Raw genomic sequence first — 228,999 nt, forward strand, 5'->3', positions numbered from 1 at the left:
GTATGTTTGAAATATTTTATAAATTGCTATTTTACTGTTATGGGTGAGTGTTGTTAAATCTGTAACTGGATTATTTAGTAAGTTAATCTGTAACTGTTCATTGTTTCAGTTAGCTCAAAAGTTAATGAATTAAATGAACATTCATCCTTCAAAGTGAGCAGCTGGTCAACTCATTTTTCACTCTTGGTATTAAAACTTTTCTTGATCCAATTTTTAAGTGGATTTTTAAGTGAATCCATCATTGACCATTGGACTTTCAGTGAACCAAATGAGGCAAAATGTAACTTTTATTTTCATATTAGACTTTATGATTGAACTGGAGTTTGTCCAGTCACTCTTTGTTTGTTTTATGTGTTTTGAAAAAGCACAACAGCTTCGTTCAGAGAATCCTGTGGGCACTAAATGCCCCACAGCTGCTGTTATGGTCATTCTAGCCTCTGAATAACCTGAGCAAGAGAGAGTTTAGCATCGCTGACACACTCCCAATGGGTGCTTACTGTTCTTCAATGCTGCCTTTCATCACTTATTCTGGTAATATATAATATAATATATATACATTTGGGAACATTTCTGAGTACTGCCAAGTTGCAGAGAGTCTGCAATTCAGAGACGACAGGGTCTCTCCTTTATACATAAAGCCTGGTCTTATTGGTTTCATTATCTGACCTGCTTTCAGTATAACTGTTTTGAATCCTAAAAATATTACAAATGTATTTGTTCATTTAAAGTATGTGATTTTAGAAATAAATACATGGTATCCTGGTTTGTTCCTCCCCTGTAGTTATTTTATCCCATTAGTTTAGCATAACATATTTAAAGGTATTTTCTTCAGCTTTTTTATATTACTTGAATTTCTCATTTATCTAATTCTGTATCTAATTATCCACGTGTAAATATGTTGGAAAAACACAGGCTTCGTTTGTGTGCATCAACATATAGTAGATAATGTAGGTAAAAAGACCACATTGCAATCTATAAATATAGATAGATCAATTGATAAAATAGGATCAAAATATGAAGATAAGGTATAGATTTAAAAATCATCAAACTTTCAGTAGTTATTAGATGTTTACGAGTACCATTTCAGAAGAAAGGCCCTCAATGGAGGAGGGGTTTTAGCTTAGACTTTAAAGGAAGGAAATAAAACGCCTCTGTACCTCATAAAACTCTAGAAACAGTAAGATGTGTCGGATTAAACAAGTGCATATTAATATGCTTTACATGCACTCTGAGTCATACAGAAGATGGACACACGCTACCTAAACATAGATGAATTATGAATCGGTTATGGTGAACGACGAAGTGAGAAGAATGCCTTTATCGTTTGCAGATGTGCTCTAATGACAGCCAACACAGCACAGCCAAACATTAATATTGTAAAATGTTTTTCCACGCTCTCATTTGAGGATTCCCTGTGAGAATATTTACTGACTCCTATTCTCCCGACCTGTGAACCAAACCTCGGTCTGTTGCTGCGGGGTCACCTGCAGAGCAACGCCCCTCCCCGACCGTTTGAAGCTCCAAACTTGGGTCAGAGGTTGCAGCGCACTCACTGCTGGAGGCTGCTAACAAGCTACTGTCCACCCACCCGTCTAATCATGATGAACCCAGAACAAATACGGCCTGGAAATGTGGTGACTGCATTTTGCCACACAAAACAGGAGAAGATTTAAATGTGGACATTAAAGCAAGCTGTCCACTTATCATAGCCTTGTGGCAAGATGCAAATTATGCAGCGACAATCATGAGGGTCAACTTTTTCTCAGCATGAAAGCAGCCACACAAGGTGTGCTTCTGTTTACTGATTTCTTTCAGTCTTTTGTGGATTTTGAATTTTTTTTTGCATTGAGGTCGGACATTTTCTATATGTTGTCATAGATTTCTGCACTCCAGCTCTGAGGTTGTAAGATAAAACAGGTGCATCTAAATAAATTTTATAGTCAAATGTTTATTTTGGTAATTTATTCAGAAAGTCAAATTTAATACACATATCTATTTTAATAGATTTCAAATATTTATTCCCAATAATTGAGATGGTTACAGTTTAAATTTGATGAAAATTCAATCAAGTGCTTCCAGAAATTACAAATAGATTACATGAGACCAAGAAAAAGACTTTTAATATAGAAATCAGCCTACTGAGAAGTCTGTTTATTTTATATGGGCTGAATACTTGGTTGGACACAGTGGACAAATATTGCCAAGTCAATATGCAAGATGCCGCCAGACTCCTTCGAAAGAAGGCTGACTGTTGAATTTCAATCAGAAGGTGGTTTAAAGAAAGAATACAGTCAGATTATTTCTTATTTTTTATTTATTCTTTCCCTCAAACAGATTAGCTGTTTTCAGATGAATTTTAGAGGATAAATTTGTTGAAAATGTTTTAAAATCATTCATCCTCCTCTAATTTTTACATCATGAAAACCTACAATTTAAGCAGGGGTGTATCCCTTTTGGGAGAACCTCAACATATAAATCTGGCTGAATTTGGCTGAACAGTAGTGCTACCATCTTCATCCCTATTCCACACATTCAGAAAGTTTTTGAAACTAGTCTTGTCAAAGGTTCATCCTAAATCCTCAAGCTTTATTTCTTTACCAAGCAAGCAATGGATGAAAGTTCTTCATACACTTCCGGGAAATGCTTTTATAATTTATGTCCGCCTCACAGGTCTTCGAGGTTGAAGCTCTCTGAGCCATCAGCTGGGCTGCTCTTGCACCAGAGTCCACTAATGCCAGCACTGAGAGCATCACCTGCCTGCTCTTCCTCTCAGTAACCTACAATGTGCTGGCCAACACAACAGCAGCATGCTAATTCACTGTGAAACCAGCATAGTGTGTCCCATCACTGCTCCTCCTATAATCCCTGCAGGTGAGAAAGACGGATTCCTGAGTATCTGACTGAGCAGCACACAGGATGAATAATTGATACGCGGGTTCTCCGTCCCAGTAAAATATACTGGAGCCCAAACACTAACCATCTCAGAGCCATCTGTGTTTCATACTAAACTAACCCACCGGACAATATAATGCGTGACTCAATAAGTAGCAGCACACAATGCCAGCTATACCCTGTGTTTATGAAACGCTGATATGTGTGTGCGTGGCTCCATGTTTGTGCATGTGTGTGGGCATTCTAAATACAGAGCTGAATTAAGTCCATTTGTCAAAGTAAAACCAGTTATTAATGTTAGGTGCCACCCCACATCTCGTTCACAGCCTGAGGCCTGCAGACTCACATACTGAGAAGAAATAACAGACACACAGTAACAATAAAAGTGCAAACTAACAGGCTGTTTAGTAAATTTAATACCAGAGGAAATTTTCTCATTTTGTGTTCATAGCAAAGAGAATTCATCATCAGAAGCTGCAGAAACAAACAACGATGCAAACGTGACAGCAGGCTAATGTTCTCTCCGAACAATCCCTCTTTGCTTTTCTATTATTCATCGTCTTGTTTTCATGCGCTAACCATTGTCGACCACGAGCTCTTCCAGCAATGTGACGCTGTCAGTGTGCTTCAGGTCTGTTTGTAAGGGTCAGAAGCTGACCCCTTCCCCCCAACCCGCAGTCTCAACAAACAAACAAACCAAAGGCAACTGGTGTATACAGCTCTGACCTTAAGATTTTAATTGCTCTGTCTTTGAAAAGCCCTGTTGACTGCAGGTGAAACAAGCATTAACATTTCATCAACATTGAACACAGTCATAAAGTAAGCTTTAAAAGAGAAGCAGTTTGGAGAAAAGCAGAGTAAAATAGTCAAAACATATCTGTTCAGCCACAAATTTCAATGTATTTTATGGAGTTTTACTGTGATAAATCAACACAAATTACAGGAAAACTGTAAAATTGATCAAAATTGAAAGATGGGTTTAAAAAATGTTATAAAGATTTGATACACCTTTATAAAATCCAAGATAAACAATCGGCTTAAAAAGTCACAGAACATTTTTTATTAATGTTATTTTTGCATGACTTTGGCTGTGTTAATGCAAACAGCATCACAATTGGCCAGGATTTTTTTTCCTCTTTAAATCTTTTTTTTTTAAATCACATTTAAAAGTAAATAGTGTAGATGTGTTCCACTCTTTTAAATTCTTTTTATAACTACAGTTCCATATTTATATATAAAATTACATATGAAATTGAAAGAGCAAAGCACAACCGAAAACCTACTAACCATGGCTTGCACTTGAACTGACAGGCCAGGTAAAGACCTCTTTTAATCCTAGTTCCCATGGTAACTTTGGGGGAGATGTCAAGAACAATTAACAGTAAGGTAATAGTAGTCATGCACTCCATAAAAAGACACATATGGAAGACTGACAAGACAGGCATTGTTAAAAGAAAGCCAGAAGAAGTTGACGTGTCGGTTTGCGACAAGACATAAAATGTGAACAAACATTTTAGTTTACATGCAAGAAATGTGAGGGGAAAAATTTCTGGACACATCATTTCCATAATAAAACACAGGAATGACAGCAACAAGGAGAGAGCCTTTAAAACTGATGCTCACAGATGTTCCTCATCTCATATGGCGAAGTGTCAGTCCTCTGCATAGAGGAGTGTGTAAAAGTGTAACTTTCTATCTACAAAGCTGACATTCCACAAAATAACTTGCTTCAGCAAATGATAGTTCTACTAAGTAATGACACAGGTGGACTAAATACAAACAAATATAAAACCACAACTTTGAGACTTTTATTTGTAGAAAATAATGAAAACCATTTGTGCTTTTTCCCATTTCTCTTCACAATTATTAAATGGGTGTGACCTTTCCACACTCATTTATTAAACTTGACATTAAAAAAAACACAATCAGACTTTCAACATAGAAATAGGATCAAGATGCAAATAATTGCATCTTATCCTATGCAGGGAAAGCTCGTTAAAAAGATGGAATAGCATTCGGAGATCCAAAAAACATATTTGTCACTTCATTAAATGAATGTTTTGGTTCAGTAGAGAAGAGATGCAAGAGGCAGAACAAGCATGTTTTTTATTGAGACATTTCTCTTTGAGTATCATTATTACCCCGAATACAGTAACAAAAACTGAACAACGCATGGATGTGAATAATTAGTGTATGTCTCAGTGTGTTTTTGGCAGAGTAATTACTGATGTCTCTCCTCACTGTAGGCCTTTCAAAATCAGGATGGTGAAGGAAAAAACCCTGAGAGGTTTATAAAAAAACAAAGAAAACATCAGGCACTTAGGAGGACTTGAACCATTTAACAATTTAACCTCCCAATATCGTGCTCATACTCCCTCCTCTGTTGTGATCACTGAGCTTCTCAAAATCAAATTCTAATTTAGCTGGTCATTATGGAGCATTGTCCAAGAATGTTTTCAGTGATGGTTCAGATTGGAATGACAAAAGCTACTTTAAAATAGACTTAAAACTTTTATAGAATTGGCCTAAAGCTAATTCTGCACAGAGAAAAGCTTTGATTTGCATTTAAGAAACTAAAATCTTCAAATATTAAAACAACTCTCTGTTGACTTATGAGTTCAGCTGATGCATCAAATAAAAAAGGAATACACATCCATGAATATATTGTACATTATTTTTTTTTTTTAGAGTTATAAATTAATATAACAAAATCTGATTTAGGCTAATTCATTCATTACATGAATTAATTAAAAATATAAAAGCATGATTTAAAAGATATATGATGTAAGTCATATTGGAAATTAAAACAAGTTAAAAAAATTTAAAAACATAAAAAATGAGACTCATTTCAACTGGATGCTAAATCCTGCATTATTTGCTGATGATTTGCTGATGGGGTAAAATTATAATATTTTAATCTGTGAAAAGATATTTTCTATGACACTCGATGGTTGGTATCTTATTAAAAACAGGAAGAAATGTGTCACTTCCTGGTTGGATGTCTGTGGTCTAATGAGCCATTTGGGGCCCTCGTAATAATTCTGTGGGTTTTCATTTCAATGAGGAAGCTCGTCCACAATTAATGTACAATTTTTAAATATCTACTGTGATGCTACTTCAAGATGCAAACATCTCAATACCTTCCACAAATTTAAAACAAAAATAAGCTATTATGTATTATTATTGTAAATTATTGAAACAATTATCTACTTTAACTCAATAGCAGACCTTTGCACACTCATTTACTCATTTAATAAATGTGTCTGGATTTTTTAAGAAAACCTTTTTTGGGTCACTAAAGGACAATGTTGATATAAATCATGTGATAATCTTTTAATGTTTTGGATCAGCAATAATTTACAAATCTCTTGTCAACAAAGTATCTAACAGCGTTGTTCATTTTATTCAAATATTTCTTGTTTAATTTTTGTTGTGCAAGTACAAAATTGTTTTGGGGCTTTGAATAAAAGAAATGCAACTTTGGTAACCTTTGAGTCACTAAAGGACGATGTTGACCCATGCAAAAGGTTGGGAAAACACTGGTTTATATGCTTAGAGACTGCAAGTTAATGTCTCTTGTTTTAAGTCAGAAGAAATGGCAGTTCTTGCATGAATGGGACCCTGAATGAGATCTTCCTTCTGCTGCACCCATGCCAATTAAAGGAAAATCAAATGAGATCCCCTGGCAGCCAGTGGGTATTTCTCACTTTCACCCCAATTGGTCTATAAACCACTGCACTCTTGATGCTCAGTCCTGTCATTTGCTGTGAATTTGTTTTTCACTTCATGGGGAAATTGATTTGTAGCGTGCAAGTGTGTGGAGAAAGTGTGAACTGTGTCGCTCAGTGAGACTTGAGAGGTTGGAGTGAAGATTTTTAATACATTATGCAGCACAGATATAAAATCCCAGACGTTCAGTTAATTTAAGTGTTAATGTGCGGCCCGGTGTTTTTTTTTATCTCTCTGTCATGTAATTGTCTTCATAGAAATGATAATAATGATAATAAAGGTAATAGAAAGAGGAGTTTAGGAAAACATGAAGCAGAAGATTTTGTGCGTAAGCAGAAATTGGTTGGAAACCTTTATTGTTCCTACAGGCTAAAGCCTGCTGTAAAATTCCCTTTTCTTCCATTCACTTATTGAAAATTGAAAATTGCATCTTTTGTCTTTATCCCACCCAGGAGATTTTTTTTTTTTTTTTATGTATTCTACATCTCATTCTTTAATCTGTGAGACACGATATCTAGAGATGTAAAAAATATTTTCTAATTCGGTGAACCTTTGTAATAAAGAAAGAAGGAAAACTACATAACATTTGTGATGAACTGGACAATAAAAGTTTTCCAGTTTGATAAAAACAAGCAAACAAATAAATAAGAATGACTAAAATCCTGCTTTTATAGTAAATAACTCCATCAAAATCACCACAATGAAATAAATAAACTAGACATTAAATAATTATATGACTGGATGTTTCATGGTTAAACTAGAAAATAATATATTTAAAAAAGTAATTGAAGTTATTTAAATGCATAATACGACATATTACTCCTAATAATTCTGTAAATAACACGTAATTCATTTAATAAGACATTATATAATAAGGGTTGTCTTTACATTATTCATGCAAATCTCATACCATGCACACTCAATGTCCCACAGCTTGTGTATTTTTATAATTTCCATATCTCTTAATATTACAATAACCTGAGTAAATACAAAAAAACGAAGATTTTGAAATTGCCAAATAGAATTATGATTCCATTTGTTTAAGGTAAAAGGTTATCTAATCCACCCTGACCGATTGTGAAAAGGTAACTGTCCTGTAAAGCTAACAAGTGATGCCAGCTCTGTTCTGGAGGAGTTTTAGCCCACGCATTTTTCTATTGGAGGGTTTTTTTTAAGCATGAATGTTTAAAGTCAATCCACAGCATATCAATCAGATTTAAGTCCAGACTTTGACTAAGCCATTCCCAAATTTAGCCAACTTGTCAGAGGTGAACTTTTTATATGCTTCAGATCAGTGTGCTTGAGATGTTTCACTGCACTGTAATTTACACCTAATAATAGTTGTATTTGTGTGGATTCGGTTTTGAAGTTTCATACACCTGAAAGTATCAGGATTGATATAAAAAGCAATTTGTGGAATTAGCCTGAACTTTAACACATTCCCTACAAACTGTCTTAAAAAGACTAGTTCACAAGATGTCTGATTTATATTGATGCTGTGTAAACCCTGGTTGGGTTTACCTCGCCTGCTGGTATTTCAACCAGCAGGCAAGGCCAGCTGGTTGAAATACTCTTATTTACTCGTCTGCTTTCACTCATAGCTTCTCCTCTCCGTCTTCCCTAAACCTTCTGCTCTTCAAAATCCTTCCTTCTGGACTTGTACATTACCAATTTTTCATTTCCCTCAATTCTCTCTCTGTCTCACTCCTTTTTGCTCCCTCCCTTGGATATTTAGTTTGATTTATTGCCTCTTGTTGGAAAGGTTGGCGTTTTAATAACTCAGCTCCTCCTCACCCCAACAAAGAGGGGGAGAACATGGAGGAAGAAGAACTTTAGTAAGCACAAAATAAACGTGGGGACAGACAGCAAGTTTTTTTCCCCCCTCTTTCCTTTTCCTTTGCATCTTCTTGGCTCTCACATACCTTTTTCCAGTTCTCCAGGTTCTCGCTCGGTTGGCTTCCATTCAGGATATAAAAGCTAAATAAGCAGCTGGATTGGGTGCAAATCTGGGATCTGTGGAAGGAAATAAGGCTTACTGTACAGAAAAGAGGATGAGAAAAACAGACAACTGAATAAAAATTGATCAATTGAATGGACAAAACAAAAGAATATGGGAAGAATGAACTTTGAAGAATGGGAAAATAGTCCAACGGAGAATTAAAGATGGCGAGAGACAAAGTCGAAGATTTCTAGCAGCAAACAGGACCTTTATTTAGATGGTAATTATTCACACTGGTCATTAGAGAACCGTATCACTTTCTCTCATTTACTGAAAGACAGCAAGGGAGTGGAGGTGAGGGGAGCATAAGAGGCTAATCATTAGACGATATCATTTTCACCCTTGTTCTGATGAGAGGGGATAAGCAGCACAGCAGACCGCCACAGTCCCCAGAATCCACATCTTAGAGCAATAAGACAATAACTAGCGATTAATAATTCAAATCACAAGCCACCAGCCAGTATAATAGGAGATAGAGATTAAAAAAACAGAGCTTTTCTTTTCCGTTTTTTTTTTTCTATTTAGTTTAGTCTGTTTCATTGATTCCTGATCAGAGAAATTATGCAGCTTTTCTTGTTATAAACAGCTAAAAAAGCACAGGCATAACAACAACATGCAAATCCACTCATGTAAAGTTTATTTTTAATTGCAATATTTCCCCATGGCAACATTTTCTGATCCAGAAGGTGTTTACTTAAACATTTAGTTTGGTCGTGGTGTTTTATGGGCTAATCTAAATGAGCCTATGTAATCTACAGCTGCAAATATTTAACCATATTGATATTTACTAGTCTGATGTTTCCACGATGAGCATCAAAATGATTATTTCATGTCTATAGTCTGACTTACCCAGCTTCCACTGTCACAAAGAAAACTACAGCAAGTCATTTTTTTCATTTGCCAACTTGTTGTGCAACAGCTCTGCTCTGCCTGCTGCACTTTATCCAACTAATACCTGTAAGCAATGATGCTTGGTACAAATTGTATATGTGATTTCCATAACAGCATATAAACTGTCTCTTACATAAATATATGGATTAAAACATGTAGAGATATAGTCTTGTACACTTTGAACAGGATAATATCATCATGGCTGCACCTTCTGCTTTCAAAGATTGAGAGGATAATTAAAAAATGGCCTCCAATCATGTACACCAGCATATTCAGCTGCTCCATCAACTCTTCCCATGAACATAGAACTAAAGTAGTCTTATTCTATATTGATCTGATGGTTTTTGTGCTTTTAGATTGTTATGTGCTTGACTATTTTTAAGAGGCTATTTTTTTGTTGTTGGTGGAGAATAGATAGGATGGAAAGATTGGGTTGTCATTGACTGATAATGTATTACCAATCCAGGTACTAATGTATTACCAATCATAAACCTGAATGTGAACCACAGAAAGAAGCACAAAAGATCACCTGCAGCAGCAGAAGATTGTGCTATACTGGAGAGGAGGATGGATGGATGATCTCAGTCCATGATTCAGATCTATAATGCACAAAAAAACAAAACTTTAATCAGTAATAAATCACTGATATTGCATTAAAAAGCATTTTTAATCTTTAGTCTCTAAGGTTAAGTGGTTCTCCCTGTTTTAATGTTTCCCCAGGGAACAATTATCTTGCTTTTAGTTCCTACCACAAAAGCACATCTGCCAAATCCCCCATCAGGTCAGTGCCCACAAGAACACACTCATTAGAACACAGACTGGAAAACATCTCTTTCGTTGCCTTAATAAAGGAGGAACAACAAACCACAAAGAAGTAGTATGAAATAAGTGGGCATCTGTGGGGTAACATAGATTAAAAAAGTAGATTTTAATTTTAAAAAATGGCATTAAAGCCAATTGCAGTTATTTTAGTTCACAATTTTAAAACTAATAAAATCATGATACATTATGCAGTGAATTTTATTGCACCTAAATTATGTTCAAAATTAGCATTAAAACAGTCAGTAAAACTATTTGTTTCACTGGAAATAAATGAACCATCTTTTTGGCAAAGAGGAAGTGTATTTGTTTTCAGATACCAGAGCAGAAACTGTGTGTTGGCAGCAAACAGAACAAGACATAACCTTCACAGTTTTTTTTTTTCTTCTTATTTGGCAAAGTATCAAACTGAGTGCGCACAAACTGCCACCGCGTCGTTCATCTCAAAGTTAATTTCTCTGCAGAGGGTGGAGAGCAGGAGCTTGGAGAGATGCTGCATCGTTTGGGACAAGGAAGGACGGCACAGGATGGACCATGGAGGGGTAAGGTGAAAATGATGCTTGCATGGAGATGAATAGGAGAGGTGCATTTAGTGAGCGGGCTAATAGCATAAACAGAAGAACAGATGGCTGTGCAGAACAGGCTTTGTGTCTTGCTTCCAGTTGACTCCATTAACAGTTCATGAATCCAGGACAAAAAGGAGGGTAAGACATGAGGGTAAGGAGGCAGGTGACAGATGTGAAGTGAAGACACTGAGAATAAGAACAGGATGAAAAGGGAAATGGTTGGTAATAAAGTGTAAAAATGCTCTGCAAGTACGACCTTTTGACAGTAGGGACTTTGACATTTTCAGCAGTAAAAATACGCGCAAAGATATCATACAAAACTCAAATTTGCAGGCAAAATTTTCAGTGATGACTTACAGAAATGCTGTCAGCTATGAAAACATACATGAAGTATTAGATCTGGGTACATATTATTAAAAATGTACCTGCACTTTCATAAAAAACACAAAAAAAGCAAAGTAGACAAATACATTATTTTTGAAAACATGTAAATGATTTAAAACATTTGTTCGATTAATGTGTCTCATCATGGTTTTCTTTTTAAATGGCATGTGCCCAAATTCCTTTTAACTATGTCAAATGTTATGTTGTGGCATATTGTACAAACAGCACACAACGTTTGCCACAGTACCAGGGAGATTTAACAGCGGTAATGCATTGCTTCACTTGTTTGTTTTTTTTCTTTGTTACCTATATTCCCACCCAAAATTACAAGAGTTCTAAAGTTAAGAGGGTCTGAAGTTAAAAATACATTTTATAAGACAATGTCAGACCATTGTCAGATCAGATTTAACATTTGTTAAATTACATTTAACATATTTTATGTATGATAATGAAAAAATACCGGTATGCTGTCTATCACAATCACATCTATCACATTCACTGGTTGGGGGAGGACAATAATCAATTTAAAACAGGAAGCAAGCAGCACACAGTTTATAAAAGAGAATAAAATGAACCTTGACTGGCCTCAAGTATCACAACATAATAAAGCTCTACACGAATGGCTCAAAGTAACAAAAACACTAAGGTTTTGAAGTGGTCTAGTCAGACTTAAATTCGTGGCATAACCTTCCACCTTGGCTGCTCAACCTCTCCTGCAGAAAAGAGCGGGTCAAAATTCCTCCAAATGTTTTTAACATGCATTGGAAACTTGTAAATCACGTGTTTGTACCATTGTAATACGAGCTTCAGATGGAGAAAAAGAGTTTTTTCCTTGACTGTCTCTCTGCCCTGCTTGAAGATAATGCCTTTTTGAAATACTTTCAGACTTTTGTCTCATCTGCATGGAAATGTGTTTAAAGAGTCAGAAGGCTAAAGTCGCCAGGAAGACAAGGAGGTGTCTGTCGATGTCTGATTGTTGCTGAAAACTTAAGGGTTGGGGAACTGTCTGTTAACTCTAAAGTTAGACAGAATGTACAGATTTAAAAAATCCACATTTTTCTACATGGAGCGTTCCTACACACATTGCATGTTAGAGCCACATTTATTCCTGACTCAAATTTACGGAGTCCTTAGTACTTTTTGTCCATTTTAAATCGATGGATCTTGTGGACAGAAAGTTACGGACAAAACCCTGGAAGCACAGGAACCCTGAACTCACTTTGGTCCACATGAAATGCCCATAAAAGTAAGATTCTTAGTTTTGAAATGGATTTGTTGTCTGTGTAAAACAGGGTTGGAGTACGGATCTGTCGGTGCACAATCAGAGTTGGAATAAATAGAAACACAAAGACACAGATTGGACAGTACTGATGAGAAGACAAGAGAGCAACAATTGCTCACATCTCAGAGTGCTGTATTCAGTGGGGGCCACTTATAAAGTCAATAGTAATGGATAGCACATCCCGAATCAGTACAATACGAGACCTTGCCTCTTTATCTGCTTACATGTTGTACCGGCAGTAACAATGGGCGCAACGGCTGCATTGAAAATCTATCCAGCGCACTCACTTCTCATCTTTTCTTTACAAATAGCAACTATTAGTCACCAAAGAAGACGCCAAAGATGCTCTCCAGACAACAAAAAGAAGAAATGGCCATCAATACATGAGAGTGCAAGAAAAAAGTAAACACGGAGAAAAGCAGGTTGGAATGAACACAAAGAAGAGAGGCTGGGGGGAGTGGGCGATGGGGCCTAGAGGAACTAAGAAAGTGTGGTAAAAACCATTTAATAAACACGTCTCTATAGTAACCTAGATGTAATTTGCTTGGTGGGAAAAAGAGAACGACAGAGATTGAGTGTGAGTGATGGAGAGAGGGGAATAGAAAAGCATTTACCATCACGGCTTGAGTCCAGAGCTGTAATTATGGAACTGAGAAGCAGCAGCAAAAAGGGGAGGAAAAGAGCAGAGGTACACACAGCAAAAATATAAGAGCAACACACAATGTGCCATTAACAAAAGGAAAAAAAAGGTGAGAAGGGAAAAAACACACACAGGCAAAGTGGCGACCCCATAAAATTGGCCCCAGTGCAAGTAAGTGGCGTGGGTGTGCAGAATAAAGGCAAGGGAAAAAAAATACAGTTCAGGAGAGAACAAAATAGAAAAGATAAAGACAAAGAGGACTTCTTTTATAAGTGTATGTCTGACTAAATCTGTGATCATTTGTTCAGAGAAAGAAAAGTTAAAAGTATAGACTCATTGCTAAACCAAAAAGAAAAAAATAAAGGACGGGACAATGATCTATTGTAAAGTATTTAAGAGGTAGATGTGAAGCTAAAAGTTCATAAAGACAAATGCTGACTGTAATCTTCAAGTTTAACTAAAGACCTGAGAATAGCAGCTGTTGTACAATTGAGACCAAAAAGAAAAACAAGTTTAGATTGCTTTACAATGTTTAAAGAAAATCTAAATTTTCAGAGTAGGAAAATGTGTTGTAGTTGAATGCAGCCAAAAGTTTCACCAAAAAGTAGGATGATGCTACTGTATTCCTGATTGGTCCACGGGCAAGACTGATCAAAACTGTAGACAAGGCTGACACAAGACCAAAACGTGGATGAAATATGCAGACATATGTTTATTCTAGATTTAATCTAATGATGCAGAAATGGAGAACGAAGCCAACTCCTATGCATCCCTTAATGTCTATCAAGGTTTCAATAATAAGAATAGGGCACTACTGAGCTTCTGTTTAGAGATGCAGCAACGGGAGGAAGAGTGACAGTAAATAGAACAAGTCTGACTGAACAGAAAATGAGTGTAATATGCTGGCAACAGATGTCTTTTCTGCAACCCTAAAAAAATGTCAGGGTAATGCCTTTCAGATGGATCTTCACTTTGTGAGTCCAGCATATTTTAGAAAGAACTCATTCAAATATGAAATGTTCTTTAAAACAGCAGTTTGATGTTGAGAAATAGATTTCTCTTTACACAAGAGTGCAAACAAAAGCTATAGTATAATGCAGATTATTCAATTCAGGACACAACAAAGATTCCTAACAAGGACAAAGCTTCAGATAGTACAAAATCAAAAATAGCATTTATCCTGGAGTCTTTTACAGTGTTGTTATATTAGCTGTGCTCACACCTAACCATGCATTTCACGGGTTAAGTGGTAAACTGCTGAACTGAACACTTGACATTAGAAAGTGTCAGATATACATCGCAAGTTGCCTCTAGTGATTAAAAAAAAAAGTTCTCTGCTCTAAATACACATACATATGTGTATAATCTCTGTTGTTGTTAACCAGTGGGGGTAGGCACATGTTCATGCTTGATACGTTGGAAATAGAAAGTGTGAGAAATCAAGAGAAGATGTACTTGGTTGCAGCCTAGGGGTTTTTTGGGAGTCTCAATGTGCACCTTGTTACGAGCTGCACCAAGGATTCGGCATTGTATTTAAAATCCAAAGTTGAATCTTTATAGTTTCCTTCTGTAAAAATCCACAGGAATCCCGCCTCTAATTTGAAAGTCTGGCTTGAAAAATCAAAAGTTTCTGTGACAGAGTGGTACAGTTTGTGTTTACCACTTACTGACATGCTGCCAATTTGGTGTAAGACCAGTAATGTTTGAAATGGTTGAGATGGATGTCAGAGTGTAAAAAATCCAAAACAACAAAATTCACCAGAAGAACCTGGAACTGGTGGCTGACGCTGTTTTTTTGTTCATCTGTTTTGACCCTTTGACTACAATACTTCACAGTTTCTTACCAACGCTGATTTTAAAAAGCAACATGGCTGAAAAGTGCCTCATGACTTAAAACTGTTGTTTTTCATCTAACAGTTTATAAATATAACATTTATGTACTTTGTACTATATAACTTCATGCTTGAACCCAATTGTAATGCATACAGTATATTTTATATGGGAAACATGTGCTCCCTGATTTTTTTTTAAAGTCAAAAGAACATTTTTACTTTTCTGAAGCTCCTCCTTAACTTTTAACTCCAAGCTGATTGTCATTGAGTTTGTCTCTCCTATTTGACAGGAAAAATATCTGACAGGATATTTGAGCACTTTTGATGATGTAATTGGCATCATTCATACAAATCAGTTGGTCTCTTGGGACAGACCTGGACTTTAGGCGTAGTCACCACCACATGTTGTCATGAAGTGCGGTTGGATGAGGTGGTGAGGCAGACGCTGAGGACCCAGGTTGAAATGAAGAAATGAAGATTTTAATGATGAATTCCAGAAATATAAAGTCCAATAATCCAGGCAGCATAGAGAGAGAGCAGAAGGCTAAAGCTTCTCAACTGGAAAACACAATGGACAAAACAAACAAGACCGTCCAACTAGACGTAAGACCAGACGGTTTTGACAAGGACCCAGAAACACAGGTGACATTAAATACACAGAGGGTAATCAGGGAACGAGACACACCTGGGAACAATCAAGGAGAAGACAGGACAACACGGAGACTCTTTTGACTCTCCGTGAACCTAAAGTAAACACACAGAAAAACTCAAACATCTGTGACATTATATGATGGATTGAACGTAACTGTATAGCATTGTAATTTAAATTGAATTGGACTATATTTGATTTGAATGTTTAAACATTTACAAACAAATGGAGCTGTGATAAACAAGGGTGGATGCAAACCCATATTACCACTATTAATATGGGTTTGCACTATTAATCTTACCACTATTCAAAGAAGAATAGTGGTAAGATATTAATAATAATCTTCCAATTCTCCATAACCATTTATTCTGGTGCTGTTTGCAGTTTTGCAAGAGCTGAACTCAGCTCTGTACCTCCAGTAAAACGAACTGTTAATGCGTATACCAAGATTTTTTGGAGAATGTCCCTTTAAATTCCAATAAAACTGCACATGAGAGACAAGTTAGAGTCTGATCAGTTTTCCCACCTCAACCACACAGAAATATAGCAAAGACCAGGCCTTCTTGTCCAGCATCAGTGTCTGGCCTCACTAAAGTGTTGTGGAAAAAAAGGGGGGGAAAATCTTGCTAACATAATGGTAGGCCTTGTACTTGGTGATCTATAGATAATTCACAATGAATTCAGACTTGCAAACCAAATTCTTGTTTTCAAAACTCGTTGAAGTTGTACATTTTATAATAACTTCACTGTTGAAAAATGTTGAAACACATCATAGCCTGATCAAAATTAATACCAGATTCATGCGTATGATGATCTGACCAGAACTGTGGAATATTAGTGAGCGTTGCTGAAATAAATTCTTTCAAGGGACCACAGGGTGGAAAAAACACATCTGACCAGCAGTGAGAAGATCAATGAAAGTAAAGATTGGGACGGATGATGGATCAAGACTGAGAAAAGATGTTTTGGACAGACTGCTGATAATGATGAATAGACATACAGAAGATGGAGCACATATTAAAGAGAAAAGAGAGGCAACAACGATTTCAGAGAGAGAAATTAATGATTTAAAATTACTGCTAAGACATTCTCCTTTCTTTGTTCAGCTAAAACAACATTTCAATGTGCAAAATTTATCAGCTTTGCTCCCACTTTTGTGCATCATGACTACATATCAATTGCCATTCCCTTGAGGTAAATGAAAGCCTTTTTCTCTGCAATTTAATCTGAGTCGAGAGGAAAATCGGGTCAATTTATAAGGAGTTAGCTGCAGGGTTACTGAATAGTTTAACTGCTATTCTCTCAAGACAGTCCCAAATTGAGGTTTAAAAGGGGTTTTTTTCTGAGAGGGAGAATAAAAATGAGTTAAACAAAAAAGATTTTTTCTTTGTCATACAACTTTGTAAGGAAAGGTCTAGTCTTATAGATCTATCAAAATGATTGAAAAAGAGAACCCCGCAGAGGGAAAAAGTCCACCACAGTCCATTCCACGTTTGCAGAGGGAGCATCAACTCACCAGGGGCAAATTAGCCACACGGGAGCACTGAGGCATCATGGGAAATTAATGATCAGGACCTCCAGGAAGTAAGCTAATGAGTCCTTGTCCCGTGCGCACAAACACGGCGAGCCACACACTCACGTAATGAAAGACAGAGAAACCGAGATAAGGAGGAGGTCCTGTGGTGAGGAAGACGCCTAATACGCAGCCGCAGCTGCTAATAACTCAAAGTCTTTGATGGGTGATAGTGGCAGAGAAATGGCGGGGTTAGTGATCTCACAGATGCACATATGTTATGAAATCAGATAATTACAGAAGACCACCAGTGGCTTTCACCCATGGAGGTATAGTGATTACAGTGGCTACATCCTCCCTTGGGGTGGCTAACAGAATTATTAAAAAAACAGAACACACACAAGCCGAATCATCTGCTTCAATGTCACTCCTGCTCTTTCTACTGTATCACTCAATACCCCACGTATACCTTCTTTAACTCAAAGGAGCTGCTCATGGACAGTCTACAGGTTCTGAGGTTCAAACTGTATTTTTCAACAAACCTTTCAGGTCTGTTATATTTGGTACTTCTGGAAGTGGGTATACCATAAATGTCATTAGTTGAAGTGTATACATTTCACTTTGTAGCGTAGACAAAAGATATTTAAATAGACAACTTAAGAAGACTAACACATTTTTGTCATTGTCTGAAATATATTCAGACAAAGTTGTATGTAAACTTTTAATGGATCAGCAGATTTATCTTTTAAACTGCATGATGTTGATTAACCATTTTGGGTATCTTTCTAAAAGCTCCTCACAATAGTTTGCTTGAATTTGCTCCCATTCCCACAGAACAAGTGTAACTGAGCCACAATTGTGGGCACACCTTTCAGCTGTGCCCACAAAGACATGTTTTATTGTGGATAATGGCACGGTCTAAAAGCTTCAGCCAGCATTTTCACAAGCTCTTCTGTTCGGAGGTCAATTCGAAATACATCACCTGGAACACACAACCATCTTCTTCTTGAATGTCATGATGGCTGGGCATTCTCATACTGTTTATACATATAATGGTATAGATGAACTGGGTATCTTCTGGTATCTGGAAATTGCACCCAATGATGAACCAGACATGTTCCGTTCTCTTCTTGATATCTTTGCTGATTTTTTTTGGTTTTTTTACTTCACATCGTGAAGGAAGAAGTGTCCTCCACTTAGCCTAAATGTCGTGAATTAACCTGAGTACTTTTTTAAACCAGTACTTTCTCAAACTCCGCAAAGGCATTGTAGTCCTACATTGGCTACAGCCATTGTATGTAAATTTCTGACAGAGAAGAATGGAAGCAATTACGACGCTCGCTCTGATTTTTTTCAGATTTCAAGGTTAGTAAAATAGAGGTAAAATTCTGCTTTCATTTGTACAGCTCTTCCGTAGAAATCACGCAGCTTCTGCACAAACCTCTCCCACATTAAATGTGTAAAAAGAAATGAAAAAGAAAAAAAAATCTAAATCATACAAGGAAAAATGCCAAAATTAAACATATACAAACATAATATAATATTGCAAGAAGTATGCATCACAAATGTTAGACAAGCGGACCACAATGCGGATATTTAACGTACCTATACAGCGCACATTAAAGAAACTAATGTTGAGTAAAATTGTGTACATTTAAGTCAAACAAAAATACTGGGAAAAAAATTAAGTACAAGTAAAATATATTGCATTCTATGTATGAAATATCAAAAATAAGTGCCATAAAATGCAGTAAAATACAGTCTACCTGAAAGACAGACAGACTAAGGAATGTTAAGCCCCTGAGGTTTCTTAGGGGACAATTTCTCCTGCTTCTGCCCAGGACCCGGTTTCCCACGCTCCGTCTCTGGTGACTTCAGGTTAAAAAAAAAAAAGTAAAACCAGATAGTCTTTCTGGGTTTTCCTGCATAGCGAAACTGTCGCAGGCGGTACCCCCACACCAGTGGGCGCACCTCTCAAGGATTTAACTGTTGCACTCTGGTGTCACATATAACCACACCCTTATGGACCGATTGGCTCGAAGTTTGCCCGGCACCGCCCTGAGCTCGGTGCATCCGCCCTCTCTACTCTGTGCAGCTTGTTGCTGCCAAACCAGTTGGCAGGCTATCTGATTTAATTGATTAGAAAGCCTTTTTGAACTCAGGTGACAATCATCGTTTAGAGAGACTTCTGCTTTAAACTAGAATTCTGGATTTGAGTAAATTCTCAGGATCACTGTTTTGGGGGCGGCGCACCTTCTTCAACCTCTGGTGTGATTTTTGTTTTGATACATATATATATACATATATATATATATTTTTTTTTTTTCCCTGCGCGATTTGAATGAGTTCTTCCTGGTACATCATGCATTTCGGAGCAGGAGCCGGTCTAGCGAAAGTGCGGCGCCGTGTGCATGAGTTGGTGAAACTTTAATGTGCAACAAGAACAGCTGATCACCGCGCCTCTTCTGTCAGGTCTCCCAGCCTGACTTCCACCCTCTCAACCGGCTGCAGAACAACCTCTCCAGGATGGTCTGCCTGCGCGCACCGGGAGCTGCGGGCGCCCTTAAAGCAACAGTTTTCCTCCTCAACATTATCTCCGCTGTGGTGGCGAAGAGACACGTGGTTTACTGGAACTCTACGAACACAAGGTGAGAAACCTCACTGGACAGTCAGGGATGCTTCCCCTCAGGACAGACACGGAGCAGTAGCAGATAGGGTTAGAGCTGAGACTTGTCAGGCTGATTCAGTCTCCGGGCCTGTGTGTAAAACAAACAGAGCCGGCCTGAGCTCGTCCTGCCACGCTGTTGCACAACAATCTGAGCTCCTTGAGCATGACTCAGAGCTTAGTTTGTTTTCAAGAATGTCAGCTATGCAGCAGATCCCGTGTTTGTGTGCTTAATTAAAGAGAGGGCGTAGAGCAGGTATCATTGCTCGAAGTCTTCAGGCTATAAGGCTGCTGGAGTAAAAGTAATAAGAAAAACAACTAAAGTTGATACAGTGGAAAACTGGGTTCACCTAAGACCCAGTTATCTGCTCACACCTTCTCCAGCCAGCCTCTTATCTTCCTCATAATAACCATTCTGCAGTTACTTATTATTCTGTTTAAACAAAGTCTGAAATATAGGTTTCTGTTGAAATGTTTGTTGTCATTAATGACACTTATGACGTTCTCATGGCTTAGGTGTTCATTATAGTCTTATGTGCTTTTGTGCATTGGTTTGGTGATGAGAAGATATGCATGTAATGAGTTGATTGGGGCCATTAGGTTTGTCAGAGGTGTTCCAGGGTGGTCTAATTGGGAGTTTGAGGTGTGAAACTTGCAGAGACTCAAAAACACGTCAAATATTGTCTTACAGGCTTGTTCAGAGACTCGCTCTACAAGGAGGCTCTTTACAATGAAAATGAAAGTAATGTTTTACACAGATAAATTGTACACAAAGTAATATATCCCATGCATTTATTTCATTTGGATGAACACAGCTTGTGCAGAAGGCCGGGTACACTTTCTACAAGAGAGAAAATGTCCAGCAAAAAAAGATGTCTGTTCAGAGGGCCATATACAAGTACATGGAGCACAAAAGGTGCCCAAGCAATAGGTTTGGCTTCTTATGTGTGTCTAAGATTTGAGCTACGGGAAACATGGATTATGGCTACAATTAAAACAAAAAACAGTCAACACGTAAATAAACTTTTAAGGCTAACATAATTGTGAGAGAGACTGGTTTTACAGTTGTCAAACAGGCAGTTGTTGATTTTCCACAAGAAGACTAAGCTAAATATGGCCAATGTTAAAGAATATTGCTTTTCAGAGAGATGCATAGAAGCATACTATCCAAAAGTTTAGTGAAAGGAAAAACGGTGGTGTGAAAAGGCGCGTCAAGCAGCCTTGAGAGTATTATGGAGCAAAGCTCATATAAGAGTTTGGGGGAGATTCACAAGGTGTGAGCTGTAGCTGGAGTCAGCCCAGACTGCAGAGATCAGTCTAGTCTCCATATTTCCAAACTGATGAATATAAATTCCTTGTAGAATAAAGGGAATGTCTTCTATCCTTTCTTTAGTCAGCTGACTGGCAATGTGGAGCACCATGTAAGAGTTGGGGCTACGCTATGTTGTTCTTAGCAGTAGCTCAATAAAAAATGTGCTACTCCTAAATTTTTTCTGACCTCTGATGAAAAGGACTTTAATGATGAAGGAGGTATGACAGTCTCTTTTTAGATCAGTGAAACTGGTTAGTTTCAGGGAGTAAAGATTGCAGAACAATTTGCCCCTGTAATTTGAGAGATACTTGCAGAGAGCAGCAGAGCTATGTATGCATATTTCCTTTTCATATTTGTAGTCAAATGTTCATTAAATGCACAAGAAAGGAATATAAATGACAATGTTTTCTGTGGCTGCAATAAATCAAAATTTCTCAAATGTTTTACTGTACAAGACTATGACTATAATATTAATGTTAAGGCTGCACTGCACGGCATTTTTCTGGCTAACAGATTTCTGTCTTTCTTTTTAAATTAGGACTGCCAATTTTTATTTATAGATATAAGTACTCTTTCCTCCAAAAATTGCTTTTTGATATTAATTTATCCTGGGGAAAAGAGGTTAAATACAAATTCATGTTGCATAAAATATTCATTACATGTTCTTCAAAATCTTGATAGTTCTTGCTGTGCAGTATTTTAGCGCAACTTGTTATAAAGTCCTATATGAATAAAGTAGGCATTATAAGGGAAGTACTTTTAGTAAAACAGAAAATTCAGGCATTAAAAAAATTATCCCTTTTTGTGGCTCAAAGCATATATTTGTAACTCACCTGATTTTTATTTACCTAAATTTCAGTCAATGTGCATTTTGTTGGTTGATTTATTTATAGACTAAAAATACTGCCATATTTTTTTATTTGTACAAATTCTGCCAAACACTAAGATTTTTATTACATGTCTAATTTCCATGTACATCTTCTTTTTTTTTTTGCCCATGTACATACAGAGGATCTAAACATGATTCTCGAGGCCAATAATGTCTTTCCTGAGGCTTGTTGTCGTTGCTGCAGTTCTTATCTTGTGTATTAGAGCCAGCCAGCGTTTCTATCCAGGCAAGTAAAACCCAGAACCGCAAATTGGGATCCAACAGAAACGTGTTTTAGGAGGAACTCTGCAAGGATTAGGAAACCCCTTCATGTCCCCCAGAGATTTGGGGATGAATGGTCACAGTCGGCGACGGTGCCACGCACACTCTGCTGCACAGCACACAATCACAATGCCATCAGGTGGAGGGTGACCCACTGTGGCAGAGAATCACTCTCATCAGCAACACCACCCAATCACAAAGCTATCAGTGGAGCAGTGATGTCCAGAACCCCCTAGACTCACTCTCCTCTCCTCTTCTCCCTCCCCTTCTTCTTCATTAGTTCCCTTGTTACATCCTGCTCTCCATTTAATTTTTTTTGTCTGTGCTCCCCCTCCTTTATGTCTCGCGACTCCCTCCTGTCCTGTGATGGTTATTGGCAGTGTGATTAGTTGAGCTTCAGTCATTTTCCCATCCCATATTTTCTATTAGCTGCCTGCCAGCCAGCCAGGTTGTCTTGAGGCCTGTAAATGCAGTGAGGCAGAGGGGAGAGGAGCACAGGAACACGGGTGCCATGCCTTTTGTGCCTCTGTAGGATTCAAAGCTCCGACATATTCACTTTTTGGACTTTAGCTAAAATAGTAGAATGTTGTTTAAATGATTTGTATTGTGATATTTGTAGTAATAATAATATTATCTATTTTTGTGTGCCATTCATTACACTTTTTATTTAGCATTGTTCAACTAATATGTTTAAACAGATTGATCCCTTATTATTCAGTTCAGCTAATTAATTATCTGATCACCACAAGGCTCCACGGTGTCTATGGCAGAGCATGTAGTTGCTTTGCAGTCTTACTTCCCTCAGGAGACGGTGGAGGAAACAGCAAGCCAAATATTGATTCAGGACAGAATAGTTTTGGATTTGCATTCATCTTTCTGTCAAACATTTCTTGAAATAAATGCATAAATTCTATCCCACCTGCTTGGTGTCCAAGTGGAAAGTAGTACTCATCAAAATATTGAATCACAATTATTGCAGTATCAGTGCATGCAATATCGCAGCAATCAAAGTGCAGACTTTAGTGTAGCAAGAAAGACTAAAAAACATTATAGCATTTTAATTTTTTTCTCCCAAGATCTCATCCCACCCGTGAAAATCGCTGCTTATTTTAGTACTGACAATAAGTTATGAAGCGCATGCTAACTGTAGCATTGTGTGTAGTGAACAGTTAGCCAGTTGAGGTGTTCTCACTGTTCTGTCAGGCTTTTTTACACCTTCAGTATAGCTCATGCCAATGTTTCTGATGAGTACCTAAAATGTAACCTCAAAAAAATAGTAAAGCAGGAAGTGCTTCGTTAAAACACGTGAACGTGTTTCTCAGCCTGCCCTTCATGGAGTAATTAGCACTTGACTAATTACTCCTTGACTCATCGACATAAAAGGGCATCTAAAAAAACTCATAGTTGCATCAAAAATATTTTTTTAAACACCAGTGCAGAGTGTTAACCTTGTAGCCATTATCCTCGTATGCACATGTCAGAAATCTGAGCTTGAAATGCTACAAAGACTTCTGTTTAATGTAAAAATTTGTCATCTTCATCTCTTGAGAGCTATTATCACCACAAAGCACAGTCCTATATTTTAGTGCCAAAATTAAGTCACAATTCAAATGCTAACATTAGCAGCATTAGCAGTTAGCCACTCAAAGTATTCTTAGAGTGCAAAAGATTTCTTTGTAAGAACTTTAGCTAGACTGTCACATTTACCTATTTATTGCTTCTTTAACTGTTAGATGAATCTGGCAATGGAACAGGGCAACTCAAGCATAACTGAGTCTTAAAAAATAGAAACAGTGTATCTGGACTTAAGCCTTTCCTCTCTCACATTATTGGCTCATAATTATAGTTTGATTTGATTTAGCAATATTATTGATTTCGAAACTAGATATAACTTTGTGACACAGTACAATTTCAACATTGATGGCAGATGTTTTTTTTTAAAATGAGAGATTATTATAAAAAAATCAGTAAAATAGTTTACTAGCTTTGCAATGAGAACAAGCAGAAGCCAACTGGGGCATTATTAGCGGCTAATAACGGTAAGACATTAAATTTCTATGTTCCTAAAAACATAGAAATCTTCACGTTTATTACCTGATCACACAAAAACTAGATGAAGTTTTTTTTGTTGTTAGAAATAGTGTGGCATTTTAATATTGCAAGATGTTGTGCCACATCTGTTTACATCTTGAGGGACAGACCCTTCTGTTTTTTGTCAACAACAAGCTAACTGCAGCAGCTAACAGCCATTCATTGTTTTCCCACAGTGCTTACAAATTTTTTGTATCTTATCAGTCTCCTGGCAATGTTTTTTTTTTTTTTTCTTTCAAATGATTACCCAAAATGCTGCCAGATCAATAGTTTAACAATGATGGGGGTGAGCTTTTTCAACGGTGACATAATCAGTCTTTATTACCTGATAATTCTTTAATACAAAGCTACAATATGTCAAGGGTGAAGCACTTATCTGTGGTACATAATGGCAGCTTAGATTGGTATAGCTATTAGACAGTGATTTACAGAACAGACTTTAGTTTGAGAAATGCGTAACTTGTTCACACCGACTAATCTTTAAAACATCTTTGCACAAAAAAACCCAACACTGACCGAACACACAAAGGCTACCAAATAAGATCATGTTAGGTTACCGTAGATTGTTGGAGGACATGCTCTCTTTAGTGTGGTTGACAGGAGACGGTCTCTCGCTGCCACCATTCCTTCGACATCTAGATTTATGGTTTTAATGAAGCGGGGGCAGTGGAGTGGAGACAGAGGAGCCTCGACGCTCTGCCCTTTGCTTGCTAATATGCCTGTAACAAAGGCTCAGTAAAACACTTTTAACGGGCGCACATTTAGCACCCTCCTGATTGAAAACTGGAGCTCTGAAATGGAAGTGATGGGGGTCAGCGGCCAATGCTGTGGGATCAGATACCATGGCCTCTATCTTTGTGGGGCTCAAGTATTCCCCCTCTTTTATGATTTCTTTTTTCTTTTTATGAAGAGAGTTTACGATCGCGCTTGGTTTTACAGCTGTGCCTCCTTTAGAGCAATAGTCTCTTATTAGATGGGAAATTATTATATACTTCCTGGAGCAGTTAAAGGTCAGTAAAATTATATAACCACACTTCTCAGAGTATTTGTGAGTGCGAGCAATATTTGTTACCTCTCTCCTGAGCAAGAAGCTCTAACACTTTTATAATAGTATTCATACTTTTCTTCTAGCGCCTCGGTGTCCTTTAAAACCTGTTGAGTCAAACACTTTGACCAGCCATTTTGCTGATGCAGCCGTGTCTTTTTTTATTTTATCTTTGGACCTACATTCATCCTAATAAAATCCACTCAGGAATCTGTCGGGATGTTTTCTCAAAGGACCAAAACTTCACCTATTGAATTACACTAGCGAGATATGATTTTGGAGATGTTGTATATGAGCGTCTCATACATCTGTAATGAGAACAAATGTTACCCTCATCTCAACCAAAAATAAGCTACTTCAATTCCTCATTCTTTGGCTTATCCTTTTTCCTCTTCTTTTCATTCTTAGATTCCTCAAAAGAGGTGAGCTTGTTCCAGTAGCCGCTTAAACAATTTTGTTTCACTTCATTTTTTGATTTATTCTTTGCATTTCTTCTTTGAATGTTTGCTGCTTTTCTTGAAATGTGACTTTATTACTATCCCCAAGATCCTCATAACTGAAGTCACAAAGAGTCATGGTTTTAATATTAAACTTCCAAAACATCAGTATATTTTCTTTTACTGGCTGACTCAACATCAGAGTGCACAATTAATAGGCAAGTGAGTATTTTGTCCATATGATCTTTTTACTAACTCCCAGCGGATAAACTTGAATGCTAAATGGATTTAATCATAGCAGGAGATGTACATCTGTTTAGGATTTGGCCTAAGGAGGTCAATGCCTTATGTCAAGGTCTACATAATTATTAGGTAGCTTCTATTCTTTAAGTAAAATGCACCAAAAAAAGAGAGTCGTTTGGGGATGCAGCTCTGTTTAAATTGCAAAGATGTAGGGGCGTGATCACAGAACCATTGCACATTTTGTTACAAATAGTTAACAGGGTCGCAAAAAATGTATTACGAACTGAAGATGCCGATTTGAAGAGAATCAATCATGAATCTACCAGGAATTATCTTCCAGTTCTGTCATATTTCATCAGTGTGAACTACCTGCAGCACCTAGAAGTACAAGATGTTCAGATCTCAGAGACGTGCCCAAAGGTGAGGAAGGCTGAAACCCAACCACCACTCAACAAGACAAATCAAACTGAAGTATCTAGACTGAGCAAAGAAATATCTGAAGACCTATTTTTCAAAAGTTGTATGATAAAATGAGAGTGACTCTTGACGAACCAGATAGATGGGTCCTTGACTAAATGAGTGACGGGCACAGAGCTCCACTTCAAGTTTGACGTCAGGAAGATGGAGGTGGGATACTGGTATAGGTTGGTATTACTTAAGATAAGCTGGTTAGACATTTTCAGGTGAAAGATTATCTTAAAATCAACTCTTGAAGCTTCTTTCAGTTTTTAGATCTTTCAAAATGGCAAAGATTTTTTTGTAGGACAATGCTCTATCAGATGCATCCAACTACTCCTTCCAGGGGCTAGCCAGTAAGGGATGAAAAACTTCTGACATGGCCCTCTTCCCCACCTAACCTGAACCCAATTGAGAACTTGTGGACAGTCTCTAAATGGGAGGTTTCCAGTGAAGGAAAACTTGCATTTATAGTGATGCTCAGCAGTAATGGTTCTTTTTGATTTAAAAATTACTCACATTTAGGAGAGACTTCATTTAAAGTATTCACCAGAAAAATCTCAGCTTGAACATTGTCGGCTCTCCCATTACATTACTAAACGTGTTGGGAAACCGGCATTCCCTGGGCTTAATCCGCCAAACACTGGATGAAGAAACAAGTACTTGGGGAAATGGGATGAAACAGATTATTTAGCATGTACTGGCATAGCAAGAAAAATTTAACATGCTTTTACCAGCAGTTTCCCCACTTGAACCCACTTTTCAAGTTTGGACATAGTCCTTAAAGTGTAAAAACAAACAAAAAAAATAATAACATAAAACAGATGCTCTCCGTGAGCCCCCTCTTTCTTTCTGCCTCTATCCTTCATCCCTTAGACAAACTCCGAGCTGGAGCTGTGAGCCAGTGGAGCATATTTAAACAGTGCGTGAAGGTGAATAGTTGTATTGGTTTTTCTGTATCTGTATTGAAAGAGGCCCTCGTAAGTCTCCCGTGTAATCTTGGCCATGTTTAGGCGTTGTTTCTTTCTGTGTGCGCTCATGAATGATCTGCTTTAAATACCAAAGTAAATCACGTCTTGCATGCCACACCTTCATCACACACACATGCACACCCACATCCCGATCTGGTCAGTGTCACGAGCAGCAGACAAACATGCCACACGCTGAAGTGAAAGCAGACAGTGTTTGTAATCATGTCTCGGCAGGAGGAGATTCTTTTATTTTTATATTTTTGCTTAATCATGTAGCAGTCATTGAGCATCCATCGCTTCTCCGTTGCATGGGTGGGCTTAAGTGAAAGTATTTTTCATACTGTCTGCTATCTCCCTTCTCTGTGTCTGTCTCTACTAATCTCTGTCTTCCCCTGGTAAATGATTAACATGGAGAACCTGGCAGAACTATAATCAACAAACCCACAGTGAGGTAATTACACTTTATTCCCTGTCCTGCTAACAAAGCAATTTCTCTTCCCTCCTCCGCTCCACCCCTCCTCTCCTCATCTGTCATGTAGCTGTATCAGTGTCTCTCTCTTCCCTTTTACCTTGTTTCTCTCCATTGTCTCAGTAACTGCTGGGCTACGACCTGTGTAGATTCAGAGATGCATTTGCGTACCTTGTCTGTCTTTTGTAAGCATGCCTTGTCTGTTTGTTTGTGGATTTGAGTGTATTATCTCTTTGTGTGCACTCTTGAGCTGCTTCATCTCTGTCAGGAAACAATGCCGGGCAGTGATTTTTAGCGGCTTGTAAAAGCTTGAGAATTGACATTTGGTAGCATTGTTGTCGGCTGAAGTTTGTTTCAAGAGGAACAATGGCTCCGTCAGAGGTGTGTTTGTAAGAGAGAGGGTGTGTGTGTGTGTGCTTATGGACCACTTGCTCGTTTGGGTAAAAGGGAAAGTCTTTGTTTTCTTGATAAATAGTTGGAGCTGTGATTAATTTTACAGTCTCGAAATGTACCTGCCAAGCATCAAAAACATTCAAATTCTGCTGCAATCTTTTTCATCATCCTTCTTTCTCAAGTTTTCAAACTTCTCTCATCCTCAGAACAAGCTGTGAAAGTGGCTTTTACTGAGAAAAATCCTCTTCTAGCCAGCAGTGTACGGCTGTGAGAACATTTACCAACCACTGCGCTGGCCTCTCAACTAAATGAGTTATTGTTTTGTTTCCACTCGTTAGTTGATTTTAGGTGCTACTTAAGTGTTCAAGGAAAAGGTGAATTGTTGCCTTTGGATGCCTCTACTTGTATATGTGGGGCATATAGTAAGGGCATTGTGCATTCAATGTTGTTGCTTAATACTGGTAAGGTATGTACTGGTATAAGATACTCGCAGTATGAGACCCTTGAGTGAAAATATTCCTGTTTATTTTGTTTACACAAAATCTTAAAATAAAAATGTATAACTTGTTGCTATATTTTAAGCAAGAATATCAAAACGGCTGCTAGTATCAAGTTTCTTGCTTTTAACACAGCACTGTTTTTAAACGTTTTGATTTGGATAAATAGACATGCATATTTCTCCTGCAGCTTATCTCAATAAGTTAGAATATTATCTAAAAAATGACTTATTTCACTAAATGAATTCAAAAAGTGATAATTGTATAGATCCGTTAAACACAGAGTGACTATAAGCAGTGTTCCATTTGTGAATGTTCCCCAAACTAAATGGTCTTTGCTTCACAAACCTCTAGGCTGTACTTTACTCTGTTGCTGTCCCATATTTTTTCCTTCTCCTTAACTTTCCAATGAGCTTGCATACAGCTTTTTGTGAACTGAACTTGTGCCTCATCCTCCTTAGCAGGGAGTATCAACGACTTTTTGCTGGACAACTGAAATATGGCCACAAGTCATATTAAATAAATAAATACTTGGAATATGTCTGTGTGAAATGAAAATGTGATTGAACAGGTTGCACCTTTACAAACACCCTCTAAAACTTTACAGTAGTTTTCAACTAGATGTGTAGCTGTCGGTTTAGGTGGCCAGCTTTCAGTCAGCTGCTTAACAGTCAACTGCTTGTAGCTTGTCAACAGGTTTAAAATAATATTACCCTCATAAGACTTATGGGTGGAGCTCATACGACTTTTTTCCTCAAATGAAAGATTTGAAGATGCATTTCTTTCTTGTAAGTCAGTGATTATGTAGGTGACTTCTTTTAGCCAGCTGACCTGTGGTGCACAGCAACAAGTGGGGGAGTGGCAGCATTTGATTGCTTGTTTCATATAGCTGGAAAGAACTCAGGGCTCTATTTCACATTTTCTGGCATCTTTTTAGAGCTTACACCTTAGGAATATTTTGTTTGAAGATTTTTGCAGTTTAGAAACCTCATAAAACTTTGATATAACTTGATATCAGCCTATGATTATGTTTGTTTCTCTCTGTGGCGCGCATCAGTATGTAACCTGTATTCCTCCATTCTGCTGGTAAGTGATATATTACACCCCAGAATGCATGCAACACGAATATAATGGTTGCACAATAAAAATTATCTTTCCGGCTGAAGGTAACACTGAGATGCCTGTGCACAGGAAGAGTCGGGGCATACTGTATTGAAAATGAGGTTTGAGGCAGAGGCCTGGCGGCAGTGAGGACGTCTGTATTAAAATGGATCAGATAGTCACAGTGCAGCTCCGAGCAGACATGGTGTAGAGGCATAAAAGGACGGCCGCCTCTCTCCTCCTGGTCAGGATATTTAGTCAATCGATACCAATTTACCAGGAAGATATTATCATCGCCTTCTCGCATTATCGCCAGACTGCATATGGACCCATCGCATTCCCAATTTCTCTCTCCACGTCCGCCTGTTTCTCTGTGTACACACATGCATCAATATTAGGGCGCATTAACGTGTAATAAGTTGCATCGTGCGAATGTCTCCAAGTGAGCCGGAACAGCTGCGAAATGAAATGAGGTACACTGTTGGCACGGTGCAGCCTGTTTGGCACAAAATGGCTGCTGACGGCATGCTGTGCCGCGTGCGTGTGAAGAGGGAGGTTATGGTGGCTTTAAGAGCTGCTGGTGAACGCAGAGTGTGAGCGTATTCATTCATGGCTTACAATGAGCTGTCACTGTTACTGGTGTCAAACGAGCTGTGTACTCATTTGATACAAAGATATTTGGTACAAAACAGCAATTAAACTGGGGGGAGGTAAAGAATGCTTAGACAAGAAATGTGGGAAACACTGTCAATCTAATCCAGGATAAAACACAACAATGTGACGCTTGTTTAGCCAACACGAAGGTTGTAGAATTTCTCTCACACGTGTGCACGCAGAAATGCACTCAAGTGCACATAGCCTCGCACAATCCTCTTGCACTCAGCTCAGAAATCCTACCAAAAAGGCAGCCTGGGAATTCTGAGAGACAGAAATTGAATTAGTATTGAGCCAGGCAGAGCAAAAGGCTGTAGCAGGAGCTTGGATTATTGTACAAGACAAGGTTCTGACTGCCAGAAGGACACAGAGACATCATACCTCCACTGATGTTAGGTGCTAAGGGGCAGAAACTTGTGTTTCATTTTTGTGATAAATCCTTTTTTTTCTCAGATTAGGCATTTTGTTTATCTAAGTCTGTTGTGAACATGATCATGGTATTGCCTCCTGCTTGAAGAATAGAAGCAACATTTTAAAGATAGATTATAGGCCTTTACTGCTCTTGATCTTATGAGCCAGAAAGTTTCTTGAAATGATAAAAAGGAGGTTTCAAGTGCCCTTCATTAACTTAAACTTTCAACTTAACATTCAAAGTGGCACATGTAGGAATGAAGTATTAGATTTTTACGGTATGGTACTGTTAAATAAAAATATTAGTCTCACTATATCATGGGATTCACAAAAATATAATAATTATGTTGCAACATTATCTGGTTTTTATAACTTAAGCTAAAACCTGGCTTTCTCACAAACATGAAGCTTTTATACCGCAAACTGAAGATTTAAAACTGTATTACTTTGGTAAGAGAAATGGGTGCCACTCCTTCGATTTTTATATTATGGCTAGCTATGCTTTTAACAGCTGAAAATGTTTCCATACAGTCAAATTTGTGTTTTCTTGTGAGTGAAGATAAAGTCTTAAGAGCCCATTTTTTTGCAGTCAGCTGACCATCAGTTGCAGAACAGGTGTGGTAGGAAGCACTCTTATACTTTATGTGTACTTCATAAAACCAGGAGAACTCAATCACTTTCTCTGGCATCACATTTAAAGTCCTGGGAAATGTAGAGGCATGACAGAATAATGTTAAGTTGTTGCAGGTTTGAAACAAAGTTTTTAAAAATGGTAATTGGTCCCTGCTGTATCAGAGAGCAATGACAAAATATGATAATGTATTCTGCCCTGGGATATTACAGTAAAAGATAAACATAGGTAATTTAAAATAAAATTATCTTTAGGTTGCACTCCTTAAGGAAGAAAAAGCAAAAAATGCTTCAAAAATAAAAAAAAAAGCAAATCTGCATGAAGTGTTTTTCTTTGACCTGCAGAGCTCATCACTTTCTACTTCACTTATTGATTTAGATCTCATTACATCCTCCGTTGGCCATAAATCTGGTTGTGTCTGACCACATGTCATGCTTTGTACACTTTGCACTACAGTGTCTTTAGTGAGTTTGCGGGAAATGCATTAGTGGCAGTAAACTTTGCAGAAAAAAATCTTTGCACACTACTAAACCTACAAGAAAGTGGTTTATATGTGAACTGGAATAGTATGAATGTCAGCTGTTATCCAGGTCTTGACAAATACTCAAGAATTTGGAAAACAGTGAGTTAAACACTAAATGTTATTCTTTCTATATATATTATTTTCTCCATCTGTCTGTTTCTATTACCCACCCATTAACCTTGTCAAATCTCTCAACCATGCATCCAGCTTTTTGTCCATAGGTCATTCGTCCATCTATCCAAGTTGTCCATTTTTCCTTCTAGTCGTACTTTTATTAGTCATCTGTAAAAAAAAATTTCCATCTGTCGAGGAACTTTTGCAGTTTCTGTTTTTAAATCTTGCACCAACATAGAAATATCTCCCATAAATTCACAGTGTAAAATATCTGAGAACCCTGAATATGGTCAACACAATTGTAAATTTATGTATTGTCTACTGTATTTTTGCAAGAGCATAAAGTAAACTTCTGGAAATGTTAGAATTTTTTTTTTTCTTGTGGTAGAACAAAAACTAATATTTTGGCTTTGCCTCCCAGAAGTATAATGCAACACAGCCTACTTTCAGCCCACAGTGATGCGCAGCACACAAATTTTTGCCTCATTTTGGTTTTGCACCGAGACACCTGTACCACACACAGCACACAAATGAACATGCATGCTGCCTCACTGCCTCATATTTTTAAGCCCCCAGAGAAAGTAAAAACATTAGACCCACAGTGGAGGAAGTGAGAGATGAAGAATGTGTTAAGGAGAGGATGGTGGAGAAAGAGTCAACAAATTTCAACTCCCCAAACGGCAAAGGAAGGCCCCCAGGGATGAAAGGATGGGAGAGGAGAGAAGAGGGGGTGTTGGAAAGCATTACAGTAACCGTCAGAGTAAAGGAGTGAGGGCGAACCCTTCCTCCACCTCCTAGTTTATGACGCAGGCTTGCGTACAGGTGTCGTACGGAGAGGCGCACGTGACACCAATAGTACCATCGACCTGCCTGCGAACACACGTGGCTGCTCAGACTCTGGGGAGAACCCAAGGAGGAACCACACTTCATTTAGAGCTGACAGAGCTTTCCTGGCTTGCAAAGTGGTGGAGTCACATGACTAAAAAAAGAACAAGAGACTGACTGTATCAGAAGCCCATTTAAGCTGGCAAGAAATCAGATTCAAGTTGGTGGCTTGGTAGATCAAGATATGAAATATTTCTTTTCACTAAAAAAAAAATGCACAATTTGATCCAAGCCTCTTGATGATCTTTTTTTATTCCTGTTTTATCTTTTTCTATTTAAATATTTTTAGGCTATTATGCAGCAAATTGAGTTGTTTTACTCAATTTCTGAGCCGACATTGTTTGCTCTTTCTGTGTTGTTTTCACCCACTACTTTCTCTGATGTCGTACCAACAACCATAGACAACAGTTTTACAAGGGAATAATTTTAATAATTATTTACCACCATTTTAATTTTCTTATTGGTGCCATGATTTTTGATATTGTTAAATTAAGTGTGTAACAAGATATTTTGACATAACATGATGATTGGATGATTATTTTTTTTTACAAAATTATTATTATTAGATCTAAACTGTGCTTAGATATTCCATAGGCATCTAGACTTAAATTAATATAAATTTAGTCTAAAAGTGAAAGCTTTTTTTTTTTTTTACATTTATTAGAAGTTTTAATGTAGGTTTGTTTTTAATTGAAATTCACAAGCTCAAAAGTAAAATTGCGGTTGAAACCTTTAAGAAGGGAACACACACTGGGAGCGCTGCTGTGCATCTCATCAATTAACAAGCATCAGGCGACTCCTTTGACAACATGAAACTATTTTAGACTAATCAGAACAAATCAGATAACTGTCACTTATAGTCTGACAGGATCCAGAGCAGAAGTTGATTTGTATAATTTTTTTTTATTCTTGCTGAATGGAAATGGAGAAAAATATCCTGTTGCCAATCTGCACAGATATGACCTTATAGCAGGAGAACTCATGAATCTCATTGCTCCTGCGTTCAGTTGCAAATGGAGTCATTGTTTGCAGCGGTCTTCTCCAAACACCAGAGCGGTCGCTTGATGTTTATGAGTATGGAGAGTTCATCTAAAACACTCAGTGACAAAAGCCTCGTCATGAAATCTCCACTCATTAATGTTTTAAAACATATTTCCAGATAGACTTGTTAGGAAAACAGAAAGTTATAGACAGATTTTTTTAAAAAGTTCTTGCCTCAGATTTAAAACAGACTTTTTAATTGGAGCAAAAAACAGTCTTACATACCTTACCTCCTATGTGGTAATCTTTTAATTTTTTGGGTCATTGTGGTTCATTACCTAAAACGCCGAGCAGTCATCTCTAATCCCAAATTAATCAGTTAATCCTGTCTGCACCTCTCCTCATGACCCTCACCACTTCCTTCCTTTCTACTCCTAAATCCATCCAGCAGTCGCCCCCTCCTCCTTCCCGTCTTATTGTGTCTGAACCTTTCATCCGTGTTGTGGAACTTTGGCCTCAACTGGCCTTTCCAAGAAAACCAGCAGCTGCCAGGCCAACCAGAAGGAACAGAAATGTATTTTAAAGCACAACCTCAAACTAAAGTTATAGTTGTTTGGGGTTTTGTTTTGTTTTTTGTTGTATAAAATCATTAACTTTCCTAGAACCAAACAATAGAAAATGATTAAGTGAACAACTCTTGGTTTTTGTCTTTCCCCTTTTGATTTATGTTCATATTCACGAGGTGTGGGTTGGTACAGCTCTGCGTGACTAGAACAGGCGAAAGTTGGATGCCTTGAGGGGGAATTAAGTGGACCTTCCATACACCCGACACACAGAGCGATATGACTCTCAACCGATGTGATGGAAAAAGATGGAGACCATGGATCCGCTGCGAAGAGGGTGGGAGAGGGGAAGCAGGCAGTTTAGACTCCTGGGACTCTAAGGCAGTGACCGTGAAAGTGCTTAGATAAACAGAGAGACTGAGGGGAGGGAGGTGGAAAGAGAGGATGGTATGGTGCAGGCACACAAACTGGAGAAGGAAATGAGACTTGAGGTAGATGGGGAGTAAAACGAAGAATATAAGTTTTTAAGTAAGTTGACCAAGACTAAAGCACTGAAAGTGGCAAGCTTACCCTATTTACTCCTCAACTCTTCTACAGTGGCCTCCGCTTCTCTTCTCTTTTCCTCTCCCTCCCACACTTTAAATTATTCAGGCCAGTTGGATGTATTTGAGCATGTCTCCTAGACATGTTTTGTACGTGTGTGTTTGACTGACAAACGGCAGGACAGCCCTAGCCCACCAACCACCCAGTCCTGGGTGAACAACCACCGCAAAATCAGAGTCGGGAAAAGCGAGGGGGAATGCTCACCTGAGATTACAAAGACAAGTGTACGCTGCCTATCCAGCATCGACCCTAACATTGGGGGTAACAAGACAAAAAAATGGTATACACAAATTGGATAGAGGTTTCACCGTCAGGAGGCTGACCTAGTTTGAAAATGATGGATTTTCAAAGCCAGGTCTGATTTATTGGCTGAGTGTATATGCTTTGCAAGTGCCCTTTTCAAAGTAGTGACTATCTGGGTACGTGTGTGTGTGTTTTAAAGGTTTTATGTTTCTGTGTTCCTCTTAGCCTACTTAAACAGGTGGGCTGACAGACTTGGGCCACTGATCAGTCCAGGTTAATGCAGTTAAAAGTGTAGAATATATGTCTTAAAGTGAGCTCCAGAGGGAGGAGATGAAAAATTAATGGTGCCAAAAAGTACAAATTGTACGATGTTAAAAGGATTATTCATAAGAGATAAACAGAGAAATTCTCACAGAAATAATTTGCCTCTTTAAAAAAAAGTGTAACTTAATCAGCCCAAACTGATGAGGAAAGTTTAAAAAAATAAAAAATATTTCTTTCATTTTTTTTTTTATTTTATTTTGATCAATGAACAGATCTTGCCTAGCTGCTAGGCAAAACAACTGGGAAAAACAACCCTCTTGGTGTCGACACTTACTAAGCAAAAAATGCTTAAAATGTACATATTCTGTTTTGGTAAGATGTCAGAAGAAACACAGGTCTATAATAATATATTTAAAATTTACCTGTTCTCTCTACAACATGTTGAGACTTAAATGTGTTTCGTTCAGGCTGTGAGAGAGAGAGAGAGAGAGAGCAACAGATTTTCAATAGATAACAGGAAGGCCAAATGGAATGCAGCCAGACTGCTCTTTTTTTAATTAAAGGCAATGTTTTACTCATCTCTAGGAAAAAACAAAGAAACTGCTGTGTTGCTATCTGCATAAATTGTACCAAACACAGGTAAAAAAAGTTGTCTTTCATATCTTCCTTGCAAAGTACAAGTTTAAATAGTTGGTTTCCACTTTTATGAGAAAATGTGCAAGAGTGGTGAAACTTTTTTTTAGGAAAACATAATTCCAGTAACTAAGTATGGAGGTGGATGTGTGATGGTTTGGGGCAGTTTGCTGCTTTAGGAACTGGTTGACTTTCTGTGTTTGATGGATCCATGAATTCTGTGCTTTTGCAAAAACTCCTGGAGGATGATCTTTAGGCATCAGTTCTGACCTTAAGATTAAGAACGCTTTGGTTATGCAGTCAGACAATGACTCATAAAAAAATGTCTCCAATGTTTTTGAGTGGACTATTATCAGATTGCTTGAAATGCTCCAACGTTGCTGTAATTCTGTAAAGAACAGTGGGCCAAAGTTCTCCCGATTCATTGCCAGTTGTCAGAAATACTTCAAGTTAAGATTTAGGAAGCAATTACTTTCTACCATGGAGCCTGGTTGATAGAGATAGCTTTATTCCTTTTAATAAATAAAATGTGTTTACAAGAACAGAAACGAACTATCCAAATGTTTATTTCATGTTTCTGCTCCCCTGGAACAGTTTAAGTATTTCTGAAAATTCAGTTTTGTTGAATTTTAAATAAAGTCAGTTCTCTGTAATGTGTGATTAAAATTTCCACTCTATTTTTTTTTTTTTTTTCATTTGTGCCATTTATTGCGGTGGAAACCTAAATGAAGAGCCTTCTCAAAATCCGTGCTCTCCTCCTTAAAGTTAACAGTAATTTGTCTGCAGGCTCTGCGATCTACATACATCACCATAAACTATGGTAGTACATATGCCTAAGACAAATGATGTTGACGCAGTGGATCAGGTTGCCTGTCACTTTGCAGAAAAAGCTGTTTGATGGATTTTATAAATAGTTTGAATCCCTGCTTTGAAGCCACCTATCATAGCTGTCACAGTAAGATCCCCTTCCCGTCTTATAGGTTGGCCCTATCAAAGTCTGAGCGGTGAGCTACCGCTGCTGTGTTCAAGTTTATGTATACGAGCCAGGCACCTACACAAATCAGCAGTGTATTTACACAGCAGCTCCATTTAGATCGCTGAAAACATGGAGAGCACTCATTACTCTGAGGTTTAGGCTGTCCAACAGACGTGATGCAGGGGAAAAAGACGGAAGGAGCAAACGATGGATGGATGGGTGGGGCATTGGCTTGGCACCAGTCCCAGCTACGGATTGGCCGTTGTCCTGGCAACGGCACATCTGACCTTATTTAGCCCCTTGTACACTCCTTGCCGAACGAGCACTTTGCTTTCGCCCTTGTACAATTCTTGTGCCGCTCACGACTTCCCCATCACTCTTCTCTCCCTTTTTAAAGTGGGGCCATCTCCACTCGAACGTAAGCTCCATGCTGCCGCAGTGCTGACGGGCATGGTGAGGCAACATTTTGCCATGCACCGCTTTTCGTCAGAGAAGTGCAAAATCCTCTTGCACTGTGGTCCATTCACTGTATGTTGGGGGCAGTAATTTCATACCTCCTTGAAAAGTTACAGGAAGGCTTTTATTTTTTTTATCTTTTTTTTTTTTTTTTTTAGGATTAGACTAGGCCAGACGGGGAGAGCGGTGCCTATGCATGAGGGAGCTCTGCCACAGGATGAGATGATAGCTTCTGCCGACCTAAAGCTGCAACAAAATGACTCAGATGAATTGGTTTCCATACACGTCGGTCCTCTGGGCCTAAATCGACCAATTCTCCTCAGCTCTGTCGGCTGTAACTACCCGTCCTGTGGTGCTGCTGAGTCCCACAGAATCCGCACACATTCCGGCTGAGCGGACCTTCGCCGTAACAGGCAGAAAATAGGGTCTGTCTTTACTTGAGGCTGGGATTCCTTTAGGCCTCAAACAGCAGGTGCATCTATATATCTGCATGCTTTCATCCCCATCTGTTTCTGTAAATTGGTGGGGAATGTGGGTCGAGACAGCCTGCTGATCCACACAGTTTGAATAAGGAGTGGTGTGACTGGCTGGTGTCTTCTGGTCATTTAATTGAGCCTGTAGGGATAGGAAAGTGCAACCAGTCATTTTATTGAGTTGATATATGTATGCTGTCCTCTGCATTTATTGGCACACCTGGTAACTATGAATGAAAAGACTTGAAGTAAATATGTTTCTTTTTTTTTTGCAGCAATGTAAAAGCAGTTGAAAATGTTCAGCATTTTTCTACCAGAGATTTTTTTCTTTACCTTTTTCACTATGTTTTCACTCTGCTTGTTGGAGAGATGAACTGAAACAGTCACTACTCAGCTTTCAACAATATCGTCAGTTGTTTTGAATTTTATAATTGTTGCTCAAACTGGAGATGTAATCAACTTTACACGAATGGGTAATTTCTTACAGCCGTTCCAGAGCTTTACTTGAACGACTTGTTGTCCTGTCCCTCACGTTTTGAACAGCGACTCCGTCACATCAAGAAATTCTTAAGATACATTTATGTTGTAGGGGGTGTCAGTGTTGCTGCTGAGTCATTTATAAACATTCATCCATCCATTTTCTGTACACCGTTGTGCCTAGTGAGGTCGGAAGGGGTGCTGGTGTCTATCTCCAGTGAACGTTTCGGGCGAGGGTTCACTCCGGACAGGTCGCCAGTCTGTCGCAAGGCTAATTTATAAACAACTGTTTCAAAATATGTTTGTTTTTAGTGTGACACTAGTGCTAAAAAAATGCTTCAAGACTTTATGTACATCTTTATCTGAAGTACAAATAAATATATAGATATATAATATAGATATATGTTTATATAAAAAGAAATACATTTGTCACTAGGTCCTCTCTAGATGTTTGTAGACACATTACAGAAATTAATTTAACTAATGGTTCTACCAAGAATGAATTTGGGGATTAAGATACAAATGTGCACCACACTTTTCAGATTTTTATTTATGAAAGTACTACGTATCAATTTCCCTACTATTCAGAGTGATGCACTGTTTTGTGTTTGTGTATATGCAGTCCACCAGCAAAAGCCTTATCCAGGGCATTGTAAACCCAAACCCATTTCACTCAACATGTATTGCAGAACTGATTGAAATGTGCCGATATTGTTTTCAGGACAAAAGAATTTTGTTTGACGATAGAGAGGAGGTATAGGCTTTGCACATGTGAATGCGGGATAATGCGAGTGCTTAGACGCAGAAAGGAAACGACATACAGATGGAGACGGAAGACAGTGGGACATGTTCCAAAGTTCACATACCAACCATTCAAGTCATTCGAGTCACTCGAGTCCAGGAAATAAAAGCAAAGGGTCTGTGGTGTAAAGCACAGAAACGCATCCTGCTGGCCCTGAAGGAACCAACGAAGCGCACACACACACATGCACACACACTCTCCTGCAGTCACATTCAAAACAGGAAAGTGTAGATAAGCACTTTTCCTCATTCCTTTCTATGATGAGGTGTTGATCATGTGTTTGTCCCCGATTTGGGTCCAAAGAGGCGGAGTCTGTACATTGGATGTTAGGTGGAAAGAGGGGCTTACAAAAGATTTTTTTTTTTTTTTTGAGCCAGCTGGAAAGGCGTGATAGTGGGGGCGGGCGGGGGGGGGGGGTACAGATGGCTGTGGATTGGGAGGCGACATCCTTGTTTGTCTTCGTAGAGGGGAGTAAGGATCATGATAGACACAACACTAGGTTCTAGGCTTTGGACATAGCATAGCGTCGTGTTGAAGGAAGGGGGACACAGCTATGTGATTTGGTTAGGAGGGTGGGCTTGTCCTCATTTTGTTGTGTTCTTCACCCATGTGGAGAAGCAGTGTGTGTGCATGTAGGAAGAACAAGACGGTGAGGGAAATGTTTCAGTGCTGTAATCTCCTGGAGTATAAAGCAAATGAAGCCTGTTTTCCACTTTTTCTAACTTGTTCAATTCCACTTGTCTTTTTCTGGCTCTGAACTCGGGTAAGCCTGTGGAGTAAGAGGAAGTTTTGCCGACCTGAAGGAAGCACTCTTCTCTCTTTGATGAACTGCCGACTTTCTCCTCCTTCCTTTATCTTTAGGCTCATTTTATCAGGAGCTCTCTCACACCTCCCCTCGGTTATTTCTGATTGTGAAAATGCTGCTGTCCCCACAAAAGGCTTCCCAAGTGGAAGTAACAGCTGCTCAATGTTGCTATGCCTGTTTTTCTCTTCGGTCACAAAAAGGTGTTGTGGTGCAGTCATTTTGACCGGTCAAACCTCTGAGATTTGGTATGTAGACATCATCAAAGGAAGAACTGGTGAGACTGGAATGGGTGCATTTCTTTTACCATGCCTTTTTGTGGTTGAACCTCCTACTGAAAGATGTCAGTGACTGTCTGGTGGAAAACAGTCATGTCAGCAGTCTTCCTCATGATTGTGTTAGCCACTATAAGACCATAACACAAGTTTAATTTTTATATATTATCTAAAAGTTTGGGCTGTAATTTGTTGTAAACCATAACCATAGAAGTCACCACAAACAAACACATGAAGCATGTCCCCCTGGGTGTTATGAATCTATTGAATAAGTCTCCCCTTCTTTAAAAGAAATTGGGTAACTGATGGCGGTAGCCTCAAAAATCTGCTACCAATTTTTTTTTTTTCTTCAAGACATCTCAGTAAAATTCAGGCCAAACTGCCACACTGAGTTGCTGTATAGCGTTCAGCACTCAAACTTTGTGAAATGTGAGCATGTGCTGACTCTACTCTGGAACTATCATGATGATGGGGATAAAAATAATGAGCAGCACTAATTGGAAAGCCATGAGTCATGGGAGAATATGTTGATAGCTCAACCTGCAAAAGCTACCCTGCCATCCCAAATGAGTAGCTAACAAAAAGTAAAACATTTTTTTTTTTTTTTTGTATGGCTGCTTTTACCATCAGCTCATCTCCACACTTGACTGCTAACGATTTGGCTAATAGGACTGCTTATGCTCTGGCAGAATTCAGTAATAGTCTCCAAACTTTTCAGCTTTCAAGCCACAAACTCCTTTGCTGCACAAACTAGTGACCCTAACTACACTCGCTCAGCTGATTAAAGTTAACAAACACTACTAACAATTAAGCGGGTTGGCGTCAATTTGCTTCTTCATTAATTTCGACCCTCATTTTATACCCATGAATTGTTATTTTTTTCCTCAGTTTTTTATTTGGTAATGTGTTTACATAATTTGTGAAGATAACTGTAAAAAAAAAAAAGATAAAATTTGTAAATATGAAACGTAATTGTAGATTTTTCTCTCTGGAGATTTTATACTAGAATTTACTTTTATTGAATGTAAATTTGATCCCCTGTTGGGATTAGCTGGCTCTTTTTTAACTATTGGACCCCTAATCAAACAAAAATGTTCAAAAGTGGCCTCCATTATTAAAAACAGTTATTCTAGTCACACAACCACATTCATTTACAGTAAACAAAGTAAACTATGGCTTTTTGACAAAGAAGCATATATTTCAACACCAATAATTTCTTTTAAAAGGTATTCTTTGTGTGTATCTGCTTAATTTCAGCTTCTTTTAGTAAATCAGATAATCTACTGCACGCATGGCACCCACACCTTTATGTGAGGTATATATATATAAAGTATACTGTATAACCATACTTATTTTAAACTATTAGGAGTAGAACAGAAAAAGTATACTTAGTCATACTTTTTGTTTCTTTTTTACTAAAATTAAGCATACCGTGAGAATCTTCTTTTGACTGGTTTCCACAGATTAGCTAGCCATGAAGTCACCAAACAAACTCTTTTGAATGAGTTGAGATGTTATTGTTAATGCAGGTTTGACATGTTTTCTATGATGACATGTGGGATTAATCGACGCCACGTCAAAAATACTGATGCCGCTAACAATAGCCTTGTTTTGTTCTCTGAGATTAATGCCGCACCTTTTGTTAATTCTTCTTTTACACGGTGATCTTCATTTGTTTCCAGTAAAAGGAGTGTAGAAATAAAACCCAACTCCAAATATTAAAGAGAGCACATAGATCCACCCATGTGACTACAAGTGTTGTTTTAGGGCCCACCACAGAGTTGGTAGTTCATCCAGCCAAGGCAGTACGACCACAGAGCGCTGTGCCCAGCCAGCGTAGTAAGCAGAGTTAGCGGTCGCCCTGCTGTGACTGACCACAGAAGAACTGCGACTCAACCAAGCATTCTGGCCTCCTACTATCGCTGAAAGGAACCAGAAACCAGTCACATAGCTAATAGGAAGTGTATTAAAACGATCGCATGCTTTCAGTCATAATGGCAGGAAGTGCAATTGTGTTTTTCAGCATTTTTATTGTAGTATGATTTTTTTTTCTCCCAGATATTTATGTGCTGTGTATTGGGGCATATGCAGCTGCTATTCATAGTTGAGAGTCTGTTCTGTATTCCTGAGGCTGTGTTGCAAGATTGTTGCTCCTTTAATTATTCTCTCATATTAAAGGATCAAAGGTCTCTGCCACAGTCATCCCCCTGCATTTCATTAAACCTGCACACACACACTCATGGCCGTGTGTGTGCCGCACAGCAACATGGACACATCTGCAGGATATTGGCTTTGCGGAGTTCCTGGATTTGTATTGCAGTGTTCAGTGATTATTAAGGGATAAATGTTGGCATTTTACTGAAGACCCAAGCTTGTTATTTTGGTTTCAGCTCCTTATCAACCGTGAGCTTCAGTGCAGTGGCAGAAGGGATGAAGTGTGTCCTGCAGTGTTTGTGTGAGTTTCTATTTTACCCCTCTGCCTTTGCTCTGGCAAACTGCACGTAACCAGTCCTCTTTGCCACATCCAGAGGATTCTCCCTCTGCCAGGCTGCACCAGCACACCCCTCCCCGACACCAGTAGCCTCTCAAAGCTTCTCCCATGATTCCCCTCTGCTGTCACCGCTGTGTCGCTTGGAGTCTGCCAGGAGGAGGAGGATGCCGAGTGTAATTAGGGCGTTCCCAGGCCTACCAGGTCCAGAGAGGAGGAAAAGGAAAGAAGGAAGGAAGGAAAGAGAAGAGAGAGGAAAGAGAGGGATGACAGGTTGACATGAGTACAGCACACACCGACTCTGTAATTGCTGGCGTGCATATGGCGCGGGCTGAGGGTGGAGGCTTGTGGGAGGTAGGGGGTCAGGTAATATAAGAATGTGCAGTCTCTGAAAGCAACAGATGGAGAATGAGTGCATGTCACCCAAAGTGGAGGGGTGGAGGGAGATGAGGGAGTAGACGGAGTAGGGAGGAAGAAGAGAGTGAAAGGGAGATTCAGAGAGGGGTTTTTAGGTGAGGGGTGGGAGAGAGGAGAACCTGAAGAGGAAATCTTGAAGTGAGTGACATGTATAGCAGAGAGTGCAGCTTATTGACACAGCACAGGCCTATTATTGAATGCACACACACACACACACACCCGCACGCACGGTTCAACAAGAAACCTTTCTCTGCCTGAGGTGTCTTAAAAGCTCCACAGGTGGTAAGAAGAGAAAAAGATCATCTTTGTATTTATGCACCAGAGTGTGTATCTACCTTGGCTTACATGTTTTTCTTTTCCTCTTGCCACAAAAATCAAGCACCTTTTGTCCTGTAATTAGTGCAGACAGGTAATAGAGTTATTGGACAGGCGTCGACATCTACATGCGGACACACACCCCCACACACACACCGTGTCAGAAGGGGTATTGACCAGGCAAAGTCGCTTTTGTGGGTCCTGAGCGAGGAATCTTGATCGATTGGGTCCTGTCTTTTTTGACGGATCATCAATTTCCACATGGTGGCAGGAAGTAGCCTCTGTAAGGCTTGTCTCTGGGATCTCACTCATCCCAAACACACACACTTTAACACACATTAGAGCTGAGGGGTGATGCTGTATATTCAAAGTGGGAAAGATATTGCTTTGTATAAGAAACTTAATCTTACTGCAAATAAGTATCTCAAAAAAAACATTAAACTTATCCAACAGGACTCATACAGATTCCCCTTTACATCAGTTATCTGACCAACACATGCAATCTAATCGCTTTGGAAATGTTTTCAGGAGACGCAGAAAATTACGTTTGCAGAAGATGATGTGTTATTTTTACCAGTCATAATCAAACTACAGACGAGAGATGGGGTACTCGTATCTCTGACAGACTAAAGTACAAACATAAAGTAGCATAATGCAAATTTTTCAACTCATGCTGCAACAGCCATGAGACCTGACTGCAGCTCAAGAGTGTGGGACTGTAGTCTTTTAAATAATCTGTTTCTCTCATATCAAACATTTTATTCTCGTTATGGAACGCTAGTATTATTACAATCAGATGTATCTGATTCTTCAAAATAAAAGAACTGGCTGTTTGATTTATTAAAATAAATGACTGGTTCTATTTCTATGTTTTATTGAATGTTAATAGTTGAAAATGTTTGACATAATGTTGTACAAAAGGTAAAGGTATGAAATATTAATAAGTTAATTGGGTCACAGCATAATGTTTGTTTCCATAAGGTGCAGAAATGTAGTGTAAGGCGGTATGCCTTTAATGAAACAATGCTGCTTTCATTTCAGAGACCAGTTCTCTCAGGGAGCTTGAGAAAAATGACTCGTGAACATGTCTGACTCTAAAGCAAGCTTACATGATGACCCTTCTGCTCCATGATTCTACTGAGAGATTCACACAAGTTTCAGGAGGGGAACACCTTCATCTCTTTCAGCTTTTTTAGTCATGGTCCCAGAGAGTCTCATGTCATTTCTCCTCTCATTGCTCCATCCATCTTTGATACACTGTAAATGTACTGGACCATCTCAGACTCCTGCTTCCTTTCATATCTATCCGCTCCACTTCTGCTTTCATCAGTTTCTCCGAGTACCTCTTCCTACTGCTGCTCTGCACTCATTTTTCCGCACTCATTCTTTTGCTCTCTTTTTTTGTTCGCCTACTTAACTTAAGAGCGATCTGCTGTGCACCACCACCTCCACCTCCCTTTCCCCCAACTCTACGCTCGTCTTCCCTCCCATGTTCCTCTTCAGTGAGCCCCAGCACTCCTCTTCCTCTCTCCTCCGGTCTGTCACCCCTCTATAAAGACTCCCACTGACGGACCTGAACCTTCTGCTCGAGCCACATTCTGCCCCTCATTCTTCTCTCTTGCTGCTCCATGAGAAGAGGAGGCCAATTAAAGTCTGTCTTCTCTCCTCCTCCATGCCGTTGTTCCGCGCGCTGAGTGTCTGCACTCAGACTCTCTGGGGTCACTAATTAAAACACTTCTTTTCTCTTTACTCCACTTTATTCACCTATTCATCCAACTTTTTCCTTTGCCGTAGTTTTTCTCTTTACAGCTCTTCATCTGTCTCCTGTCACAAGTATCGAATTTTTAATTCCTGTCGGAAAATTTGGAATTGTACTTAGAAATTTTCTGAACCTACATATTTACAGAAAAAGAAAAAAAAAGTCTGTATCTCTTATTCCAGTATGTAGTATCTTTCATCGTTTTTTACTTGTGTCCTTCCACAAGTGCATTCTTTGTACCCACCTTTCTTTACTTGTACCCTGCAACTCTTCCATTCTTGTATCCTTTAACTATTGCGTCCTTGTGTTCCTCTGTCTTTTTATAACTTTATTTCTTGCCTTTAATTCTTTCCTCCTGCCTTTTCTTGTGGTTTTCTTTATTTACTTCCTAGTGTATTTTCACCCTTTTGTCCCCGTGTCCTTCCCTTTTCGCCTTATGTCTTGTTCTTTCTTACCTCCTTCTGCCTTCCTGTACCTCCTACTGTCCTTACCCACTTTCTTTCTAGTCTCTTTACTTCACTGATTCATTCCTGGTGTTCTTCCTTGCTTGCATACTTCCTAATATGCTTTCCACTGGCCTTCTTTGGTCCCTTTTGCCTTTGTCCTTTGCCCTCCCTCTTCCCCCACTTCTTCCCTTGTGGCCTTACTTCCAAGCTTCTTCCTTGTCCTTTTCTCAATTCCTTCATTCTGCCCTTCTTTGAATTTCTATTTTTCCTTCACTTTTTCTTTTTTCATTCTACTTTTTCCTTCTTTCCTTGTCACTTTTTCATTTTTTCCATGAGTCTTTCCTTCCATCATTCACTCCTTGTCCTTAGTGTCCTTTCCAGTTCTTTACTTTTTCGCTTATTTTTTTATTCCAACTCCTTTCTTTCTTTTGTGCTACCATGTGTTCCTACAGTTTTTCTGTCCTACAAAATTTCTTTGTCCTTCCTCCCATCCTTCTTTATGACCTTCCATGCACCCTTTCACTGTCGCTGTCCTTGCATTTCTCTTCCTTTTTTCATTCCTTACCCCCTTCCTTTTCATCAATTTTTTCCTTCCTTCCTTATATCTTTTCTGCCTTCCTCCATCCTTTTGTCATTTATGTCCTTCTTGTCTGTGGTTTTAGCAGTTAAATTTTTTTCTGCCTTGTGTTTCTCTTTATATGAAATTATAATATTAAAGATCAATTAACTTACACCGTCATCATACATTTTACATACCATGAAAACATTTTTCTCGTGTGGATTAAACACAAGCATACAACCAAACAACTGCTAGAGCAAGATGGCTACATGTGCACGCGTCGCCATCACCATTGTGTTGACACAATACACTGTTTGTAGTGAAATGAGTGAAATTGGCAAACAGCTCTGGAAATTACAGTCTGGAAAAGTCTGGATATTTTCCATAAAAACATGTAGAAACCCTGTTTTTTTTCTCCTCAGCTGTTCACAGTATTTAATAACATATTTACATGTATTCCTACCCCTCCCCTCCTGTTTCTTATATTACTTTGTACATGGGTAGCTCTTTATACTCAAGCTGACAGGAAGTCAGAACCCTCAGTCTGAAGGAGCATACATTATGCAGCTCCTCTGTTCTAATGATGCTGTCTTGTCCAAAGTTGTTGTTGTGCCAAAAGCTAGTCAGCCTTGACTGACTCGACTGTGTATGTACATGCACATTTGTTTAGGCCCGTGCACTGTAGTGTGTGCTTGCATCGCATTGTAGAAGGTGAAAAGGGAGCGAGTGGAGTTTATTTCACACTCGTCTCCCCTCAGTGGTGTAATTAGCATACGGAAAATTGTTTTTTCTCGTATCTCTACCAGAGCAGCTCTCCCTCGGTGGTTTGGGAATAAAAATGGAGTTGTGAATACGTAAAATTCACCCAAAATTTTACATAAAAATGTTTTTTATGCTTGCCAAACTTTTCCTTTATCATCTGCATTTATTACGTTATTGACGAACAATCGGTGTTCTGAAATTGCGCATGTTCCTCCAGGCACCGTTCATGTTTAATCACCACCGCTGTCTTCAATCACTCAGTAATACTTCTGTGAAATATTAATGTCCCTATCGTTCTTTCTTCCAGGTTGACAGCGGGAGATCTGTCTGTCCAGTTGAATCTCAATGATTACCTGGACATCTACTGCCCCAGCTATCCTGAATCAGGGAGTTTGGTTCCAGAGCAGCCGGAGACTCTGATCCTCTACCTGGTGGAGGAGGAGGCTTTCAAAGGCTGCGTGGAAACCAAAAAGGCCGTCAAGAGGTGGGAATGCAACACCCCGTTTGCTCCGTTTGGACCAGTCCGCTTCTCTGAAAAGATCCAAAGGTTCACCCCATTCTCGCTTGGCTTTGAATTCCTGCCAGGGAGACACTACTACTACAGCTGTAAGTAGAGGGGTTGGTGGCAGGAAGAGGGTCTCGTGTTATCAAGTTAACTTAAATGGTTGATATTTCTGAAAGAGAATTGTGCTTGAAAATATATGTTCCCTCTAAACTGTTTTACATTTTGTCCCACAACCTTTAAATAATAAGTAAAATAATTTATTACTTTTTAATTGTTTTAGAGATAAAAGTACCGAAACGTGTGCTATTCATTTGTTTGCAAACCCACTTTCACTGTATTTACAACTGCTAATCTTTTGTGGTTTAGGAATTTGACTAGGCCTCTGTAACAAATTAATATGCTTTCATCAAAACCACCACCTTTCTCTGTGTCTAACAGGTTTATATTCCTCAAAATTACTCTTTATATCGTAGGTCTTTCTTTCTAATTTTTCTTTTTCTGCTTTTATGTCATGATTCCTATTTTTTCTTGTATTTCATGTTTGTTTTTTTTACTCTATTTTTGTGGAGATCACTTTAAAAATTATTCTGAGCAGGAAAGGTGACGTATAACTCCATTCAGCTCTGATCAGCTTCCCTATACCCATAACACTGTAGATGGTTTAATGCCATCATTGTTCAGTTTGCATTTTTTGACATCAACCCAGCATGGTGTGATTGGTGTGATTTTTATAAGATCTGTAGCTGGAAAACTAGAAGACGAGAGGGAAACTCAGAGCTGTGACGTTACTGTAATGGAGGAGTGGAAAAGGGACGAGAAGAATCCACCTTGGAGAGAAGGAAACAGAAGTACAACAAAAGCATTGGAGAAGAGGGACGAAGGAAGAGAGAGAATCTTTACATAAATTACTGTTGAGGTTCACAGGACAATGGTGTATTGTGAAGGCATGAGAGAGTGTCTTCACACACACACACATGCATACATGCACACTGGGCCATTGTCGGTGTTCATGCCAGTTCATAGAAAAGCAACAATAGGTCCCCCCCCTGGTCAGGCTGCAGCAGGCTCAGGGCGATTGTGTGTGTTTTGTCCACATCAAAGATAAGGCGTAAAGTTGGTCCAAATGTCTGGCTCTGGGGTTTTTGCTCATAATGGCTCTGCAGTCCTGAAGCTGCATAATGGGGTTAGCCTGGGAGGACAGTACAATGATATTAGAGACACTAATGGCATTAGTTTGTTCAGTCTGAGCTGAGCTCAGCCCTTCTGTGCCAAAAGACTATGACACTTTTACAGCCCAATGTCACAGTCTCCAATGAGATGACAGAAACCCACAAGTTCTCCATGTCTGGGTCACCAAAAACAGGAAACAGCTTGAGGTCCTCTACTGGTCAGCTGTTCGCTGCATAGATCAACTTCAGAGAACAGTAAGAACAGCAAGGGAGCTCGATTCATTGAATGGTCAAATCGGTTTGTACATATATACTGTATGGCACCAATTAACCACCATGGAATGTCATTCAAGACAAACGAGTCTAATATCTAGAGATGCATCTGGATAAAACAAAACGCTATGGAAAAGTAATTTATTTCCTACTTGGTTGGGGCTCCTTTTGCATGATTTATTGTATCATTGGATCATTTAACACCAACCTTTAGCTCCTCTGTGTTGTTGGCTCTGGATTGTCTCATCTTGCTATTGAGAATACTGCCGAAAAATTCAATCACCATCTTCATAAAGTTTATCAGCAGATGGAAACATAAAGTGCTGACTTTGGACTTCATGAACCGACAACAGCAGCTATAAAACGATTTCACAAATCATCACTGACTGTAAAAACTTCACACTAGGCACCCCTGTACGTTTCCTCTGGACACCAGGATTTTGATTTTAAAAAAAAAAAGATAAATTGATTGATAAATTAGTTAAATGCTTTCGAAAGAAGATCAGCTGGTTGCATTGCATCTTTCCTTAATATAATCCTTAGTCCTAAACAAGCAGTAGGTGCCAGCGATGAAAAACAGCTATTTTTTAACATGAAGAAACTTGCAGCAACAGTATAAAACATACTGTATATACATAAAAACATGCTAAGACATGTCATTTTCAATGTTTAAAAGTGTTTTTCCCAATACAAACACATTAACTCCACACATTAGCTTTTCAGGCTACTTCTTTTCTTAGACCAAGATTTGTGTTTTAAAAAAAAAAGGAAAGAAAAAAAACTTTTTCCTAGGTTGTTTTTTTTCTGAGTATGTGTGAGATTATTTGATTATGACGGAAAATTAAACAATCTAGTGACTACACTAGGTAAAAAGCACATTGATGTAATGAGTTTTTATTATAGTTGAAGTATCTTTGCTGTAAGTGCTTGGTTTCAGTGATGTAGTGTTGTTCAGGCTGACAGCAGGGGTCTCGCTGTGGCTTTCTGGGCTATTTAAACTGAAGTGATTGTAAAGTTGCGGAAGGTTTTCAATTAACGCTCTTATATTTCAATGTGCAGTATTTTGTAAAGGAAAAGGCTGAGATGGAAAAGATAGATGGGTACAGACAACAGGAACGCCACATGTTCTGGTGTCATGCATAAATTCATGAGTGTGGCTGTAAATAATGTGGAGAAATGTCTAATATTTACAGCCTTGCATAAAAGTGATTCCCAATGTGCTGTCAGAAGTGTCTATAGCTTTCAGTGTGTCATTCCTGGTGACTGATGTAACTGAGAAAGAGCCAGTTTTTGAAGAGGTTACTTGGGGTGGATCCTTCAGGTCACAGCAGGAAAGGCTGCCGTTTGACTTCAGGCAGAAGTTTCATTTAAGCCATAAAGAAGGGACATGACTTTGCAAATTAAATTGATCAGATCTTCACTTTTTGATTAAATGAACTCGTTTAAGTGGTGTGTGTCAGAGAAAGACCCATCTCATCAATCATCTCTGTGTGAGTCCATTGTCATCTATGAGTCTAATAGCTTGCAAAGATTTTCTCTGTTATTAAATATAACTACTTGAGAGACAGAAGGAGGTTGGAAACCCTATACCTTCCATGTATAGCTTTTTGTTGCTCAAACTCCACTTACATTCCACCTTTCTCCTGAGCTTCTTTGAGGCTTTAAAAAAAAATTAAACCATTTTCATGTGGATCCCCTGAGGCTGATATTCATACTATTTGGGTTCAATTAGTGGTACTGGATTGGCCGCAAAAATATTTTGCAAGCTAGTTTAAGTTCTTTGTATGAACTTGTTTTAGAATTGCACAATATAATGAATCACACCATCTGAAAATGTATTTGTGCATTGCCTCAATTAAATAGTATTGCTTAGCTACAATACTTGTTAGGCTCTTATTTTTCAACATGTAAGGGTAATTTTATTTATATAGCAAATTTTCAGTAACAAGGCAGTTCAAAGTTCTTTACATGAATTAGAAGAAAATACAAACAAAACAATAAAGCCAAAAGAGACAAAAAGGTAAGGGTAGCCACTAAATGTTGGTTCTCCATGTTTGATTCTTGTTCTGGGATGCTCAGTACTCCAAAATTCATAATCTAACAGGAGTTTCTCGATTAGTGAGGTATAAAACTAAATGTTGGTTTCATGTGTACGTTATCCGGGGTTTCGGGCTCTGGTAGTGTCTCGAAAGGCAATTTGATCTCAGGAGTCAAAATAAGAGTAAATCAAATGCCTCAATGAAAATAGACCACATTTGTTATTAAACCCCACCTTGAAAAGGTAGATGGGGAATGAAGCCGGGAGAATTTACCTGCAAACTCTGTTGAGCCTTGGTTCCTGGGGTGTGAGTGAAGATAGGAAGAACAGGAAGTGGATCCAGAAAGGTTTACAGTAATGCAGGTATAACTCAAGCTCATCATTCACCAGTTTGTCTACTTTTTTCACCCTCAGCTATAGTTATGAGATATGGATCACAACTGAAAGAGTGAGATCAATTAGCTTCTTTTTTTTTGTGGATTGACCGCGCTTTGACTTGAAGCGCCGACATCTTGAGGGCGCTCAGAGTAAAGTTGCTGCTCCTCAAAGGAGCTGGGTAACTGGGAGGCATCCTCATCAAGCATTTGAAGAGGATGCCTCCCATTTACCCTGCCTACACATGTGAGATTTTCTAGTCACATCCCACTGAGGGGACACCTCCGGGGCAGGCCCAGAACAAACTGAAGGGACTATCGATCTCGTCTGGATTTGAAAACACCTTGAGATCTGCAGAACCAGCTGAAGAATGTTAATGGGGAGAGTGATATCTTGGTTTCCTTTTGATAAGTAGAAAATGGATTGCTGGCTAGATGGTGTAAGTTATTCACACTCGGGTATAAAAAATGTCAGAATGATTGTGGCAACAAAAACTTTGAGGATGTTGTATCTTTAATACATAGTTGTAATGCAACATTTGTAGAGAAATGGCTTATTTGAGGTGTTTATATATTTACACATTTTTTTTCTTTGTGTATGGCTCTGATTGATAGATTCACAAACAAAAGATGGTGATGAATTCTTTTTTTTTTTTTTCTCCGAAGAGTTTTTGCGGCGCTAGTGGCTCGTATTGTTTGTGACAGTAGGCAGACAGGAAAGAGGGCAAGGAGAGGGGGGAAGACATGCGGCAAAGGTTGCCGGGACCGGGAGTCGAACCCGCGGCGTCCGCGTCGAGGACTAAGGCCTCCAAACGTGGGGCGTGCTAACCCCCTGCGCCACCACAGCACGCCCCTGTGATGAATTCTGTAATTACATTTTATCCTCACTTCTCTTGGTACTGCCATAAATACCCCAAAGTACACATCGCTGTATTTGTCAGTTAGATGTCCTTCATCCAAATAAACAAGTGATATATAGATGTTGAATGATACACCCATTTTGTATTCATGAAAAGCATTATTTCTTCAAATTTGGATCCACAAAAAAACATTTTTAAATTCACCAAACTGCGTAGGAAGCGATGCCGTGGTAGTAGCTTTAGTCATCAGGATTTAAAAGCTTTTAAAAAATGGTGGGGAGATACAAAAGTAAAGGAACAAACCGTTTTCGATCTTTGACTATATTGCACAATATCATATGTTCCAAATATATTGCAGCTCCTTTTGAATTTATATATTTCAACGGTTATTTCGGCTTACTTCACTAACATGTTTGTCAGAAAAGCATTGTGTGGAGCGGTGCGTGTTCTAGTCGTAGATCGAACGCTTCGTATAAGGAGGCTATTCGACCTCAATGCAACCGTCTGGATTTGATTCCTGACCTTGGGACGTTTTGTTGCATGTCATCCCCTCTTCTCTTTGTCTGCCTGTTTCCTGTTTGAATACTGTGAATGTAGACATTAGTATCACAAAATCTTTTTTTAAAACCAGAGAATTGCAAAACTTTCTATTAAGACACCTTGTCTAATCATTAAACACCAAACATGGTATCATGCAAATTTCTCCCTTGAATATTGTGCTTTAATAGTGTTGATTATATATTTTGAACTACTTTACACATTACCATATTCTGGAGTCATCCTAATAGTTGACATGAATGCAACAGGGAAACAAATTATCTGGACTGTTTCTTATTACGTGTCTCTGAGCTGTTTGAGAATAGTTTTAAGATAAAGCACATTAACTGGGGGTTTCATACAAATCTGCTTACCAAAATCAACAACGCGGTGACAGATAAAACAGCCATTAGGATCCTTTTATTCCCGAGTGAGCCATGATCAGCATCGATATGGGAGCAGCTCCTCTCTAATGGTGGCACATCTCAGTAGTGCATTTTGTTGTTTTTACTTAGCTGTGAGGATAAGTGCAATATTTGGTCTGCAACAGAAAGATGATGTAAATCCTTACTCGGATAATGTTGAAGTGGGAAAACTCGTTGTCTGCTCTTAAGCTTTTCTGCACGAAATGTATTGTAGCACGAAGTCCTTTAAATAGACTTTCTGGAATAATTTTTGCTCCGTGCAAGAATTTTTCTTTTAATATTCCACATGTTGGCATCCTGAATTCAAAACTGTTTGTTGGGTTTGATGAGTAAGTACCTTATTTACACTTTATTTTTACTATTGTTCTCTGCAGCTCTGCCGACAGATGAAGGCCCTCCTCTGCCATGCATGAAGATGCGTGTCACAATATGCTGTGAGCCCAGTGAGTACACTCATCCTTTCATCTGTTCTTTTATGCTTTCCTCTTTGTACACCAACAGACTCTTCTTTCTCACATCTTTACTATCACGTCTAGGAGTATAGAATGATGTTCAGACTGCCACTCACTACTGAGCTTTTTGCTGCTTTCTATCTTTAACCTTGTAGTATTCTTTTTTTTCTAAATGAAAACTACTATGAAGTTAACTCTTTGCTGAGCATTAGCTACTTTCCTGTATCAATCCACACCAAGTTACAGCTTTTAACAAAAAAAAATCTATTTTTGAAATGCCTAAACTTTTCCACTATAAAATCTTTATGATTTAAGTTCTTTTAACTTGATGAGCAAAAACTGGTAACTGGAGTTTATGCAGCTGCAAAACCTTTTTTCCTTTTTCTTACAAGAAAGTCAAATTTGTCAATTTAGAAGTACTTGCAGCTGAAGAAAGCAAACAGTCATGGTGTGGGAACTAAACTGTTATCTTAATAACTCAGCTTTGAATGTACAATTTTAGTACAGCAGCCTGTTAAGAACATGACTGCAGGTTGGCTACCTCAGCAGATAGCCTGACTAATTTACTAGCCAATGTCAGCTATAAATAAGTCAGATAAATAGCAGGATCTATAAGCAGCAGAACGGCAAAGAAATGTGAGTTGTAAATTTTAACTCAGTAAAGCTTCAGTTTTTTATTGTAATAATATTGCCTAGGTCTATGTATCAAAATCAAAAATCCAGTAAATAAGCGTCACATAAAATATTATAACTGAATGTACTTGTTAGTTTTACAACAGCTGTAACGTGGTGTTTGTCTTAAAGCAAATTTGTTCAAAACATTATGAGCATGAGCCCATGTAGCATTTTCATCATGCCTATTCTGTATTTAGAACTAATTCAATGAACATTTCGTTATGGATTTTTTGAGCATCACATTCGTTTAAATCTTATCCAACCAGTGGTCTTTCTTTTTTTTCCTACCTGCTTGTCATCCTCATCCACCCACTCCCCATCGCCCTTTCTCAGTGTGAAATTCCCAGAGTTGATCTAATCCAGAGCCCGCCTGGAGTAATGTTAGTCTTCCAGTCCAGTGAGCTGCCCATTCCGGTTGGGAATGTTGCCCAGTCACTGTGGGAATCCCTGTACGGTGCTCGGTGTGTGTGTGTGTGTGTGTGTGTGGACCATTTTTCTTTCTGTTGCTGTTGTTGCACTTTGTGTGCGAGTCTATGGGCCTTTGCGTGCGATCTTTGGCAGTTGGACTCGTATCCGAGTGTGTACGTAGCATCACATGCGTGTCTGAGACGTCTGTCCCAGTTCCCATCCCTGCGTTATCTGCAGGGGGGCTTGTTGTGCTGTCCCAGACTGAACTAACGCACTTTTTTTCTCTCCCTCTCTCTTCAGTGAAACTGGCTGGAAAGTTGTTTAACAAACACTGATACAGTTTAAATAAATGGGGAAAAAAATGCAAACTGTGAACAAAAAATAAACCTCCCTTCATGAGACCAAACACAAAATTGGTCTGATCGGAACAAGCTGACAATTTAGCAATATTTTTCAGGAAATAAAAATAATATTTATTTTTACAGGCAAAATAAAGATTAACAGTGTCATTTTGCAGTAAATATCTTGATTAGTATACAATATACTAATTGTATGTTGTGGTATTTACTCTTGTCTTTATTCAAAGTTCACCAATATTTTTTTTTATTGAATTTTTTGAGTTTACAGGACTAATGTGTAGCTAAACAATGTCGGTAGGTAATCCTGATAGGGATAGCAAATAATAGCAAATGCCAACTTTACCATTGATAGTTGCAATAATTAAGCTCTGGCTAATGCCAATAGGGATGTAGAATACATCCTGGCTCTAGAACAATAGGAAATTTTACCTAAATTTTAGTGAGAATGCAAAATCCCAACTTTCTTATTTTCAAATATAGTTGGATATAAACTGGAAAAAATGATTAATTTATCTTACATTGAATGTGATGGGAGCTCAGAAGAACCAGAAAAGATTTTAGCAATAATTTTGGGTAAACAATTTAATTTTTATAGTAAAAGTTTTGCTAATCTCAACCTGCGTTTCAAAGAAAGTAATCAGTATCTCGCTCAGATTTGATTAGTCCAAATTTTGTATTTTTGCTTGTCTAATTCTAATGTGGCCCTAAAGCCCAACAAAGCTTAGAAAGTGTAGCAATTTTGTTTTCACAAATCTCCTAAAATCTCTGGCCAGCATAGAATTATCTGGTAGAAGTTTGATCAGTGTGCGGCAGCTTTAGCATAATTATTGGATAATCTCTCAGTACTCTTACAGTGCTTTCTTTGTCTCATCTACTTCTCTCTGTCATTTTCTTTTAGCCCAACTTCTGACAGACTCAAGTTTTGGAGGCTTCTTCATTGCTTTTGTAACCGATTGTTGTCAGGCAGCCTGACGCCATAGTGACAAACTATTAGCTAGTCGTGATTTCTTGGTTAATGTCAAGTTGTCATAACAAAGACATTTTGAATAATGTCAACTTTGTATTAAAAGTGTCATGATTTACCGAATAACACTTTATGACAACAGTAATAAATATTCACGAAGACTTACTCATGTTCATGACAGGTGTTATGTCATGTTTATGACGGTGTCATGACAGTCTTATTCACAACCTGTCAAATAAAGTGTTACCCATCTTTATTAGCAGACAGGACAAGAACATGTATTTTCTTTCTTTCTTTGCAATTCAAAATCAGCTTTATAAATTAGTTACCAAGCTTAAAGCATGGCTACAAATGTCCATGACTATAGAAGTATTTTAGATTTTGATTTTTCTCACGAAATGGCTATTTAGTTCAGCAAGGATATAAAGCTTTCAAGCAGATGGTCATTTTAGCATCAGTAGGAGCTCATGGTTTGTCTGTTGCAGTGTTGTAATTGTTAATATGGGATTTTTATTTTGTCTGGCACAGTTTCTTCTTCTACCATTTACCAAAAATGCTCCTATATATTTCTTAAAGGTAGTGAAGGTGTGGTGCAGCAGGCGCCCCATATTCAGAGGCAATTAGTTCTCGACACAGCTATCCCAGGTTCAGTCCCAAACCTCCGGGACCTTCGCTGCATGTCCTCCCACTTTCCATCTCTGCCATTTTCTTGCCAGGATAATGTGGATAACGACAACTAGTGGCACGCAATCTTGACAAAGAAAAGAAAAGTAGTGAACACTTTTTCAGTGCCGTTGTATCTGAGTGTTGTCAGGGTGCCAGATGGCAACTTTTGTGTTCTTGGCAGCTAGTTAGTCTCATTGAGCTTACTGTGTCGTATCATTTCTGTCACTTTGTCACCAATTGTTTTATTCACAAAAGAACCAGAATACTGCCAGATAATGATTTAAAAGTGTATTATCGGGCAGCCTGACAACTTTTGTTCCTGACTGACTTCATCAACACAACAGGGCAGCAACTCAAGAACTGCTTTGTTTAATTCTTCAAATTATGAGTCTTGGCTTAAACTTATTTCACTAGAGACACAGACAGACAGCAACTGCGTGACGCTTCGCGAAACACACTTTGACAAGAAACGAGATCACGCCATGTCCTTAATCTCGGATAAACTCCTAAATGTCATCATAGGCGCGACGTCAGTTGGGAGGTAATTTGCTACTTTATTACCAGAGTAAAATCTGATGGATTTTTTTTTTTTAAAGTTTGTTAATTATCTGGCTCCCATTAATTACAACTACATCAGATAGCTCACTTCTGTGAGGAAAGGCTAATGTATTCCTGACCTTCTGACTGTATTCCCCAATCAGCTCATCTGTGGCAAAAATAATAAAGAAATTGTAGAAATCACTCGAGTTCTGCATTCTTGGCACAGGATTCACACATGCATTGCATTTTCAGTTCTAAAATCACTTTGACTTCAGAGTAGAAACAGTTCTACCTACAAAGACATGCACACATCTGTGTTCTGTTTCCTTGCCTCATCTTTTTTTCTTCTTTCTGCTTCTCATCCTATTCCTTAACCAAAACTAATCCCGACTAAATTTCAGGATCTGCGTCTCCTTGTCTTTTAACTCCCCACCTCCCTTCCACCCACCTCCTCTTCATCTCCAACCTCCTCGCTTTCATTCTTTCTTCACTCTTCTGTCATTCTTGAAGTGGCACTAATCCCCCCCTTCTCTCTGTCTCTTCGGCTCTCTCCTCCCTTCCTCGTTTTTTTATGATCTTTCACTACTGGAGCAAAACTAATCTAGGCCCCATCCATAGCAGTCTTTCAGACATCCTCCTCCATGCCCTCAGACTCCGCCTTGCCACCTTCCTTGTTACACCTTCCCTTTGTCGAACCTCTGCATCCGCCGTACCGCTTTCCACCAACTCCCTTTTTCCCTTTCCCCCGCTTCGCTCCATCTCTGTCGCGCGCCGGCTGTGCGGCGAGCCTCGTTGGGATAAACGTGTACGAGGCCGGCGAGAAGAAAGTGAAGTAGATGGATGAGAGCGGGGATGAAGGAGAGTTGGAGGCGATGTATTGCAGTCTGTCCACTTGCTGTTGTTGTGTTGTTCCCCTGTGGTAAAAGCTCCCGCTTATTCCCAGCTTCCTTCCTGACTTGGTTCCCTTTTATCTGACAGGTAGCGTGGCAGCAGGGCATGCCATTAGACGCCTGTGTGGCCGTCGGTGATGGCAGCTCCTGTCCTTCAGCAAACGCCTCTTATCTAGACTTCAAACCGTGCTCCTCCCTTCCTCACTTTTTTTTTTTCCATCTTCTTCAAAAAACCAGCTTGTGTGCATTTCCACGTGGGAATAACCCTGTCGTGAGGGGTTTAAATTAATTAGCAGTTAGTGTAAAGGACAGAGGTGACGATGAGAGAGTCCATCAGGTGTGTTGTCATAGCTCCAAGGTCAGTGGGTTCTAAACTGTTTCTCGATTTCTCTGGTATTTAATTTAGCAGTAATACAGATGACGGATCCGTTTTTTAAATTTTTTTTTTCTGAAATATCGTGAAACACGACTGCTTGATGTTTACATGGGAGTGAGTTTGTTTTTTGTAATGGAACGCTATCACAAATTGCGCTTGGAAAACAAAAAAACGATGTCTGATAGGTTCTCAAGCTCTTGTTGCATCATAAAAATGAAGCCCCGAATTGTTGTCGTGAAATTTCAGATACCCCACAGCCTTCTATTGCATCTTCCTCAAACTCGCTTCACCTCCTACTCTATACTTACCTTTTTACTCTGCATCTTCTCCTTAAAACCCCCTCTCGGTGTGTTTATCTCTCTCGCTCCTCGAGTTGCTCTGCCTCTCTCCGGCTTCCTCTTTCCCCGCCGTCCCACTGTGAGAAACCATTACAGACCAACTTCCATCTCTCCCTAATTGATTCCCCTTCCCACTTCGTCTCACTTCCCTTTTTTTTTCTAGTCATTGTCCCGCTGTGAGCAGTCCATTACATTTATTTCAGTTTGCAGAGCGTCACCATGTTCCTTGCATTCTTTTTCGGGGATTTTCTTTTTTCCTTTTTTGGGAGGTGTGGAGGGGTGGCGGTTTGTTCGTTTATTTTCTTGAATCCTTGCCCTCCTCACCGCCCTCTGCTCTCATCCAAGTCGCTCTTTGTACGCCTGAAACCCAGTGGACAAAACTCAAACTGAACCTCAAGACCCAAATTTGAACTTTTTTACCGTTTTTAGCGATTTGCATCTGAAATTCCCTGCTGTTTTTTTTTTTTTTTTTTCCCACGATTTTTGCAAAACGATTTTATTTACGTTAGTTAGCATTAGTACCTATGTGTGTAAAATGGCGGCACGAGGAGAGGTGGAATGGTGGAACATTGTCTCTGCAGTGGGGCATTCTGCATACACCCACATAAACGCCGCCACACACACACTCGCTGAGGCACATGCGCACTTTGCCATGGCTGCCCATGTGCGGTTACGCATGCAGCATGCCTCAGACTGCACTGCAGAGAGCGTGCTTTTTTTTAAATTCTGCAGTCACGCCCCCGTGGACTCCATTTTGTGTGAGAGTTTGCCATGACTAAGATGATGATGTTAACACAGAAAACAAGAGCCATCGATGTTCAGCTATTTGCGCAAATGATGTGATTAAAGCCGGATCAAAACACGCATATCACCCACAGCCGAGTAAACACAAGGCATCTGAAAACGGCAAATTTTTATGTTTTCGACTCGACGGCGAATGAAACGCTCGTTAATTTCACAGCGATTTAATTAAAAACGAAAAGTTACTCACAAGTTTTAAATTATGTGTTTAATTTTAAATCACAGCAAATTCTAAAACTGTTCCGGTTTTATTTGTATCACTATTTTCCAGAGATACGACCTTCAATTTTGTTTTTTAAGTGTGTTTTTTAAATTTTTTTTTAATCAAAGTCCAAATAAATTCTCTAAAAATTCTACAAATTTTGTTTAGAATTTGTGAGCTTGAGATATGTTTTGAGTAGAAAAAATTAATAAGTTAAACATTTTCAACATATGACTTTTTTTTTTTTTTTACCTTTTTTGCAGTATTTTAATGTAGGAACTGTTTAGTTTGTCTTGTTTTTCTTTACTTCGTTCTTAAAACATCACATTGATTAAGACGTAGTTTCTGTAAAATGTAACTCTTATTGGATATGGCTATAATGTTTTTACTAGAGATTGTTTGTGGGATATTGTGAGTATGTCTGTTTAGTTTTGTATTTAATGTAGTAATTACTTGGCTTTTTTCTTACTTATTTTTATATTGCCTTATTTAATCAGTGGCACCGATAAATTGTCGACAGAAGACACATTTCTCCAAAGATTTTTTTTTTCTTGATTGAAAGTGTTACACAGTTATTGTATTGGTGTCAGTATACATGCAGACTTTCAGTTTATGAGTGTCTCACTTATATTCCTTTTATAAACTGTGCAATTTTTTTCTTTTTTGTTTTTTTTAAGACGCATCATCATCAGCTGAAAAATTTAAAATTAAAATTTTTTCCCGTAATTTCATGTGGTACATGGTGAATACAAATAATGCAGATATTTTTTATTAATGTAATGTTTTTTTTTCTATGTTGCTAATTGTATTGATAAATTGTGCAACGTTGATTATCTAAAATATATCACAATTTTTCTGTGTTTAGCATTTTGTTAATTGCGTATAGACGGATGTGTGTGTGTTTTTTTTTTTTTTTTAACAATTATATTGTAACTGTTTTCTGGCACAGTTTGCTTCACCTTACAAATACTCTTGCTCACCTCAATGCACACTTGCAGAAGCTCAGTAGTAAGCTGTGACATAGCATTCAATTTAATGCTTCGTTAACCCCTTGATGGCTGTTAGTTATATCTACTTGAGAGTAATTTGGTTTCATGTCGGGCGGAGCCACGTGTTGTTCAGACGCGCTGAGGAAGGCTTATCGGTTTATGGATCAGTGGTTGGTTCTCCGAGGTCATTGATACACACCTTATTTTCCAGGCTATGTTTTTTTTAGTGTGTTTGTGTGTACACGGTTATGTGTTTGGGTTTGACTTATGGGTTGTCAGAGATGAGTTCAAGGCCACAGATTGATTTTAGAATCAGTTGTGCCGTCTTATCCGTGTCTTCTGACCCGTCCATCGTTGCTCTTTGGAATATTAGGCAGTTTTCTGCTTCATGTTTTTTTTTCCTTGCTACCAGTATTTTTTTGGTCTTTTTTTCCATTTTCATTCTTAACAGCTCCCTATTCCTCCATTATAGCAGTCCTCCACGTCTCCCTCCATTATTTCCTTTCAGTACCCTCTACCCACCTGCTGAGAAAGTGACGCCCAGACACAAATGCCCCCTTATCCCGTCTTATTCTTTCCCTCCCTTTTCCCCATCTGACCTTGTTTCAGTCTTTCGAATCTTCTTTTCTTATTTCACCTTACTTTCTCACTCGAGTCTTCACCGCTCTACCTTTCATCTACTGTCCACTTCTTGGTTTCGGCTGTCATTTTGAATTTTCTTGCATTTTTCCATCCTTTTCCATTTCCTGTATCCCTCTCGGTATAATCTCCATCATTCTTAGTCATTCTAATTTACATAACACTATCTTTTTCCTGTTGCCATGCTTTCCAAGCTCTTTTTTTTTCTGTACGACCTTTAAGAAAATTTGCATAGGGGACATATTTAGGGTTGCACAGCCAGTCAGTACCCATTTTTCATGGCATTGGTCTTTGAGTAATGGTAAATACCTTCCCCTGGTCATTTGTCTGTTTCTTGTTCTTTTTGTTGCACAAAGCAGCACGTTTATTGAGAAGGTTACACATGCAAAAATGACTAATCAGCATCTTGTTTTCATGCCTCAACTTATCTAAACTCTATCTTTCTTCTCTTCTTGCTTATTACAGCATCAGAGGGCTCAAAACAAATACAAGGTGAGATGCAAATTCTTGTGATACGTTTTTTTTGTAGCTTGTGGATCAGTGTAACATATCTGAATGTCTATATTCTTCTGTATCGAGCTAAAACCTGCATGTCAAATTTGTGCATGATTTTGTAATCACTGAATGTTTATTTTGAACATTAGTGTCCTTCGTAGTGTCCTTGAATTGTACCCCTTCTCTGCAGAGTTATTTGCACTGCCTTTAAAATATTTTATCACTTTAGCATCAAAAACTTCAGTGTATTTTATTTTGATTTTTGGGACATCCACAGCCGTTAAGAGGTCCACGGTAACTCAAATCCACAAAGATCCACAACTTAAGTCCCAGAATATGTTTATAGATCAACAATTTATTTCGCACTTTTAAAATTTTGCCTTTCAAGGAGCAGCAGCAAGAATAAGTCTGTTGTTGAAAGAAATTCATAAGTTGTTTGTAGAACCACAAGTCAGACACAGGTCTGTTACAAACATGTTGTTCAGATGGTGCAGTCATCGTGCTGTGGGGGTGCTTCACTTCAGCTGGGATAATGGAGGTGGTCAACGGTGATGGGAATATGGATAGAACTAAATGCAGAACAATCCTGGAAGGAAACTCGTTTAAGGGGCTGCAAAAGATTTGAGACTGCTGCAGAGGTTCACCTGCCAGCAGCATATCCAGATCCAAATGGGAATTCATTAGGAAGACTGGATGCTCTCCACTTTACAATTCTCCACTATATCAATGTTGGCAAGTTTCAATAAGCATGCTGAGGTTTATGGTTGTAACATGACAAATGTGGTATAGATAAAGGTGTACAAATCACTTTGAAAGTCACTGTTAGTCATCTACTTGCTGAGCCCCAAATGAGTGCAGTCACATAGGAGCTAAGACTGGAGCTCCAGTGTGAGATAGTTAACAGACTGTTTAAATCAATCACATTTTCCAGCCAAAACACAAAACAATGTTGTGCTTTAAATTTGTGTCAAGTTTAAACTTATGAAGAATAATAATGTCCTGTGGCAAAAAAACAAAAAAGTCTATATATGATTCTAAATCCCCAGATGGATTCAGAAGAAGGAAACTCGTATTCAAGCATTTTTGGTTGTACTTCTTATAGAAACAAATATTCATACAAAATGTTCTTCTCTGTTCCAGGAACAAAACCTCGCAGCAGTGTTGTCTCACTGAGGACCACTTCTCTTCCGCTCCTCATCTCCATCCTCTTACTGCTGATCACCTGACTCATCTGTCCTCAGTGCCTGCCTGCGCTCCATGGGTGCAGTCTCTGACATCTAAAGGAAGAATAAAACTGTGCTGACAACAAATGGCAAAGTGCAATCTCTGCCAGACTAAGCCAGCGACATTAGTGACTGGTTAAAAATCCAGGCAGGACGATGGTTTCTCCGGACCACAGTGACTCAGGGAAATGACGCCGAAGTGCAGCAAAGCATTTCTTCCTGTTTTCTTGCTCTACCTGTTGCCTGTTGTGCAACTACTCAGACAAAATGTTCTCCATACAGGAGCCATCTTAAGACTCCTATCTCACTTCGAAGCCAGAGGAACAATGAAAGAATCAGGTCCTCCCGTGAAGTTTATTTTATTTGTGTGTCTTGTTGGTTGTTTTTTTTTACTTCTTCTGTTGTTTACTTCCTTTTGAGTGGAAGCCTCCAGTTTAAAAAGTGGCCAAATAAACATACTAGTGTAAGGACTGGCTCAGGTTGAAGGTTTTCTGTTTCTCCTCTAATTTTCTAGACATGGACTCAACCTCGCACATTAATGCCTCATTATAATCACAGCAAAAACAAATCTGCTCTACTTCCATCTCAAAGGAAAGGCATTTTAAATCTGGAAAGGGCAACTCTGATAGAAAAGTGAGACTGGGCTCCTGCGCCCCCTGCTGGGATCAAACTGGTTTTTACTGGTTGAACTGGACTGGACATACAAGAGGAGACTGGATGCCGGACTTTGGTTTTTACGGGACATTTTTACAGGACAGTTGTTCCTCTTTGGGCAACCAGCTCTACGTTAGGGTTACAACCTGCTTTCTGCTTCAGAACCGCCTGAGAAAACGACGGATTTATGGGTGAACGGATCGGAGTTAGAAAGATAAACGGTGTGCACGTCTGAGCTTTATGATTTTATTTTTATCGTCACATGATTTTTGGTTTCATGTGGATAGTTTGTAAAATTACATAAAAATATGTTGGGTTTATATAATTAAGTTGTTTACTACAGTAACAATCAGTCTGTATAAGTTAATCGTAAAAATAACACAAACTTGATCTTTATGTGAGAAGAAAATAACAGATTTTCATACTTACAAATTACTTATATTTTATTTTATATGCTGTGCTAAACTGAATTTGCCAAGTTATTAAGTTGATTATTGAATTTATATTCACAGCTGAAAAGTTTGGCAAGAATGAATAAATAAACTTGGCCTCCCAATATATTTTTACATTGAAATTGGTGAGAACAGAGCTCTTTATTTTTCCTTAGGAGCTAATTATATAATTTAACGTGACATAATCATCTTGCTACATTATTGGATTGGCTTACTGTCAGAACATGTAAACATTTTTCATACATTGTTTCCTTGCTTTAAAAATATAATTGTTAGCACTTACTATTCTCTTTTTTATGGTGAAATAATCTCATCATTTACATTTTTTTAGGTGTTTTATTCTTTCAAACAGTTGGGTGTCAAAATGTTATTAGCTTTTCCTTTTTTTGTCAGGCTTACTTCCCAAAAAAATGGTTCTCTTAAGATTTGGTTTCTCTTCTGTACAGTGTGAGTTTTACAGTCATGTAATGGTAGGATTTATGGATTTTTTTTTTTTATTGCGTTTCTGCTTTCACATTTTAGTGAAGGACGTAGCGTCTTCTGTGAAGAGCCAACTGCAATCTGAGCCGTTTTCTGTGGCAGGACAACAAATAAAATACGGTTGCATTCCAAAAAGCTCGGTCAGTTATTTATTTATTTTTATTACTTTGGGTCTAAAATGCATCGATTTATTGGACGCAGCTGCAGGTCTCGGTGACAGTTTGCACACAAACACACATGAGTTTATTTGCGGAACACACACATTAAATGTTATACACAGCAGCATGAAGATAAGGGGACTACAGGGACTTAAAATGACCTTGTGGTGTGGGAGGCCATTGTAATGTGAGTAACCCAGTGGAATATTGAGCTGCATTTTTATCTATGGGTGGCTAAAGACTGATAAGACCCGGATACCCAGTGGACTCCTGCTTTTAATAGACTCTAGAACATTATTCCCAATAAGACGACCTTAAAGTTATTTTTCTGACAACGCTGGACTGAAGTTCAGTAATAACCCTCCAAAAGAAGATCTTTGTGTCTTAAACATAGAAGTGTATATCCAAATAAGCTGTAACTGTATTTCCATTTATATAGGCTGTAATGTAGAACGTCTTGTGAAGCCACAGAGGCAATTTCCTGGATAATGGGGCTAATGCTCCTATTTCATGGTTTATGATCTCTTCTGATGACATGTTTGTCACTGTTGATGCGTGCCGTCGCAGTACTGCTTTCATTCTGACCTCCGCATATAAATGTCTAAAGCCCATGTTTTCATTCTTCTTCTATTGTGAACATGCAGGAATAGATGGGTCCTTTTAAAATTGCTGTATAACGACGGGGGACTTTTAAGGCAGCAGCAGTACTCCACTTTCCTTTATGTCCCTGTTCAACTTTGAGTGTGCTTCTTTTTGAGCTGAAGCATGCAGATCTTTTTATGCGAGTCATTTGATGCAGGGTTTTGTTTTTATCCTTCGCCACAGACAGGAATCGCGGGATCGGTTGTGTCACAAGTTTTGGATTTGCCATTTTTCTCTGGGTATGTAAAGTTTGCTATGTGTAATATACCAGAGTTGGAAGTCTCAAGCATACGCTTCATAATTACACACACAGGCTGCCATATTAGATAAACTTAGAGTATCATAAAAATCCTGGGTCAAAGTTTCCTCTGAGGTTTTACTGGGATTACAGGAATCGTAAAGGTTTTTCTGCAATGACAAATTTAGGTTTTTGCTGTGCATCTGTGTAAAATAAAAACTTCTTCCACATTCCATCTATAGTTGTCCACAAACTACCTTGTAATTACTCTGTCTGGAGCCAAACCAGCCGATTATGTTTTGATACTTGGGCTTTCTTTTTTCCTAGCTTTTTTGGTGTCAATTACATGCAAAAAACAACTATCAATAGAAATTGGCTGGTTTTCTTTGCAGTTATATTTCATTTCAGTGTTTATTTTCCAACTACATACAAAACGTCACAGTTAAAAACAATCTTTATTTAACCAGGTATATTTACTTGATTTATTCCTACATTTAAAATTCTAAGTGGCATGAAGAGCTTTAATTTTTATTTAAAAAACAGTATTTACCCAGAGGCTTAAGCTAACAGCTTATTAGAGTGGGACTGTTTTATCGTCTTGGATCAGCTCCAATCTCAAAAAAAGTCAGTGGTTCTTGCAAACATTATTTTAAAAGCCTTCGAATTCAGTTTGATGATTTGCATAGAGGTTTGTGGCGGTTTACTTGATCTGCTTTATATTTGCATCAGTTTCTTTTGGAACACATGCAGCACAAATAAACCTATTTCAATCTGGAGAGACTCAGACGGAAAAACAGCGATTAAAAAAGTTTATTGACATGCATGAATTTAAAGTTCTTTGGCGCTCGGGCCCCGGCTGAGGACATTGAGCTGTGAATTGCGATCAGCTCGGATGAGCATTCCCGATGTAGGTTAGGAATGTCATCCCCCGGGACCCGACACTGGTGGTGGGGGTCGGTGAAGGATGGGAGCCTGAAGAGTGGAGGTGGAGAAGGGGTGGAGGAGGGTTGAGCGCAGCTGGAAAGCGGAAGATGCCATGGATGGAGGTCCTTATCAACTGGGCCTTGGTCGGTGATTGGACGTGACGTGGCTTGGTCCAGCGTTGATAGGTCAGCGGTGATGAGCGGGACACGCCGACTGGATGATGCAGGTGGGGCTAAAGAGTCTTCCAGTTTGAATTTGCGCCTAGGTTTCATTACACATATTCAGACAGAGTAAACCCCTGATGGAAAGGTGGTTTCTCATCTTTTTAATTTTTCCACTTTGCAAAAGACAGCTTCTCTGGCAGTTTATGAGGTTTTGCAAACCGTGTCTTACATGAAACATTAATCGTAATGGATCACTGATCAACAAAGTCTCAAATACGTCAACCCACTATCCATAAACGTTTATGCAGATGCATACAGCAAATGTGAGAGCAGTGAAAAAGTCCAGTTTGGATGACCTACTACAAAATCATTTGAGGTTAAATATTTTCCCATCTGCTTAGGAAATGGCATTAAACAATTTCCAGCTTTTTGAAACTAATGAAGTTCAGCAACTTGTGTTTGTTGTGGGTAATATGTACCAGTTTATTTGTCACAAAAATCTGTGTATTACATCCAGGATTAAACAAAAGAATAAAGTGTTGTAAGCAAATAAATTATATAACTTTACAGTCATGGAGGAAGTTTAGTAGTTGAACCTTATGCTTCTGCCAGACTGATGTTCTAATTTTAGAGAACTTTCTAAAGTTACTATTCCCCCATTTTTTAACAAATACTGTAGTCTTTTCAAAGGTTTCAGCATGATGTGGTCAGAAAAATAACTTATGGGTGGAACCAGTTAGAGAATATGTTAAAACTTAAGCTCCACCAGTCTCTCCAGTTCACCAGTCCGTGAGCGTCTTCAGTCGTCATCCCTGCTTTCATCTGCAGGTTTCCAAACGAAATCACATTTTGCATCAGGAAGTGGAGACGGATCACAGTTTAAAATGTCCCATTCTTGGTGTTACTGCTCTGAAGTTCATCTCTCGGGACGTAGAGCTTATTTCTTAAGGTTGAAAATGTAGAAACTGTCCGGAGGAAGAGATTTATTACTGCAAGAGTCTGCATGGAGCATTGAGATGTATAGACTTAGCTGTGAATTCCTTATTATCATGCAAATTTTCAATGCTAGGTTCAGAGATTACAAATCTCCGAAATCACAGAAATGTCAGATCTTGTGCAATTTCTGAGTGTATGGTCTCAGTACTTTGTAATATCATGCAGAAGAGAGTAAAAGTGTGACGATGCAAATTCTGAGGCAAAACAAAAAAAAGTTCAGCTATGATGTTTTTCAAATATTCTCCATTTTTATTCTATTAGCTTCTCATTTTGAAAGTCTCATTATGACCATCAGCGCTGACTAATAATTACACCATGCTACTTCTTATACATAGTTACATAAATGGCTGACAACATCACTATGCTGCGAATATGTTTTTTCCCCTTTTGTTTATTTTGTTTCATTTTGTTCATGTGAAAAATTCTGATCAAAGATTGCTGCAAACTTGAAAATGAATTCATGTCAGGAATGAAGCCACTGTAATTTTAAAAATTAGACTTTCAGCTGCTTCCATTCACTGTCAATATGTTTTATGTAAACACAGCAGCCCTTATTAAGTTCATCTGCATCAGCACAACAACAGCACTTTGAATTGGAGAACAAATTACTTCTGCCTCAACATCAACAGAATTTGAATTTTTGTCACAAGCAGTCATTTACCTTTGTGATGAGTTACAGTCAGACTGGGCTCATCTTTGAGCACATTTAGCTAAAGAGGGTGCTAATCTTTTAGATTTCTAGCCTTCTGCTCTATAACCCCCTTTCTCCTGACATTCACCATTTCTCTGAGCAAATTTACAAATACATTTTTGCATCATGAACTCAATTTTGAGCTGGAGACTTTTCTATCACTACCTTCTTCTTGGGTGGATATTTGTGTCATCCACTGATGTTAGACTTTGGCTAATTTTGACCAACTAACTTGAGTTTATTTCAGCTGCAACTATTTGCTTTTGGTTTATAGATGGCTTGTCATACACCATATTTATCATATTCCATCTCTTTTGGATTTTTTTTATTAGATGACCTCTTTTATAATAAACTTTTGCTATTTCTAAGTCAGAGTTAGCACCCTATTTTGTGCTCCAGTGGGTCTGTTCATGTTAAAATCTTTTGGCATCTTCAAACCTGCCAGACTTCAAACTCTCATGCAGCCTATAGGTATCCCTAAGTAACTCATTAAAGCTTGTGAGGCAGGTCGGGGAAAAAATGGTTGAGAAAATGACAGGGGATGTGAAAATTAAACTAATTCATGTCTACGAAGTGAAGGAAGGGCTACTAAAAATAGATATCACGGTGCTTCTGACTAACCTTTCCCACTGCCTGACATGTCTTCATGAGAAAAGGTTTAAAGGAGGAATGTGGAGGTCAGAGTGAAACTCTAAACTTTTGGTAAAATCTATGCAGAAGAAACCATGAAAATATTTAGAAGACATGAATATATTGTTGCATCGGAAACCATACTTTTAAAAAGTGTTCTAACCACTGCTTAGCTCTCATAAAAAGACTCCAAACCTGAAGTGAAATGCATAGACAGGGGTGTAAAAACGCATCTATGAATAACAGAAAGGTTTTTGGGAGTTGTTTTCTCATACCTGAGTACATAAAGCTAAAATGGCAGCAGTCATAAAATCAAAATTTTTGAGCATATGCTCTCTGGTTCAAAATTTTACTAAACACTATGTGTGATGGAAGCCTAACACTCTGAGCACAGCATTGTGACTGTGAAATATGGTGGTGGTAGCATCATGTTTTAGAGATATTTTTCTCTCAGCAGGGACAGAGAATGGATGATGCTAAACAGGACAAATCTGAAAGAGAGACTGTGAAAGACAAGAGGCTGAAGCCAAACAGCCAAAGGTGCAATGGAATAATTTAGACCAAAAACACGTGTTAGAATGACTTAGTCAACGCCCAGGTCTATATTGAGTCTGTGAAAATGCAAAAAAGAACAAAAGAAACACACAATAATATTTGGGCCTGTAGTTCCTGTAAAAGTTTGCTCTAAAATGGGACAAAATGTGAATAAAGTTCAAGGGGTATGACAACTTTTACAACGTCAACTTGTTATATCAGTTTACAGATGCTTAAAAACACAGAACAAAGCTGCAGGGATGTGATTATTAAATCGTTATGCTGAAGGCACCAGCTAATTAAAAACACTATTGAAACCAATTATTTCGCTTTTGTAATCAAAGATTCAAAATGTCAGCAGGAAAGCATTAAATTTAGATTTGTGTAGTCTATTCACAGAGGAATCTGACACTTATATCCATTAAACGGATTACATCATGCCCAGTGAGACAGAAAATTGTTGTTGAAGTATAATAAAGGAAACTTGACCTTAATCACACTGGGTTTGACCCCTGTCCTCATTTGTAAGATCAGACTGACACTCATCTTGAGAAAAGCACACAATTACCAGGGAGCCCTGATTGTTATTGTAACAATTATCTCACTTTTCTCTCTGTGTTTAGGTTACTTTCAGCTTGAATATAAGCTGTGGAGGTTTTTGCTATGGATCAAAAGATAAGTCCCCCAGGGCAGCATTAGAAAGAAGGGATGCAAAAGCAACAGATTAAAAAAAATGTACCTCATCTGTTTTCTGTTATTTTTATGATGACCAAGGGAGAATTGGAGCAAGCCCCCCTGCTTGATGCTCAAAATTAAGAGATTGTAGGTTAGATGCTTTGCGCAGAACTGCACTGCATTTTTATTTTGCCCCAGAATCTCATTTTGCTTCCTGTATTTTGAATGGCTTGGTGGCAGGAGAACGAGGGGCATGCCCTGGGTGCCATAGATGCACAAACTGCTGCTGCCTAGACTTCACAGAATGTCAAGTTGCAATATCTTTAGTATTTCTGTTCTGCTGTGCAAATAAATGGAGAGATAGGTGTTTCCAAATTAATGTTTTGTATAAAAATCAGATTTTCAAAACTTAAAATTTTAATAAACCTGTAGAAAGCTGCAGTTGATTTTTTATGATATATATATATTTTTTACTGTAGTAAACAAATTATCACAAATAAGAAACTATTTGGAAGTTTTTATTGCACAAAGGTTTTAAACAACTTCCAGTTTCTTAATATAGCTTTTTTTTTTTTAGCAATCTTTTAACTGATGTAAAGCGGGAGTGTTTTGCTTAAAATACATTTATAAAAAATTATTTTTATATTTGTATATTGGTAGTGTGTGTTACTGTTTTACCATTGCAAGATTTGGATAGCTTGCTATAGTTAATGGAACCGTGAATTCTGCTTTATAGCAGAAGGTCATGCAGGAGAATATCTGTCAATTAGGTTATGACCTTAAATGCCAGCACACAGATATATAGCAGGAAAATGATCCCAAAGCACATCATCTGGTTCCCACCTGAAGGGTTAAAAAAGGGAAAAAAAATCAAAAAACAATATTAAGGTTAAGGAATGGGTCTTGTCAAACTCTGCACTTAAATGAGGTTGCGATGCTACAGCATGACTTTAGAGGAGCTATTTATGCTCAAAAGTTCTCAAATGTCGCAGAATTAAAACAATTCTGCAAAGAAAATTGGTATAAAATGTTTCTACTGCAATATAAAAGGCTCATAGGCAGTTATTGCAAACACTTGACTGCTGTTGTTAGCAACTGCATCTGCAAGGGGGCAAGAACTTTTTCACAGTACTAGGAAAATGGTTCTAGAGAATAATCAGCTTAGAAAATTAAAGTAGAGATGACTGAAATGTTTCAGTTACATTCAGTTAATGCGATCATTTCTTAACGTGGGGTCTAATTTACACACTAAATGTACTGAAATTATAAGTTGTATAATTGCTTCTGTTTGAGTTTTTCGGATTGATATCTTGACGTTGTTTCAAAGACAATCAAGTATTTTCTTGTTCACATCCATTATTTTCTCAATATGTGCAGCGAGCTGCCTGGTCACAGTCATTTTTCTACTAATAGAAGAACAAGATAGGCCTATCATCTCCAGGTAAACAGATAGAAGTATTATTTTCTTTCCAGACATGGAATAATTTTAATGGTGTTCTAAATTGGTGTATAAATGAATGGAAGGTTTTACAGAGTGTTAAAAATCAAGTTTTAATCTAAAAAAAAAAAAAATCAGGATTCAGCAGACAGTGGTAAGACTTTGTGGTGTAAGGCATCTTTGATCCTTCTGACACTCCACCCCATGTTTAAGTTATGCTTGTTGAGTGCAAATGTGCTCCAGCTGACTTGAGCAGAGCAGATATTTTTCTCATCAGGTTTGCAGCACGCAGGCTGAAGCTTCACAGACCCTAGCCCTTTGCACTGAAGTTCGTCTGCAGAATGAAAGGCATTTCTGAATGCATCCCGTAGGGGTGTGGGCGTGTGTGGGGGTGTGTGTGTGGATATGAGCAGGGGGTCCTGCGTTTGTGTACTGGCCCGAGAGCTGTGACAAACTCAGGATTATGAGCCGAGGCTTTTATTTGAACGCACCAAAACCTGGCACAAATGAGCCAAGTCAGTCACACTTCACATTGCAGAAAGCAAAGCTGCCTCTGTTCCTTACATCCCCTCCTCCCAATCCTTCCCCTTTTCTTTCTCTCTCTCTCACTTTTATCCACTTTTAATGTGCAAAACTTTGATAGTGAACATCCTATTTCCCGTGTTCTGGTCTGTTGGCTTTACATGCAGATGGGTTGCTAATTTGCATAGACTCAAAGGTCTCCCTTTTCTCCTGATGCTTTCTGACAACGCGGCGTCTTTTCATCCTCGGTGTTAAGCATCACTCCTGGGACATCGCCTGAATTGCTGTCTCATGGTGCTTCAAGTCTCGTTTTACACCGCAGAAGCTCCCGAGGAATTGGATTAAGGACACATTCCTTCAGAGAAAAGCTTCACAGTCAGCGGCATCTGATGGATAGTTCGCTCTGATATCAAAGCTCGTCGCATGTTTTTGGCACAAAGTCACGCCAAGTGCAATTTTAAGTCATGCTGTGTCCATATCACAGGAGCTGTTAGCTCTGTGGAGTCTTTTATAAAAGTCAGTCCCACCTGGGAGGAATATAGAGAGAAAGTCTGAGGTTTACAGAGACTGCAGCAAGATTAGCTCTTTGTCCTCACAGCACCTTAAGTGGCTGCTTTTACTACACGTCCACCTGCCGACCTAAAGCCCATCTTCGGAGAACCAATTAGATCAAAAAATGATATTTTTATTCCAATGTGTTCCAGCTTTTCCTACTAGACAATCAGAATTTTAGAAAAATATTTATTTGCTCTTCTTTTTCATACATATATAAAAAGGGGATATTAAACTGTTTTGAGTCTTTATAAGTACAAAAATAAAGAATCATGTTTTTTGTTTTGTTTTTGTTGTTCCCTTTACTGTGGATAGAGGTACTTATCTGTACTGCACAATATCTGTACTTTTTCTTTTTCAAAAGACTTCCATGGAGAGCCTTTGGAGGAGCTGCAGAGATCCAAAGCACAGGTGGGAGAACTAATAGTTGCATATTCCATATGACCTTTGTGAAAGAGTAGCTAAAATAATATCGTTAGAAGTCACGTAAAGAAGGTATTTTCAGCCCTGATCCTTAAGGCCCACTGTCCTGCTTGTTTTTGGTGTTTTCCTTCTGTGACCCACCTGACAATTTTTTAAGCGTCCTGTCAGACAGTGTGGTACTCAGAACTGCTGTCTGAGTGTCAAGGTGAGGCCCAGCAGATTTACTTTCACAAGCAGTATATAGTTTGATATATTGAAACTATTAGAAATTGCTTTGGGTTTATTTCAAATGTACTGGACTCAGAGAGAAATAAGAAAGGAGAAAAGAAAGGGAGAAAAGAGGGGAAAATTGTTAGAGGGGAAGAAGGAGATGGGAAGAAGCATAAAGAAAACACAAGTCAACACCCAAGACGACTGCCTCTAGATCTGCAGAAAGAGTAAAAAAAAAAAAAGTAGACAGGAAACAACCACCTGACCTAAATAAATGGGTGATAGTTCAGTTTCTGTACCACTTGATAAAGAGGTAATGCAATCATTGGATTCAGGTGTGCTGGGAGTAAAGACACATATAAGTATGAATGAACAGAGTTGAGAATCACTAATGTAGAGGTGCAGAGATGTGGAAAAATGTGCTCTGGTCAAATTTGAACTTTTTAACCTACTTCCAAAACAATATGTGTGGCTGACATAACATGGTGACGGCAGAATCATGCTGTGGGAGTTCTTTTATGCATCAGGACAGGGACGCTGCTCAGAGCTGATGGGAAAACCAATATTAACCACTGTTCCTGTGTTTCAGGAATTTTGCAGCCAATGGACAAAGCCTACAGAAAACTTGTAGTTGTCACATGTGAACAGATTACTAAAAAGCATTAGCTGTCATCTCAAGTTTACTTGTTGATGTCACTTATCCGAGTGGTGGGATGTTTCTTATTTGAAAAAAACAGTTTGCTACTAACTGCTTTCAGTGATTTTCCACAGACAAATGTTCATCAAAAATGCACCTGTATGTGATGGAATCTTTGCCTGAATATTGAATCACCCAGTTGCCTTTTAAAGGCAAAGATGTCACTATCTGTTGGGTCCATATTGAGGTCTAGATAATAGTTGTTCCATCATTGCTTAATGCTTGTTAAAATGTTAAACAGAAACATTTGTGGCCTTTGATGGGTTGTTAATGATTTGCACAGCTGAATATCTCAAGCAAGAAGGCACCGTGAATATGACTGTACTGCTGCTTTATCTGACACAGATACATCACTGACTAAACATAAGATATAATCTGCAGTTTATTGTCACGAAAAATATTTTTTTGCAATGACTTAATTTTAGGTGAAATCTCATGTTATCAAAATTAATTTTGTAATTTTGTATCCAAGGTCCTGCATGAAGGTGCTTAGTGCATTAATACCCTTTCTTTACTGATTTGTGCAGGGAAGCTGTTTATTTCAAATTCCATGAGTTTAACATGAGATTTTGCTTAAAAACTCAAATTCTCCCATCATTAGTTTGTTGTACTTAAGATTAGACCTGAAATGCTTTAAATAGGTTGTGCCAATCTGATCTTCTACACATCATGAAATCAATTTAATGTTCTTTTGAATATTTTTTTTGAATTATTCAAAACATTTTTGCACATGATTACATTCAAATTTATGCTTTTTATGGACTTTTCGATTTGACAACATAGCGCTGGTTCTCTCTGATATTTACCCTACAAAACATCTCTGCATTACTCTGCTGCACAATGTCATTACATGCAAATTGGTCGAACCAGTTCTCATTATCGCTTAAGCACACTCCCTATTCGCTTGTTTATGTCCTACTCCAGTGATTTGTTCTCAGGTGAATTTTGATTTTCTCTAATGAAGGAGGATGTCTGATGACAAACTGGTGACGGACGGGAAATGACCGCAGTCGACTGCTGGGAGGAAGAGAAGAGAGGCTGCAGAGTGGAAGGTCGTGCCAGCACAACAGAGAAAAGAGCATATTTCAGATTAATCAATTCTGACAAAAACTAAACAAATATGTTGTTCTCCTTGTATGTTATTCTGGTACTCAGTCATGCAAACTGCATCTGATTTTAAGTAAAAGAATAAGCACAGTTTTCTGATAGTAATGACCAGATGAATTTTCAGTTTCCATAATTATCAAACATCACTTCACTGTTTGAGCTTTCACAGGTAAAGCAATCCATTCAGGTATCAGAACCCACCAGGCATGCTCTCATATTCCAGAAATGTCTTTCTGTGGAAATTTTATGCCATCTGCTAAATCAGCCAATTACGTGCCAGGTGGCAGTAATGAAGCAGAAATCACCTCTTTATTTAAATGGAGCTGGGCCACACCGCAGAGTCCACTGTTTTAGAGTCTCATACAGCAGCAACAAGCTCACAAAAGAGGTCAGAAAAGTGTAATAATGGAAAAGGGGAAGAAGTGAGCAGCCCCTGATGGAAACATGGTCCTAAAACTAGAGAGGCTAATTAAAGAATACAAGCTAATGGAAACACGTTCAAATGAATCTTTTCAATGAAGGAAGTCTTCCATATATGCTTTCATATTGTAAAATAGCTGACATCATCTTTTATGTAGAAATCATGATCTAAAACATACAGAATTATGGAGTGAAAGGAAAAGAAGTCAACATCATGGAGGCTATGAGTATTTTCACACCTGATAGTCCGGCAGACTCTGTTCAATTGGAGGCCAAGATTGCAACATTCGTCACATTTTCAGGACTGTAGTTCGCATTCACAATACACTGTGTCAAACGACACAGGCTAACTGAAAAACCTGTTCCCCTACTGCAGGGGAACAGGTTTGGTGCAGCGCCTGTGGTGGCACTCCACCAAAAACTGCTGAAGGAATCGACACAAAAACCTCTGAAGAAGACATAAAGTGCAAGTACTTGTTCTGTAAATGTAAACAAAAATGGAGCAAGCATTATTACGTAGGATGGGCGGTGGAGGTTTTGGTAGGACTCCACAACATGTTGGGGACTGCTCTTGGGTCGAGTGCCAAGAATAGCATCTAGCAGCATCATACCAAAGAAGCTTGTCCTTCACATTTCCTGAATTTCCACTTGTCTTTAGCATGTCAAGTATTTTGATGTATTGATGGCGAAGTCTTTTTACCTTGGTAAAAAGACTTCTGTGCAACTGTACAACTGACACTGTGCAACTGTACGAGGGAATCCCAATGCCTCCATTTTCACACTAATTAGTTTGAAAACCTTGTTGTTTTTGTGAGTGGTTACAAGTAGCTGCGATATATTTTCTTCTGACCATATTTGTATGAGGGCCTTTACCTCCTCTTCACTCCACATCAGACCATGAGCCATTTTTTTTCGCTAATGGTGGAAATGCGCATTTATTATGTTTGCATTGACCCAGAATGCCCTGCGCTGTAGTCCATTTCCTGCTTTTGGAACGGTCTCTAGTCAGGTTGCATTCAGACATGTTTTCAACTGTGCAAGAGTTCAATTCAACCAGATTGAGACTTAGGTTGTTAGACGGATCAGAGTTCACATTTTTAGTCTGTTTTGAAATTCAAATTTGCATTCTCACCTCTCAAACGAATCTGACTTACAGTCTTGAGTCTCTGATTCAAGACTAATTCTGGGCTGGTGTGAATGCACCCTAAGGGACACGGTCGAGGTCAGAGGTCAGAGTTAAAGCTGTGGAGAGATTTCAAGCAGGGTTAGGTGATACAACCAGATACCAAACTCTGAACATCTCACAGAGAACTATTAAGTCCAGTGAAAATGGAAGGGGTTAAGTACAAATTGCAAATGTCATTCATAATGCCAGAGGAGGTGCACAGATCCACAGCTCAGGTAAGAAAATATGTTGACAAAACGATTATATGTCGCCTTGTCCAGTTTATCATCCTGTTTCATTCCCACATAGAGTGGAAGCAGCATCATGCTGGGGGTAAGATTTTTTCTTAGAATAACATATAATAGACTTTATTAGTCCCCAAGGTGGAAATGGCATGTTTGCTGACAAGCTACTACTTAAGTATTAGTAAATACAAATATAGCCAAAAGCAACATCAAATTTATAAAAAATATATCTACATATAAGGGTGAAATTTTAAGTAATTTAAATATGACTAAATATAAAGTATAAAAAAATAAGAACAAAATAGAAATATATTAATCTATAAATGAGTCCAGGTTTTTTCTTAATCTAGAGGTAATAAACTATTTTTCTATATTTGCATAGCATTTTCACAATATCAATAGTATCTATTTATATAGATTCTAAACAGAATGTTTATTTTAAAAAATAAACATTCTTTTGAATAGAAAACATTAAACATTTTTTATATTGTACACTCCATCAAATAAAATTTAACACACTTTATGAACAAGTTTAGTGGTTTCTTACTTGGAATGTTTTAAAAAGCTAAACTGGGCACAAAACATAGCTCTTTCAGTTGTAAAGGTTGCTGAATTGTGATTTAGACCAAGGCATTTATGTGTTCAATTGAAATGACCTAGTCAAAGTAGAGACCAAGATCCAGTCGAGAACCATTGATGCTCACAGAGGTTTTCCATCCTACCTGAACGAACTTGAGCTATTTTAAGAAGAATGGGTAAAAACAGTAACTAGATGTGCCAGCTGGTAGAGGCACAACCAATTTAATTCCAGTAAATGTACTCACATTGTTAATTTCTACACTGTAACCAAGTTTGGTTGTAACAAACACACTGGAAGTCTAATACTACATCATTTTTCAGCCACACGAATCATTTCAGGCAATGTCCCGGCGTGTTTGTCGCACCACCACAAGCCACCCCATGACATTTGTGCTGTGATTATGAAGCCCCTGTTTATTGCCTCTTATATTACTGTTATTATTAATAAATCAAGCAGGTCCGTGAAGTCAGGACAGAAAGTCAGAAGGGTTATATGGGGGAAAGAGAGAGAAGGACCGACCTAAAAGTGGTAATTGCCGGTGTAACAGTGTGTGCAGCCCCGCGGTGGCCTCGTAAGCGACCCGCTTTATTAGATCGGCCGGTATCGATCGTCGCTGCGCCGCGTTGACTAATCTCCAGGCGGAGCAGAGAGAGAGAGAGAGTGGATCGATGAGCCTGGATTCAATCATGTCTGGAAACAGAGAAGGTAATTTATTGTAATCACGGCTGGCTAAATTGGAAAACGTGAGAACAACGCGCCCGTGAGGTCCGCCTGCAGAACTACAACATGTGAGGAGGGAGCGGAGGCATCCCGGAGGGACGCTCGGTTAAACACGCAGCAGCTGGCCCGTCTCTGGATATAAAACACAGATTATTATGAGCCTGCTGGGTGACCTTCAGCTCTGTGTCCATGCTGCTGCACACACGGTGTCTTAAAACCTGATTTTCCTCACCTTTTCACATTATTCACAAATGCACTCCGATAACAGCTGTCTGTCTGAGCAGATTATTTGATTTAGAAACAAGACAAATGGATCAATGAATAAAACACCCTGCTGGGGTGCTCTGGATATCCTGCAGATCTGTGTGAAATATGACAAAGGCCAAAAAGACACATGAACTGATGTTTTATTCAGCAGCTTCGAAAACACATTACTGTATTACACACTTTCTGTTCAGTCACATAAACATTGTGTGGAGTTTTCTAATAGTCATAAAATCCAAAATGCTGTATATGAGAATATTGTGAATGTTAATCAGACATCTGAATAATTACAGTAATAAAACAACTAAGAACAGGGACGATTTCAGGCACGGGAGTTTCGTTCCTCTTCTTCATTCTCCAGGAGGTAGGCTGGCTTGTAGCGCGTCACCCCCCTCTCGTCCACTACCTGGAGGGCCTTGTTTCGGTAGGAGTTGTCCATACTGCCGAGTGATGTATACCTGCAGATGGACAAAAAAAGTTATGGGGGAAGAAAAAAAATAACTCGGAAATGTTGCTCAAACCTGAAAAACCAAGAAGAAATAAGAGATATCTCTACCCTTTATCATACAGGATACAGTAGGGCACGTGTAACGTCCTCAAGAATGACCAGATGTCATGATATGTCCAGTCCTGTAGAGTGAAGGAGACATTTGATTAAACATCCAACTTGATTATGCTGCTTTAGTCTATGGGAAACCATCTTCTAAATTGGTTTTAATTATTTCAGTAATACTTGGGATCGGAAACTCATTTTGGCAATGGAAACATTTTTCATACTCTTATTTTCTTGTTGCACACTTAACCAGACCTGGAAAATCTGGTTTCAGACTTTTCTAGAATGTCTAGAAAATATACGGAGAAAATTTCAAACTCATATTCTAAGCTCACACAGGACACAAAAATGATATATGTTGATTGTGTTAATTATTTTTATTTTTTTCAGCTGCACAGTGTTGCCTTGCAGCAAGAAGATCCTGGGTTTGATTTCCGGCCTGGGGTTTTTCTGCATGGAGTTTGCTTGTTCTCCTTGTGCACATGTGGGTTCTCTCCGGGTACTCTGGCTTCCTCCCACAGTCCAAAAACATGACTGTTAGGTTGATTGGTCTCTCTAAATCCTCCCTAGGTGTGTGTGTGTGTGTGTGCATATGGTTGTTTGTCCTGTCTGTCTCTGTGTTGCCCTGCGACAGACTGGCGACGTGTTCATTCTAGACACTTATTCTGACTTGGAAAGTGAAATCTAATTTCATGCTTTCCAAACGTAGGACCTGTGGTAACGAGCACTGGGAATTGCAAACCTTAACAAGATACACTTCTGCATTAATATTGTGGGACTCAACATTTAAACACTATTGGAACATATTTGTATAAATAAACATAATAGTTTCTATCAAACTATTTAATTTGTCTTTAAATATTTAGGTTATTCCTGTAAACACAGAAGAAAAGCTACAACTACTCTGCATGAGCTGGAACAAAACTGAAAACTTGGATGCTAAATAATGGTTCACCACTAAGTGCCTTTTTTATGACTGAAGTAATAAAACTAACCTCCTTGAGGGAAGAGAATTCTTTCTTTGTTTCTTTCTTTTGCTCATGGAAAATAAAATAATTACTTTTAAAAACACAAGGACACTTTTGTGCAACAGGCTGTGTTATGACTGTACAAAAAAATAAGTAAATAAAAATACAAATGTACAATGAATAGAAATTAAACAGCTGGAATTGACATGAACATGGCTTACCAGTAGCGGGTTGACTCTCATGTATTCCGGCCAGCCAGGATCAGTGGGGCACATCGGTGTGAGGGTGTGGGAATAGGGGTCACTTCTCCTGGTTCCCATCAGGACGGCTTTCAGCTCCGGCCTTTTGTCATGCAGCTCGTTAAGAGCCTGCCGGATACTTCCCTCCACAGAGATCAACTCTAGGTCATATCTGTAAAAGACTGATATGAATATTTGGACCAGAAGCATTGCTTGTCCAAATACACTGTGCCTTCACATTCTGTCACATTACTACCAAAATCTTTAATGTATTTTATTAGGGATTTTTAGTAGAGCATTATGAAGTGGAGGGACTCCAATATGTGCTGTAAATCCTTTGAGGTTCTGGCTGCAAGTTTGGTGTTCAGTGTTAAGGTGAATTTTCAGCCCATCCACCACTCTTTTGTATTCATACTTAAATTAAACTGCACTCTGATGGACTCCGGTTACTAATTAGGAGACTGTATTTTGTTCATGTGTATTAGAGTAAAAGGGGATGAATATGAAAAACAAATCCAAACAACATAAAATAAAAGTTGCCATTTTAACGTCACAACACGTGAAAAAGTTCAGCGGACATGAGTTGTGCAGCAAAGCACTTTAAAATCTGCAAAAGGGTAAAAATGGAAATTGCCCCAGAGAGAATGGACTAATCTGCCGACTCACTTTTTTGTTGTGCCTTGGAGGAATCGCTCCATCTCTGGGAATGGGGAAACGTTACGGATGTACAGAGCTTTAACCTTGTCTTTCCCGTCTGGATACCGCCTGAGAGTGGAAGGAAGAGAAGTCGGACATTAAAGATAAACATCAGGACGACAACGAAAGATTAGATAAGACAATCTGTCAAATACAGTCAAGAATGTAAAGAAAAATAACCCCGTAAAAAGATTTTCTGTCTCGAAGCTTATCTGAGTCTTTTTAGATCAGTGGTGCTATTATGTTGTTCATTTTAATTCTCCCCTCTGTCTCTCCTCTCTCAGGTGATGTGTATTTTATAAAATCCTCCTCCTTTTGCTCCTTTCCTTTCCAGTTACCGTTTCAGTGTAGAGTAGTATAGATGGAGCAGAGCCGTGCAGTCTTTGCCTCCATTGAAGCCAACGCAGACCTGCTCAGTTGCATACTGATCCAGTGCCGTCTCTATTGTTTTCAGTGCACACTTCACTTTCTCGCCCAATGCTGTGCCTGAGGAAAGAACTCCACAGTGAGATTATGGTTCATAATCAAAAGTAAATAGGCATAAGTCATTCGTAATTCCTAAAGCTAACTGCAGGTTGTTTAACTTACTTTATCATTTGGTTTCATAGAATATAATTTTTGTAATAATCCACTATTACATTCTTAATATTTTTTTCTTCATTTACTGGTCTCTAAACATCTAGCCTGTTGCTATGCAGATGTGCACAAATATGTTGCCTCTGGTAAAAATAAATCTGAAAAATCCAACCTTTAATTTGAGAACATTTATTCAGTAAGGGGGAAAAAAGCAATCACAGATCATTTCAAATAATTGTGGCACATTTATTGGTACAGCTAAAAATTTATATAAAATGAAAGTAATGGAAGTATTTGTATTCGTAGCTTACTTTATTTATCATATTTACCATAATTTCTATTAACTTTTAAATTCTCCAGGTAGGTCTGGGCCAGAACTAAATATTATCATTTGGAAAGTAAATGTACTTAACATTAGATTTTTTTCCCCCCAATCTTTCAATGAGATTTTGTTAGTACTATAAACTTTGTATGTATTTTAAGGTGTTTTTCACCTGTGCACATCTACACATTTAAAAAATGATAATAAGAATGAATCCATCCATCCATTTTCTGTACACCCTTGTCCCTAGTGGGGTCAGGAGGTGCTGGTGCCAATCTCCAGTGAATGTTTCAGGCGAGAGGCGGGGTACACCCTGGACAGGTCGCCAGTCTGTCGCAGGGCTAAGCATGAATTATATATACTAATAATAGACATAAATGCAAAAAAGTAAAATAATGATACAGGTGTTAAACATTTAAAGTGCTAAAGCTATTGTCCTTCTCTGGACTTTAGCTTTGCAGGCCTCACCACTGTTGGCCAGTCTGTAGACCTCTGCAGGGGCAATAGTCACTGGGTCTTTGATTAAGGACACAACACTTCCTTTGGGCAGCTGGTCAACCAGTTGAGCTCGGGCTTTGTCCACCTCCTCCTGGCTGTCCGAGTCCAGGACCAGTCTGACTTTGCAATAATTACTCAACCATTCGGGGTAAGAACCAAGAGCCACCCTTCGGCCCCAACTGGCCTGCAGTTTGGTGAGCACGGGCGCAATCTCTGTTTCATCTGCATCTACAAACACCTGAAATGGGCACATTTAGTCAGTTCAGTCGCAGGAAAACACCAGGGTTCTTTTTTTTTTGTAATTAACAGCTGTGGGGTGATGTTACCTCGCGAGAGTGAAATGTGGTTCCTGAACTAGCAAAGAGGTGCTCCAGCCCTGTGAAGGCCAACTCCATGAAAGACGGGGTCCCTGGAAACACGTACACATTACGCACACTGACCTGTAAAAAGACGAGCAAAATGTTATAAGGAAAAATACTTGCGGCAATGGCTGCAACTAATTTAGAGTCAAAAGGTACATTTAAAACCAAATATACATATTTATAATTATGATTATTCTCAGTCCAATTTTAAAAGCAATTTCCGGAGAGTTATAATGCAAAATAACTTCTGCCTCTCCAGCAACAACCTGTTGTCTTACTTTCTTCTGTTAAAGATATTTCCTTAAAAGATATTTTAGTGCTGACAGAGCTGGCAGGCTGTCTCCCTGGAAACAGGATTATGCAAAAATCTCTGACTGCACACAGTTTAGATACAGAGTTTATCATTTCAAATTCAAGACTTTTTCCAGACTTAAGTTTTCTAAAAATTCACTTTTTAACCAACCTATATCTTAGTGTCATGTATTTATGAAGCATTTAAAGTTTGTACTTAAAATATATATTTTAGAAAATGGGTTATGGGAACATTAATATTATACTAAGGCTTTATTTCTACATGTAACCTAAATGCTTTTTAAATCAATGGCTTCAGTTCCATTTATGATCAAAAAACAATATCGTTTTGGTGTCCAGTCTGTCTGAATCGTGTTTCATGAAATCATAAAGATGTGCCTAACTAATGCAGCCAGTTTTGGTGGAGCTTTATGTTTGATAGCACAAATCACTTCGCTAACATACTCCAGGAGGATGTAGTGTAAAACAGAGGATGAATGTGGGGAAAGATACCCGAATACCCACTGTAAAGTACAGTGGAGGATGTGGAGTGCTGTGTGCTACTCTTTCAACAATCCAAGGAACATTGTAAGAGTGCAGACCATGACGAACTCCACACTAGGTCTTTCAGTAGGAAAATGTTTTCAAAACATATGATCAGCACAGAAATTGTTCACAAGACACATCTGGGGTTGTGGTGATCTCAACCCTGGACCTACAAGACCAAATATCTGTGAGAGAAGAATAAGAAGAGAGAGCAGGAACGAGTCCCCAGGACTCTGGATAATCTATAAAAGCTGAGCAAAGAGGGAAAGACAATGATCTCTCTCTACCTCTCTCTCTGAATGCTCCAATTTCGTAAAATCTTACAGGAGAAGACTAAGTGATATTCCACTGATACTAATCATTTACAGCTGTGTTTTCTTCATTTGATTGTTATGATGTTATTTTTTATCCTGAGCTCACTTACCACTGGGTAGCGCTGCCGTTTTCCAGTCTGAGGGTCGATCCCATAGTTAAGTTTAGCTGACCGAGGCACCATAGCTAGCTTCATGGCCGGGCTGTCTGTGGCCGTCACTCCAAAGTATTCTTCAACCAGCTGGGTGAGATCAGGATGCGGATACACCTCCTCCTGGAATGCTGCAGCAATGCTTTCAAAGGTGATATCATCATGAGTGGGGCCCACACCTCCTGATGTTATAAGGTGGGTGTACTGAGAGGAGAGGACGACAACCTCCTTAGCTATGACCTCATGTATATCCGGTATGACCGTTATGCGCTGCACTGACACTCCGAGTCTTCTGAGAGCTCGAGTTAGGAAGGTGCTGTTGGTGTCCACTGTGTGACCCTGAAAGAGATGCATAAGTTAGTTCCCAACCCAACTTCGACAACAAATTCAAGGACTTTTCAAAAAAAAAAGGAAGTCCCGTCTGATGAAATTCAAGGACCCACAGTAGGACTGTCTGGAGGGTCAGCCCTGACATTGACTGAATCAAAGACTTCATGTTTAAATCATTATTGTTTCAAGTCGTGGCAGGCTCGTCATTTTAAGACAAAGCATCACTGGCTCGTCAAACAAGTTTTACAAGGTTTTCTCAGAGTTATGACAAGCCAACAGTGCAGAGGTTGACAGAGTATATGTTTAGAATATCAAGTACATCAAAGCCTATAGATTTATTCAGGGAAAACATCCAAAACATGTCAAAAATGTTACTCTCAATTGTGTAAACCCAACAAAAAAAAAAAAAAAAACTACCTTGAGTATCTCATCTCCTATGATAAGAATGGCGGCTGTAGGAGCGTCAGCGCTGACTGCAGAGGATGAACTGGCGCCCTGGCTGTTAGTGGACATGGTTGCTTTGCTGAGCTGTGCTGCCAGTCTCCTCACACGCACCACTGCTCTGTTCAGACCAGGTAGTGAAAAGCTAAGAAGGACAGAGCAAAAATACAGAAGGTATGGGAATATTGACATTAAATAAAGCTAAAAAACTTGTCGGGTCAACTAAAATTAATGAGGAAAAAGATATGATGTACAGTGCCATCCAAAGATATTCAGACCTCTTCAACATCTCAAAATGTTGTCACAAAATTTACGTTTATTTTACCGGGATTTTATGGGATGGAACAGTAATAGTAGTTGAAAGAAAATCATACATGAATTTTGTATTTTTGATACTATAATATACGACAAAGTGAGATATGGGTATTCAGACCCCTTTACTCTGATGCATCTAAATAAAATCTAGTGCAGAAAACTACTTTTAGAAGTCACCTTCTTAGTAAACAGAGTCTACCTGTGTATTAATTTCCAGCGGTTCTGTGAAGGACTCAGAAATTTGTTGCAGAACATTACCGAACAAATAGCATCATGAAGACCAAGCCGCAAAAAGGAAAGGTCAGTGACAAAACAGTTGAGAAGCAGAAATACATTATAAAACAATATCCCAAGCTTTGAAAATATAACAGAGTGCTGCTCAATTTATCATAAAGAGGCCTGTGGTAACTCTGGAGGAGTTGCAGAGGTCTACAGCTCAGCTGTGATTATCCATCCACTGGTATACATTCCACAAATTTGTCCTTCACGGAAAAGTAGCAAGAAAGCCGTAAGAAATTCCTGATGGGAGTTAAAATGTAAAAAGGTTCAAGGGATTATGAATACTTTTGCAAGGCACTGTATGTCATCTCAATGTACACTTTACCCCTCTGTCCATAAATATTAATATTTTATAATAATCACACGGTGACCCCATTGATGTAAGAAAATTATGCTTACATCAACATGGATCCACATGGAGCATCTAAAATTATTCCAATGAAGCTCAGGCCCTCTTGTTCTTCATAAATTGTCACCTACTAAGAAGTATCTTGGTGGAAAGATTTTAATAGAGAAAAACAGAGAGAGAAAAAGACAAGGAAGACATATTGTGATTAAGGGAGGTATTTCAGCTGCACAGAAGAAATGCTGCAAAGCATCACAGATCTACAGTCAAAGAATAGATTTTCACTTAATCAAATATTTATCTTCTGTCTGTGTCAAAGCAAATTTCCTGAATCTTGTTGTAAAACATTGTGAGTTATTTTTACTTTTTCATGTAAAACTGTTGTAAAGAAACTGATAAAGCATGGATGCTTCACTGGATATTAGCCTGCATCTTTATCGCATATACTTCAGTTATTTTCGCAATGACTTAACCAACAATAATTTCATGATTTAGACCCACAATTAACAAACTTGTTCTTGTAGTCTAATGTATCTTTGAAATCAAGAATGCACTTGAACTAACGCATACAGTTTAGTTTAGCTATAAACTACCACAGTCTTAAAATCAACAGTTTCGTAGTTTAATCACAAATCTGAGTTACCTGAGATAAGCCTCACTGTTAGATGACTAATTCACCTCCTGTAAGTAGAACAAACAGCAAGCAATAAGTACGCAGACATGCTGTTTTAACAGATGTCTTTAACTGCCTTTCAACAATGAACTCTACTTACATCCATTAGTTAATTCCAGAGACACGCTCGCTGCAGTTTTGTTAGGATTTAACAGTTACAACGCTGAAATTAACATTTAAAATCTAGGGAACTTACCCCTGAACATGACATGTCCTTCTTACGTACGTATCCTTACAGTTGTGACGACATGTCGTTCAAGTGAAAGCGACCAATCACAATCAGGAAAGCGTCCCTTGACAAGCTATCATTATTATGGAGGTGTGCTTTAGCAGTTAGCAATTTCATGTACGCGGAAACCGTTGTTTTGCTTCAACTAATACATCCTATATATAGAATGCTATTAAACTCAATAAACATCTAAATTACCGGTATCCAGGCACGTCGGGCGCCTACTTTCTCCGTCATAACGGATACGAGAGAATGCTATAAAATGCTACAGATGCTAAATGCTGCACCCGCTTCTTCTCTGAGTTCTAAATGAGTTGTTCACCATGTGCGCCCCCAGTGGCGAAAAAAGTCAGGACTGAACCATCTTATCAAACCTTTATCGCCCTAAAGTCTTAATATTTGGACCTGCAGTCGTAAACCTTAATTTTATAAATAATAAAATTAAAATCATAAGTACACGATGGTGGTACATACATTTTATCATATAAAAATATTTAAAAAAGAGCAAGAAGTTCCAAAATAACTTCATAAAACCATAAGTACATTATTTGTTACATAAATCATGTACTGGTTATACTGGGGCATTAATGAATATTAGAACAGTTAAGGGAAATTTACTAGTGTTACTATATGGTATTTTTTTTTGTCAGTAGTTAAACAGGCATCAATATCACATGAATAAAACATATTTTTTTTATATAAAACAATTGATATAAAAACACATTGAAAATCAAGTGAAAAGCTTAAGCAAAATAATTTATTTAAAATAAATAAAATGCTTGAGGAAAATACATTGAGGCACTGTTTCAATCTGGATGTGCAATTTAATAATGAAAATATAAAGAAGAGTTAGTTTGGAATTCCAAAAATGTCCAAAAATGTGACCATTTAGGTTAACTGGTCTCTCCAAATTGTCCTATGCATCTCTATAATGCACTGTGATGAACTGGTGACCTGTCCATGGTGCACCCTGCATCTTGCCAAATGAGTGCCAGGAAAAGTGGGTAGAGACAAATAATGGATGGATGACAAGCATTTATACTAAAACCGCCAATGCTCATTTTTAAAGGAACTGTAAAGGGTTTCCTTAGCAGATGCATTGATGCTGCTATATTAAACTTTTAACTTGTTTTTAGTTCACGAAACTGAACGAAAACGGAAGGAAAAACTTAAAGTAGGGAACAGAAATCGTCCAACTGTTCAAGTAAAACAACGTTTGGCCTCTATTCCTATTTTACGCAACCTGCAGACTGGTCCAGGACCAGGTGCAACGAAGCAGCCAAACACACACACCCACACCCACACACACACGCACACACACACACACACAGGAACCGCGGCCAGATGACGTTGCCATTTGTTCGCGGAAGTGGCTTCTGTCGTGACTGTTGAGGGGGGGAGCGTTGTAGAGGGGGGAGGAAAAAGGAAAGGCAGGGGAAAGAAGAAGGAGAAGAAGAAGCTGACAAAGAAGAAAAAGAAGTTTAGAATAACCTTTTCTGAAGTTAAAGTAACTTAGAAGTAGTGTGTCGACATAAAACCCTCTCGACGCTGCGCGCTGTTTACATGACTTTAAGCTAAAGTTTGTGCAGCAACAGCAGGCTGAGAGGCAGGAGGAGCAGCTGCGGAAAGGGGAGGAAGAGAGCTGGTAAGTTTCTCGTTAAAAGTTAACTGACCGCACTCTTTTTGGGTCACGGCTCGGACGCTGTGAGTCAAGCTCTCGCACTTTTCATGCATGCGGAAAGTTTCTGGGACACTTTAGAGTCTGTAATGTGCGCTGAGAAATGCTTTTGTATTTGTGCTTTTCGAACAGTGTAGTATGTTCACACATTGGATCAAAATGTTTAACTTCAGGTGTTTGACAACGCTGTATAGAAGAAGGTGCGCAGCTATTTTATTCCCAAGTGGATACATGAGAGCAGGACTCAGTAAACGATCTTCAACCTACTGCTTGTATCAGTAGTTACTGCAAAAAGTGCTATGCCATTAAGACAGCTGAAGCCTTTTGTTATCTTACTGTAAAAACTCTTTTAATGAAAAATAATCGGAAAAAAAATAATTTGCACATTGTATATTGAATGTTGTTAGACGTAATCCCTGAGAACAGCAATCTGCAAAACTTTATTTAACATGTAAACAATACAGAGTACAGTATATAGAATTTGTGGGGGAAAAAAATCAAATCGTTTTTTAATCCCACCCACTTTCATTTAGTTATCAAACTGTTTAGCGAATATTATTGTACAAAATCTGATGGTGTAAAAACTGTGACTGGAATTTTCACTTGCTTTCACCTGATTTACAGATTTCTCCCATCTTAGTTCCCCTTGCCCCCACATCTAATTATGTTATAACATTTCCCTAGAGGAGATTTATGGATGCAGTGAAAGAGCACATGAAGTTAGTTGGTGAGTTTAGATGCAGAGGATAGGACAAAATGGAGACAAATGGTTTGCCCTGGTGACCCCTGAAAGGAAAAGCAGAAGAAGTATTATGCTACACAGTTTAATATGAAACAAAGCTTACATGTGTAAATACAAAAAGCAGATTGCCGTAGCTGTTTCCATGTTAAGCCATACACTAATGCCAACTAATGATGTAAGATGAGTTTGGTTTCGCCCGCAACAGCTGGTGCTTATTACTGCCAGAACTATAGAATCAAGGAATAATGTAAATAGAACCTGCCTGACAACATGAAGTGGACTAAAAGTTCTCAAAAAGCAAAACACAATGCCCTGATGTAATATTCAAGTTACTGAACCACATCAATTTAGAAAGATTTAAAAAAGCCGTTTTAAGGTTTTGGTACTTATATGAACAGTACTAAGAGCTGCTTTACACAAATAGAGAAACTATGGAACAGCGGTGAACCTTCAAATAAGTAGCCAGTGAACCAAAATCTACTCACTCCAGTTTATGTCAATGTTCACGATTCAACAGAGACAAAGAGGCTGGTCAAAAATATTTTTATTTGGAAAGATCAAATAAAACCTCTCGCTTCACTAAATGCTTTTGGGTTGCAAGATATTTGAATATTTTTGTGTAATAATCATGATTCCAGCAATCCCCGTGACCTTTATTATTTTGGGCAATATGATCTGCATCTGCTGTCGTGGGACTCCATTCTAGCATGCTAAATAACTTAATGGCGTGCAAGGTGTGCATGCAGGACAACTGCAATCCAACCAACAAGTTCTTTGCGGTACTTTTTCATGCACAGATTGATGCAATTATAATATATTGTGCAGTTCTTGATAATCAATGTATTATTAAAAACTAATTTAACAACATTTTGTATCCATCCCCAGTTTTGCGCATGCTGACAGTGCGCCTTGGAAGGTGCGTAGATTAAAAATAATGCATTCAGATTGTCTGTGGAAATGACACTTTTTGGGTGTTTAAATCAAGATCTTCACAATGATCCAGTTTAAGACGTGTTAAGATGCGGATGTGACCCTTGGGTTTAAATTGTCTACCTCAGCTTTAGGACACGATCCAGAACCTGTGTAGCTGTCCAAGTGTCATCCTCACAGCAGGCTTTAACTAAACTGTTAAACATGGAAGTCTGAGTCCATCAAGTAGCTGCATTAAGGCTAAGAAAGTAAAGAGATGAGGCAGATACTTTGTGTTTTTTTGTGTTTTCTGATGGCTAGAGAGTATATTATAAAAAGCACACTATTGTTCCTCATTTTTAGAGTGTGGTTGCTTAAAACTCTGTAGATAAGTTGAGAATTCATCTTGACATAACATAAATTTCATCGATCTGCTATGACTGATTATAGTTTTTTTATGTATAGCCAATTAGTGGGTAAAGTTATAAATTTAAAGTCACTTACAAAGGCTGATAGTTGCTACAGTTCCAAAGAAATATTGCTTAACACAATTACTCATTGCATTTGGAAACACATTGCACATGGTGTAAAAAAAAACTAAGTTAACTTGCAAAACTGAATATTTTGACAAAATGATTGAATACACATTTTTGTTATATAATTGCTTGGAACCATGGTTGAAGTATGCATTTTATTTGTTGCGGAAGCAACATTGCACATTGCCAACATAATTGAGATATCATTTGTCTTTCTGCAATGAAATTTTAGGTTGTGTAAGATTGGTGAGTTCTCTGAAGACATTTACTCGTCACGTCAAGGCAATGGTGCATTTCCCCTTAAACTGCGGTAGCCATCCTTCTGAAATTCATTTTACCTTATTCATGTAAATTCGTATCCAGAAATGCATCATCCAGTCAGTCCAACCATGTAAACAGATTTTAATTAATATATACCAGTTGCACTCAGATACTGATCATTGAGCCAGTTGGTAAATGGGAATCTAAGAAAGCCTAGCTAAATTCATGGAGTCTTTGACTTTGCAGCAACACCTCACCTTGAGCAATGATGTGTGCAGAAAGATCATTTGCATTGTCCTGTTTAAGAAATGCTTCTATTGCTTTAAAGGTTCTGTTTTTCACACACATGCTGTCATTGCATAAGTTTAAATTAGATTTGCGAAGGACAATGATACAACCCTGTAGGAACACATACCCCGACTTTTGGACTTTTGCTGATAACTTTCTGTGTGCCCCTTTTTATTGACTCATATTTATAATGTCTCACATTTCAAAAGCAACCTTCTCTACACTAGCATCTAGGGCAAACCTTCTATGTATTGTCAGAGTCAAGCTATGATGCTCCAGGCTCTGCTAAATTGTCTCAGAGATAAGGCATAGAGTCAGTCAGTGCACACATGGGCACAAATCTGCACACAATCAGACAAAAAAAGTTAGAGCTATGCTCCACTATGTCTTATAATTATTATCTGTGGAGACCAGCCAGCATAAACACACCTCAGATGTGCTGAAACAGGGTCACTGTGACAGAGTTAAAGTTCAGAGTGAACGAATGAAGGGTAGACACACTATTATGGAAACACACTGAAGGCAATGCAGGATGATTGAGGTGACTGAAACCAGCATGCTTGGCACTCTTATCAGGGTCAGCCACAAGGCTCAGGCCAGCAGCCTGTGACATGATATTAAATGGTGGAAGTTATCATCACTGATGAAATGCAGGCGAAGAGAAGGTGCAATCAGCCAGAGATCCCCCCTAAAAAAACTCTGATTCAGACACATGACAGGAGCCCAACAAATAACACACACACACATAAACATACAAGGGCAAACGTGGCACAGAGAGAAGGACAGTCCGAGACGTGAACTGTCAGTCAGATAGGAGCGTCATGGTCACACTGTCAAAACACCCCCTCAGTCTAAAATCCATTTGATTAAAGTGGGATCTGTCCAGTTCTGCTTGAATCCCATCAGTCACAAGTAAGAACTTTAGAGCTGATTGACAGGAGAGAGTGACATTTGGTTATTATTATTACTTCACTAACATAGGTTGTGCAGACGGCTACAAACTCTGCAACACAACGCTGTCCCACCAATAATCTTAGATATTCTTGTGTGATGATGTGCATATTATTCAGAATAATTGAGTCTTTCAATAATAGAAAGTTTACTGTTTCCTGACGGGACATTCAGTATTGTTAGTGTGTGACGCTGTGAAGATAAATTCTTCTGTCTTTTTATACTGGTGTTGTTACACACACATACTCTTATATGTGTGTGTGTTGTGGGAAAGAAACGTGGGAGTTTGTTTTTGAGTTCATAGCATGTGGTTGTCCGTCTCTGCCATACACAATGGGCCTGAAGCTCAGCCATGTTTCCTCCTGTGGGTAATGGCTCAGTGATGCAAGTTCATGGTTGAGTGCACAGTGTGAGCTACAGGTTTGACCAAAGCTTGATGTGGAAGGTGATGAACCCCAGAAGTAAGTATAGCTGCATTGCCGTTTATTCAAACTTTATACAAGCTTACATTTTAATTTTAGCTGACTTATCTGTAGATTTTGCTTAATGTAACTATATCATCATAATGGGCTACTCCTTATATCTGGTAGCCTAATTCAGTTGGGTTTTTAGCTATCAAAATATTAAATATACTGGTCAACCAAGATGTTGGATTTCACTTAGTTTGTAGTCTGTCACTCAGTAGAACACATGATTAAATAATAAACCTACTGAATCATTGTGAAGGAGAAAGCACAATGTTAGTAGATGTGGAATCAAATGACAACCGATCCCTGTAATATCAGTTATCAGTTGGGATGTCACAACATCCCTGTTGGGGTTTAGCAATACACTGAAAATATGTTGGCATTCCAATATAAGCTCAATATAAATATAACAAACATCTATTTGGATGGTGAAATATGTTTATAAAATTTAGATTTCTTGTATTGAAAATCCTTCATGCAAATATTTGACCTTTTTAAATGTAGTAATTTGGTAGCTTCACTCACTCGTTACAGACAATAGTACTCAAGATGCTAAAGATCAAAGAGAGGTATTCCAGGTAAAGTAGCAACAAGAGAAATGTGAGGAAAATATTAATTTCTCTTAAATAATGCTGTTGTCAAAATATTTAACAATAGCATTGGTTTTCTAGCAATTTATCACCACTCTGAATAATTTAACTCACTTATTGGTCTTGTGGTGTTCAGCAGGGATCAGTCCTTGGTTCCATATCATTGTTTATCGTACACACTTGTTTATCGCCTATAACTGGGCTGCACAGTGGAGGAGTTAGTAGCACTGCATTCTACACCTTACATCAAGAAGGTACTGGGTACAAATCCAGACCTGAGGTCTTTCTGTATAGAGTTTGCATGTTCTCCCTGTACATGCATAGATTCTCTCTGGGTACTCTGGCTTCCTCACGCAGTCCAAATACATAACTGTTAGATTAACTGGTCTCTAAAATTGTCTATAGGTGTGAGTGTGTGCATGCTTCTACGTCCTGTGTGTCTGTATTTTGCCCTGTGATGGACTGGCAACCTGTCCAGGGTCTATCTCTTCCCAATGACAGTTAGACATGGGCACCAACTCACCCCGTGACCCTGCAAGGGTAGAGAATGGATGAGAAAACTGAGACTTCACAAGTGTGTTCAAAATGACTGTCACAATTATTTGGGTAAATATTAAATAGCATGCTGTGGTTATTCACAGATAATTTTAAACTGTGTAATAAATTAACAAGTTTTAAACTGTATTTTTAAAGAAGAATGAAGAGAGTCTTGACAATCATGACACTGCTTCACTTCTTGATTTTGTTCTTTGTAATTTACAAATTTTAAATTAAAAAAAATATTGTGCCTCAGTATAGATTTTGCAATGAGATCACACAAGGTTGGAAAAAATACCACTGAACATATCAAAGATAACTGAATAGATGAAGATCAACAAATGGCACAATGTCTGGGATTTAATACACATATTCTTATTCAGTTGATAAGTGGCATTGATTTGTGGGTTGGTATTTTAACTAGTTTCAGTAACAACATTTATATAATCTATTTAAACCTCATTTCCTGATGAAAAAGAAGCTAAAAACTTGATGCATTTTTGTTTTTACTTTTTAGGTTGGAAAATAGTTTAAAGTTGGTAAATGTTATGTTTTACATACAACTATTTAATCGAAGCGTGTTTAAATAAAACAAGATGTTGCGGACAGAATATCATAAGTTTTGGCTTCCTCTTGATTAAATATGAACGTACTTGATATCTAGTCAATTTAAATTAAGTGGTCAAACAAACTATTGCCGCAACTGGGAAATTGTAACTGGAAGTTGTAGAGTAAATGAAGTGAGGTTTAGTGTAGCAGGACGGGAAGGATGGAAGGAGATAGAGATGAGGGATTGTGGCTAGTGGGGTGATGGTGGGAGGGGGTGGGTCAACCAAAAATAGCCATCTCACATGTTTGCTGTGTGTGTAGTGAGCTGTGAAACAAGCAGAGAGAGACGTCCTGTTGAATGTCTTGCTAATCTAATGTCTCAGCCTGATTTTTGCTAATGTAATTGCCTTTTTTTCAGCTGCTTTTGCATGCAGTCATGTCTTTTCTCAGCTACACAAATGATCTGTTCTTTCTCTTCTCTGGACGATGTTGTTTTGTTTTTAATGAGTCCTAGAAGCTAACTGTGCCTCAGATGATAAAAGTCTATGAGAACGGCCAAGCGACTGTCAAAACTTATCAGCTCATCTGCATTTATTTTTTGCCCTGGTGTATTAAAAGGGTTGAGTTGGTCTTCAGGCAGTTGATGCAAAGTGTGTATGAAATCCAGACCACTTTGCTTAGTTTATTTTTATTGTTTGACTCAATAAATACTGATTTAATGCTGTGTTTAAAGAGTCATTTGGTCTATCTACAAATCAAATCAAGCCATTGTTCTCTTGCACTGGGCAAGCTGAAACAGAAATATTTTACTCCTGGCTTCTTTGCAGGTAATTCCTTTCATTCCACAAGGTGTGTTTTAACATGTTGTGTGGATTTTTGCCTTTTTTTGTCACTGTTTCTCCTTGGTTGTCCTGACTTCCATTACTTTCTCCCCCCTCAGTTATTGCTCTGTTTGAGTCTGCGCCAGTGGTATCAAGGCAGTCTCATGATTTTCTTTACTGTTGATCCTGGGAGCAAAGCATGCTGGGGGTTGAGTAGCTGTAAGGGCATCATCGGAGCATGCTGCAACTGGGGTTTGTCTGTGTCTTCATCTGCTGATGTGTTTTTAGTGTTGCAGTCTCACAATCAGCCTTTGTTGGCAGATGGAATATGTGGTAAGATATTCAAATTATACAACCAGCTAATGGTAAACAGAATATACCACAGTGGTTGATTATTTGCTGAGGTTAATGTGAGAATTCACAAAATTACCTGTTGGGTGCACCTCAATACTATCAAAACAATTGCTATTACATCACTATACCCAACCCTGCAGTTAATGAACCAGTCAATGATTTTAGTCAGCATTATTCAAAAAGTGTCAAATAAGTGGATTTTAGCATTGGATATCTGCTTTGTAAAACCAAAAGATAGCCAAATGAGAGATGTTTTGAAGATTTTTAGGTTTTCTGGCTTTAAAATATGATGAATAGCTTTTTAGCATGAAACAGTAAAATTCAGTAGATTACTTAAAAACGGCTAAATATTGATAAACCTGGAGGGCATATTTACTGCACATCTTTTAAATGTATTTAGAAATTTACTACTTACACAGTCTTAAAGGGTGTTTCAGTATGAGTTGTCCTTTATTTTTGCCTGAAGCATAAAACTAAAGCCAGCATAAACTCATGGAGCCCAGCTTATAAAAAAAATTATCATGGGATTGCACAAATTGTACTCACTGGTCAGTTTATTAGTCTCAGCTACGTCAAACTGATGCAGTCTATAATAGCCAAGCCATAAATCCTACCTTCATAAAGACAGTCTGTTTTTTTCCAGCAATATTTTGTTGGTGACTTAGAGGAAAAGAACGCAGGCCATCAGTGTAGTGTACATTTAAGTAAAGAGCTAAAAGGCACAAAGAGCACCCTCAAGTTAAGAATTCCTTAACAGATCAGCTGGATTTATATTAACATTAAATTCCACACAAGGGAACTTGGTTTACTTAAGTGATTTCTGAAAGAGACTGGTTACACTGAAATCTTATTCAAGGATATAACAGTAAAATGCAAATTCACGTCACATTTTTCACATTTGACTTAAGAAAAGTGAAACACATCAGTGTTCATACAAAAGTCTTAGGTTTTATTGACACTTTTCTGAGACACTGTGGTGTATTTAACCAACTTTGAGGTTTTCCTGTATTTTTACATGGAAGGGAACTGTTTTATCAACATGTAGGCAAAGAGCTAAACTAGTTCCTCTTTTGCTTTTGTGCAAAGTCTTAAAACAAGGTGTCTACTCTTTATAAACTACAGCTGAGAATCAAAACTGTTTAAGAAATTCAAAGCCCTGTCAGGACATCTTTTTTTAAAATGCAGCATTTCTGAGGAACTGAAGAGGGTTCTTTTGTCTGCCACTGTTTCTTGTGTTTCACTGGTTGTGGGTAGGGTGCAGGCTAACTATCTCACCATTCACCTCTACCAGTCGTATCACTGTGTGTCGTAATGGACTTAATTCTGAACATGTGTAGTTGCTTGATTCTTGTGTGTTGCAGGAAGTCTTTCTGTACTATCCACTCTGCTGAGCATCTGCAGCAGCTTTCTGCTTTTCTGCAGCACTGACGTCTTATCAGATATGCTTGAATATTGGGGCCAATCTCTTGGATATCTTGTCTTTTTGTACTTTCCCCTGTAGCTGTAGTCATGTGATGTATTATGTGTAGCGGATATGAAAAAGAAATCAGCAATCTTTTTTTTTTAATTGCCAGCTTCTTGTGATGTAAAAATTAGGCCAAGATCATTTCAGAGCTTTTTTCCCCTTTAATGATCTGTAGCCTGTAGAACTCAACAAAAAACAAATGTTTTCCAAGAAAAAACATTCTTGGAAAACAGGACACAGAAAAGTAATAAACAGGACACAGAAAAGTGCTTACATTGGTGTGCACACCCATACACTAATTCTTTGTTGAGTAGCATTTCATTGTATTGCAGCAGTGTCAGTCATAATAGGCTGTCCTAACCAACCCTAAACCTGCTCTAGATTTGAAGCATTGGAGTCTCGAGATTTTGAGCTAGCAATGACTGGTACTTTCTCAGAAAGTACCAGTCATTCTATCAAACTAAGGCTCCAGTTCCAGGTGAAGAAAAGCAGCACCAAAGTTTATCTTGCCGACAGATCAATTTTCAGTTCTACTGTCCAAATTTTATGTTTCAATCCAAAGTCTTACATCAGATTTAGGTTTAGTGTCCCTTAGTTGTGCAGCACCTAATTTAGCCATTGTTTGTTAGAGGATGCACAATTTTAGTGTTGCAGCCAGCACCATGCTTCACTTTGAACAACATGTTCTTTTAGTGATGTTCATGGCTGATTTGGTGCCAAATATACTTGTGGGAATAATAACTTTTTTTTCTTTTCAAACCTTAAAACACATTTATTCCACACTTTATTGCCACATCAATGCAATTTAAAATGTATTTTTGTCGTGGTTAAATGTTTGCTTTTAAGACTGCTTCTTTCTTGCCACCTTACACCATAGCAGTGCAATTTAAAAAATAAGGATTGCTGGTGAGTTTACAACATAGCCATAGTAGTTGCTTGAAATTGCTGCAGCTTTTTGAAATGTTCCTGTAGACCTCATTGCAGCCTCCCTAACCAGTTTCCTCTTAATCTGTTGTGGAGTGACATTCACTTCTTGGTAATATCACCGTTGCTCCATGTTTTCTCCACTTCATGATGACTGCTCTCACTTTGTTCAGTTGTACATCTAAGGACACCAACATACTTCACTCCAAGCCAAATAGTCAACGTATAGTCAAGTGGTGACTGACCATTCGTATTTGCACAAACCTTTCATACAATGGCACAGACCACCTAAGGGACATCTCTCCCACTTTTTTATACGTCATTCCTGTACCCCCGGGAGTTCCCACATCCCTCTTTTCCTCCTTGCATCCTCTGTTTTGGTTACAAATTGTCACAGATCTACACGCCACACTTTCCTGCAGACAGCCTCCTCCTTGAACAACGACATTACATGTTCCTTTTCCTTTCAGGAGTTATTAACCATCTTCCAGTCTTAGTGACATAGTAGTTATTTAGTGAAGAATCATACAAATGTACATAACTCCTCACTGCATTAGTTCAGCGTTCCCCAAAAGTATTCATGTCTCCTGCAGGTACAAAAACTGGATAGTGGAAGCAGACTAGTTGAAGAGAAATATCAGCATTGCTGTCTGAGTTAATTTCCGCATAAAACATGGCAAGTAACTTCTGACCAGTCAGACACTTTTTCACAGAGCACTGACGGAATATATCTACATAAATGAGAGCTGATTTTAGTACTTAGGATGAAGTACGTAAGGGCTTTAATGCTTTAGAAATTCATTTGTGCCTTTCTCCTGACTGATACCTTTCAGAAAAGGATGTTGGATGCTCTCAGTGGAACCTGGCTTATACTAGATCAGCTGAAATTTATGTCGGGTTTTCAGAGCAACTGATAGCAGTCGAGGACTGTCTCTTATTAAACATCAGTTTGAATGTGGTTGTTAATTTTGAGCACATCCACAAATGCTAGGGGAAGTGCACACTCTTGCAGCTACGTGGTTTTAGTCTTTTTATATTTTATTTAATTTTATCCTCCACCTGAAAGATTTCAGTTTCTCTCTGAATTGAGTGGAAAAGGTGTTAGGTCACCTTAAAGGCAGATAGAGTTCTGAAATGATTAGTCTCACATCTACTGTAGATGTAAGTTTTTTCCCTTCTGTCTGCTTTCATCAAGGTTAAGTAGTGTGACCTTCTGTCACACTGTCCACCATGTGAATGGAGGGGCTGCACTTCTTTTCGCACTTTAACTGTTTCTCAGGTTACCAAACATGAATAAGGGAGGAGTTGTGACCAACAAACATCATAAAGCCCAGTCTAACACACACACACACACACCCCTACACCCCCTCCCCCCCCCCCCACACACACATCCACCCTCTCTTCTATTCCTTCCTTCTTCCACATCCCCATCTCTCCCTGGAGTGTGTGCATTAACGTGCAGGAGCGCAGCATCTCGCAGTGCATTCACATATACTCTGCTAAATGACTGGCTGCAGAGAGGAGATGGGGGAGGAAACAGGAAGGAGGTAGCATGGGAGAAAAGAAGGTGGGGAGGGCACATACAGCGGCGCATGCATGTGTGTCTGAGAGGGAGAAAGAGAGGAAGAGGAGAGAGACGGTAAGAGAGAAAATGGGAGGCAGCATCACCCACCCAGACCGGGAAGAGAGGAGGGGAGGGCAGACAGCGTGCTCGTCCCTCCAACAGACAGAGGTGGAAGGGAAGTGGGCATGAGAGACAGAAGGGGAGCACAATGAAGGAGTGCCATTGTCCATCCTGGCAGCATTGCCGTTTCACCATCTGCTGAAAGGCAGAAAGAGACGGAGGAGGGGACAAGAAAAAGAAGAGAACACGGAGGAGGAGAGGATAGATGGAGAAAAGCTACCGGCAATGACTTTGTGAATTGATCAAGCAGAAGAGTGGATCAGAGGAGAAGCACGTTTTTTTTTTCTATGTCAGGGAGTGGAGGGAAGGAGAGCCAGACAGAGGGAGAGGACGGATGTTCGGACAGTCCGGGGATGTTTAAACATTAATGTGGCTTTCAGATTAATATGGAACTTGACTTTAGATAAATGGCTGTTACTTATCAACTGCATGCTTTATAAACCAAAAAATGAACTACTAATGTTTTGCCATTTCTTTTAAAAAAGGCAGATTTGTTAGACTTAATTTATACAGAGAAATTTTATTACTTTTCAGATTTTTCTATTAGAATAAGATCTGCTCAGCCGCAGGAGTTATGTTATACAATCATCTTTAACTGCTGCAGAGAATATTCAGGTGTTTTTTATGCAACTTTTCTTAGCATTAGTTGTCTTCTAAAGTCAAGCATAACGATGTTGTTCTTTACAGCATACTGTTAATCTGAATTTTGTTGCTGTTCTTGCAATATTGTTAAGTTTATCACTCCAACTGGAGTCGGTGCATTCAGCCAGTGGAGATGTCAACATTGATTGGGTTTTATGGCTGGTGTGATGTTGGTCAAACTTTGATCATTTCCTGAACTGTATTGATCTAAGAGTCTGTAGTTCTTTTTTTCCTGCCATTGGATAAAAAAAAAGCTCTAATGTAGAGTCTTTGATGCAACAGCTAGTAGATAATTGCTTGCCAAAGCAGTTATCTCTTTGAAGATTTCTGCTGTTGTTGGGACTTCTTGGCATAAAACCTCTGCAGGCATTTCTCCTAATGTCTGTTGCCATCGCAACGGGCGGCAGCTGCAGACAGAACATGATGTAAAAATCTTTTCTTTTTGTCCTTGTCTTTTTAAAACTGGTGCTGTTCCATTTGGTATTTGTACGCATTTTATAGATAACTAGTTATAGTTGCATCTTGTTTCTTTTTAACTGGATTTTACTTTATTCTCTAGTCTTTGATTCAGGGTTGTTTCAGGTCATCTATACCCTCTTACCCTTTCTGTAGGGTTGTCCAGTTTATCTGTCAAGCTTGATGTGCTGCTATCAGGCATTACTAGATAAATGAATTATCATTCTGATTTCTCTTGTACATATCGGTGAGTACAGCTGCTTGGCCTCAAGGCTGTGCTTCATGGTGTGTTGGTGACTCAGGATTTCTGTCCATTTTGAGGGTCATCATCTTTGTCACCTGACCTACACTGTGTTCAGTGCACTAAAAATAATATACCAGGTCTGTTACGCCTTTGTTAAAGAATACTTGTAGTTTCCTCTGTAATACTTGCTTATCCATGCATACTGGATCTGTTGCCTTTTTAAAGTGCTAATCTTTTTTCTGGAGTTTTAGTTCTGGATAATATTTGCCTGGGTATGTTTGTCCAGCCATAATTCTTTACAGCTTTCTGGAGCTCATCCCAGCCTTTCCAACTGGCAGTGCTTTAGTATGACTGGATCCTCCATGGTGCTTTTTGTCCAACACCAGATGGATGGCTAGCTAGAGTTGCTAGACAATCCCTCTGAGGTGCTAGACTTGTGTAGGCGACTGTTCCTCTGCCATGAATCCAGCACCCACTACAATCTTGAGTGGTGTCACTTCAGGCCTAGTAGATCATTTAAATGTTAGTGTGGAAGGAAGGCATAAAATAAGCCGCTTGCTTGCAATTATTGAAACTTTGGTGCCATATTAAAAACTTTGGTGCATGTTGTTTGGATAAATAGGCCACCTTAAATAGGCATGGATGAATAGTGCCTCATGAGGTGGGACTGTTGGTGTAGCACTGCCTCCTTCTGAGGTTGAACTGTTTTCAGACTGAATTATTGGATTGATTTGGAGTTTAAGGAGACTGTTAATGCAATCAGACTGTCTTTTCTAGGTTGGACTATGCAGAACATGAGATGTTTAAGGGTGTTTGTGCACTGGAAGATTTGCCTTAGATAGGGAGTGAATATAAATCTGGGTTTGCGCATGTTAAAAATGTCTGCATCAACACTCTTCTCTCAGGTAATCTGGGCTTGCTGTTTGAACTAGGAAGTGCTAAAGCAAGTTGGTGCAAAGTGCATTGGGTTCATGTTAAACATCAGTGAGCCTCCATTCAGGGAACCCTAAGTGAGGAAGTCTAAACCAGACCTGTCAGGTCTCGTCATCATCACTACAAGCTCCCTGGTAGGCACCATCATCCTGTGACCTACATTCTGCAGTGTTACATCACCGCTGTGCTACTGCAGTGTGTGTTAGTGTACCAGACACTGGCAGGATCTCAGACTCAACGTACCGCTATCAAATGGTGCTTCAGAAAACAAAAAAATGCATCCTTACCTAGGTGGCCAGTTATAGGGAACAAACTTGAACCAAGGCCGGATCTGTTGTTTTAGCCATATCAGTAACCTAATTCAGGAATGGGCTCAACTCTGCCAGCCCAGTCTTAATTACAAACTTTTCATCTGTCAGTTTTTCTAAAGCCACCATGTCTAGCCTCTAGTTATCCACAATCCTTGCGTAGAAAGGAAAAAAGCATGGTTCAACTTTAATATATTCAAATAACGAACTGTTAAACTAGGCAGTCTGGAGAACGGGCGAGCAATCGCGGGAGGGGGTGAGGGGGAGCGAGAGATCATCTGGAAGAGGCGAGAGGACGTGGTGGCTCGCGAGAAGGCAGAGGCATTGGAGAGACAGAGGTTGGCAGAGTATATTGTGTGGAGGAAGAGAGAGGACTTCCAAGATAAAAAAGGAGACCAAGAGAAGGGAGGAAAGGGCTCTGAGAAAGGGAAGGAGGCTTCACCAGAAGTGATCTGGAAGAGGAGAGAAGAAGAAGAAGAAGAAGAAGAAGAAGGGGAAGCAGGGAGGGATAGAGCAAATGCCATTCAGAGAGGACATGAAAGCATTTGGAGGAAGAGGGAGAGGGAGTGAAAAAGGCAGCCAGTGACGGATTCGCATTGCTTTTGAAACAAGTGTTCAGAAGACTGTACAAAGAGTTTGGCAGTAGTCGTACATCAGTAAGCCTCCTCTCTCTTTTCTTTAGCAGCTCTGCAGGTGTTTGCTGTGTTATCGACCAGTTGAAGTTGTATATTATGCATGTGTTGGTGCTGTTTAGTTGGTGTGCACAGCGTCTTTTAGAAACCCCATGTTGGCCGCTAATAGAATTTTTATAGGCCTACATCAAGCAAGGTAGATTCGGCAAAGGGAACTGCTTCACACGTGCACGCCAACACACACATGAAGATATGTACTGCCCCACACATGTAGACAGATCATTAACAAGTGTGCGCCCCTAAGACAAACAGGAGAGGGTAAAGGGGGCGCTTAGAGAGACAATCACTTGTGTTGATTCTTCATGGTGCTGGTGACAGCTGAATAACACTTACTCTTTGCAGATTACGTCGGGTTGAGGCACTCACGGATGTCTTTTTACATTGGGTGCAAACACCAAAAGGAAACCTCTGTGGAGAGCTAAAAGTTTGTCTTCATCTATTCAGGGGAACTAGACAAACAAAAACTTTACAAAAGAACTGAGGACAACATGAGCTGTACTTGTGCACTAATAAACTATTTTCATCTGTATTCCAACTTTATGGTGGAGGCCCAGCTTCTCCAACGCACCGTCTCCCATCTTGCACTCATTGTGGATAAAGCCAATTTTATTGCAGTTTGTTTTCGGCTGCTTGGTAACGAGTGGAGGACAGACAACCAGAGAAATGGATGTAGAGCTCTTGCAGTGAGCAAGAAGGACAGATGGTTGTATCTCCTTTCAAAGGGAAACTTTGAATTGTGAGACAAAAAGACTTTAAATCGCTGCAGCCAGTGTGGACTTAAAATCTCGCCCTGCATAATTATGGAGCTTGTGCAGAAAGCCAAGTACACCCACATTCGGAGTGAGTCGTTGAGCTCAACCGATGAAACAAACTCCAACCCATCATCGTTTCCGCCTTCCAGCCCAGTCACCCCACTTACCCCCTCCCCTGGTTTACCGTCTTCTCTCTCCTCCTCGTCGCTCACTCCCATCTTGCCCCCCACATCTCCCAGACAGGCTGAAAACAGCCCTACCACTCTCTGCTCCTTCTTCCCCAGTATGAGATCCCTTCGTCTGGGTGTCTCCGCTACCCTTCTCCCAGGACCCAGGGCTGCTAGCAGGTCACAGCCGGCTCAGGCGCCTGTTGAGTCCTCTGGAGATGACAGGAGCAATTCCAGCTCCTCTCCTCCTCTTCATCAACACGTTGCCCTCCTAACTGCTCCCTGTCCCCCTCCCCGACCTCCTCTGCAGGACATGAACCGGCTTGCAGGGGCCTCCAGAAGGGCACGGGTGGAAGGAGGTCAGCTGGGAGGAGATGAATGGACACGCCATGGCTCCTTTGTCAACAAGCCCATCCGTGGCTGGCTGCATTCAGACAATGTGGTCAGCACCAGTGGCGTTTGCTATACAGTACGGGTAAGCTAGCACTCTTATATTATCACTCTCTTTGGATACATAAGGTGTGAAAACATGCAGCCAGTCAGAGAACAATCTGAGATATTAACAGTATTTTAAGGATAAGAACCATTATTTATTGTTTTTTTTTATATATACGAAAAGGTTCACAAATCATAAACACTTTGAAGAGCTATAGAACAGGGACGTTAAAAAACGTAAAAATAAACACAAAGACAGAGTGTCAAGCTTGCAGCTTTCATTAGGCATGGGTTGGTTACCACTGCCAACGATATTCTTAGTTCTTTTGAAAGCTTAACGTTAACTGAACAATGTCTAATACTGACACAGTTAGTAAATAGTACTTTAATGCATAGTCTTCACTTTGAAGTGTTGTGAGTTTTTAATGTTGTGAGATCTCATGCCACGGGATCTCAATATAGTTTTGTAAAATCAATATGGTTTTGTTAAAGCATTTTTCAGAGAATATAGATGAAACTAAATTTACATGAAACATAAAGGAGCCCAAAGACTCACTGCCTTTTTTTACACACACACTAATCACAAGCAATACCAGAGGTGAGGATTGTTGCCTTCAGGAGCTATTTAAGCGATGTGTTTCAGCTTGTAAGGTATGTAATCAAAACAAAACTTCCAGGCTCTGTGAATTTGTGATCAGGGTCTCCTGTGTAGTTTCTGTTGTCTATATATTATACAGTTGTCCTACACTTTTTTTGAAAAATGTTATTTTTATTATATTATTTTCCTGGTCTGAATAATAAAAATATTTTCAACTGATTTTCCGAACTTCATTCCCTGTCCTGTTTTGTAAATATTCTTTCCTCCTTAACTTATATCCTTCCTTGTTTCCATTGTTCCTTTATTTCTTCCTTCCTTTTGCCCTGTCTTCCTTGTGTATCCTTTCTTGATTCCATCAACCCTACCTTATTTGTGTCCTTCCTCTTCTGTTATCTATTCTTCCATCCTTCCTTGTGTCCCTCCTTTCTTTCAGTTTCTGGATTTTGCAGCTTCAATATTTAAAGCCTTTCTGTTGCAGAAATATTGGTCCTAAATTTGCAGTGTATTTATGTAATTTACATTTTAAGAGGATCATAAAATCCCTGAGATCTGCAAAGTCTAGAATATTTACATGAAAAGTGTAGGAACCCTGGAATTCAAAAGAGCAAACACAATTGTTGCATACTAAACGGCTTCATCCAACAACTAACTGTGGATGAAAGAGAGTCTTTGTATCATTCATATTTTGTTTTTAAAAAGACCCAAACATTTGACTTTTCCCAGGGTATGTAAACTTATGAGCACAACTGTAAAGGTTTCTCTGGCCAGGCTGGCATGTGTTCATGATTTTCTTTAGTTTGCTTCCTGTGTGTTTCATGTTACAGCAACAAAGGAAATGTTTCTTGTTAACTTGTTGCCTTCCTGTTTCCTTAACAGTACATGGGTTGTGTGGAGGTGCTACAGTCAATGAGAGCTCTTGACTTCAGCACCAGAACTCAGGTCACCAGGTGAGTATGTGCACAGCTCATGTGCGTCAGCTGTTTTTTCCTTCTCTATGTTTCAACATAGAGCATTGTAAGAGGGTGAGAATGTAAGAAAAGTGGCAGTGGTTAGTCTTAAAGACATATTGGGTTTGTACGCTGCCACGCTCTGTTTACCTCTCAAGTCTTTTTCTACCACTTCTCTTTCTGTCCTGCTTTTGATCTGTTTTGCTTACTTGTTTTTTACTCTCTGTCAGTGTCTGTTTCTGTGCACGCCGTCATGTGTGTGTGTGTGTGTATGTATGCACCCCTGCTGTTCCCTGAAGCCTTAAATTAGAACACTCTGGAATACTGTTGGTTTCCTTGTGGTTTCCGGAGTGATATTTGTCTCACTGGTAAAGAGCAGCACAGTTGTCAGGGAAGATAAATTCTCCTACCCTCTGCCAGATTTCGTTTTAATCTGCCTAAACGTGAATCCAGAAAAGAGAACGTAACTTGCCTGACCTGTATATATATATATCTTTGTGTTTGTGTTTATTACCCTGTCAGAGAGGCTATAGCTGTGGTTTGTGAGGCGGTACCTGGAGCCAAAGGATCCCGCAGGAGAAAGGTACATACAGCTTACACTTGACCACACCCTTACTCAGAACATTATTTATTTATACAGCTTAAGTGGACAGCCGGAGGAAGGGTTTTCTGGATGAAATCTCTGTTTAGCTTGACTGTCCACCCTGTGGTCAGTTGGCTGTTCGGCCAGGTTCTGTCTCACAGACTCGCATTGATCTGCATAGGGACACAGCAGACATGTGGAAGAAGGTGCCATGGATCAGTTTAGTGATCTGAATTGAAATCCTGTTAGAGGTTGCAAAAGACTTTACTTTGGGGCAGTCAATCACCTTCCATCAGGAACATGATTCTAAACAGAGAACCAGAAATATAACGGAATTGTCTATTCACTGTCCAGACCTTAATGTAACTTAGAATCTTTGGCAAGACTTGAAAAATGTATATACACAGACATTCTGCATCCAATCTGATTGAGCTTGAATTATTTTCGCATGGGCAGAAATTGGCCTCTGCTGTAGAAATCTGGTCAGGTTGTTCCTCTAAGTGCACTCAGATACAAATGCATCAAAACACAGTTCAAAACTTATTTTATATAAAAAGAAAACTGCTGGAACTTGTGTATCATTTATCTTCCTGTTCACAATTGTTAACCATTATGTTTTGTTGTAGCACATAAATTGCTGCACAATGGACAAAATTTGAAAAAGTAATTTGTGTATTAATAATTCCTCAATGATTCCATCATTGCCATGTGCAGGCATGGTAATGATGGAATTAAAGAATCCCATTTGTCCAAAGGTTATCTGTACTTTTAGCCCAAAAATGTGAATCCTATTGTCTGAACTGTATGCTGGTAGAAGGAGACAGAAATGCACAAATATTCATTTGAGCTGACTGTAAACTCGATATTGCTGTTTAGTCTCTCTCCTGCTTCTCCCCTGCCACGAGGGACGCTTATGTGGAGCCAATGATGTTCTTAAAGTACTTTAGATTAGCAGACACAGCCACCAGTCTGCTGTTTAAAGATTTTGAGTGTCTGTGCACAAATGAAACTGAAAACATCCATAAAACAGGTGGCTAAATCCAGCTGCCTGCTGCCATTGCAGGATTTGACCAAGGAATGTCTGGCAGGGAAGCACCCCAGACAAAATACAGTGGTAGTACTTATACTAGAATAGATTATACTGGTCTAGGCTCTCTTATTTGGCAGGACTGAGGTTAGTGTGGTATGGCATGCTCATTCAGTTTTGATGGTGCTTTACTTATCACATATTCTACACACTTGGAGATAGTCATGAATGAAAGACATTGGAACAAGAAGATTGGACCGACACATTGTTACTGTAGAGTTTTCTGTGACAGTCTTGGCCGAGGCTCCTTTGTTGGTCACAGTTGGCCATGGAGAGCAGATTAACAATTGCAGCTGTTTTGTCACTCCCACACATGCATGCATGTTCACACATTCAGCCAAGTACTGGACTTTACAAAAGAAGCTCCTTGTAGATATTATTATGCCTTATAGAAGTGGGAGAATAAAAAAATAAACACTAGTTGTTTCTGGTGTGTTTGAAGTGTTTTGTTTACAACTCATAACCATGTATGCCTCTCTTTTGCAGCCTTCTTCTCGCTCTCTGACGTCCATTCTGGGGAAAAGTAACTTGCAGTTCGCAGGCATGACAATCAGCCTCACTATCTCGACCAGCAGCCTCAATCTACTGGCCTCTGACTGCAAGCAGGTTAGGCTGAAAATGTTTTTAGAAATATTTAGAAAGGTTGGTCCTTTTGTGTTAGTTTTGGCACATTTTCTGTGTTGTTTCAGCTTGCTTCATCTCTTAGTTTCACTTCATAAATGCCACAAGAGTGATGCATTGTTTAACAGGAACTGCAGCAATACGGGTACTGCAAGTGGCTTGTCAGAGTTTTGCAAATAGTTATCTCATGAATATGTTTGTCTCTCTACTCTAAGCTGGAAACAAGGTGAGGTGGACCATGCTGTTCTTGGAGAAACCGGTTTCAGCTAGTTCAGAGAGACCCCTCTACTCCTCATCTTTAAGTTTCTGTTTTATGACCGACTATTGACTGATAGATCAGCTCACCAGATCAAGTCTTCATGTTGGCATTTACCAACAGTAACCCCACTGTTGCCATCTCAACGACTTTCTTACTAGTTTTAGCAAAATTTCAGACAAAAAAAATTGGTATTGGCCAAAATTAGAATTGGCAGATCAGACTTTTAAATCAGTTCATTTCAGTAAAATCAAAATTCAGTACATTAAACAATAGTAATTATTGTTGAACATTTATAAATGGTATGTAAGTAGTAAGCCCAGCCAGTTGGGTGAAGTCTCTGATTTTGCAGCAGTTGTTTCTACAGAGTGTGTTGGAGTTCAGGGGAACAACCCCAGTATGAATAGAAGAAACTTCCTGCAGACTCAGTTTAAGTGTTAGCATCCCTTTGTCACAGCTAACCTGTGGTTGAAAGGACAGGAAGACGACAGGAAAAAACACAGATTCACAAGCCCGGAGTGCTTTCTGTGGGAAAGAAAGCAAAAAGAATTGAGCATTCAAACAGGGATACTTTTTTAAAAAGAGTAATAAACAACAAGAAAAATTCAAATCCTGTTTAAGTGTCCATTCAGTATTTGCCATCTCTGACAGAGATCTTGTAGTTATTTATGAAAATAATTTTTATAAGATCCTTGCTTGCAATACACACACCACCTTCCTTATATGATAAACACAATTCTTAAGGGTTTACAATTCAATTCACTGTTTTGATCAGCTGTGGGATTTTCTGGGCCATTAATGCAGATACATTAGTTACTCCACTTTGTGAGCCTCCTTCACTGGACTGATTCCTCCTGGCTTTATTCTTGCCACTGGACAGGATGTGATGCTCCTCTAAGACCTCTAATGTGTTAATAGATACAAAGTGGTCAATCTGCTTGGAGATGGCTTACAGTCATGTATATCAACATACAGGACAACGACGCATGTTGTTCTGCACATGTATCCATCCAGGCATAGGAACAGATACAGGCTGAGGAGCATTAATACGGTTTAATGTTGATATTGATTCATCTTGGATGATTGTTGCAGACTGTTTACAAAAGTGTTCCATCCCATCTTAGAAGTGTCTGCTGCAGATGATGGTGTTCAGTAGAGGAAAAAGGCCTTTTCTCAGTAATGACTCCTTTGTGTCCCATCCAGACGCTTTCATTTCACTCCCCGCATACTTCATCTTACCCATGTGTTCTCCTTTTTTTTTCTTTGTCCTGTGTTCTTCCCCTGTTTTTCTCCACAGATTATCGCCAACCATCACATGCAGTCCATCTCCTTTGCTTCTGGAGGAGACCCAGTGAGTCGCCCAGCTCTCTGTCTATCTCTTTAAGCTCAGACCTCACTCTGGCTTTTTTCCATGTCTCTTCAGCCTGCATGTGCTTCCTTCCTATCTTAAGTCATTGTCTATTCCTATGAATTCCACTTACCTCATTGTTGCCTTATTAGCTCAGTCTCTGACCACATCACTTCCTGTCTTCTCCTTTTCAGCTTGCTTTACGATTTTAACCCTTGTTGCAACTTAGAGACTGCAGCTGCTACTTTACCCGTCTGGTTGTCTTTATCTCAGTCTTCCGATCTTAAATCTGCCCTTCACTTTTTCCTGCTATTGATTTTTCCCTTTCCCTTCCTCCTCTAACTGTGTTTCCCCTGTCTCGTTCCCACAGGATACAGCTGAGTACGTAGCATATGTGGCCAAAGATCCAGTCAACCAGAGAGGTGAGCAAAAACAGCAGCTGCCTCTGTCCGAAGCCACAGCTTTGACTCCTTTGTGGGGAATTTTACATGAGTCACCTGATTTCTGTGTTGAATTGTACAACACACGGAAATGGAGCCTGAAATTGCGCACTCTGATTATACAGCCATTATTTTTACCTAACATTTCCATTGAAATATAAATTAATCCCATTAGGTGCATGAAAAAGCTTATCTGCTTCATTAGGGTTTGTATTTAAAATGCCGCCTACCACAGCTGAGACATTAAATACACACGGCACGGGAAGAAATAATACACAACATATCAAATAAGCATACTATGTAGGGCGTCAATAAATGCTGCATATGTTAGCTTATATTAAATATTTGGCTTTGTGTCAGAAACATAGCCATCCATCCAGACCCAAGCTGATTGAGTTTACATTTTAGGTTCTTTAACCAACAATCTTCTCTGACAATCCTCATCATGTAATCCTTCAGTTACATGGCAGCACTGAAACAGCTGTCCTGAAATTGCTTAACGACTGAAGTCCTGCTTCTGTTTCTATTCACCATAAAATCTTACAGAACAGGATTCAAAACCAGTTTGACCTTTTGGGCTTCAATATTAAAATTATTTAACTCATTGCTAACTGAACAGTAGTTCTTTTGTTGCATTTATTACCTATTACTTGTGGGCTCCTACGTAGCTCTAAACATAGCCCTGTCCTTTTCTTGTTACTCCGTGTTCCCTGGGCAACGTGATAAAGTAACTTATGAGCTTTTATCAGTAAGTAGATGATATGCAGTTATATTTCTCTTTATCCCCAGTTGTTCCTGCATCTGTTATGTCGAATTGATCCAACGTTCCTGTGATTCAGTTACTACTGATAACATTTGGGTTATAAAAATATATACTTACGAGGCTTAGAAAAGACTGAGAACCATTGGACTAGATAATATAAATTTAAGTTTTTGAACTGAAAGAGCAAAACTGAGATTCTTGTTATTGAAAATAAGATGCAGAAAAAGATAACAGATGTTTGTTTTTGTATTTTTTTTATTCTCTTTGCTTAAAGAATAAAAAGAGGTTAGAAACGTTTGAGTAGGTTCTGACAGTAATCTGTTCTTCTGCCACATCAGTAATGAATGCAGAGGAGTTCAGAACAGCGTCGGGAAGGAGCAAATTACTCATGGATCTAAATACCTCTGCAGGCTTCTTGTTGCTTTTAGTAATGACTTTAGGATTTATTTGTTTTTTAGGCTTTTACTTGATTAAACCCCTCGCCCCCTTATCTGATATATCTAATATGATTGCCATGTGCAATCATATTAATTAAATTAGCATATTATTGAAAAGTTCATTTATTTCAGTAACTTGGTTCACTTAGTGGGACACATTATATAAATTCATCAAAGGTTTTCAAGTCTTTTTTTTTTTTAATTAATGAAAACACAATACTTTAGATTAAAAGATCAATAAAAATGCATTTTAACACAGAAATGTAGGCTTAATTAAAAGTATGTTTAATACCTGCTTAAAGGTTTTTGTTTTTTTAAAAGGTACTTTCACTCTGACGAGCCTCATGAATGCATATTGTGGTTTATTGAAATTGAGTGTATGTTCCACCTAGATTAAAAGTAATCTACTGTTCATACATAAGACTCTTATGCCAAGGGAAGAGATTATTTTTCCCCCAAACACTTTGACAGTAGTTGACTATTTTAATACTTTTAAAAAGTATCTTAGAATGAACTGTTTCACTGTTCAAGTTACTTTATTGTATTTAAATCTTCATTTGGTCTGCTTTTTTTTTGTTATACTTGTTTTGTCTCCAACCCAATTACTTTTACTTTATTTAAAGAATTTAACACGTTTCAGATTTTTATTTGCTGTTGGTATAAGTTGATTTAACTTTATTGCCGTTTTTTATATTTTTTCTCTGTAAAGTACTTTGAAAATATTGCTGAAAAGGTGCTTTGTAAATGCATACATTTCTTTTTTGCATTCTCATTCTGTCTTCTCTCCTTTTTCTTCTTTTTTCTCTCTTTGCTCTTTTCCTTTTTTGCTTTTGTCTGTTTTAATCCTTTTTTGTTGTGCTTTTTCTTTCCTGACTCTTTGCTTTTCTGTTCTCTTTTTTATTTGTTCTTCTCCCTTTCTTCTCTCTTCTTATTATTTCTCCTTCCCTCTTCTCTATTGCTCTCTTTCTTGCGCTGCCTCTGTTTGAATGGTGTTGCCTGTCTGAGTGCTGCATTTATTTCAAGGACATGTTGCTGCAGACTTCTTATCTTTTATGTGTACCTCCTCGACTGCAGCATGTCACATCCTGGAGTGCTCCGAGGGCTTGGCACAGGAAGTCATCAGCACCATCGGCCAGGCCTTTGAGCTGCGTTTCAAACAGTACCTGAAGAACCCCCCCAAACTGGTCACACCTCATGACAGGTACAGCTCACAAATAAGCTGCAGCTTTTTTTGTAATTTCTCAGCCACTGCTTTTTTTCTTTCACTTTTTTGTGTATTTCATTTTCTAAACATCTTGTCTTTGTCAGAATGGCTCCATTTGATGGCTCTGCATGGGAGGAAGAAGATGACGAGGCTGTCCCTCCTCCTCCTCCTCCTTCTACTGAGGTTCCTTACTATAATAACTTTCCTGATAAGCAGCCTCCCCCTGGTGGACTGATTGACATGAGGACTCGTCCAGGAGCAACACTGGTGAGAATGAATGGATTAGAGAGGGAAGAAGAAGATCTGCTTATTCCTAAATTCACCACTGGCCTGGTTACAATATGCTGGTTATTAACTTGTATTTTAGTGCATTTTCATGTTGTAGTATTGGAAGCTGTGGCAAATATTACTGTAACCCAGAAGGAATAGATCTGCTTCATATAATTTTTGACCTTTGTAATCCTTTTAGTAATCCTAGAATATCTACATTATTTTGGTCTTCTGATTGTTTTTTGTTTGCAGCCCTACGGGCAGCCAGGTCAGAGCGACATTCACAAATTGCCTGTGCCTCCTCTACCAGGTGAGCCTCTTTGTGCCTGTTATTTTTTGGAAATTCAGAAAGAAAAAGTGTTTTTTTCAAACTGTGTTTAAATTGAAGACGTATAGTTTAGCCCTAATAATAGGAAACTGCTGTCTTATTTTCTTCCTGTTCTTTTACTTGAAAGTAGAAAATGTCTTTGTACACCTTTTTATAATTTTTTTTTGTGTTTTTTAGTGGGTGCCAAAGAAGGAGGCCGGGAGCTGTTTGACGACCCATCATACGTGAATGTGGAAAAACCCAGACCTTCTGTAGCAGCTAATGGAAATGCTCACAGAGACGTTTTTGACATGAGTGAGTGTCTCTCAATAACTTAGCTTAGTTTAAAATGTAATTTCTTAACTTTCTGAGCTCAAATGCACAGTTGTGTGAAATACAGAGGTGGCACAATAAAGCAATTTGCTGTGAAATTATGAAACACTGATATGAATTGCTGTAAATGGGATGTGTGGGTTGTAATCGAAACAGAAAAATAACTGGTAATTACTGTGTGCATAAAATAAAGGTTGTACATTAACAGTGGAAAAAAGCTGTCATTCCAGCAGATTCAAACTCAAAACAGAAGCTTCTGCAAAGAGAAGCCATGAGGAAAGATATGGGACTAAATTTGCATTTTATAAAACATTATTGCCGAGCTTCACAGAGTTTTCCACATTAAATTTGCATTGTCTGCAGAATTATGATGCAGTTTGGAAGATATAGAAATGTATATTTATAATGATTTGCATGTGTTTGTTTTGAGTATTTTTCTGTTGTACAAAATATGAACAAGTATGAAAGATAATCAATTTTATTTCCAGAAATTATTTCCACAGCTAAAGATTGTACCTGTCGATCTTTCAATCCACTCAACAGTATTCAAACTTGATCATTTGTCAGTCTGTCTGTCCACTGAAATGGTACTCTTAATTCCATTCTCCATTGTGCCAGAACATTCAGGACAGAGAACCCTAATCAAGAATACCATGTTGTGTTAATCTATTTATATAGATAGATCTATAGATATAGAATAGAGGAGGAAGCAGTTTACCTTGTTGAGGAAGGAAGGTAAAGTGCAGACTGTAACAGTCGCAGCACACTGTACAACTAAATGCGTTACGCAGCTCCGCCCTGCTCTGCTCCTGTCAATAAAAATGGGAAAAGTAACAATGCAGCAAATGGTGCAATAAAAACAAAAGCAGCAAAAGCTTAATTAAAATATGTTGGGTTTAATTCAGCCTCAGGCCTCTAATTAAAGTTAATTAAAGTTGGATCTGGCTTGGACACAATGCCTATGAGCTCGGCCCAGGTCAGGTAGGATACTTTAGGCCTGATGTAAACTCTAGTGCAGATTTCTCCTCCAGATGGAAACCAGAAGGAAGTTATTAGGTTGTGCGTTCAGACCACAGCAGGTGAATCGTTCAAAATTTAAGTGGCGTCATTTAATTTCAATATTGTTCATAGTTACACATTGGTCTGCCTGTCCAACCATTAATTAATCAATTTTTTGATCATTCTCCTGTTTATCCATCAGGTTGATCCTCCATCCAGTCATATGTACAATTTATACATACATTTAAACTTTTATCCATTTGTTTTTCATCCATTTGTTCATTTCTCAGTTCATCCATTCTTTTGTTGTTCATCTATTCTTCAAGCTGTCCATCAGTTTGTCTGTCCAACAAACCCTCAATCTGCTTATTCTATCTACCCATTTCTCTACCTCCCATTGTGTTTATCTTGCATCATGTCCTCTAAACCAGGCTATAATGTTACAATGTGTTTTCATTTGTTATTTTCAAGAACCGCTCGATGATGCCTTGGGAGTGTCTGGACACGCTGGCCCAACATCAGTGGTGGTACCGCCGTCGCTGGTGCAACAGTTGCAGAACGAAATCTGGTTCCACGGTAGCCTGAGTCGAAAAGAGGCAGAGAGACTGTTGACCCGAGACGGAGACTTCCTTGTGCGGGAATCTGGGACCACTCCCGGACAGTACGTCCTTACGGGACAGCAGGGGGGTCAGCCCAAGCACCTGCTTCTTGTCGACCCAGAGGGAGTGGTAAGTTGGGGGAGTTGAAGAAACATTACATTTTAGTTGGGTATAGTGGTGTTGATGGTAACACATGATGTTTTTCCCCCATTAGGTACGCACAAAAGACCACCGGTTTGGAAGCGTCAGCCACCTAATCAGCTACCACATGGACAACAGACTGCCCATTGTGTCAGCCGGGAGCGAAGTGTTCCTGCAGCAGCCAGTGGAGCGCAGGGCCTGAAGCCACACACACCAATGAAATACTCCACCAAAAATAGACTCTCACTCCCTCTCCAAATCCACACAGCACACTCCCAAAAACTTATGCTTTAATACACACAACACTACACACAGCACTCCCAGGAAACGACACGACTACAAGCCAAAATAATTAAAATACATCACCTGTTTCTCAGCAAAAAAAAAATTACTTTCTTACCGCTGTTGCCACATCTTCTCCCATTCTGTGACCTGCAGTCTCCTAGAAACCCATTGGACTCACCCACCCACCACAGAGAGGCACTGCTGCATTTTCTGAACCAACTGTGAAGCAGGGAGGAGCCCTTCACCAACATCACAAAAGGGCAGAAAACAGATGCAATTCTTTTTCTTTTTTTTATTCGTTTGAGGAAAAAAACAACTGCTAAGGAATTGTTTTCTAAAATGGTTGAACTGTGGAGGAACGTGAACAGACTTGGTTTGAGATGGTTAGTGTCTTTATTTAGGAGGGGAAATATTTCCTCCTCAGAGCATCGCTGGAGCATTTATGTTTGAATAAAAAAAAAAAACAGGCAGTTTCAGGGACTTGACTGAGTTCAGTTCACTCTTCAAGTCTCACCGGAGAAGTAAACGTGACAAGACGGGCAAATATGCATACACGAGTGCGCAGCCCATCTTATGAGGAGCGCTGCCCCACCTTCAGTCACTCCGGTTTGAGGACTTTGGACCTTGGAGGAAAGCCTGCATGCAAAAGCTACGCTAAAGACCATCATATTCTTCATTGTGTTTTGTATATTTTGTTCTGTTATCATGAGTCAAATAACTTACTGGACATGTGGAGTACAGGAAGATCAAAACAGCTGTATCTCCCCAAACCTTTTAAACACATGCAAATGTATATACACACCTTTACATGCCATACACACTCTCATGTCATGCCAAAGATCATAAACTTGGTTGCTATTTGCAAGAAAGAAAAAAAAAAGAGAGAAGCCATGACTATTAGCTGTTGTCTCTAGGCATGGGCTGGTATTATATTCTCATGATGTAAAAATCTACAAAATCTACTAAACAAATTAGTGATGTGATGTAATTCCCTTTATTTGACACAGAATACCAACAGTTGTTGTTGCTGCTGCTGCTAAAATTACACGATATTGGTTGTTACAGTTAAAATGATGTGAAAATATTTATTTTACTACTAAATTGTGATATTTTAAACTGAAGCTACATAATTAGTCAGGTAGATGGCACAGTCAGATACTTTCCAAACATGCAACTGAATTTGTAAAGTGTTGCACCTTTTTTTTTTTTTTAAGTCACCAGCTGACCTGTAATGGGCAGCAACAAGTAAACGGTCAGTGGCATTTTGCTACTCTACTCTCGTCTCATGTAAAAACATTCTGTTCCACTCATGTTTAAAACCTTGGTACACATGAGTACTGGTAACTGGCCCATGCCTAGTTGCATCATATTCATTTCTAAATGGGCTTGTTTTTTAGTGGAGAAATAATTTGAGGTGATTGTGCCTGAATCCTGCGTCAAAGAGGAGATTTTTAAAGTACACTGATGTCAGCCACAGAGGGAAAAAATGGTGCATTTTGAGAAGCATGAAGGTTGCTTTTCAATAGCACTGTAGTGTGTGTTTGCATTGACAATCTATGAGTTATAGCTTCAGAGTAAAAGCAAAGGTGAGAAATGCTCAGCAGTCTTTAAGTAAGAGCGCTCTGCTTGCAAAAACTAATGCAGTGTATTCTGTCATTGTGCTGTTTAATAAGATGAAATCATCTTTTTAACAAAAAAACAAAACCCTTTTATGAAACAAAGTGGCTCTACATGACTATATATCATTTTTTGAAGCGGTTTCGATCTTCAGTGTGCTATTTTCATACATACAAGGATTTCAAAAAGGGGGGAAGTTAATGCTGTTGTTTTCTTCTCCCCTCAGTTCATGACACGTTTTATATCTTTTCAATTGTGCCTTGTTTCCTCAATGCAGTCATGTTTTTTCAATGCAGTCACCTTATGTACTTAATTCAGATGCAGTCAACTGCAGGGAATCTCTCAGTTTAGCAAAAACTCTGCAAAAGTAACACCCTGATGACGACAACATGCGGCTCCAGTGATGGCAATCTCCTCTGATGCACATTCCTGCATTCAGCTTCTAGTCACAGATACTTGATGTCACCATTGGGGAGGGGGGCGAGAGGGAGGATATATTTCTTGATCACCTGTAAATAACATTAATTTTAGAGTGATCCGCTTAAATATTGTTTCTATTGTGTATTTAATGACTTATTCAATGAGGAACGCAGACTGTACAGCATTAAGGTTGTTCATTTTAGAATGTAAGAGAGGTTGAAACCAAAAATTGTTGAAATGTGAGAAGGGACCTTTCAGTCACATGTGATCAAACATGCGCACATACCAGAGTGGCAACTGTTCAGATGAGTCAGAAATAGGAAAACCAGAAAGGAGCTCCGTCGTTACTTTGTGTGTGCATGTTGTGCTGGAATAGATTCAGCTGACCCTCTGTATCATTAGTGAACTGGTCCTGTGCTGTTGTTCATCACAGTTGCCTTTGTTGCATGGAAATATGTTTTAAAACGATGTTTTGTTGTTCACAGTAGTAATAGTGTCGTTGATGCTGTTTATGATTTTAAGCCAAAGGTTCTTTTTGAATTGTGTGCAAAGATATTAATTTGTACTTTATATTTTCTTTTCATTCTGTTTTCCTTTATAGGGAAACATGTCTGTTTACACCTGTAACTGAAAATATAGATTGCATATATATCACTCATTTTTGTGGGTTTTAGTTGCATTTTAGCTGATTTTGTTAATTCAGCTCAAATGAATTAACAAAATAAATTTTAGCTGAATGAATTTCAGCTAAAATTCATTCAGATATCTACAGTCCTACAGTAGATAGGACTGTATTAACCAGTCCTATCTTCCAAAGCCTTGTCTAACTCTTTTAGTCTCATCTTGGTAATCTGACAGATACAAAAGCTCAGAGATTTGTGTCTTTCAGGATCAATCGAGGGAGAACTATCGGGATTGTAATCAGTCCAATCAAAAATGTTGTTTATTCCCTAGTTAATTATGCAAGCAAAAATAATGAAGCAAAGATGCTACACAAATTCTGCTTTCCTATTACTAAGAAAATAAAGTGTTATGATGAGGGGATTCACTAGTAAAATTATTGATTGAGATTTGGTATGAAGTATGAACTTAATGTACCAGAACAACCACAAATTAAAAAGGAAAAAGTGCTTTACTTTAGTCATATGAGGCACTTGTGGAAGTAGCTTGCATTTCTGCTTAAGTGGTTTGCCCACTTTCATCTCTGCTGATGCTCTAGTTTGTTTTTCTGCTACAACGGTTCATTCTGAAAAGGCGGACTTTTGGATATCTGGACTTTCTTAATCTGGATTACTTTACTGATAATAAGCCTCAGACTGGAATGAGACAAAGTTAGACAAATGTAGCATTTTGACAGTAACATAAAAAAGTCCAGATCTCTGATTCTGTCAGGCAAAACCTTCTTGATGAGGTTCAAGGTTTGGTCAGTTTCCAAGCTCAGCTCTCAGCAGCATGTGCTCCCAGGACAGGAGTAGGTCCTCACCAAGAGCTAATCACCAATCAGAGATGGACTTGGAGTAAGGCAGCAATTTTCAATAAAAACTGATTTCGTCATTTCTTTTACACACTTTCAGACTGAGGCAGCAAATGTATTAAGATTCTGTAGAGTGTGTATCTCACAATTCGGGCTCACATTCAAGGTTTAAATAAATCAGTACAGTACTTGAAATTACAACTACTAACGCATTATTTCAAAGAAAACCTTTTGAGCACAAGGTTAAATGCTTCTCTTATTTTGAAGATCACTTGAAGCCCTCTTCCGGAAATAAAGGGTTACCGTATTTTGGGGACACCCGTGGTCCAGTAGGGACGTTTTGAAGAACCGAGAGAAAAGTTGTTCTTGTGGGTGAAGGGTCAAATCTGAGGTGTTTATGCACTACAATACACTGCTAGAAATGTGTGAAGGTCCAACATATACTGTCCTAAACAAAAGGTACGATGTGGGTGGGGACCTACTGGAACTCTCCTATTTGTTAGCAGAAGCTGTGACAGTGGGGTGTCCTAAGCAGTTTTTGTGTGGGGATTGAACACAGACGAGTGTGACAAACAAAGCTTTTAAAAAAATCAGCAGATGATTGAAAGGAGAAGAGAAAATCCTGGATGTGAATGGAGGCAGCTGCAATTTGGACAGTAGAGGCTACCAAAAGACTGGCCTGACCTGACCGGCATCCTTCTACATACACTGTTACTGACGGGTCACCTTTGCCTCTGCATTGATTCTGCTTCCTAAGCCATGCACCCCCAGCGTCCTCTTCCCCAGGCCATGCCTTCGTCCTCCTTAGGGCAGCACCTGCGGGACATGACCATGGGTCTCGGAAGGGGCAAGAACTTCCTGGGAGGGAATTTTTCCTATGGTTTCATCCAGTCGGTTAAGGAGTGTCTTTATTTCCTCCTCTGTTGCTGGTGTATAAAGGAGATCCTTGACTGAAGGACCGAAAGAAAGCACAAGCTGTAAACATTTGACGTATTGAACATTTGCTCTGTAGAATGCAGTTTTAGAATGCATTTCTTTGGAGCGTATGAAGAATGTTCTTGGAAAAGCTGTGGTGAGTGATCTCTTGTACAATTGTGCTCTTACCAAGCTAAATTATATACTTTCTTTATATTTAGATCACTAAGCAAACCGTTTTTTCCTGATGACAATATTCCGTTTTTGTTTTAGTGTCCACAGGATGTCCACTTTGAGGTTTGAGGAATCATTCTTCAATGCTATTTGACTGAGGTCAACATTTTAGAGCATCGCTCTGAAGATCCTGGAGTTTTTGGACTGTTCTAACCTGCTTTTCCTTGATGTGCCAATAAATAAACAAAATATTTCTACCTTCATATGTTTTTTTCTTTTTGTTTATTTATTATTTGATAGTTAAAAGATGCTGGACGAATGTCTGGAACTTCATGTGGAACAACTAAGTCCCGGTTTGTGTGTCAAAAACATTGTGGTGGTAAGAAGTCTAATATTTCATTTAAAAAATTTTTAAAAAATCAGTACAACCCTGTACAAGTAAGAGACAAATTAAGATTTATCTGTATTTGTCAGGATTAAATATTGAATTCAAATATTTAACACTCAAAATGAAAATATTGTGAGAAACTAATGCTCAATAAGAGACAGGTAATCATTGCAACCCAGAAGTAAAAGTAATATTAATCAACCTAATTTCTTCATACTGATTACTTAAAAATATAACCAAAAGTAACGCATAAAATAATGTTAATAGATTCAACAGAAGGCAAAGTGCTTTTTTGGGCCTTGTAAAAAATATAAAACTATTATGAACTTCTTGTAGAGTACCTCTAACATTTTATAGTTTTGCTTTGCCTGATGTTTTACACATTTACTTTACAGTAAAGCTCAGATTGACGGGACAATGTCTGTGAATATCAGTTTGTACGTTTCAAATTTATTCAACTCTGGAGTTTTCGATAAGTCAGTCTTACCCATGAAAATGATTTGATTTAAACTGTTTTATTGTTGATTTGTTTGTATGTTTTGAGTTGTTGCATTGTGGAGTGTAAGTAACCCTCTCACCCAATCCTCAAGAGTTTTGCTACTCTGATCAGCTTCCCTGTCCCTACTGAAGTAAAGGCCACAGCGTGATGCTGCTGCCACCTTGTTTCAGTGTAAAGATGGTGTGTTCAAGTTGATGTAGCCTATTTGATTTTGATTTAAGATTGACTGACAAGCACAGCAAAGAAAATCTTGCCTTCCTAAACAGACAAGACCAAGACTTTTTCCGCATGGCTTGTGACAACCTCAATCTGAAATTGTCATGGCTGTCTTCTGCCAATGGCTTCCTTCATATCAACAGATTGTCCCACCTTAGACATGAATCTCTGCACCTCCTCCAGAGATACCAAGGGTCCTCTTTGCTGCTTTGTAAATTAATTCTCTTTTTGACAGGCCTGTGTGTTAAGGTGGAGAGTGTTGGCAGGTGTTGGGTTGTGTCCTACTCTTTCCATATTTGGATGATCAATAAATTGAACAGTGCCCCATATTATGCCCAAAGATTAGGATATTGTTCTGTAACCTAACCCAACAGTTTTATCCCCAACTAAATGCTGACACACTTTTTAAAAACATTTTGAAAAACGTGTAATTTTCATTTCATTTCACAATTATGTGCCCGTTTTTCTTTGCACACCAAATAAATCTTAATCACACATCCTTGGGTTTGCGGTAGTAACGTGACACAATTTAAAATAAGTTTCGCAGCGTCCACACCAATTTGTCAGACAACCTATGAGAGTGTTTTTCGAGGAAAACTGAAACTGGGCTTTCATTGGTTCCGTGGTACGACAAAGGGGCGGGACTAGAACGACCTCAGAGTGTGATTGGTCAAGTGGCGTGTAACTCATTGAGTTCAGACTTCACCTTCAAAGTTCCCAAGTTGGTTAGAAAGAGACTGAACAACCTGCCGTATCTCTCACATTCTCCCGGGTCTGGAGTAAAGTTCCCCAACACGGTAAGAACAACCTGAATTTGAATGTTTCTTACTCATATTCTGTTGTCTGTTTATTTTAACCTCTAAAGAGCAGTTGTGCATTATTCTTCTTCACACGGCACCGCCTACGTCTTTTCACGTTTTCCTGGTCGCTCGCTTCAAAAGGAAAACTTGTTTGTAATGTTTTGATGTCACCGCATTAGAGGAACAATATGGTTACTTTTGATATTCATCCAATATATTGAAGGTATACAAGTCTTTGTCACATTCCCAAAAATATGCTCGATTTTTTATTTTTATTTTTTAGCTTTTATTCAACTTTAGCCATCCTCAGTTGACATTTCCTTTCTCATCCGCACATTCAGACTATTATATTTGCGTATTATGAATGCATATCGTGGCTGCTTTGCATGGGAGCCTCTAAGCACAAGTTCCTTTAGTTTTTGCTTCACTGTTACTCTTAAAGACACATCCTGTTGTGTCGTTTAATCTCTTGACCTTTTTTGGTCATTTATTTTCCCAGGAGAGATCAGATAAGATCCAGTGCTGCGACAGTTTTCGTGTTTGTATGTTTTATTCAAAGGGAAAAATAAATATATTGTCATCTGTGCACGTTGCATATAATGCACGCAAGGGAAAACACTGAGTTATGTTTATTTGAAGAAGTAAAGGGACGTCAGACGGAGCTGGGAGTTTACTGAAAAGCAAAAGGAAGGCTCCTTCTGTGCATAGGGAATACATTTGAGTTTTAACTCTTGAAATTCTAGATTAAATATGCATTTTCTCTGAAAAGCATCAAGCTTTATGGTGCATGTAATCCTTTTAAACCTGTCCTTAGACTAGACCCCTGCCTCTCTTGCATTCCCTGTGGCAGTCTTCTGCATGCTCCCCCTTCTTTTCTGTCTCTAGTCAATCTCATAGAGGCTAAATTTAGCTGCCATCTATTTAAACCATTCCACTATATGCTCCACAATGCTCCTTGTGGGGCCCGAGGCTAGATCCGGCAGACTTCTCTCGGGAGGAACTGGATTAGGAGACCTAAATTGCGCTGGGAGAAAATTGAATTTGTGTCATTATCTTGCTATTGTGGGCATAAGTGAGGTGTCTCTTCATTTATAGATCACAGTCAGATGACATGGGTTAAAGAAATGACTGCGTAACATAACAATATTCTTCCAGAATGTATTCTGAGCGTTATCTGTTGAAATTATATTCTGTCTGTGTTCTTAAAAATACGGCAGACATTTAAATTGTGCTGCTTAGAGGACATTTATTGAACAAGCCAATAACTTTGAAACGAAAGGCGTCTTGAGCCTCTATCTTCAGAATACTGCAGGCCTTAGTTACCCGAGTCTGTGCCAAAACATTTCTCTGCTAGCCAAAAGCCAGGGTGCCCACAAGGCCTCCTGTGCTCACAAACTACTAATGAAGAACTGAATTCTCCTAAAGCAATAAGACTTCCTGCACACACACAGACAGACAGGCCCAGTTTCACTAAATGTTTGTAACAGTTTACAGTAGGTTCTATGTTAGTAGAATGGGTGAGGCTGAATAGCAAATGCTGGCATCCAAATCCTATGCTTGTGTAAACAGATGTAAATGTCTTAAAGCTGCAGGCCACACAGGAATTGTCCTACTTGTCGATTACTTTCATTTTGTAGCTCGACAGTTTGTTTATGAATAATAATACACAAAGAGAGATCTCCTGTAGACTATGATAAATAAACAAAAATTCTGAAGTGATTCCTCTTCAGACAGGCTTTTTGCCCTTTTGAGTTTTATAAATAATCTTTTAATTGGTTTGATTGCTTGCACACACACACTGTTTTCTTAGCTTAACATTTTGTTGTTAATCCATTCACTCTTACAGATGTGTTTGTGTATTAGGATAACATTGAAAAGTTAATTTACTTCTTTCAGTTCTGCATCAGTGCAGCATGGCATGGAGGCATTGTGGTTCAGCTGAGGTGCTCAGGAAGCCCAGGTTGCTTTGATGGCACCCTTCAGGTCATCTTCATTGTGGGTCATCTTCCTGTTGACGATGCGTCAGAGGTTCTCTGATCTCATATCTAGCCAACTAAGTTTCTTTTGTACCTTGTACTATCCTACTTTTCCTTCCAATCAGTTTTCCATTTTCTTCTACAGAAAAGGATGTTTGGGTGTTTTAAGATGCTACAGCTAAGTCAGATGGATGGTAAACCGTGTGTTATGGAAAAAAACAGAATTTCTTATTTAATTTTTAGTAGCTGGATAAGCTACTTTCTATTTTGGTTCCATTTTTATACAGACGACATTAACACATTTAAGTATTTATTTATTAATCACATTCATTGCAACATTTACATATACTATTGTATGTTATTTGTTTTCTTGGTATCATGCAGCCATACTTGTTGTTAGGATGACACGTCAGCCGTGTCACCCGGCTATTATTAATGTCACAGCTGCCATATAATTCTTGACCAGAGGTATGCAATCTCAAGGTTACCATCAGGCTGTTTTGAAAGGATTTTCTTTCTGTAGAGGAGAGCTAATAAAACTTTTGACATTATTATTATTTTTTTATATATCGAGGTTCCTGTGCTGGCTTGGAAAAAAATATTTCACTGTTTTACAGATCTAAATAAGAATGGAAGAATAAAATGAAAAACACTTGTATTTCCATATTTTATTGTCTTTTCATATCATTGAAACATCTGAATATTTATTGTTACATATTTTTGTCATAATTTTGTTTGCCTATCCATCATTTCTTCTGTCCATCAAATCAACTGTCTATCCATCTATCCATTATTATTCATTTTCCTTCAACTGGCTTGAATTTGTAGGTTTTTAGACAGAGACGAATAAAACGGATCTGGAAAGGTATAAAATTTGAATGTGTTTGAAATCATGTTTCATCCTGGTTTTGTCCGTAACCAGGATGCCAGCTTCTTCTTGTACCTACAAGTGGAGGGAGAAAGGCTGAACTCCTGACACAGACACTATTAAGAAACAGAAGAGCACAGGCTTTCCTCACTCTCCACTCACTACATTTCGTGGAACTATTACTAATCACGACATTTGTTTTCAATGCTGGTGTTGTGTTGCAGGAGACAGGCGAAGCCTCTGGGGGGGCCATGTCTGGGGGCGGTGCTGCCAACAACAGTTGGACCATCCTCACATCTGAGGTATGATCACTTTGAAATGTTAAGCAGCCATGCATGACCTTATTAAACATGTCTCTGAAAAAAGAGAGCTTTGTCCCAGTTTGTTTCTCTTTCAGGTCACCTGAATATGAATTAGGTTTGTGTCATAATGTTTATAAAACATTTTTAATGTGAAAGTTGTAAAAAAAAAAAAAAAAAGAGGGATGTTCTGTGTTATTAATTATGTCAATAAAAGGTTATTTAGTATCAATAAAAATGGTTTCTGAATATTAAATTCACATTTTAACATAGCAATTTTTTGATAGGTCTTTAATCAAGTGGTAATGACTCTGTCTCCGTCATCATAGGAGACAGTTGCTGAAACCCTGAGGCCCCTTGCAGAGGGAACAAAGCAGCATGAAGAAAGCCACACATCTGCCACAGGTCTGGTTACAGTATGCTTCATTTATGTGACCATTTTTTAAAATGTCCCACAGAAACATTAATAGGTTTCTGAGGTGTACAATATATTGGTGAAATGTCAGGTTTTGTGATCAACAAATTAACTGACCCCTCCCTTCCTCTCATAGAAATCTGAATACAATCTGAAAAGTAGACCCTAATAAGTCCAGTCAATTTTTTCTCAATCAGGCTGCTTGAGCTCATTTCAGTTATTAGATAATCTGATTAAGCTGGAATAGTTTTTCTGTCATTACTCTCTAGAAGATGAAGTGATGGAGATATATATAAACTTTTAAAAAATAAACCCTGTGTTTTTCTCATTTCTATAGAATTAGAAACGTGACTAAAGGAAAGGTTTGAACACCCCAAAACGTTTAACCTTTTAACCCTAACTCTCCCTTCCCATAAAATCCTTTGTTTCTTCCTTTGTCTAAAATCGCTTCACTAAGACACTTCTAGTAGCCATTTACCAATCTCAGAGGACAGTGTGTCCTACTCCTCACTTTTGGCAAAAAGTGAGGAGCAGGCTGCACATTTTCAAGAAAATGCGCAGCCTGTTTTTAGTAACCCTGCAGCGTCTTGTGAGATCAGGATTTGGGTTTTTAATGTGCCCAAGACTTTCTCACTTTTTAATTTTCAGTAGATTTGTGGTTTGGTATGTGTTGGGTCATTGTCATGCTGCAGGGTCCAGTTCTACTTCAGGGTTAATATTTTTACAGATGTGCTGAGATTTTCCTCAGGCAGCTCTGACGATAAGTATAATTTATAATAGATTCTGTGATGATGTGCTGGCACAGTTCTGGTGCAGCAAAGCATTCCCAAACAACAATACTTCAGATAGTATCTGGTTCTCTTTCTTTAGTTAGTTTTAGTTCATGTCCAAATAACTCTTTTGTTTCAGTGTCTAATTAGCTATACACGTAGGTGTCCATGAAGAACTTCTAAGGTTTTGGAAGACATTTTTTCAGCATGTTTCAGTCATTTTACAGAGCAAAGTTTTGTGGGTGTTCTGTCTTTGAGATGTTGGCAGCAGTTTCTGGTGTCCTCCACTTATAGACTTTTTTTTCTTTTTTCTTTAATGAGCTCTTATAGTCTTTTCTTCTGAAGGCCTCGGGCAGCTCTTTCACTCGTGTTATTCTCTCTCACTTTAACAGTTCAAATATCCTTTTTTTTTATTTTTTATGAAGAGGTAAAATTTGCATATGACTAACTCAGGATAAGGTGTTGGACACAAACATCATTGTTTTTCTCAACGAAACACAGCCTGCATATTTACCTGATGAATTTTTAACATAACAAACTGTCACTTCAAAAAACTTGCATGACCATTAATTTGCTTCAAAGAAATTACATTTTAGTGTAATCGGTTAAATAAAATTACTTAATAATTTGTAACTTAATTTCAACAAAAAAAGTTGATGAAACTACTTAATCTCAGCTCCATTGAGAGATGTACAAAACGTGTTCACCCATAAACCTGCATCAGCTAAATCATGTTCTTAACAATAATGAGATTGATGAGGCGATGGAGAAAGAGACGACTGCTTCAGGTCATTGTAAACACAACATTGTTCTGCAATCGTTTAGTTGAGGGCTCTGTTTTATTTTATTGCCTCAGTCTGTTTACATAAATACATTTCCCACTCTTTAATGATAATAAAGACCAGTCAAACTTTATACTATTTGAGCATCAGTTTCCTCTGTTAATAAAACTAAACCCATATCCACAATCATTTTGGCCAAAGGTGCTTGAGGTGCCAAAGTTTTACAACAGTCTGAATGGTTCCCTTTCAAGAACTGACTGTTAGAAAATGTTGAAGTGCTTCTTTAAATGCTTCCTCTCCTCTGTTTTCTTGATGAACCAGGACCTGGAGAGAAAAATCAGCCTCCAAATAGCGCCGAGTCTGCAGAAGAAAGGCTCCCAGAGGAGGGTTACCTAGTAAGACACCATAACTCATAACACCGCATTATCTTTCAGTACTGTGTGCAATAATGCATGGCTTTATTTCTATGCATTTCTAACTAGCCAGTAATCATCTTCTGATTCTTGCTATTTAGTAATATTCCTGTTTAGAGGGTCACTTGTTTTTATTTTGCTCACTGCCCACTGACTCAAGAGTTTTGAACTTTTTAAAAACAATCATTCTTTTCTCTAGGTTTCTGAAGATCAAAATGCAGATTCCAACTCAAATCCTCCGTCTGTGGATGCCTCTGGCACCTTGGACCATGGTAACATTGAGAGCAAAACTGAGGGACTGGCGAGGTCTTCCCCTGACCCGGATTCGTCCTCTGACTCCTACACCCTCCTGACGCCTTCCCTAGATGGGCCCCCAGACTCACTGCTCAGCACAGAGACTCTTGGAGGTGCAGAGTTTTCACCGGCAGAAGAGGAACTTCGACAAGAAGGAACGCTTCATCTGCAAAATAAAGAGGAGCCACACCAAGAGGGACAGCAGTCCGGTAAGATAATGGCAGTTATCCACCACAGTTATTTGCAACTGCCTGTTTATATTAAATTTCTACTGGAATGCTCCAGCCTCTTGGACAAATCAAATGTACCTTTGACTACCTGTTTCATTTTATTTATTTTTTATTCAAATTTTTATTTTTCAAATAATACATAATGCCAGGAACTCTTACAAGGTTCCTGGAGTCTTTGAAGGGAAAAACAGGCCCACAGCACTACAGATCCTAGATCATACTCAACAGTGAACAAGAATTGCTTTTACTACTTCCAAGTACTTCCAGCCGAATAATTTCCTATGTCCTAAGGAACGAATCCCAAACTTCTTTCTTGAAAATGACCATGAGTTCATTGTCCTCCAGTGACCTCTACAGTCACATGATCTCAGCCTAAGGGAGAAAGTTTGGATGTGGTAAAGCAGGAAATTCACATCATAGATGTTCAGCTGACAAATCTACTGCAGCTGTGTGATGCCATCATGTCAGTATGAAACAAAATATCTGACTAATGTTTCCAACATCTTGTTGAGTCCATGTCACAAAGAATGAAAGCAGTTCTGATGGTAAAAGCGGGAGCAACCCTTTCGACAAGGTGTACCTAATATTAAAGTGGCTGTTTGTATGACATTTATATCAAAGTTGAGTTTAAGCGTCTAAAGATTTTGTAGTTTGTAGTAAAGCACAGAAACGTAATTTAATAGGTGTCTAAATTTAGCCTCCTTAAAGATTCCTTTCTGTTGTCTGTTTAGGAATTGGTGAAAGGACAGAGGAGGGAGAGTCAGTGGAGAGGAGGAGAAAGTCTCTCCTGGAGCAGATTGGAAGAAAAGAAGAGGAGGAGGAAGAAGAAGTGGAAGAAGAATTTCAGGTGCCACAGCGAGAGAATGACGGCGTGTTCTCTCTTAACAAATGCATCCTGGCTGCTCTCATTCTGTTGGGGCTCGGCACCGTCTTTTTCTCTGGTGAGCATCATCTGTGAACCTGTTGCTATGGTATTTTAGACTTGTGTTTATGTCAGAAGCAATGACTAACGAGACTAAAGGAGGCTCTGAGACTGAGGTGTATTATGCCTGCAGGTGTCTTCATGGACTTCGATGAGGGTAGGTTGTTTTAGTCCTATTGTGTTTTCATCTAAGTAAAATAATTCAGCTTTTCTTGGCCACAACATGTTTGTGAACATGCACGCAGAATTAAAGGACTTTGCATGGGATGCTTTTTAAAATTCACTTTAAAAGTCCGTTTTGCTTTTCTTTTGGTTTTGGAAGAGGGATGTTTGTTTTATACTGACATTGACATTAAAATTATGCATAAATTAACCACACTGAATTGTAAAGGATCCCGGGCCCTTCACATCATGCTTATTGTCACTGGCAAAAGGACTTTAAAAATTGTATACACTTTCAGGTAAAAAAAAAAAGATGTATATGTGAAGACCTGGTATACAGTAAAACAAGATTTGCACATTTGTATCCAGAAATCTGCAGACTGCCCTCTTTTCCCCATTTTAGAAAACTTGATGTTGGATTGGTAACTTGGGGTTGAGGGGTTATTACTTGTGCAAGTTGGCTTGTTTGCTAAAAATATGATGCTGATTTGAAAGAAGTCATCCACACTGACCTGACACTTTCCATAATGATTTGCAGAAAGTGACTATACAACAAGGGAACTGAAGGATACAGAGGCACCAGGGAAACAGGTCAGACTGATGTTCTCCTTCTCTGTTTTTATTGGCGTCACTTTTAATCGCTTTTATCCATTATCAACAACATACTACATGCATTCTGTAACATCATGAAAGTCATAAATAATGACTTTTAACAACACTAGCATTTTCTGTGCTGTGCTTGTTGGAAGACCAACATGGGCAGCTCTGAATAGCAGCAGTTCACCTCAAACTTCTGCTTCCTTAGAAATGTTTTTGGTATGACAAGGCATTTTGAATTCAGACTGTTTTTCTCTGTTTGCAATTTGTTGACAGGAGTGGCTTAGTCCCAAAGTAGCTCCAGGTTTAGATCACAACAGCCCCCAGCTCCTGAATAAGTTAGCTGAAGGGAACCAGCAGATTTCTGCACTACAAGCTCAGCTTCAGGTGTGACTCCATTCTGTCCAGTGCTTCATTTCTCCTTAGTTCATTTTATTTATATATGTGTAAAACAAATGTGTGTCTTTGCGTAAATGTGTCAGCGAGTGCATAACATGCTCATGGGAGCTTCTTTACCTTTCCTTTTTTTCCCTTCCAACCAGGCACAGAAAGAGGAGCTAAAAGTAGCCAAGGAGCAGGCAGCAGAGGGAGAGGAGCAGCGGCTGCTCTGGGAGGAGGTGGAGAAGGAAAACAGTAGGTTGAAGACAGAGATTGCATCTCTCCCTGTCCTTCAGAAAGAGAACGACAGGATGAAGAAAGAGCTGGAGTCTGTCCCGGCCCTACAGAAAGAGCTAGAAACCCTGAGATCCACTGTGACAAACTTAAAACTCTCCCCAGGTACAAGAGTTAGGAGGCGAAGGGGATTAGTTACTAAAAACAGGAAGGGAAAGCAGAGCAAGTTTATTCTTTCTTTTACTTTTGTTGCAGACTTTGTGTTGCTTTATTGACTTTTGTGTCTCTTCCAGCAACCAGTGATGCTGATCAAGCCAGCATGAAACACTCTACATCACCACCTAGTGACCAAACAGAAGATGGCAGGCAGGATTCAGCTGGACCACCTGGAAAACAGCCATGGAAGACTTGGGGAGATCAGAGGCAGAAGAAAGATCCAAATAAGGTTAAATATGAAATAAATGACAAAAAACAGCAGAAGGGGAAAGATAAGTCTGTTAGGAAGGAAGGAGATGGAGAAAGGGGAGATAAAATGGAGTGGAAGAAGGGAAAACATGAACATGGGAAGCTTGAGAATGACAAAGATAAGCCAGGTAAGAAAAAGAGGCAAAGTGATGAGGCAAGTCCTTGGAAGCAGAAAGAGTTAAAGAAAGAGAAGGGAGGAAGAGGAGATGACGGTAGACAGTTGGAGGACAAGGAAGGTAGGAAAGAGTTGAAGGAAGACAGAGAAAGGAAAAAGGGAAACTTTGAGAAAGTACATGAATGGAAAGGTAAAGAGAAAGGCGAGTGGCGAGGAGGGAAGAATCGCAATCAGAAGCTGAAAGGAGAGATGGAGTGGAAGAAAGGGAAACATGGAGGCAAAGAAAAGCAGGAGAGAAAAGATTGGAAGGAGAATGGAGATAAGAAAGACCCTGAGTGGAAAGATAAAATTGGTAAGGAAGGGAAAGGAAAGGGTGAGGGGAAGCAGTGGGACAATAGCAAAAGTCAGGGTAAAGAAAGGACAGGGACGGATGAGAGGAAACAGTGGAATGAGTATGAGAGGAAGAGCAAAAACGGGAAAGAAGAGAAGAAATTCAGGAGGAAGGATGAGACTTCGGAACAGTTTAAGATCAAAGAGATGAAACTGAAAGAGAAAAGGCATAATGTAGACTGGGAAAAAGACCAGTCACACTCCCTGAAAAAGAGAAACGGCGAACATGAATTTCCAGGTAACCATGGCCACAAAGAAGAGCACTTGTATGGTGAGCGAAAGCCCCATCACACCCACCCCAAACCCTCCGTAGGACAACCAGAATACTGGCTCCAGCAGAGACAACGCCTCCAACACGACCTCAAACCACCGCAGCAGTGCGACACGCTGGAAACCTGCGCCCAGGCGGAGGGGCTCCTCCCCGTCTTGTTATCAGAGTTCGACTCTGTACTGCAAACCTATCTAACCAAGATAGAGGAGGCTGGAGTAGATGGATCCAAAACATCAGAGCTCAGAAAGATCGCCTTGGAGTTTTTCAAGGATGGGATGTTTGTGCACAACCAGAGGAGCTTCCAGGACTTTGTGGATGATCTGTCGGATATTTTGGAAGACATGGCGGAGGACGGTGATGAGGAAGATAGTGACCTGGAGGATGAAATGGAAGGGTTTGAAAAGGAAGTCCTGAAAATGTTTTCACTTCCAGGAGGCAGGGAGAAGGAGAAGAGGATTAAAGGTGAATGGAGGAAGGAGAACAGACAAGAACGTGGCTGAGTATGATTTGATAGGCTGGAGGACACACTTTCTTTAGGACCACAATTACTTCAATGTGTTTATCAGGCAGTCAACCAACCCTTCTTTGTGCCACTACCATCTGTTAATACATTTCAGTAAATTTTAAAATTTTACTCTTGCTCATATATTCACTGTATCACACAGGCTAGCCAAGCTTACAAGTTCTAATGATTTTAACATCTACAGGCTGATATTTTTTGCTTATTCTGCTTTCCAATTAGCTCAGGTCACACCTGTTTGGATGGAGAACATCTGTTAACATCAATTTCCAATTCCCAAACAAGATTCTCAATTGGATATAAACATTTTTTAAGATGCTCTGCTCTAAGTCATTTCTTATAGATCCAGCTGTACAGTTTTAGGGTCATTCTGCTGGAAGGTGAACCTCCATCTGCTGCCTTTAAATTGATGTTTTTTCCCCAGAATTGCATTGCATCTCTTTCCCCATCAACTCAGTTTTCTTTCCCTGCTGAATCAGGCAGCCCCACACCATGAAACTGCCACCACCAATTTTGTTCATGGTGTTTTCAGTCTTTCGCTTAGAATTTTGCATGTAGGTCAAAAAGTTTCATCTTAACAGGGCCCCACATCTTTGCTGTTTCCTCTACATGGCTTTTTGTAATGTGTACACTGAACTTAGTGTTTACTTTCAAACATTGCTCTTTTCATTCAGTAACGTCTTTAAAATCAAAAGCTGGGTCCAGGTTTTTGTATCGAGATACTTCAGATTATGTAAACATTCACTGGTGTTCAAATATCCTGTTTAGTAATGTTGAAACTTAAACCTGCTGGAGCAGTTTGGATGTTTTGAACTTAGTTTCTAGAATTTAATATTTTTTTTATTATTATTTAAACACTTCCTGCTTACACAGCACTGTGCTCTGTTAATGTTTACTAAAGCTCCACTTATTGGAGATACAGGTTGTCATATTTATTCATCACTGTTTTGTGGGTTACTAAACCATTAATATTAAAGCAGGCTTCAACATGGGTTATTTAAGAAAGTTGGATAATTTATGTTTGAGAATTTGGCATTAATTTGTATTGTTTGTAAATGTTGCATCCAACATGTTTTGTCTAGAAACGTATTTAATTGTATTCTTACAACAGGAATTGTGTGGAAAACAAATGTTGGGCACTTAAGTATGGGCATGTTCAGCAAGTTTGCTTGTTTTTTATGTCTTTAATTTAAATAGGTTGTGTTACTTTAAAATTTGTGTTAATTTCTGTATGTTTGCACACTCTCTCATTGTGGTTCTTTTGTCATGTGGAGAGTTTGAGTTCAGATGTTTCTTGTTGCTTCTGTAACCTCAAAGAAAATAAACTTTTTTTTTTGTGATCTTTGGGTTTTAACTCATCAGTTAAAATATTTTCTCTACGGAACAATAAATACAACCAACCAAAAATGTGTTTGAAATTTTAGGTCTTAATGAGTGAAGACTGTGCTCATTAGTTTTGATAATTGTGGAGGGAAGTCTGAAAATCTTGATGATGAATTTTCTGCCTTTTGAGATCTGTTAAAATCAACCTTGCCTTCATAAGCTTTGCCATTTAATTTTCCTCTATAAAAGTGATATGTAAATCAGCTCCCTATGTGATCCATAAGCATAAGGTTTGAACTTCCCCCAAAATATTCATTTAAATTGATCAATTGTGACTTTTTAGTAAATAAACCTTCCCTTATCTTTTTGACCCTTCAAAAATTCCTGACTCAACTTTCTTGCTATACACAGAAGATTGCAGTCATCCTCCTCACATTAACTTTGGCCAAGGTGAGATCTTAATCTTACACTCAGAGGGGCCTGGGCTTTCTCTACTGCTGCTGCTCAATTGTGGAATAATCTACATCTGAACACTAGAGACTGCTTGACCGTCTGCTTTTTAGTTGGTGAGATGTAGTTTGACCTTGTTTGTTTTAACTGATTGCATTGTTTATTCTTTCTTATTTGTCTTATGATATTTTTGTGTTTTTACATTTTGTAGCTTTGTGCAGCACTTTGATTCAGCTGCCATAGTTTTAAAGCGCTTCATAAGTAAAGTTGGACTGACGGTCCGAATGGACTGGAGGATAGCAGTTTGGAGAAGGGGTGATCTTTGTGTTTCAGAACCGAGGCATTTCTTCACAGACACATGGGTTAAAAATGATTTTCAGGTCAGATGGAGGAAACATTGAGAGTTCTTGCTAACCAGTCTGATGTTTCTACCTCTTAGGCTTTTAGGATTTTCCTGCATTTACCAGTTACTTTTCCACCACATTAGCTAGATTGTTATCCATTTGTCTTGCCTGACCAGAGCACCTTCTAGTTTGTCAAAAACTGGAAGCTGAGCTTCAAATGGCTTCCTGCTGGTCTTCCATCAAGTCCAGATTTGTAGAGTGTGTGGAAAAATTATAACTTGGCTGTCACATTTAACATTACTGTAGAAAATGTTTTACAAGTTTCAGTCATATCTGGTCCATATGATGTTGATGTTTGGTTAACCTTTCTGTCAAGGATGTTCATTTTGTTCCTACTTCATTTTAAGCAATGGATATTAAGATGTCCGAGAAAATACTCTGGTGGAATAAGAAACTGATTGAGAAGGTGAAAGAAACCAGACAGACTGCATGTTAAGTCAGGACCTTTTCAGCCTGTTGATCATTGCATTTGTTTGAGATGAGGAAAATGTTGCCTGCAGTAAATATGTAGCTTTCATTATGAAACACAAACAGATTAAATATTTCTGAAGAAATAGAACCAGTAGTGGGATAGTTGCCTGTGATAGTTGACTGTGTTGCCTCGCAGCTTTTTAGCCTGTGGTTCAAATGTCAGCGGTGAACTTCTTGTGTTCTGCTCCAGTTACTTTGGTTTCCACTCACATATTAACAACACATGTGTCAGGTTAATTATTAATTTCCCATTGTGTATGAATGAGCAGCCTTTTGTCTCTGTGATGGAAGTCGTCCTATCTCTGTCCTGGTTGAACTTTTAGAAACCTACAGTTTATTTGCTAAAGCATGCACACCCTTTGAAGTTCTTTTTCTATTTCGTCAGATTCCACCCAAATACCAGTTGATGGGACATATTTTATGTTCAGGAGCAGCACAAAATAGTGTGTAATTGCATAGTAAAGGGGAGAAGATACATGATTTTCCCCACCTACAAATATGATCAGATCTGTGTACATTTGTAAACTGCCTTTGAGTCAGTATAGAGGCACATTACCGTGCAATAGTATATTTCTCTTTTCACATGGAGACAGATTTTTATCATTAATTTTTGCAAAAGTGTTCAGACTCGGACTCAAGTCTTTTGCAGCCTCCAAAAAGTCTTCCAGGATTGTGAGTATTTAGTCCTTCCATCTTCCCATCAACTGACCAGCTTAATTGTTCCTCTTTGTAAAAAAAGAACATACTCACAGCATGATACTGCTGACACCATTCAAGGTGTGTTCAGGTTGATATATACAGTATATTAGAGTTAGTCAGCTTCCTTCACATGGTTATTGTGGCCCTGACATGGCTTGCTGGAAATTGAGACAGTGAGTCAGTAGGTTTGCAGTTGTGTGATAGATTGAACACAGCTCTTCGGGATGTTTAAAGTTTGAGATATTTTATATCCTTACCCTGCTTCAAACTTCTCCAAAACGTTCTCCCTGCTCGGTCCCTCGGTTTTCATGATGCTGCTTATTCACTAATGTTCTCTTACATTTACAGTAAATACATTTTAGCTTTTAGATGAAAAATACGGGAAATGTTTAAGGGATATGAATACCTTTGCAAAGTACTGTTACTTTTTTTTTTTAAAGAACTCTAAATTCAGCCCCAGCTGGAAAATATTAATAACAAAGCAGCTCTCTTGTTTGCCCAGTGGAAATATCTTGATGAACCATTTAGTTTTGTTAGCTACTGCCTTCCTCTTCCTCTACAGCAGCTATGGGAATGTAACGAGGGCCGTACGCTGCTATTTTAGGTAAAAAGTGATATAGATGTGCATGTCTGTGTAACAGCCATTCCACTGAGCTTTGAAAGCGATGTTTGGGGATATGTGGATGACAAAGCCAATGTGCTTGTTAGGACAAAGTTGCTTCCCTAATATGCCAGTTGTGCACATCCTCTTTTCTAAGGTGAAACCCAAGTGCCTCATTCTCAACAGTTTCTGGAGCCCAGACTATGTGATCATCAGTGATAAACTGCTTCTGGTTTGCTCTGCTGCATTCTGCTCACAGTTTTGTGGACATAAAAAGAAAATTGTTTTGCTTTAACTGTGTGAATTCTCTTAAAAACTACCCTATGTGCTTGCACACATTTTTGCTCATTTAACTTTTGTATTTCAATGCTTATTTACTGCCTGCTTGTAGAATAAATATTGGTGTAGATTTCCAGTCATCCTAGACATAAAATCCTAAATGTTTAAGTAGAAGGAAACTAGAGTTCTCCTGTTGCTTAAAGATATTCTACTTCCTGTCCAAGCAGCTTTTTCAGTGCTGAACATGGGCTGAAAGAATCAGAATTATAAGTTGCGATCAGAATTTAATGGGGACTTCAGGACGTTAAGGTCATTAATAAAGCCATTATAAGGACCCATTATTCACTACACCTACGCACTTTTCAAACTCTGATTTTTGTGACAGTAAATTTACTCGACTACCACCAAAATGACCGCAGATGGCTAAATTGTGACAATATCAGAAATGTAAAGGACTATAAAAAAAGAATAACATTTAAATTCACAATCAAAATAAGGATAGATAGAAAAAAGAGGCATGGACTTCAAGTGAGGCACCTTTGCTCTCACAATAAAACTGAGGAAGGACTCGTTACTAAGATCTGACATGAGACTGTAGCGCCACCTCTCTGTGGAAGCCAAATTTGGACCTCAGCAGATGCAGTGCTGCACACACTCTGATGCTGATGAAGAGAAATATCTTGTCGCTCTCAGATCACTCTTGAGCCTCTCCTAGCTGGCCGTTGAATGTCCTCGTTTGGACTGAGAACCGAACTGTTAGCGGTGCAAAAGGAAATCTTGTTGGATAAGTAAGTTTTATCTACACCTTAGGTGTGTAAAAAGAAAAAGAAAGAAAGTTGCAGGAACTCTAGAGGAGATTTGGCAGACGAAAAAAAAAAGTAATGAATAAAAACTCACAATCAAATCTTCAACAAGTTGATCAGGCTTGGTAAATCTTATTGGGCTGAATTTATTGGATTGGTTCATACTCTACTCAGAAGTCGCCCATTCGTATGCTATCGTGCTGAGCACAAGGACAAAATAGGAATTTAGGAAAGTGTGTGTTCATGGTACATTACATGGTGGATGACAAAATCTTCTGCATCATAAACCTCACATTAGGAAATGGTTTAACAAGCTCTAAAACATCATCTGTGGGGAAAAAGCAGACTAATGTCATAATGAAGGCCTTCTACAAAAATCTCACTGTAAAATGTCTGCATAAGGTCATATTTCCAATGGTTCATGTCACTACATATAATTAATAATTACAGAAACCAGAGACTGGTTACGCATTTTAGTTGTGCAATACAGGAAAGTGTGACTTGTCATTGGTTAAAAGGCAATAATTTAACTTCTTTACCTTGAAAGCTGGGCTTTAAAAAGACTGAGAAGCTTTGGTTCAACACACCAAACACACTCTTGAGGAGGTGAGTGTTTACCTCTTTTATGGAGGCAAACTCTTTTTTTTTTGTTGGACTCAATGTACATTTGCTACATTTGTATCATTTGCTAGTTTTCAAAATGTTTTACTATTATCACTGAGAGCATTTCTCTTTGTTTTCCTAAAAACAAAGAGAAATTCAGCCCGTAATGGAGACTTCCATTGGTGTGCTGCTGTCCCAGTTCAAGGCGTATGCTGGTAGAGATGGTTCCTCTGACACGCTGAGCAGGGACGAGTTTCAAAAACTGGTCAAGTCAGAGCTTTCCAAGCTTTGTGAAGGTAGGAGAGGAGCAACTGAGATGTAAGGATTTTTTGTGTCACTGCTTTGTAAAGTCTGATTTGATCTGCTTAACTTCAAATTTTTCCCTAAAAGGCTAAGATTTTGTAATGGATCAAGTCAAGGTTATATTCCAGGTTCTTCTTGAACCTGGAATATAATGATATATTGATCTGGTATTAATACAAATTCAATTTTCAAATGATTATTTTATTTATTAGGAAAAAATGTTTTATTTAAGCCAGCTGAAAAAATGGTCGTTCTACCTTTGGCCATCAAACATTTCTATGAATGACTTTTTGTCCATCTCTCTTTGTAGATTTATTTTAATTCAAACACATTGTAAGGTTTTCCTGCATGAAGGGCATGTTTATGCCTCCCCTGCCTCTCAGTCAGATGTACGCTCAGTTTGACTAGACGACTCCAAAACATACATTTTGTGTTTTCTTAGCCGTTCAGAGGTTAACTTGTTGTTTGCAAACTGATGTCTGGATATTCTGCTTTAGTTTTTTTTTTTACTTGAGAGCAGAATGTATTGTTCTGTGAATTGCAACAAGTAGTTTCAGGCCAGACATAGTGGAAAACACAGCCTCCACAAAGTTTCCCTTTTGTCTGTGTCAGACCACAGAATATTTTCCCAAAAGTGTTGAGGATCCTCAAGATAGTTTTCAGCAATTGTGAGATAGGCTTTTGATAAACCAGGGGGGGTTATTGGTGGCTTTTACCTTGGAGCTTTTCCATGAATTGTTGAGTCTCTTTCTTATTACTGTTGATGAACACTGGCCTTAAATAAAGAATATGATGTCTTAGTGCTTTAGATGCTGTTTGGGTTATTTAATGATGTTTGAAATGAGTTGTGGTAACTTTTGCCAGCTAATCCTGAGAAGGTTCACTATTGTTTCACATTTTCTCCTTTTGTTGGAAATGGATCTCAGTGTGATTTGTTTTTGAGATCTTTGTGCCTACTTCATTTTTTTCAACAGTAAACACGTGATTTGTTGACTCTACAGATTGGATAATAAGCACGGCTGTGTTTGACAGAACGAAAGGTTTTTGGATTTGAAGAAGGGAGCGATTACTTTTCAAAAAGGCAAAGTTGATTTGGGTAGGCAAAAATGTTTTGAAACAAGTAGGCATGATTAAAAGCAAAGGCAGAATGTATTCGTGAAGGTCCAAATAGTTTTATCGCCATAGTCCAAAACAACAACCTTAAAAAATTAAGGTGGAAAGCTTTTCCAGACAGCATTGCTTCTTGATACTTTTAGAGATTTTTCTTCCCTTCTTATTCATGCTTAGTCAAAAAAAAAAATCATATTGGTGAAAAATGTGCGTGTTTTCTTTCAACTAGTCAATTCTTTGTGTTTTTGTTTTTGAGCTGACTAGATATTCAGACTCATATTCAACTCATGTACAAATAAAGTATTGACACAATGTTTGTTGTTATGTTTTGAGTTGTCTGGCTTTTCATTGAAGGCAGTGAGCTTTTAATAAAGTTGATCATAAGACTTCTTCTTCCCCTGCAGCTGCATCTTGTCTGTGTGTTTTGAACTCTACACTTACCGTAATATTTGAGAAATTACATTGTATATTGGCTTCATTCTTCAAAACATGCGTCCATGTCCGTGTATGTTGAACGTCAACTTTGCAGTTTAATAAAATAAAACACATGAGAGGAAGATTGTATGTATAACAGTTATTTCATGGTGGGGAAGTCAAGTCTTAATGGGCATCATCTGACTGCTGTGCACGTCATCAATTATGTGAATCCTAGCCATGACATTTCATGCAATGCTGCACAATTTCCATGAAAGGAAAACATTATTCTCATCTATAAAAACAAGCAAAACAATGAATTTCATACAGAAAGAACTGGCCCCGCTCATTGCAGCCACTCGTGCTGTAAGACTTTCTGTTCCTTTCGCTTTGCATTCCTAACAAGAATGCCCACTGACAGAAAGTAGCTCTTCGTGAGGCCTAACAGAGGATACAGGGCTGCCTTTTCCAAGTGTGGAAAATTCCATGGGTTTCCTCTCCGTGCAAGGCTGAGATCATCCACAGCAGCCACACGGTGGTGACAGAGCCAGGGAATCCTGTGCCAAACCAACTCTGCTGATGCAGCATGTTTAAAGGCTTTTCTCATCCTGATTGCTTGTGCCAGTGGCATCGCCTTACCTCTGACACTTTTCTACTTGTGAGATTTTTTTTACAAGGTCATCTGTTGGCTGTCAAGGTTGTGTTTTGTAGTGACTCACACATGTGTTTTCCTGTTTTTTCCTGAAGAATGCTGGCGACCCTGCTGCCATTGACCAGCTCATGAGTTCATTGGACCAGAACAATGATGGAGTGTTAAGCTTCCTGAAGTTCTGGCAGTTGATTGGGCATCTTGCGAGCAAGCATGGGGGGTTCAGCCAATAGAGCGTCTTCAAATACTTTTTTTTTTAAGTTTAATGTGTGCTACTGAACTTTCTGTGTGCCATGGAAGAAAAGGGAAATCCTCCAAAATGGAAATCACCTCAGCCAGTTTCCTCAGCTTAAGAGGCCAGTGAGTTTACTGACTGCACTAACAAAAGAAACCGTTTAAATTTACTCAGTAAAGTTGATTTTTAACATTTTGCAAAAACATTTTAAGGGTACATTTCTAGTGATGTCTTGATGTTGAACACATGTAAAACTGCCAGCTGAAACTGAAATTTTTAAAAAGCTTAAAAGTTAATACAATTTTAAAGATTAAGAAAATTGTGTTTGTGTGGTTTGTCCTCCCACATTAAAAGAAACAAACAAAAAAAATGTAGTGGTCAAGGAATATGTCACTCAAATTGTGTCATCAAACTAAAACTGAATACAAACTTTTAAAGACTCAAAGTTAAACTCACTTGCTAGTATGTTTGACTTTTCATTTTAAAGATAGATAACTACAAACTGAAAATTCTTGCTTCAGTACAAAAACCTTGTTGGCCACAATTTGCACTTCCTAACTATTACGAAGTTGATAAATTAAACATCCCATGTGAACATATGAGTCTTTCTTCTCTGCAGGAGATTTGACAAGAGAGAATATGTTTGAGTGAAGCAACATCTTCTGTTAAATTTAAATCAAAATGTTTGGGTGGGATTTGTTGCAAAAACAAACAGGCTACTTCTTAGCCAGCATTAGATTCACAAATGTGTCTGATTTGAAAAAAAACCCCCAAATACATAGTTTTATTGGTTGATGTTTATTATTGCCCTCCAATATACTGTGCAAAATCTAAATGAATCAGAAGGCATAACACGTTTCGATACCACGTTTTAATATGGGGATTGAAATGATTTTGAGATCTTATTTGAGTTATATGATTTAGTTCGATGTAAAAATGGAAACTTTACAGTTTTCTTTGTAGAAGTCTGGACTGTATTGACCAAATATGGTTCAAACTCTTAAATGTAGGCGTATTTAAACTTAACAGGATTATTGACTCTCTCAGATACAATTTATTTCAATTTGAACCTTTCTGTGTTTCACTTGTGAAAACACTAACAGCCTACAGATGGAGACCCAAGTGAGAAACATGAAACTGCCAAGTCTTCACTCTCTGTCTGTGTACTAGTAGACAGAAGGAAGGGCATGGGCCGCTGCTGAGACAGTTTCAGTTGTACCAGAATCAGCCTTTGCCATTTACCAACACACACACACGCACTCACTCCCAGCTACATGTGCTCACAAGCCAGTCATTAAAGTAACTGGGTGGGAAAGCATTGTCTGAAAAAGCTCTGTGTGAGCGCTCTTGGCTCGGCCGATTCCTGGAAAACATCACCTCCCTCTCTGCCTCTCCGGGGCTGAGAGGTGCGGTGGTGACGGAATGAGACGAGGTCTTCATATTTGAAACTCGAAGAAACAATTCAAATAAATAAATAATAATAACAAAAACCGCTTGTTTATGTAAGTCGGTGTGGCTCGAACATCTGTGCGCGAATCTCAAACATGAGCGCGCACTTGGTTTTACATTTAAATAGATATGCAATGATAAAAACTACATAGGTTGCTTTGGATTTGTAAGGCAGAGAATATTCCGTGAATTATACTAGCTTTTTTCTTTCTTTCTTTCTTTTTTTTTTACGAAAGTGTTGCTTGAAACAAGAGTTCAAGCTTCGCCTCTTTCCACATTCCTCCTCTCTCAGGCACACGCCCTGTGACAACGAAAAAAAAAAAAAAAAGTTGGCTGGAGTGGAGGTTAAATCACGGAAAAGATATGCGCTGTTGGTTAATCTGGTGAGGAGGATCTGGAAGAAGGAAAGAGAGCCGTTCCTCAGAGTTTCTGTTCACTTCTTGTTTCCTGCGCTTTAGGTGAGTCCTGCTTTCTTTTGGGGTTTTCATGCCGCGCAAAACCTTTTCTAATTAAAGCAACTTTTCCGGGAGATTCCAGGCTGCTTTTTTCTCCCCTCTCTCTTAAAAACTGTAGACCATCTTCTTTGGGAGTGTCTGTTGTGGTGACCGCCAGGGTTGTTTTCCCCTCGTTAGTAATTCAACTCCAATCCCTTTACACTTCCACAGAAACCGGACTCTCCACTCGCCCTTTTTTTATTTATTCATTTGCTGCCTGCGTGTGTCACTTCTTCCTCCAATCGCTTGACAAATTGTCAAGATTAGTTCGAGGCTAAATTTAAACGAGAGACACCCTCCACCGTCACCGTTAAGCGCGCCAGCTTTATCAGAACCGTGTTTTTTGGTTTGTTTGGGGTTTTTTTGGCACACGTGCGCCCAGTTCCTGAAAACCCTCATATTGTCTTCAGTCTAGATCCGTGTAGTCTCTTATCAGCCTGAATTATTTAGTTTTTGATAAGATCCCGGTACTGAAACTCGTACAGGCCGGGTCTGGTGTAGTTAATGACGCGGAGGAGGCCAGTGACCTGACTGCTGACAGGGAGGAGGTGGGGCGGTCACACCTTAATGAAACAGACCTGAACTGGGTGGAGCGGATCAGTCACTGGGATTGACAGTGGTCAGTCACTGGGATTGACTGATCCCAGTGACTGATCCCAGTGACTGACCACCGCCCCCCCAAGAAAAGTTGCGAAGGTTCTGTGGAGGTTTAAGATTTTCAGAGATATCCGAAAAAAAGTTACATTTTTCATCCAGCTTACCTTAGCCCATTAAGTGTGGCTGCTAATAGACGCACAAGATGGACCTACATGAGTCACTGAACCAGTTTGAACATGGCACCTCTTCTGTACATAGTAAGTCATCACCTGCTGCACATTTATGCCAGTGTCTTTTTATGAGTGTCTAATGTGACACTGTAATACATCAATCAAGAAACAATAAATCAGCTCAGACTGCTTACATAAATATAGCAATCTGAGCTTTTCAGAATAACAGGTTACTTGTGAAAATTTTATTGCCTTGCACGCGATCTTAGTGCAAATGTAAGAAATCATCTACTCATTATAATATAATAGAGCTTTGGAAACACAAGTTGGCACAATTGATGTGAATTGGAGTTGCACAGTATATCAAATCACAGTGTTTATTGCCACATCAAGTTGTGCCTTTATATTTGGCCAACATGCTCACAACCAATAGACGTTGTCATTAAAGAGGAGAAAGAAAGGAAACAGGAAAATTTGGAGTTAATTCAAAATTCAGCAATATATTTTTGTAAAATTGCAAACCTTTAATGTGACTTATAAATAGGTAGTCAATACTGTGAATTGTTTGATACAAACATGTCCCTATGTGAAAATATAATTTCCCACCACACCTAATTACTTCATTTTACCTTGGCAACAGCATCTGTCGTTAACTGTTAAGCATAACTAGCAACGATTCTGCCACATCACTGTGAAGGAGTTTTGGCCACCTACTTATTGCAGATTTGTACCGATTTGGCCATTTTGGAGGATTTTCTAGTTTCCTTAAGGTTCTACATCTGCCTTTAAATTACGTCTGAACTTTGGTTACTCCTAAATGTCTATTTTTGTTTTGTTAGAGCCATTCAGAGGTGAACTTGCTGGTGTGCTTCAGATCACTGCCCTTTTACATTGAACTCAAACTCGGTGCCAAAAATGCTCCTTCAGGATTGTTTGGTAGGGAGCAAAAGTCTTTGATCCATCAATTACAGCAAGTACCAAAGGCTATATTAATGCAGATATTAAGATATTAAAATTAGTTTGGTTTTGAGAAGGTATATTTTTGTCTGTTCTTCAACTCTCTGTCTCTGAAATAAATTGAGTGTAGGAAAACATGTATATTTACAGTCTGAAGTCACAGAAGGACCAGCGTAGACTGTGAATCTCTGAACTAACGTGCTGGAAATGTCCACTAAGCCGACACAAAAGAGTCAAACTCCCCCTAAACAGAATCATTGGTACAAATAAAACAAAGAGTGTAGCTTCACACCAGCATTTATTCCACATGAGTCATTCTGATCCTCACACACTCTGAATCGGAGCGAATATGTGCCGAGGGGAATCTTCAGAATTTCCCCTTATGCATTTAGAACAAACACTGACCACTGCAGGTCACTTTTTTCTCCCAACATTTCCTCTCTTTCTTTTTTTTTTTTCCTGTCATCCTGCTGCCTCGACTCAAAACGTCTTGCTGTAAAATTTTTCCCATGGTGCTGAAAAGCGACGCTGACGGACGGCGGTGTGCTGGACGGTTTTATTTGCTCTGACGCTGATGCGCACACTCCAGTGTGCTGTCATCTTTGCTGTTTGGTTTGTGAAGGATGTAAAGAAGGTGTCGGGACATTCATAGCAGCTTATTAAATAATAATGAGCAGCATGCTGATGATAGATGTTTACTTGCTGGTTGGTTAGCTGTGTGCTCGTTGTATGTCGAGGTGAAACTAAACCCAGGGTTTGGTTGCTGCCTCTCATTCACCTGCTAATTAGGTTAATGCAGCAGAAGTCCAAGCTGACCTTCTAATTATGTGCGTGTGTGTGTGTGTGTGTGTTATTGTCTATTTGTGTATGTGTGTATCAATGTAGGTCTAGTGTAAGTATTAAGGTGTGGCATCTGTGTCAGATAGAGGATCTAGCAGCTTCTACAGTTACTCCCAACGCCGTCGCCCCAGGAATCCGTCACCATCACTCAAGCCGCGGCCTCTGGGTAGTTTCCGATACACACTGGAAATCCTGCAGAGCAGCCTCACTCCACTCCGCTGATACTGATCAACTCGACTCAAGTGTCTCCAGCATTTTTCCAGGCTTGTGTTGTGCAAGAATTAGCTTGAGGTTTATTTTACAAGGACTAAAACTATAGTAATGTTCATAGTTCACCATGAAAAGCATGAACTTAGTTAACTGCCCTGAAATGAAATGGCTTGCATTTAAAAAAAAACAAAACAAAACAAAACAAAAACAACCTGGGAAGCCTGTCACAGATTAAGACAGGTGGAGGTTAACGTTTCAGTAATGACACTAAACACACAGACGAAGACAAACGTATTGCTACTCTTATGAAACAGGTTGTATTTACTAAAAAAAAAAACAAAACAAAACTTATCTCTCACTTTGACATTTAGTTTGACTTTGTTGGGTTAAAAGCAAAAGCCATTAAATGAAATTTTAACCAGAAATATTGTCATCATTCATGAATGCAATAATTAAAACACGTTTGAAACTGAGCAGTTGGCATAAAGTTCTTCTTAAGGCGCTTTCATAAGGCAGGAAGTCTTCCTAATCAACTATCCTATATAAAAACTTACGCTTCAGTGCCATGCTAAACAACATGCAGTATTTCAACATTCTTTGTCTTTCCATTTTTGCAGTTTCTATTTGGGACAGGAACAGCAACAGGAAATGAAGCTTTGTGTGTAATGATGATTACTGTCAAACAAGCCGTTCTAACAAGCCGTTGCTAAGGAAAAGCCACAGATCTTATTTAGCATGATACGATGCTAAATACGACATCATCATCATGATGTTGTTTCAGTCAGATTCCATAGTCCTCCATGCAAGACATCAGAGGTTTATGGCTTTGATTTGTTTGTTATTTTCTAAAGTCACTCGAGTCGACTTCACCAACAGCAGTTAGTTTTAATTGATTGCAGCTGTGAGCAGCTCCTTTTTCTGTTGCTCAGTATTTGTGAAGGAAACTCCCACATCCACATTAAACCTAACAGTCAAGCCTCTTTTTAATAGAAATATGCTAAAACGTCAACAAATCTTCTAAAAGAAAACAAGATGAGTCACAACTTAAATAATCAAGTGGGACAAAAATATCATGTTTAGACTTTGGGGTTTTTTTTTTTAAAAATTGTGGAGGTTTACCAGAAAGTTGTGTGAGCTTCAGCAGTGATGTGTGTATTATTTTTGAAATAAAGGAGTTTTTATTGACACATGAGATTAAAGTTTGGCCTGCATGACAATGTTGGAAAAACAAAAAACCCTGGATTTCTCTGCAAGACGTTTATCCTATACATTTTCAAGCTTTGATTGAAAAACTTAATAGAAAAATTTATTTTTTGAGTCATAATGCAACATCCGGAAAGAGTTTATATGCATTTCCCTTCAAAAGACAATACCAATTTCCCTGATGGCGACATGAAAGGCTGCTCTGCAAATAAGAGCAAAAAAAGTTATAATTCCATCTCATTAGTTTCACTGGCGTTTCTTTTGGTTTATTTGCATCTTGTGGGTGAACCACATGATGTTTTGGGTTACCTTCATAAATTAACACCAGCAACACGCCATCTGTAATACGAGACAGATTTGTGCCCCTGCTTGCTTCTGTAGAATATCGTTTTTACTTCACTGGTAAAGTTCACAGAGGTTCAACGTACCTTTTTATTTGCTGTCAGCAGTCTTGCTGAAATATTCTCATTACTGCCTTCATTTGTGCAGAGTGTTGTGAAACAGGAGCTACTGTTTCCAGCTGCTATTAGTCACTGTGGTGAGGGTGGGGGGTTGCACAGGTGTTGGTAATAATTTGCTCTGCTCAGGTGTCCCAGAAAACCACAGCAGTGGATCCTGATCTTGTAGGAGATGGATGAGATTTCATCATAGTTATCTTAATTGGAGACACCCATTCTTTTAGTGCAGTGGCATGCTGGAATCAACATTTCTGTGTTCAAAACGGCTAAAATTTGGGTCAAAATCTTATCTATTATAGCTCAGCAGCTTCATGGAAAGCTTGGTATCCAAGGATTGGTTTAGTTTCCTTCAAATAGAGCATTGGGTTTGTGTTCAGGTCGCTTGCTTGACCACTTGATTGATGTTTCATGGATCATACATGACCAGGGTGAGTCACGTCTTGCTGCAGAGTATGTGGAGGTGTGCTGCAGCAGATGGGTATTAGGGAGGAGTAATCTGAACTTTCAGAGCCTGGAGTGTTTTATTTTTTCTTTTAGGATCAGATTTCTCCTGCCAGAGATCATGGCTTTACCTTCACTGACTCCCACTTCACTCACTGTTTTCTTTGTGCTGACGTAATTTGTGTTTCCCATCTTTCTTATGTAAAGCAAAGCTTAGCTGTGACACAGTTGTGCAACCTTATTTTGTTTTGTATTCTTCTAACTTTTTCTGTTAGTTATAAGTGCTTAAGGATATGCACGCATTATGAAAAAATGTTGCGTAACTGTACAGAATAAAAAGTTCAATCAGCTGTTTGACATCATGCCATTTTGCCAGCGTGTCTGTTTGTCATTTGATTCTATTTGAGTCTATATTGAGTTTTCTTTTTACTTCACTTCTCACCTGATGTTTTTTTAAATGAAAACCTACTGAAAACTTACTTTAATGAAGGTGAGAAATTAAACATTGTCAGCTCTAACAGGAAGAGCATAATCGGTACAACAAAAACTTTTTTGAATGTTATCACGTATTTGGTGATATCATCTGAAGTGTAAAGAAAATGCCTGACTTTCGAATTCTCTTTTTACATAAAAATGCGAAAGGTGTCTGGCATGCTTTTTCATCAAGTCCCAATAAGTCAATTTTGGTCGGACCATTGTTCACTGCAATTACAGCTGCATATCTTTTCCGTCTACCAGTTTTGCACGTCTAGTTTTCCATTTCTATGTAAAGTAGGTCAGTCACATTCAAAGTAGGCCTTTACAAAAATTATTATTAAGTTATCCAGTGACAGATTCTCAACTGGATCTAGGTCGGGCCTTAATCTGGACCATTTGACATAAAAATGCGGTGATCTAAACAGAGGATGTGTAGCCCTGGTTCTTGTGGGCTTTTAAATTGCTGCATGTTTGCAGTTGAAAACTCCTGCTTTAAAGTCTTGAAAAGATTGTCTTGAATTGCCCTGTATTTTACTCCATCTATCTCCCCATCAGTTCTGGCCAGCATCAATATCTTGAGCTAAAGAAAAGTATTCCCACAGCATGACACGTCCACCATCATGTCTAATGGTAAGAATGGTGTGTGTAGGGCGTCATGTAGTGTTTCTGCCACACATATTGTTTTGCATGTAAGCCAAAAAAATCAGCTTGGATGCCATCAGACCAGAGCACCTTCTTTAGCAAATTGGTTCCTCCTCTACATGTCTGTCCAAGTACAAATCCTATTATAGGTACAAATCACTGATTTTCTTTTCGCCAATCCTCCCTCAAAAATACTTTAGTGGAGCTTGTAAGTAATAGTTGTCTGTTAAGAAATTGTCCCGCCTCAGCTATGGATCTCTGTAGCTCCCGCAGAGCTACCGTGGGTCACTTCACTGCTTCTCATCGCTTTGTCTTTAAGTCTTGGTGGACCTGTTTTGCCCTTCTCCTCAGTTGCGTCTCTGATCTGCCTGCTGTGTTTTCTTGGTCTTCAAGATGATGTTTGTTCACTGAGGTTCTCTTAAAAAAAATCTCTTAGGCCTTCAAAGAACAGCTGGATTTATGTGTATAAACTGTAGCTTATTATTCATGCTGAGTACAACGGGTTGCAGTGGATTTTATTTGGAGGCAACACAGAAAGGGGTTTTTTACTTGCAAAAATGTTTAATAACTATGTGAAATTATCTTTCCATTTAACTATTCTGCACTTCTTGGTGTTGGTTTGTGTCACAAAATCCAGTAAAATACACGTTTATCATTACAATGTGGCAATATGCAAAAAAAGACACTGTAAAAATAGCCTCTTTTAATTAAATTCCCAAGAGCTCCACTTAAAGGCATAATGTTTGAGAGTCTGGGAGTCTAAGATATGACCGTATCTTCCTTTGTCACTTCCCCACACTCAGCTGTCCTCCTCTGCCTTTGTCTTTCCTAATTTTAGAGATATGGAGTCAGCCATTAAGACCATAGTGACAACATTTCTTAGTTCTGCCAGAGGGAAAGAGAGCCTCGACAGTAAAACCTTCCAGAAAATGGTCAAGAACCAGCTCAGTGGCGTCATGGAGGTGAGAGCACGTACAATCGGTTGCTCTTATGCATCACAGCTGAACCCATTTAACCCAGATTGTTTCTTTGCGTCCCACATGGCAGGACACAAACAGTTCTTCTGCTATCAAGGAGATGCAGCAGGGCCTGGATAGCGACAGCGACGGAAAAGTCGACTTCAAGGAATATCTCTCTCTGATTGGCTACATTGCCAACAGTATGAGTCAGAGTAAGAGTGAACCAACAGCAAACTCATCATAGGAGCAGAGGTCTTCACGAGATCGTCAAACAAAAGCGCATCCTCTTCTTTCTAAAGTCGAAACATTCCAGTCATTATGTATACTTTTTTCTTCATTAGAAGTCAACAGTCATTTTACTGAATTGCAATGTGTTTTTTTAATTCATCTTCACAGTTTTATACATTAAAGTTCTCTCAGTTGGTCCTTTTGTATAACCGTGTAAAGAAAACATGAGTAAAAAATAAACACTTTATATCAAAACTGGAGTGGAATGTATTTTTTTTTTTTTTACACTTTATCTTTTTCTACCGTGAATACGAGGTCAAAAATACAGCAACAAGTAAATTGCTTAATGAATGAATAAATATCTTAACAAAATAATCGACATGCTATGAATTATATAAGAAATAAAAAATGTGTTTGTTCCTTCATATGATAAACCATACCTATGTTTATATTATTTTCATCTCCCTGCCTTATAATGAACAGGCTGATATGTAGCTACTTAGAAAAAAAAAGAACAGAAAAGAAAAGAACTTATTTCTTACCAAGACATCTATCTAGTCTCTGTACTCTTGTCTTCTGAGAGATTATTTAGATGGTTTATCCTTCACCACTCTGTATCTCATCTGACCAAAACTCACATTTCTGGGTCAAATCCCAGCATCTTCTAGAAAATCCACGTTATGGTGTGATGGTGGGATATACGTCTTTTTTTCTGTGTTTCCCAAACATACATTACCTTTTCTGGCTATTACGGAGAAATGTAAAGCCCAAGATGTCACTCTTTTCCACAGTCCTCTTATCCCTCACCATCCTGCTCACAGTAGGTGATGGGAACATAAACCTGTCTGTTGCTTAAAACGTTTCACTCTGCCTTATTTAGATCATCACATCTGTGCTTTAATGGAACATGTTTTCTTGTCTTTCCCATCTTCAGGACTGCTAAAGCGAAATGGTTCCTTCACTTTCAGTCATATTTGTTAACCAGAAAACAAGAATTGGTGATTTGCTAACACTAGAGCTTTTCACTCTCAAATTGGAGGTAGTATTTTTTTTTTTCTGAATGTTTCAGAGTGACATTATGCTGCACTAAAAGATTAACTTATTTTAGGGCCTTTCACACATTAGTACCAGGGATGCAGGCAAACACTGAGGATGCTGTATGCACTGTAGTTTCTCGCCACATTGTCCGATAGATAAAAATGTAGCGTTGCGTTCCTTCCCCTCTCCTTACCTGCCGCACTTGCTAAATATAGCTGTGAATTCCCTAACAAGCCGGACTCACCGGCCGTTAGATGCATGTACTGCTGCAACCAGATCCTGACACAGTATGCTTCTCATTGTGCCCCATCCTGCCTCTTTGCAACACTATCCACATATATGGCGTGTAGGAGTGTGCGCTCACACCATGCCACCCCACTCACTGACACAATATACTTCGGCAAAGACGCATAAGCAAGATGACGCTCCTACCAAAACTGCACAATCAAAGATAAATTTCACGGCTTGTTCAAAACAAAAGCACCTCAGCATAAAGGTTTCGACCTTGCATGCATTGCATGCTGTCGGCTATCTTTAACACAAACACATGAAGTGAGGAGGATTCGCGATCTGAACCGTTTAAGAGTATGTTTCTGTTCCTGCTGAAGTGTGCCTTCAGTGGACTATTTGGAGAATGTTTCTGTTCCTGTTCAAAAGTGACTGTGGTTAAGCTTTTATTTTCATGCTGTTTGCTCAAACATAAAGCGCCTTGGAGGTGTTTGTTAAAGTATTCATGTGTGTTATGTCCTCTCTTTGTGTGAAGGTTTTGTATGGGGATTTCTCTGTATGGCTGCCAGGTGCAATGGCTCTGTTCACCAGTGCTGCACTAATCCAGCTGGATACTATATCAGGCATGATATTGTACTCCCCGTCCCCCTTTTCCTCTGCGAACACCTCGTCCACACACAGAGGTTATGAAGTTATTTATCTTGATCTTGGCTCACTGCTTAGCTTAGCACTCCCTTCATTGTTTTGGCATGAAATTCAAATGGGTTGCACAACACAACAGGATAAACCACTGTGTTTATTATAAATCATCAGAGAAAAGTTGACATGTCATCTGAAGACAAAAGCCAACTGTGTTCAGAAAATCCTCTTGGACTAACAGGTTATCATAAACCAAGGTGTAAATATTGCAAATATATGCTTCAGACTTGCATATTGAAACCAAGTTGCCACCTGCAAACAATTAAATTCACTGCTTGGACTAATATCTGTTTAAACTCAAAATACAAATTCACTTATATAACAGGTGCATCATAGATTAAAATATGATGGATTAGTTTATTTATTTCAGTAACTAAACTCTAAAAGCAACACGTATGTTAAAAGAGATAGTGTTATTTACATGTTGTCTATTAATTTTGGTGATTCTAACATACTGCTAATAAAAACCACACAAAAACAATGTCTAAAAAAATTTTGAATATTACCTAACACCAAACAAAAAGGAGATTTTTAACAGAAGCGTCAACCTGCCAAAACACTGTGTCCCAATGATGTGCAGTATCTGCTCCCCGGAACTCACGATTGCTTTGCATGACTTGCTGCATAAATGCGACATGCCATTGAGGTGCTCAGCCTATGGCTCTGTTGTGATCTGCAGGAAGTCCAGGTTTTTTCAGCAGAGGGATGCATGAAACGCTAGAAGGGTCCAGATGACTGAATTGACCGTGCACTTCAGAAAAAACCACTTTATGAGATGGGACCTCAAGCTCTCACTGATTGTGGAAACTTCACACTCTACCTTGATCAACTTTGATTATGTGTTTTGGTTTTTTTGTTTTTAATAAAAAGGATTTTGTACCACTTTGCAATACTCCAGTGCTTTTTCACATCTGTTGTCCCTGATTCAGGAATAGTGTAACAGAATGTGATCGCTTAAGTGCTGAAGCTCTTGAAGCTCCAGCAGCTAAAGTCCACAATTTGTGAATCTCCCCAGAACTCTTGACCGGCTTTATGTCGCTATTCTGTGAAGAACTTAAACACGCGTTTTCCTTCTACCTTCCATTAATATGGTTTCTAAAAACACTCTGTGATCAGCCAGGTTCTTTAGTAATGACCTCAATGTGGAGGGTGTCTGGCTGAGGGCAACTGTGCTGTCAGGACTTTTCACCAAGGTAGTCTAAGAAATGTTGTTGTTTTTCCCCCCATTGGTCTTATTTAATATTTGAATCTTATGAGAAACTTCATTTTGGATTTTCATAATCTGTAAGGCATAATTACAAAATCATCTAAAAAAAAACATTTGATCTAAGAAATCTATATAATATTTTACTTTTTTAATAGCTGAAATACGCACCCTTTTAAATTATATTCTAATTTTCTGAAATGTATGTTTTCAGTATTTCACTGAAAATGTCATGTCCAAGTAGCTCAGGAACAAGCGGCAGGTGGATCTTTGAAGTATGCGCGTCAATGACAGGTGTCTGGTGCGTAAACAGAGAAGTCAGAGTGGAGAAGATGCAATGGGGCAACAGGTGGAAGGAGGGAGAGAGGTGGTTTGGGTGGAGTAAATGGGTTGTATTTAAGGCGCCGTCGTCCAGAGCCTCCCTATCAGCCGCTATCGCCTCTTCTGTCTGCACCTCGTCATCAAGCCAGAGCTTCATCTTCATTCAGGTAAGAACCAAAGAAGGTCCCTGGCATTAGAGATCTCCCTTCATATGACGAAAAGTTCATTTTTAGAAATGCGTTTTATGGATATAGTGCAGTTTTTCTTTTTCCGATGCAAAGCAAAAACAAGCGCAGAATTAGCTTTCACAGTTTTTCCATTTACTGAAAAGCCTGTAATCCTCATGTCATGGACAACAATGTCTCCGAAGCTGCTGAAAAATGCTTCTTTATTCATCTCTGACGCAGCAGACTCACGCTTCCCACAAAAAGAAAATGCATCGGTAAGCAAAAAACTGATGCAGTAGTCGGAATGAGTCTCTTACGGGTTAGAGGTGATGCAGGTCGGAGAAAGGCAAGACCTTACACTTGTATCTGCTGTTTTGAGCTAAAGTAAAAGGTGGATCAGGTTGCCTCTGAGTGCATCTCTTCCTCTTGTTGTTTGGCCAGAGTTTGATTTCACCCATATCAACTGGCTGCCGCAAACTCTTAGAGGTCCATACACTGCAGCACATTAAGTGAGGACAGTTTTTTTTTTATATCAGGAAAACTGTCAGAGAGGAAACAGGCCTAACTTCTAGGTATTGTTTCCAACTCGTATCAGTTTAGCTTATTCAGTGACAGAATACTCTTACTCCTTCATCAGTTTGGCTTTTTTTTTTAAATCTCTGAGTAAGATTGAGAAAGCAAAGACTGCGCGCTGCAGGCAGAAGCTTTAGCCGCTTTTGACTTTTTTTTCTACCTGAGAGAGCACCACTTAGACCATCACTGCTACATCTCCAACCCGTTCCTCTTTGTTCCTTTCCAGAATGTCTTTGCCCAACTCAGAGAATGCCTCCACCCTGGAGAATGCCATGCAGCTGATGATCCAGACCTTCCACAAATACTCTGGAAATGAGGGGGATAAATACACGCTGAGCAGGGCCGAACTCAAAGAGCTGCTCACCACGGAGCTTGGCACCTACCTGGGGGTAAGAAAGCACATGAAGCCACACACACACACACGCCTACATACATATATTACAGCTGAAAAACAGTTCATGCATATTTGACTCCCTTTTTCTCACAAATGCAGAATGCCCAGGACAAAGAGGCTGTGGATAAGGTCATGAATGATCTCGATTCAAACAACGACGGAGAGGTCGATTTCACTGAGTTTGTCATCTTGGTTGGAGCTCTAACTGTAGCCTGCAACGACTTCTTCCTGGAGTTCAATGATAAGGCAGAGAAGAAGTGAGCGGCTCATAGAAATCCACTCTTGCAAACACAAAACCCCTACGCACCAGCGAGGAAATGGTAACAGACATCCTGTCATAAAGCTGAAGTGCAAAAACACACAAAAACACACTGACCTGAGCTGTAATAGTTACTTGTTTGTTTATTTTGTTTGTTTTTTTTGCCTCATTGTAACTGTAAAAGTGAATATTATTTCTCACTTCATTTCCTGCAGTTCTTTGTCTTGAGTTACTTTTTGATACACCTTCAAGTTAAATGTTTCTTCCCCTGGAAAAAATAAACATTAATTTAAACCGTGCATTGTCGGCTCTGTCTTATTGCAGCACAAAATAAAAAGGAGAGCAAATAGACACCAGGGGGCAGCATTACTCCCTGGTTTATCAAAAAAGCAATATAGGAGCAGAAGAGCTCAAACAGGTTTATACACAGATGTAAGACATATTTCTGTTATCATAAAAGAATGTGTATAGCTCCAGTTGCAGTAATCATCATCGATGCATTTTACCCTGTAATAGTATATTTCAACTTTTATTTTTATTTTAATCATTGTGTTTGAAATCATTTTAGCACTGAGATTTAGAAAATGTTAATACAGTACCAATAAAGTGTAAATTATTATTGTTATTATTATAAGAAGTCACTTGCGGTGGTTTGAGGGTTGATTAAAATAGTAGAAAGGCTCATGTGTGTATTTATTGATTTAAAGGGAGAGTGTGCAATAATGAATATAGATATATCCTGTCAATGTGCCAGATTCAGCCTACCACTTCCCCCGTATGATTAAAGCTTCCTGAAAGAAAGCATGTTTGTTTGCAAAAAGGTTGCTGCAAGTTTCCAAACTTGAAAGCCAGGAGATGCTTCTTTCCTAATCCAGTGGTGTAAGAGCAATGGAAAAACTGAAATGAACTGATTAGCAACACACGAAAGCTTTGTGTACATGTGTAAGAGTGAAGGACGACGACAAGAGCCACAGACGATTAATCTGAACCTACAACCTTTATTGGAACGGTTAAGGTGAGCAGATTTCAGAGTCAGGAATGGGGGGAAGGTGAAGGATGGTGGAGCATAATCATCAGAGAGGAAGTGAGTGGAAAAAGGAAGGAGAGCGAAAAGGTCGAGGGGAGCAACCAGAGAGTGGGCAGCGGTACTTTCTCTGTGCATAGCCATGCAGCCAACAGTATTCACGGGTCTCTGAAAGGCTTTTCACACTTGTATGAGATCTGCCAGGGATCCCCACGGGTGATCCCATCGTCGAGAGGCAGAGAGGGAGACGGCTCCCAGCGAGTGAAGCTGTAGACCTGGGCACATGACTGTAGAAATCTGGAGAAACTCACAGACGATGACAATAACAGGGATGAAATAGCATTTATTTGTGTGTTTTTAGTCCTTTTCCTTTAAAGTGAAACATTGGGAGTCCTTGCTCTTTTCCGGTTTCCACTCAATTGTTTAGGCATTTTCCACTTACAAGGACAGTTGATCCTCTTGAGCTCCTCCTTTTTTTATTAAGATTTTAATTGCACATGTGATTGCAAAGGTCCTTTTGCGTCTACCATGACTGTCGAAGACCCCGATAAGATTCTGGAAATACTAAGACTAACTTCCAGACATTTGTGAGTTTGGAAGAGCAAATATAAGGGGCTGGAATTTGGCAGAGATTAATTGAAGAAGGGGTTGGAAGACACATATTCTTTATGCTGCAACCCTCAAAGGTGACAATACAGAAGGGTGTTCACATTTACACATTAAAGTTCAGGCGTTGAGCAAGAGGATTAGAGATGCACCTGTCAGAATCATGCGGCGATTCTGATTTTCCACTTTTGGAAATCTTGAAGTTGGCTCTGATTTCTCCTTAGGAACAACACTATTAAAGGATGACCAAATGGCAGTGGAAATCTTTTGCAATTTAATCTTCCTCATGCGATAACGCTATGGTGCAATGATTTGTATTTAGGAAATAATGTAAGATGAAAGACAACCTGAAATTAATATGACTTTGTCTGGTAATAAATGCACTGGCGTATCAAACGCAAATCTTTTTTTTTTTTGTTTATTGCACCAAGAATCCAGCAGGATCAGACCTGATCAAAATGACTAATTGTGTCACCAACAAGGTTTTACTATCATTTTAAAAACAGAAATATTAATGAATTCAGATTTTAAACTATCTTAAGTATGCTATGGTAACGATTAGCACGCTGGCATTACAAAACCAGCAAAATTAGCATGTATTCCTTAGAGAATCTATCTCCATAATCTGAGATTTCCAAATACGTTCAGCATTCCTGCTCTCTGGTGAAACTGTTGCTCTCTGACTGCCTGAATTAACCTTCTCCAGATGTCAGAGACAAGCCTGTTTATTCAAAATACCTTCTCACATATCTGTGCTTCCTCTGGCTATGATTTTAAGTGCCTTAATGATGCAATATTTAGGTAGCTTTGGGTACCTCCAGATGTGGCGTGTGTCCTGTACTGGAAAAATATCTGGATTTTGAAGTGTCTGTCTGGTTTCAGGCTGGTTTGACTGATTCAGGTCACCAGCCAATTTTTTTTTTCTTGGTGCATTTCTAATGAGGACAGAGGAGCTAAAACACACCACCTCAGTCTGATTAGGGCAACAACATGAAGTAAACAGGTGTGAAACCATGTTAACACACATAATTATCCCAAAGCCTTTGAAAATACCTCCATCAGTTTATCGATAATTCAATTTACACATAACTGTTTGCACAACCGAGTGCCTCCTTATTACTTCATCTGGTTAAAAATAGAAATCACATTCCAGTGGCCAGAACGTTTACCGTTCTGTTGCAGCATTTTGGCTCAGTTTAATCCACTTCCCAGGACTCGTCTGCAGCTGCGCCCTCTGGTACGGCAATCTGCAACACTTTAAGCAAAAAAAAAAAAAACACCCGAAAAAATGTCCATGCATGACTTTTCAGTAATATTGCCCCCTTGTTTTCCTTTCAGTATATGCATCTCCTTTATGTTTCCCTTTAATCTGCAGGTCTTACACGTCTAGTGTTAGCGTGCAGGACGCAGGCTGTGCAGTAGTTTAAATCACATTCCTTTTATAGCTATACAATCATACAACACACTGAAATCTCTCCATCATCAACAAACCTTTGCATGAGCTGATATATAGAAATATTAATTATTTACTCGATGCAATATGCTTGTGGCAAGCTGCTACGCTATGATGAAAAATACTGAATCGGTTCACTGACATCATGGATTTCTTGGGAAAAAAGAAAAAAAATGGATTTCTTGGGAAAAAAGAAAAAAAAAAAAGCAAGACACTCAACTTGAACCTTCCTTCCCTCTCTGATGCTCAGTGTCAGCCAACACTACCATGGAGTCTCATCTGTGGCGGCGTTGCTGTGAAGCAGTCGGTGTTGTCTGGCTGGGTGCAACAAGGAGAAAATCAGCGTCCTCACTCCCTGAAAGGCTGAGGACTGGAACAAGGGTGGATCTTTACACTGGAGAGGGGCGGTCAGTCTGTTTTAATTCTCCAACAACAACAAAAAAAAATGCAGGAAAAAGTGTGTCACTGTCTTTTACTTTATCCTCATACAAGAAAAATGGTTGTTTGTTGCAAAAATGTTATTATAAAGTTAATGGACGGGATAGCTCTTCAGCAGCATTTTTGATTCCAGTTCCATAGACACGATAAAACTAAGATCCCCAACTGCCCCAAAGTACACCCCCACACACGCACACGCACCCCCACGCGCATTCACACATCACCACACCTCTGTCATTTGTCCTGCTGTTCTGATTGGTCAGGGGCGCTGTCTGTTGGCGGAGACAATCAGCCTGGCGTGTTGATGGTTTTCACTGTGTAATTCTGGAAAAGGGGCTGCAGGAACATGCCCATCGTGCCGAACACGCAAACAAACACAAAGATCCAGAGAAAGAGGCGATCGATCACCATAGCAACATACTTCCAGTCCTCGCTCACCTGTGGATCAGATGGGAAGGGGGACGGACCATAAGAAGGGTGTGAGGAGTGGGGCAAACAGAAAGATTAATGTCAGCATTGTAGAGTGAGAAGATAAATGTGTTGCATATATAGAGCAACATGTGCTATAATTTCCAGTTTTCAGTAACTTTGTTTACATAAAAAAATAAAATATTAGTGTTCAATCTAAATTTGCAGCAAAGAGAAATAGAAAAAGCAAAGAAAACAAGAAAGAAAGAAGAAAGAAAGGAAGATAAAATAAATAAATAAATAAATAAATAAAGAGGAAGGAGGACAGAACATTTACAGTGAAATCCCTAAATATAAATATTTCCCTTTTTTGACTTCTACAGATTGTGTAGGAACCTTCCAAAATGACAACTTGTCTAGAGGTCTGGGATTCTTTTCCTGACATATCTTTCTCATCTTCACCTTTTATATATTCACCTGCCACATTGCAATTTGATCCATTACATAAGTGCTCCATATTTTACTCTGTGACCTTTACACTGTACGGAAAGCGACTTCACTCTTTTCTTTTTTGACTTTTTCCCTTCGCTTTTCCCACTTCTATTACATTTCTTCACACTGAAATCCCCTCTGGGTTTATCTGCTGGCTTTAAGAACAGGATGATAAATGTGACAGCCAGCTCAACAGCCTTTGGCAAAAGCCAGAGGAAATGTTTGACCTTTCTAAAATGCAAATCTGAAATTTTAATTGCAAAAGTAGTCATAACCTTTCAACTTTTTACATTTTGTCATATTATAACACACACTTGAATGTATTAGTTTATATGACAGAGCAATCCACAATGATGCACAAAGGAAAAGACCAGGTCATGCTTTGTATTACCCTTTATGAAGTAGTATTTTGTAGAACCTCTTGCTACAATTACAGCAGCCAGTGTTTTTTTATTGTCTCTACCAGCTTTGCTCATGTGGAGAGTAAAATCTTTGCACATTATTCTTTCTAAAACAGCTCAAGCTCAGACAGATGGGTTGGCGAGAGCCTCTGCGCAGCAGTTTTCAAGTCTGACCACGGATTCCCAATTGGATTTAGGTTTGGACAAAACCACATTAAGACACTAAACATGCTCTGATCTAAACCTCTCCATCGTCGCTCCAGTTGTGTGTTTGGGGTTAATGCCTGCTGGAAGTGGAACCTCCCTCCCAGTCTTCCGCAGCCTCTGACATCCTTCCCAAAGAAATGCATCACAATAGCATGAAACTACCTGCACCATGATTCACCATGGGAATGGTGTGTTCAAGGTGATTTGAGGTGTTAGATTTTTCTCCACACATTTTTTTTTGTGAGTTTCAGTTTAGTTTCTCATCTTCTTTCACATTTGCCATGTATCTTAGATGGCTTGTGGGAAACTGCAAGCGGGGATTCTTACCTATTATTGGTCCTTGACGCTCTTTCATAAAATCCAGGTACAAACGATTAGTAAATATTCTCATAGATTTCCCCTCCTGAGCTGTGGCTCTCTATGGTGATCAGCTAGTTTAGATTTGGAGTCTGTGGCAGTTTGTCTGTGTTTTTTATGCAATGTCAGAATATAATGTCTCCGACAGAATGACATGAATTGTACAAGGCTTTTTAAAAGCCATATCAGTTTAGCTGCAAATTATGAGTTTCAGTTGTAAAGAGTGATCATTTTTTTTCTCTTTGTGTTCTATAAATATGGGAAGGACTCACTCAGCTAGCACCTTTCTACAGAAGATGCAGGGTTTTTTTTTGTTTGTACAACTTTGACAAATTTAGAAATGGAGCTAAAAAAGAAAACCCCAATACTGATTCATTTTGTATATGAAAACATTAGTCATTTATTAAATAAATTTACATTTGTGCGTGTTAAAAATCAGAAAAGGTTTGAGAGGCAAGAAGGCTTTATGGAGCCACTTTATCTGTTAGGGAATGTATTTACTGCTCCTGATGTGGGATGTTGCTTTGTTGCTGTGTTTAATTTGCAAAAGATTGTCTATTAACACTAAGTAAAAAAACAGAATCCAGCATTCTGTCGTCTCTGTCTACCGGCTCCCCTTCCTGCAGTCAGGCGCAGGGTTAATGGAGGTGAGTGGTTAATGTGAGTTGAGACTCTTTCTGGCACACAGCTCTGATGAGGTTCGACTCGAGTCGAAGAGGAGAGGAAGGTAAGAGACCCAGGAGATGGAGGACACAGAGAGGGTGCTGACATTTGAACCCTGCGATGATAACTTGAGGAGGGGAGCAAAGGAGAGAGGAAAAGCGAAGTGGGGGAAGGGAAACTGAAAAATTACACACTGGGCCAAGAGAGGAAGGATTTGAACTCAGTTTTCATGGCTACAGAAAAAAAAACAATGTTTGGGATGGACCGAATCAGAACAAATTGTAAACTCCTGTATTATTTTCTATGTTTCCAGGTAAAAAGCAGTAAAAATTTAAAAAAAAAAAACACTACACCCTCACTCCTCCATCTCAGTGCCTCAGCTTTTTCCCACTTCTTTATGCACACGTCATGCTGCTGCTATTATTACATACTGCGCTGGATAGTCGCTGGGCTACGGCTGCATCATCAGATCTGTCTGCTCTGCTGCTGGTCTGTTCCAGCAACCCGTGCATTTTCAGAAGGCAGAGTTAAATGATGGAGCTGAGCAGCCACACAACATGATATGGCACTCATCTGAGCAGCTCGGGAAACCATAATGGCTGGTAATGTACATGGATAAAAGACAATGACTCACTGCTAAGCCGATCCACACACAGCCACGAGGAGTTAAATCAGAGTAACACTCAGGCGAGCTGACAGCAACGGCAAAAACTGTCATCACAGGCCATGTGTTGGCAAAGCAATTAGCCGGAGGAAATTTGCATGGCACCAAGAAGCAGCTTATCCGAAAATCAGCTTACTCAGGAGGCGAGAGAGACAGCAAAGCTACAGGTTCTTAAAGCTGAACATAAAGAATAAAGATTTTTTTCATTTTAACAAATGATATAATGAAATATTTAACTTCAGTAGTCTCTTCTACAGGTTTTATGAAATATTTATGAATTATTGAGCAGATTAGGAACCTCCTGTTTATGTTGGGATGAAAATGATAATCATGCTAAAACTGTATTGATGAGGCATGGGCCACTTTAGGATGCCGACGATGTGAGAGGTCCTGGACACCAACACAGCAGGTTGCTGATATGTTTTAATTTATCCCTTATGCTCCTTCATTGTTTTTCAGCATTTGTGCTTTGGAGTTGTTACTTTAGATTAGTCTTCTTCTTTGTTTACTGTCTATATTGGTTTCAGGTCTCTTCTCCCCTTGTCTTTCTCTCTGCTTGGTTCATATTTCGTCTTTCCGTCTTCCTGGTATCTTGCTCCTCTGTCCAGCAGCTTCACATCTCTTAGTTCTCCAGCTGCCTTCATTTGCCTCTGATTCGTCCCTCTGCTTCCTTGCCACTGACTTCACTTCCTCAGTATATATCTGCTCCCTGGTTTCCTTTATTCTCCACAAAATCCTTCCACTGCACTTCTATTATCTCCATGTTATCCCATAGCATTGCTGTTTTACCTTTCGTAAGTATTTTCCTTACCTTCCTCAAATTATTAATTCCATGACAATCCCATTTTTACTGCCTACAACCTTGACAATCTGACTTAGATTTCAGTCTCTAGATGCTGGTAGACACATTGAAAGACTCTGCAGTGAAAGATGGTTGCATCTTGGAGGTTATGGAGGAAAACCACAACCAGGTGTCAAACGTTTCTGATTTTTATGTGTAAAAAAATAACCACATTGTGGTTGTAAACGTCTTACCACTCAACAACTAGTCACTGTTTGGTTCTATATTACAAAATCATAACAGCAGAAATTGATGTTTTGTGGTTATAGCATAAAAAATGTGAAAAAGCTCAGGGAGGATAATTTTCCCCACAGTGTGTTAATGACACACCGGCTATTGTTTTAACGTTTCTTACCAACACAGTCTTTTAATGTTCGGAAACCGCAATATTTTGACGGGTGATGCTTCTCTGGTATTAAGGTTGTGAATGGTGTATCCATTGCTTTTAACCATTTTACACAGCTGACTGACCGCTACGGATCGGGATTGGGCAAAGCAACACTTTACTGTGTAGTCCTCTCACCAACAAGAATTTGAAGTGGAATACTGGTCTGATGCAAGTTTTAGAAGGGGTTAAAACAGTGATGTTTTAAATAAAAACAAACAAAAAAAAGACAATACTTGAAACTGAAAAATCCCATGCCCATTTATATTCAAAAGGATGTGGAAAACAGGTATGACAATGTAATACTTACACTCTGATCGTCATCTTCGCTCTTCATGTGGTTGGCGATGAAGCGAACTCCTTCCACTGCCTCATCAAATCCTGGACAGGCTTGAGCCAGCAAGGCCTGAGTCAAAGCCGGACCTCCAGCTGCCTGCTTCCCCCGGGGCAGGTTTCCAGAACTGCCCTCCCGACTCTCCCTCACTCTGTTCAGACCATCCATTGATCCCCCGCCGGCACCCACCAGTTCCCCTCCAAACTGTTTGACTGACGCCCGGTTCACGTAGCACGTGCAAGGGTCCCCGTCGTCCTTCCCAAAAACAGACGATGAGGTCCCCCCTCCGTTTCCACCACCGCCACCAAGCCCGAGGCCAACCATCAGGGCCGCTGGCTCCCCGCTGCGCCCGCCCTCCTTCTGCTCCTGTGCTCGCCTTCGCTGGCGTAGCCGCTGGCGCTCACTGCTGTTCCTCGGCTGTCGCATGAAGAGCAGGGCGGGAAGCTTGTTGAGGAACACCAGTTTAACCCAGGGAGGCATGGTGTGCGTGGTGGGTGAGCGGTGGTGGACGTTGAGCACACACACACTGGTAACTATGGAAAAAGTGACCAGAACCATGGTGAACATCAAGTACTTCCCCACCAGAGGAACGTCCAGTGAAGTTGGTGGGACGATCTTGGAGATCAGCAGCAGGAAGACGGTGAGCGCGAGCAGCACGGAGATGCACAGCGTCATCTTCTCTCCGCAGTCGGATGGCAAGTAGAAGACCAGGATGGCCAGTGAAGTGATGAGCACACAAGGTATGATGAGGTTGATGGTGTAAAATAGCGGCTTCCTGCGAATGATGAAGTCGTATGTGATGTCCACGTAGGTGGGGTCAGCCGGGTTCTCGTTTCGTCGACCCGGCAGGGCAATGATGTCCCATTCTCCGCTGGGCGTGAAGTCATCCATGCTGGCCACGTCGGCGCGAAGCACAAGATCTATTTCTGTGCGGTCATAGGTCCAGGAACGAAACCTCAGCGTGCAGTTCTGCTGGTCGAAAGGGAAGTGCTTCACCTCAATCTTGCAGGCTGATTTGTAGATGGCTGGAGGCAACCAGAAGATGCTGCCATCATAGGACACCACCGCGTTAGAGTAGAAGGATACCTCATAGACCCCGTCAGCACTATGGGAGAGAAGACAATTCAGTTACAAGTGGGTTTGGGTAGCTTTTATATTTACACTGGTTATCTTGTCTCAGATTTAACTGCCAACACTATTCTCACTCCATATATTGTATGCATAAAAATCTTAAGTTAATAAATGTCATAGACAACATTATACCAGCTGTTGTCTACTCATAACTGCTCCACTTGACTCCTCCACTTCAAAAGAATAAAATTTTCATCATTTTTAAGTGAACTGATGGGCCGTGTTCTTTATGAAGAGCAGCACATTTCTAATTTTAAAGCAAAATACATAATAAACATAGAGAAACACTCTCAGCTGAAAATGTAAAATATTTTTTTTAGTGTGAATACGTTTCACACAAGTGCCTGGGTACTTAAAGAAAAGGATACAGGTATTAAATGAATAGATGGTTCAGACAGGAAACAAAGTTCATTGATGGGATGGATTTAAAAAGATCTGCTTAAGACAAACTCTTTAGTTTGGAGTGACCTAAAAACATTTAAACTCAGATTTGGGGATAAATGTGACGCAAGAAAAGTAACCAGTAGTTATTTTCCTGTTCTGTCAAGAGTGCTAACTCAAAAATAATTCTGAATTTGCAAACAATATCTCTGATGCTGTTATACAATGAAATAATCCCTTTGCTCAAGATAGCGACAGCAGCTGAGAATTGGGGATTAGCATGCTGGCCTGGGGTACACAGGATTATCAGGATCACTTTATCCAGAGTGAGGTGGGTCAGTGATCTTTTAATCATCACTACAGTAACGAAAGAAGAGCAGGTCACACAGATCACTGTTCTCTGATGAGCTGATTTGCAAACCATAGGCTGACACGGAGTTTCCACTACACTGAGACAAGCCGTCTGCGACATCCTAAATGTCTCCAGACACGCAAGCAAACCCTCTTCAGGCGCATGGTTTTGATGATGAATGAAATCTGATGAGGCTAGTTTCATCCACAGCAATGCAGCTCTGATGCACTGCACATCAATATGCATGATTATCAATATGCATGATTATCAATATGCATGATTATCAATCTTTGTCCGAAAAAAGTGACAAAAGCAGTGTTTCCCTTCTTCTTCCCACATTAAGTAGATTACTCTGAGATATAGCCACAATTAAACTTGTTTAATCAATATATTATAAAAACACAAAAATACAGTGTTCACTCATAAGATCTGAGAATGTATGTACTCTTCAAGTGTCTTTGTACACTTTAATATGTTCTGGCTTTATGAAAGCCTTTACAGCACAGCTGCAGCTTAAAGTAAATATTAGACGATACAGAGCCTTAGAAAAAAATATAACAAAACATCTTCAGACATATATAGTGCCCTTGTGCAACTCCTTTGTGAAACCCATCTTTGGAGGTATTTCTCTACCAGCTTTCCACATCGAAAAAACTAACTTTCTTTTTTCTCCATTTCTCTTCTTTGGACTCTATATTCGGCCCAGTCTCCAGTCTGTGGAGACTCGATTAGCTTTTCTTCCATATTTACCCTGTATTTAGCTTTTCTAGCTAGTTTCCTTGACACTGCTAAGAAACAAAACAAATCATCTCCACAGCATTATTCTACCACCTCTGTGCTTCACGGTGTTAGTTGCAGTGTCGCTTCCTAGCTACACGTTATGCTTTAACTGTAACACCTTCTTCTACATATCTACTTTGTCCCTTCATGGTTTGTGATAAACTGCAAACAAGACTTTCCGAATGCCCTCTCACATCAATGTCTTTCTTCTTGTTACTCTTTCTTTAAAGCCAGATTAGTGACATACACAACCAATTGACGGTTTCTCCCTGCTGAGCTGTGGATTTCTGCAGCTCCTCCAGAGTAACCAAAAGCCTCTTGACTGCTTCTCTACTTTATGTTCTTCTTGCCATAACCTTATCATTGACCTCTCCAGGGTCATCCTCACTTGTTTGTTCAACTATGCTCTCTATCAAACTTCACAGAACAGCCGTATGTAGGCTGAGACTGAACTACACAGAGATGGACTCTGAAGGCAATCGGGTGCATTGGACTTTATTTAGGGGTAACACCGAAAAGGGGCCCGAATGTTAAGCCTTCTTTTCTGAAACTTGTTATAACCTGACAATATGTGCAATGTTTTGAGGAGTGTGAATACTTTCACATGATTGTATGTGACATCTGCTGCATGTTTGTTCCTCCACAGGAAGTCAGTGTGCAGTGAAGATGATTAAATCTTTCAGACATGTCTGCGGTGGTGGAGCAGTATGGTAGCATGAGCAACAAGAGCAGATTCTAGTTGACATATTCAGTCATGTGTTGCGAGCGTCCATGTATTACCCGCTTAAAATTACTATTTAATTGCCGCTTTCACGTTAAGAATCTCATGATAGCGGCTGCATGACCCTGACCAGAGAACCGGCTTGGAACATGGTCAGGAAAAGGAAATCCACATGTCTTCACTGGGTATCTTGCAGGGCATTCATGTGTCAGTTTATCTTTTCTAAGTGAGGCCGAGAGCATGAGAGGGTGACTCACTTGTTGTAGAGGACCACGTCAGGAAGCCAGATGTGTTTTGAGGGCAGCCTGACCTTCAACATTCCATCGAACTCCTCGGGGACCCAAGTCAGCCGATAGTCCTGCCACTCCTGAGGGCCAACGGAAACAACAAGCTTAGTCACTCATTTGCTAATCACACAGCAGCAAGAAGACAGCAGGGAACAGAGAATTTGCTTTTCATTTCTTACAAGTCGTTGGAAAAAATGTGCATACGCCCCGGTTTGCACACGCCTTACCAATTTTCATGTTAAAATATATTTAAATTGATGTTTGAGTGAATATCAGCAAACCTATCCTCTTTGTTAGACTATGTAAAAAACTATTCTCTGTTGTGCAGTTATTGATGTCCCCACACTGAAACCTAGGCAGTCGCTACGACACCAAGCTTTGGTCCATGCTATACTGTCTGCAGCAGCCGTGAAACACTATAATCATTAGTTTGTTTGGGCTCAGTATGGCTGTCCTCGGCTTTCCGACTTTCTGATGGTGAGAAATGTATCGAGCCCTCATAGTCATTCTACGCTTGGCTACCAGTCATAAATCTGCGCCTGCTCAGGTTGCAAGCGTTTGTGTGTGTGTGTGTCTCTCACTATGAGGCAGAGAGCACAAACTGAAATGTAGAAACCACGGGATGTTTTTTTCTCCTTGATATGAAAGTGCTTTCAACACAACAGAATATACTTTCTTGATTTGAGTCACAACGAATCATCTATCCTCAGCATCCTCCTCTAATTCGGAGGTGCCCAAGTCCAGGAAAACAACTGTCCTGCAGCTTTTAGGTGAATCCCTTCTCCAACACACCTGAATCAAATGACTGGCTTGTTGCTAGGCCTCTGCAGAGCTGCTGCTGTGATTTAACTCAGATGTGTTCGAGGAGTAATGCATCTAAAAGTTGTAGGGTAGAAGCTCTCCATGACTGGACATACGCATCCCTGATCTAGTTTCGTTTATTAAAACAAAAAAGCCAAAAATTCTTCAGATTGCTGCAAAAATAATGTTTTGTTTATGTTATTTTGATATTGATGCAGATTTTAGCAATCATATAATATGAACACACACTGAATTTACACATTTCAAATGAAAATTTAAAAAACCTCTGAAATTGTTTGATCTGCTCTGTTCTACAGAGTCGTAGTTTATTCATCCTACTAGCAGTATTTAAAAAAATATTGCTACAATCAGAACTGTCCTGATCAGTGTACATAAACAAACCCCCCAGCATGTCTGTCTGAAAGTAACTGCAGACAAATTTTCACAGAGCTCTGCACCCAAGTTAAATTTACTTTATCCTCAGCAGAGCGAACACAGATGGCACGCAAAACCTTCCACTGTGGACTGCTGGGTGGAGAGCAGATCCACTTTGCGACACACAAAGTGGATCAGGATGGACTGCACAGACGAAGACATGACGTAGCGTTCTACAGCATCTATCACTTCATTTGTAAACGTACAGTTAAGAAGTATTTTGTTTCTCAAATGATGACTTCATTTATTGAAGGAACTAACATTATATCTAGAGCAACCTGGCTCCACTGCACTATGCTGTATGGGTAAGATGACTGAGTCTCATTATAGAGAAAGGTTTAATCATTGTTACTTTGCACCATATTCAGTAGCAATCAAGTTCTTCACAGTTTAAAATCTCAAATAACTTGTTTGCCTTTGTTGTTTTTACTGCTAATCTCACGGTGAGGCTTTATTTGCATGTTTGGTGAGGTGGCTGGATGTGATGAGGCGTGTGAAGTCTCACCTGTGTCAGCCAGACATTGGTGGTCATCACCTGCTCTCTTTCATGCTGAAAGACAACACAAAATCACATTTAAACAATGAACCCATTGTCATCCTTCTGTGATTGAGGGAGCTTTTCAAATTGTGTGCAAAGATTTTTTTTTTAGGTTTTCCTCCAGTGAGCCAGACATTTTTGTAATCTTTTAAGGTGTTTTTGTTTAACAATTTCCCAAACTTTCTGAATTATATGCTTTCAATTTAGGGGAAAAGAATATATGAGGAGCTTTAATAATTATGTTAGATTCATTATAGCATATTTAGCAGACCTCTCTCTACAAAAAAGCAAAGAACCAACAGATGACCTAAGAGATGCATTATGCCACTTGAGTAAAATTCTTAAGTCTGAGTGCTAGAAGCACCAAAAGTTCGGAGATAAAAAAAAAAAAAGTCTCAAGAAAACTTAATCAAGACCATTTTAAAAGCGTTAGAGTTCAGCTGTCAAGAAGTTTAGATGACTCAAGATTTTGCACACCTGTATCCTCGCATGTTTACGCTTTTAGACAACTCTGTGCAGTTTTTACTCAAAAAACATCTGGGTCTAACGCTGTACAGTATGTTAAGGATTAGAAAGGCCTTCACCTTCCTCACATTGAGACATGGCGGTGGCTGCATTCTGGTGTGGGGACAGGTGAGCTCATGGGAAGACAGATGAAGCTAAATACAGAGCAATTTTTAAAGAAAACCTGACACAATCTGATCTGTTAGAAGGCCAAAATGTACAAAAATGTACGCCACACTTTTCAGGGTTTTGTGTAGAAGGAAAAGCTTTCATTTAGTCATGTATCATCAGCACAGCTTGGTTTTAGTCCTTTTACTAATCACCCCAAGGAAATGAAACACAACCTGTGCATGTAACTCTACAAAACGTAGGACACACTGAGACAAAGTCACACTGATACTCACCACACTGATGAGTTGGGCCAACGACACCATCAGCTGCACGGTAACCAGCTCAGAGCCATTAGTGGCGGGTCGGATCAGCTTGTTGTAATGTGCCGGGTTTAGGAGATGCTCCACCAGCCGCTCCTCTGTGTCTGCCCCGAGGCCAACTGCAATGAGAGCACGCCATCGTCATCAAAGAAAGTTGCACCCATCTGTGTGTCTCTCAGCGTTTTCCTTTTCCAAGATATTTCTCATGCTGGAATATGTTACAAGCACGCGGAGCAGAAAATCAGCTGTGCTGCCGAGTTTCTCTGTTTAGCCCATGCTCTCGCTGCCAGCATTCGGAGCTTCATGGCTGCACATGTTCACTGAGAGAGCAAAGATTTTAGCATGGCGCTACGGATCACTGCCAGCTCGAGCGTGTCGGCACGGCTCGGTGGAGACTTCTTACAAGATCTGACATCATAAGAATGAGTCAACCGGTCTGACTGTCTCTATCGCTGTCCATCCTGTCTCTATCGCTCTCCTAGTTGCCTCGACTCTGTCTCCATCTATTCCTGTATGGTGGTGAACGTCTCCCCAACTGCCAACTCTGGTTTAGCTTTGGGATTTTTGTCACTCCATCCCTCCCTTCTGTCTGCCATCCCTCCATCTGCAGCTGCGAGAGGTCAAATTTAAACAGAGCTGTCAGACAAACGCTCAACTGATGAGGGTTGTTATGTTTTTTTGAGTCAGGACACAATGAATAGGAGAAACAACTGTTGTGTCTTTCCTTCTTCCTCTGTGATTCCGTCCTTTTTTCATTCCCTGCCTGTTTGGCATCTGCTCGCTGCACATTACCTCACACGTTCCTATCGAAGATAAACACAGGCTGCTCGCTGTGAACTCAGCATATTCACACATGCTCTTTTCCAGATTACTGAGAGTGCATCGTGCTGATGGCAACATGCTATCTGCAAAGGCTTCTGGGGTTGGATGTTTTTATTTTGATGTTTATTATTATTAGCTTTATTATTTCTCATTTCATTCATTTGGTAGGGATAAGTATATACATTTTATATGTAGCAGACTTGGCAAATTTGCAATGACGATCCCTAGAAGGGCCTTTGCATAAATAGTTATTAAAACACACAATGTTTCATATTTTAATGCTTTCATTGTTGTATAACTTATTTTATTCTCTTTGTTTTATTTAGAATCTGCTGCTGTTACAAGTGGCTATCAGTTATTAATCAAAAAGTGACATGTAAATGTATGTAAATAGCATTTTCATGCAAAAATAATGAGGTAATAATTAGTCTGGCTGCGGTGGACTTCAGGTAAGACACTGACTACATTTTTGTACGCCACACAAGTCAAATTTAAATCAAATCAGACATTATTTGTAAAACACTTCTCATTCGGATGACGAGTGTATGTACAAACGCTAGATTAAAACTTTTGACCAGATAAAAAACCCAAAAACAAAACATCGAATAAATAAACTTTACATGACGTAGAACTGAAGAAAACACATGGAAATAAGTGACACAAATGAAAATATGTAAAGTGGACAGCAGCGATCAAAGCAAAATTAACCATGCAAACCAAATGAGCAAACGGACAACTTGAGATAAACTTAAATGAACTAAAAGACAGAAACAGAAACTAAAACCTCCTCATCTGTCTCCCTGCCCTCCCCTGCTGCACTCCTGTGTTCACTGAGCAGGAATGATGGCCTCTGTCTGTAGATCAATGACCACTCTCTTCATTCTCCGCCAACATGCAACTCCTCCCTCTCTCCTTTCTCTCTCTACTGTGTTTTTTTTTTTTACCCCTAATCTTTCCATCACTGGAGTCAGCCCGCTTCTTGATCTCTCACTGAGCTGATAGTCTCCCTCCCTGCCTTCCCTTCATGCTATCTCCATCTTGCTGTCAGTGGCAGCCGCTGTCCGTTTATTAGCTCTTCCTTCAGTGATCCACTGTCATCAATACAGCTCCTGTCAGTAGCTGCGTGTAGCACTAACGTTGCTTATTGTGCATGAATGTCGGCTAGGCTCTTTTATATGAGCCTGTTTGTCTGCATATGATCAGGGGGGAAATAAGCATGACTGTCTGTGTCTGAACTATATGAGTTATGTATATTACTCCCAGAAGCTCAAGGCAATAACTTAAAAGAATGAGAGACAGGAAGCAAATGCAGTTCACTTAAACAAAGATGGAAGCAGAGCAGTTCACATCTCAGTAAGCTCATATTTGCTAAAGGTAGTGTTGTCCTCAATGTGGAGCAGTAAGATTTATATTCATATTTAATATAATTCAGGGAAAAACGCGTGTTGTGTTGAACATAATGGAAGGATGTGTGTGATTCTAATAGTTTGATAAATGCCAGCAAAAAGATTTTCATGGAGTAAGAACAAAAAAATATGTCTGTTTGTTATTGTATGCTACCTTTAATTTGTTTGAAATAGATTTTAGCGATGGAGAATATAAAGATCAAAGTTTAAATCTCAGTCCAGTTTCAAAGTGTTGAGGTGAAACACCAGAGTCAGCAGGATGATTTTCTTTTTTTTAAAAAAAGCAGATGTACCCAGTGATGAAAAACCTGCTTGAAAGTCCAGAATAAGCGCTGAATAAATTTACTTTGTTCTAAAATAAACAGGCTTACTGTACAAAACAAAACTGCTTTCTCACTGTTCCTCCAAATGGCTTGGACAGTGTTATGAATATTTACATCCTTATAGATTTACTTTTTTGAGATACTTTAATGGTTCCGATCATCAAACAAATTACAATCAGATGTGATAATTTGAGAATAAAATCTTGTTTTTAAATAATAGGTTTATTTAGTGCAGGAGGGGGAAAAAAGCTATTCACATTTGTAATTTTTTGCATTTTTCAATTTTAGCCTCCTCTTCTTTGCAGAATTGTTTTGATTCAGCTAAATTAAAGGGTTTTTGAACAAGAATAGTCTGTTTAAGGTCATGCCACAACATCCTAAATGGATTTACGGCTAGACTTTGACCAGGCCACTCCAAAGTTTATTTTTTATTATTATTATAATTATTTGAGCCATTTGGATGTGGACTTGCTGGTGTGATGTGAATCAATGTCCTGCTGCATGACACTGAGCTCAAGGTCACAAACCGATGGTTTATGGATTATCTCTCAGGGTTTTCAGCAATAGAGCAAAATTCACAGTTCCATCAATATCCACTGATGTTGTTCTTTCCACTTTCAAAAAAAAAAGAGACTTGTGTTGTCATTTCTGTTGGTCAGTCTCTTTTCTTTCGGCAATCATGAACACTGACTGTGTAAGAACGCCTGCGTGGGTCGTTGCACTCTTGGAGTAATTTAGGTAGTCTGGCTACTCCTCTGAAGGTTCCCCACTGTTACATGTTTTTTTTATATTTCCAAATACTTTATGTCACGGTTGTTCACTAAAGTGAACCTTAGAAACCTTAGAAATAGCTTTGTAGCATTTTTCTGATATGCTGCTTTTTGATGTATTTTGCCCATGTACTGTTAAAGGGGTGATAAGACGTACTTTCCATTCACATCATGCCATTTTAATTACTTGGGTTACATTTGAAGTGTTATTTAACTCACCCCGTCCTTTTAGCTTCGATACTTCATGGTTTAAGCTTCACGTGGGCTCAAGATGAGAGTCTAGACTAATATTTTATGGCTCCAGCACCGAGAGCCAAACAGAGAGTCTTTTATCTACGAAACAAGGGTGCAAAAAATGTCTGTACGCTCTGACCCGGTCGCCATCATGTTATCTATGCGGCTCTTCTCGTGTGTTTATTAAAGCTTCTGCTCTTTCTCTGTCTGCATGCAAAACGCTGACCCTGAGAGGTTGTAATGCTGCTCGTCACTCAAGTTGTATTCTGGTTGTTTTCAAGTGCAAATATTTCAAACTTAATGTGACATGATGAATTTTTCAGCAGGGCTCCCCATTAGAGCGCGGAGCAACGGAAGTGACACACCAGAGGGCGCGTGCAAACCCAGACGCCTACCTCAAAGATCCGGTGAATCAGACGAGACGGTTGCATCATGACTACGTAAGTCTGGGTTTTACTAATCTTTGTGTTGAGATGGATTCATTTGATTGGATCTAAACCAGATTGTACAGACACAACAAAGGGAAATGTGTTGAGAAAGAGAATCAAAGACTATTTACAGTGATAATCTCTATTTATACATTCAACTCGTACATACAAAAAAGGTTGAGTGAGGAAAACGGTTTCTTGTTCCTTTCTGTGGACTGCCAAAGAGGCTTTTTGGCTGAGATGTTTGAAGCTGAACTATTCTTAAATGAATAAAAGAGATTGATCGCCTGACAACACCCAATTTGGCTCTGTAGTGGCCAGAGAACAGAGATATTAATATTGATTCACCATCTTGCTTCCACATCACAGCACTCAGAAACAAAGTCATCCCACGTTGGACTAACTGGAAGCAGAAGCTATATGGTCTTACTAAACTCCGCAGGCAGGAAGAGCACAGCCTGAGCTATAACTGCGTCTACACTACTGCAGATGACTGTTGGTTCAATGCACTTCCTTCCACTTAGTCTGAAGTTACCTTTTTATAGAAGCATAAACAGTTCAAACTCTTGTAGTGCTGCATTCATGAGGCCATCTTAAGCCAGCCCTTGTTATAATGAGTTGGTAGTGAATAACTTTTGCATGAAGATTTCTCAATATCCTACTGAGAAATACTCAACAGGATATTGCAAAAAATAAAAACAGAATATGGAGGAGATTTTAGCATGAACCCTTAAACAATTTGGGAATAAAAACTGCAAATATGCAAATGTATAAGGGCTACATTTTATTAAGACTTTAAGAATTTAAAATAACAAACCTGAGAAGCATTTACAAATGTACTAAGTTTCAGCAATGGGGAGGAGTAACATATTTCTTTAAATCTTAAAGTGTGACAGCCTTCTGCAAGCTGTGTTTAAAATAAGAACATTTATTTTTTATGTTCACCTATCCTTATGAAGTGCAAAAATAGTCAAAACTAATGATTATTAAATATTCATTTCTTGGTATTTTTGAACTTGACACCAATATTTAAGTTAAAACTTAGAAGCAACAGACATTTTTTTTCACTAAATACTACACTTTTTTCTTTCTACTCTTTCAGATTATCTGCACAGGTAGGGCTTGCACACAGCTGCTAAACAGACATACCCCTCGCAGCTATCCGACTGCAGTTTTAAAAAGCACTACTTTAGTAAGAGTGATCGGCGGTGATTCTGTTTTATTTGAAAGCAAACGAAACATTAAACAGCCTTCTTTCAGCCAGCTGAGCAGCAGTGTGCAGCTACAAGCAGGGGAGGGGCAACCCTATGCTTCTCTTTGCTACATTAAGGTCAGGAAAAATCCAATAACGTCTTTAAATTCAGTTAATCATCAAATGCCAAGTAATGATTACAATGCCAGTAAAAAGTTATCAATTATAAAGTACTTTTTCTGTTATGTGTCATCAACCACTGGCTCTTCTGCTTGGGGTACAAATACTCCTGCATCTATGAGACAGCATCATTTCTTATAGCCTGCACCATATTCTAGTGATACAATAGGATTAAACTCACAGAGACACGGAGTCTCATTTTATTGCAATTTAGTAAGCAACGCATACCACCACACATCTGAGCCGCTTTCATTCATCAGACTTTAACAAAAATAAAAGGCCTCCTCCAGACACTCCATCAAGAAAATGGCTTTCTTTGCCATCAGATCTGCTTGTTTACGAAAGTAATTAAGTTCACGGTTTGAGCGACCCTACAGCTGTGAATCACTGGGATGAATCAGAACAAATTCAAAGTGCGCCGCTTCACCTGAAACTGCATCAGCAGCAACACAAGGTGAATCTGAAGCTGAAAGGTCTGCTCTAAAAGGCCTGTAAATCTTGCTGCATGTGCAGAGTGCATTAGTACGGTGTTTTATTTGTGAGAGAAGCTCAGCGGTTTGATGATTGGCCTATAGCTTTCAAACAGCAGAGCTTATTTCAAGGATTGCAATAAAATACATCACTTATTATGCCGCTCTTGGCAGCTATTATTATGTGCTATCATTTGGATATGTATAAATCTGAGACTGATGATGTGTGTACATAAGAAGGCGGGAAAAGGAAAAGCAAGAGGGGGCAAAGTGCGGGACATGATTCAAGTTAAGAGTTTGGAGTCAGTCAGTCCTATTTAATAACTCATGCTCTCTGGAAACTGCTTTATTCTGTGTTTCTTTTATCTTATCCTCTGAGCCAGTAGCTACAATTAATCATCGAGAAGAAGCTAGAAAAGATGGAAAAATCTTGCCTCAGTGTGAGCCCTCATTTTCCTAAATATACACCGACCAGGTCAAAAGTAAAGCTCCTAACTTACAAATATATCTAATCTGCCTTTCCTACTTCTTTTTTTAGTAAACCTTCTTTGCTTTCATAATCTGCAGGGCCATGAATTCAAGCGTTAACATTCTCCGGTACAAATCCAACCCCCTTTTGGGCACTTTCACAGCGTTCTCTAATCGTGAATCCTCCTGGCTAATCTGATTCTATAGCTGCTGTTTCCTCGAGAAAAATAAAGGCAGAAGAAATAAGCAAGCTAACGGCAGAAAGTGGTAGGCTGTTAGGGATAAAAGGGACCAAAGGGTGTCATGTTCAAGTGGAGAAGAGACACAGACAAGACAGCCTGAACAATGAAGCAGGAATGTGCAGCTAAACTTCCTACCGCGTTACAAAGCAGAAAATAAGGACGACAGAAACAGCCTCACACTGTGCTCCGCACTCAGTAACTCCTGCATCAGGTCAACTCAGCACCACAACTGTTTTTATTATGCATGGCCTGCTGGGGAAATGACAAGAGACATCCTCCTCACACCAGCGGATGGCTGCATCGTCTCTGCAGTGTCTGAGACAGGTGCTGAAATGTCCTTGAGCATCCTTGCACGCACAGTCACTGCTTTCGCTAAGGCCTCCGTAGACAACAACTGATCTAAGTTGCACTCCCAGAGTTTGTGTTTTACAACTACAGGGCAGAGAAAAAGATCCTTTTTTGTCAAACTTGCATTTATCAGATGATCAAATACATTTGAATGTCGAACAAGAACAATTTGAAAACTTAAGTTAAAAACTGCATTTTTCATTTACTCATTTAGGAAGGAAAAAGGTTCCAAATCAACCTGGCCCTAAGTTGTAATTGGCCTCCTGGGTAAATCCTGAAATAATTGTGATTGATCACCTTTTTTTGGATTAGTTTCACTGTCCACACCCTTTTTTGAGTAGTAAAGTCAAGAATTCGCTTAAAACGAACCCGTCTGATAACACGAAGTAGAATAAAATATCTTTAAAAAAAACAACAAATCATACTCATATTGGAAGAAATCCAAGAACAAATGAAAAAGTTATTGACCTCTATCAGTCTACAAAATGTTAAAAAGCTATTTCCAAGCATTTAGGATTCCAGTGAACCACAGAGAAAGCCATTATTCTCAGATGGGGTAAACACTGGATAGTGGGGAACCTTTGCAGAAGTGACTGATTTACCAAAATATTCTAAGACCGGAACCATGACTCATCCAGGAGGTCACAAAAGAAGTCAGAACAACAGCTCTGCAGGCCCAACTTGCCTTAGTTAAGGTCAGTGTTCTTTATTCCACATTAAGAGACTGGGCAAAAATAAACTCCATCGGAGAAATCTAAGGGGAAAAACAGGGCTAACCAAAATGAAAGCAAAGGTCAGTCTCTAATTTATCAAGAAACATCTTAATATCCCCTTTAGAAAAATATTTTGTGGCACAAAATGGAACCTTCTGAAATATTTGGATCCTGTTACATCTAAAACAAAATGTCACATTACAGAAAAATAACTTTAAAACTATGAGTAAACATGGTGGTAGTGTGATGTTCTGGGGTTGCTTAGCTGCTTGAGGACATGGATGACTTGTAACAAATGGAACAATAATTTCAACTTTCTGTGAGAAAATCCTGATGGGGAATGTTTGGCCATCAATTTGTGATCTAAAGCTGAAGCACATTCAGTTCAATGTGGCTGAATTAAAACATTTTTTCAAAGAAGAGACTGCCGCAATTCGCCCATTGTGGTGTAAAAGTTTCACTGCTTGTAATTGAATTACTGCTGGTTGGTACAACTAGTTTTAGATTTAGTGGGAAATTACTATTCATACAGGACCAGACTGGTTTGACTACCTTTTTCACTTAATTGATGAAACCAAAAAAATCTGTAGGGGAAAAGTAATTCTCCCCAACAGTGAATGTGCATTTTCTCACTTTGTAGTGGGAAAAAAATAAACTGCGTTATTCTAAGCTCACGCTTTGAGCCTGTCTAATTGCATGATCATTCAAATATGTGTCTGAGCGTTAGTGTGTGGACAAAGTTAATGGTCCCTGAGGCTTTTGCTAATCAGATTTTCTCCCTTAAGGCAAGACGACTCATTAGTAGCCCAGCGCTTCTCAGGCTCCTTCAAGTGAAGTTTCACAATGGCTGCATTTTCTCCATCAGGTCAAATGCCCCTGTGTTTAACAGGGCTGGTCAGAAACTGTGACTCAGTTTTGTTTTAGGTCTTTATGTTTTATCTTTGATGAAATTATTGCATCTGATAAGCAACAGCCACAGTACCAGATATATTAAATTGTGCCCACTCTGACCTGTTGCTGCACACTATCGGTTAGGTAGCAGATTTTCTGCAATTAAATTTAATTAAAGCAATTAAATTATGTTGTACATTTTTGTTTTAAATGTTTGTGTAAGCACCATTATTTATTCAAGTTTATCATACAAGAATCACAATTATTACTATGAATTAATAATTTAAATAATTAAACATCCAAAAATCAACTTTGTGTGAGGATCTACAGTATATTACAGCATACCACGAGTTTCAAATGTGGTAAAAATAAAAATAAATAAAAAATCAGTCAGATATTTGTATGGATTGAAATCCTTTAATGGAGATGCCAGAGTGGATGGAGTTATTTCCAGTCACTCTTTCAAAATTTTTCCCCTTACTGCACCTACTGCTGTGCACTGCCGGTCAGCTGTTTAAAAGAAAACTAATACCACTTCCTTGGCCTTAAGGAAAGGACAGCCACAAACTGGAAACTAAGAGTGTTGGCAAACATTGTTATTCATATAACACTGTTTTAAAAATATAACTGACAAGCTATGAGCAGCATGTCTGACCATGTGAGCAGACAACCTGACTAATCTCATAGTCTGTGCAATGAGCACATTTATTTGAAAACAGTTACCTAATGTAGTGGGTGTTTATTCTACATTTTTTATTCTTTTATATAAATCAAGACAACAATAGCTACATCCAATAAATAATATTTTACTGTCAGAATTTTTATTAAAATCTTTATGTTAATACAACAAAACTATCCAAATGTGGTTATGAAAACCAGGACATGCCTTAAGTTAATGCTTACTTCACTTACAAGTTCCGAAGGGGCTGCATTAGAATAGAAATAAAATGTCTACATCCTAACTGGCATAGTTGTATTTTTAAATCTGTCACCAACGATTAAAAGTGTGACAATAAACACATTGTTTAAAGACACGGTCTTGTGTTACATGTGTGATCATATCTGAGTTTACTGGGATAAACCTGGGCATTGTGTGTATGCACTGAGAAAGAAGGAGTGTCATATGGCAGCTTTTCTGTGTGAAGGCTCTCATATGGGGAGTCTTCACACAGTCTGTGTGAAGTTTGAATGTTATGCTTGAGCATTCATTGTTTTTTGTTATGCACTTCCTGCTACTCTTATTGCACATTACAAAAATATGCTTGTTAGGTGACGTGGAGATCCTAGATTACACTTAGGTTTGAATGGATGGATGAATGGATGGATGGATGGATGGATGGATGGATGGATGGATGGATGGATGGATGGATGGATGGATGGATGGATGGATGGATGGATGGATGGATGGATGGATGGATGGATGGATGGATGGATGGATGGATGGATGGATGGACAATCTGAGCTGTCCTCTGCTGTGTCTCTACTGAGGCTATTGTAATTCAGCCAGCTGATGTCAGAAGGTGAACATTTGAGCAGACAGCAGTTGTAAGCAGAGAGAAATAAGGGTAAATGGCATCCACAAACACACTGAGACTACAGAGACAATTGTGTAAAAGATGTCTTGTAATGAGCCAATGTATTGACTTTACACATTTACAGTACGCCTTGCTCTTACCGGGTTGGACCCCCTTCTGCTTGTAGAGAACCTTAATTATTTTAGCAGCTTTCAGTTCCCTATTGGCATGACAGCGTTACACAGAGGCAGAAAATGTATGCCTGGGAAGCAAAGCCTGCACATCCGTGATGTGAATCTACCAAAGACGCTCCACTGGGCTGAGATCTGGGGAGTACAGTAAACTCACTGCCATGCTCACAAAACTTAACTGAAAGGATTTGAGCTTTGTGATGTGGTGCATTTGTTAAAGGGATGCACTGTGGTCAACACAGGCTGAACATGATCAGCTGCCATACTCAGGTAAGCTGAAGTGTTTAAACAATGTTCAATTATTATCAAGAGGCTCAAAGTGTGCAAAAATATATTCTTCACACCATTACTCCACCACCAGTCTGAGCCGTTGATGGAAGGCAGGATTGATCCATGATTGTATCCTGTTTACACCAAATTATGCAACAATGAAACTGACACACAGACCAGGCAACATTTTCTGCAGTCAGTCTGTGTGAATTGCAATCTCTGTGTCCCATTCTGTGGTCTTCTGCCACTACAGCCCAGCTGCTTCAAGGTACCGCGTGTGCTACAAGAATGGCTTAGCTGGAACGATATGTTTCCATTATCTTGATTTTCTCTGAACGTAGGTGTCATTTAAACGACATATTTCCTCTTTAGACCTTTATACTAGACCTTTATTCCTCTTTATACTGTCCTCTATAAACTATAGAGGATGTTAAGTGTGAAAACCCAAAGCAAATTCTGAAATACTCAGCCAATCTGGCACCAACTCCACATTGAAAGTCGCTTCAATCCCCTTTCTTCCTCAAACTGGTGTTTCAGCAAACCACATCCACATGTCTGAGTTGCTCCCATGTGACTGACGGCTTCACAACGTGCTAACAAGCACCTGAACAGGTGTACATGATGAGAGTATGCACTCAGAGCGTGCCTTCCATAAAACCAGGAGGAAGACATATTTTCCAGTGGATGAATGATAAGTAATTTGTCCTTGGCAGACAGGGTGTGGAAGCTGTTTTAGCTCCATGCCTCTCATTAACCTACCCACTCAAATCAAGACCTCAGTGTTAATGAGTGAGAGGGAAAGAGACACAGAGAGGTGAGTGATAACACAATTTCTTTCACTCAAACTCCCTTTAACATTCATGTGCACTGCTTCAGCTGGATCCAGTATCTTTTTCTCTTTTTTTATTAATTTACAGATAAACAGCTCTTTTATAGAAAAAATGTAGATTATCTGCTACTTAGAGTACAGACATTGTATTTAACACTACAGGCTTAACTGCTGTTCCAAAATATAAAGAAACAAAAAAATTACTTTATTTAAAAAAAAAACATGAAAAAGCACGACTTTCATTATAATAAGTCTGTAAAAACGTATTATATAACAAACAAAACGGCACAATGGTGTGCATTTGCTGGATTGCGCTCAGATATGGAGTGTGAGGATTATTTCTCTACATCATCGCGCTCGCTGCTGTTACAGGAAAGATGGTGACACGGCAATGAAAGAGTCGTTTTCTCCACCTGCCTCCTCTCCAACATCACACCGCTCATGTTTGTTTATTTTTAGACTCGCTCCATCTTTACTTCCAGGATTCCCCATCATGGCCAAAAGCGTCGAGGGTTTTTATGGCTTGACAAGGTGATTATTGTCGCACAGGCGCATCGATGAACGCAGGCAATGGATGGAGAAAGTACTCACCTCCCACAATGGCGAAGCAAGCCAGCAGCAGCCGCGGCGGCAGCAGCTGCCAGCGGTGCATCATCGTGCGCGCTTTGAGCCCGGAAAGGTGTTCACCCGGATGGAGAGGCCACTCCAAGCGCACCCCGCAGTGTTGTTCCCCCACCTCCTCACGGCTCCGAACCTCCTCTTCACTCTCTACCTGACATGGTGACGTCTCTGCGGGGGTATCTGCTCCTTTCCTTCCACGCCTGTCAGGGAGGGAATTTAAAAAAACAGAAATGTGTTCTCGGTGCAGCCAGGTGAGCTGTGCGCTGGGCTGTGGGGTGCGGGTGCTGCTGCTGCTGCTGCTGACCGCGCCGAACGCCGCTTAGAGATGCGACGCGCTGGACAGGCGGGGGCGGGGCGCCGGGCACCATGGAGCAGCAGGGAGGGGAGGATGCACCTCAGAACTCCACATCAGCCAACCATGCCAGCGTCTTTGCTCACTCATCTCCATATAATATTAAGCACTCGCAGGCACGAACAGAATGTCCAATATTGACTTTCCAGTGACCTTGTCAAACTAGATGGCATCTTTCCTGTTTTTCTGGCTGCTTCAACTTTAATATCAGCCCTTGGCCAAATATCTTTTTAAATGTTATCATCTATAAATGATCTTTCTTTTTTCTAATCGGCTTGGAATGGAAAACAGGCGTTTTCCACATATATTATATGAATCTAAATATTGTATAACATATTTAAGCTTTATGTTTAAGTTTAAACTTCTTTTATACCTCCCATGTCGCCCTCTGATGAGATGCTGATGCCCATGTCACCCCTATTAGAAACCACCACAGCATTTCTCCGTTAGTTTTGCACAACTACAAACCAAAACATTTTCCAATTATTCTTCACAAAATAACTCAGTCAGACTGGCTGGAGACTCGCTTTGAGTTCAGCGGTCAAAGTAGTTTAAAAAGTCTTCTGTTCTTCAACAAACCTCTGTCATGAACTGAGATTATTTATTCTATTTAATCTGTTGGGACTCTATTTACAGATTAGGTAAATAGAATATCTGAAGAAATTTTACAGAATTTTATTTAGGGGTATTAAATTAAAGAGGGTGAATATAAATTTCGTTTTCTGATTATTTATTTATTTTTTTTTTGTAAAAGGTTTTGGAAAAACCACATGTCCTTTTCCATCTCACCAACATTCACTGCTTTGTGCTTGTCTAAACCTTGATCAAGTATTACTGTCGCATTTCCTGTTCCTCTTGTCTAAGGCTTCTGATTCAAAGTAACATGTAAAGAATTTACACAGAAAGGTCGAAAAATGTTAAATATTATTCAGGAGGAAGAAATGCTAGGACCCCACAAGCGCTTGTCTTCCCCTAACACCTACTCTTCTCTTTGCTTTTTTTCTCTGTGCCTTCCTGCTGAGAATGAGACTTAATGGTCAGGTAATATTGAAAGAATGAGGCCAGGGGTGAAATGTCATCAAATTTGCCGGACATAAAACGGCCAGAGAAGACACAGGAAGTCAACAGTGTGTTGGAGGAATGTAGGAAAGGACTTAAGGGATGAATAAACAAAGTAAAAAGCAAGATAGAGGGAGGAGGCAGTTGCTGTGGTGACTAAGAAAAGGTCCACCAAGAAGCAGCCTGTTTCTTTATCATATCTATTTTCATCACACACACAGAGCAGAGGCATGTACAACTAGCACACCATGCACAATTATTCCCATAATATATTCACACACATGTGCACAGAGGAAAACTTTTCTATGGATTCATCTTTAAACACTCTTCTTACAATCTCATCCTTTCCCCGCCTCCGCTCTGCAGTGAATGAGCTGACCTGACAGTGCTCCTCCCCTGCACTGAGTGCAGCTAGTCTCCCCGTGAATTATTTAGAAGCTGGGACCCCCACAAGTGCTTGTCTTCCCCTAACACCCACTCAGCCTCCTTCTCTCTTTGCTTTTTTTTCTCCGTGCCTTCCTGCCCTGCTGTCATTCTGTCTTCGGGTTGCTGCGATTACTTCCTGTGATTCTGTCACAGCTGGGAAACACAACACACAAATTTCATCGTAGGTCACAGACTAATTATTGGAGTGGGATAAATGAAGCAAAAGAATAGAAAGATAGAAAACTGATTTTTATTTTCAGGACAGTTTATTGTTTCTCATTTATGTTTATACAGTATATATATATATATATATATTTGGTTAATTTTAATCTTGAGCTCAGTTGCTGCCAAATCTGGAATGTTCCTCAGTAGTAGTTCTTCACACAGGCAAAATGAAATTAAATAAAATGTTTTCCTGGCGGCAGGGCCACAGTTTGACATTTGAATCATCATCTTAAAAAGTATTTATTTATTTGTTTGTTTGCTTACTTAATTTTGGTCATTTGGTAGTTTTGGTTGTTTTGCATCTGACACTTAATAGACAGAGATAATTAGACAAACCAGACATCAATTCATACCCGCTGCAGGTTTTGTACCAGGATTGGAAAGTGACTTAAGCCATTTTCTTTAATCAGAGGCGGTCTTACCCTGTTTGGCACCATGGGCAAACCACCTATCCGACGCCCCATTCCCTCCATGAAGTTGCTGACCTGGGATGTGGGGGTCAAGTATCATAAGTATCATTAGGAATGAAGACGCCCTGGGTGAAATGACCCAGAACTGCTCCAGAATAAAACAGCATTGGTGTGTGATAATGCTAAAATATAGCACACTGTCCATTGTGTAAGTTTAGAAGTCTGACCCCAGGTTACATGCTTACCAAATTTTTGCAGGGAAACAACACTACCCTTAGGGAATGATGTTCAAGATAATAATAATAGTTAAGACAGTGATAGACTAGAGAGAGAATGCCATTTTTATTTTACAATATTACCATTGTACAAAAAAAACTCATTGTTGTGAGTATTTGCTATAATTTGTTGCAATTAAAGCAAGCCATTATTAAAAACCGTTTTAGACACTAGCAACAGCAGATATCAGCCTAAAATCTGTTTTGTTTGGCAAAACCTTTAGAGCAGTGGATGAGTGGAGCTTTAAAGTGCTACTTTTCTAACTACCTTTTGGATCCAACTTAATATTACTTAAAAAGAAACAATAATAAGGCTACAACTCTTGAAACTTCCTGCTTCCTGCACTAAGATTGTGGCATAGCATATTCCACAATATGCTTCGGTGCTAATGCTACATTGCATACAAATAGGACCAATAACTGGGGCTTGACTTTCCCTAGATAAGTTTTGTATGCTTGCTCTTAAGTTGCTATCACTTTCAGGCACCACAAGGAGGTGCTGTAAGAATTATGTGTCCAGCACCCCAAGCTTCATTTTGGTTTTGGCCTACTTTATAATTTAATTAAGAGAATGTACTCAGAACAAGTCAGTGTTGTGTAACCTTGCAATCTGTGACCAACTGACAAGCAGAATACCAAAGATTTAGAGTCTCTTCCTGACTGTAAAAGACTTGGCTTAAAGTGGAGCTAAAACAAGCCGCTGAATGTTGTGAATGACGTGAATGTTCTGGAGGCAGTCTTGCACTCTGACCCACCAAGGAGGTGTTGCACAACCAATGAAGCGACTCAACGAGCTGACATTGACAGGAGTGAGCCATGTCTTTCTGGGCGATTTCTAACACTCACATCTCATATTGCAGCAGTTCATTCACAAACCATCCAGGTTTTACTGTGTGGGACCTACATTGCTACTATGACTACAATTATTCATAGCTCGTTTTATACCGCAGCCTGTCTCTCCTCCCACTTTCTCCTCCCTCTCATCATTCCCTGTAGAGATGGTGCTACGTCACTCCAACTACTCACCATGGCAACATGGTAATCCCTGAACAGAAATATTCTCACTGCCTTACTCTCTTTTTTGAAACACAGAGAAAAAGGAACAACATGTTCACACACACTCACTTACACATGGGTGCACAGAGTCACGCCTGCACAGTCATGCACATGCTCCGTTAGAGATGGTCATGCAACCCAGCACACTGGTGTTTACTGGTTAAATACATATTACCACAAGCCCATGACTTTGATAATTGTTGAGTATTCTTGCTGACTGTTCATCTGTGTGTGTGTTGGTGAGGATTGAAACAGCATCCACTAGAGAGTGGACAATTCAGTCTGTGTGCGCTCAAGTTTGTTGGTGTTGGTTGAACGTGAACCTCAGCAAAACGTCTGCTGAAACATGTTATTAGAAAATTTCTCTTTGGTACTTTTGCACCTAAAGTTATTCACTGTTCACCTAGAGTGTTGTCAGCCAGCATACATACAGTATATGGGCCTCATATATAAATAAGAGCAACCAATATGAGTCCCAAAAAGGTTTTTTCCACTGTTTCCATCGTGTCCCTACAGAGGTTTGTCCACATAGTTTTCAGTGGGATCCAGGTGGCACTTGCTAGAAACACTGAAGGGATCCATGACTTTCCAGAGGTCCAGAGGAGGAGGAATAGATTCTTATATGATGCATGGGTATGGGGGGTGTCAAGTTACAACATACAGTGCAATATAAAGTACGGAGGCTCTGAGTTACAGAAACTTTATTAGACAAAACACATCAACACAAAGACAAACAACAAAATGGGAAAAGAATGTTAAGAAATGAGAAAATAAAAACAACACATGATAGAAATTTAATAACAGCATCTTAGATACAAAAACATCACGAGTATAAAGTGTTAATGTTTAGGGTTTGGTTGTAGCCTACTTTTTTTTAGTTGTGCTTGCTGTTATTTTGCATTCAGAACAGTTTTTTTTGTATATTTCTTTTTCTCAGTTTTCCAGTGTTTTGCCTGTTATTTCCAACCACAGGGCTCCCATATAAGCAACTTCCTTTTTAGCCTAAACTGCAGAGACTTTACTCCAGACGTGTTTGCAGAGTTACACATGCCAAAACACTTTTTCTGACTGTGTTCTACAGTTTAATGAGAACTCCTCAGTTACACTCACTCTAATCACCCAATCAATAATGCTCATTCTCCTGTCAGACAAAGAGGCTGGTAAAGGAGTTTCAGGGCAGATCAATAGGCTCATTCACAAGTCAGGATACCTGTGCATACTCTAATCAGGCATATTGATCTTGCAGATGGGGCCTAACTGGATATAATCAAGCTAATTAATTATGTTGTCACTCTTTTTAGAACACTCCTTGAGGATATTACACAGATCTTATAGTGACTACTTTATATACGATTCAATTTGACATAGAGGTTTGTATGCATCATTAGGGTGGTCAGGTAATGCGATGTGAAGATTTTCTGTGAACTTATAGACAAAACAATGAGTTAGATGCAACACAGTGTGACAATAAATTGGTTATCTTCTTGTTCAGGTCACTGTTTTACTTCTTGGCAATTTTAAAGAAGACAGCACCACAGTAAGATGCACTGAATATAAGTGTCTAACATTGACCACTAGGTGGTGTATTGAGGCAATATAACCCCAGGAGGTAAACTAGATCACTTATAAAGGAGAATATCCTGAAGTCTGTGCACAGATTTATTAAAATGTTTTATTGGAGAGTCATGTGCAGTGGCCTGCTAATGCATTTCCTTGTATTCCTTGGTCTATTCATGTTTTAGTGCTGCCGCTGCACTGGATGCTGTAGGGTCATATGTTCTGCTCCTGTGAAAGGCAGCCTGTGAGAGCAGTAGTGATAGACCAGCTCAGGGATGCTGGAAAACACACAGCTGCTCTGATCCAAGGTGTAGCCCAATCCCTTGCTGCTCTTAGTCTGGGCCACAATGATGTGAACACAACTTTGACTGGTCCTGATGGAGCCAAACAAAAACAGAAAAGAGAAACATATAAATAATACATATGTATGACTACACTCTCAAAAAAAGAGACAATTTTACAAGCAGGGGTCCTGAAACTACTGATGTTGTAAACTGGAAACACCATCACTCCCCTAATGAGGCTGTGTATCTCCTGAGTTCAGTGAATGGTTAAATGGGGTTAATGATGTGAACTCCCAAGTGCATGAGCAGTGTACAACAAATGGGCACTGACGCGCATGAAGACACACTATTACTCAAATCACACACATCCTCTCATTGTCACTGCACTATATAGTCTTGGTATAACTCTGGTAAAAGGGAAAAAAAAACCATTAATAATTGTTCCCCTTATATTTCATCTGAGGATAACAACTTATGAGAGAAATCTGCTGGTGACTGAAATCAGTCATGTTTCAGCTTGATCAGCTCTGATCTGTGACTCTTTTTGTTTTCTGAGCAGTAAGTGCATCACACCTAGGAATTACGAGATCATATCAACGACGACATTTTTGCAGTGGACGCTATCACTCAATGAAAACACATTGCTACATTGTCAATACACACAGGTCTTTTTAAATCCAGAAAAGAGTTTTTTAAAAAAGCCAAGTTAAACTCTGAATATATTTTTTATAAATACACTGAGAACTCAACTTTTTACTTAAATCGGCCAATTTTCAGTTTAATCAGTCCTTATCATTGACCAGCTGGTGGAAAACTAAAGCAATCCAATGTTTTCTCCAATTAGTGAACGCACAACTAAATCTATTAACTATTGCGCTCTTTAATGAAGACACAGTTACTGAAATAAACGGATACAAAGTTTGCTGTTTTCAGTGTCATAAATGTTGCAAACTATTTAAAAGAAAACTGTGATATGGAGACATGTCTGCAGTTTCTTCAGGCTTTGAGACACAAAAGAGAGCAGGATAAAACAGGAAAACTGAATACAATACAGCAACATTGCTCTATTTTATACTTTTGAGGTCACAAAAAATGTCTGTCATTGAACACAATATTTTTGCAAATGTTAGTATCTTCAAGTTAAAGCAACAAACTGTAGCTTTTCTAGGATATCCACCCAAAGACTGCTTTTTAATTACTCCTAATTGGGATGTAAAAGAAATTTCACATAAAAGAAATACTGAAAACAGTTTAAAATGTCAACTCTGCAAAAGATAAATAATTTTAAAACAATCAAAACTGTTCTACTGCAACTGCTGCTACCCTTTTTTCTAAAACAAATAATACCCACTAGCAGAAAGAAAACAAGAAAAAGATATTTTGAATATTGTTCATCTTGTAATAAAGAAACATCTAACTCAGCTGAAATCTGTATCAGAAGGTCAGATTAGGAAAACTGGAGATTGGAAGTTGGCCACAAAATTCTGATCAGTTCATCTCTACTTAAAATATTTCAAAAAGATTAAAAGTGATTAAAATCATCGGAAATAATCACTCAGAAACTAAACATTCTGCATGCACTGCACTTACATACATGCATTTACTTACTTTAGAGCGATGGAGTATTTACTAGTCCCTGATTCGCTGTCTCTGACCAAGAAGCTGGCTTCCCTGCAGCGCTGCAGCTGAGCCTCAGCCTGCTGTCGACTCACGCTGCCATGGTACCAGCTTGAAGAAGTGGGTGAACGAGGTGGAAGAGAAGGGGACGAGAGTAGAGAGAGTAGATCACTATCATATAGCACAGTGACATGCAGTCATCAGTCATCTGTCAAATGTATGATATGTAAACACAAAAAAGGCCGAAACAGGGGGAAATGAAGGACAAACGTCAGCTGTAATTTACTGTCAGCTTGATTAACTGTTTACAGTTTGGCAGATAAAGGTGATAATCATAAATGTAGATGTAATAAAAGGGTAAAGTGACTGTGACAACATAAGTGGCTGTGCAGTGTGTTCAGATCCATAGTGTTGCTGACAGTAGCTGCAGGCAAGCGACCTATATAAACACTAAAGATATTCAAACATAGCATGAAAAAAATAAATTCAAACAGGCTCAAAGCATTTAAAGAAAGGCCACGCTTAACCATATAAGGACAGCTTGACAGGTTTACAAGTAAAATAACACTTTTCTGCCTGCCCTCATTAATGTTCACCTGAAGGTTTCACCCTGAATCCTTTATTTACATTTAGCACCATTCCATGAGGGAGAGCTTTGCTTCTGGTAACAAACAGCTAAAATCACAAACTTTTTGCAGGGTAACATATAAATTTAGCCTTTTTACTCTCCCTCAACTACATATGACCTCATGACTTCCCTTGGTAGATGACAATGGAAATTTGCTGTATCCACATCCATATGGCAAATGTAGGCTTACTTAATAAGTTATGACATGGCTACAAGAAAACAGTCATTTCCTTAAACTTGCCCATAACAATTAAAAAAGAAATAATTACAAACAGGCCTGGGAAGTGACCAAAGTTTATGTTCGTACTACACACAGTGAGCAGACTGTAAATAAAGGTAAAACTAATGGTTATATAGTCACAGTTGAAGACCAGCAGTAAAGAATGCCATCTTGTGGTTGTTAAGTATCTATCACAACCAGGTAGACAAGCCAGGAAAAAGCCTTTGTTGTCCAGCCATCACAACATAAACAAGTACCAATAATTGAACCTTTGCTGGAACTGGGTTCTTTGGTAAAATATTTTATATCACAAACACCTTAACTGTTTCTGGTATAAAACCAAATATTAATATGTGGAAAAACATGTCATGCCCACTGTTTCGAAAAGTGAGGAATCTGTGATGTTTGCTTCTCTTCTGAAGGCCCTTGTTAGGGGGCATAGTATCATAAAGAGTCTGAAACACTGCAAGACTTTATATAGAAATTAACTCCCTTTACCAGACAAAAATTATCTTTGAGGTTTTTTTGGTGATAAGGATTTACATCTTGCCCTAAACTGGAACCATGTGTTTTGTTCAGATAAGAGTAAGATGAAACATTTTGGTAATGGACACGATGTGCTTCTGGCATAAAGTACATGATGTGTTCATGTGGATAATGAAAATGAGAAAAGTCTCAAAAATTATATAAAATTAGCCTTCCTCCTTGGCCATCTCGAACCTCAGACTCAAATCCTGCAAAAAAAAAAAAAAAAATCCTGGACTAAGCTGAAGATATGAGAACATAGAAGACAACCCAGGAATGTTGGCGTATTGGGCAAAAAAGACTGATAAAAATGAGGCTTCTTGGGCTTTTTACATTTGTTTCAGGAGCACCAGAGAATGCTGAGGTCCTGTTATGCAGAACGTGTCATATTTACTTGCAGGTGCAAAATGACAGCTCTAAAGCAAGATTTTCATATTTTTACTTGGAGGGACAAAGCTGTGACAAGAGAAGTCTAGCAAGGAGATGGAGGACATTATTGTCTTACCTCTGCTTCTCCAGGGGCAGATTGCAGTCCATTTTGGACATCTCCCCATCCAGAGGGGAACAGGGCGAAGTAGGTGATGGAGGGGACAGTTTAGTTGGACTGGACGAAGGTGAGAGGGGAGGCAACTTGAGAGTGGGGTAAGAAGGAGATGATGAGGTCAGAGGGGAGAGTTTAAGAATTGGAGAAGATGGAAAAGACGTGGAGGAGGAAGTTGATGCAGAAGTTGAGACAAGAGTCTTGTGGCTCCAATTCCTCGCCTTCAGTGTCTGCTGCTGCTGCTGCTGCTGACGGCCAGCGGTTGCAGTATTCTCTTTACTGGAAGAGCATTCCACTCCCTCAAACTGAGCTGAAACGAAGCAGGACAGATAATATCAACATTTCATAACAAGTCCTATCAAAGCATGCCAGGGATACTAAGTAAACATTTCCCTGGAAGTCCATTCAGAAACATAGTTTTGTTTCCTCTCTAAAGCAAACACAAAGCTGTTGTATAAAACTGCTGTATAAATGGCATTCTTCCCCCACGCCCTGGTCCTCCACCCTTCCTATCATCCCCTGCCTCCTTTCTCTACCTGACAATGCTCTGACAATGTCCTCCTTTCTCCACTCCCATGGCAGTTCATACTCCCCAGCCGGACGGACATCAGACTCTGGTCGTGTGACAGGGATCCACACGCCCTCACTGTCGCCCTCCAGTCCGCCTTCATAGGGCGTGTCGTAGATGTTAGGGGGCGAAGGTGTCCCGTCCTCCCCCTTCTCCTCTTTCTGACCTCGGTCCAACAGGACGCACACTTTCAGGAGGTCTTTGGAGCCCCGCCGACGAACCTCTGTCATGGAACAGAGTCAAGAATTTGTATTTAACAACGCTGTAATATAGGGCTATGTGCAAACTCATTCTTAAAGTTTCTGTTCAGTATCAGGGTGCGTTTGAACTGTCCTTTCAGCATGGTGGGATGTTTGTACAACAAATAACTTCAATCACAATCATTAATTTTCACTAATCCTGTCCAGTGAGATTGATGACTTGTCCATGGTATCTTCAGACAGAAAATAGGCACCAGCATCCCTGAAACCGCCATCCATCCATCCATTCATTCATCCATCCATCCATCCATCCATCCATCCATCCATCCATCCATCCATCCATCCATCCATCCATCCCTCCATCCATCCATCCATCCATCCATCCATCCATTCATCCCTCCATCCATCCATCCATCCGTCCCTCCATCCATCCATCCATCCATCCATCCATCCATCCATCCATCCATCCATCCATTTTCTAACACCGTTGTCCCTAGTTGGGTCGGGAGGGGTGCTGGTGTCTATCTCCAGCGAACGTTTTGGGTGAGAGGTGGGGTTCACCCTGGACAGGTCACCAGTCTATCGCAGATCCCTAAAACCTTCCAAGGATAAATGGTTATCGGTATAGGAAGATAGATTTTCTCTTCTTCAAACTGAGTCAAACTTATAAGTATGTGCTCAATCATAAACATCTCTATTCGCTAGTAATATTTGACCAGGAATGCTTTTGCACGATACATCATGACTGAACTCACATTGCCTTCACCAGACATTCTTCTCGTTATTATAGCCAAATAGACCAATGATTGTCTTGCTTGACAGTAAAGCTATTCTCCGAAAGAGAATAGCTTTACTGTCCAGGTGGGGAGTTGTAAATTTCAATTAGGCCTACAAATGTACATTTTGCAGCAGTGTGTTAAGAAGCAATAAGGTTTAGAAATCTCAGCAGAGAATGGCACTGCTGCTCCAGTCATGGTAGTTTTCGGTCAGAGGCAGGTTTCAAGTTTTTGAAGTTAGTTAAGGGACGTGTATCTGTTCAAGTATTAGTGAAGATTCGTGTATATTTTTAAGCATTTATGTAAAACATAGGTCATGTATGAATTAGTCCAAAAAATCCCCTCCAAAATTCATATTTGATCACTTAATTCTTTTTTTGGAGCTGTATCAGTGTTGCCTGTTAACTGTGATCATTCCAGTTAAATAAGGAAACAGTTCCAATAGATTATCAAAGACCCAAAATCCATATGATATCCATGTCCATGATAAGTGCACATAAAATTTCCAAAACACTATATTTTTGTAAATAAGATCAAATAAGGTAAAGTGGGGGTGTGCTGTGGTGGCGTAGGGGATAGTGCTACCCATGTTTGGAGGTCTTGAGTTCTTGACGCGGCCATCGCGGGTTTGACTCCCGGACCCGACGATATTTGTCGCATGTCTTCCCCCCCTTTCCTGTCAGCCTACTTTCATATAAGGGACACTAGAGCCCACAAAAGACCCCCTGAAGGGGTACAAAAAATAAGGTGAAGTGTGCCTGATTAGGAATAAATTTATGTCTGACTTTCTTGTTACATTTTTTCAATTACATAAGCAGAGCAATATGATTATTTTGATATTCATCTGAAGACAATTATCTTCTTTCTTTTACTAAAGTGTATTAATTGGGCACTGCTTGCATGCATCTTGTTCGGGGGAATTTTACTTATATTTCCTCGCAGCCTGACAGGTAGCCTGTGTGTCTGCACTATTGTGTGACCAAACAATGGAGTTACAGGAAGAAAAGGTCAGCGCCATTGCTGATTGGCTGGGTGACCGCACCACTTCCTGACTGCTGGGAAGTGATTGGGTTTAGGACCGGGACCAGGAGAGAAGTTGTGGTGGGATGTGAGGAGTTGGAGGGGGAGGGGAGGGCTCTTTGGATTGTTGTCACACACACAGGGGACCATGAAGTGTTAGATGTGTCTGCTTCTGTGTGTTTGTATGTGTGCAGGGTAGTTGGAGTGCAGGGGCACATTTAGAGCCAATGCTCTATCAAGAGAATGGGGCAAAGGAAACAGAGGCAGGAGACAGGAAGCTGGAAGAGGAAGCTGCACCCATTGTCCCTGCACAACAGTGTTACTATAGCAGCCGCCGGCCAGGAGGTAAGTCTTTGCACAGACAGAGGGTATAGTTTGGCTCCAGGTCCCTTTAAAGTCATTATTTAAAAAGACGGTGAGACAGGGTGAACAGAGGAACATGTAAACAATGCACTATTTTCATGTGAGTGAGTATTGACTTATTGTATTGAATCATTTTCACAAATTTAATGATGATTAATGAGTTGCACACTTATTTAGTCAGGATGCTACCTTATACTCTGAGATAAGTTACAATCGCTTTAAAAGATGTCTTAACTTGAACTCACCTGTGATGATGACCTGGGCGTCATATGGCTCCATGTAACCATCATTCACCCCTGCTCTTTCCGCCTCTCGCTGCTCTTTGGTCTTCTCTGCATCAAAAGGATCTGCATAATCCTCCAGTATTATCAACTGTGAAAAGGAAGAATCAAAATGAAGGCCTGCTATTTTTCTGATGAAGCTTTTCAGAAGAGGACATTTGGAATCCAGGACCCAATGAGTGTGTGTAATTGTGTGTGTGCAGGCGTGTGTAGAGGCGTGTGCATTTGTGTGTGGTGTCCATAACTGAGTGACAAGTAATAGAGGGACAAGCGGAAATGTTTGTGCAAAGAGGTCAGTGCATTGTGTTTGCCTGTTTGATGTGCCACAATGTAGCAAGACTACATTGTGTTCTTTTGAGAGGGATGGAAATTGAATATGAACTGAGGTGAGGAGGGAGAACACAAAGACAAACACTCAAAACTTTATGAACTGATGCCTTTCAATCTAATGCTCCTTTGTTTCCATTTGTAAAAAACAATCTCTTTTTGTGTTTGCTTTCGTTTTATTTTAACTTTAAGATCTAAAAATAACAACGACAAATAATAATTTACTTGAACAAATGTCCCTTAACTAACTTCAAAAATTTAAATTAAAAGAAATGTATTTCGTAGAACTTTATGTTCTTTTTTTTTTTTTTTTTTTGCTTTAAATAAAGAACATTGTAAAAAGAAAAAAAACACCTTGGATTTTTATTTGTTTTGATTATTTAAAAAAAAAATACTGATAAGAAGAATCAATTATATAAAAAAGACGTGTGTATCCATTTTGGTTCTATTTGCAAAGCAAAGTCAATAGGAATTATTTTTGGTACATTTAAAATCACATTTGGTTCACTTTTTTTCTCATTGTTTCCGTTTTATTTCCAAAGAAAACGTAGGAAGTTTTAAAAATGTCTATAGGTTGTTTTTTTAAAGCAACATTTGATGCAACTTCCTTCTGTTTTGGTTCAGTTTTTTAAAGAAAGAGAAAAAATAGTGCATTTTTCTCTGCTACAGATTTATTTCAAAGTCAAACCTATAATAATAAATCTTTAATTTCCACTTGCAATTCTAGTAGCTTTTAGTTCAGTTTGAAGTGACTTACCGTAGTTTTTATGTCTGACTTTCCCTTCTCGTTCTCGGATAACTTCTGTTCACTTATCCCATCGAGTTTGGGGGTCTTGTCCTGCTTGTCCACTTTGATCATCCTGCTGATGTACGCCTGTGCCAGACTGGAGCTCCTCACCGGACGGTTTTCATCTGGTGCCCCATTCTCAGTTTTGGAGTTTTTTCGACCTTTCCCAGTGGTCAGGCTGTCCCAGACAGTTCCTCCATAACCTGCGTTTTTGCTACCCAGCTCTGTGGCAGAGTTTTTCCTGTTTCTCCCAGCTAACAAACTCCCCACTCCTCCATCTTTGCGTTGATTTCCCTTCAAACTGTCCCGTGAAAATGTAGGCTTGGGTCTAGTTTGTGAACCAGACTCAGAGGCAGAACGGACTCTCTCAGTTCCATTTTTCAGGTTGATGGGGAAATCTCGGAACCATTTTGCCATGATTGCACTTTTCCTAGGTTTTAAACGCCAATAGATCCGTGTTCTTCAACTTTTTCTTGCATTAGGCTAAGCTTTGCCCGTGCGTAACAGCTCCAACTTTTACGCACACTTATTTCGCCTACTTTGACGTCGAGATGACTTTGGTATGCACTTATATCTAGCGAATCCAACTGTACCAAGCGAGGTTTTTGATAGTGTGATGGTTTCTTGCGCTGGACACTTCCTGAGGCTCTGGTGCGTCTTGGGCAGGTTTTCTCGTCAGAGGCTGTTCTGTGGTCACTCTGCACCTGCAGCGACAACTATCCCTGTAGTTTGAAAAGCAGCTTTTGCAGAGCGAACACCCGAAAGAACTGGAAGTTTTTCTTTGAACTCAGTAAAGATCCCATTCCCAGACCGTGAGATGCGAGTGCGTCCAGTCAGCCAGTCAAAAGAAGTGATGAGATGGAGAGACAAGCTGCGGTGAACGGAGAAAGCTAGAGTCGTGGGGAGGAGCTGTGTCGAAGGGGCGGTGTGGGAGTGAAAGTCTTCAAAGAATGTGGGATAGAATCCACAGTCAGGTTGTGTATTGATATTGATATTGTAAAAAAAAAAAAAAAGTGCAATAATAACCAATTAAGATAGTGTCAGCCTCAGACTGCTGAAGGCCTATGAGAATTTACTATGGGATTCTGCAGCAATCCTTTCCTGGCCTCTTTTCACCCAGAGAAGACACTTCTGAAATTGTCTTTCTTCAGAAATGACTCGCTGCCCAGGAAGCAACAACTTCGGCATAATTTCCTTCCACTAAGTATAGTAATAGCATTTCTGTGGACACTCAATGTTTGTTAAATTTATCATTCTAAGAGACTTTATTCTGAATGAGCTTCAAGTTTTGAATTAATTGATTAAATACATTACCTTTTACATGATATATTAATTTATCTGGAGGCACCTGAAAGTTTGTTTATCCCATGTTCTTTAGCATTAGGTGATGGCAACAAAACCTGTAGATGTGAAACTCTTAAGAAGAAGATTACATGTGTAGCAGTAGTTGGAATATTATTTTATACACTGCCCATTTATTGAAATTCCCTCTGTTGTGTTTTCAAATATATAATTGTGTGATGGGACAGGTTTTGTGTTTATGTATTTTTGCTGTCAAAAAAAAAAATCTTTTAGGTTTCATATTTGTTTTAACTGCTGTTCACTTTATTGTAAATCTAATCCGTGTGATGTATTGGGACAGTGGTGCGTATATGAGAATATTTGCGCCATCTAGCGGACAAATTGAAGAAGCAGCCATTCTAAAGTTAAATTGTGTCCTGTCCACCTTGAAAATCATCGATGTTGCAGTTCATCCTGCAACAGATATTGTCCATTTTAGTTCACTTTGTGATAATTTTTCAAGCTTTCAAAGTAAATGTCCAATAAAATAGATTAGAACGAGCTGGATGACTGACGTAAAGGTTTGCGAATGAAGAGATGGCTAACATGCCAAGCCCCGCCTATTCCAGAGGATCGGGCCAATCAGAGAACTGGATTCGACGGGAGTGGGCGGTGCGTCTTTTTCCCGAGAAAAAAGGTAACAGGTTGCAGTTCCAACAGCAACGTAATGAACTTGTTTCTGCGGTCGTTTGCGAAGGAGTTGCTTTTCCACACGCCTTTTGTGTGGTCTTTGATGGATGTCTGGGAAGATATCTAAGGAATCTTCGGCGACGAGACGAAACAAAGCATAAGAAGAGAAACAGAGGAGATACTTTAAAGAAAAAAAAAGGTAAGTTTCGGTTGGAACTGGATCTTCTCGAAGCGCCAGACGGCTCAACCAGTCAGTGTGACTTCCCGACAGTTATACGCTTTAGCACGGATTTTATCTGGCTTGTTCCTTCTTTAGACGAATACAGTAGATTTACAACGATGCTACGTTTTTACTTATTTACAAGTTCAACTTGTTAGCTATTGAAAAAAGTAAACTGAAGTAGCCTTTTGATAACTATTAATTCTGTGAAGGGAAACAATCAACCTTAAACGGTTAAGTTGAAGCTGGAAGAGTGATTATAACCGTATAAATGTAAAAGAGTCCGTTTTTTAAAATGAAAGGAGTGTAAATATTCACTGTATTTGTACACATACGAGGAGTATGGAAAAAACAAACGCACACCTGCACACCTGTGCTTTTAGATGAGCGGTTCTAAAAGTTAGGGTCGGGGTCACACCGGGGGGTCACAACTCAACAAGTGTGGGGTCTTGTTGAGTTGTGGCAAGTAAATCTAGAAATGCTAAAATAAATTGTGAAATAAACAACATGAGTAAAAACAATGAATTGGCTCTTGATGCTGCATGTGGGTTTGTTATACTGCTGTTTAATAAAATGTTCACACAGCTACTTCTACCTATTTAAACAATAGATTGTGTTTCTGCTCTCCATTTTATGGTCGACATAAAATGGTTACTTAAAGGTGTCTTTAATTACACTAAACTACCTATGTTCTGAAAAAGCAATAAAAAGATAAAATATCATAGTTACTGAGAAACTACATTGCATACTTATTCAGCCAGTGATTCATGTGACAATATATCATTATATATGTCAATATATCATTCAATGGAACCCATACAATGTTGTGTATGGGTTAAAAGACAGTTTTAAAAAAAATTAAAAGACAGTTTCATACAGTCAGTTTTACAATGGCCAACTTTTACAACACTATAAAATAATAAAATCAAAATCCTGTCAGAAAAAAGTTTTCAACTTATTTTTATTCTATCCTAAAGAACATCTGTGACAAAGTTCAAGTGGCTTTACGGTTCTATATTGGTTTTATTTAACAGTACTGACTGCTGTATTTTATATTTTATATCATTAAATGAAGCTAGGTTATAAAAGCAAATCTGAATTGAATTTGGACGTTCAAGATGGGTAAATCCAGATTGGGCTAATCAAAATGTTTGATTTTATTACTCTATAGTATTTTAAAAAGATTATTTTTTTTGATGATTGTTTTTTTTTTATTCATTTTTAAAAGTAGTTGCTTTTAATCCCATTTTATTACATTAAAGTAAAAATACTATAGTAAAACCACCTGAAAACAGTCAGAGATTTTCCTTAGGATACTGAATTAGATGGTCAGAAAACAAATAACTTCAGTATTTTGTATTTTCATGCAATTGGTTTCTGTGTCTTTAATACAGCGTGAATGAAAGAATGAATGGCGAGTGTATAATGGACTGGTGATTTATTGTCATTTTATCCCTAAATGAAACCAAAATATAACTAAAATCACATAAAAAGTTATATAAGTAGAGTAATTTAGTAGACGTTTTGGAGGACGTGAAAAAGACATTGACATTTACTAATGGCATTTGGACTTTATTGCTTTACATTTAATTTAATTTACATAAATCTTGTCTACAAGTTATACTTGAGTATAGTACTGATAAACGTCGCCCATGGGCGTATGAACCTGTGAAGAAGCCCGGTCACGTTTTAGCCAGTCATGAGTGCAGGTGTTAAACTGATTTAGCAGGAAGGCTTATATTCCCAACTAGTATTTCTCTGGTATTTTGTGGGCTGACAGTTTTAAAAGTTAGGTACTCTGAGTTTTCCACGAGGTGGAAATGCTAACCGATATGAGCTGTTAGTGTGCAGTTGCAGTTTATCTGGTTTTACAGTCATTAATTAAAACACCAGTCACTGTCTGCTCCTCTGTAATAGAAAAGAGAGCTCAGATGAAACTGATGCAGTAAATCTCAGCAGATTATACTTTTGAAGTACGGAAGGGCTCACGAATTGGTGTCACACATTTCACTGAAAAAGCTTCTGATCCTGGCAAGATCCTGACACATCTTTTAATCCACACCTATGTTGGCACAAATCAAACTGGTCTAACATGACAAGCAGTAGATGCGTCTAAAAATCCCACAAATCAGCCTCTTGGTACAGAGGCACAAGTGTCAGGAATGTGAGGGAAGGGAGGGCCATACTTGTGAGCTTCTAATATGGTGTCATTTGTGTACTGTGTAGCAACACTGAAGTCAGGCTTTGTCATGCCAGTGAACTACTTTGGATGTGAAAAGAGGAATAAATGGACATTTGTGTGTGTGTGTGTGTGTGAAAGAGGAGTAGTAACTAGTTTGGAGAGAGGACAAGGGTTTGGTTTTATGTCAAGGGTGTAATTGAGAAGAAGAATATTCCTCTGCAGTAAGTGGATAACCGTTCACTAGGAGCAGAGAGGGAGTTCTGTTACTTTTAACCAGTCATTGACGTTTCAAGTCATTAATATTTCGCTCAGAAGAAAAAGGAAAATCACTTAGAGAAAGTTTATCTTTTATTTTGGTAGTTTTTCACTGGTTACAGTGAAAGACTGTATTGTCTGTCTTGCACCTCTCTTTTTATGGTATGTGACCTGCTTTGCTCATTCCCCATACACATTTCTCGAAGTCCTGGTAATGGAGCGATGAAATCACAGAAAGTGAGGAAAGAAGATAGAAGGTGAATTGCAAATGATATTGCCATTGCAATATTTACCAATATAATTGACATCGCAGGATTTTCTCAGTTTCTCAGCCTTAGCAAACACGATCTTAAGTTATTGAGAAATTTCTCAACATAAAAACATAAGCGTTCAGAACAAAACATGTGTTCATTAATATCTGTTTTAGTTTTAATCAGAACATTGTAGTAGCTTTCTTATCCTAGTTTGTGGTGGATCAACCCGTTTAAGATTTCCAGATCAAATTTTGGATCAAGACTAAATATATTGCTGTTAGAAAACCAGTGACTGCAGCACAATAAAAAGTGTTTTTACGTTTAAAGCTGTTGGAATTAAGAGTGTTAATTTACTGCACTTTAAAGCTACTCAGTTGACCAGCGTTATCGTGGCATTCATTTAGTTATCTTTGATAAATCAGACTGATCTTACGTGTTGATGAAATACCTAATCCGTAATAACTCAACTTGGCATCGGGACAAAAAATATCCTGATCAGACAGGAGTAATCCCCGCTCTACTCTGATTATTAAAAAATAATCAATAAAATTGGTGGGGGTTCAGTCGCATATGTTTGCCTCTATGACCTTTTACATGGTACAAATTAACACTTCAGTATGATGGTTCATAGATTTTTTTCTGCTCCAAATATTGTTGAGTTGGATGTCGACAAATCACCTTGATAATAAAACTTTGGCACAATTAACAAGTACAAAAATATGACAGACTGATAAGAGAAACATGTGATGCTTTGACTGTATGTTTCAGCATCATTCAACACTCTGGGTCTCTCCTCTTGTTGACAGTCTTCCCCTTATTCTATTTTCCTTTCCCTCCTAATAGCAGGGTGGCTCCAATTCAATTTACTGTATGAAAATTAAATTAGCGATCAGAGGCAGAGATCATGTCAGCATAACTGCAGGATAATGACTTGTAAGAGCTGAGCAAGCTGACCTGAAAACGTATACCTGTGTTTTACGGGATCTTTAGTGTTATTGGTCAGTGATGGAGGATAAATGGAAATAGAAACAGACTGATGTTTATATCTTATTGCATTAAAGTTAAGTTTTTCAGTAATAGCAAAACAGACCTGGAATCTCTGCAAGAATGGACATAAATTTATATTTCTACTAAATGGTACTGTGTTTACTTTTGTTCTGATCTTGCTTTAAAATGTGAATGACCAAAAAGAAGTACATCGTTAAACTTATAAAAAAATAAAATGAATGGAAATATTAAAGCATCAACCAGCCTTTTATTGGCCAATTTACAGTACAGACCAAAAGTTTGGACACACCTTTTAATTCAATGAGTTTCCTTTATTTTCATGACTATTGACATTGTAGATTCACACTGAAGGCATCAAAACTATGAATAACACATGTGGAAATATGCACTAAACAAAAAAGTGTAAAACAACTGAAAATACCCCTTATATTCTAGTTTCTTCAAAGTAGCAACCTTTTGCTGTGATTACTGCTTTGCACACACTCTGCATTTTCTTCGTCTGTACTGTATATTTCTATTTCTGTCAAGTCTGAACGACCCATTTAACATTTAAGAAGATTTTAAATGTTAAATCTTCATTCTGTCTGTAACACACATAAAAATGATTAATTTCTACAAATGAATGTAACAAACATTGACAGAAAAAGGAAAAATGCTGCAGATTCTATAATAAGGGTAGTAAGAAACAACGAAGATTATCTTCCTTTATTCATCAAGATGTACGTTCTTCATCTAAATCTTATTTTCTCAGAACAAAGTGTATCAAAGAACATGCTGCATTTGGATTCATTTACAGACCCAAAAATTGTTTGACTTCCCAGTTTTGATGCATTCAGTGAGCAGGTGAAAAAACCTTTGTAAGATATGATGATATCATCATATCACCTCTGATGATATGATGATGCACATATTTTTCCCACAAAGGAAAAAAAATGTGCGCACACATCTTAAATAAGCAGGAGGAGCATTTAGCAGGATGAATTGGCAAAAATGTTCCAAAGAAACATAAAAGAACAGAGAAATGATACGAAGCTGTCTAGGAAGGTTAAACTTTTTAAAACTAAAGAAAAAAAAAATACGACAATTAAAGGACTTTTTTTGTTTCGTTCAGTGAGCAGGTGAAAAAACCTTTGTAAGAACCTTTGTAAGATATGATGATATCATCACATCACCTCTGATGATATGATGATGCACATATTTTTCCCATAAAGGAAAAAAAATGTGTACAAAAATTGTTTGACTTTCCAGTTTTAATGCTTTGTGAGCAGGTGAAAAAACCTTTGTAAGGTATGATGATATCATCATATCACCTCTGATGATATGATGATGCACATATTTTTCCCCACATAGGGAAAAAAATGTGCGCACACATCTTAAAATCTTAAATAAGCAGGAGGAGCATTTAGCAGGATGACTTAGCAAAAATGTTCCAAAGAAACAAAAGAACAGAGAAATGATACGAGGTTGTCTAATGAGGTCAAACTTTTTAAAACTTTGAAAAGGAAAAAAACAAATATGACAATTAAAGGACTTTTTTTGTTTTGTTCAGTGAGCAGGTGAAAAAACCTTTGTAAGATATGATGATACCCACAAAGGAAAAAAACCTTTGTGTTTGACCTGCAGGTCAGTGGTCAGAGCCGATCAAGGAAATCTATAGTTGACTTCAGTTATCCCTCAGTTGATTGGTCCATAACTAACCATTATGTTTGGTTCAGATGCGTTATGAAATAATTAATGGTGTTTCTCCAAAAGTCATCTTGTCGTAATATTTAAAGCTAAGAAGCTGGATTAAAAGGTTGATGATTATTCAGCAAGCAGTGATCAGTTGTTTCCTAAATTTCTTTTAAAACTAAATAAAACTTTCAAAGTGGAGTTTGGGGATAGAGAAGTTATTGAAGGCAGCATTTTGAAATTAGACCAGAGAGGGAAGAGTCTGAAGGGGGGCAGTTCTTTGCATTCTCAAAATCGCTGTCCTTGTTTTCCGCCCCACATCAGGCGGACAATGGCATGAGTTGCCCTGGCATCATCCCCATCCCCATGAACTGGATTTCATTTTTCCTCTGACACATAAAAAGTGAAACTCATGGAAAAGGCACAATGGATCAAATATTTAGACGGTAAAAACAACTTCAGCTCCAACTCCACATTCCTCACTTGCTGATAGCTTGTCACCATCATCGTGCGACTGAATGTCGCATGAAGTTCTTTGGAGTTCTATGGACTTCATAAAGCGCTACACAAATAAAGGCCATTTACCATTTTCCACATTCTTGTAAGTCAATACTACTTCCGTGAACATATGCTATTCTTTACGTTTTACATCATTCGTGTGTGAAACAATGTCAAACAGGTATGTCTGGGTTCTGTGCAAGTCTCACTAGGTCACAGACTTCATGCATGACTTCACATATTTCTTTTGACACAACGCTTCCTCCGGTTTGGACGCTGGGAAAACTGCACAAACTGCACCATCCTGACAATTGTATCCACCTACAGATATTTCCCATGCATCTCTAATATCCTTGAAACCTGTTTGTGTCATCTTTAATGACAGCACAAGTGCTATCTTCACGTTCTTCCTCTTTTATTTGTTGGTATTGCGCAAAAAACAGGAGGTCTCCCTATTGGCTAGCTTTTACATTTTCTTGAAGTGGATTAAAGCATTCTTTGTAAGGAAAAAAAAAAACCAAAGGGTCTCCTGAACAGGATATCCTTTGTTTAGTGGTTGAATTGATGTTTCAGTGCGAAGCAGGGTTGCGTTTTTGATGCTTGCTTTTACAGTCAGTCCCTCTGTGTGAATAGAAGGGAGGGTTGCTCACTCACTGTATCAGCTTGGCTGGATTTTATTGCATGAAGTGCTGATAAGAGAAGAAAAGTTGGCTGTTTTCTGTCTTTCAACTCACCCTCCCTCTCTTTTTCCCTGCCCACTTTCTGTTTCTCAGCCCCTGAGATATGAAGTGCGATGGAAGGAGCATGGCAGCCAGGTTAGGAGGGAGTGTTTTGGTTTCGTAGTCACAATTATTAACCGTAGCTTTGTAATGTTGTATCTTGTATTGTTACATAACACAGGGCATTATTATGAGACAATACTTGGAATGCTTAATTCACTACTTTTAGTGAGTAGAACTGAAAAGCATTGCCAGGCATTATTAGTGTGTTGAGTTGAACCAGTCAAATACGGCACCTGTCTGCCTTCTGGCTGTTCAGGGTTAGAAAAGGAATTCACTCTGATATGAGCCACAGAAACTTCCGAAAGTTTTTGTGTTGCTCCTCTCGAAGGGAGCGTCATGTCTGGGTGTGTGCTTTCAGGTTAATGACTAATAGGGAGCAACAGGAACAAAGTTCACACAGACAGTCAAGGATCAGAAACTGTCTGTAAATCTCTCCCACTCATTCGTACCTGCTTTATACCAGGAGAAGTAAATATGTGTTCATTTTATAAAAAGTTTTATTTTGTAGTTGAGAGTTCCGGGATTTTAAATTGTCTCTGGAGTTCTTAAGCAGCTGAAAGTATTCAGAATGGAATCAGCGATATGAAAGTAAAACTTTATCATGCCTATCATGCCATTTTGTGTTAAGATGTTGAGGTGGAGAGTCTGTAGGAGGGTCACGGCTTCAGCTCAGTCTACTTGGCTAGAAATCCATCTCTGCCTCTCAAAGACAAACATGTTTCTGAAAGATAAAGCTTACCCATTGTCAAATTGGTTACTTTACTAAACCAGTTACAGTAACTTAAAAAAGAATTAGAACTCCTTGAACTCTACAGCCACAAACAATCATATTTTTATGTGACAGACTTTAACAAACTAAGACACATAAGGATTCAGAGTTCCTTATATACTTAAACCTGAACAGTTTCATTTGGAGGTATTTTGGGATTTTTCTCAATCAGATGTAGCTCAAGCTCAGCCAGATTGGAAGCAGTGTGTTCTCTAGTTTTACCACAGAATTTGAATTCAATTTAGGTCTAAGCTTTGACTGGGCCATTCTAACACATAAATTTCATTTGATTTATACCACTCTATTGTAGCTTTGGCTGTTTTAGTGTTGCTGTCCTGCTGGAATGTGAACCTTCACCCCAGGCTCAAATATTCTCAAGCCTTTTAACAGTTTTTTTTTGTCATTATTGGTCCATATTTACCTCCATTCATCAACTCTGATTAGCTTCCATATCCCTGTCAAAGACAAGCAACCCTGGAGCATGATGCTGCCTCCTGCATGTGTCACTGTGAAGATGCTGTCTTTACTTTATTGTGCATTATTGGTCTTCCTACACTCACTAAAATGTTCAGCCTTATGTGAAAACCATCTATCTTTCTGCTTCTCCTTCACGGTTATGTGCTACTTTGTGCCATATAAAATTGTAATTCAATGCACTAAAACTTATGTGACGAGTTGTCAAAATGTTCATGGGGTATTAATACTTTTACAAGGCTCTGGAGTGCACAGTAATGCTGTCATTAAAATTTCAAACAATACAGCTTTTAATTGTAGTTTTTCTACTATGAAACAAACAAAAAATATATACTACGAAACAAAAAGTCCTTTAATTGTCGTATTTGTTTTTTCTTTTCTTTTAGTTTAAAAAAGTTTGACCTTCAACAACCTCATATCATTTCTCTGTTCTTTTATGTTCCTTTGGAACATTTTTGCTCATTCATCCTGCTAAATGCTCCTCCTGCTTATTTAAGATGTGTGCGCACATTTTTTTCCTTTGTGGAGAAAAATATGTGCATCATCATGTCATCAGATGTTGAATTTCTCAGACAGTGTACAGTTCATCCACAAACTATGCAAACTGTTAACTTTGCTATCCATGTAAAAAAAACTTTTTGATAAAAAAGTTGATAAAAAAAACCTTATCACCCTGGCATATTTAAATCAGAAAGCTGGAATCTAATGTGGATCACAGCATTTGCATCGTGATCTTTTTTTTCCCTTTTAACTTGAACTATTCCTGTGGTTTGCGAGTCAGTTCATTTATAACTTGAACTGTTCATTTTGAGAGTCGCAGAATGTCAAATAATTCACTTTTCAGATGTCGGCTAAACTACTAAATTGGAAAAATGTATGTATGTATACTGTGAACAAAAATAAGTTGTTTCCAATCTCATTCAGTCTGTCTGTACAATCAAAGATGTTGTAAAATGTAATGGTTGGGGTTATGTTTAGAATATTTTTTAAAATAACAATAATAAAAGCTGTAAACCAGTTTGAACATATCTGATATCCCATCACTTTTCTCATTGGGTTTAAATATTGTCTTCAAAAAACAAGCTCTTTTCATAATTTGTATAATTTTGTTTTAATGTAAGAAAACTAGAAAATCAAATCAAGTGCTTTAAGTTTATGTTGCTTTGTTTCTGACTTTCTGTTTTAGCTGTGGAAGAAAACTGGTTCCCTTTTATTATCTAAACTATGTATTTTAAATGATTGGCTGAAATTATAAAATTATTTCCTCACATGCTTTTTCATAATTACAAGGATTATTTAACTTGGGATTACATTAAAAAAATAAACATGGTCTTCCATAGACTGTAGCTGATGGTTCCTTATAAAAAACTTGTCTCTGTTGAATTTTACCCAACAACCTCCATTCGTCTAGATATGGTTTGCATTTCCGCTTTTTGTGCTTTCCTACCGTAGAAGGTCATCTGCAGTATTTTCTGGGCCTAACTACAGTATGACATCAGCCTCAGTGTTTACAAAGCACTATTGTTTACCAGTAAACATGCACTTTGTTATCATTAGTTCAGGTTAAGATCTCTGGTGGAGATTGCCCTTAAATAATTTTAGCAACGCGAATGTTACTGCTTTATAGTCAGCAGTTGAAAAATATGCTTTATGTGAAGAAGCATTGATCAGAAATGTCACAGATTTCTGATATCTGTTTCTTTTGTAGAGCTTTGACCTGCTAAGGCTGATTTTCTCTTCAATAACTGTATAAAATATCACAACATAATTCTGAATACTTTTCTCATATTATTCCTTCAATAAACAGTTATGAATTATTTAGAGATGATATCTGAGAGGAGTTGATGTGACATGTTTTTTTCTATTAATAATGATAAAGTGATTAGAATTCAAATTTTAAAATTGTCCTTAGCATCCTGTATTAGCAAATAGCATTATGGAGACCTCTGTTCCCTTTTATATTCTAAAATGCAGAATCAAATTTTCCACAACAAAGTTGGAAATATGAATGGATGAAACAGAGCACCTGTTTGTGGGCAGATCAAGCTAAATTATTGTCAGTAGAGGATTTCTTATCCATTTCCAGCCTCTTACATTTTTTTTTTTGCAAACGAATCTGATTTTTCTTCCTTTTCTTTGTTATAGTATGACCACACGGTCCTTTGGCAGAAGGCACCCGGCGGACTACGACGCCCAGGTCCGCGTCAACAACCTCGGTGACTCTGGAGAAGAGCTACCCAAGCTGAGGCCCAAACCTCAGAGCACCTCCAAATATGGCGTAGCGGTCAGAGTGCAGGGCATCGCTGGGCAGCCGTATGTGGTCCTGAAGGATGGACAGAGGGGAGACTCGTACGGGGTCCAGCTCAGGACCGACTACTCCTCTAGCTACGGCAGCCTTCCCCGGAGGAAAGAGAAGGCAGAGGTTCAAGCAGAGAGGAGCGATGCTGGGGGAGTGGGAGGCCAGCTGGGACTGCTCCGCCGGGTTCAGTCTCACGGCTCACTGCTAGACAAGGATGGAGGTGGCAGTAGTGAGGATTTTCAGCTGTCTAGACCCCCTGGGGATGGGAAGTCTGGGAGTTATGGGAATTTGGATGGAGGGATTGGAGTAAGGAGAGGCAGAGAGGAGGTGTGGAGTACCAGTGACAGAGGAAGGGTTGCAGAAAGCACTTTGTCAGATCGATCTCACCATATAGGGTCTAACAGGTCATTGGAATCGGTTAGGAACAATGATTCGTACCCTGACTCTCGCCAACAGGCTAACGGGCCTCCCCCCTATCAGAGACAGACCCCTGTCAACAGACTGGTTACCAGATATGATGGTGCAGCACCTGGAAACCAACAGAGAGGACTTGCCCCTTCTCAACAGCATCCCAGAGCTACGTCTCCTCTCCTCCACCCCAAACCTTACACCTCGCCTCCATCCTCAGCTCACAGCAGCTTGGGACACGGCCAGACTTCGGGCTCCAGAGTCGCTGGACTCTCAGCTAATCAATGGACCTCAGAGGAGCCCCGACATGTGGATCGGACCGAGTCGCAGGTAAGAACCCAGCTGTGTTCTGGTTGGGCATCACAGCAGGCTCTTCTGTGAGCTATAAACAAAACAAAGCATGAAACATTGCAAGAGTAGTTTTCTGGTCTATGTCTTAAGGTGACCCCTGACCTTTTGCTGGACCAGGTTCAGAGTGCTGAGATAAGTTTTGAGGAGGACCAGGTGATGAAGACTGTGTACAACATCCTGAGACAGGGGTACAGACCTCCGCATACCTTTAGATTACATTAGACTGAGCTGGTCAGAGTGTTGAAGTTAACTTGTCCCTTTTTACGTTCCTTAGTTCTTCTGAGAGTGATGATGTCATCAGACACAAAGTCAGGAGTATTTTTCTGAATTTTCAGAGCATAATGGTTTGTTCTTCCTGAAGCAACACTATTTTTTTTTAGGAATTATCCCTCCTAGTGTTCAATGCAGAGAACGCTTACAGTTCTGTCTCCTTTACTCTTTCTCTGGGCAGCCTAAGGAAAGCCCTCGGGAGGAGTGGATAAGAGAAAAAAGGGAGTTGGAGACAAAGGTGGCTCAACTGCAGACTGCCCTGCGCGAAGAAAGGAGGGTAAGTGGAACAGAGAGAAAAATGTGAAAAGGTTTTGGAGGTTTCTTGTGACCTTCAGGCACAAGGTAAGACTTGTCCAGGTTCTTCCTGCTTTCTTTCAACAAAACCCAAGTTGGGATATTCTCAGTGCAATACAATTTCAGTCTGATGTTTTCATACATCAGGCATGTTAGGTTGTTCATTAATTTGACGTATTTAATTCTGTATTTGATACACTCTGCATTTAGGGTGGATCTATGATACAACATACAACAATAGGTATTTTTTAGGATTTATTGATGATTTACTTTACACCACTCATATGTACTGACAGGAAAGCATACAAATAAGTGTATATATTTATACTTGCAGAGAAATTGCACATTTTTTGGCTTTATTTAGGCGGAATGTTTGATGACAGTTCTTGACAGAGCGGTTCAGTTCTATTAAACTGCTTGGTATTTTTGCAAAAACTTGGCTTTAAGTTCACATGTCCAACATATAATTGAGTTCAGGGTCAGACAAACGTTCAACTATCTGTTGATAGTTTGTCTAAAATGCCACTATCAGACAAGTGGAAATTGGTTATGAATGTCAAGAAATGCCGCTGCTGAAGCCAGTTTAACATCAACATGAACCGAATTCAAGAAAAAGGCCACATTTAAGTCATGACTGAATTTTATAGCTGTTCACATGAAAAAGCTACATGTCCTCTGTTGAAAAGTTTCAGTCAGACAAGAGAGAGATTGAGCTCTTTGTATCACCTTCCTTGAAAAATAGTTTTTGATGAATGTAAGCGTCTGATCAGATCTGGACCAATTTTCTTATGGTTCAGTGAAGGCGTGCTGGACTTTGTGAGGATTTACAGTAGGTTTTGCATTTTGGATTACATAAAGAGTTTTTCATTAAGGGTTTGGCATTCATAGAGCAACTTGGCTGTAATTATATTGCTCACTTCCAGTCTAACACTCGTTTTAAGCTGCCTGGTCATGAGAAGCGGGTTCGCCTAATATTTAGTTTGCCTGAGAAGAGGAAAGAGTTTCCAGTTTTCTTCAGCTGTTTAACTAATCTAACCAGAAGGGCCAATGGGGTTCTGTGGGAGGGTGTTTCAGATTAATCCTTAGATTAATCCTTAAAGCCTTCAGGCTTTGTCAGAGATGTACACAAATACTCACAAAAAAAATCCATCTTCTATAATGACTCATTATACATTGGTTTAAAGTAGCTTACAAATCCTAAGTTCAAATAGCTGTTAAGAACTTGAGCTCTTATGCACATTGATTATTGGGTAAAAGCAAACCTGCTGAAGCGTTTCCTAAAAGCGAGTTGTTTATTCAGCCAGCACCGCCTGACGCCTCGTGTTTCAGCGCTCTTATTTATTTATCGCGTCTGCTTGTGTGAAGGACTCGGCCAGCAATTCTGACCCCGTTCTGAAAGCCGAGCTCGAGTCGTGTCTGGATGAAAATCTGCAGCTCCAGGAGATTCTGGACCGGAAGACGAAGGAGCTGAATGAAACACAATCAGAGTGAGGATACAGAAACACACACACACACTCCCACGCCCACACACAGACTCACATGAGGGCTTAATGCCACTGGTTGGGTCATGACTCAGTTTAATGAAACAAGGCGTTATTGTTGCTTATTTGCACCACATACAAAACAGTTTGTTCTTTCTATTAAAAGAATCATTCGCAGATATAAGTCGGGTTTCGTTTTTGTTGCAGGCTGACTCAGCTGCGCATGGAAAGAGAGAAAGCAGAAAGTCGGGTGAGAGAGATGGAGGACCACCTGGCGGAGCTTCAAGATGAGCTACGAAGAGAAAACGGCAGCAAGACGGTACAACATTGTCCTTCAGGGGGATTCTTTTACTAAAAGCCCTGTCTGTACTCACTGTACCTTTACTGTTTATAGGACCTGATGTCTAGTCAAGCACAGCTGATGGAGCTCTCCCAGCTGAAGCACAAGCTAGAGGAGACACTCAGACAACGAGAGAGGGAGCTCACTGCTCTGAAAGGCGCTCTGAAGGAAGAGGTGGCATCACACGACAGAGAGATCGAGGTGCTGCGAGAGCAGTACAGCGCTGACATGGAGAAGCTGCGCAGCAGCATGGAGCAGGTGTCCCAGGTGTGCAGAGCAGATAGCAGCCACTTAGACATGAAGCCAAAATGTTGAGAGTAACCCTGAGTGGCGACAAACTGGCTAAATGACCACAAGGATCTTGAGGTCAACAATAGTGTGTATGCACAAGTTCCTTGCAAAAGGATTCACCACCTGGAAGTTTCCTACATTTTGTCCTGTTAAAATACAAAACTTCAGTGGATTTATTATTTATTAGGGGCAGAAAGTAGGACATCGTTTTTCAGTGGAAGGAAAGTTTTACATGAAATTTGTTTTGCCAGTAAAAGTTGGAAAAGTGTGCCCCCCTTTGTTGTCATGCACATAAATGTACCCTGTAACAAGTTGTGTCTAAAAGTTATATAATTTGTATTCTCAAACCTCAGAGGTTTGTTAGAGAACATTATTGAACAAACGGCTTGATGAAGACCAAAGAACACATGGACACATCTGGAAGATTGTCCCACTAAGTATTGACTCCCTGGGGTTAAATGTGAATACACTTCCTATTTATTTATATTTGTAAGAGAATTTTAAAACCATGTTGTATTTTCAGTGCACTTCACAATCATTCACTTCCTGGTTTATCATTATTATTTATGACAAAATCTGAAGTTCTGGGTGTATGTGATCTATTACAAGACACTGTGTCTGTTCTTTAACCTCTGAGCAAATGTAATTTTTAGCTAGAACATCTAAGGATAGTCTAGAGCTAGTAGCCATTTAACAACAACTTTATTAGATTTTAAGGTTAATGAAGGATGGAGATAACAGCTGCCTGACCATGGTCTAAGTGTTTTTTTTAGAACATGCATTAAATCATCAAATAATTTGAGCCTGAAAAAGTGATTGACGTGGCATACATTTATATTTATGTTTTTTTGCATCCGAGTGATGTGACATATTAAACTAGACTGAGCTGCACTATCGTTAAGGCCAAGGACTCACTTAACTATGTCAATACCAACATTATTTGATATGGTTCAAAAAGTGGTTAGTTTGGTTTTATGTAATTCTGCTGTTCATCTGAGTTTAAACAGAAAAATGTTGAGCATCACATTCAATCTGTTCTTGCTTCTTCTGCCCCCTGCTAAAGTCTCACGCTGGGATCGAGGCTGAGCGGCTGCGTGTGAACTCGTCCGTCCGCACCTTGCAGCAGCAGCTGGAGGACTGCAGAGACGAGAGCAACCACTGGATGGAGCAGTTTCACTCCACCAGGGACGAGCTTCGAAGCACCAAACAAGAGTGAGTCATGCCAAGAGTACAGATGGTTCGCAAGGTTTCTCTACGGGACTCTTCACCTGCACATGGATTTTCCATGCTTCTTTTCGCTTTCGTTTCTACTAATGTGTTTCTGTTTTTTTTTTTTCCTTTCTCATTCTTCCTGGTCACTGCTTCTTCCTCTCTTTGTCAGAGAGCCGCCCAGCAACCCTGAAACACAGTGAGGGTCACATATTTCACAGCGTTTATGTGTTGACATGTGGAAGTTTAGATTTGGCTAACTGTGCTAACAGCTTTCTCACCATTGTGTTAAGACTATCCACACACAGGTCATTCATTCATGATGCTTTGCCTTAACCACAGGGTCCAAGATGACCAAATACAAATTATAGATCATAATTATTCTAGTACAAGTGGGGTTATGATTATTTCCTAAAGTTATTTATTAAAATCTGTGACTTGCTATGTTAGCAGAAACATTAAAACACAGGAGTGGTGTGGATAGTCTGTGTTTAGTGAAAACATAATGTGTTCCTGTGAATATATCTCTGTGATGCAATAACTCAAGCTGCAGCATTTATTTGCTCATTAACTAAACCAAATCGAATTCATAATTTTCACCCATCCAATCCAGCAGCTTCTGACGAGGTGATTAAATGGTTCTTAAAATAGCAGAACACGGTGCAATGTTTTGTGATTGGTTGCTTTTGAACATTTTTCAGGCTTCTGCAAATCCGTCTGGAGAAAGAGGAATCTGAGGATGAGCTGAAGGAGCTTAAGGAGAGAATGAGCACAGTGAAGCAGCAGGCAGCAGACTCCAGCCAGTCAGAAGCTCTCAACCAGGTGCAGTAAATTTACTGACATTACTCCAGGGTTCCTGGGAGTTTTTAAAGAGCTTTTTCTTTTTAAAAATTTCAATTTTAAAACAGGGTCCTTATGAAGTCTGGAAAACTTGAAAACTATGTTGTTTGATTTGAGTATGTATGTTCTTCCTTCCCTTCTTTTATCCATTTTTTGTCTCCTTATTTGTGTAGCTTCTTCCTTGACTGTCTTCTTTCTTTCTTTCCATCCTTCCTCCATCACTTCCTTCCTTGCCTAGTCGTTCTTTTCTCAAGTCTTTCTTCCATCACTTTGTTCTTCTGTTTTTCCCTCCTTCAGATCTTTCTATAAAAGTCTTACCTCCTGTTCTTGTGTCCCACTTTCCCTTGTACTTGACTTTACTTATGTCCTTTTTTCCTTTCATCACTGCAGTCTCTGTTTTTACAGATTCCATATTTAAAGCATCAGAAGTTTAGAAATGCCTCATGTAAAAATTCATAGTGAATTTTTGCGTTTTAATTTTAAAATGGGCCTAAACGAAACAGAGAACTCTAATTCCACATTCAATTCAAAGTTCTTCATTCTTTCTTCTTAAACAATCATTGCTGTTGGTTGTATTATCATTCCACCCTAAAAAAGAAAGAACAGTTCAAATGCATCATTGAAAACACAAAATTAAACTGACACTCCTGCCAATGTTTGGTATATGTAAATCATCAGTCTTATGATGACCTGTACAGGAAGTGTAATCATCAGACTGTATAAAATGTTTCCAGGAGCTCCAGCGGTGCAGTGCTGATCTACACAAGACCAGGTTAGAGCTGGAGAAGCAGAGAACTGAGTATGACAAGAAGGTCATGGAAACCATTTCCCTGAAAAAGTCTCACCAGAACCAGGAGGCAGAGCTAAAGTATGAGATCGACAGGCTGAAGGACCAGTTACAGAGGACCAAAGATGACTGTGTAAAGGCACAAGAGAAAAATAAACAGGCCAGTTCACTCTCATCATAAAATTATACTAAGATATTAAGATTTGCACTTGAAAAACATCTCATTTTCTTTTTTTTCCCCCTCCTCCAAATAGCTCCCAAGTCCAGTAACCATTTCGGAGCTGGAGCAGAAGCTCAGTGAGGCTCAAAGAGAAGCCAGCCAGCTTAAAGTGAAACTCTCTACAACCGAGGAAGAACTGGAAACTGCTAGAACAGGTCTCAGTAAAGCTGAGATGGACGTTAACTCCCTCCGAGATGCTCAGAAGGATCAGGAGGCGGCTAACACCCGCCTCAAAGAGAAACTCTCTCGATTAGAGGTGAAGCTGAAACATTATCCTATTCAGAGACGCTCTAAAACCATCAGACATAAAAGAATAACTGATCTGCTTTGTGATTTACTCAGGCTCAGCTGCAGAGCAATGCCAGCGAGAGCTCTGAGGCGGAGCTCGCCCTGCACTCCGAGGTCAGAAGCCTCCGATCCGAGCTGGATGAGGGGAAGAGAAAAGCTTCCAGACTGAGCCAGGAACACCGTGAACTCGGCCTGCGTCTGGAGGACACAGAGAGGGACAGAGAGATGCTCAAGCAGACAATCACCCAGCTGGAGGACAGCAAACGGCAGCAGGAGAAAACCATGGAGAAACTCAACAAAGAAGTAAGAGAAGCTGATTTCACAGTTCATCCTCGCTTCTTAGAAGGAAATGGTTCAATAAGTTCAGTCCATTTATATGTATTTCTCACACTTCGCTTTCTCTCTCTCTCAGTACGAGTCTCTGAATGTGACCTCAAAAGAAGGGATCCAGGCTCTGAAGGCTCAGCTGGAGGAGCAGAGAGAGCGAACACGGAAGGAGGTGCAGGACGCACAGCGTCATGGAAACGATACAAAATCTGAGCTGGATCGAAACCAACAAAGCTTAAGGCGACTGGAGGAAGAAGTATGAAGCTGTTTTAAATTATTTTCATTTATAAACGTTTTAATGATCAAGTTTTCTTTGTTGGGGATGAATGGCTTACATACAGTAACCTTTGTGTAATTTAGAATGTCATTTAAATATTAAGTTATTTCAGTAATTTTGTTCAAAAAAATAAAATGCATCATAAAGATTCATTGCACAGAGTGGCGTTGTTCCAGGGGTCAAGCGCATCATTGGTATGCATATTACTGGACAGTTGAGTGGAAGGAGAAATGCAGTGCAACACTTGCTGTGAATCTATGAGTTGCACTTTTTAAACTGCATTTTTAAAACAAGTGAATTTATGCAGTAGCTAATTCATAAGAAAACACAGTATAACACATGGGTATTTTATCTGTTTAACTAGATGTTGCGACAGAAGAAGGAGCTTCAACTTGCATGCGAAGAGAGGGACAACCACCAGCTGGACAAGGAGCTCCTCACCAACAGACTGCGCCACCTAGAGGGAGAGGTAGAGACCAGCAAAAACAGCCTTAATGAGAAAACGCGCGAGATTCGCATCCTCGAGGTATGATGCTCACTTTTAGTGTCTGTTCTAGAACAATAATACAGAAACTGGATACTGTTGGGTGACAATGTTTTGATGTCTTCTTCTGTCCACCAGGACAAGCTGAAGCGTGTGGAGTTGGAGCTGGAGGAGGAGAAAAGCTCAGTGGAGATGCTGACGGACCGAGTGTCCAGGAGCAGAGACCAGATCGACCAGCTCCGCTCTGAGCTCATGCAGGAGAGATCCTCCAAACAGGACCTGGAGCTGGACAAGAACGCCATGGAGAGACACGTATGTCCACCTGCTTTAGCAATGAAGAGTAATACAGTACATTGAGATAGTAGTCATGCCACTTGAACATTTTCACATTTGTTACAAACTTCAGTGTATGTTATGAGACATACCAGCACAAATGGAAGAAAAATGATGCATAGTTTAAGCATTAAAAGTCTGAAATGGTGGATGTGCATTCGTGTTCAGCCACCTTTAATTTGAGATGCCTAAATAAAATCTTTGTCACCAAAGGAATTAGTAAACACAATCCATCTCTGTGTGATTTTAATCAAGTATGAATCTAACTGTTTAGTGAACAAACATCTTCATGAAGACCAAGGACCAGGGAGAAAGCTGTGGAGAAGCTTAAAGCAGGGTTAGATTATAAATAATATCTCAAGCTTTGAACGTCACACAGAACTCAGTTCAATCCTTGATTCAAAATTAGAGTATAGTACCACCGCAAACCTGCAAAGATATTGTTGTACACCTAATATGACAAACTGGGCATTAATCAGATAGAAGGCCAAGAGATGACTCTGGAGGAGTAGCAGAGATCCTTTCAAAAATCTGTTTTTTATGGAAAAGTAGCAAGAAGAAAGACAACACTTGTCTAGTTTGGACTTGGCAACAAACTCAGTAATTGTTAAAGTCCACCAGGACAAGCATTGCAAACTAGCTAAGGTTATAAAAGTTATAGTGTTCAGTATTTGTTTATACGTAACACTTGTCCCCATTCAAATAAGCAAGAAAGAGAGTAGGAAATAAATGCATGTGATTTTTGTGTATCTGCAGCTGAAGGAGCTGAGGAACCGTGTGGCCGAGATGGAGGGTCAGTCTCGCTCGTCAGCGGGAGTTTCTCAGCTGGAAATCAAGATCCAGGAGCTGGAGGACCGCCTGCGAGCTGAGGAGAGGTAAAAGCGCAACATGCAGAGAAAAATGTGCCTTATTCTTGTTTAAAAAAGTAAGACTTTTTTTTTTTTTAGCAACAGACACTAATCCAAGAGAATGGCAAGTGTGAGAAGTTGGTTAGCTTTTATTTACAGTTTTTTTTTCTCTACCATAAAGAGAGAAGAACACCATGTTGTCGTCACAACGTCGCCTGGAGAGGAAGCTGAAAGAGCTCAACATGACGCTGGACGAGGAGAGACAAGCGCACACCGAACAGAGAGATCAGGTATAATTACGGTGATGAAATCGGTGTTTGACACACTGGAGCACACTGCATCAGATTTAAGACTTAACGCGTGTTGCAGCTTACCCTGAGGGTGAAGGCCCTGAAGCGGCAGGTGGACGAGGGAGAGACGGAGCTGGAGAGGATTGAGACTCTGAGGAGGAAAGCCCAGAGAGACATGGAGGAGCAAACGGAGCTGAAGGACGCTCTGCAGGCCAGAGTCACCGCTCTGGAAACGGAGCTCAAGTAAGTTTTTCTTTTTGGGTTTGTTACACACTTTGTACAGCTGAGATCATCATAACTGTTTGTCTTAGTCACTAACAGAAGAACAGTGTCTCCTCCTTCTCTTTACGTCACGAGACGAATAAAACCGCTCGTAAAGATGACACTATGATTAGTGAAAGCAGATCGCTCAGCTGTGACGTGTAGACTGAGGAGGAGGCTTACACAACCTCCTTGGAATGCCATATTTTCTGTATTAGGCTAAAGTTGTACATTACTCATTTACTACAGGCAAGGTTACTTCACAAACATGCTGGTGAAAAAACAGAGTGACATGTTGTTACTTTAACCAGCCAGTGGAGGGAGCTCTGCTCTCCAGAATGCCTTTGACCAAGTAAAAGAACCCTTCATAATGTTTTAAGCTGAACATTTAAAAATCAGCCACTGCTGTCTGTGTCTGACAGGAGGAAAACTCAAGCATCGATGAGGCCGGCTCTGGATTCGTCCGCCCTCAGCTCAGACGACGACGACGACGACAGCCTGTACGATCCGTCCACCATCACCTCGTTCCTCACCGAGAGCAACCTCCAGACCAGCTCCTGCTAAGGATCAACTTCTGGGTTAGAACATAACAAGAGGTTCTGCTGAGAACTATAAATAAAGGGGAGGCTTGTGTAGACTGGAGGAAAAGCTAGAAGGTAATGGTAAACACAGCAGACAATGAGGGCGGGCAGCGAGGACCTTAACGACTCATTGTAGAGCTGAACATGGGGACTAATTTTTCCACACCAGCATGAATGTAAGGAAACAAAACATCCCCACCATTTAAAGGAATTTCCCCCTCCGTCTCATGCACACAATACATGACCCGACAAAGTACTGCTGACGCAGACTTTACTGCACTTTTTGGAACAAATTTAATGTGTCGGATCATTTCAGAGCTGCTTCACTTTGAGTAGCTCAGCTATTTTTTTTTCTTTCTTTACTACCACTAAAAAGTTTTTCTGTAACAGTTTCCAGTGCAGATGTCATCAGGTCAAACCTGGCTAAATTATATAGACGTTACCACAGCAGCAGTGGATCAAACAACCATATGCTTTTATAGTTTATATTTGAAAAAGAGGCCGACCGTCGGACTGTAGAGATTGTTCGTCTGAAGCTTCACAACAGCTTGCAAAAGCTTTCAGCAGCTGCAGAGATCGTTGTCCATGATGAAGTTATGAGATTCCTGTGCTGTGATCACCTAAAGAAAAACCACAACAGATTATTTGATTATTTGAACAAAACAATATAATATAATAAAGCAGAAAAGGACCAAATGTGTCTTACTAATGTTGATTAATAGTTTATTATTTTGAGTTTGATGGTAAAACTTGAACAAAGAGTATGGAATAAAGACCCATTAAATGAATAGTTTTCATGTGTTTTTTGAGTATGAAAATGCTTAGTTTTCCAGACTTAAATCCTTCTTCTATTTTCTAAAGGTCAAAACACCTAATGAGTTAGTAGATTTTTCATTGATTCAAATTTCATTTTTCACATCACATTTTGGGTTTACAGTTTTGTCTGTGAGTCTTTCAGTGTTTAATTTGCTGATTGAATGCCTTCAGGATCCATAAAAACCAACATTTTAGGATCAGATAGAGCTGGATTTATACTTTTTAAACTGGGTCTTAAAACAAAGCGATAGACTACATTTTTTTATACAAACAGAATAAAGGGGCCAAAGCTCACTTCCATCGCGTTTGGATAATCTGCATTTATTGTAGCGTACTTCAGTCCCACTACAAGTGGATTTATTGTAGTTAAGATGCCTTAGAAGGCAGTGAAGTCGGCCTGTAACACACTATGAAGATTTTTGTTTCATGATTTGTTCTCAAATGTCCAGAATGTCATAAAGCTCTGGGCCAAAAAAAAAAAAAAACAGAAATTTGAGTCTTTGGAATTTTTATCTTTTTTTTTTTGCTGTTCTGCTCTTTATGAAGAAAGACTGGGTATAACACACCTGTATGAGCTGGCCAGCCAGTCAGCTGCTTTACAGACATGGCACTTGTGACTTGTAAAGGAGCTTTAAAACTGTGTGCCTGTGGACTGTCCATCAGTTTCCACTTCCTCTTTAGAAATATTTTTGACAAAGCCAAACATAGGTTCTTTGTTACACCATAGGAACGACATGATCGGGAATTGTTGCCGTTTTAAAGTCGTAACTTTTTGTTAGGTAAATTGTATTAGTAATTATCAAATATTTGTTGTATCATGTAGCCTTGTAGTTACATTTAGATAATGTTTCTGTGTGTTAAATAACTTTGATTCTATCCTGAGACTTCCTTGGGAAATAGGGGTGACAGCTACTCTCAGCAGATGTTGCCCTGCAGGACTTCCTACAAGACAGAGGTGTTAATTGCTCCCAGCAGAGTTTTACATGCCTGACAATAAACTCTGCTCTGTGCTTCTTTGTGATACAAAGCCGTTGCTTTGAAGCTATGCAACGTGTCACCGTGCCTGGAGAAAGAAAGATTTAGAGTATAGATAACATGTGTCTAGAAGTGAATGTTATTTAGCGCTGCAACCATGTGATGAATGCTTTGACTCCACCCTTTTAGAGTTGCAGCGCCCCTTGTGGCAGGGTTCCTAAAGATCAATAAAAGAGAGGAACAGACAGATGTGTGGCAGAGCGGTCGAAGATTTGTAACTGTAAACACATCTCTGTCTGCTCTCCTCGCGAGAAACAAAGAATCTAACTCTCTTGTCTTTCCTGTATTTGTTTAAATTGTCTCTAATAGGTATTTAGACCTGACACTTTTTTAAAACCTAAGTTTGCTGATACCTGTAACTGCACCTTGCCTTTTTTGTTCTCTCAGCTTTTCTTCATAGTAGTTCACTCGGCATCATAAACGAGGTGGTACCAGTCGAAGAGTTGAATGACTTTCCACTCAAACAGCTATAATCATTCGGTTACTTTGTAGGGATTCGTCAGTAATACTTGTGATTGTGACGCACGAGGCCACAGCAGAGGAGTTTATGTACACTTCTTTCCTATTAACCTAATCAAATATAACACATTTATAAAATCACATTTGAATGAGCTGCTGCATTTTGTTCACTGAGACAAGTAACATATTGTTTGTATAAATGCTTTTGCAATGAACAATGCCTGTTATTTTAGATTAGTTAGGAATAAGAATTTACTCCACATTTCTATTTTAATCTGCACAAAATATTGATAACCTAATCCCTAGCAGAACTTTGTGGAGAAACAAAAAAACTGCCTGGTGTTATATTGTACTGTTGTATAATCGTGTAAATGTGTAAGAATTGCCCTGCAGTCGTTTAGGTTGAACCCACCTGGTGCGTCTTTGCTTGCTGCCCTCGAGACGGTTTGCAGCTCAAAGTGCAGCAGGTTGATACGCTGTTGGAAGCGACTTTCATTGGAGTGAAATCTAATTAAAGTATTTTTTTCTCTTGCAATAGAAAATAAAGGCCAAAACATTCTTCTGCCAGGTATTTATAAAGATGGCCTAATTACTATGCATTTCTTTGTATTAAGTCAGTGAAACTTGTATTTACTGTCAATTTATTACAATGCCTTTCAATTATAAAAAAGTAAATAAATCAATGTTTATGGTTTTTATTATTATTATTTTGTTTACACTTTTAAGTGATTGGCTTTACATAAATAAAATAAAATGCATTGTTTATATTTGCATTTTCGGTTCATGTGGAAAACGGTACTGAATGATTTGTTCTGTGCAGAAGAATTAAACAATTCTAGTTTGTACTGTAATTAGCTGTAAACATTTTTCCACTTACTGTACTTCACAAAATAGATATTTTAGTTTTCTTTTATCTGTTAATTTAGCTACAATAAATACGTTATGTTAAATTAACACATTCTCTTTTGTTTCAGAGCACACACACAAACATTCAGACCTTTTCTCCTTTTTTTTTTTTTTTTTCAAACAATAACTCGCTGCCAGCTACAATACGATTGACCTTTGGAACGTTTAGCTTCATGTTTCAGCAAACTTCTCAGGAAGACGGATGACTTCTGCGGAAGAGATTATAGCCGGCGTGTCAGCAAAAGTCTCCAGAAAGACTTGTCAGGACTACTTCAGTTTGTCACATTGCTTTGTGCAAAAGCCAAAAACTACTGCAGCAACTTATCATATGATAAAAACATAAAGGAAACATTAAGCCTTTAGGGGATTAAAGTGAAGCATGACGACACTGGAAAGAGATCTGCTCTCTTTTTAGAGGACACAGATAATGAAACAGATCATGTTTGTGTTTTGACAGCATTTTTTGTTGTTTTAAGCACAACGTTCATAAATGACTCTGTTGCACACAAACCCAGGGCTGCAAACAAGAGCATTCATTTGTCAATAAGATTCAAAATCACACAATTAAATGAATCTCAATGAGCAATAAACCTACATCCTTCTAGTTCAAGCTCTAACATGCATCCTTCAGAATCCAACAGCGAATAGTAGAGAAATTATAATTATTAACAAAATTGATAATATAAATACAAGACTATATTGATAAGATATTTAAGACGGGTATTGTTCTTGTTCAGCACCTATACCTAAGGGAGTGAGGGAGTTCAGTTATCTTCCACAGTTAATGTTTAGTTAATAGAAGTGATTATCCTTTTATGGAAGAGTAACAGTTTTAAATTGGATATTTATTCAGAAATTACCATGTGAACATCATAATGTGATCACCATGTCTTCACGCAGATACAGATTGTAAAAAAAAAAAGTAAAAATGTAGTAAGTTTTAAATCCAAATGACACAGTTTGAGTTTTATTCAGAACAGCAGCAGTTCTCCTAAAATGATACCGCTTACTGGAAGTTAGTCCCATCATTTACTGAACAAAATAAAGACACAATTGTTATTAAACCTCAGACTGTTCAGGGAAGTGAGATTGAAACTGGACTTTCTCAAGCCAAACCTGATACATTTAATACTGATGCATTTCTGTAGTCATAAGTACTTCAAATTTCAAAGATGGTTAAGGGTATACACACATTTTATTATTATTATTATTAATGACTTCCATAGGGTATAAATATGATTTGAGGCAGAGGCCCTTTTCTCACAGCCAGTCTTCTAAACAGGAAAAACAAGAGAAAATACACTCCTATTGAGGCAGATGTGTAGGACGTCTGCAATAACTAAAAGGGTAAAAACAGAAGGAATGAAGACTAGAAGATATCATAGCAAGGAGGAAAGTCTCTGCAGGCATCCTATCATATATAATAAACATATATCTGTGATGTGTGACCTCTCTAGGTTATTTTTCTGTCTTGACATTAAAAGCTCCTGAATTGTCATGGTTTCATCATGGCAACAACAACATCTTTGTCAATACAACCTTCTTTTCCTGATGAGGTGAGACAGTAAAAGAATGACTCTTCCACTGGAGAAAAACAAACATTTTTAAACTGGCAGAGCGTAAACAGCAGTGATGTGGAAAACTTGCTCTGTTATACAAGCTAAAGCTGGAGACAAAGAAGTGACCTGAAGATATGACACGCTTGACGAGAAAGGAATATTCCTGCTTGAAGGCATCACAAACAAACCTGCTGGTAAAGCAGGCAATAAACTGAAAACTATGAAGTTCCCAGGAATGTTGCGTGACTAGAACACAACTGAATGCTGTGAGGGTATTTTACGGACACTAACGGCAAGGCACAATTTTTTTTTATCCAAAAGCAGTTGAGAAATACCTCTGAGCAACCAGATGGAGATTAGGTTTACTGAAGCTACAAGATAATGGGAAAAAAATATTTGAATTGTAACTAAATAGTAGCTTCACAGAGAGATCTAAAATTCAGACTAGACTGGCATCGCTGCAGAAGCAACAAATATCACATTGTTGGTTTTTTTGTCTTATCTATTGTTGCAAAATTTTTATTGTTCACCATGCAGGGCAGGAAGACAGATCTTACATACCTATGTCAGTGAATAGTTCCCTGAAAACCTCCGTTTTCTTTGTTGTCTCAGTTCTAAATGTTGGTGAGGACATAAAGAACTGGCTGCAAGTTTGAATTTGTTGCAAGATTTTCTACAATCCAACCTGGTTCAAAACATTTAGGCTCAAATGTACATGTACTTTCCCTCCAGTTTTAGATTAATTGTTCCTTTGCAACCACATAATTTACCTTCAGTAAATGTTAGGCATTATTCCCATGGATAAGAAAGAAAACATCTGGAAAATAAATTCACAGACAATAATGTGGCTATTTTTGCCTAAAGTTAAGAGTATTTTTAATACAGTCAAGGTGAGACTGTGAAACAATATTAACAGTCAAACATGGTGGTGGCAGCATCATGCTCTAGGGCTATTCCTAAGTCAATGTTAAACTCCATCTTCCACCAGGATAATGATCCCAAAATACTCATAAAAGCAGATAAAACAGAATTAAACAAACTTATTTGATCTCAACCCTATTGAATATTTGTAGACCATGCTTAAGCTGCCACTGCGTCTGATACCAAACAACGTAAACAAGCTACCGATTCCATGAGGCAACTTGCTCAGAGACTTTTAGTCCAAATATTAGAGGGGTTGTGTGACAGAGAGAAGTCGGTACAGTAGATGACAGATGGGTCGTACATTGCTGTCAGGAGCTCTGTTGGCCAAAGCGCGCCTGGAATGTGCAGAGTCAGCGTGAAAACACCTTCAGAGGAATTTTTTTTTTCGCAACTGTAAGATGTTTTTGTGAAACCAGATCGGATTTTCTGTAATAAATGTTGTGTAACATCAGAAAAATCTTTTTGAAGTTTGTGATCTTATTCTTAAACACAAAATATTTTCATTAGGTGAGGAATTTGTTTGAAAAGCGATGAAAGTCGGCACCCTGAAGCTTCAGCTCCAGCTTCTACTCGGGTGACAGAAGTGTTTACATCCTGTCTGGCACCTTGGTTCACAGAACAGTCTCTTTTGGACTGTTTGTGCAGTTTATCGCTGCATCTGCTCATTGAAAATGAACAAAGTTAGTGTACTTTCATAACCTGTGGTTTTATTGTGTGATTGATGTTCAAAAGAGACACAAGGGAAACCCTTGGTCCTGCTTAGGAGGAGCTGACCTTCAAAGGTTTTGTTCAATAATAATTTCTTGGCATACAGTCACACCTTCAGTATTTACTATGAGACCAGATCCAGCTCTCACTACGCTGGAGTGACCAAACCTGCACAGCGTCAACATGTTGTGTACATGACCTGTTTTGTAAGACTATAGACTAAATTGGTACATACTTTCCATGGGCAGGACTGGGTTTCCATATTGCAGCTTTCGAGACACAACTGTTGTACCTGAGAGCTTATTGGCCAAGAACTGGGCGTGTGTCCAGTTTTGAAACTGTTCTGGGTTTGCTCTTACAAATGGCTGCCTTTGTCATCTAAGTGTGAAGTGTTTCCACCTGCCTCCAGGGCTTCCACATAAAGAAACACAAGTCTTTCAGGCCTGGACAAAATGGCGTGTTGCCACCTGCCCTTTGAGAAACTCGTATAGGTGAGGAGTGGAGAGCAACTCTGTCATCATTCCAACACGTCAGTGCTATAAATACCGATCCTTGTGAACAACATGTAGTGACGAAAACAGACAGAGAAAAGGTGAAGTAATGTTTTGGTGGAAAAATTAACAAACCGTCGCAGTCAGGCTTACTTTAGTCCTGTTATATAATAGAAGAAACAGAAATTTTCTGAGTTCACTGAAAAAATACAGAGGTCATAATTTGAAAAGTAGCCACAGCCCTGGTGATGAAAAAGGAGTGAAAATGTCGAGAAAACACTTTGTTTTTCACCAGACTCACCTTTCTGACAAAGAACAAATGACATCAGTTAAAGCATCTGTCATAATTAAATTTCATCACTGTTGTGGCCCGACTCATGGAAACTCATGTAGTTTAGAACCACTCCCACATCGTCAATTTGACATCTAAAGTATTTATTCTCATAAATAATTCTCTAGCTTCTGAAGTAGTGATTCTAACCTTTCATAACCCAGGTGAGGCATCCACCTCGGCATTTCAACCCACAGTTTTGTAACTCTAATCTGTATTTAATCTCTATTTATCATGTGACGTAAACATTCACTCACATCACCCCACCGTTAAAAAGACAGAATTTTGTGATGTCAAGAATTTTGACTTCAAACTTTTCCCACAGATGTGTGATATCTAGCTTGTACAACTGAACTAAACACAAACAAACGGCAGTAGAGTGGAAAATGTGAAACATAACAAGGTGCCTGTTGCATAAGAGCGCACACCCTTAAACTAATATTTTATTAAAACACTTTTTGATCCAGGTCATTCCTGTATATACAGTATATTTATATTGGCCCATTTTGTGAATTATGTTTTTTAGATTAGTTACACACAGACTGATGTCTTAAAGCCTTTTATTTTTGTTAACTATGTGGATTTTCCACCTCAATCTAATAAAAACACAGCTTTTAAGGTTTGAATCTTACCAAAAAAAAAGAAAACATTTTTATTAAAGGCGTAAATGCTGTTGTTTTCAAATAGCATGTTTAATCTGACAAATGGGCATAATGAGAATGCGTATTATTTATTTTAGCCACATTCAATAAACTTAATATGACTGTATTCATCACGTTTTTGGACAATAGCTGCCTTTTCTTCAAAAGAAAATAAGTCTGGGAACATTTTTGCAGATAAGGTGTTTGGCCATAATTGTATTTGGCACAAAATCACATCATGGAAAGAACACCAAACCCACAGTTCAATATGGTGGTGGCAGCATTATGCACTTGGATTATGTTTCTTCAAATGTAAATTAAGTTTTTGTCAAGGTGAATGAAGTTATAAACACGACCCAAAACCTTCAGGTAACAGCTGAAAACTTGAAGATTAATAGTCCAAGCTTACACACATTTTAACAAAAGATTGACTTCATAGGAGAAAAAGATTAAAGCTTTTGAAAGGCCAAGCAAATATACCAAACCTGTCAGGAAGTTGCCTTACTAACGCGGGTGACAGGATACATCTTTCTATTCAGAGGAGCAGTGACTCTACTCTGAGCTCCTCACCTCGTCTCCAAGGCCGTTGAGTCCAGCCACCCTGCAGGTCGAACTCATTTGAGCTGCTTGTAGAGCGGATCTCTTTTTTTCAGTCAAGATCCATATCTAGGCTTTTAACAGCACTCAGATCAATACCACGTATATTTGCACTAATTCAACCTGGTTGTTCACTTTTGTGAAAACACTCTACATATATATTTGTACATATTTAAATATCTGTATTGAGAGAAAAGTCAGAATGAATTGAAGTCAAATTTCTTGTTTGTGTGGACAATATTGGCAAATCACCTGATTCTGATCTAATTATCGTTTTCAGCCGATAGATCGATCTACATTACCACACCAACCTGCCTATCCATCTGCTGCTCCTGCCTATCATCACTTTTGAACAAGACACTTAAATGTAAGCTTCTCTGCTGAGGTAGAGACGAAGCCTTGCACTGGAAAAACCCATGTATTTAGTTTTACATGGGTTGAGTAACAGCTTCTGATTTTTTTGGAAAATCCTTCAAGTCAAACTTTTACACTCTACGATTTTGCTTTCAACCAGAAAGGCAGACATAACACTGACATAACCAGTTTGAGTCCCCCATTATATTTTCAATCCCGGACTTGGATGCACATAAAGTTGGATTCCCAAAACAGTCTGGTGTCTAATCTCTGGATCAATGTGTCTGAAAATGGTCGGATGCAGCCTCACGTCTCCTTTGTTTGTGGGACACATCTCAACACGCAGCTCTGAGGTTTGGGTGTGCTGCGGTTTTGAGGATATTGTGTATGTGGAGGATTGTCATTCCACAGGATAATTCAACCATTTAAAAAAACACCTCCCAGTGTGACTTTAAAAATAACCACATTCTTGCCTGGTGATTCATTAGGGTAAAAGGTTTACTAATTAAAGATTCAAAACTGCAACTGAGCAGATGAATGAAAGGCAAATTCACTTTATTTCAGTGCGAATCTCTGTTTAGTCTCCCTCCTTTGTTAAATACATCCAGTTTTATATTTTGTGCCACTCTGTGTTTGTGTTTGTCCTCCCAGTGCCATTAATTGTTTTAGTCTTTGTGCTGTGACCTCGGTCAGTCAGCTACATGCTGCCAGAGGAATGCTTTGTTTGCTACTTTGCACTGTCATCTTGTTCCAGGAAAATGACCTGTTGGTCATTTTACTGATTTTACACCTGTTGCCACTTCTGCCACACGCACTGCCCTTGATGTTTGTGCAGCAAGCTGGCCAATGTTAGGACCAGTTCAGGTCTGGTTGGTTAGATGACCTGTTAACCTGAGTTAACAGGTCATTTTACTGAGAACATGCATACTGTACAACAGCAATTAAATAACAAAGAAGTGATACATGAACATGTTTTACTTTTGAGACATTTTACATTACTTTTGTACCTTTACAGATTTCTTCTGATGGTGATAACTTCAGTTAATACAAAAAGCAGTTTCTAAATTTGGATTTAGTCATTGGGGAGAAGGTCTCAAAGTAACTGACCCCTAATCCTAATAACTGGTTTTGCTCTCGTACAAAATCTAAGGTCACAAACTGAGGCCCAGACTATCTTCTTCTGAGTTTTCTGCTAGAGAGCTGAATTTGTGATTCCATCCATTACAGCGAGTCGTCCAGGTTACGAAGATCCAATTCATCCTCTCAACATTACATTACCACCATCATGCCTCACTATAGGTGTAATTGTAGTTTTTAAAAGCTAAATCTATATGCAACCAGACACACTATATGCAACATCTTCCCTGATGTTTCACTTTTGTCTCATCAGTCCACTGAATATTTACCTAAATAATTCAGTTTAGGTATCATTGGAGGGGCCTCATCTTGCAATCAAAAGGTTGTTGTTTTGATTCCAGCTTCCTCTTGTCACATGTTGATGTGCACCTAGCCCCAAGCTGTCAGTGTATCAGCGTATAAATGTGTTTGCAAATGAGTGAATATGCCTGTAGTGCAAAGCGTTTTGAGTGATCAGTATGACTAAAAAAATTCTCAGTATGACTATATAAATTCAGTTCATTAGCATTGTGAAGTTGGGGTGAGATGGGTGTGTGTGTTCAGCTGTGGTTTGGTCATGAAACTCTCCCATGGTGTTTATTCACAGTCTTTTTGTTATTGCTTAATCTTAAGCACTGACCCTGACTGTGAGGTCTGTCATGCTTTAGTTCAAATATTGTTCTGGGTTCTTTTGATAAACTTGGAGTAATTTTGGTAGGCTGGTCATGTTTTGTCCATTTGTGGATAATGAATCTCCCTGTGGTACACTGGAGTCTTAAAGCCTCAAAAATGGTCGTCACCCATTCATCTGTTACCCCTGCAGAAAATGTATGGTGAATCATCATACTTTTTGGAAAAAAAAACAATCTTTCAAGGATTGATAAACTGAATAAAGGAGAACATATAGTAATAAAATAAAAAGTGAACATGAGGTAGTCCCAAAACAGCATCTGGAGGTTGCTAAAAACACATTGTTCTTAGCAACCATTAGTAGATACATCCTGTCCATCCAGGTTTTCGCAGTTAGGCTTTGTTACCATTTGTGTTTCTGCATTTATCTATGTTTTCCAGTTAACTGGGGCTGCATTCAATGAATTGTTTTCTAGTTTGTATATTTGAAATTGTTGAACCAGATTTGTGTCTTCCTTTTGTGTTTTACCTCATATTTCTGTGCTCTACTGGCTTGTATGTTAGCTAGCATCAAAACAAAAAGGCTCTAAACGTGACGTCACCCCCCTCGCCTAGTGCGACCAACCAGCAGTACCCGGTCTTGATTAAATTGATTAATTTCAGCAAAATTAATCAATTTTAAAAAAAAATTAAACTCGTTAATAAAAAAAATTGTTTGAACTTTGTAACTTTGTTTACGTACTAGTTGTATTTTCAGAGCTCCCGAAATCACAGTTTGTTTCCACTGCTCTGTAATGTGAGGAGACTCTTATAAAACAGGCTC

The 228,999-nt window shown here is 39.0% G+C and overlaps 10 protein-coding genes, 1 long non-coding RNA gene and 1 pseudogene across 21 annotated transcripts; 8 read left to right on the forward strand and 4 right to left on the reverse strand.

Moving 5' to 3' along the window:
• Nucleotides 1-19,292: 19,292 nt before the first annotated feature.
• Nucleotides 19,293-65,458, forward strand: efna4 (ephrin A4). Its single transcript, XM_032558627.1, has 6 exons — nucleotides 19,293-19,464; nucleotides 19,669-19,844; nucleotides 47,846-48,144; nucleotides 54,094-54,162; nucleotides 62,484-62,510; nucleotides 63,654-65,458. The coding sequence occupies exons 2-6, from the start codon at nucleotides 19,723-19,725 to the stop codon at nucleotides 63,737-63,739; spliced, it is 603 nt and encodes a 200-aa protein (XP_032414518.1). The 5' UTR covers nucleotides 19,293-19,464; nucleotides 19,669-19,722; the 3' UTR covers nucleotides 63,740-65,458.
• A 13,984-nt stretch (nucleotides 65,459-79,442) lies between these two features.
• Nucleotides 79,443-87,750, reverse strand: flad1 (flavin adenine dinucleotide synthetase 1). Of its 4 annotated transcripts, none has more exons than XM_032558624.1 (12): nucleotides 87,412-87,750; nucleotides 87,186-87,223; nucleotides 86,596-86,686; nucleotides 85,579-85,747; nucleotides 84,793-85,170; nucleotides 83,496-83,609; nucleotides 83,140-83,407; nucleotides 82,112-82,259; nucleotides 81,744-81,842; nucleotides 81,060-81,249; nucleotides 79,874-79,947; nucleotides 79,443-79,775 (listed from the first exon to the last, which is right to left on the reverse strand). In XM_032558624.1, the coding sequence occupies exons 3-12, from the start codon at nucleotides 86,601-86,603 to the stop codon at nucleotides 79,640-79,642; spliced, it is 1,584 nt and encodes a 527-aa protein (XP_032414515.1). In that variant the 5' UTR covers nucleotides 86,604-86,686; nucleotides 87,186-87,223; nucleotides 87,412-87,750; the 3' UTR covers nucleotides 79,443-79,639. The 4 variants fall into 4 exon arrangements, with proteins under 4 accessions (XP_032414515.1, XP_032414514.1, XP_032414516.1 ...); XM_032558623.1 differs by having other exon boundaries at nucleotides 87,316-87,750; XM_032558625.1 differs by lacking the exon at nucleotides 87,186-87,223.
• Nucleotides 87,751-88,836: 1,086 nt separating this feature from the next.
• Nucleotides 88,837-118,742, forward strand: shc1 (SHC (Src homology 2 domain containing) transforming protein 1). 4 transcript variants are annotated; one of them, XM_032557633.1, is made up of 13 exons: nucleotides 88,837-89,089; nucleotides 104,705-104,869; nucleotides 106,304-106,374; nucleotides 106,897-106,957; nucleotides 108,531-108,650; nucleotides 110,219-110,272; nucleotides 110,640-110,691; nucleotides 112,984-113,110; nucleotides 113,218-113,380; nucleotides 113,636-113,693; nucleotides 113,889-114,005; nucleotides 115,494-115,750; nucleotides 115,836-118,742. In XM_032557633.1, exons 2-13 carry the CDS (start codon nucleotides 104,708-104,710, stop codon nucleotides 115,962-115,964), a joined length of 1,371 nt encoding a protein of 456 aa, XP_032413524.1. In that variant the 5' UTR covers nucleotides 88,837-89,089; nucleotides 104,705-104,707; the 3' UTR covers nucleotides 115,965-118,742. The 4 variants fall into 4 exon arrangements, with proteins under 4 accessions (XP_032413524.1, XP_032413526.1, XP_032413523.1 ...); XM_032557634.1 differs by lacking the exon at nucleotides 88,837-89,089 and adding an exon at nucleotides 104,466-104,574; XM_032557635.1 differs by lacking the exon at nucleotides 110,219-110,272.
• Nucleotides 105,451-120,910, forward strand: lenep (lens epithelial protein). Its single transcript, XM_032557636.1, has 2 exons — nucleotides 105,451-105,463; nucleotides 118,847-120,910. The coding sequence occupies exon 2, from the start codon at nucleotides 120,318-120,320 to the stop codon at nucleotides 120,510-120,512; it is 195 nt and encodes a 64-aa protein (XP_032413527.1). The 5' UTR covers nucleotides 105,451-105,463; nucleotides 118,847-120,317; the 3' UTR covers nucleotides 120,513-120,910.
• A 1,506-nt stretch (nucleotides 120,911-122,416) lies between these two features.
• On the forward strand, nucleotides 122,417-133,991 carry pbxip1b (pre-B-cell leukemia homeobox interacting protein 1b). Of its 4 annotated transcripts, XM_032558589.1 has the most exons (12): nucleotides 122,417-122,547; nucleotides 125,619-125,696; nucleotides 126,023-126,098; nucleotides 127,982-128,055; nucleotides 128,273-128,345; nucleotides 128,439-128,576; nucleotides 129,329-129,538; nucleotides 129,653-129,676; nucleotides 130,220-130,272; nucleotides 130,555-130,665; nucleotides 130,821-131,055; nucleotides 131,184-133,991. In XM_032558589.1, exons 2-12 carry the CDS (start codon nucleotides 125,646-125,648, stop codon nucleotides 132,629-132,631), a joined length of 2,493 nt encoding a protein of 830 aa, XP_032414480.1. In that variant the 5' UTR covers nucleotides 122,417-122,547; nucleotides 125,619-125,645; the 3' UTR covers nucleotides 132,632-133,991. The 4 variants fall into 4 exon arrangements, with proteins under 4 accessions (XP_032414480.1, XP_032414481.1, XP_032414479.1 ...); XM_032558590.1 differs by having other exon boundaries at nucleotides 128,273-128,576; nucleotides 130,821-130,911; XM_032558587.1 differs by having other exon boundaries at nucleotides 122,422-122,547; nucleotides 128,273-128,576.
• A 177-nt stretch (nucleotides 133,992-134,168) lies between these two features.
• On the forward strand, nucleotides 134,169-141,251 carry LOC116717320 (protein S100-A11-like; annotated as a pseudogene).
• A 1,496-nt stretch (nucleotides 141,252-142,747) lies between these two features.
• Nucleotides 142,748-150,375, forward strand: LOC116717514 (protein S100-A16). Its single transcript, XM_032558959.1, has 3 exons — nucleotides 142,748-142,902; nucleotides 149,772-149,895; nucleotides 149,981-150,375. The coding sequence occupies exons 2-3, from the start codon at nucleotides 149,776-149,778 to the stop codon at nucleotides 150,134-150,136; spliced, it is 276 nt and encodes a 91-aa protein (XP_032414850.1). The 5' UTR covers nucleotides 142,748-142,902; nucleotides 149,772-149,775; the 3' UTR covers nucleotides 150,137-150,375.
• A 116-nt stretch (nucleotides 150,376-150,491) lies between these two features.
• On the forward strand, nucleotides 150,492-155,622 carry s100t (S100 calcium binding protein T). Of its 2 annotated transcripts, XM_032558957.1 has the most exons (3): nucleotides 150,492-153,777; nucleotides 154,577-154,739; nucleotides 154,844-155,302. In XM_032558957.1, exons 2-3 carry the CDS (start codon nucleotides 154,578-154,580, stop codon nucleotides 155,003-155,005), a joined length of 324 nt encoding a protein of 107 aa, XP_032414848.1. In that variant the 5' UTR covers nucleotides 150,492-153,777; nucleotide 154,577; the 3' UTR covers nucleotides 155,006-155,302. The 2 variants fall into 2 exon arrangements, with proteins under 2 accessions (XP_032414848.1, XP_032414849.1); XM_032558958.1 differs by lacking the exon at nucleotides 150,492-153,777 and having other exon boundaries at nucleotides 153,784-154,739; nucleotides 154,844-155,622.
• Nucleotides 155,623-155,981: 359 nt separating this feature from the next.
• Nucleotides 155,982-183,811, reverse strand: chrnb2 (cholinergic receptor, nicotinic, beta 2). Its single transcript, XM_032558955.1, has 6 exons — nucleotides 181,520-183,811; nucleotides 169,611-169,756; nucleotides 168,670-168,714; nucleotides 166,899-167,008; nucleotides 163,253-164,381; nucleotides 155,982-158,962 (listed from the first exon to the last, which is right to left on the reverse strand). The coding sequence occupies exons 1-6, from the start codon at nucleotides 181,581-181,583 to the stop codon at nucleotides 158,813-158,815; spliced, it is 1,644 nt and encodes a 547-aa protein (XP_032414846.1). The 5' UTR covers nucleotides 181,584-183,811; the 3' UTR covers nucleotides 155,982-158,812.
• Nucleotides 183,812-186,036: 2,225 nt separating this feature from the next.
• Nucleotides 186,037-195,914, reverse strand: she (Src homology 2 domain containing E). Its single transcript, XM_032558956.1, has 6 exons — nucleotides 195,017-195,914; nucleotides 193,897-194,023; nucleotides 191,261-191,515; nucleotides 190,689-191,034; nucleotides 188,802-188,921; nucleotides 186,037-187,283 (listed from the first exon to the last, which is right to left on the reverse strand). The coding sequence occupies exons 1-6, from the start codon at nucleotides 195,461-195,463 to the stop codon at nucleotides 187,091-187,093; spliced, it is 1,488 nt and encodes a 495-aa protein (XP_032414847.1). The 5' UTR covers nucleotides 195,464-195,914; the 3' UTR covers nucleotides 186,037-187,090.
• Nucleotides 195,915-197,024: 1,110 nt separating this feature from the next.
• On the forward strand, nucleotides 197,025-218,397 carry cgna (cingulin a). Its single transcript, XM_032558954.1, has 20 exons — nucleotides 197,025-197,213; nucleotides 207,274-208,167; nucleotides 208,279-208,376; nucleotides 208,463-208,532; nucleotides 208,640-208,735; nucleotides 210,118-210,239; nucleotides 210,441-210,552; nucleotides 210,628-210,840; nucleotides 211,928-212,076; nucleotides 212,775-212,895; nucleotides 213,648-213,860; nucleotides 213,955-214,176; nucleotides 214,263-214,511; nucleotides 214,621-214,791; nucleotides 215,177-215,338; nucleotides 215,435-215,608; nucleotides 216,386-216,504; nucleotides 216,659-216,767; nucleotides 216,847-217,010; nucleotides 217,451-218,397. The coding sequence occupies exons 2-20, from the start codon at nucleotides 207,277-207,279 to the stop codon at nucleotides 217,590-217,592; spliced, it is 3,597 nt and encodes a 1,198-aa protein (XP_032414845.1). The 5' UTR covers nucleotides 197,025-197,213; nucleotides 207,274-207,276; the 3' UTR covers nucleotides 217,593-218,397.
• Nucleotides 218,398-218,771: 374 nt separating this feature from the next.
• LOC116717515 (uncharacterized) lies at nucleotides 218,772-220,005 on the reverse strand. Its single transcript, XR_004338753.1, has 2 exons — nucleotides 219,787-220,005; nucleotides 218,772-219,193 (listed from the first exon to the last, which is right to left on the reverse strand). It is a non-coding gene; the product is annotated as an uncharacterized LOC116717515 (long non-coding RNA).
• Nucleotides 220,006-228,999: the final 8,994 nt, after the last annotated feature.

Source organism: Xiphophorus hellerii, chromosome 3 (genome assembly GCF_003331165.1).
Source record: "Xiphophorus hellerii strain 12219 chromosome 3, Xiphophorus_hellerii-4.1, whole genome shotgun sequence".
NCBI classification, from domain to species: domain Eukaryota; kingdom Metazoa; phylum Chordata; class Actinopteri; order Cyprinodontiformes; family Poeciliidae; genus Xiphophorus; species Xiphophorus hellerii.

Bases quoted from the DNA above. Each gene is read 5' to 3' on its own strand.
- efna4 (XM_032558627.1), top strand. From the start codon at position 19,723: ATGGTCTGCCTGCGCGCACCGGGAGCTGCGGGCGCCCTTAAAGCAACA. The intron at 48,145-54,093 runs GTAAGTAGAGGG...TGTTCTCTGCAG, and splicing joins GAGACACTACTACTACAGCT to CTCTGCCGACAGATGAAGGC. The intron at 62,511-63,653 runs GTGAGATGCAAA...TCTCTGTTCCAG, and splicing joins GGGCTCAAAACAAATACAAG to GAACAAAACCTCGCAGCAGT.
- flad1 (XM_032558625.1), bottom strand. The intron at 85,171-85,578 runs GTAGTTTTTTTT...CATCTCTTTCAG, and splicing joins TAGGAGATGAGATACTCAAG to GGTCACACAGTGGACACCAA. The intron at 81,250-81,743 runs GTGAGTCGGCAG...AGTCTTTTACAG, and splicing joins CTCCAAGGCACAACAAAAAA to ATATGACCTAGAGTTGATCT.
- shc1 (XM_032557632.1), top strand. From the start codon at position 104,276: ATGGAGCTTGTGCAGAAAGCCAAGTACACCCACATTCGGAGTGAGTCG. The intron at 110,273-110,639 runs GTGAGTCGCCCA...TCGTTCCCACAG, and splicing joins TTGCTTCTGGAGGAGACCCA to GATACAGCTGAGTACGTAGC. The intron at 114,006-115,493 runs GTGAGTGTCTCT...GTTATTTTCAAG, and splicing joins CAGAGACGTTTTTGACATGA to AACCGCTCGATGATGCCTTG.
- lenep (XM_032557636.1), top strand. From the start codon at position 120,318: ATGCACCCCCAGCGTCCTCTTCCCCAGGCCATGCCTTCGTCCTCCTTA.
- pbxip1b (XM_032558587.1), top strand. From the start codon at position 125,646: ATGTCTGGGGGCGGTGCTGCCAACAACAGTTGGACCATCCTCACATCT. The intron at 125,697-126,022 runs GTATGATCACTT...CCGTCATCATAG, and splicing joins GGACCATCCTCACATCTGAG to GAGACAGTTGCTGAAACCCT. The intron at 126,099-127,981 runs GTCTGGTTACAG...TTGATGAACCAG, and splicing joins AAGCCACACATCTGCCACAG to GACCTGGAGAGAAAAATCAG.
- LOC116717514 (XM_032558959.1), top strand. From the start codon at position 149,776: ATGGAGTCAGCCATTAAGACCATAGTGACAACATTTCTTAGTTCTGCC. The intron at 149,896-149,980 runs GTGAGAGCACGT...CCCACATGGCAG, and splicing joins AGCTCAGTGGCGTCATGGAG to GACACAAACAGTTCTTCTGC.
- s100t (XM_032558957.1), top strand. From the start codon at position 154,578: ATGTCTTTGCCCAACTCAGAGAATGCCTCCACCCTGGAGAATGCCATG. The intron at 154,740-154,843 runs GTAAGAAAGCAC...TCACAAATGCAG, and splicing joins AGCTTGGCACCTACCTGGGG to AATGCCCAGGACAAAGAGGC.
- chrnb2 (XM_032558955.1), bottom strand. From the start codon at position 181,583: ATGATGCACCGCTGGCAGCTGCTGCCGCCGCGGCTGCTGCTGGCTTGC. The intron at 164,382-166,898 runs GTGAGTCACCCT...TCTCTCCCATAG, and splicing joins GACGTGGTCCTCTACAACAA to TGCTGACGGGGTCTATGAGG. The intron at 158,963-163,252 runs GTAAGTATTACA...TCTGATCCACAG, and splicing joins GCGAAGATGACGATCAGAGT to GTGAGCGAGGACTGGAAGTA.
- she (XM_032558956.1), bottom strand. From the start codon at position 195,463: ATGGCAAAATGGTTCCGAGATTTCCCCATCAACCTGAAAAATGGAACT. The intron at 191,516-193,896 runs GTGAGTTCAAGT...GTTCCATGACAG, and splicing joins CGCCCAGGTCATCATCACAG to AGGTTCGTCGGCGGGGCTCC. The intron at 188,922-190,688 runs GTAAGACAATAA...CACTTCTTCAAG, and splicing joins CTGCCCCTGGAGAAGCAGAG to CTGGTACCATGGCAGCGTGA.
- cgna (XM_032558954.1), top strand. From the start codon at position 207,277: ATGACCACACGGTCCTTTGGCAGAAGGCACCCGGCGGACTACGACGCC. The intron at 214,512-214,620 runs GTAAGAGAAGCT...TCTCTCTCTCAG, and splicing joins TGGAGAAACTCAACAAAGAA to TACGAGTCTCTGAATGTGAC. The intron at 215,609-216,385 runs GTATGTCCACCT...GTGTATCTGCAG, and splicing joins AGAACGCCATGGAGAGACAC to CTGAAGGAGCTGAGGAACCG.